The 219187-nt window shown below is 33.9% G+C and overlaps 5 protein-coding genes and 1 long non-coding RNA gene across 15 annotated transcripts; 4 read left to right on the forward strand and 2 right to left on the reverse strand.

The window, feature by feature from the left end:
* The first annotated feature begins 1897 nt into the window (after positions 1-1897).
* Positions 1898-95998, forward strand: Cngl (Cyclic nucleotide-gated ion channel-like). The gene is given in 16 exon segments (XM_076511163.1): positions 1898-2969; positions 47419-47477; positions 54931-54992; positions 55904-55992; positions 59041-59146; positions 61726-61880; positions 63782-63865; positions 64320-64416; positions 65213-65451; positions 70210-70356; positions 79313-79359; positions 80289-82330; positions 82772-82876; positions 83089-83202; positions 91737-91919; positions 92878-95998. Coding segments are annotated over 16 exon segments (5844 nt in total). The 5' UTR covers positions 1898-1923; the 3' UTR covers positions 94147-95998.
* Positions 95999-103379: 7381 nt separating this feature from the next.
* LOC143255463 (beta-1,4-glucuronyltransferase 1-like) lies at positions 103380-131653 on the forward strand. Of its 5 annotated transcripts, none has more exons than XM_076511165.1 (4): positions 103380-103915; positions 121408-121562; positions 125821-127038; positions 131058-131653. In XM_076511165.1, the coding sequence occupies exons 3-4, from the start codon at positions 125872-125874 to the stop codon at positions 131250-131252; spliced, it is 1362 nt and encodes a 453-aa protein (XP_076367280.1). In that variant the 5' UTR covers positions 103380-103915; positions 121408-121562; positions 125821-125871; the 3' UTR covers positions 131253-131653. The 5 variants fall into 5 exon arrangements, with proteins under 5 accessions (XP_076367280.1, XP_076367281.1, XP_076367279.1 ...); XM_076511164.1 differs by having other exon boundaries at positions 103381-103915; positions 121408-121513; XM_076511166.1 differs by lacking the exon at positions 121408-121562.
* Positions 131654-146201: 14548 nt separating this feature from the next.
* Arc42 (Activator-recruited cofactor subunit 42) lies at positions 146202-168136 on the reverse strand. 4 transcript variants are annotated; one of them, XM_076511170.1, is made up of 11 exons: positions 166929-168136; positions 166090-166259; positions 165462-165611; positions 163816-163927; positions 158419-158534; positions 157291-157497; positions 154802-154858; positions 153637-153717; positions 151497-151592; positions 149910-149966; positions 146202-147367 (listed from the first exon to the last, which is right to left on the reverse strand). In XM_076511170.1, exons 1-11 carry the CDS (start codon positions 166996-166998, stop codon positions 147212-147214), a joined length of 1272 nt encoding a protein of 423 aa, XP_076367285.1. In that variant the 5' UTR covers positions 166999-168136; the 3' UTR covers positions 146202-147211. The 4 variants fall into 4 exon arrangements, with proteins under 4 accessions (XP_076367285.1, XP_076367286.1, XP_076367287.1 ...); XM_076511171.1 differs by having other exon boundaries at positions 166090-166253; positions 166929-167127; XM_076511172.1 differs by lacking the exon at positions 153637-153717.
* A 1579-nt stretch (positions 168137-169715) lies between these two features.
* On the reverse strand, positions 169716-172702 carry LOC143255465 (uncharacterized). The gene is made up of 3 exons (XR_013030670.1): positions 172630-172702; positions 172285-172320; positions 169716-170126 (listed from the first exon to the last, which is right to left on the reverse strand). It is a non-coding gene; the product is annotated as an uncharacterized LOC143255465 (long non-coding RNA).
* Positions 172703-175331: 2629 nt separating this feature from the next.
* Positions 175332-200618, forward strand: Ada2a (Transcriptional adapter 2A). 3 transcript variants are annotated; one of them, XM_076511176.1, is made up of 10 exons: positions 175332-175506; positions 179053-179144; positions 179610-179707; positions 181812-181871; positions 182974-183135; positions 190457-190678; positions 193133-193293; positions 194489-194573; positions 197178-197251; positions 199946-200618. In XM_076511176.1, exons 1-10 carry the CDS (start codon positions 175474-175476, stop codon positions 200132-200134), a joined length of 1176 nt encoding a protein of 391 aa, XP_076367291.1. In that variant the 5' UTR covers positions 175332-175473; the 3' UTR covers positions 200135-200618. The 3 variants fall into 3 exon arrangements, with proteins under 3 accessions (XP_076367291.1, XP_076367289.1, XP_076367290.1); XM_076511174.1 differs by having other exon boundaries at positions 175348-175655; XM_076511175.1 differs by having other exon boundaries at positions 175348-175655; positions 190457-190594.
* An 8380-nt stretch (positions 200619-208998) lies between these two features.
* RpL23A (ribosomal protein L23A) lies at positions 208999-218097 on the forward strand. The gene is made up of 5 exons (XM_076511177.1): positions 208999-209155; positions 214987-215281; positions 216892-217068; positions 217471-217540; positions 218029-218097. The coding sequence occupies exons 1-5, from the start codon at positions 209125-209127 to the stop codon at positions 218041-218043; spliced, it is 588 nt and encodes a 195-aa protein (XP_076367292.1). The 5' UTR covers positions 208999-209124; the 3' UTR covers positions 218044-218097.
* Positions 218098-219187: the final 1090 nt, after the last annotated feature.

Below are 219187 nucleotides of genomic sequence, written 5' to 3' on the forward strand. Positions count from 1 at the left end.
AACTGTTAAAAGACAACAAAAAACTTTAAACTTGCTGTACAAAAATACTGAGAACCATAAATAAGAGCTGAGCCAACTGTTAGAAGACAACAAAAAACTTCAAAGTTGCTGTATAAAAGTATTGAGAACCATAAAGAAGAGTTGAGCCAACTGTTAAAAGACAACAAAAAACTTTAAACTTGCTGTACAAAAATACTGAGAACAATAAAGAAAAGTTGAACCAACTGTTAAAAGACAATAAGAAACTTCAAGCCTTTGATTTATTGTATTGTTTTCAAAAACACTGTTGCAGATGTTGGTTCATTGCTTAACTCTCCGAATCTTGGTTGAGATTTATTTTATCTAAAGACAAAAACACCATACATAAGACTGTCTCGGTGGCACTGCGAACTGGTATTTATTGATTTAGTTAATTTTAGTACTGTACTTCAACTCCATGTCAACTAATAACATTTACCTTCCATAACACACAGGATTATTATCTTCATCAGAGGTTATTCTTTCAAATAATCATTGATTTAGTTACAGACTTGAAGTATTTGGAATATAATAAGTCTTAATTATCGAAAAATTAATGAAGTACCTACCACTGAAAGTAAAGATTAACCGATTATTAAATTGATTGTAAGAGTCTCAAACGTCCCTTGAACGGAAAGAGATGAAAAACCAAACTTCCTAGAAACTCGAGCTTCAGCTAGAAAATGATAAAATCATCTCATTTATTTCAGAAATAAACTGCAGATTTAATATAAGATATAAGGTGAATATAGAGGCGTGGATTCATGTGTTCCACACCCATAAATGAGTTATTTGTGATTTTTTTCTTTTATCTGTATTTCACAAACAAAAGTAAAAACCCTATACACAAGTAAGTCGAATATAGGAATTTTACTTTTTTACAGCTTTTTTTACGCATAACTACACCGGACTCTTTTGCGAAAAGAACTTTTCTAATATCAAACTGATGGACTAAAAGTAAGACAGCTAGCCGACAGTGCCTACCATTAACTCTAAACCTACTCTTGTGATAGGCTAGCCTACAATGCCATTCCGTTACTATATTCTTACATTTTTATATAACTTCAATTTTTCCACGAACAAACAGTTTGATAAGCAGTTCATTGCTTTGAGACATTCATTTCATTCTATGAACATTAAATGGTTAAAAGCACAATCTCGTATTAGTTTTCAGAGGCACGTACTTAGTCAGGCTGTAGTTACGGAAGATCGTGTTGTCATGGTTGAAATCAAACTCGGACAGAAGGAAAAGTGACAAAGAGACGGGTGTGACGTTACTTTTACACTCACTAAGAGTTTGGTTGTGTTAACCCTTGGTTAAATGTCTGTTCTTGTGTACACCATCGCTCTTAGAAGACAACAGTACACGTATGTAAAAACTGGAATTTGAAGAGTGTGTTATATATATATATATGTATTCTTAGAAAGTGTCGGACACAATATGTAAACAGAATAACATAAACAGCTATACATCAACATTCCTAGAGAGTCCAGGAAACAACACGTAAATACAGCAACTATTTACTAAATAAATATGTTAACTCTATGGGTAATACAAATTTTGGCTATTCAACACTTCAGAATTTTCTTCATAAACCTTCCTATTTATTAACGTAACTAGATTTTTTCTTATGTCTTAAGCCAACTACCTCAAATTAAATTCGTTTGTAATATACAAGGTTTTTTTTTTCTTTAGGGTACAACCAATTATAAATAAAACTACTTTGATAGTTTTATCTGTTTTGTCTAATAAATTTCTGAAATTACCATTTTCGATACATCAGTACTATCTTATAAAATGTTCTTTGTTTTGTCCACTTGCAAAGCACATGAACTCAGTATTAAACATTTAATTTCCAGTCTGGAGAGGGCAAGCACCTGACATTTTCTACGCCAGTGGCCGCCATGATGGTAGACGGGAGTCCTCGCCGGGTCAGTGGTGTACAGGTTGAACCTGTATCGAAGAGTAATGAAAATATTATGGAAAGTGTAAAACCGAGTGGACCACAAGAGGGAGCTGCAGGTGAAAAAACGACAGCATCGCCTAAAGAAGGCAGTACTACTTTATCAAACAGGAACGTGACCAGTAGGTCCAGGTGGCTAAAGCTCAGAACCACTGTCCAACTGAGCGGAGCCATTACGCACATTCAAAAGAAGCCTCCGTTAAAACGAGAAGATTCGTTTTTGAAAAGATTCTCAACTCGCCAATTCCCTGATTCACTTTCTGGTGACGGCAGCGCCTCCTACAACAATGACAACCAGTACGAACGCTGGAAAGGCTTACAATGCCTGAGGGTTCTATTACACGTAATTAATCCGGATGAAAATTTGTTATTTGGTTGGCTCTGGTTGCTAACTGGTTGTGTGTTGTATAACGCGTGGACACTAATAGTGCGTCAGGCGTTTCCTGAGTTACACCAAGCGGCGGCTTCCTTTTGGTTTACGGCGGACGGGTTTTCCGATCTAGTTTACCTCATCGACATTGCAGTACAATTTCGGACAGGTTACTTGGAGCAAGGTTTAATGGTTGTGGATGCGAAAAAACTGGCATTACACTACGTACGTTCCCGTCACTTCCTCATGGACCTAGCGGCTCTCGTTCCTCTAGACCTCGTGCAGCTGCACGTGGGCACAATACCACTCTTGAGGTTCCCAAGATTCAGCAAAGTGTACAGATCTTATAGGTTCTATTATATGGTTGAGTCGAGAACTATTTACCCGAACCTATGGCGGGTAGTGAACCTGATTCACATCCTACTTCTCTTAGCGCACTGGTTTGGTTGTTTTTATTACATGTTGTCCGAGTTTGAAGGGTTTCAAGGAGAGTGGGTTTACCCTAAACCGGAAGGGGATTACGCAACTTTGACCCGTAAGTACCTGGGATCTGTCTACTGGTCAACACTTACCCTTACAACAATAGGAGACTTGGCAACACCTGCGTCAAATCTCCAGTAAGTTCGTTTCAGTTATAGTTTCGATTGAGGATGTGTTTTAATTCAGTTAACCTGAAACTCCAAATGCAATTAGTTGAAATTAAAATCTAATAACGTTATCTAAGTAGTTTAATAAAATAAACAAAAGTAGATTACTGTGAGCAAAAAATCGCACAGCTAATACTAAAAAAGAAACAAGAATTTTAATGAAATTACTCGAAGAAAATCACAAAATTTTATAAAAGTTGAAAGTACTTAAATAGATGACAGAAATATTAAACTTATCAAATAGCTTCTGTTACAAGAAAATCGCTTTAAAGTATTTTTCAGATGTTGTTTTTGTTCATATAATTTGTTCAAACTGTTTAAATTTAGATTAATTAAATGAGATACAATATAAAACAAACGTTGTAACACCAACTAATGAATAGGAAATTCTCTAAAATATTAAAAACTGAATGAAAGATGATTACTACGTTATGTGATTTGTTAATAATTATTACTTACCATATGTTCTTTTCTTAGATACGTCGCAAGCTCTTTATACGTTTTTAAAAGATATTTTATTAAAATACATTTTATAAAATAACAATTAAGGGATATTCATTTAAATTGGTTTAGGTCAATTATATATGTATTATATTGAAAAGAAGCAGCTTAAAACTAATATAATTACCTGAATCATAAACAGTTAAACTGAACGTAGTAGCTTAGACACTAGTGTTGAGTTCATTAAATAACGTTATTACAAAATAATGATAGTTTACATAAATAAGTGGTTTAATGAAAATATTTCACGTTTAAGTGTTTATTAAACAGTTTGTATGTTATTTTCTTTTAAAAACCAACACAATTCATTGTAATTAATTGACATATTATAATAACTGCGGGAACCAGTTCTTAGATAAAAAAAAATTAATGCTAATATATATATATTTTACACAAATTTGATTATGTTACACGTCTTGGAAGAGTTAGATGTTTTAGATTTATTTGTACAGAACAAATTAAGGTAATGGATTTTTGTAATGTTCAAATACAAGTAAAAATACATGTGTATTGATAACTGCTAATAAGAATACATGCATGTTAATAACCACTAATAATAATGTAGGTTTAATGATTGGTTGGTTGGTGTTTACTGGCGCAAAGCAACTGGGCTATATGCACCAAACAACCAGTAAAAAACATAAAAGTAAAATCGTTGTAAAATGTAAAAAAATAATCAAGATAAAACTAAAGAAACTTCAAAAAGCAAATGGAAACTTAAATAGAAATAAAAAGGTCAATAACCTTAAACGGTTTAATAACATTTTGTAAGATGGATAGTATCGCCATTGCAAATGACACTGTCTAGCGTCATTTGTAAACTCATAGAAGAAAACATGTCTAAAATGGTGCTGTCGCTTAGGGTCGTAACAACGGCACACCAGTAAAACGTGGGCTATTGTGATTTAAGTGTCACGCAGACCACATATTGGTGCATCATTCCCAGATAAAAGAAAACGATGAGTTAAAAGCTGTAACCAATCCGTAGTCTAACCAGGACAACTTCATATTTCCTATCCTTATGGAAATAAGTCGGCCAAAGATCAACAGAAGGTTTGATCTGGAAAAGTTTGTTATCATGTTACTCATTCTCAGTTGACTGTCACCTGGCGTAGAGCCTTCAATACAGGACCGTAGTTCAAATAAAGTGAGTCCGGCATGGTTAGGTGGTTAAAGCACTTGACTCGTAATCCGAGGGTCGTGGGTTCGAATTGTTCTCATACCAAATATGTTCACCCTTTCGGTCGTGGGGGCGTTATAAAGTCACGGTCAATCCTACTATTCTTTGGTAAAAAAGTAGCCCAACAGTTGGCGGTGGGTGGTGATGACTAGCTGCCTTCCCTCTAGCCTAACACTGCTAAATTAGGGATGGCTAGTGCAGATAACCCTCGTATACCTTTGCGCAAAATTCAAAAACAAATAAACAAACCAAATAAGATACAGGCATGGAGTTAGCTGCAGTGTCAGCGAGCTCGTTCCCACGAACATCAATGTGGCCTGGTAACCGGAAAAACTGGATAGAAATCTCCATGGATCCTGTTCTAGATCGTGTGGACAGATCTTTGTTGGCGGAGGTAGATTCCAGCGGCTGAGAGCATGAACGAATAACCGTTGTGCATCTCGGGGTCAAAGATGAAGATGAACTCGAGTATAGGCCAGAGCCAAAGAAAGTGGATCCAGGGGATACCCTGGTAGAGATTGTAGTAACAGAGAGAGAGGCGTTGACTTAACTCTATTAAACACGGAGGGCAAAATACTCTTCACAAGGTTTAAAGATGAGTGTGTCAGAGTCATGGAATAATCTATCTGCACTCCAACTGTAGTAGTGGAATGGAGTGCAGCAGCATATGTTCCAGATGAAGTGGAGAACAGTAACTTTCGAGCTTCTCGGTAGTAATATTGTTTACAGTTTTTTCGAACATTGGAACCTTTTCTTCTCCACCCACTTAGGGCAAGAACGAAAGCTATCACAGTGAAATTTCAGTTCGCACCCGAAAGTATCGTAGTCCTTGGCACCATAATGAACACACATTAAAGAACCACGACAAGACGCCTTTGAATGACCGAATCTCTCACAGTGGAGAAGATTGGGAACATATAGACGTATCTTACAATATAAATATCCTGTCTTGATAGTTGCAGGTAGACATGGCGATGTAAGTGTCAAAATAAGTACATTTGTGGACAGCATTATTCCGTCCCGACGAGTGAAGATACGGTGGACACACTAGCAAGGATCACCGACTCTGGAATGTTCGTTAGATCCATTTCAACAATAACTCCTCTTAAGGAATTCAAAGTAGCATGGGGAGTGACTTTGATGGATATATCCCCAATGGGTTTTGAATTCAGGAGGAATTTGGTATGTTGTGGTGTGTCCACCAAAATATCTTCAGAGCATAACTTCCTAATTTACTTGGGGAGGAGGGCAGTAAGACCCTCTAATCCCTTTTGAGTGAAAAAGGGAGATATTGGCCCTAAACATTTCTCAGATAATGAATGAAGGATGAGAAATCGAGGTATGGAATTGGATTGTGATGGTGACTGTACAACAGAATCATCCATGCGTGGTTGTTCACCAATTATCTTTTTTCAGTCTTATTATTATCATTTCATGGATTGGAGTATCCAAATGAAATATAATTAATTTAATTCTCACACACGTCTCAGAGGAGGTAAACTGAAAGTATAGAATCTGCTCTGAGAGCCTCCCTCATCACGTACAGGAATCCACCTCGAGCGGGGTTTATTGATGACCGTTAATAAGAATACGAGTTTTATTGGTAACTGCTAAAGAGAATACAGGCATGTTGAAGATCGCTAAGAAAACATGGTTGTAAAAGGTGAGGTAGAAAGATGTTTAGGAACATTAATAACACTATGTAACACAAATTTTGTTCCTGGACAGTATGTGTTATTTCTTAATTGCTTATGTTGTAAAAGTACAGAAAATGACCATTATTCCCTTCAAACTTTACTTTTGTGACCTGGATAATGAAATTTAGAAATTAACCTATTTTCTATGTAAAAAGGGCAAATTTGCACATTTTCATTCACATAAAGTCTGAATAAAACAACATATGAATCAAGATTTACATGTATTTATACTAAAGTTATACAAAAATGTTTCCCAATGAGTCGTTTTTCGAGATTTGCGACTGTACTGTAAATCACTTTCACGTATCGGCCCACAAATATAGTCTCCCATCATGTTTTCGTTATATACTTTCAGGTCACAAAAGCAGAGTTTGAAAAAAAAGTAGGTCGTTTCCATTTACTTAGGCATAAGTAATTGGGAAATAACACTTTCTGCCCAGGAACAAGAACAAGTAAATATGTTGTTATATAGTGTTATTGATTAAATCACCAGAAAGTTGAAGATGACATATACAATTCTATCTCTTTTATTTTTAGTAGGTCAGTCAATAGGCATGTGTGTTTAGACTGGATAGTTGATACAGTTATAAAAGAAGTCCGTAATTTTAGCTAGTCAGTCTTACTTTGTATTGGGAACAATCTAGCGAATCTGATAAAAGAAGCTTTTATTTAAAGAAATATTATATTATAACATAATTTCACCGAAGGGAAACTTGCTTTAATCTGTTTCATTACCTTTTCTAAAGGATTTTACTTGTTACCTGAAAGACTTAAATTCAAGTTGATATAACTTTCGATAAGTACTACACTAAAAATGGTTAACCAAGAAAATCTCGTCTGTAGGAGTTATAGAAAAACAAGCTGATTAAATGATTGTGTGGTTGGACGGAAGAGAGTTATTATTGATATATTTTAGACAAGTTGGACCTTTTTATTGTTATTTAGTTTAATAATATTGATAAGGACGTTCTTATTAGATTAGTTAGGTTTGCTTATGATATTAAACTTCTTGTAGAAGCATTATAGGATGGTGGATGGTAAATGGAATGGTATGAATTTAAGATATCATGTTTTCGATCATACCAACTGAACAGCGTTACTGGAAAAAAATTATTTTAATTCACTTGTGGATACGTCACTCTAGCCACAAAAAAAGCGCTCTGTTTCTAGTATTAGAACAAATAAAAGTTAAAGGTGAATATACAGATATGTCAAAAATGGTAATTGCATTTCTACAGAAATCACTTGTTAAGCCTCACGCGATCCCATGGTTTCCTTATCTAAGAAACGACTCAGAGGAAGACTGTAGTAATACTTCCTTGGGGAAAAGTTATCTCATTGGATTGGTTAAACTCTCTTGGTTTATCTGTTTTTGATAAGAGAGGGCAGAAGGTGATCTTTTAAAACTTACAAGATTATTCACGAGATCGTTCTAATAAAGGCTTTACTAACTTTACAAGATAATAGCAGGAGTGAACACTAGATTTAATACTAGTAAAGCATGCTCTAAGTTCAAGTTAAAATAGTTGATTTACTTATCAACTGGCTTGCCATCGAAAGTAGCGGAGATCGACACTTCACAAGAGTTTAAAAAATCGCTGGGCCATGCCATGGGTAATACGCCCCACAGAGCACCAACTCGTAGATGTCGCGAGTTTGAATCTTTGAAGGCAATAATAGATTGTGTTTTCTTAAAGAGAGGCGTAGAATTCATAATTCGTAAAGGGCGCCTTCAGCGATCGGCACGGTCACGGAAATCGGTGATAAACTTAAAACCAAAAGTAAGTTGAAATTCTTAAGACTTCCCCAATGGGACATAGCTAAGTCTAAACGCTTACGACGCTAAGATACTGGGTTGGATTTCCCGCGTTGGTCACAGCAAATAGCTCAATGTAGCTTTGTTTTAAACAACAACAGAAAAAAGAAGCAAATTAAAAAACGAACCTCTGTTTCTAACTCGTGGGTTGTTGGATGAAATGGTCAGTACGTGCGGATAGTCTTAGAGTAACCATATGACGTCATCCGAGTTTTTCCTTAGAAACTTTAAAGAACGAACCTCTGTTTCTAACTCGTGGGTTGTTACGAAAATTCAGACAAAGTTATACAACGGGTTATCTGCACTTGTCTTCTCCAGTTTTGAACTGATAGAGAATATGTCAAGAAACCCGTTAAAGGATTAACATAAGATAGTCCGCTTTGTTTATAAAAATGGTTAAACTGATAAAGTGATTTAATAGAAATTACCTGCTAGAATAAACTATTACTGTTTGTGATATGTATTTCTTAAATATAGTAAAAATATAATGTCTTTTACACATATAATGTTTTCGTGCAGCTTTCATTTGCTAGTTTCATAAACGACTAAAACACGGGACTCCCGTTTGTGACGTATTGCGGAGCTCTGGTAGTAAAGCATAAACCTACTCAGTATATTTTTTACAGTCTTATTATTCCAGGTTTTAATCTTCAGGTTTAAAGGCAATATGATAATAGCGTAATGATATTTTAAGATATAAAGCAAAACAAATAATATTAGCGTTTCTTTTTTGATATTTCATCTGATTTGTGAAAACTTCAAACGAAGCTTGAACATAGATTACAATAACTACTGGTGATAAACTAACAGTTAGTTATTTGCGTAGATAGAGTTTGTTAAAACCTTCAGTTGGCGTGTCTACGTGTATGTTGGCAAGTGTCCCTACTAGCTCAGCCCTCTTTGATCGAGGCATGTTGTTAAGGCTACTTGACTCCCAATCTGCACATCGCGGGATTGAAACATGTCACTGAACATATTCACCCTTTCAGTACTGGAGAACGTGATAACTCGACGGCCAATATCATAATTCTTTAGTAAACGAATAGCCCAAGGGTTGTCAATCAGTAGTGTTGACTAAAAGTTTCTTTATTTTAGTGTATCATTTCGTAAGGAAGGACTAGAACTGAGTAAGGAAGGACTAGAACTGATAGCCCTCAAGTGGCTTTGAGGAAAAAAAACACTCAGAAATTTGTTTTTTTTATTCTGCTTTCTGGAAAGTTTTAATACTTGATAAATGACAACAGTTGAGAATATTTTCTGCATATAACTATTTTTAAGGGCATGCAGCAATACCATGAGCAGAGAAGCAATTTTTAAAATAGTTGAATATTTTGAAGACATTACAATAAAACTGTTGTTGCTCTGTAGGTCCTGCTCACGGCTTAACGATACTAAATCATAGAAACTTATTTTTTTTTACAGTTTGGCACTTTAAATACATGTTGTGACAACACGATTATAAAATGTTGTTTAAAAACCATCTGTTTAACTTAAATCTGTTTGTTTATAAAACATCTGTTTAACTTTAATATGTATTTAAACCATATATTTAAGTTTAATATGTACTTAAAACACCTATTTAAGTTTAATCTGTATTTAAACATCTCTTCAACTTTAATATGTATTAAACGCTTCTGTTTAACTTTAATATGTATTAAACGCTTCTGTTTAACTTTAATCTGTATTAAACCATTTGTTTAATATGTACTTGAGACATTTGTTTAAGATCTGTATCACCATGTGAAAACTGCCCCTCCCCTTCCATTAAACTATGGCCACTAAACTGAAATATTAAGTATTAAAACCCGGTTTTCAGAGTAATAAGCTTTTCCTTTCAGCCTTGCTGCTTTATTACTGGTGGCGAAATACTTTAAATATTAGCTACAACTGTGCCGGAGGAAATAGCTTTTAAACTAGTGTTTACTTCAGTGCGATATAATGTTCGTAGAAGTATTCATTTACTTGGGCATGTCATAATAAAATAGTATTAATTTAGTAAAGTTTAAAGACACAATAGAATAGTATTAGTTTAGTAAAGTTTCAAGACACAATAGAATAGTGTTAGTTTAGTAAAGTTTCAAAACACAATAGAACAGTGTTAGTCTAGTAAAGTTTCAAGACACAATAGAATATTATTAGTTTAGTAAAGTTTCAAGATACAATAGAATAGTATTAGTTTAGTAAAGTTTTAAGACACAATAGAATAGTATGAGTTTAGTAAAGTTTCAAGACACAATAGAATAGTGTTAGTTTAGTAAAGTTTCAAGACACAATAGAATAGTGTTAGTTTAGTAGTTTTATGAGTAATTTCTTACACTGTTGTAGCTTTTCTATTTTCATATTAGCAGACACATTTGATTCAACTCTGCGCTTGATTGGAACAATTAATTTCTGTTGTTGTTTTTTTATTCCAATCGCGACGTTAGAAAAGTGCAACTTATAACTCGCGGTATCTGGGAAATTCTTTTAATTACAACACAGTAGATGATCGTCATGTTTGCTTGAATCGTCTCGAGGGTATCTCAAATTACTGGAAACCATCTTAAGAGGTTTGAGATATCAATACTAGTGTTCTCGAGTCGCCTCATCCGTCAGAAGTCCGGGCAGGACAAAGAAATGAAAAGGCTTCCTTCGTGAAATACGAATTAGCACATGGTTGCTAAGTGGCTGCTTTCGATTTACCATTTGATGAAAGATTGTTGTCAATCCGGAATTGGATGGGTTAAACTGTGTGTAAGCGTAAGAGAAAAACTTAACCATGTCTAAAGTGCACGGAGATACATGTGTACATGTCATATAAAATACACTGATCTTAATTGATATTAGATGTTTGTTTATAAATCTTCTAAATAAAGTAAATCTCAGGAATGTGAAATACAAACATATAGGTTAAAAGTTAAAGTCGTTACGATTGTTGTTTGACGTCAGAAGAGTAGCCCCTTACTTAATGGAATCTATCGATCGGTCCTAGCCACACTGAAAGCTTTAGATTTCTCTGCCTACAGTATAACGCTGTAACCATGAAACCGGCAGAAAGAATGAAAGCCCAGTTTTCAGTGGTTGCGACTTGCATAGATTTAACTAATTATTTTTGATAACCTTTTTTTGCTAAGGAACATTATGTTTGCTATTGACGTGGTAATAGGTAATGCAACCAAAACACACAAACCAAAAAAGTACGTTTCGATTCGCCAGTTTGTCGATTCTCCTTAGCAGTGTTTTCCCTATAATCACTTGATGTAAACTATTTCACTCAAAGGACATAATATGATCTAACGATTTTGTGTTAGTAATTGAAAATAGGGTTAGCTACGTGCTTGGATCGAAACTAAAAGTCAAGCTGGAAATCAATTAGGTACCCTCTGTGTTAACGGTGTTTACATCCGTAATCCCAAACTCACCAGGTTCAGCTAATTTATGGTATTTGGGTTAGTCCTAAATGCATATATTAAGCTAGCGATGCGAAATATCTCTATAATAAAATTATAGTAATATAAAATTAAACTAAAATGTAATGGCATCTGATACTTACGCGAGGCTAGTTTGTTTGTTTTTTGGAATTTCGCGCAAAGCTACACGAGAACTATCTGCGCTAGCCGTCCCTAATTTAGCAATGCAAGACTAAAGGGAAGGCAGCTGGGCATCACCACCCACCGCCAACTCTTGGGTTACTCTTTTACCAACGAATAGTAGGATTGATCGTAACATCATAACGCCCCTACGGCTGAAAGGGCGAGCATGTTTGGTGTGACGGGAATTCGAGCCTGCGACCCTCAGATTATAAGTCAAACGTCTTAACCCACCTGGCCATGCCGGGCCCACACAGGAGGCAAGTAATTCATTGGCGAAGTTGAATAGAAGTGAGAAACAGTTGTTAATATAACATTTTCTGAAATAGTCGTGCTTGCTACAATAATAATAATATTACTACTGAACCCGTGGCAGAATAGATAGCACAATTTTATCTTAGCAACTAACGCTGATTTGTGCATTTATTCTAAATTAGTGTCGATATAGCAGGTATTATCCTTAGCTTAATATAAGTATTCCCTATTCATTAGTTATGATTTAATGAAACTGTTTTATATATTAGGTGTTCTATATAGATACTTTCTAAGACAGACAAAAATGTTATACTTTTAATGAAATGTTGGATGTTGATAAACTACGATTTATCGTGTTAATAAGTGAAAACCTATCTCCTGTTAGCGGCAGCATTCAATATGTATTTTCACATAATAAACTTGGTGTATGTGAACACTGGTTTTAAACAACCGTAATCAAGTTGAGATGAATAACTCTGACAATATGTATGGACAACCCTTACATATAGCCCTGACACTATACATGGACAACACTTACATGTAGTCCTTACAGTATGTGTGATTAACACTGAAAACGTATTTATTAAAACAATTGTACGCGTTTTAGATAGCGGCAATGATGATGAAGAGACGCTGCGTGAATGTGCAAGTTTGTACATACATATATATATGTATGGTTCAGTCTGATAGATGGCGCTGTATGTGAGTGCGGGTGTGTTATATGTGATTCAATCTATCAAAATATCCAATATGATAGATTGCGTTGTTTTATATATGTGGGAGTGTGTGTGTATACAAGTGATTCATTCTGATAGATGGCGCTGTATGTAGGTGTGAGTGTGTAATGTATGATTCAGTCTATCAAAGTATCCAATCTAATAGATGGCGTTGTTTTATATATGTGTGAGTGTGTGTGTGTGCAAGTGATTCATTCTGATAGATGGAGATGTCTGTGTGTGTGTATATATATATATATATGGTTCAATCTGATAGATGGCGCTGTATATGAGTGCGGATGTGTATACACATGTATGTGATTCAGTCTGAGATGGCGCTGTATGTAGGTGTGAGTGTGTAATGTACGATTCAATCTATCAAAGTATCCAATCTAACAGATGGCGTTGTTTTATATATGTGTGAACGTGTGTGTGTACAAGTTATTCATTCTGATAGATGGAGATGTTTGTGTGTGTGTATTTATATATATGGCTCAACCTCATACGTTCTCTTCACTCTACCACATTGTACCATATGCAACACTTAACATTTTGATTATTAATATTTTATATGCAATGCTTTTCGTTTTTGAACTTGTCTTCTAAATAGTTGTTTTAAAATATCATTTCACATTTTTCTTGTGAAAATTAACACGGAATATTTAGTAATTTTCTTAAATAGTTAAAGCAGGTTTTCGTTTTACGTGATTTAATATCTGAACACGTTATGAACGTGCAACAATTTCAATACTTCACACCAGAAAACCCAACTGTAACAATTTGTAAGAAATTAAAAGCATTATCCTACAACCTCCTTAATGGTAAACCTGTTAGCTTATGGTGATAAAAACCGGGTTGTGATACCCGTGGTGGTCAGAACCCAGTTATTCCCTTGTGTAGATTTTTGCTTAAAGAACATACAAAAAGTATGCACACGTTTATTCTTTCGGGTTTCAAATCAGATTTGAATAATTAAGCTAAAATAAAACACGAGATACTGTGACATGTCACTCAGTTACTGGAGTTAATTGGGATTCGATAAATGATAGAAGTAATTTTTATGTTGTCTTTTTCTTTTCCTGTTCCTGTAAAAGTTTCTGTTTGGTTAATATTTGTAGATTCCAACCACGATGAGAGAACCATACAAAGTGTAGATCTTAACATGAGCCCCTCAATTACTACAAAGACACAACCAGATTAACCAAGTTAAAATCTTCAACTTTGTCCGGAAAAATCAAATAAACCATTCATAGGTATATATGTATATATTTAACAGTCTAATGTCTGTATATTAGCAAAAAATCATTTCTAAAATTTCATATGGGTATTAATATCCATCCGTTGGTCTTCGAATGGGCTGAACATTCAATCTAAGGAATAACTACTATAAATAAAAATGTATGTTTGGTGTGTTTAGAGGAAGTTCACGAAAGAAACAGGACTTCCTCCGTCGACTGATTGTAAAAAAATATTTGAAACATAGGAGCATGAACGGGAAAAACGCACGCATAAAGAGAAGAACGTGTTTGAGTACATATTTATTATTGTTCGGATTATGGGTATTAAAAAAGCCCTTACAGCGGTAGTGATCTTTTCTTGCGCTCACTAAGATGACAAGGAACAGTAGCATCCAATGGAAAAACATTTTCGCGGCTACTTTGCGAATCTGAGCGCTCTAATATGCTGGATGCATCAATTACATAAAAATCCAAATATTTTTGTGAAAGATGCATTGTATTCAGTTTCCTTTGCTTACAAACGCATGAAATGGTATTTCCTTTATTGAAATAACCTATGTAATTGCAAAATAGTTTGTTTTTTATTTTCGCGCAAAGCTACGCGAGGTCTATCTGCTCTAGCCGTCCTTAATTTATTAGTATAAGACTAGAGGGAAGGCAGCTAGTCATCACAACCCACCACCAACTCTTGGGCTACTCTTTTTACCAACGAAAAGTAGAATTGAACGACCCATCATAACACCCCTATGATTGAAAGGTTGAGCATGTTTGGTGTGACGGGGATTCGAACTCACGACCCTCAGGTCAAGTGCCTTAACCACCTGGTTATGTTGGGCCGAATTGCAAAAAACGGTTCTAAACGGCCCTTCATATTTCATATATACTCTGATCAAAAGGACTGGGTTGACTACACATTTTACATTTATTTTACGTTATTTTTGGAAAACTACTGTTAAACTGATATTATTGAAATATTATTCAGTGATACTGAATCTTTAGAGAAATGTTTTTGCCTCACCCTGTACATATCTTATAGTCAGGTTCCCAAAACAGTTCGAGAGCCGTATTCTATAGACCTAATTGCTTATTTAAGAAAATACGAAACGAGAGAAGATGTTATCAGTCTCAAAGTGTTCTATGGCTGCGGGCTGCCACGTCAAACAAATACTTAAACTAAAAAAAAATTTAGGGCAGTGAGCAAACCTTTTCTTTTTGTCACGATGTGAAGAAGTTCAAAGTTTCTTCGGCAAGATATGTCTAGTAGAGACGTGAGTCTTTTCAGTTTTCAGATATTCTACTGTCTTTAGTTAATGTTGAACTTCTGACGAAAAGATAAAACTTTAAATTACAGTTCTCCAAGCTAAGAAACTGCGGAACGTGACACCGCCCAATCAGTGTCTTTGTTGATTGTTTATTAACGTATTATTTCAATAAATAATTAAATAAATATGTACATAATGCACAATTCGCTTTTCAAGGAAAAATTGTATCTGAAACGTAATTCGCATGCGCGTGTTAAATTTTGGAGTTTAAAATCATGGACGATAAATAAATTTAAATATTTGTCTCATTTTCTACGAGTTTTACCATGTAGCTTTGAGATATTTCATTAGATAATTTATCGTTTTATTTTCTTTTACTGCATATTATTGGCTGTTTTATCCAACATGTTAGTATCGAATTTCAGGAGACGTCCCTGTATACATGATTCAGTACGCTATTTTGAAACAATTTTGGAATTTTACCAAGTCCTTAAAGTCCCTGTTACCACTTCCAGTCATGTTCTTTCTGATTTCTTATTAATAACATTGCAGCGTAACATTATTCTCTATTCGAAGGATTCTGTAGTAAGCCTGTCATGATCAAAGCGCACAATTTCTCTCTACAAGCTATCTATAATTAGTTTAGTGTAAACCAAACAATATCTGCACTTAATCATTTTAATGCCTTTACCAAGCGTATTTATATTGACCGTAGTTGCCATGACTTGCTTATTGGCATAATTTGATATAACGTAGTCAAATCTCTCTATATATGAATGACTTCATAGCTTTGTGCTTTATTCACAAAGCAGCAGCGTTCACTTCGTTATCAAACACGTTCATTAAATATTTTACTTTATAAATAAACTTTTCTCTGTCATAAAAACACTTGCTAGATGTTCAGTATTGATAACAATGACAATGCTACGGACTTGTAAAAGGTGTAAAATCAAACCTATAGTGACGTAAGTTACTGATAAACAGTAAATACTGAAACTATTTATAAGCACTTTGATATTGTTTGTTCGCTCATACCCTTAAAAGAGTAAATTATTATTGCTTGTCAATATCGGATGTTAACATTGAAGTCAGACATTTACTTCTTATAGTCTAAACTCTAAATAAGTTCTGAAAACTACAGCGTATCTCTTGAGCTGTGTAATTGTATTTTTTAATTAATAGTTTTCGCCGTGCCGAATTTTGATGATGTGATAAAACGGCTATCCCAAACATCTCTGGGACAAAATAACTTCCTAACTAATTTGTTTTTCAAACAACCTAAGAAGTCCATTGTGCCAATACATCCATTATCCCTCGTACACCTACTTTGTGCACCATATCTCGGGAGGCAGATATAGCTCATCAAGAAACCCTTGAAAAATTATGTAGCACTTACATGAGCTGAAAGTTATTACCAAACCGAATTTCAAACAGTCAGTGTTCTCCACTACAAAAATCGCTTGCCGACTGGCCATTGTTCACATCTCGTATACTTATATACGTTTGGATACTGTAAAGCTTACTAATACTGGACAAACCCAACGTTATATTCAAGTACGACCATGTGAACACATAGATATATCTATATAAACGGTAAGAAAGGTTACAAACACTCCAAACTTCGCTATCTATTAACACGATACAGATACATGACATCTCTCAAGAGCCAAACATGGTAGTGAACTTCTTATAAATCAGTGGTTCATAACCTTTTTCATGCCATGCTGAATATTGATGATATATAAAACATTGTGAGTGGTTCTCGTCGTGCTCAACATTTATGATATGTAAAACATTATAAATGGTTCTCGTCATGCTAAACGTTAATTATACTTAAAATTCTATGAGTAGTTCTCGTCGTGCTGAATATTGATGATATATAAAACATTATGAATGGTTCTCGTCATGCTGAAAGTTGATTAAATATAAAATGTTGTGAGCGGTTCTCATCATGCTGGACATTGACAGTATATAAAACTATGAATGGTTTTTGTCTTGCTGAATTGATGATATATAAAACATTATGAATGATTTGTGTTTTGTGATATCATTAGGTTATGAATCATTAATCTCGTGTTGAATGTTGATGACATATAAAACGTTACGAGTGTTTCTCATCATGCTGAACGTTAATGATATATAACATTTTATGAATGGTTCTCGTCATGCTAAATGTCAAATGTATGTAAAACGTTATGAGTGGTTCTCGTCATACTGAATGTTGATTAAATATGAAATGTTATGAGTGCTTCTCGTCATGCTGAATATTAATGATTTATAAAACATTGTGAGTGGTTCTCGTCATGCCGAACATTGATGATATATACAATTTTCTGAATGGTTCTCGTCATGCTAACTGTGAATTATATGTAAAATGTTATGAGTGTTTCTCGTCATGATGAACGTTGATGATATATAAAATTTTATGAATGCTTCTCCTCATGCTAAACGTTAAATATATATAAAACGTTATGAGTTGTTCTCGTCATGCTAAATATTAATTATATATAAAACGTTATGAGTGCTTCTCGTCATGTTGAATATTGATGATTTATAAAACATTGTGAGTGGTTCTCGTCATGCTCAACATTTATGATATGTAAAACATTATGAATGGTTCTCGTCATGCTAAACGTTAATTATACATAAAATCTATGAGTAGTTCTGTGTTATGCTGAATATTGATGATATATAAATGTTATGATGGTTTTTGTCATTCTAATGGTTTATTATATGTAAAATGTTATGAGCCGTTCTCGTCATGCTGAACGTTGATGATATATAAAATATTATAAACGGTTCTCGTCATTCTAACTTTAAATATATATTAAACGTTATGAATAGCTTTCTATGTGCTGAACATTGATGATATATAAATTTTATGAATAGTTCTCGTCATGCTAAATGTTAATTATATATAAAACGTTAGTAGTGGTTCTCTCATGCTGCACATTGATGATATATAAAACGCTATGAATAGTTCTTGTCATGCTGAACATTAATGATGTATAAAACGCTTAGAGTAGTTTTCATCATGTTGAATGTTGATTAAGATTAAAAATGGAGGTCTGGCAGCAGACGTAAGGTCATGAAGCAGGTTCTAGTTGTTGGAAGTTCCCACGCTACCCTAAACGAAACCTTCACTGTTTTTGTTTGGTCTAGAAACCGTAGAATATCCGATACACCCTAGAGTTCTGGTCACTTGATCCGTGTCCAGGCCAGTTTCTTTAAACACCTGTCATCGATTTGGTCGTTATGAATATGTAGTCTAGATCTCACAAATAGTTTCATAGTTGTTGATGAAATATACACTAGTAATCTTATTTTTTTCAGAAATATCCTTTTAAAATAAAACTAACATTTTATCTTTTTATTCGACTCTGTTTACCATAGTTTTCTGTTTCAGTGAGTCTTGGCTGTATGCTTATCTTGGCAGTGGTTGAGTGTAGGAACTTTCCATGTAGCTACATCATCACCAAGCTAGGAACGTAATCAGCGTCCTCCAACTAGATTCCAGTCCCTGATTACGTTCCTAGCTTGGTGATGATGTAGCTACATGGAAAGTTCCTACACTCAACCACTGCCAAGATAAGCATACAGCCAAGACTCACTGAAACAGAAAACTATGGTAAACAGAGTCGAATAAAAAGATAAAATGTTCCTGGATACAAAAATATTCGTAACAGGCAAAAAAGTCACTTTTGTTGACAGATACGAATCCACATAACTGGTTATTGTATATTGTATTAGCACACAAATCACTACTATCCATGGTATTCTTTAATGTCAACCGTCGCACAGAAGGACAGAAACGTCACTGTCATTCATACTTGCATGGGGTCGAAGTCGGTGTCGGCCACAAAGATAGAAGATTGCATGACGAGATTCGATCATTACCGATATTAAATAAATAAATTTAATTATTTAAGTAATAAGATGGTTTATTTCGAGACTTGCCACTAGAGGGACTACTAATATTCTATATAACTAGTTGGAATGCCCTCTGTTGAGTGGGTGAAATAAAACCTCTTTTTGTAACAAAGAATAGGAAATTGTGCTTTTCTTTCTTTCTTGGCATAACAAACATTAAAACTGCAATACAAATACGCAGCAATATCAATACCAAAAAGACAGACATACTGTTTCCAAAAACTCTATCAATATAAAATTGTATGGGTTTCTAGCCCCCTTCATGCTTTCCTGTATCACTGTGTCAAATTGGGTGTTGATTGATCAAGGAATGTGGAATAGACGACTGAAAGGTGTGAACAAACAGACACAAATTTAGCTTCATATATTAGATAATATTTTACCAAAAGGACTCCAACCATTTCACAAGATATCTTAAACCGAGGGGTTATTTCTTACAAATTACATTCAGTTAACTAGATTTCTTACAAATGGGATTGTTGTTTTATGACCTATCGCTAGAGGGACTACAAATAATTCCCATTAAACGTTATTTTCCTTCTTCCGAAAAATGTAAAATAAATACAGGTTATATGAATTTTAAACACCAACTTGCCCAAACTGTGGTTTTCTCTTTATCTTAACCTTAAAAGTAAATAAGGTGCTAAATGAAATATTAGCCAACAAACTGAGGATGGTTCGAAGTTTGACCGAAACAACAGAACAAAGTCCTTGCTTTAAGGATTTATAAACATCAAAGAAAAAAATAACAGCCCTAAACGCCCATCGTTTAAATATAGAGTCAAATAGCAAGCAGATCTGTACAGCAAAAGATGTACTTTAGCTTTATATACCACTTACATATGCTTATACCAGGCAACTAAAAGTAATAAATATAGTTAAATCTGGAAAACTTGAAGCTAAACTATTGTACCCATATCGTTAGCATTTCATCACATTTTAACTGAATTAACATTTATACTAGCATTTTATGTAACATTTTAGCCACGTAAACCAAAAAAACAGTAAAGCTTTAATGTTATAAAATTGTACTACATTTCAACCAACTACCAAGAAAACCGTTGCAGCTGTACTGCTAGTACCTTATGCCACATTTTAACTGGTTAAAACCATCAAACTGCAGGTCCTGTACACAAACCATCGGACCTATATACCTTTGGAATTTGATATTAGATTTTAATAATGTAAACCCAGGAAACCATCGAACATATAATGTTAAAGTTTAATATTAGATTTAATCTTGTAAACCCAGCTAATCATTGTTCTACTATGATTACATTTTAACCATTTAACACCTTGTAGCTTCTTGGATGTTAGTGTCAAGTGTATTTTAAAGTTCTAATAAAACTTATTCCACTGAGATAAAAGAAAGAAATTGAATCATACAAATATCTCCCATCATCTTCTAACGTAGATAACATTGAATAAGATATTAGTCTTTGAGTCCAACTTCGCTTGATTTAGGATCAATCGAATATAACGATAAAATAATCATTTATCTTTCACACTCAGCAGAACTACATTTGCTAGACTTAAGTTAGGCCCTGTTCGCAGTGAGAGATGAAATCTTGAACGCCTTATTATCATACGTGTTTCTACAGTGGAAACACTTTTAATGTATTTTTTCTTTAAATCAGTATTTGATCTGTGTAATACAATCACATAGCTACACAACTTTTGGTCCTTAAAAGATTCCTCAACATTCAAATCTTGATTTCATGAAGATGATTTAACGTTGTTACATCAAAACGAAATGCTGTATTCAGTATAAAGATTTTTCAGATACTCTGGTCGGTTGCACATCTTCAAAATTACTGAAAAGACTAGGTTATTCTCCCGAGAGTACTAAAAGATGGCCCCGTTGTGAACAGAAGTGGACCAAGTACTTCAGTATAGACTGAACATTTCCTCTGAGATTGTTATAAATATAAGCGGCACATCCTCCTTAAATCTTAGTCGATAACTTTTTATATTAATGTTACGTATTTAGTTGTTATTCTGCTTGTTTTTCGACAGATAGAAAACTGACGGACAAATAACTTGGATCAGATACGTAGATATATAGATAGCTATGTGAAATCTTAAAGGCAGATACACAGATATGTGAATGGAAGACCAGACAGGCAGATAGACATAAACAGAACTGAAGAAATAGAAAGAAAGTTATAGAAACAGACAGCTAGAAAGACAGATGACTCCTTTTCTCTTTCTGCCTCGTGTATTCTCCTTACTTGATAGGATATTTTATGGCAAAATCAAAGAAAGTGGAACCGTTCTTTAATAAGTGTCGGCTGATGCTGGTAGGTGTCGCTCTATCACTCATCTGTGACGGACTTGACATGGAGGTTTATTTTATCTGGCACTAGATGTGTGGTTTGTTCATCTCTATTCACGTTGAATAACTACTCAGGCCTGCATGGTACATAAATCGGATTGTCACGTAATATCAGTTGTGTAGCTCTCAAGGTTCAAACCAGAGAATATAAAAGCAGCAAAACATGTTAAATGACAACTTTCACCGAATTAACCAGATTAAACTGATAAAATCTTGTTTCTCATTAATAATTATCACCCATAAAATATTTCCACAATAATCATCCAGAAATATGTTTTTATATATAACAAAAACAAATGACCTACAAATATGTCTATTTATCAATAACTGTGACGCAAAAAGATCTGTCTATTTCGTAATAATTATGACGCAAAAAAGTTACGATTCACGGCGATATTTCTATATAAAAATGCACCCGGCTGCTCATTGAAAACTACGCGGGCTTACAATGCCGAGAAATTGGGTCTCAATACCCGTTATAAGCAGAATACAGATATCCCATTGTGTAGCTTTAGGCTTAACAAACACACATATCGAATTATATAATAATAATAATATTCAACTATGTCTATATAATAATAACAACTGTGATATACAATTACGTGTATATATAACAATAAGAACTGTGATATACAGTTATGTGTATGTATAAAACAGTATTAACTATGATACACAACCACGTGTCTATACAATAATAACTATGATGTGCAACTACGTGTCTATATTATATTATAATGGAACTCTCCCTTATGTGATAATGTAAAAACGTTTTTTAGTTACGCGATGTGCAACCCCAAGCTTTGCGAAATGTTTATTCTGTGTGCATGTAGATTTACAATAGGGGTCACAATTTCACCGTTTCGCCTCTTTTTCCTGTTACAGGAAATTTTATTTTTTTCCACTCTCAGAGTGCAGACATAATGTCATGAATAGGTCACATGAGGATCTAATGCACTGGCGTCACGGGTAATCGACTACTAACAATAATAATAATTATTATATACAACCATGTATCTACATAACAATAATAACTATGATATATAATTATGCGTTTATATAACAATAATAATTATAATATACAACCACTTGTATATATAACAATAATAATTTTGATATACAACTGTGTCTATATAACAATAACAACTATGTGTCTATATAACAGCAATAACTATATGTCTATATAACAGTAATAGGCGTGTATATATAACAGTAATAACTGTGTCTATATAGCAATAATAACGATGTGTCTATATAGCGGTAATTACTATGTGTCTATATAAAAGTAATAACTATGTGTCTATATAACAGTAGTAACTTTGTGTCTGTATAACAATAACAAGTATGTGTCTATATTACAGTAATAGGTGTATCTATATAACAGTAACAACTATGTGTCTATATAACAGTAATAACTATGTGTCTGCATACCAATAACAACTAAGTGTCTATATAACAGTAATAGGTGTGTCTATATAACAGTAACAACTATGTGTCTATATAACAGTAATAACTATGTGTCTATATAAAAGTACTAACTATGTGCCCATATAACAGTAATAACTATGTGCCCATATAACAGTAATAACTATGTGCCCATATAACAGTAATAACTATGTGCCCATATAACAGTAATAACTATGACCTACATCAAAAGTTTGTATGTATACCTTTCACTCTTCTCCATAGTAATGATTGCTTGTTTTTAAAAAACTATGATTAAAATTAAACTCCATCAGTTATATACCTATATATATCTATCTATGTGTGTGTATCAAGAAATGTTGTTTGCTGTGATGTTAAGTTTAGCAACTAAACTTTACCCCCCACGTTTGTTTGTTTTTTTCCTGTGGAAGACCACAAAGAATGTGTTTAAAACGATAAGCTGTCTACCGTGTATTTCTTTAAAATATTTTTCTTAGAGTCTTATATGAGACGTTTTTTACGCTCTTGATAATATCGTTTCTTCTTCATGGCTTCCATGCTCAGTTGAAGTAACGAGAAACAAATGACGGATCATTCACAGCGCCATCTGTTTACATACTTCCTTTTTGTTTGTTCTAATAAACATATTTCTCCTTGTAATGGTAAAATCGAAGATTTCCATCGGTTATCTTGAAAACACGCGGTTACTGATAAACAAAGCGTTGACCAAAAAACGATGAATTTTAAAATAGCATTTCCTTCGTTGCAAAGTCGTGTGTTTTATAAGAATGTTTTACCAGTCGCTGCTCTCACTTAAGTCTAAGAATTACGATACACAAAAACTATTTTTAAATGTAGTGAAATGTAACGTATTTCCAGATGCAAATCGTGTTAACAGGAAGTATAACGTAGTAATTTCCTTACAAAGTTTTATGTTCCTTGTGTTTTCATATGCATTTGTTAGTTACTTATAGTTTATTAATCAATTAACTTATAAGTCACTGTCCTGATCCAGTTAGGCACCAGAACTTCTTAAACATTGCTACCTATCTACCGACTGATTTATCTAACTGTCTATTAGTTTATCTGTCTCTTAGCATATTCCCTTACATTACACAATCAACTAGTAGAATAACATCTAACACATAACAGAGACGTGAAACGTTATCGAGAAAGATAAGTTAGACTTGAAAAGAACATTTCGCTTATGGTTAATAGGTCACTTTCATAAGGATATTAAATCTATACTAGAGTGTGTAGTGTCCTTCTTTTCACCATCTAGTGAACATTAACTTACCTCTTAGATACTAATTGATGTTTGGCGACAGATTGAATCATAGACGTTATATGGTATGTTAGCAAACGATAAAAATTACATATAAATTTTTAATCTACAAAAAATGACATGTTTATATTGATTACACAAAACTATCTACCGTAACTTGAATACGGCTTAGATCTCCATCGGAAGCATTCTGTATCTAAAACTCCTTCACTGCTGCTATTCAACTATCAGGTTTACTTTTATTATATACTCTTCAAAACAAGAAACGCAAAAGGGATATTTTTGTTATTTTAAAGAGAAATATATGTAATAACGTTACAAGCTCAGAGTATGTGATGTTACACGTGTTAAGGCACTGATTGTCAGACCAAAATGACAATAAAGGTTGTGCACTTTGAAAACGGAGGAAAATATCGAATTTTTCGCCAAAAACGCATGCGTGTCCAATAAATTTGTTCTGCAAATCTGAGATCTGCATGTTCTGCAAGTGCAACATGTGCAAAATCCCTATAAAAGTGACGGGTTCTCGGTTTCCATAGCTCAGTGTTAAGCCACCGACACGCAATACAGTTACGCCAAGACTGACTAAAGCACAACGCAACAACGCCATTGGTCGCTTGGAAGCAGGCGAATCTCAATCAGATGTTGCCAGAGCTGTGAATGTCCACCAAAGCACCATCGCAAGGCTATAGAGTCGCCACCAACAACATGGATCAACTCGTGACCGTCCACGATCTGTCAGACCTCGTGTGACCACGCCCGCACAAGATCGCAACAACCGGTTACGTCACCTTCGGGATAGGACCACCACTGCGACGTCTACTGCCTCAACCATACCAGGGCTGCGTAGGATTTCCGATCAGACCGTACGCAACCGTCGACGAGATTCTTAGGCCCCATGTGCAACCCATCATGATGAACGTCAACGACGTTTTTCAACATGACAACGCCCGTTCTCACACAGCCCAACTCACCACTGTCTTCTTGAGACACCACAACATCAACGTTCGTCCCTGGCCCTCCAAATCACCAGATTTAAACCCCATCGAACATCTTTGGGACAAGTTGGACCGACGTCTGCGACGGCGACAACCTCAGCCGCAGACTCTACCTCAGCTTGCAGCAGCTTTGCAGGCTGAGTGGACAGCCATTCCACAGGATGTGATTCGTCATCTCATCGCTTCCATGGGCAGGAAATGCCAAGCAGTTATTGATGCTCACGGGGGCATACTCATTATTGACGTTGAGTGACGTTAAACTTCAACTAGTGAGCGTGGACTTCGCCTTTGCAGACTTTGGATGTTCAGCAGTGAATGTGCAAAGTTTCACACATGTCATACAGAACTACCCGGAATAAACTTGTTAACAATTTGTCTCATATTTTGCCTTTTGCGTTTCTTTTTTTGAATAGTATATTTAAATGTTGTACTTAAAAACCTCTGTTTTCATAAGTTTACTGTTACAGTAAATATCTTTGGTTGCCTGGGTTTTATTTTAATCTCAAAGCCTCAGGCTTTGCATGTGGATTGTTCCACTATACCAGGTTTGACAATGTTCGTTCTTGCTTTGAAAACCTCAGATTTGATACGGTTTACTGTTGTTCTTCCAAATGCAAGATTCATATGTTCACTGTTGTTATTTATATCTCAACTTTGGTATTCTTTACTGTTGTTATTTATATCTCAGATTTTGTATTGTTTACTGCTATTTATGTCTCAGATTTGGTATTGTTTGCTGTTGTTAGTTATGTCTCAGATTTGGTATTGTTGGCTTTGCTATTTATATCTCTGATTTCGTATTGGCTACTGTTGTTCTTTATATCTCAGATTCGGTATGCTTACTGTTATACCATACATTTACTAGTACATATAGTATTAATACGTTGTGGTACTATTTGTATTGTAATGAAAATTTACAAGTGGTTATGCAGCTTCTTGTGGTGTGTATATTGTAATACGTGTATATATATTTATATCTAATACGTGTATTATACGGAAATTCGTAACAAATTCTGATAATTTCTATATTATAACAGAAATTAATAGATGCTTATTATTCCATATGTTAATTGGTATTTATACACTTTACAAGGTTGTTCTAGTTTCTGTATTATTCCAAATGTTAGTTAGTATTTATACAACTTACAAGGCTATTCTGGTGTCAGTATTATTCCAAATGTTAACTAGTATTTATTCAACTTACAACATTGCAATCTATCACATTATTCTACATATTAACCAGTGATTATACAACTTATAGTATTTAGTTAGCTGAAGCAATGTATACAGTACATTCTGCTGCGTACTATACATAAACTCTCGACTGTATGTGCACATTGCGATGAATGAATGTATATGGTGTTTATACTGTTGAATGATTATACACAGTATAGAGAGATTTACAAAACGTATTTCCTCAGCTTTTACACTATCTACCATTTCTCTAATCTCGCAGGAAATGGATTAAGGCAGTCTTACATTTCCGGTCAAAGTTTCTTCTAAGTACTAACCGTCCTGCATTATAAACACTCTTGTTTTTCCACTTACCTACCACTGTCCACTAGAGTGTGATCTCCTTTCCCGATCGTATTACTTCTACTGTTTGTCCATTTATTTTTATTCAGCCGTAAAGCTAAGTCAACGGTCAGAAGCTATATGATACAACAAATATTTTTCTTATGTATTCTGTTTGTTTCTCTTCACATTTTCACACCTACGTCTTGGCCCAGCATGGCCCGGTGGTTAGGAATGCTCGACTCGTAATTTGATGGTCACGAGTTCGAGTACCCGTCATATCCAACTTGCATGCCCTTTCAGGCGTTGGGGCGTTATAATGTGACGGTCAATCCCACTATTCGCCGGTAAAATAGTAGCTCAAGAGCTGGCGGTGGGAGGTGATGACTAGCTACATATCCTCTAGTCTTACAATGCTATATTAAAGACGGCCAGCGCACATAGTTCTTGTGTAGCTTTGCGCAAAATTCAAAAAACAAACATACTTACGTCTAATCTGCTATTAGTTCTAGATTTAACATTTTTATAATTGACTTTCTTTGTTATTTTTCCTATTGTTGTTGTAAAATAATTTGTAATGACCTACTTAACACTGAAATTTTTAATAAATCTGTCTTCTTTTTTTTTTGCAAAATTACGATTGTAAGTAAATAAAAAAACCGTGTTATTCGTAAGTAACAACAAGCCATGGTTTAAATTAATAACCGTGTTATTTGTAAGTAACAACAAGCCATGGTTTAAATTAATAACCGTGTTATTTGTAAGTAACAACAAGCCATAGTTTAAATTAATAACCGTGCTATTTGTAAGTAACAACAAGCCATGGTTTAAATTAATAACCGTGTTATTTGTAAGTAACAACAAGCCATGGTTTAAATTAATAACCGTGTCATTTGTAAGTAACAACAAGCCATGGTTCAAATTAATAACCGTGTTATTTGTAAGTAACAACAAGCCATGGTTTAAATTAATAACCGTGTCATTTGTAAGTAACAACAAGCCATGGTTTAAATTAATAACCGTGTCATTTGTAAGTAACAACAAGCCATGGTTCAAATTAATAACCGTATTATTTGTAAGTAACAACAAGCCATGGTTTAAATTAATCAAAGAAAAATAAAAAATAATTTGCATCCTCGAAATAACACAAGTACCACCATCGGTCACTCCCTTAAGTCACCCAAGTCTTACATCATAGTTACACCAGCAAGTAGCACAGGTCTTAACATAAAAAAGTTTTATCTCAAGTAAGACACATCTTACCATCAGTCACAATTCCAAGTAATAAAGGTCCTGTTCTACTCTTACAGTCACTCCTTCAAATAATATAAGTCCTACCATTAGTCACAATTCCAAGTAATAAAGGTCCTGTTCTACTCTTACAGTCACTCCTTCAAATAATATAAGTCCTACCATTAGTCACAATTCCAAGTAATAAAGGTCCTGTTCTACTCTTACAGTCACTCCTTCAAATAATATAGGTCTTACCATTAGTCACAATTCCAAGTAATAAAGGTCCTGTTTTACTCTTACAGTCACTCATTCACATATTATATGTCCTACCATTAATCACAATTCCAAGTAATAAAGGCCCTGTTCTACTCTTACAGTCACTCCTTCAAATAATATAAGTCCTACCATTAGTCACAATTTTAAGTAATAAAGGTCCTGTTCTACTCTTACAGTCACTCCTTCAAATAATATAAGTCCTACCATTAGTCACAATTCCAAGTAATAAAGGTCCTGTTCTACTCTTACAGTCACTCCTTCAAATAATATAGGTCCTACCATCAGTCACAATTCCAAGTAATAAAGGTCCTGTTCTACTCTTACAGTCACTCCTTCAAATAATATAAGTCCTACCATTAGTCACAATTCCAAGTAATAAAGGTCCTGTTCTACTCTTACAGTCACTCCTTCAAATAATATAGGTCCTACCATTGCAGTCACTCTTTTAAGTAACATAAATCCTATCATCTCACTCACTCCCTCAAGTATCACACGTTCTACTCTCTCAATAACACCGTCAAGTATCACACGTCATACCTTCTCAGTAACACCCTCAAGTATCACACGCCCTACATTCTCAGTTACTCCTTCAGGTATTACACGTCCTGTCCACCGCTGGGACAGCAGTAAGTCTGCGAATTTATAATGCTAAAATCAACGGTTTGATACCCCTCGGTGGACATACCAAATAGCTCGGTGTAGTTTTGCTATAAAGAAAAACATAAAACACGCGTCCTACCATCACAGTCACTCCCTCAAGTATCACATGTCCTACCATTACGTGTGATTTCCTGCCATCATTGTCACAACCTAAGTAACATAGGCCTTGCTATAATTATATATAGCACATGTAATAAGTCTAATGACACATTTTAAGAACGACACTATAACATCAGGTCTTATTAGATAAGATTACAGAAAATATGGAATGATATGGTCATACACAAAGTACGAAAACAATATTTTGAATTTATATACAAAGAAGAACGTTGGTAATTTTTTAAAGTTTCAGTTGACGAAGTGAACGGAGAGTTAATCCTATTATTTATGTTAAACCTTGGCAATAAGAAAGAAACTGTAATATTCTGTCAGAGTATTTATTTATATAATGGTATTAACGTGCACACAGCCCCCAGGTGATAGCTTGAAATAAACGTCTGACCTCAGACAAGTCAGATTTCATAAACATATATCAATTCTTTTCACAGAAAAACTGAAGTGTACGTAATTACTGGATATCCTATATGTGTGGTAAATACTTCCGGTAAGGCCTCGTTAGTGTGAATCGAACCAGAAGAAGTCAAACATTCTGAGCTTATTTCTGAACGAAACATTTTTTTGAAGGATTGGACTCCTTTCAGTAGCCACAAAACACGGGCGTCTTTCCTCTCTTTTATTGTATTTATCATTTCCGTGCTTAGACTGTGACGCCGTTAACTCCATAGTCATTCCAAGACGGATTCTTCTTCATTTATAAGAAAAAATCGATGCTAAATACTGTGAAAGCCCGGGAATAAAACAGAAAGTAATTCTTTGGGAAACAGGTTACCTAGATGAGTTTCTATTTTGTTAAGTAACTTTATAACTTCAAAATGTTGTTAACTACTGATATCATATAAACAACTAATAGTAGAAAAGTTCTGGATGTATATTATTTAGTTTAAATGATAAATCCATCTAAAAAATTCAAGGAAAATGTTTCTAGAAAATAAAAATAAAAATTTAATAATATGATGACTTCTTAAGCTATGAAGTTCGAACAATGTTTCTGAAGTACTCTCAACACAGTTAAAAACAAAGTGTAAATATTTTGTGTAAGGAAGACACTTAACGCAGTTTAAAACAGTGTAAATATTTATGTAAGAAAGAATCTAAACACAGTTAAAAACAAACTCTGAATATTTTATGTAAGGAAGACACTCAACACAGTTAAAATCAAAGTGTAAATATTTTGTGTTAGAAAGTCTTAATATTTTTTTTTAGTTATGGTTTTAGTGAACTTGTTGTTTTTTAACATGTGATGTTTGTTTATTAAGTATAATAATACATCATGGGTTATTGTGTGCTCTATACACTGCGGATATGGAAAGCCGATTTGTAGCATCAGAAGTTCGCAAACTTACTGCTTAACCACCGGAAATATAGATAACTAAGAAAGAACTGATTATTTAAACTACCTTTATGTTTATTGCTTCGTGTCTTGTAGGTGTGACACTTTTATGTTTATGGCAAGAAATCTTAGAGATGTGACACTTTTAATGTTATGACGAGGAATTTTGAAAAGGTGACACTTTTAAGGTTATGTGGCATATTGTGATAGCACAAATAAAAATATTATCTGTATTTCTTTCTTTCTATCGAGCCATCACGTATGACTCATAACTATACTTATTATTAGATACATTTATACTCACTATCAGTCATAATAAATTTATAAATATGTCTCAAAACGGCTGGTATGGGTATAAAACCTTTTATTAAAATGAAAGGGCCCGGCATGGCCAAGCGTGTTAAGGCGTGCGACTCATAATCTGAGGGTCGCGGGTTCGCATCTCGGTCGCGCCAAACATGCTCGGTCTTTCAGCCGTGGGGGCGTTATATGTGACGGTCAATCCCACTATTCGTTGATAAAAGAGTAGCCCAAGAGTTGGCGGTGGGTGGTGATGACTAGCTGCCTAAATCATTTATAAGAAAAAATCGATGCTAAATACTGTGAAAGCCGGGGAATAAAACAGAAAGTAATTCTTTGGGAAACAGGTTACCTAGATGAGTTTCTATTTTGTTAAGTAACTTTATAACTTCAAAATGTTGTTAACTACTGTAATAGTTAACTGTAAATTGCCAAAATTTCAGATGGCAAACTGGAAATTGAACTATTTAATTGTGTTTATCGCAAAGAATTTTTGATCCTTTACTTGTTATTAATCGTTGTAACAATACTGACAGAGACATCAATAAGCACAGTTTTGCTCAGTGATGTGGGGATAGGCTAAAAAAAATTATTATCTTATTCATTCTATTTCTCTATGATGCGTACAAGTAACTCCTAAAGTTGAGTCTTATTTAGCACATAATTGCCATTATTGCGTGTTTTTTAATGTCATTGAAAAGTATAACTAAGGTAGGAAACTGAGAACTGACTGAAGAATCAAAGTGTCATCTTTACTTTTTTCTTCAACGCTAACCAAAGAAATGATTGAAGTTTTTGGAAAGGCTTTAGTACTTCATAAAGGCATTTTACACACACTTGGGAAAGAACTATAGTGGTAGTGACTAGTGTGTATAGGGGATACGAGAATAAAATGACCACTGTATTCACTCTATTACTCTGTGGTGCTTACAACTAACAGCTAAAGTTAAGCTATAGCCTTATTGGAGTATCTAATTACCATTATTAATGTTTCGCAGCTTGTATAATATTAGTAATATTATTCTGTTCTTATACCACACGTAGTTTTGTGGGAAAATAGAGAAAAAAGGAAACTAATACTTATCACTGAGCGCATATTAGTTCATTATTTTATAACTAACAGTTTTATTTCTGCTCGCTAGATGACAGCACATCCTATTCTTATATAAGGACTGTTTGTGATTTTAGTTAAATATGATATCTGCTAAAGCAATGTCAATAACAATAAATAAATAAAGAAAATATAATCTAAATTAAAATTAAAGGTATCGAGGTGATTAACTATTTATGCAACTGACAGATTTCTGCACATGTTATTGATGTCTGCGTTTAAAAACACCAGTTTCTTAATTATCAAAACAATATTGTATATCGGTGTACTTTTCTTCAAATTTTCAGTGAGACCGAGCCTGGCAGCTATGTGTGTATGTGTGGTATCATATTTCATGGCTTGATATCTGTATGACATTTTCGCTCTTAAGTACATGTACGTACAGCTAGAAAGTCGGGGTGAAGTTAGAAGGCATGGATTTTGTAAATATCCCCTTAATGTCGGTCCAACACTCCAGACCACTTGTACTGTCCTGAAAAACTATTACAGTTTTACTGGTTCGCAATGTAATCCAAAATTAGAGAAACTTACAAAATTGATAAAATATTTAACTATATATATTACCATTGAATTATAAATAAAAATGCTCAAGTATCAACCTATTTCAATGAAATTGTGTCAAGAGAAAATGAGGGAAACAAGTAATAAAAATGCAAGTTTTAAGTATTATGTAGAGATGGCAAAAATACCGAACTATCAATATACAATACCATAAATAACTCACAACATAAGTAAGTAAAGAGTCAATGTTACAAGCTTATCGTTATTAGCCATTGTAAGTCTGTATAGCACTATTCGCTTTAAATGCTTTTATTCAAACTTGAATTAATGTTACTGATAGGAATTCAACGTTTTGTTGTGAATAAAAGTTATTATTGGTAACGTTTTGTGTATTCCTTGTTTCTTTATATTTTTGGGATTTCCATTTCTACACTGTACTTAATTTTTGCAATATATTTTTATCACATAATTAATAAAATATTTTTATAACATTACAAGATAGCATTCATCAATTTGTAATTTAGACAAATAGTTGGTAAATAGCATCATTATGATAAAAGCAAGGTATGGTATTTGTGATGTAATAAATTAGAACACAAGGTTAATACAAGTGGAGACATATTCAATGATGTTACCGAATAAAAAAGATTTTCATATTGCTTGGTTACTTAAGGAATCAAGGTGATGCACTGCTGTTAATGTTAAAGCTAATATACTTTTGAGGTGTAGTTATAGACATTTATTAGAAGTAAAAGAGGTAATTATTTATTTATGCAAATATGTAAGTAGGCCTCACTTGGAATATTGTGAACTGTTTTTATTTCCTTACCTTAGAAAGTACTTTCATTTACTGGAATAAGCAAGTTGACCCAGTAACTGAAGAGTTATCAGAATGGCTTACATTATCTCAACTTCTTTTCGCTTCAAAAATGGTCCACCATGGCCATGTAGGTTAGGGCGTTCGAATCGTCATCTGAGGATCGCGGGTTCGAATCCTCGTCGCACCAAACATGTTCGCCCTTTCAGCCGTGGGGGCGTTATAATTTGGCGTTGGCAAAAGAGTAGCCCAGCCCAAGAGTTGGCGGTGGGTGGTCCCTCTAGTCTTACACTGCTAAATTAGAGACGGCTAGCGCAGATAGCCCTCGTGAAGCTTTGCTCGAAATTCAAAAAACGAACTCTTCAGAAAAGAAAGGTGAGAAGTGGTATTACTGAAGTTTACAATAGTATAAAGGACATCGATAGGTTTCTGGTTTCTTTGTGCTATATTTGAAGCAGTAGGACAAGAAGCGTAACTTTAAATTGAAAAAAGGCCAGATTCTACATATTCTATTTTTAGATAGTATGATTGAACTATGGATTAAGTACTGAAGGCCAGCACTTTACAATAGATAACTTTTACAAAAATAAACGATGGTTTTATACCTAACTTTTCCTGTGCACACAGCCTTGTTTGTTCTTGGAATTTCGCGCAAAGCTACACGAGGGTTATCTGCGCTAACTGTCCCTAATTTAGCAGTATAAAATTAGAGGGAAGGCTCCTATTGCCAACTCTTGGGCTACTTTTTTACCTAGTAATAGTTGGTAAAAATGTGCTCTACACTGTGGGGCTGAGGGCGTGTACTAATGATAACGGTCAAACCTAACTATTTGTTTAGAGGAGAGTAACTTAAGAGTTGACGATTGATACTGTTGACTAGCTGGACAATCAGATCACCTTTTTATAAGCGAAAGTGGGAAGTATCTACATTTGTCCTGTATATGAAACATTGATAAGGTAAAATTTACTGTGTGTATAAGACATTGACCTGTACAGTCGTGAAACTGAATACAGAAACATGATTTGAAAACTGCTGGAAAGTTTTTAAGAATTTTACGTGAAATTTTTGTAGCTTTCAGCTTGCCAATAAAATATATAAATAAAAGTCTTGTGACTTCTTTTAATTAATTCTGTGTTGTCAAACTTATCGTAAAGCTACAAGGGGGACTGCGTAGCGTCACTACCGTATTGTCAACTTAACAGAATCTCTAGAACTTAGCCACTATATATGGTTTAAAAAACATCTTATCTGAATCACTCGAGATTATTGCATTTTTGAACGTATATTAGAAAACCCACTATAAACCCAACAAACCTGTTTTGTATGATATGTTTTCTAAGAAGTTGCTCTAACATTAAACTCATCTTCAAATGATCTGTTGAACTTTTAACACTTAGAAAAATAAAATAAAAATCACGACAATAAATAATTTAATTATTAAACTTAATCAAAACTATTTTTCACATTACTTCAGCCACTTCTAAATTATTGTCTTGTTAACCGGATTTTATGTCGTCAGTATTGGTTGAGAAACGAGATGGTTAAACTAAACTCAGACCTTTCTTGCCTATTACATATAATATTTTGTTTTGTTATTCTAATAATAAACAGGGTACCAATATTTTCAGGATTAGGTTGATTACAGCTATTGTTAATTAAATAAAATAAAACTATATCAGGGTTTCATATTTTCTTGTTTTAGCACGTAATTCCTAGCACGCCATATTACTTTGACCCATGATATTCAAGAATGTTCCACGTGTCGCCTTAGAGTGCTCTGTTCTTGTTTTCTCTGTAAGCATCTTATCAGTAGAGAAGCTTCTGATAAAGAACAATAAGTTTTATAGCATACAAAGAAAGTAAATCATTATTTATTAGAGCCAATAATTTGTTAGTATGTGTGGGTTGTGGCCTATAACTAAAAAAACCAACAAAAAACAACTCATGTATATTACAAAGTTGGTTTACTCTTTGTTTATTTGTTTGTTGTTAATCGTAAACCTACATAATGGAATGTCTGTACTGTATCCACCCGGGATATCGGAACCCGAGTTTTAGCGTTATAAGCCTTCTTACATAGCGTTATGATATTGTTACTATTTGACTGTTTTCCATGCTAACTTGGTGTCGATATCTGTGTTGTTATCTCGCCTAGTGAAGCTAAACGTACTTACATATTTGGTTTCTAAGAGTCTGTATGCACGGTGTCTCGAAATGAATATAGCAAAAAGAAAGTTGAATAACATTTGTATTATTTGGGATAACAACAAAGTTCAAAACTAAACATACTCTGAAGGTTTTAAGTTTTATTTAATTTAATTAACAATAGCTGTAATCAACCTAATCCTGAGAACATGTTCACCAATACAACTGTAGAGAAGGATGGATCAATACCACAAATACAAAGTTTGTGTCCCTCAAAATCCCTTGTTTTCTTATGACAGACTTTTGTCTTGCAAAGCCACAAAGATCCAAACGGTGAAATCGTGGGAACCTTTTACAAGTTGCCATTTTACTCGAAATAGGGCCAATTTCTAAATACCCAATAAAATATATTCATAAATAATAATAAAAATAACGTAATAATAACAATAATAATTAACTTACAAAGCTTTCAAAAATATTTTGTTTTGAGTCTTATTGTTATCTCAAATAATGAAAACGTTGTTTAACTTTATTTTTGGTATATTCATTTTGGGATAACCTATATTTGAAATTGTTTTCGCTACCTTTACATTTACAGAAAATTACGCTCTAAACTCAGCCTACTTAACCTGAAGTTTAACTTTCAACTAAGGCATAGAGATTAGAAACTTTTAAATTCTGGATTATATTAACATCAATCTGGAGTAGGCAGAACTTTCTAGTTTCACATGTATATAAAATAGCGCTTTGGAGCAAGCTGAAACTTCACGTTTGACTTGCATGTAAACCAGTGCTCTAAATCAATTGTATTAACAGCATGGTATTTCACATATTGTTAGCATAACTCAAATTCTGGTTATATATTTTTGGGGATGAACGCAATCAAATTCTTTCGAATTACTCCAGTAGCAAAGTTCTTTTGTTGTCCTGTTCGATGAAAAATATTTAATTTCTATTCATTGAATCTTTTTCAGCACATAACAAAACCAACCGTTCTTCTCTTTGGACCCCTCTCTATTTCCTATAATAATAGCTTATTACTTTTACAACATTAGCTGTGCTAGGTGGAAAGTTCATTAGACGTTACTTATTTTCTTTAACTCTGTAGCGATAACTTATCTTCCAGTTAAGACTCATGAATCTAAAACACTGTCAAGTAGAAATTTTAATTCCATGTGTCACTGGAGAGACAGATAGATTTACATGTTTAAACTCTCTGTAATATGGCACTTTCTTTATCTCATATCCACGCCAATAAGTTACTTTACCAAGACTGCTTTTTGTACCGGTTGGTTTTTTAGATGTTTTAGATTATATTAATTAAATAAAAAATACTTAGCATAGAATCAGCTCTTTATATGTTATAACATCGATGAGTAATAACACATTGAAAACAGAATCATCAACACTGAAACTATTTTAAGTACTAACAATAACAGTTGGATATCGCATGAAAAGTCATGAAGACTTTTAAATTATTCGAATTATTACAATACGTTCTCAATAACATGATATGTAACGTATGTTGGATTAATACAGTACGTTCTCAATAACATCTCATATAGCGTATGTTGGATTAAAACAGTATGTTCTCAATAACATCACATATAACGTATGTTGGATTAATACAGTACGTTATCAATAACATCTCGTATAGCGTATGTTGGATTAAAACAGTATGTTCTCAATAACATCACATATAACGTATGTTGGATTAATACAGTACGTTCTCAATAACATCACATATAACGTATGTTGGATTAATACAGTACGTTCTCAATAACATCACATATAACGTATGTTGGTTTAATACAGTACGTTCTCAATAACATCTCATATAGCGTATGTTGGATTAATACAGTACGTTCTCAATAACATCTCATATAACGTATGTTGGATTAATACAGTACGTTCTCAATAACATCTCATATAGCATATGTTGGATTAATACAGTACGTTCTCAATAACATCTCATATAGCGTATGTTGGATTAATACAGTACGTTCTCAATAACATCTCATAGAGCGTATGTTGGATTAATACAGTACGTTCTCAATAACATCTCATATAACGTATGTTGGATTAATACAGTACGTTCTCAATAACATCTCATATAACGTATATTGGATTAATACAGTACGTTCTCAATAACATCACATATAACGTATGTTGGATTAATACAGTACGTTCTCAATAACATCACATATAACGTATGTTGGATTAATACAGTACGTTCTCAATAACATCTCATATAGCGTATGTTGGATTAAAACAGTATGTTCTCAATAACATCACATGTAACGTATGTTGGATTAATACAGTACGTTCTCAATAACATCTCATATAGCGAATGTTGGATTAAAACAGTATGTTCTCAATAACATCACATATAACGTATGTCGGATTAATACAGTACGTTCTCAATAATATCACATATAACGTATGTTGGATTAATACAGTACGTTATCAATAATACCACATATAGCGAATGTTGGATTAAAACAGTATGTTCTCAATAACATCTCATATAGCGAATGTTGGATTAATACAGTACGTTCTCAATAATACCAGATATAGCATATGTTGGATTAAAACAGTATGTTCTCAATAGCATCACATATAACGTATGTTGGATTAATACAGTACGTTCTCAATAACATCTCATATAGCGTATGTTGGATTAATACAGTACGTTCTCAATAACATCACATATAACGTATGTTGGTTTAATACAGTACGTTCTCAATAACATCTCATATAGCGTATGTTGGATTAATACAGTACGTTCTCAATAACATCTCATATAACGTATGTTGGATTAATACAGTACGTTCTCAATAACATCTCATATAGCATATGTTGGATTAATACAGTACGTTCTCAATAACATCTCATATAGCGTATGTTGGATTAATACAGTACGTTCTCAATAACATCTCATATAGCGTATGTTGGATTAATACAGTACGTTCTCAATAACATCTCATATAACGTATGTTGGATTAATACAGTACGTTCTCAATAACATCTCATATAACGTATATTGGATTAATACAGTACGTTCTCAATAACATCACATATAACGTATGTTGGATTAATACAGTACGTTCTCAATAACATCACATATAACGTATGTTGGATTAATACAGTACGTTCTCAATAACATCTCATATAGCGTATGTTGGATTAAAACAGTATGTTCTCAATAACATCACATGTAACGTATGTTGGATTAATACAGTACGTTCTCAATAACATCTCATATAGCGAATGTTGGATTAAAACAGTATGTTCTCAATAACATCACATATAACGTATGTTGGATTAATACAGTACGTTCTCAATAATATCACATATAACGTATGTTGGATTAATACAGTACGTTATCAATAATACCACATATAGCGAATGTTGGATTAAAACAGTATGTTCTCAATAACATCTCATATAGCGAATGTTGGATTAATACAGTACGTTCTCAATAATACCAGATATAGCATATGTTGGATTAAAACAGTATGTTCTCAATAGCATCACATATAACGTATGTTGGATTAATACAGTACGTTCTCAATAACATCTCATATAGCGTATGTTGGATTAAAACAGTATGTTCTCAATAACATCACATATAACGTATGTTGGATTAATACAGTACGTTCTCAATAACATCACATATAACGTATGTTGGATTAATACAGTACGTTCTCAATAACATCTCATATAGCGTATGTTGGATTAAAACAGTACGTTCTCAATAACATCACATATAACGTATGTTGGATTAGTACAGTACGTTCTCAATAACATCTCATATAGCGTATGTTGGATTAATACAGTACGTTATCAATAATACCACATATAGCGAATGTTGGATTAAAACAGTATGTTCTCAATAACATCTCATATAGCGAATGTTGGATTAATACAGTACGTTCTCAATAACATCACATATAACGTATGTTGGATTAATACAGTACGTTCTCAATAACATCTCAAAAAGCGTATGTTGGATTAAAACAGTATGTTCTCAATAACATCACGTATAGCGTATGTTGGATTAATACAGTACGTTCTCAATAACATCACGTATAGCGTATGTTGGATTAATACAGTACGTTCTCAATAACATCTCATATAGCGTATGTTGGATTAATACAGTACGTTCTCAATAACATCTCATATAGCGTATGTTGGATTAATACAGTACGTTCTCAATAACATCTCATATAGCGTATGTTGGATTAATACAGTACGTTCCCAATAACATATCACGTGTAGGGTATTTTGGATCAATACAGTAAGTTATCAATAGCACATCACATGTAGTATATTTTTGGATCAGTGTAGTATTAGTATTAAATCATCAACTATAAACTGTACTTATAATATTGTATAAGTTATAACAAATAGTTTGGTAATTTTATGTTTGGGTGGACGAGATAGCAATTGATTTGGAAACATGTTTCAGTACTGAAGGAACTAACTCGTAGAGTACTGGAATTGAAAAGGCATTGTTAACGGAGCGCATGTATCTAGGAAGTTTCATACGCCATTTTGGGTTGCTGGTATAGGTCTTTATAAGGCTTAACATTTTCACCTGATAAAGGTCTATACTAATAAACATTAACATTGTCTAAATCTTCCTACACAGGTGCAGTCCCATAACAAAGCCTTTCAAGTCTCTAAATCTTCTCTGAAATACAGCACTAGATGTTATAAAAATAATAATATTAGTCAGTGGCGGAAGACGTGTTTGATCAGTCAAAACTACGTTACTGATTATGGTGATAATATCATCAGATACTGTAAGTCAAGGATCACATGGTGTTGTGTGTTATACTTGCGATATAGCAAATCATTTGGCAATAACTGGTTTAATCTTATAAAAATAATGGAATCTGTTCGTGAAATTGAAAAATTTCTGTATGGTCTTTTCCTAAGCCTCACTAACTTTATTTAATCTAAAGTAAATTATAAATATCATCCACGTTAAAATAACAGTGTAGATAATAAGCCGTTTATTCCCTTGGGACATGCTCCTGCATTTCAGTATAACCGAGATAGGTACATAAGTACTCATGAATGAAGTACGTGGAGATTCAAGAGACATCTCGAAGACCAAGAGGTTTTATTCTAATTTCAAAGCACTCTCTTACAAGAAACTACCTCGTAAGGCGTTCATACTTTTTATCAAGAACATTTCACACAGATCATTAAATCTTAATGATCGGTTCTGATACTGGATAACATATAAGAACTGAATGTTTAAAAGGAACAAACATAAAACGCTCTAATATTTCAAACTTAAAAACGCAGTTTAAAAGCTTAGTTTGTATTACCATCCATTCTTCTCGAAACTGTCACGTTTTATTTATATAGATGTGAAGTGACTGAAGTAACTCAGAATAAAAGAAAAACTAAAATGAAATACGTGATAAAACAAAATGGTGCCCACTTTCACTCACAGAAGTACGAATCATCAAAAATTACAAAGGTTTGTATAACAAGATCCTTTTCAGAAATTAACAAATAACATTAAGAAAGAATGATTTAGTGTTTTGGCAAAGTCCACCATATTAAATTTTTAAAATATTTGATTTACGAAAGGTATTAAACAATGTTTTGTGTCAGACAGTACGCTAAAACCCTCCACATAGGTATCACAAGGACACCATATTAAAGCAGTACAAAAGTCATCTGAATTTTCTTCTCTACGGGTTATCAGAAGCTAAATGTGAAGAGATACCTGAAATAGCCACTCTTTCCCTGGTTCTCCTACCGTTTTTTTAAATATCCAAAGTCAAAATCCGGTGAATAGCCGAAACCAAGATTTCTTATTTTCGTTTATCATTTCTTCAACAGGTCTAGCGACTGTCTCGTTCTAGCAGTAGCTATAATTTTATCATAATGTGGTAGAAGAAAATAGGAAACAGTCTTTGATCACTTATTTTACTATTATTCTATGAAAAATGTATAAAGCTTTAGAATAATTTAGTAACTCACGTACATCGTCCTATAAAAACTGAAAGAAACAAACATCAGGAAAAAATTATCACTAAATAAAAAGCTGTGTATAGTTGGCTACTGAACTACAAAAAATGAACCAAGTAAGATAGGAATGGAAGTAAACATATCAATTGATCTGGCTAATGATCACATGGCAGACTACGCTGTCTCGATTTTACATGGATAATAAAATTCTTACATTACTGGCTTCCTCACTGGCAAAACAAATACAACTAGAATTTCCAATCGTAAAATATTACTCTATTGTAAAATAGTAATAAAAGTAACAATGTTCTAAAGTTAACCAAAGGAAAGGTATTATGATGAAAGCTGAGATTCTATTCGAACACCAAGCTCTTGATAGACAAACTGGGGAAGCCAGTTGTGTGGGAATTGAATTCTCAATGTAAACTCGACACAACGTACTCTGCTATGTCATTAGTTGGATGAAGTAATATGTCCACATCCACCCCTATCTTTTTTTTGGTTCCTTTTATCAAATTCAGTAGCCACCCTTACATAGCTCTTATATTTAGTGATAGTGTTTTACCTGATACTTTTATACATACACATACAAGTTCAATAAAATTGTCCATATATGAATGATATCATGCAATCATCAGAGTAGTAACACTAAAAATATTGAATATATCCAATTTAATTAAACCGTCCTCATCGCTGGTACCATGCAACCATAATAACATGTATTTACACTTCATAATATCATTAATAACGTACGGCCACAATTATACTAATAATGAACATATATAAGTTGTTTAAACTTTGTTAAATAATTAGTAACGTACAGTCACAATTATGCAAATAATGAACATATGTAAGTTGTTTAAACTTTGTTATATCATTAATTACGTACGGCCACAATTATACTGATAATGAACATATATAAGTTGTTTAAACTTTGCTATATCATTAATAACGTACAGCCACAATTTTACTAATAATGAACACATATAACTTATTTAAACCTTGTGAAAAATTGATTACGTACAGCTACTATTACAGTACTGTTGAATACGTATGTTATTTAAACCTGTCAGTGTCACTGTTTACGCACAAAAATAAACCTTTCAGTTAAATTACTGATAACAAACTTGTGTGTGTTATTGTTTTTGAATTAAGCACCAAGCTACACAATGGGGTATCTGTGCTCTGCCCACCATGGATATCGAAACACGGTTTTTAGCGTTGTTAGTCTGCAGACATGCCGCTGTGCCACTGGGAGAAATTATGTGTGATCAACAATATTTCTACATCAGTTAAGTTATTAATAACAAACTTGCGTGTTATTAAGACTGTCTCTATATTAGGTCAGCTAATACTAACAAACCTATGTTTGGTTAACACCATTCTTACATCAGTTCAGTTATTAATAACAAACTTGTGTGTTATTAAGACTGTTTCTATATTAGGTCAGTTAATACTATCAAACCTATGTTTGGTTAACACCATTCTTACATCAGTTCAGTTATTAATAACAAACTTATGTATTTTAAGGCTTTCTTATATCGTATAGACCCTTTTTTACAGTAAACAAAATAGGTTAACGTGAGAAAAGGTTTATCTAATCCAAGAGGAGCAATGTTCCAATCGATTAACTAAAGATTTCCTCTCATTGTTTTTACGTTCACAATGTGGTGTAGGTTATAACCCTCATTTCACGGACACTTCAATTTTCTCTGCGGATAATGTTTTCTTCAGCGAACCATCAAAGCAATAGATTTCTGACATGTTATATGACATCGTCAAGTGCCCCAAAAAGTTGTTTTTTTTTGTACTACAAATGAAACTAACCGAGATAGACAAACACATTTCATATCTCAAATGAAATAAAAAAATAATATCTCAGTTGTGTCTAAACTGACTCCAAAATGTCTATCAATTATTTTTTTTTAAATTTTATTTCTGATTGACGAAAAGTTGGTAACACTGAAGTCCTACATTTTTTGGCCCATTTTATTTTCACTTTGCAAGTGCATGTTTAGTTCCTATATTTTCCAAGTGTGTAATTAAACGTCTAAACATTTTTTGAAACTATAAATCTGCACGTGTATACACGATTAGAAAGAAATTTTCAGGAGTTTATAGAGTTAATAATGATGTGTTTTCACTATTAGAAATCCTTAATAATGCTTATTGGAATTACAATATTCCACGTAAGAGACAGTTCAAGAAAGGAATGGTTCGGACATGATCGTAAAGTTTGAGAAGTAATATAAACCTATGAGTCATTAGTACTAATTCCTTCTACTGAAACCTTAGTGGTTGTGCATGAGACTTGTAAAAAGGATTTAACAAGTCGCTTAAGAAGGATTCAAGCTTATACTGATGGTTTAACGTATTTCACTAGAAGTGTACTCCAGGTTTTTTCTTGAACTTACTAGTATTTTCTTTATCGTCGATCGTGGTCAGTTTGACCTTAATTACTGTTGACACCACAGTTTCTATTCTAATAAGTTTCTGAGTATGATAGCTAAATCGATCTTAAACCATTCTGTTTTTGAAAAAAAAAACTTTCCACAACTTCTTGATTATTTGTGAAACGTAAGTAACAAACATAAGGGACGTAAGAAGAATGTCATCAATTACTGATATCCCAGTTAGTTTTATCATGAAAACTTCATCAATTACTGATATCTCAGTTAGTTTTATCATGAAAACTTCATCAATTACTGATATCTCAGTTAGTTTTATCATGAAAACTTCATCAATTACTGATATCTCAGTTAGTTTTATCATGAAAACTTCATCAATTACTGATATCTCAGTTAGTTTTATCATGAAAACTTCATCAATTACTGATATCCCAGTTAGTTTTTATCATGAAAACTTTCATAGATTGCAGAGAAACTTTCCTTAGTTTCAAATATTTGTTTATTATATTGTTAGTGGTATTAGTAGAGCTGACCACTATTGTAGTAGGCTTTTAACTGGAAGGTTCTCTGTATTCACCTGACAGATGAGAAATTTCTCTGTTATAACCATAGTCTTCATTTTAAAGGCGAGGGCATTCTCTGTTACAACTATACTATTGACCTTGCAGATGAGGGCATTTCTTCATTCTAATTTGTAGTGTAGTTCCAGAGTTTTTCTGCTGGTCAAAACAGAATTTCTATCCGATGTTTTCCATTTCCATGAAGAACGATATTATGTGTTGTGGGCCTTCGTCTTTGACAATTTCTTGACAATTTCGATATACCGATATACTTTCTCGAAAGACCCGTGACATAAATATTCAGTCGTAATGCTATCGTTGTGGCATTGCACCACTGAATGGTTGGAAGCTCGCCAAGATCCAAATATATAGGTACCACAAATGTCGTCTCTAGTTTCACTGTTTGTATATGGGGTGACGTACCACTGGAGTGTTTGACCAAAGTGTGATTTAACCCTCTCTACCAAATTAATATATAAATAATAAACCAACAGAGGAATAGAAAAGTAACTCCAGACTTTCCACTAAGAATTAATATGTACCAAACGTCCATACACTCTACTCTCCTTGTTATCAAAGTAAAACAAAAACAAAATACATTTGTCTTAAAAGGAAACTGAACCAATATTATGTCATTGGTTTGAAAACTACATTCTTAGCTTATCGTAGCTTTTAAAACATTTACTACCCGAAAATGAACGAAAATTACAAATCGATGTTCGTTTCACCCAATGTTTGGTTTAAAGTCTTAGCTGATATTTAATCGTTTCGAATATGTTTTATATTTTCACTTAAAAATTCAATACTTATGCTAAACGCTTGTTTTACTGTTTTAACCGGTAACAAAATGCCTAATGTTTGTTTTAACGTTTGACTGCTTATCAATCATAGAGTTTTGATAATTGAATAATACTATCAGATTCCGTTCTTAATAAACAACAAAGTGAAACCAGTACTCAACTGAAGAAGTTGTCCAATTAATACATGTTTATAACTTCCATTAGTCAACTGAAGAAGCTGTCCATTTAATACATGTTTATAACTTCCATTAGTCAACTGAAGAAGCTGTCCAATTAATACATGTTTATAACTTCCATTAGCCAACTGAAGAAGCTATCCAATTAATACATGTTTATAACTCCTATTAGCCAACTGAAGAAGCTATCCAATTAATACATGTTTATAACTTCCATTAGTCAACTGAAGAAGCTATCCAATTAATACATGTTTATAACTTCCATTAGCCAACTGAAGAAGCTGTCCAATTAATACATGTTTATAACTTCCATTAGCCAACTGAAGAAGCTATCCAATTAATACATGTTTATAACTCCTATTAGCTAACTGAAGAAGCTGTCCAATTAATACATGTTTATAACTTCTATTAGCCAACTGAAGAAGCTGTCCAATTAATACATGTTTATAACTTCCATTAGCCAACTGAAGAAGCTGTCCAATTAATACATGTTTATAACTTCCATTAGCCAACTGAAGAAGCTTTCCAATTAATACATGTTTATAACTTCCATTAGCCAACTGAAGAAGCTGTCCAATTAATACATGTTTATAACTTCCATTAGCCAACTGAAGAAGCTGTCCAATTAATACATGTTTATAACTTCCATTAGCCAACTGAAGAAGCTATCCAATTAATACATGTTTATAACTTCCATTAGCCAACTGAAGAAGCTATCCAATTAATACATGTTTATAACTTCCATTAGCCAACTGAAGAAGCTATCCAATTAATACATGTTTATAACTTCTATTAGCCAACTGAAAAAGCTGTCCAATTGATACATGTTTATTACTTCCATTAGTCAACTGAAGAAGCTGTCCAATTAATACATGTTTATTACTTCCATTAGTCAACTGAAGAAGCTGTCCAATTAATACATGTTTATAACTTCCACTTAGTTTCGTTAATTTTCAGAATAATAGTATTAACTGTCATGAAATGATACAACCCTTAAAATGTCTATAGTTTGGCCTTCACAGCAATGTCAAGTTATAGATGGGAGACCATGAAACCTAAGATTCAATTACAAAATCTTCCCAGGATATTTGATAGCTGTAAAACATTAATAGCCACCTTTTTTACAAGCCTGTAGAATGGTGTATTTCTGTCATTTTACTTCGTTTATACTACAATGATAACTTTAGATATAAATAAAACTTGTATCAACACATTACGTTTGGCGTAAATATCAATAAAAATTCATATATTTACGTTGCTTTTCTCGCTTAAGTATAAGTGAAAACGTCGACTTTCAGATACAAATATACAGCTGTAATAACGTTTTTTATTGTCAAATATCTTGATACTTCTGGAGTTTAACGTTTGGTGAAAAGTTCATCCATGGCATTATTTTAATCAATTTAATATAACCTTACTCATACGAAGATCATAAAGTTGGTAAACATCACAAAGGGACAGTATATTAATTGTACACGTACAACTATTGTTAACTGTACAAGTACAATTATTTGAACATAAAGGAAACTTTTGTGTCCTTCTTCGTTTCTTGGAGATGGTGGACCTTGTTGTCCACAGAAACTGTTTCTTTTCTTAACCTTTTATAAATAAGATTACTGTGTATGTGGAAACTTTGATCTCATAATATTATATTTTGTCTTTATGTAACTCGTTACTTAAACAAATAATCTGTATGTGTGTGTCACGATTAGTTAGTCACTATTATTCAGCGGACTGTTTGTTTATTTATAAATTGCTTTCTTCAACAAATCTTGTAATTCTGTGTTTATATCCCGCCGGTTATTTTCTTGGCTCTTCAAGCACTTCTGATGAACCATGAATTCAGTGGAACTAATGTTTTACAGCAAGTCTAATGAATCAAAGAATAGATCTACGTCATCTTCTCTTCACTGAAATTCACATTCTGAAGAGGAAAAAAAATCAGTAAATAAGTATAAAGCAAAACATATTCAAAGTACAGTGTTAAGATTGTAAACTATATATAGAGAGAACAGAGTATAGATTGTGAATACAACTAGATTGTAGGTATTTAATTGTTGGAATTATGTAAAGATATTTCCTCCCTGAAGTTATAAAGTTTGGGTAAAATGTATTTTGTCAGCAGTTAATAAACACTTGTGTAATATATCATGCTATTATAATTTCAGCATCAGATGATCATTCTAGAGCTAGCAGAACTAGATTTGAGATGTTACATTGATTGGTATTGTAATACACTTGTCTTTTCTTAATTTTCTCTATTTTCAGATACATCTTTACCATCGTAAGCTATTTGATTGGAGTTTTTATCTTTGCTACAATTGTAGGTAAGATGTTTATAATTTCCATTGAATAATTTGAGAAACTTTCATATGGTATTTAGACATAAAATATAATTCAACATTTTAGTTCCTAATTATCGTCTCTTTTAATATCTTTGAGGTAAATCAATGGAGAAAATGCACTGTTTAAAGGTCAATCAAACATCTACAATGCAATGAATGTACTTTAGGTAACCCAAATAAAATTTTTCACCTAAAACAAAATCCACTTTTTAATGTAGATATTTATAAGTTTAAATAATTATTCAGAAAAGACCAGATGTACTGAAATATTAAAAGATAAACCGATGGGAAATTCACACTTTGTATCTCAACTCAACATGTCAGATTTTACTTAATGATTATCTTAGTTGACACTTAGCAATGAAAGATCAAATATCACTATAAAAATAACAATGACAGAACAACACACTTTTCCTGTATACTGAAGTATCGACTTGACGATGTCTCGCTGTAACAAGCTGGCGTTAATGTAACACAATAGAATTTGACGTTGTCTCGCTGTGACACACTGAAGTAAATTTAAAACGTAAAACTTGTCTTGTCACGCTTCAACAGTCATTAATTAACACGTAATAACGTGACTGTTGTTACGCTTCAGCAATCATTAATGAACACGTAATAACGTGATTGTTATTACGCTTCAACAATCATTAATGAGCAAGTAATAACTTAACTGTTGTTATGCTTCAACAATCATTAATGAAACACGTAATAACTTGACTGTTGTTACGCTTCAACAATCATAAATGAACACGTAATAACGTGACTGTTATTACGCTTCAACAATCATTAATAAGCAAGTAATAACTTAACTGTTGTTATGCTTCAACAATCATTAATGAAACACGTAATAACTTGACTGTTGTTACGCTTCAACAATCATTAATAAACACGTAATAATGTGACCGTTGTTACGTTTCAACAATCATTAATTAACACGTAATAACGTGACTGTTGTTACGCTTCAACAATCATTAATGAACACGTAATAACTTGACTGTTGTTACGCTTCAACAATCATTAATGAACACGTAATAACTTGACTGTTGTTACGCTTCAACAATCATTAATGAAATACGTAATAACGTAACTGTTTTCATGCTTCAACAATCATTAATGAACATGTAATAACTTAACTGTTGTTTCGCTTCAACGAAAATTAATGAAACACGTAAGAACTAGATTGTTGTAACATTGATGTTACAATCTCAAAACTAAAGCGAGTAATATATTCCGTCAAAAACCCGTCATTACCAATATGGCCGCTATTATCAACGCCGTGTTCTAATAAATTCTACTCTTGGCAATGTGTATGACTAAAAGTAAACGACCTATAAATTTCCAAATATGGTCGAGCACAGCTATGCTCAGTGCAATGTGCGAGATAAAAAAAATCCAATGTAGGTCTTCAATGCTTAAAGGAAATAAAAGTGGTAAATGTTTTTACCAAAATTTAGAGTTTCAACCTGGCTCTAAAAATAATGAACTAGAAATTATAAAATGTAACTTGAGTACTAGTTAACGAACCAATAGTATGCGACATTACATTAATAATGAACCAAAGGCATTTATTGGCCATAACTATCTATAACTAATGCCTAATGAACCAATTACATTCGACATGATATTACCTATGTACAAATACATTTATCTACAATATGAACAGAATATTCACACAGGTCTTAAAATAAAGATCACAACAACTGTAGCTTCACTACTTGCACGTATGAGTTGGCTAACTTTTACTACTTGTATGTATGAGGCTAAAGTTCACTACTCGTGTGTATGAGTAGGCTAAGGTTTAATACTTGTGTGGATATGTAGGCACAAGTTCACTACTTATACGTATGTGTGGGCTAAAGTTCACTAGTATCTATGAGTAAGCTAAAGTTCACTAGTATCTATGAATAGGCTGAAATTCATTAGTATGTATCGGTAGGCTAGCTTTCACTACTTGTGTGGATGTGTAGGCTAAAGTTCACCACTTGTACGTACGAGTAGGCTAACAATTCTATCGTGTTTTTGTCCTCATAAAATGTAATTTGTTTTAGTAATTTCAGACAGTAATTCTACTGACTTGAAAGTTAGCTGAAGAATTTGAAAAATGCGGCCAATAATGTCTCTGATATCCCTCATTGTAAGCCTCATAATGTGAGTCCGTCACTCGCTCAATAGCAGTATACACATTAAATAGGTCAAATGGCATTACTCAATATTCCTACTGGCCTCTCTATTGTTGAAACTAATTTCAAAGAGTTTCATCATCAATTTTTACATGCCAATAGCTACAACCAACATCCGAGGTATTAAACCAACACAAACAACTTCACTTCGTACTCAACAGAACTGATATGTGTATTTTCCACTAGTGGTACAGACCATGACCACTAGAATGGATATTAAAACTTTATTTAAAATAAGACATAGAACAACGTTTCCATCTTCTTAAGACATCTGCAGGTTCTTCTTAACCTGAAAATGAGCTAAGAAGGTCGAGACGTTGTTCTATACCTTATTTTAAATAAAGAGTTAATACCAATATCATCCGTCCGGAAAATACATTTTTACCTCAAGTGGGTTTCTCGTCATCACGATAGACCATAATCACGTGCCTTATGGCTGAATAAGGCTATCCTTTAATAGCTATATTGCTATGCTGCAGGGAAGTCAGTCTAAGTACTACTTTATGCAATTGTTCTACTAAGAGCTCTTTGTATATATGTTCTTCTAAGAGGATTCTATGTTCTATCAATAGTTGTTTCTATGTGTCACACTAAGAGCTCTTTGTATAAATGTACTACAATAGTTGTTTCTATGTGTCACACTAAGAGCTCTTTGTATAAATGTACTACAATAGTTGTTTCTATGTGTCACACTAAGAGCTCTTTGTATAAATGTACTACAATAGTTGTTTCTATGTGTCACACTAAGAGCTCTTTGTATAAATGTACTACAATAGTTGTTTCTATGTGTCACACTAAGAGCTCTTTGTATAAATGTACTACAATAGTTGTTTCTATGTGTCACACTAAGAGCTCTTTGTATAAATGTACTACAATAGTTGTTTCTATGTGTCACACTAAGAGCTCTTTGTATAAATGTACTACAATAGTTGTTTGCATAAATATTTCACTAAGTGCCGTTTGTATAAATGTTATTCTAAGTTCTGTTTTATATAATTCTTCTAGTAAGAGGTGTTTGTATAAATGTTCTACTAAGACCTGTTTTTATGAGTGTTACATTAATTGCCGTTTGTATAAATGTTCTAGCAAATGGTGTTTTGTAAATTCTTCTGCTAAGAATTGTTTGTATATGCGAAAGTGAGTTACCAATATTTAGCTTTAAAATTTGTTTTATCTTACACCATTATTCAAATAACTTTATTGTGCTTTGCTAGTGGATAATTGGACAAGTTTAACAAGACAGGTTCTTCAATATTGAAAATATATTAAACATACTACAAATCAAACCATTCCAAACTGAATGTATTTAACAGGAAATAGGACTCTTAGTCATGCTTCATTGAGGAATTACTGTGCAGCAGATCGCAAATCCTAAATGGTACAAATTGACTTGCAAATTAAAGAATTGATTGAGACCAGATGTGAGGCAATTTCTTCTGTTTGTTCGTTCGGGAGCTGTAGTGTCATGAAATATTCATACGTAGTTAAGTGAGAGTGAAATAATCAAATTCTTTAATTCTCAGAGGACATAACAGTCCAAGTTTGGTTCACTGAAAGGACCAAATTAAAAGTAGTTCTTATTTCATCTGAGTTGTTTAAGTCTTTTACAAATCTAACTACACTACTGAAATAGTTTACTGGGTAAAAAAACGGGACGATTTTTCTTCTTCTAAATTTTAAACGTTACGAAACAATTAATGATAAGTTATTTTTAACATGTGTGATTGTAATGTACTTTATCTGGCGTGAATTATTTCAGTGTTAAGTATTACCTTTACAGCCCGCAAAATAATTTACACTTTTGAAAAAAAGTACCCGATACATGAGTTTCTAAGATGGTTATTGCCACGTTTCTCTTCTGTATGGAGTAGGTCACCACAGCATAATCTACATGTAGCGGTGGTTAAAACTAGAGGGCGAATAACAACACTTTGAAGTGGTTTGATGAGGTCAACTTGAAACCCAACATTCATTTCCATGGAAATTTTAGTTCACTTTAATACATTCGGATGAGTGTTATTACCCATTAAGCTGATATCATGGTGACCTTCACCAGCATATGGTATCACAAAGGATTGTACGGTATTAATTTCTTAAAAGGTAAATGTGTGAAATACTTCTATTATTCACACAATATTTTCACCATTTTTAAACGTGTAAAAAGAGGTATATCTAGTTAGATATGTTTCCAGATAAGCAGACAGATTTATAAACATAATATTGCTCGGCATTGTTGCCTCGTTGCACGTGCTCTTGTCGCCATGATAATGCATCTCAAGGCTGTGATTGTTTGTTAGTTTTCTAACTAGTTGCAGCTAATGACATCTGATTGATAAACTATTTCATGATTGCAACAAGTCATAATAGACAGATTGTCGTCATCTGCTTGTGTTGTGGATGATGGTCTGTCTTGTCCAAGTTTCTGAACAGTTTCAATTTTTTTCTAAAAACACATTGAAACAAAGGAAGCCAACTTGAAGCAACTTGTTCTGATTGGCTGAATTACAGTTCTTCCATGATATGAGATAAACATTCAAATGTATTTTCTAACTCTATCTGTGATCTATAGGGTACTTGGTGTTATTTAATGTATATGGCATACTTCAGAGTGACAGGAGACACAAAACTGCATGACATCATGATTTCAGATAACGCTAAATATCAACAGATCCTTTATTTTCATTACGGTTAACAGAGAAACATTGATTTTTTTGTCGTGTCATAACTATTAAACCATTGCAAGTTTAAATACTTTTAATATATTTCGTTAGAACAGTTATGATTTAAGTATACATAAAAAAGGAATCCACAACAAAACATTTTCGGTTTACTAATACCTTTGATACTTGTTTTTTTCAAAATTTTTACATGAACGTTTTTAAACGTTTCACTTACGACTTAATGTGAATAATGTTTAAACTTTAGTTGTTCACGTCTTTAAACGTAGATGATGTTTACACAATTTCTTTATAACTATAAACGTCATTGTTATTTATACCATATATGTATATATATAACTATAAACGTGAATTCTGTTTACAATATTTATAACAACAGTTGTCAATACTGTTTACACTATATATAACTATAAACGTGAATACTGCTTACACTATATATATTTAGATATAAACATGAATACTATTTAGACTATTTATAACTACAAACGTGAATACTGTTTACACTATGTATTGTTAACCCTATTTGTAACTACAAACGTGAACACTGTTTACACTATGTATTGTTTATCCTATTTGTAACTACAAACGTAAATACTGTTTACACTATGTATTGTTAACCCTATTTGTAACTACAAACGTGAACACTGTTTACATTATGTATTGTTAACCCTATTTGTAACTACAAACGCGAATACTGTTTACACTATGTATTGTTAACCCTATTTGTAACTACAAACGCGAATACTGTTTACACTATGTATTGTTAACCCTATTTGTAACTAGACGCGTGAATACTGTTTACACTATGTATTGTTAACCCTATTTGTAACTACAAACGTGAATACTGTTTACACTATGTATTGTTAACCCTATTTATAACTAGAAACGTGAATACTGTTTACACTATGTATTGTTAACCCTATTTGTAACTACAAACGTGAATACTGTTTACACTATGTATTGTTAACCCTATTTGTAACTAGACGCGTGAATACTGTTTACACTATGTATTGTTAACCCTATTTGTAACTACAAACGTGAATACTGTTTACACTATGTATTGTTAACCCTATTTATAACTAGAAACGTGAATACTGTTTACACAATGTATTGTTAACCCTATTTGTAACTACAAACGTGAATACTGTTTACACTATGTATTGTTAACCCTATTTGTAACTACAAACGTGAATATTGTTTACACTATGTATTGTTAACCCTATTTGTAACTACAAACGTGAACACTGTTTACATTATGTATTGTTAACCCTATTTGTAACTACAAACGTGAATACTGTTTACACTATGTATTGTTAACCCTATTTGTAACTACAAACGCGAATACTGTTTACACTATGTATTGTTAACCCTATTTGTAACTAGACGCGTGAATACTGTTTACACTATGTATTGTTAACCCTATTTGTAACTACAAACGTGAATACTGTTTACACTATGTATTGTTAACCCTATTTATAACTAGAAACGTGAATACTGTTTACACTATGTATTGTTAACCCTATTTGTAACTACAAACGTGAATACTGTTTACACTATGTATTGTTAACCCTATTTGTAACTACAAACGTGAATACTGTTTACACTATGTATTGTTAACCCTATTTATAACTAGAAACGTGAATACTGTTTACACTATGTATTGTTAACCCTATTTGTAACTACAAACGTGAATACTGTTTACACTATGTATTGTTAACCCTATTTGTAACTACAAACGTGAATATTGTTTACACTATGTATTGTTAACCCTATTTGTAACTACAAACGTGAATACTGTCTCTTCACTCTTTAGATATAAATGTATTATTTTTATTTCCGCTCTTATTACAGTATTCGTGTTATTATATCGTTCTGATTAAAACAGTCGCACATTTAAGGATAGCAAAAAATTATTCACAATCGTAAATGGTTACTGATTTCTGATTTCCTAAATATAAATTATATTTAACGTAATAAGTAATGTCTTGAGCTAACAACAGGTATAAATAAAAACTTAGGATATGAAAGGAAAAATGTGTAAAACCACATGAACACAATCTTATCAGAAGACATCAGTTGTTCATAGTACTAAACGGTTTATATTTTAATCCATTGCTTTAATTTGTTTTCAAATCTAATCGACAAGTTGTTCCTAATCAATATTGGTATATGTTATGTCAGCTGAATATCATATAATCGTACTTAAACTGTATTATGTATTACAAGCTGTTCATTGCTAACATGAATAGTATCAAACTGTAAGGAACAAACAGTCGATCAGTGGGTTGACTAGACCACTTTTAAGTTTACCTCTGATTGTATGAACGAATTTTATCAAAATGCATTGGCTAGCTTGGCTTCATAAGTTACGTGACTTGTAACAGAACCGGGAGTTGGTGTCTTGTAGAATGGTACTGAAATATGACACGTGCTTCAGTTGTCACACATTTCTCACGTTAACTGGACTCTACAATATATATACCCTTTGGATTAATTTCATGTTGTTGAGTCACTCTATACGAACATGGCACTTTTACAAAAGTGCTTAGATTTCTAGTTTCTTTCTTTCTTCAGGTCAAGTCGGCAATGTTATCACAAACAGAAACGCTAATCGATTGGAATTCGAACGACTTTTGGTAAGTGTTAAGAATTTAAACTACTAAAGAAAATAAATTACTAAAAAATAAACAATATGTCAAACGTGTTTATTCAACTTCTAAAGGTAGGCATTGTCTATTTCTCAACTGGAATATACCCAGCGGTTCTATGAATGCCTATATACCGTTGTATAAAATAATCCAACAGTTCGTTATTTTAGTACCGCTTTAAAACAATATCCAACAGTTTTATATAGATGTATTGTTACATATGAATATCCATCAGTTCTGTTGTTAACGTGCTATTATATAAGAATACCTCCCGTTCCATATTTATGTACTTTTGTGTAAGAATATCTTGTGGTTCTAGGTTTATATTTATATTTCCTATTATATGATTGTCGGATCTACGTTTTTGTGTTGTTATGTTAAATTATGTTATTACACGTTGTGGAGTCATCTCACGATATTCTATGTTTACCTACTATTGTGTTAAGTCATCTAACGATATTTTATGTTTATTGTGTTAAGTCATCTGACAATGTTTTATGTTTATTGTGTTATGCCATCTCATGATATTTTACGTTTACCCACTGTTGTGGTAATTCATCGCACGATGTTTTATGTTTATGTTTATTGTGTTAAGTCATCTCACGATATTTTATGTTTACATACTATTGTGCGAGATTATCTCACGACATTTTTCTTAAAATGTATTTTACTGGATAATCTGTAGAAAACAGCTAGGTAGATAATTAACATTGAGGTATTAGGTATTGGGCAATCTATAGTTTGAGAGACATTCCAAACTGATGACAGTGTTAAAAGGTTGTTGTTTTTATTTCAGGACAGAACCGAACTGTTGAAAGATGTTAACAGATTGTTTTTTTTTATTGAAGGACGAAACCAAACTGTTGATATGTGTTAATAGATTATTGTGGTTATTTCAGGACGGAGCTAAGCTGTACATGCGACACCACAAGGTACCCCACGGAATGCAAAGACGAGTTCAAAGATGGTATGATTATTCCTGGTCAAGGTTCGTGAGCTTTGTGATTGGAAAACATATATAGTTTATGTATCAGGTAGTAAGCTAAGTTAAACAATATTTTTCGATCAAAAGTAATTTGTATTTGAAACGATAAGTATTGAAACAAATTACAAGACCTTAGCGTCATTATGAAGAATAGTTAGATAATCAAGTTAACCAGTACATATATATATTTACATATGTGTATACCAGTCGCGATCCGCAAAACATACTCGTTAGTTTTCATGCCCTTCGCTTGAATGTTTCGTATTCTATCACTTTCATCACCGCTACTTAAGCAACTCTTTCTTGCAGGCATTATGTACTAAATCTATAAATCCTGGTCTATTTGAAAACAGACTATGCGGGTAGAAGTTAGGTAGACGTAACTTTCTTTAATGAAATTATAAGTAAAGTAATGGTGTATGAAATATAAAACAATTATGAGCGTGTGTATGACACAGTTTTACGAAATTAAATAAAGAAATTCACTAAAGCAAAGAATAAAACCATATAAAAAAACGAATAACCAAGATGTGACGGTCATCCCAATATTCGTTGGTAAATAGTAGTTTAAAAATTTGACAGTCTTGGTTACTTTGATATTTATTACTCCTTGTTCACTATACATCTAGGACAGTCTATGTTGTTTTTGTAATTATTAATCCTTGTTCACTATACATCTAGGACAGTCTATGTTGTTTTTGTAATTATTAATCCTTGTTCACTATACATCTAGGACAGTCTATGTTGTTTTTGTAATTATTAATCCTTGTTCACTATACATCTAGGACAGTCTATGTTGTTTTTGTAATTATTACTCCTTGTTCACTATACATCTAGGACAGTCTATGTTGTTTTTGTAATTATTAATCCTTGTTCACCATACATCTAGTGAAGTCTATATTACTTTGATAATTATAAATCCTTGTTCGTCATGCAGCTAGAACAGTTGTATCACATCAAAATCATGAACAGATAGCACAGATAGCTCTCGAGTAGCTTTGCGTGAAATCCAACAAACAAACAAACTTAGAAAATTAATATAAGTGCACTATTATGTTCCAGAATGAAAAACTTGGTATTCATTAAACATCAATGACAAATAAATAATAACATAAATATATGCAACTATAGTGATTCAATACAAAAGTTATAAAGGCTTAACTAAATCAGCCAGCTACTTCTTTCTAATATAATACAATATTCATTTTAAAGCAATGAAGTTAGATATTTTACTTAACAGTAATCGATTTTTGTACAATTTCCACAAGCTGATACACTAACAGTTAAAAAACAGTCCTACTAATTTAGTATTTAACGTACTTCATCGACACCACAGATTTGGGCTGCTATTTACCATCCGCTCTATACTATATTAACAGGACAAACAAACATAAACATAATTTAATATTAATACTTCAGTATAAAATTGCGCAATCTAAGTAAATTAAACCAATGCATTCTCAAAACAACTCGAAATAAATTAGAGCAATTGTAAGAAACTAGAAAGAAGACTAAATGGTCTTAAATGGAAAAAAAAAAATCATGTTGAGACTCCAGCGCCTCTCAGAATATTAATAATAATAATGACGCGTTTTGTCGTATTATTATTTACTGATATGGATAATGTCAAGTGCAGGCCATGTAACGACAAAGAAGGAGTTTATTTCTAAAATAATGTTTGCCATAGTTATGTTCATTAGAAGGCTTAACTTCACAGACAAACCTTTTAACAGAAACTCCGATACTGATGTATGCTTAACTCACAAAGAAAGTTCGGAATTTCCTTACTAATTAATTGACACCAAACGCACTAAGTTACTGAGTATCTGAATAGAGGCAATAACTCTGACTGTCTAAATTACTAATGGACACCGAACTCGATGACTAGCTGATTACTCGTAAACTGATTACCTCACCAATTCTGGTTCATTCACTATACGTATCACTTTCTACTTACTATACTGAAATTCCATAATAATATGTCTCTCTAGCAAACGAACATCTCGATGAAAATATTAAAAACGTAGCTTCCAACAATAACAAGAGAGAAATATTTCTCAGCATAACACATAAGCACAACTAGTTATGTTTTCGTGTTCTTATCTAATATTAAGTATTATTAATCAAAGAAACCCATTACAATAACTAGCTTAAAAATGTATTGCAGTCATTGTTAAACATAAACGAATTAATTTACACATAGTGATTGAATGTACACTATTATGATTGGCTAGATGAATGCGACTAATCCTTTTAAGGTCGTTGATTGGATGAATGTACACAAAACTATGGTGAAACAAACAGATACGTAGATGTGAGTGAATCAATGTCTTCTACACTACTCAAGTACTTCAAAAATTTTCTAATCCTTTCTCTAGTTGTTTAACTAGAGCAGTAACACCAGACATACTTAATCTTTTTAGGCTTGATTTATCTGAACTTTGTATTTTTGAAACACGTGAAGTACACATATAATATCAATACAAGTCCACCTCTAAACATACTCTGCAATTTTCTCTAAATCTTAAACTTTTTTTATGATGGAAGAACAATCATAACCTCTATAACAATCGTTTAGTTATGTATTCATAACACAGCTGGTATAGGTATTAAAACTTTAATTAAAATAATTAATGTTTTAATACCCATACCAGCTGTGTTCTTAATACATTTTTACTTCATGTAGCTTTCTTGTCATCATGAATCTTTTAGTTATTTCACTCAAAGTTTGGTGAGAGTAAATCGACTAAACGTAGAGTAAGATAAACATAACCTTTTTCTGGAGTTTATAGCTCTTTATTTAACATGCAAAATGTTTAGGCTACTCTAGTCAGCACTTTTAAAGTATAACTTTAACATATTTAGTTCACTTTTTTATTAGTAACGTGGCTGTTACTTTACGATGAATTTTGCTTATTGTTTGTCATTTTTACTGTTCTTCAACAGTTACATTCTATCTTGCAATTCTACATTTTAGCTTGTGGGCTGTTAATATTTAAAAAAATCTAGTTATTTATTTTTATAATTAGTGACATTTTTATGTATTTATAGAGGGCGAATGCAAGGTGGGGGAGACATCAATTCAGCACTTGGCCTCTTACCTGACAAACTCAAAACCGAACTGGCCTTACACGTTAATTTAAAAACACTCAAAAAGGTTTGTATTTAAATTTGCGACAGCTGTTGTTTCACTGCTGTTGTTGTTTTACAAACTCAAAATTATTTGCTATTTCTGTCATAAAACTAAATAGTCGTTTCCAGTATAAGTTCGTCTTAACCATTTGTTTTAGAATTCTGTTTTAAGAAGTTTCATTCCGTTATTCCATTTTAAAACTAGTTCTGCTTTTATGTATCTAAGAGTATCCCATAGAACTAAGAGTATTTTGTAAAGCCAGTCTGACATAGATCATAGAGTTAGGCAACAGACAGTTACTTGTTTGTTTTGTGAATTTCGCACAAAGCTAATCGAGGGCTATCTGTGCTAGCCGTCCCTAATTTCGGGATACGAACTCGCGACCCTCAGATTACGAGTCGCACGCCTTAACACGCTTGGCTATGCCGGGCCCCCCAACAGTTACTATTTGTATAGTTGTAAAAAATGAAACAATCAACAGATTATAGCTGGTTATATCTCACTTCCAAACTCATTCACAAAGAATCGTGACAAAAATTCTACTTCACTTTAAACTCATAATATAGGCCTGACTAAAATATAATAATTACATAAAAAGTAATAACTAAAAAAAAAGCTTAAGATGTTTATATGGAATAAGTTTTCTATTTCATTGTTATAGAGAAAATATCAGAATTCTTCATTTGGAAACACCAGATCATTACCGTGAGGTCCGCAGTTTAAAAGAATAAATGGATCCTCAAAAATCAATTACATTCTATTTTTTGATATAGTAAACTGTTAGGTGTAACTTCTTCATATGACAAATTACTGTGCACTTTTTTTTATAAATTTAAGGTATTTAAGATTTCTTCTGTATACTAAGAAGCAAATAGGGATTACAAGTAACTCAAACAGCTATTGAAGCCACCAAGAGTAACTTAGGCCTTTAAAGATTTATGTCTGCAGGAAATGGCCGAGGATGTTCTTGCTATTGAGTGGCGATTATGTGCCATGCATCTACAAGTATCTAAAGTTATTCTAATAATCTAGTAATTATAGTGTACCACACTTCTTCAATTCCCTATGTTACCTGTCTCCTAACTATCATGGTGTATTATATATTAATCTCCTTTGGAAGTTATTAATTCTTGTTCAACACACATCTAGCACAGTCTAAGTTATTTTTGTAAATATTAATACTTGTTCACCATATATATAGGACAGTGTGTGTTATTTTGGTAATTACTAATCCTTCTTAATTATACATCTTGGACACTCTAGGTTACTTTGGTATTTATTAATCCTTATTCAGTTTCCAACTAGGACAGTCTCGTTCACTATGATAATCATTAATTCGTGTTCACCATAAATTTAGGGCAGTTTAGGTTTCTTTAATTTTTATTCATACTTGTTCACCGTACATCTGTGATAGTCTAGGTTACTTTGGTAATTATTAATCTTCTACACCATATATTTAGGACAGAGTAAGTTACTTTGTTAATTATTAATCTTCTACACCATATATTTAGGACAGAGTAAGTTACTTTGTTAATTACTAATTCTTGTTCACCATACATGTAGGACAGTCTAGGTTACTTTGGTAATTATTAATTCTTTTTTACCATATATCTATGACAGGATAGGTTACTTTGATAATTTTTAATCCTTGTTCTCTTTGCATTTAGGACAGTCTAGGTTGGTATGATATTTATTAATTCTTGTTCAACATACATCTAGGACAGTCCAGTTTATTGTGTTACCCTATTAATTGTTGTTCAACATTACACTAATGACCTAGTAGTTATTGTACCATACATCTTCGACCATGTGTGCTGGGCCCAGCATGGCCAGGTGGTTAAGGCACTCGACTCGTAACTCGAGGGTCGCGGGTTCGCATCCCCGTCACAAGAAACATGCTCACCTTTTCAACCGTGTGGGCGTTATAATGTGATGGTCAATCCCACTATTCATCGGTAAATGAGTAGCCCAAAGGTTGGCGGTTGGTGGTGATGAGTAGCTACCTTCCCTCTAGTCTTACACTGCTAAATTAAGGACGGCTAACGCAGATAGCTTTCGTGTAGCTTTGCGTGAAATTCAAACCAGGAAATGTAAGTTATTATGACAACTTGGTAAAGTAAGAGGTCAGGGAACCTAAAATGAATAGTTTACAGCTAGAAGTTAATGGGACGTTACTCGTCTTATAAAATTAATGGTTTATATTTGGATCTAAAGATATAGTTACTCGTGTTATAAATTTTAGATTATTTCATGTAGTTTTGTCCATCAACACTTTACATTCATATTAATTTATCAAGCTATTTACTTTTACCTTCATTATCTTTTCAGTTTCGAAGTCTTTATGTTTTAACAGTTACGAACTGATCTATTTTGTTGTTATTAATATTTAATCGTGTTTTTGTGTGTGTTGTGAGTCTTTTTTATATTTTGATGTATATCAGTAGATGTACCATTTAGTATTTTATCTCATTGTATTTGTTATTAGGAATCAAATGTATTGCTCTACTTTCTTTGTAGATTTCCTAAAAGAAATCCACACCGTATTTTAAGGTTTCTCATTATACACAACACTCAGAATAAAGTAAGACCAACTTTTTTAACAGGTGTCAATCTTCCAAGAATGTCAGCCAGAGTTTCTACACGATCTCGTCTTGAAGATGAGAGCTTACATTTTCACCCCTGGGGATCTGATCTGCCGTAAGGGGGAAGTTGCGCGTGAGATGTTCATTATTGCCGATGGAATCTTAGAGGTTATCAGGTTCGTCGCTGTTGTAACAAAGAACCGACTACAAATGTTAATGTATACTAATTTTCATTCGTAAGCTGAATTATTTATTTCTTTTTTGTTATGTAACAAAATCTGTAGTACGTTATCAAATATACATGTAACGAACCTTGTTATAAGTAAAATCTGTAGTACGTTATCAAATATATATGTAACGAACTTTGTTATAAGTAAAATATGTAGTACGTTATCAAATATATATGTAACGAACCTTGTTATAAATGAAATCTGTAGTACGTTATCAAATATATATGTAACGAACCTTGTTATAAGTCAAATCTGTAGTACATTATCAGATATGTATGTAATTAACTCCAGCAGGTAAAAATGAAACAGTCATTCAAACATCTATAGTTACAGACAGACAAATAACATACTCAGTTCGAGTTTCAAAATAGAACTCGGTCCACACGAGTCACTTTAAAATGGGGAAGCACCGAATGCCTGGGGCTAATGCATAAAGTATACTTTTTCTCTTGTTGTTATGATGGCTGAAATATAAAAGGTAAGCCACAAAACATGACAGGTTAAACTACTAGTTGTACTAACTCGTCATATGTTGCATTGAATTAATGTAAGAATAGGACGGTTATTAATTATAATATCATGGCATCAGTAGTTTCTCGATTTAAACACTTTAAAAGGAGAGAATCAGTGTTATCCATGTTATGTAACTCTTCAAGTAGTAATGAGTCAGATTTAACTATTTCCTATAGCATTACTAAAGTGATAAATTAGTAATGGGTACGTTATATAACATTTAAATGTGAAAAGTCAGTAGTCACTACGTTCTATAACATTTAGGATGTGAAGAGTCCGTATTTACTACGTTCTATAATATTTAAAAAGTGAAACATCGGTAATCAGTAGATTCTCTAACATTTCAATAGTTAAAAGTCAGTAGTCACTAGGTTCTATAACCTTAGCAAGCAGGATCTATTAGTCTAGGTTCTATAACATTTAAAAGTGAGGAACCATTAGCCTCTAAATTGTATAACACACCGAGAAACAAGGTGTCAGAAGTTTCTAGGTTGTACAACATCAAGAGACGAGGAGTCAATATGCTCTAGGTTTTGAGCTGAAAATGGATTGTTTTTTCGACACGTAACGCTTTAATTATTCCTCTTAGTTTTGATTGACTTCTATCTAATGTTCAGATTTGAAACTAGGTTGGTTCTTTTGAAATAACTTATACATTTGCACTAATTGCATCAGTTCTCTAAAATCTTTAGTTATTAATATATACTTAAAGTGCAGTTTTTGACTAAAATGTCCTGGTGTTAAACTCCTCTTCTGTTATTTGGGTAAGATACTGACGTATAATGACAATTCCACTGGACTTAAAAAAATCGTATGTCTTTCCACACAGAATGGCGGTATCTTATAAAAATTTTAGCTCTAGTGTTGGTTTGTCACTGAAACACGTACTCATTAGTGTCTTTCAGACATTTATCTGCAACTAACAAAAGAACTTTGTCCTGTTGAAACGTCTATGAAGATCAATAGATTAACTTTTCCCATATAATATACCCCCCAAAAAACTAAGTAACACAGTGCTTATTTGTAGCCAGTTTTGTTTGTTTGAATGTTGTGTTTAACAAAATGCCTAATAATTTGACCATAATGCTGAGCTGTGCTATTAACCAATGATGTAGCTCATAAACAAACATTTCATGAGCTTGCTTTTCCTATGAGAATATCCCTAGTTCACAGTTAAGGGTTTGTTTTAAATTCGTTAATATTCATACACTTCGATGAATTGAACGCGCTTTTAGAGCGAAAAGAAACGTGATGGTTAACAGAATGATTACGAATTAACAAGATCACTTACTGAACACTGCCTAGTTTGAGAAATACACATGTTTAAATTCTAGTGAAACAGGAACGGTGTTGACAAGAATGAACGCTGGTGACTTTTTTGGAGAAATAGGAATTCTGAATCTTGATGGCTTCAACAGGTAAGTCTGTCTACTATATCAAGTTGTAATACGGAAATTACCAATATGCACGTGCATTTATGAACGCGTATTTTACAGTGTGACTTTTAACACAAATTACTCAAATAAAGGATTTGTGGTAGTTTATAATCTGTAAGATAACATTTCAGTAGTAAATAATTCTGTAAACAAATGACTTAATATTTATGTTTTTGTAGCAACATGTAACTGTATAAGCAAATGGCTCTAAAATACACACTTTTTTGTAACAGCACGTAATTCTGCGCCCACGTTACTTTTAAACTCATACTGAAATAACATGTAAACAAATTGCTTTTTAGACACGTAACGCTTGATTCTGTATACAATCAGGTAAATAAGCTTAGTATAGAATCTGAATAACATTGTAGTCATATAATGGAAGAAGTTAAGTATTAAGCTACGCCTAAATGAAACGACCCTTGTCTTTCTATAGGAGAACTGCAGATGTTCGTTCAGTGGGATATTCAGAACTTTTCAGTCTCTCAAGAGAAGACGTTTTATCAGCAATGAAGGATTATCCTGAGGCTCAGGTAAAGCACATTTAATGTTTAATAAACACCTCGAGGTATCATGAAATTGAACCCAAGACTCTTGTGTGTATTTGTGTGGGCGTATTTTAATGTTCTAATACAATTAAGACTCACTTAGAGGATTAAGTAAGCGTAATCAGCAGTGAAGAAATATTCTGAGATTTATATTTTGTTGACCAAGAATAAGTATACGAGTATAAGGCAAATATATCCTAAGTTTCGTGACTTGACCTAAAGATGAGCGTATCGAAATACATTGTTATTTGGAGTTACATTTATGTCTTTTATCTGCTCATGGGCCGCTTGTTTTGTTGTTGGGGTTTTTTAGCATCTGATTCACTTTTCATGTACTATTACTATCAAATAATGTTCGGTTTTAATATTTACTTATAAACTCAGTCCAGGAAACTCCTTATTTCTTCGCCCCTTGGAACTATTGAATTATCTTAAAGTTCAAATAAAATTATATGGCGCTGATTTGCACTGTAGCTTTACAGTAGACATATATAAAGGTGTTTCTTTATTGTTCAGGTTTTATTGACTTCTTAGAGGGAAGACGGACAATTTCCTCTAAGAATTGATGTCTCTGAATCAGCCCATCTCTAAGTCACTTCAAACAACTTGCGTTGACAACAACACAATGAAACCAACTATTGCGATTTCACTCTAAGTGTGAACATCAGTCGCTTAAACCAACCACATAATTTAATGTACATGTATATATATATATATAGTATTTTGTTTATTTGTATAACACGTTCGTACTACTCTTCCACATTATTATATTTTTCTGTAGGACATCTTACAAACAATGGGCAAAAAGCGCTTGATGGAAGCACGACGGGCAACTGCGACGGGCAAAAAGAGCGATGGCGAAGAAAGTGTTCGGAGCACTACACCACGAAGTGCTACACTCGTAGATGAAGAAAGACCTTGTTCAGCCACCAATAGCAACAAGACGGGTAGCACGTTACGTCTATTCAAACGGGATATGAAGAGCTTGAAGAAACTACTGAGAAGTAAAAGTTCACCTGGGTAAAGTAGATACAACTGTTGTTTTTATACAATATATATGTTTTAATAGAACCATAATTACAAAACATTGGATCCTGTGATGAAATCCTACCTTCCAACTATATGTTTTTGTGGTTCTAAGTGCTTTTCAAACATTGTGAAACAGCCTTAATTAAAATGTAATAGTTTGTATTAAAAAGCCCCATGTTTGAAATTATGATATGGTAAAACCTGTTTTTCCTAGGGGAACACAGCTGTGTTTAAGCTGATCGAAAATCATAAGTTCTGTTCCGGAATGTTTGACCTCTTTATAGCTACCTTTGTTTTATGGTTTCAATTGTGTTCTGCAAAATCTATGATAAATTAAATTTAGGATGTGTGATTTTTTTGTTCATGCGAACAATCACTGAAAAACCAAACTATTCTGTTAAGAACTGGGACCTTTCTCCTGTTTCATTGATACTTAATATAATAAGCTGCTCGATTAAAGTGTCTAGAAGACAAAATATACACTTTTAAAAAATAGTAAATTTCGACAAGTGATCTAAACCTCACAAAAACCATAACGCAAATACAAATACTATTAACAGAAATACAGCTAAATATGCGAAAAATACATATGGATCTGAATATGTTGTAATAATGTGAAACAATAACATCACAAAACACAGCAGATGCATCACAAAATCCATCAAGTAATGCTGTATTAAAAGATACAGCAAATAATGCTGTTTGGCAAAATCTATCAGACATTGCTGTATGACAAGAACAGTAGGTGATGTTGTATCATAAAATCAGTTAGATAACATTGTGTTACAACATGATTCATCAAATAATCTGTGTCATAAGATACATTAGATGATGCTGTACCGCATGAGAGATGATATTCTATCAAAAGATCCTTCAGACGATTTTGTATCACAAGATCCATCATACGATGTTGTATCATATGAGACAGTGGAGGATGCTATGTCATGAGACATAGAATAGTGCTTTAACGTAATATCCATCAGACTATGCTGTACCACAGAATCCGTTACATGATGGTGTATCAAATAAGACAACAGTGTATAGCAGTCGCACTGATAATCAATATTCCAAGCTGGAGTAGATAAGACTATGTTACAGGATAAGCAGGTAATGTTTTTTAACTCAATTTCTGACGCAATTTTAAGTGCATTAGTGTTTTTGGAAGTTCTAGTTAGCGTGGTGTTAATGTGGCTGGGGAAGTAAAGTTGTCAGTTAAAAGTAATACCAAAAGGTACTTCATTGTTTCTTCCACTGGGATATCTGTGTCCTTAGGGATGATAATGGTTTGTCCTCATGAATGTTTGTGTTGCTAGGTGTGCAAACATATATATGTAATTTTGGCAGGAGTGATGACCATTTCAAGTCACTATCTGGACTTGGAGTTTCTTACTTAAATGTATTTATGGCTATGTATCTCAAGCAAGATAAATATAGCTTCCATATCTGCATGTAATCTATCCCTGATAAAGAATGATGTCCCTTGAGTCTATCCTGCATTTCATCATAGTCTCAAGGTCTTGCCCTATTTTCTTCTGTATAATGTCGTTATTATAACTCACTGGAATAGCCATTGTTTAGATTCCTGTACCAGCTGTAAATGTATGGATGTTCCATGGTGGAGTATTTGTGAGATTAATCTTGCTGCACATCTCGTATTTCGTGTCACGTGCTTTGGAAACTGATCATCTCTAGAAAGCACGACCTCTCTTCCACATTTCTTTCCTCCTTTGTTTAGACTGAGTCATGTCTTATCCACATTAACTATGTAGTTTTTCCAGATGATGCTGTCGTCACTACTCCTATGTAGTTTTCTAGACGTTACCATTATTACTACTCCTATGTAGTTTTCCAGATGTTACCGTCATCAATACTCCTATGTAGTTTTCTAGACGTTACCATCGTTACTACTCCTATGTAGTTTTTCAGACATTACCGTTATTACTACTCCTATGTAGTTTTCTAGACGTTACCATCATTACTACTCCTATGTAGTTTTCCAGATGTTACCGTCATCACTACTCCTATGTAGTTTTCTAGACGTTACCATCATTACTACTTCTATGTAGTTTTCCAGATGCTACCGTCATTACTACTCTTATGTAGTTTTCCAGATGTTACCATCTTTACTACTCCAATGTAGTTTTCTAGACGTTACCATCATTACTCCTCCTATGTAGTTTTTCAGACGTTACCGTTATTACTACTCCTATGTAGTTTTCTAGACGTTACCATCATTACTACTCCTATGTAGTTTTCCAGATGTTACCGTCATCACTACTCCTATGTAGTTTTCCAGATGTTACCGTCATCACTACTCCTATGTAGTTTTCTAGACGTTACCATCATTACTACTTCTATGTAGTTTTCCAGATCCTACCGTCATTACTACTCCTATGTAGTGTTCCAGACGTTACCGTCATCACTACTTCTATGTAGTGTTCCAGACGTTACCATCAGCACTACTCCTATGTGGTTTTCTAGACTTTACCATCATCACCATTTCTATGTGGTATTCCAAACGTTGCTATCACCGCTACTCCTATAGAGTGTTACAGGCGTTATCACAATCACAACTCCCACGGAGTGTCTGTTTTGAATAAAAGTTTCTAATTATTTCTTTTATTAGTGAGATGTTTTAGCGTACGAGCACTGCCAGAAAATCTTTTATAGGTTTCTATACAAGAATGGTGTCTGGCATTAATTGTTCGATTGTTTGTTTTGGAATTTCGCACAAAGCTACTCGAAAGCTATCTGTGCTAGCCGTCCCTAATTTAGCAGTGTAAGACTAGAGGGAAGGCAACTAGTCATCACCACCCACCGCCAACTCTTGGGCTACTCTTTTACCAACGAATAGTGGGATTGACCGCACATTATAACCTTTCAGGACGAGCATGTTTGGCGCGACCGGGATGCGAACCCGCGACCCTTAACACGCTTGGCCATGCCGGGCCGTCTGGCATTAATCACCTACCGGAAGATACATATGAGTGTTAACAAGTAGGTCAGGCAGGAATCTCCAACAAGTAGTGTAATGAGTTGTGTTACCTTTCATGTGCATTCTATGTGGGTATAATTTTCAAGTTGAGATACCCAAACGATTTGTAATTTGCAATGGTTTATTGTATTGAGAACTGTCCTAATGCTTATAATAAATGTTGCTGCCTTATAGAAAGGACTCTGATGGCCATCCTAGCCAATAGTTCAGAATCTGGTATGACGTTAATGCTAGTTAGAGAGGGTTTCTCTGAACTGAAAGGGTCTTATAGAAAGGACTCTGATGGCCATCCTAGCCAGTAGTTCAGAATCTGGTATGACGTTAATGCTAGTGAGAGAGGGTTTCTCTGAACTGAAAGTTTAGTCTACTGAAAGGGTCTTATAGAAAGGACTCTGATGGCCATCCTAGCCAGTAGTTCAGAATCTGGTATGACGTTAATGCTAGTGAGAGAGGGTTTCTCTGAACTGAAAGTTTAGTCTACTGAAAGGGTCTTATAGAAAGAACTCTGATGGCCATCCTAGCCAGTAGTTCAGAATCTGGTATGACGTTAATGCTAGTGAGAGAGGGTTTCTCTGAACTGAAAGTTGAGTCTATTGAAAGAGTATTTTATCATCAGTAGTGAAAGGGTATTCTATCATCAGTAGTAAAAGGGTATTCTATCATCAGTAGTGAAAGGGTATTCTATTATCAGTAGTGAAAAGGTATTTTATCATCAGTAGTGAAAGGGTTTTCTATTATCAGTAATGAAAGGGTTTTCTATTATCAGTAATGAAAGGGTATTCTATCATCAAATTTAAACAGCTTTTTTAGGAAGTATTTTCTTGTGACTCTCCAACATTGCAGTAAGTTATCATAGTGTCAGACTGGAAGACGTTTCACATGTGCATCAGGTGTGTGTACATTGGCCACAGGGTATAGGTATACACTTTCATTATCAGGAGACTACACAGGGTATAGGTATACAATTTCATTATCAGGAGACTAATCAATGCTTCTTATTACCTGTCACGAGACATCTCCTTTTTGTGTCCTTGGCTGTCCTTTCTGCTTTATGATCTGTCAACCCACGTATTATGTCTGAAACCATCTGCTACAGCTTGTAGATCTAAGTTTTGCTAGTCGTTTATTCCGTATCCAGATATCCCTCTATATTAATTAATGATGGACTCAATGAAACTCCCGATAGTAAACGCTAGGAACGGCCTGTTGCTGAAATTATACTAACACAAAACTAATATGATGTTAACATTAGCGATAATTCTTTACTTGTAACAACAGATCAATACGACTCTGGCCCCCAGTGGCCATGCAGTAAAACTGAAGACTTCTAACACTAAAAAACGAGTTTCGATACTAGTGGTGGGCATAGTATAGATAGTCTATTGTGCTGCTTTGTGCTTAACAACAGATCAAAAACAAATCAACTCACACTAATTAAGAACTAAAGCTATAATCAGTAAATAAGGACACTGCACTAAATATATAAACAAAACACAAACTGTGATTAAGACATAATAACTTGTACGTTTCTTTACCAGTGAATTAGAAACGTTTTATTATTATTACTGTACAAACTCTCTTTAGAAACTATTTACCAGAGTTTTAGAACGGGTTATTATTACTACTTTGTAAACTACTTACTGTATGCATTTTGTAGTTTAACTTTGAGAGTACAAATGTGTTTAATAGATCAACTGAAAGGTTTTGTTGTTTTTAAAATAAATAATGTTTCTCACGTCTGTTTTATAACCTAGAGGGACATGTCAAAGTACTGATTGTCAGCTAGAGATGGCGACACTTCCAAGTGGAGGGCGATTGAGCTCCAAATCTGGTGGAGAAGGACAAAGACATTCCTGTCCTGGTCAAGAGATCAACAACAGTCCAATTCGAAAGCTGTTTAGGTAGAATACCATTGTCTTGCAATAACTTTTTATTGGATCGTTCAAATCGTTATGGATTATTTGATGAATTAGAAAAAAGAAGTTGATTCATTGTTTGATTCAATATATAAAATTTCCTAGAACTTTGTTCAGCAATGTACTGTAGACTTAGTTTTCTATTTACTGGTTTTGTATATTGTGTTAATTGCAATTAATTATAAACAATTTGTGCAAGTATGCAATTATAATTGTTTGTGATAACATTCTGGCTTTCGTTCGAATTAACTGTCAAATTCACGTGTTAGGTTATTCACTCTCATCACTATATTTACTTATTTTTTCTTAATGTTTTTTTTACACCTTTCTATAAAATAAAAGGGAACGATATAACAATTGACAAAACGCCTGATACTGAACCCAAGAAATCAATTTTTTAAACAACAAGTGTCTATTTAAATTTTAATTGCATTTTTCGTACCAGAGTATAACAAAGTCATTTCAATGATACGCAAGGCATGCCTTATTACGTATGGTTACAAACCCAGTAAATAGAGCTTAACATTTCCGAGTTAAAAATAAACTAAAGTTACAGTGTCTTTACTTGACATGTTTGTTAAAAGATAGTATTTTTACTAAATTTGTGAAACGAACGCAGTTTATTGAGGTCAATATTTTACCTACTATTTAATTAACACAAACTTTGGTTTATTTGTATACAGGGCCTGTCAAAAGAATATGGATGTTATGTTGTTGTATTTTTCTAAGTATAAATGAACAACATTATCTTTCTGTTTCTGAGTGAAAATTAAGAATTCGAATTTTAATTATATATCGTTGAACAATCGAACATTGTTCTCTTATTGTTCAGGTGTGTTTAAACAATGAATGTTCCACCACCGCTGTTCAAAGTACATCATACCGTCGAGAAATTGGTGTTAATGTTGCATTTCAAGAACATGTCATCAACGGGATTTCTAGTTTTTACTAGATGGAGCCACCTACCATACAGCAGGAGCAACATTGTTACGTGAACTATTCCCAAATAGGATAATTTCTCGTAGTGCAGGCTTCTTTTTGTAGGTTTATATATAGGAAAGGGCTTATATCAACACCTACGGGCACTATAATATTTGAAAGATAACACAAAGACAGAAACTAAATAATGAACACAAATTATACCAGCAGATATTGTCGTCGATCATTGTAGTTTAATTTGTTTATTTTGAATTTTGCGCAAAGTTACACAAGGGCTATCTGTGCTAGCAGTCCCTAATTTATCAGTGTAATCATCACCCACCGCCAACTCTTGAGTTACTCTTTTACGAACAAAAAGTGGGATTGACCGTGACATTATAACACCTCCACGACTGAAAGGGCGAGCATGTTGGTGTGACAAGAATTCGCACCTGCGACCCTCAAATAACAATCGAGTGCCTTAACCACCTGGTCATGCCAGGTCAATTGTAGTTTAAATCTCTACACTTGTTCTGGAGGACCCTGTATTTTAACTGGTTAGAATTTCCAGGTACTAATTTTTACCAACTGTTTACCACACACTTTGGTTTATTATTATAATTTAGGTACTAGAAGATAAACTCCAAAACTAAGTAAACATTTAATAATATAATTAGGGAAAAATATTTTAATTAATTAGTTAAAATACGAAAATGTGTTTAAATTATATATGTAAAAACGGCATATTGTCAGGTTCCGAAGAAGGTCGAAACGTTGTTCGCTTCTCTACGTAAAAAAATTTCTCAACCCAAACGAGCCGTTTTTCATATATATTTTTTCTACAAGTGGGTTTTCTCGACATCACTGATTGTGTTTAAATTAGTTTTCCTCTAAAAAATTTAAAAACAAGATAAATATTAATTATAAAAACAGACAATTTCATTCTGTTTATATATTTATCTTATAAATATTAATTAGAAAAATAGAAAAAAAGATTCTATGTGTTCATTATTCAATCATAACGAAACGTAAAAGAAAAAAAACCTAATATAGAATTACATTGGTCATTGCAAAATCTCGCTTGATCAAATGTTTGACTGTTTACTGATATGCTCGCCCTCTGACGGTTAGGAAATGAGTAAAGAAAAAACAAAAGTTAAATGTTAATCTTTATATTCTTACAGTGATTATTCTGTCTCTCTACGATCAATATTTCTTCCCCCCTTTTCTTCTTCCACCTCTCTCCGAGAGCGTATGATTTTTCCGAAGTCAAATGTACCTGACACCCACACCCACAGGGTTCGTTGTACAACATAGAAAATGAACGAAATTGTGGCAGTGACTGTTAAGGCTAATTGCAGTAGAATATACAGTGAGTGGTTTCCCGCTGATTTAGCGGTAAGTCTATGGATTTACAACGCTAAAATCTGGGGGTCGATTCCCCTCGGTGGGCTCAGCAGATATCTCGATGTGGCTTTGCTGTAAGAAAGCATACAGTGAGTAAACTGCGAAGAAAACATATTTAAACTGGAGGCGTAATTGTCGATTTTTTGGACCCTGTTGGAATTTTTATTGAGGCGTCATGGTTTCCTTGAATTTTTTTTTGTCGTTACTGAAGTAATTGTGTTTAAATTTAATGTTATAAACGTCGCAGTTTTGCACTCGTACATAACAACGAAATTCACTTTTGCACATTGTTCGATTAACCAAAGGGAATTTCGGTTTTCCGTGTGAGCTGGCATGCATGGATTGGTCTTTTAGTTGCATAGATTGTTTTGAACAATTAAAAATAATGTTTTTGTTTATCTGTTTTGATGTATCTGAATTATGTTATTGTTTGTTGAAAATATTTTACCTTGCAGTAGCATTGTTTGGTGATATCTTATATGATCAGTTTTTCAGTTTTGATTTAGTTATCTAGCATAATAAGTGAAGTTTTTGAGAGTTTTGTAGTCTCTTCAGTGAGAAAATGAAGAATAACTTTACTGTATAGCTTAAAAACTTGGTAGTTAGACCTAAGTACGATATTATAGTATAACATCACAGTGTAGCTTAAAAGTGGGTAGTTAAACGTGAGTTCGGTATTTCTTGGAAAGGTGAAACATTTTATACAAGTGGCTCAAAAACTAGTTCTTTGCATCAAAACACGGACTGTCAGTATCTGTTTTAATTGAGCCAGCATAAATGTCTTTTATCAGATCATCCCTTAAGCACTACCCGATTTTAGGTTCAGAAAAAGAGAGAGGATTTTTTCAATAATGTATGTTCCATTATTGTTAAATACTTCCTGCGAACGATTCACAAGCTTCTGAATGTTACTTCTACAAAATTCTTGGGGTTGGAGGAAAAGAATGTAGAGACGGTAGTTTTAACATCTTCATGTGTTCCAAGCTCTTTTCCATCATAATAGTTCTGCAAACTTTGGAATAGATGATAATCAGATGGTACAAGGTCTGGAGAACAAGGAGGATGTGGAAGTTTTTCCCAGTCTAGTTCTTCAGTCTTTGCAGATGTGATCCTTGCTACATGCGGCTGTGCATTATTCTGGTGTAACACAACACCTTTATGATTGATCAAAGCAGGCCTCTTTTCTTTCAGTGCAACATTCAAGTGCTCTAACTGTTCACAATAGAAGTCTGATGTAATCGTTACATTGAGTGGCAGCAACTCACAATGGATCACACCAACAGTATCCTACCAAATGCTTAACAAGACTTTTCTAGGGTGGAGGTCTATTTTTGGCTGTGCTTTAGCCAGTTTATCTGCACTGAACCACTGTTTGCAGCACTTAACATTTTTATAAAATATCGATTTTTCATCTCCAGTGACTAACCTGTCCAAAAAAGATGAGTTACGTTCACGAGAGTGCAGAGAAGTGCAAATGTCCACTCTTGCTCTAAGGTTGGCTTCTGTCAAATCATGTGGACCTATTTTCCAAATTATGACACCTTTCTAAGCTGTTGCAGATGACGGTGAACTGTTGAATTAAGCTTATATGCTAGTTCTTCAAATGTTACAGCACAATCTTCATCAAGGGCAGCCAGGAGTAAGTCATCATTAAACTCAACAGGACGACCTGAACGAGGCGCATCACTTAAGCTGTAGTCACCTGAGTTGAACTTCTGAAACCACCTTTGACATTTTCTTTCATTGAGAGACTCTGCACCATAAACAACTTGAATGTTTTGTGTAGTTTCTGCTGCACTATTGACTTTTTTAAACTCATAAAACATTATATGCCTGATGTGCTCCTCAGACACATCCATCTTCATAAGGGTTTATTTTATTAATGATTTGAAAAAAATGGAGTTGGGTTAGTTTCTTTTATTTATCTGAACATTTCTATATACGTCCTGCTACATATTTTAGTCATTAAAGCCTTCTATAAAGACAGAAATGATGATGCACTTTCTGTATTAAATTTTTGGACATTACTTGTGAGATGATCTGATATTTGGTTAGAATTTTAAGATACTAATTTTACAAACTTTTCAGATCGCACTTCAGTTCATTATTACAATCCATCATTTGAACCTCTTTAGAGAACTTTGATGAACCAACAAGCAAAGCTCCCGACTCTCTCCTGCCACTAGAAGTCATTAATGATTAAATAAATACGCTGAAGTTATACTTTCCAAGCAATAGGTTCAAACTGAGTGTTTAGTTCTATTATTTTGATGAACAATAAGATATATATAATGGATAATCGCGTTTATTAACATACTATGCTCTGCGATATTCCCTATATACAAATTTATTATTTCTAATCATAAGTTATCTCAAGTAATTACATTACAGGGTATTCTTCAAAATAACGGACCTTCCAACAGTTTTCCTTGAGCATTCAAATAGTGCCGTCTAGCGGATTTTATATATAATAAAAAGAAATATATAGTTAAAACCGTATAAGCGACAAAGCAGTGACGTAGCTGGGGGGGAGCAGCATCGGAGGGGTTCCAAATTGATGTTATATAATTAGGAATTATGGCTTGCATTTTGTCACGAGGGGGCGCGAAAACTGACTTTGTCCCCGGACGCTGAAAACCCTAGCTACGCCACTGTGACAAAGATATCAAAATAAAAGAATAGGCTAAATATTCACCAAGTTTCTGTTTTAAATTTTTGTTTAAAGAAGTATGGCGTTTCGAACTAGTATTCTTCGTCGGATTATACAGTTTAAAGAAAGGCGTACGTATAGAATTCAAGGAACTTACGTTATCTCTTGTGAATGTGTGTTGGACCACTAATTAGTCTCAGAATAGAACATTTTTTCAACTGTCTTGTTGATGATGATGAGATATTTAACTATAGGTGTATCCTGGTTCCGAAGCTTAATATGATTTAGATGTTCTCATGGTTGTTCACCGAGACAGCGGTCTGTTTGTCCAGTGTATAAACTGTTGCATAGTTTGCAAATTGTATAGTGCATGATACATTCAATAGTACATGTAAAGGATTGACTTATGTTGAAAGCTGTGTTCTTTCCTCGTATGTGTATAATGCTGCTTAAGTTACATAAAATGGCAAAATCTGTAAAGATGTAAAAAATGTAGGTAGATTAATAATGAAAACTTACCTTTTTTGTTTTATATTAATGTTGGTCCTTGTTGACTATGTGATTGAACTTTTCATTCTGACTTGGTCATTTTTTCACATTTAAAATGTTTAGAATCATATATTAATGGTTTTTGACTCGGCGGCAAGTATGCATCTTATACCACAAAAATCGGGTTTCGATATCAGCGGTGGACGTAGCACAAATAAACCATTCTGAAGCTTAACAATAAGCAAATCTTTTCCACCATGTTTTTTAATATTTTAAAACATGAATACTGCTACAAATATAATTTCACCCGAAAAGATATTCAACCCTCACATGCCTGAAGTAAACATCAATGCAGAAGAGCGTATTTGGTCACTTTACTTACCCCTGGACTTTTATATCATCATTAACCTAATGACTGCAGAGAGCAACTTACCGTTAAAGTTGAAAAAAAAAAACACAAAAATATTAATTTACCACCACTGTCAAACCTTTTGATCAAATTTTCGAGGAACTTCGTTTTGTGTTTGTTTATTATATTTTTGTCTCTTCGACAAGGAAGAAAAGAATAATTGTACTGTTTTTATTTCTTTAATAAAAATAAATATGAGGTTTTAATACGATTCAAGAATGTTTGCATATGTTGAGAAACATAACAATTGGGTATTTCAGGATTTGACAACTTGTGGGAATACTAAAGAGTTCAGCGTTGTAAATAGTGTCAGGGCAATAACTCCACTGTTCAGACTTAGGTAGAGTCACTTACGTTTAACTGGAGTGCTCAAATCCACTGGCCTGGTAACGAGAGTTCGATGGTAATTTACTACCGACCAATAACAAGAAAGTTAAACACCCTGCCTAATACACCTCTTTTTCAACCCATTCTCTAAGTAGATTTATTTTATAAACTCACAGCCTGCGAGTCTCGTGTTCGAATCCCCATCATCGAACATGCTAGCCCTTTCAGCCGTTGGGACATTATAATAAAATGATTAATCCCACTGTTTGTGGGTAAAAGAGTATTCCAAGAGTCTGTGTTGAGTGGCTAACTGCCTTCCCTTCAGTCTGTCACTCTCAAATTATGGACAAATATCGCAGATGGACAGTTATAGCTTTGTAAATATTTAAGAACAAACAAATGATTTTATAAACACCTTTTTCCCATTAAATAAAGAGCAGGTCGAGTTTTTTTTCTTTGCGTAGCTGTTAGCGATCCACTTAAACATAGAAATCGTCAACGTGCAACTGGTTCGAATGTCATTCACGATAATATATGCTGTGAGAATAAATTGTGTACGTCCTCTCAAAAAAAAAATTAAACGAAGGAGGATCATGTGTTTGTTTGTTTGTTTGAATTTCGCACAAAGCTACTCGAGGGCTATCTGCGCTAGCCGTCCCTAATTTAGCAATGTAAGACTAGAGAGAAAGCAACTAGTCATCACCACCCACCGCCAACTCTTGGGCTACTCTTTTACCAACGAATAGTGGGATTGACCGTAACATTATAACGCCCACCACGGGAAGGAGAATCAAGTCCAGATTTAACAATGTAAGTAAACCGTCTACTCTAGAGCTTCGAAATTAATAAGGTTTTATATTAAATCTATATTCTTTAGAATCGACTGTTTTGCACTCAATTTACAGTGTTCTCTCTTACGAGAACTGTTCACAGAAAAATCAGTTTAACTACAAAATAAGCGTGCACTAAGGTTAAGAAACCAAGTTTTAAAGAAATATTACCCGGCATGGCCAGGTGGTTAAGGCACTCTGCTCGTAATCTGAGGGTTGCGGGTTCGAATCCCCCATCACACCAAACATGGTCGCCCCTTTTTGCCATGTGGGCGTTATAATGTGACGGTCAATCCCACTATTCGTTGGTAAAAGAGTAGCCCAAGAGTTGATGGGGGGTGGTGATGACTAGCTGCCTTCCCTCTACTTCTACACTGCTATATTCTGAACGGCTAGCGCAGATAGCCCTCGAGTAGCTGTGTGCGAAATCAAAACAAACCAAACCAATCCTTGAAGAAGTGCTTCACACCTCTATAACCGTATGTAGCTTAAGTAAAGACAGTGACGTTACGTACAGACAGGCCTGCTAAAATAAAAGTTCATCAGAAATTTCAGCAGTTTTGTTTTTCGGTAAGTGTTATGTATGTCTAGTGGTGATGATAATAGTACAGGGCGGACTATTCAAGCCGACCCTGTAAAAAGTGAAAACACGTAACAAAGTATTATCAACTAGTGTTTTATGGATTTTTAAAAATAAAATAAAACACGAAAGCAGCTTCGTTTTTTTATTTAACTGAATGGAAAATGTACTTACTATAAGTGTCTTGATACTGGTGAAACAGAACAGAACACTATGAAACACATAATAAATAAGTAAGCATAGAAACCCGTAAGTACAGTTGATATCTGGAATGTCACGATATTACGTCATACAGTAATAACCTAGAGTTTACGTTTATTACTAGAATATTCGAAGATTTGTACTGTTGGTTTCGGGTTTTGTTTTGGTGAACACTCATGAAGAAGCTGTAAAGCGAAACGTTAAATGTTTAATGAAATAGAAACAACATTTTGGTTTTATAAGGTCGTTTATCTCTATACACCAATATGTACTACAGAAATTGATTATATAGTTTGTGTTTAGAGAAATTCAGAAACATTGATAAAAACTACGCATGTATATCAAATAGCGTAGACACGAATAATTGTAATAGTGTGACAACTTCAGATATCGCCTGAATTAATTTGCTGGCGTATTTTATGTGCATGTCCAACTTTCTTGGCGTATTTTCTGTCGTTAAGCTACGCAACTTAATACATTTCACGTTTTTGATCTATTAACGTTTACTCATCTAGCTATATTAGCTATAAAATTAAAGTTGAAAAGTTTGTTTTAAACTTTTAAGGAATTACATCATAATCTAAAAAACTGAACTTAAAGTCAGGTGTTAAGACGCTGTTCACATTTTCTGGTCCACTTTAACTGACAAATGATAACGTTAATAGTGACAAATTTCAAGCAGTTATTCTAACGGACTTTAAAAATAACTTTTCTACAGACAAGCTCATGGAAGTGTTTGTTTATTGATATATGTAATTACAAGCATTATATGAACCAAGAAATGGTAAACATTTTGCAAACTAACAAGAAATTTAGCTTAGGATAAAAACAAACCTCAACGAACTGTAAGGTCCTGACTGCTTCCTGGGTTTATAAATAAATATAAAACGAGACAAGCCTATGTTACGTACTATCAGTTATACGTACGTTTTGCCAATATATAAAATGATAAAATGGCACTATAAAATATTCAGCATCTGTTCTGGAAGAGAAAGTTTGGTCTAAGGTGATAGGTAATAGATGGTAATTCGAAAAGGGAGGTTTGTTTGTTTTTTATTCCTTGGTACTTCAGTGTAAAATATGTGTTAAGATTTAAAATAACTACATTCTTATACTTTTATTATATTTAGGAGGCTTCATCAGAACAGTGACGTATCGGGAAGACAACGAATAAAAGGTATGTTCTATTCTTACTGCTCAATAGAATGTTTTGATGCGTGTTAACTTTAACATCTGTACTGCCATATCACTAGATAAATAAAAATATAATTATTTTCCGTGGTATTCAAACTCATATACAAGAGTTTAGTCATTTTCTGCCTGGGCTAACGTTTAATATGGGTCCATTGTTTGTTTCTTATTGCCGAAAAATTGTGATCTTGTCTAAATTTATAGCCTCGGGTGCGTCAAATCACACTATTCGACTAAAGTAGCCCAGTAGTTGGTAGTGGGTGTGAATTACCTTCTGGTTTATCTGTTTAAAAGACCTGGAATGGCCAGGTGATTAAGGCACTCAACTCGTAATCCGAAAGTTGTGGGGTTCGAATCCCCGTCACACCAAACATGCTCGCCCTTTCAGCAGTGGGGGCGTTATAATGTAACGGTTAATCCCCACTTCGTTAATAAAAGAGTAGCCCAACAGTTGGCGGTAAGCGGTGATGACTAGCTTCCTTCCCTCTGGTTTTACACTGCTAAATTAGGGACAACTAGCGCACATAGCCCTGGTGTACCTTTGCGCGAAATTCAAAACAAAGCTAATTCTGTTCAAAATTAGAAAGCGGTTAAGTGTCTTTCGCTAAAATAAAAAATGGATACAAAGGAAAAAATGTAACTCCGCTAACACAAATAATGGTTACATATTTTAATTCTTACGTTGTTTAACAGTTATCTAAATTTAAAATGAAATAAGGTGATACGATTATTAACCTAAAAACAAAAGTTTAATTTAGCAAACTAATAAACTAATCGCTGTGTCTTTTAATGTAATCGGTAAGCATGACAAACTAGTAAACCGTATTTTAAGTACTGGAGTAAATTCAGTTTTCTATATTTTTTTGTAATTGAAACACTAAATATTCGATGAGAGTTTATATAACGTTTTGGCAGGACTTGCAAGACGAATATCTTGTGTGAAGGCGCAGATGAGTGAGGGAGCTGCAAGATCTGGGGTGAATATTAACCATAGATCCCCTCAACCAGCCCTTTCTCTCTCTACTCAAACTACAAATTATCGCCCTTAAGGGGAAGGACTTCCCCTTTTGGAACGGCTAAAACTGCTCAAAGAAAAAGAAAGATCTATGAATGATAAACTTGTGATAGGAAAAACATCTGTTCCACCTAAAATAGTAGCAGTCCCTTCAATGAAAGTAGAACCTATATCTTCAGAGCCCTGTCGCCCACTGAAAGAGAATCTTCCATTGATAGAACGCATTAAGCTGCTGAAAGAAAAAGAAAAGGCCACCAGCCAATCAGCGACCCACGACCAAAGTAGCATAGCAACAAATATGGAAATGCAACCACAAAACTCTCAGACTTCTCAGGAGAATGATTGTTCTCAGGTGATCGGTGAGGGCCTGCCTCTTTTAGAGCGTTTAAAGCTACTGCGTGAGAAAGAAAAAAAACAAGATTTCGCTCCACAAGGAAGCAACTCCATGGTTAAAATCAAATCTTTTACAAACACAGCAAAGGATTCCATAAACTTCAGGAAGAATATAGGGAATGAGCTGAATTTCCAAAGTTCTGACATTAATATAGATCAAGAAGATACATCATTATCAAATAAACCATTGAAAACCGATAAAAATGAAACAAAAGTGCAAGTTCATTCTACTACAGATTCAGTGAAACATTTCGATAGTTCCTACCCGTGCCAAAGTTTGTTTAACAAAGAATTAGATAGAAAAGATTACACAACCGACGATAAAACCTACGGAAGAAATGAGTGTACTAAAACTGCTTTTTCTACATCTACCAGCTTTCCAAAATGGAAGATAACACTACAGAAACCAGCTAAGGAAGCACTTTTACCTCAGGATACAACTTTGTCGTTGAATATGTCTAATCACCATATGGAATCTGCAGTCCGAGCTGTGGAAACTGTGAATTTTATGGTACAAAGTGACGTTAATTCCGGATACAATATATTGCCAGCAAGACTTAGAGAACCCGGTGAACTAGTGGAGCCGCAAACTTATAACGAATTCAACAACGTGCTTCCAGATGTCGTTGGTGCTTCTCGTAAAATAGCCTTTCCCGTGAGACCTGGGGAGCCTTTGTGCCTAGGAAACATGGAAGTTGTAGGTGATCGGTTAAATTGTACAACAAGATATTCTAATTATGGGGACGTTAATAGAGCTGTTTCCACCTCCATTCCCGAAGCAAACGTATCTAGCTGTCAGACAGCTACTGAAACAGAGTTAGGTGAAGTCCCAATCTTAGATACCTTACAAGTGACAGAGAAAGTCTGGTCACGGTCCACTGAACACTCCCAAGATGGAAAAGGTGATATTTTCCAGACGTTTTCTCGTTCTTTTCCACAGTCAACGTCAAGGCCAAAAACTGCTCCACTAGACCCTCCATGGAATCCAAATGGAATGGAAAAATCTAAAACATCCCTTAGCCATGTAAACCTGGAGAGCCAAAAACCCATCTTCACATTGTCAAATTTCTTTGAAGATACTTCAGTAGGTCAGCTTTCAACTAATAAACCAAGAGTTGTTTCTGAATATCGTCAGAAACATCACTCTAGGAAACCAAAAGAACTGTTGAAGTATGTTCCACTGTCACCAGAACTTCTTAGGGCTGAAACAGTCCTCGGACATGCTGCTCGACGTACGAGACTCGTCCGCATGGAGGCATTTCAGGAAGAGAGCAGTGAAGAACTGTCCAGTGAAGAACTCGCTCCAGGACCTTCTAGTCTAACTAAACGTGACGTAGGTTGTCAAACGTACGTCAACACTAAAGATGCTCAGACTGAGGTATGTATCGAAAGTGTTCTTAAACCAGCAGAAACTGTGGTTCAGCAACTACAACTAGACGATATTGCACTTGAAACGGGGTCCATTACAAACCGCTCTGCTAGATTCGAATTAGAAGACCGCCTTCAACAGCTCTTGAGTGAGGTTACAGAGTCCCTAAAATTCTATTTAGTAAGTATATAAAATATTAAATAAAAAATATAAGTGTTTCTGTGTAAACTGGAGTGCGTTTGTAATATAATAGTGACGAACACTTAACAATTTTCTGACGTTTAGCTTTTTAGTTCAAACAAAAGACTATAGAAAAAGAACAGTTGGCTTAGGAAGTTACTGAGTAAACATGAAGATATATATATATATGGTAATAACTGGCTTAGGAATCTATTGTACAGGCAAAAAGATATATAGAAACAGCTGTCTCAGGTATTTATTATTTACACATGAAAATATAAGTGATGTCTAATTTAGAGTTATTTTTTATATCAGTATATTGCAACGATGACTGTTGAAATAATGATGCTTAACAGGCTTTTAAGAATTTGTTATCATCCTGTACGCAGAGAATCAGAAATTATGTGGCTACATAATTTAAATTACTTCTTTTTACTGAAGGAACAAAACCAGCAAGTGTTTAAAACTCGTATAGAACAACTACAAGACGAGCTCCGACAACGTAATGGTTATATAGATGAACTCCACCACGCGCTAAGAACAGTGGTGAGCAAGCCTGAAATGTTTTACACTTTATGTGGCAAACATATCTAATTTGTTTTTCCTTTTAATTTCAAGTTGGTCCTTGCTTGAAACGATTATTATTGTTTGAATAACCATTGTGAATTTTTTAACATTTTTGTATAACAGAATGAAAAAAAATTCAGAAGGGAATTATATGGTGTTAAAGTTTACAAAAAAAATCTATTTTCATACAGCATTCTCCTGGGCCCTTCAGGTCAGCCATGAAGGAGAGCTGCTTGCAGGAAAAGATCGCTTATTCTGACTCAACTTTGTCAACAGAATCAGGAGATGAAGAGCTTCCCTTTATGGTTAGAAACAGTATAATTATTATGTTGAAATCATAAGCTGTTGTTACTTCTTTTTTATCAGTCTTTGGATTTCCCGACTTATAAATGTTAAAAACAATTAGTTTTGGTTAGATAATTACTATATAAGTTATTAACGAATAATAGACGTTATGCTATACGAACTTAAGAATAATGTATTTACATTCGTCATTGTCTGCTGACTCAAGCCTGTGCATGGCTCACAAATAATGGTGCAGATGGTAAAATTCAGACTTCAATGATTGTACTTGTTAAAGTCATAAAACTGAATTTTGTTCTTTGTCAAAGATGACCGAAACAAAATACACTGCTGGCCAAAATCTTAAGACCAATGAACATAAAGAAGAAATATGCATTTTGCGTTGTTAGACTCAACCACTTATTTGAGTGGAGCTTCAAAAGATGAAAATAAGAAAAAGGAAACTAAAAATAAAAAACTTTTATAGCATTTAATAGGGAAAATGTGAACATTATAAAATTAGCCTGAATACTAGCTGGTCAAAAGGTTAAGACCATACCAAAAAGAAGTCCTAAACAGGGTAGGAAATGCACAACAAGAGGCCTTAGTAGTGAATTTCACAGCCGTCATTGCAAACATTGGCTTTGTCATGGTCGATATAAGCGTTTGCAGAAGGCTGGCTGGAATGTTATTCCAAGTGGTGAAGATGGCTTCACGAAGATCATGCACTGTTTGGAATTGACGTCCATTTCTATAGACTTTCCTTGCCATCCACCCCCAAATATTTTCAATGAGGTTCAATTCGGGCGAACACGCTGGATGGTCCAAAAGAATCACGTTATTCGCCATGAAAAAGTCCTTGGTCCTTTGGGCATTGTGGATTGCAGCGTTGTCCTGCTGAAAGATCCAATCATTTCCACATAAGCAAGGGCCTTCAGTCAATAAGGATGCTCTCTCCAACATACCAATGTAGCCAGCTGCTGTTTGACACCCCTGTATACCCTGAAGCTCCATTGTTCCATGGAAGGAGAAAGCACCCCAGATCATGATGAAACCTCCTCCACTTGTCGTATAGAAAATGTGTTCGGTGGGATGTCCTTATTGTGCCAGTAACGTTGGAAGCCATCTGGACCATCCAGGTTTAATTTTTTTCTCATCAGAGAACAAACTCTTTGTCCACTTTTCTGCGTCCCATGTTTGGTGCTTCTCAGCAGAGTTTAACTGAGCTGTTTCATAGTGTGGAAGGAGGCGCGGCCTTTGAAAATGTTTACCTTTTTTAAAGCCTTTCTCTCGTAGATGCCGTCTTATTGTTCTTTAGCTGCATTCTGAGTCAGTAAGGGCCTGAATCTGGTTCGACGATCGGCTGGTGTCTTGCCAGACAACCCGTCAAATCCTCCTCCTTAACACCGGCAAAATTTTCTTGAGCCGACCACTTGAAATTCTCGTTCCGTATCCCTCAGGGTCTTTTAAGAAATTTGCATCAGCAGTTTTACTTCGCCCAATCTCACCAGCGATGGCACGTTGAGAGAGACCTTGTTTTCGCGGCTCGACAATTCTGCCACGTTCAAACTCTGTCAACTTTTTAGCCTTTGCCGTGTTTTCACCCAATTTAACACAGGAGATGTCAGTGGGATAACGCTAATGCTTGAATACAAACGACTAAATTTCGTTACGTGTTTACCGATTAACGCTTCATTTCAGCATGATCTTAAACTTTTGACCAGCTGGCATTTAGGCTAATTTCATAGTGTTCACATTTTCCCTATTAAATGCTAAAAATTAAATGCTTTATTTTTATTTTCCCTTTTCTTATTTTCATCTTTCGAAGCTCTACTTAAATAACTGGTTGAGTCTAACAACGCAAAATACTTATTTTTTCATTATGTTCATTGGCCTTAAGATTTTAGCCAGCAGTGTATATTTGTGCAAATCCAAATAAACATCAGGCAGGATGGAAAATGTTTCCAAAATTACTAATCGTACAAGTATGATTATTTAAGACATGAGAGTAGTATATAAAACTTAGGATCAGAGGATCTCGAGTATGAGACGTGAGTAGCTGCACCACCCAACCTGTACCCAAAGAATATTGGCGCCTGAGGAAATGAGAAAGATCAAAGGCTGCCACCTAGTGAAGAGTATACTTTAAGGCCAGGAGGTTACGTGACGCCATCATTTAACGTACTGACGCCAGGGGGGTGATCACTTTAAGATAACGAATAAATCCATTGAGTGAGGATAATTTCATGAAGTGCCCCTGGAGGCCGATTTTTCATAACGCGGCACCAGGGGTGGAATTCCCAGTCTGTGCTACTAATAGGTGATGATGAGATCATATACCATGTACTATCAAATGAACATGATTGCCAAGGTACATTGTGGTAAAAAATATTCTGTTTCATTAATTTAATTATTAGCATAAAATTAGTTCTACATTGTCATTATGTTCCAGTTCCTACTTTTACGGCCCGGCATATCCAGGTGGTTAAGACACTCGACTCGTGATCCGAGAAGCGCAGGTTCGAATCCCTGTTGCACCAAACATGCTCGCTTTTTATCCGTTGGGGCGTTATTATGTTACGATCAATCCCACTATTCGTTGGTAAAAGAGTAGCCCAAGAGTTGGCGATGGGTGGTGATGACTAGCTGTCTTCCCTCTTGTCTTACACTGCTAAATTAGGGACGGCTAGCATAGATAGCTCTCGTGTAGCTTTGCGCGAACTTAAAAAAACAATATCCTGCTATAACCTCACTTCATTGTCTTATTCAATAATAAATAAAGCATTTTGAATACGTTTTATGTATTACAGTTTGACTACTCTTACAGTCTTTTTCTTCATTGCATATAGGATAACTTACAATATGTATAGAAGACTGTTTCTCACACTAACAGTCAAAATCCAGATATATGTCATATTAACAACATTAAATTTAGTTTTATATTCAAATTAAAACAAACAGAATGGTTGTGTAATCAATTCGTGAATATGTATAATAACTAAGTAAGTGTTTGAACACATAAAATTAATACTTATTTTGTTAAAGTTTCACTATTTGGATATCGGACTTCAGAATTAACTCACACGATTATAGATTATTTTAATTTACAGTCAATGTAGTCCTGAAAAGGCCTGTTTTCTATGTAACTGTATATATAAAATGTTCAATCTCTAGATATGTATCCTATATATCATATTAATATCCACCAACTAAATGAACTTACAATCTGTATAGTTCTTAGAATGACTGTTTCGAGTGACTTTTTGTAAAGATTCAAACCCTGTCTATTTCCGTCTGAATCGTAACAACTAAAAGTTATACAATATACCGAAAGATATTAAATTTAGTCAGTTTTCAAAATAAATGGCATAACAGTAGATGAAATTCAAATACATATGTAGATTGTTTCAAAACAAGTTTTATACTGTAAACTGACTAAGAAATTTAGCAGCATATGATATTTTCTTCTTTGCCAAGAAAATATATCATCTGATCTGATATATCGACTTCTGTTTTGATTTACTTGTATATATATATATAACGAACTGTCTGTTAAGTACACTGATACTTTGTACAAACGTTCATTAAATGATGCTAGCTTTCATTCCCATATCACAGTGAGGACTCATAAGCATAGTTCATTTCAAGAATAGTGTAAGCAAAGAAGCCCCTGTGGCTAATTAGACTGTATGTAAAGACCTATGGGTCGATAGAGAGTCGAAAATGGCCTCTAGAATAAGGTTGGTAGATGCAGCTAAATGTGCTAGGCCTAGCAGCAAGAGTAAGTTAATATCTGTTCCTTTTCTCGAATCTTCTACGGTAGTTAAATTCATTATTTAGAAATACATTTTAATTTAATTATTTGTTTTAGGATTCTTAAAAGATATTAACTTGGGGGTTGATGACAACTTTAAAAGTTTGTCAAGGGGTCGAAAATTCAAAAAGGTTTGGGAAATGCTGTTTTACCCCAATAACTTTCTCGATAATGTCTGGTTATTAGTTATCGGTCTTTGCTTTCATCGTTCTCACCGTCATTAAAGTCAAGGTCATCAAAACTATCCAACATTACCTTTACCCACATAGACAAAGTCAAATGACTTCTCTAATTCAATAAAAGTTCTATGTAGGCCTTACAAGAATAAAGACTTGAGATAAGCTTGTTGTTTAGGTTTACATCCACTTGCCGCTGACGAAACAGACTGGCTGGACAAAATCGTGGTAAGAATTTAGGTTTTAAAAGAAATAAATAAAACGTTCTTAAACTGGGATATGATATGATATCATCCGTTGCCCCGCACGTGAAAAAAATCGTGCCAAGTTCGTGGGTTAGTAAAATTTCAAATATGGGTCATAACCATTAATCAGGCACTAAATTATCTCCCGTTCCATGTCAGTGTCATCTGATTTGACAATTTTTTTGCTTTTACGTGAAGTCAGATCTAAGTATTCATATACGCCAAAGCTAATAGGTAATATTTTTCACTCCACTGACTACAGGTCAGAATGGCGAGATCAAAATGTCAGGATTTTCGTTTGAACAGTTCTGTACACAGAATCTTTCTGTTTCTTCTTTTTATTAAACTAAACACAAGGTGCTTAGTTTGAACAGTTCTGTACACAGAATTTTTCTGTTTCTTCTTTTTATTAAACTAAACACAAGGTGCTTAGTTTGAACAGTTCTGTACACAGAATCTTTCTGTTTCTTCTTTTTATTAAACTAAACACAAGGTGCTTAGTTTGAACAGTTCTGTACACAGAATCTTTCTATTTCTTCTTTTTATTAGACTAACCACAGGTGCTTAGTTTGAACAATTCTGTTCACAGAATCTTTCTGTTTCTTCTTTTTATTAAACTAAACACAAGGTGCTTAGTTTGAACAGTTCTGTACACAGAATCTTTCTATTTCTTCTTTTTATTAGACTAAACACAAGGTGCTTAGTTTGAACAATTCTGTTCACAGAATCTTTCTGTTTCTTCTTTTATTAAACTAAACACAAGGTGCGTAGTTTGAACAGTTCTGTACACAGAATCTTTCTATTCTTTTTATTAGACTAAACACAAGGTGCTTAGTTTGAACAGTTCTGTACACAGAATCTTTCTATTTCTTCTTTTTATTAGACTAAACACAAGGTGCTTAGTTTGAACAATTCTGTTCACAGAATCTTTCTGTTTCTTCTTTTTATTAAACTAAACACAAGGTGCGTAGTTTGAACAGTTCTGTACACAGAATCTTTCTATTCTTTTTATTAGACTAAACACAAGGTGCTTAGTTTGAACAGTTCTGTACACAGAATATTTCTATTTCTTCTTTTTATTAGACTAAACGCAAGGTGCTTAGTTTGAACAGTTCTGTACACAGAATCTTTCTGTTTCTTCTTTTTATTAAACTAAACACAAGGTGCTTAGTTTGAACAGTTCTGTTCACAGAATCTTTCTGTTCTTTTTATTAGACTAAACACAATGTGCTTAGTTTGAACAGTTCTGTACACAGAATCTTTCTATTTCTTATTTTTATTAGACTAAACACAAGGTGCTTAGTTTGAACAATTCTGTTCACAAAAGCTTTCTGTTTCTTCTTTGTCTCAGATTGGAAACAAACCGCATGACATCTTCAGAAAGTTCCAAACTGAATAACTTGTTTTCCTGTAACTAAGACTCTTTGTTTCAGAAATGGGATTACCAAAGATCCTATTACCATTGACTTCAAGGATAATGAGGTGATCCGTTTTTAACTGGATAATAATGTGTAATAGATAACAGGATCAAGATAATAAGTTGCTCTTATGGTACCACATCTGGGTCAAAATAGTAAGACACTCACTTGGTGTTATATCTGCATCAGGATAGTAAATCAGTCACTTGGCGTCACATCTGGATCAGGATAGTAAGTCACTCTCATGGTGTCACATTTGAATCAAGAAATAAGGCACTCTCATGGTTTTACAGTTGGATCAAGAAAATTAGTTACCTTCATAGTGTTAGAGCTATACACTTTAAACTGTGAATCACGATGCAAGACGATATATTTCTAGGAATAATGCGTCTCTGTGAAACGTATAAATAGTGATTCGGTTTGTATATTATTCCAAATGTTTTTATGTTACATGAGATTCATTCGAGTGTAAAATCAAATTTTTTATCAGTTTTGAATGTGTGGGCTGAGTGTTTATGTCTTAACAAAAACATAATACTGACCAATTGTCTTAATGGTCTAGTCTTCTGTACTTCAAGGTGAAAGTTCTTCAGAAAAGCTGTAGAAGATTTGATATATATATATATATATATGTGTGTGTGTATTCTCTGATGCTTTGATAAAATATAAAATGGTAAGTGTTGCTATTTATTTCGCTTGTATTATATAATAGAGAAACATCTTTTTTAAGTTTTATTCATGCTTGGACTTCTTCTACAGTTAGTCATTCATTTAGAAACCATTTGACAAATCATAATATCAGTACTACTTTATTAAGTTTGAGCAAAGTGTTGATATAGAATTTAATAACTTGTGTGTAAGAGTACGCATACCAATTAAAACAGGATTATATAGATCACGATAGGCTGAACACAGTCGTTCTTCTTACTTTATATGATAATTGAATGATAAGGGCTGGCTTTAAGGTTTTGTTTTTCTTTAAATTAGTTTAGAGTGGGGAACAGCCCAGATGGACCAATAGGTCCCATATTGTCCCAGAACATCATGTTACGTTATTATTGAAACGAAGCTATATCTAGAGTCTGAATATTTTATGTTTAATATCAAAGTCCTCTATACAGATTGTAAGTTGTGGAAACAACGAGGTATGCTATCAGTTCTTAAACTATAATAAATGAAACATTAATTTTACATATAGTTCATGATAAATTTATAATGTTTATTTGACGTTTAGAAATAATGTATTGCACTTAGTTTATATAATTCAGACTCAAAACAACTACAGTCTGAATGTTTTATACGTAAATTTATATGGAAAACAGGTTGTTTCAGTACAAATAATAAAACTGCAACACGTATGTATTTACGTATTAAAATGCTTCGTTTATTATTGAATACATGAATAATAAAGTAGAAAGCTGGCCACAATGTTAATGGTGGAACTAGTATAATGCTATTAACTACGGAGGATCAACTATAGTTTCGGATTTCCTGAAACATGTTATTAATATTTTTAACCAACACCGCTTGATATTCACATAAAGAAACATTTGCTGCACACAATTGGCCACGCTGTTGATGATACTTCACATAAATATCTCGTTGCCCTTTAGTGACACATTTTGGAATTAACCAACTGTGAAATTACCCGTCTCTAATATCACATTTAGAGATATCGAACCCTAGTGGCATATTTAGAAACTATGGTGCAACCTTATCTTCCAAGCTCAAAAGATATGTTCATGGGGTGACATCCTATGACCTCTAATTCTTGTTCTCAGATGTTGGCACACTGTGGTTACAGTTTGGGCCAATTATCCATAAATGTGGTGTAACTAGGCAAATTTTGAAATTTCAATTACAAATCAATATACAGCGGTAAGTATATGGACTTACAATGCAAAAATCAGGGGTTCGATTCCCCTCGGTGACACAGCAGATGTGGCTTTGCTATACGAAAAACACACACACACTATAATTCAGCAAAACTTTCAATTCAAAGAAACTACTGTATTTTCTAAATCGGCATGTCTTATGTTCAGCACACTTGGCTCCTCATTTGTGGATCGTGGGTTCAAATCCCGCCACTGAACATGTTGGGTTTTTCAGCCATGAGTGCATTATAATGTGACGGTCAATTTTACTATTCGTTGACAAAGGGTGTCCCACGAGGTAGCAGTGATTATATTGATTAGCTTCAATCCCTGTCGTCTATCATCAAAAACAGACAACTAGCGCAGATAGTCCTCAATCAACTTTGTGTAACATTCAATACATAAGCAAAATACCAGTGTTTTTCACGATAAGATGATGAAATCTACAGTATAACAAACCCATGTAAAAACTTATTACCACCTTCCATAATAAGGTGACGAATATATTTTTAAACTGCTGTCATTGGCCAAAATAAGATGACCAATCCCAAGTATAAACTAAAAATACTTTCCAAGATGAGGCGACCGATCTCAAATATAAGCTAACAACACTCTCCCAGATGACGTGACCAATGACAAGTATTGACTAACAACACTCTCCCAGATGACGTGACCAATGACAAGTATTAACTGACAACACTCTCCCAGATGACATGACCAATCCTTGATAAGATTAGTAACAATTTTAATTTTTCTTGAACGTTTTCTATTCTGTAATGGAAGCTGATAATTTAATTCTGGTTTTATTACTCTAATTCTATTTGAAATGGAATATTCATGATTCGTTTCTTATTTAATTGTTTTTATAACTTATGAAAGTTATGGGAGACAGTAGTTATTCATACCATGAGACGTTAGAAATGTGCACTAAAAATATAATATTTGAATATGCTTGAAATAGTTCGTTTTACGTTAGAAGCCGACCTTTTTTCTCGCCTACAATTTATTAATAGTATTTCTTTTAAACAAGATGGAAAAATCATTTGAAAGCGTTCTGGAACAGCCATCGAAACATTCTGAAGACATAAATAGAGCAAAACTAAAGGATCAACGCTTCTCTTGGCCACTAGAGGGCGCAAGTGATAAGAATTCTCAAGACATGCCTCGTAGAAGTTCTTTGGACCATCACAAGAGGGAGTTTGGTGATAATAATGTTCGTTTCACTTTATATTGCTTAAGGACTAAATAAACAAATTATTTTACAATAAAAACTACTTATACGTAACAAGTTCTGTCATAAAACCTTCGAACTTAAATACAGTGACTACATCAATGTTTATACCTATTGCCACTCCAAGAAATTCAAATGAAATAGAAATAACCAAAAGTTAGCTGCTCAAATGAGCTGGAAGTAATAAAATATGGATTGTTTTCTTCTGCTGCAAACATTTGGAATGTTCATGTGGACTGGGAGTTATCAAATATTAGCTGCTTACTTCTGCTACACACTTTTAAATGTTTACATGATCAGAAAGTTGTCAAAAATATTTTTATGATTGTTAGAAGCCTCTAGAGAGATCATGTGACCTGGAAAATAAAGATTATGTAGGGCTTGGTCCAAAGTTGGGTAGATCTTGGTGTCGAGAGTATGTAGGATAGTTAAATAATTTTGTAAATAGTTTAGGTCTTGGTAATGTCATTAATGAAAATCTACTATTAGTGCCAATTTTAGATAAACTTTGTATTGTAATTATCTAAGAATAAGTTGTCTACAATTGTTACGAACTTATAATCTATTGTATCTGTTATGGTAACAAACATTAAATAGACTTTGGTGAAGTCGAAATTTCAAATAATTTGTATAATGGTAGCTATACAATTAGTCTGATGATATGCTGTAAGTTTCTTTAAGTACGTTGTGCCGTTAGTCTGATGATATGCTGTAAGTTTCTTTAAGTACGTTGTGCCGTTAAGAAAATCGAAAATTAAAATTTACAAACTATGAGACTTAAAGAAGGTATACCAAAGGTGCTTTGGTGTTTATAATGACTGTTTCTTTCAGTAAGTATATGCGAATTTTTAACTATTTACTGCCATTTAGAAATTGTAATTACTCTTGTTTATACCAGTTTCAGAAATCTACAGTTCTTTGTATTTTATAATTATTAAAGGAACAAGAACCACTCCTGAATCCAGACGAACTTTGGAAGGTGGAGTTTCCTGTTAAAAACAATGTCCATGTCCAACCGTCTTCCACCAGCACCAGACGACACAGTGTGTTGCCATGTAGTGTTAATCACCAGATGGAGTTGTATCCTGATTCTAAATATAGTGACAGTTCACACGATAGAACTCCAAATAACGATTGGGAGGTTCGAATGCTCGTAGAAGAGTTCGAGAAGAAAGTACAAGAGCAACAAAAGAGAAGACACTCTTCTGGTGAAATGTTGTCTTGGAAACGAGTTCTGGGTGCTCACTTTCACAATCACAAGCAGCCATTTTTTCATCCTGGTGGTCAAGACAGAAAGCTCAGTTTGCGAGATGATTGGCTTCATCAGTATAGCTGTTCTTCTAGAAATAAGAAGTCCTATCCTCGTGTATCCGTGTCCGATTATCTTCTGCACGATAGGCTCAACTCTGGTAGTAGAAGACTAACTTCTGCTAGCATGTACGATATTACCTCAATACCTTTACCCAAAGGAAAGTTTAGAAGCTTCGAAGTAAAGCAAGGAAGCCGTTGCTTCCAAAGACCCACGAAAACAGCATCTCACAGACGCCAGCTTTTCAGACAAAATAAACAGCACAGCATGACTGATCAGTCGTCTCCACTCCAGAACCGACGTAATCTTTCCAGATGGGTCAGCCTTGACGATTCCTCCTGCCCACAAGACTATGAAAGTACACTGGGTAGAGTGAGAAGTGAGCTTTTACCAAAGTACGTAGACACTGAAGATACACATTGGAAGTTTCAAAATAGTGACACGCGCGCGCTAATAAAATCACCTGTGTTACCTTCCGAAAGATTTCTGTCTGCTGGATTAAAGACTCGTGAGTTTACTGGTTGGCCGTCAAGTCCATGTCTTCCCACTATTACCGAAATAGATCATCAGAAGCTTGTATTATCCAAGCAGGACTCTTACGGACTTAACAGGAGCGCCAGCGAAGATTATCTGAATGAAAGTGGGGGGCGGATCGCGAAGGACTCTCAGAAGGAAATAGTTCAAAGAGAGAACCTAGAAGTGATCACAGTTAAAGACCAGGCAAACTGTCTGGGCACCGAATCCCACACTAATACAGACGTCAGTGGCCTCAAAGGCGCATGCGCAGTGACTGTAGAAAGTTATCAGGACTCGACAAGGAGCGAGTGCGAAGATTCATCGCTAGTGCCTGAAGAAGAAAGTTTCATAATTCCTATACCTGAACACCAACTTTATCCTTAACAATGGAGGGTCACTTTAATAGCTTAGTATTTCTTCTTAGCTCTTAGCTTACAGTTAATGGTAACATGAAAATAACGGGTAAATTAAGCTATAGGTGATTCAAGTCTTTTGTTATTTTGTCCACATTTTTTTTAATTAATTAAGTAGTCTAAGAGTATGAACTAAAGATTAGAATAATATAAATAATATAAATTTTAAATTTATTTTCACATAAAGATTAAGCTGTATTTACCAATTATACTCTTCCGTATATACTAAATACTTTCGTATACTTTAACTGAAACGGAAATAATTTTACTTTCTTTCATCAACAAAAATATTCAATGAAGATAAAATAGTTTAAACATCGTTATATTCTTCCGCTGACGGGTATAAAAAATAGTTTAAACATTGTTATATTCTTCCGCTGACGGGTATAAAAAATAGTTTAGACATTGTTATATTCTTCCGCTGACGGGTATAAAAAATAGTTTAAACATTGTTATATTCTTCCACTGACAGGTATAAAACTACCCTTTTTAACTGATCGATTTGTTACAGATTTGTAAGTGGTATTAAAAATAGTTTCTAATATTAAACATAATATTTTAATTCTTTAATCTACGTAAAATGTATATTTAAACATCGTGTTTGTTCATTTCTTGGTTTCAAAATTAAGATATCATAAAGTATTTGGTTTTACTTTATTAGCAACATATACTGAAAATAGTATATGGGGTTTTTAATTCACCATACAGTAATAATTTTGTTTAATGTACTGTGAATTACATACGACTCAAAACTCCAAAGAAGCTATATATATATATTTACAATTACAACAGGCCCAACTGTGTTTTTTTAGTTCGCTGACCCAAGCTATGCTGAAAAGCCCTGAACAGGCGCCAGCGGTCCACAGTCTGGGTACAGCCAATAAAGAAATGTTTTAAACCTTTACATCATATATTCTAATTCTGCCTATGGTCAGAAAGAAAAGAAATATTTAGCACTAAAAAAGGAAGACCATGAAAGACACTGCTAAATATTTATATGTTATTTATTAGTTTTAAGGAAATAATGAATATGTAATAGTAAATAACAATTATTCACAGCAACGAAAAAGGTTAAAATCAGAAATTGCAAGAGGTAAAACTGTATAATAAGCTGATATTATAAAATGAGGCTACGTATTAAAATGCCACTAAACACGTTGGAAACATTACTCCAAGGTTCAAGTTCCATAACTTAACCAGATGTGAAACTGTATAATAAGCTGACATTATAAAATGAGGCTACGTATCAAAATGCCACTAAACACGTTGGAAACATTACTCCAAGATTCAAATTTCATAACTTAACCAATATTTCTTGTGAATTTAAATAAAAACAAAACTAATGTCTTAATATTTTAAAAATGTATACGCCTGAAAGTTTCAGATTGAATAACAACGCTCTCTGGTGTGGAATTAACATATTTTTACTTTTACTTCTGTTTTATGTTATTTCAAATTTATGATAAACATGTTAACTTTCGAAGAAACTCATGTGAGGCGATGGTTAAATTAATATAGTTTTTACTATAAAAGTTCACAGCAATAATATAAACAGCGACGTTGAAACGTTCACACAGTGTATTACAGCTGCGACCGGACAATGTTGTTCATAAACGAGTTACAATGTTAAATGTAAAGCTATTCTCAATGAGTCTCGTCTTTTCAGATCACAGATCCATAGATAAAAACAATTTATTTATTCCCTATATATATTTATGCAACTTTTAAATAAACAATATGCTAACCAGTTCTTTTAGTGATCTGGTGTTGTTGTTGTTGTTTAAACATATGGTGTTTTTGTTTAATCAGTGTAAGAAACGTAAACAAACGCATAGAATATTCTTCTAAGATGAATGAAAAAGAAAAACCGAGACATGTTTACGTGTGTCAATCATTCAACACTGAAAAATATACAGAAGATAGAAACACGTTTATGAAGCATATATCCAGATCATATATCAGTAATTTAGAATCTGAAACTGAAACCGTAAAATATTTAATACATTTAAAGCTGAGGATGTGGCATAACAATACCAATGCGTAGATTAGAAAGGTGGATAGAAAAGTGGTGCAGACTGTCTTCCTATTGGTCGGTGGACGGCGGCAGGCAGTTTCGAAATCTTTATCATGAAAATACAGATTCTGATATCAGCTGATCTGTAAAACTCATTACAAAGCATGTAACTGTAGATCAAATTCTGATATCAACTAATCTGTAAAACTCATTGCAAGGCATGTAACAATAGATCAGATTCTGATATCAACAAATCTGTAGAACTTATTACAAAACTTCTAACTATAGATCAGATTCTAATATCAACTAACCTCAAGAAGTTATTACAAAGCTTCTAACTATAAATCATATTCTGATATCAACTGATCTGTAGAACTCATAACAAAGCTTCTAACTATAGATCAGATTCTGTTATGTTTAGCAGACAGAAATAAAAATCCAATATATTTGAATTTGACCAATGTTTTCTTCCTAAATAGCAACTGTAATTCATAAAGGAGATTTACAAACATTACTAACCTGTTTCTACCAAACGTCTGAACACCAGTCGTTCATCTTGTATCAAACTACACCGAATTGTTATATAAATAGAATGGCCAAAATCATTAGAAAAATAACAGTAATAATACTTTATTTTAAGACGATAAAAACGGTAAAAATGTCTACTTAATTTTAGGTAAGTTGTTTCAGATAACATTTTCAGTATTCTTTGTAATACCAAGGGACATTGTCCTTGGTTAAGCGTGAGAACTAGACTATTCTGTATATAGTTTATTTCATTTTATGAGCACTATACTATGGCGTAGTCCCAGTTAAGTACCACTTACAAAGGTCTCACTTTGCATATGTCTAGGGAAGAGAGATGACGTTCGTATATTGTGTTCATTGATTAAACCCATTTTCTATTGGTGTTTCTTAGCTACTTCTAGATATTCCATATAGGTAAAATGAATTTCGCTGCAGGCGCAGCTAATGCGTGATTTCATCATATTTCAGTGAAGTAGATAAATATAGTTGTGTTTCTTAAGGAGCCGAACGTGATTCAGGGTTTAGATTGCCAGACTGTGGAGTTCAAGTCCCGTGGTTCATATCCTTACCACTGAATAAATAAAAAACAAACAACACGCTTCCCACAATGAAACTGGGATTTCATTATTACTCGGTCAGACATTAATACCCCAAGAGTTGATGTGACTGACTGACTGATTTACTTCTAAAGTTAACATAATTAAACCAAGTAATCCTGGAGTGTCTCTGCATGAATATCCTGAAAAAACACAAGAAACAAAGAAATAATAATTTATTGTAATTCGACTCTGAAATATTCATTTTCTGTAATTTCTGAATAACGTTTACGAAAACAAAGGTAGGCCTTCTTCCTATATAGGTACTATATAGAAATATGTAGAAATACTCTATAGAAACAGCTGGTTAAACTTTTAGGTAAGACTACTTGTCCACCTTGTTTAAAAGTACAAAACCTGCGTCAACAAGGAAGAACACGCAGACACCTTGTTTTCGTTGCAGCAAAAGTGTAGTTCTAGCTAAATTTCTAAAAGTCACATGTATGTTTGTTTACAAACTCATTTTATACATGATGTGTCTGTACTTTTCTCAGTTTTCAAGAATAATTTCTACTCTGTGTGATTATTCATTTCACTTACTAAGTATTAGTTATCGTCGTAAAGAAGATTCTATTAGATTTTAGCTTGTCTATATTCACCTGATCTGTGCCTATATTATTTTCAATACTGTGTAACGAAGATACAAATTTACCATAGTTGTTCTTACTATGAAATAGAGATTACACAGAAAATATAATCTGATATTATAATACACTATAAATTATGTTTGTGTATTTTCCAGCTCACGGATATACTTTAGTATAGACAGTTACGCCCACTAACTGGAGGCTCTAGAATATCAGGTGTTAGAGTTCGTTCTTTCCTTATCTATAATCCCTTTCATTACATACTAAGTCAGACTATAAGCCAGTGATTCTCAACCTGTGTGCCGCGGTGTTTTTGAAACACTTTAAACTTTCTTGGGATTTTACAAGCAAGCCGAACACATCAGTTAATAAAAGCTTCAATAGAGACACTCTGAAACCTTCCAAAACATTCAGTGGTTTTCATTGAACTTGAGCACTGAGCAGTTCATACTTAAATTTCATTCTCGACTGCAACGGTTCAACTGTTAGTTTAATTGTGGCGCCAGAAGCACTTCATACGTCATAAATGATGCATCAAACAACCAAACTGCTTTCTGGAACACGTTCTCATTCTGCGGTAAGCTACAGCTACTACGCTGTAGGTAGGAATTTTATATCCACTGCAGAACTTCGTACTTATCGTGTATGAATTAGCTTTATCATTTATCCATGGAAAAATAGTTAAGTAAATCTAGTGCTGCAAAGGAGAATGTGTTGAATCAAAAGCAAGGAATCAAACGAAAGTACAAAAACGAATACATCAAATACAGTTTTATCGCTTTGGAATTGCAACATTCTCAATTACCATCCTGCCTACTCTGCAATGCAGCTTTATCGAACGAGGTGCTTGTTCCTGGCAAACTGAAGGGACACTTGGAAACGAAACATGCAGCTGTGAAGGATAAACCAAAACAATACTTCGAGAATCTCGCGGTTCAACAACATGAACAATCAAGGAAGCTTGTGAACTACATGAAGCTGCCCGAAAAAGGGTTGATTGCAAGTTATAACGTTCCTCAATTGTTGTCAAAATGCAAGAAAGCGCATACGGAGGCCGAATCAGTCATTGCGCCAGCATTAGAAATCATCGTTGAAACTATGCTTGGAACGGATGCCGCCAAAAAGGTTAAGCAAGCTCCACCTTCCAATGACATAATTTTGCGCAGAATTGTAGACGTGTCATCGGATTTGAAGGATCAAGTTTACGAACACTTCGAAGCGCCTGAAGATGAACTGTCTCTGCTATAGTCTCTTCAAATTAATGAATCTGCTAACGTTAGTGGAAAAGCTCAAGGTCTGGCTTTTGTTCGATTCATAAAAAATGGAAAACTCGTAAACAAATATTATTTTGCAAAGATTTAAAAAGTACAGCGAAAGGCCAAGACATTTTCGAGTTGGTGAATGAAAACATTTTGCTCTTCAAATTACATTGGAATAACTGTGTCAGCGTTTGCACCGATGGCTGTTCTTCAATGCAAGGAAAAAAGAAGGGATTCCTCACTCTGGTGCACCAATAAATTCCAAACATTAGGATTGTTCACTGCATGATTCATAGAGAGGCGCTCACCTCCACATCTTTGCCGAAAGATTTGTAGTCTGTTATGAATCAAGTTATTCAAGTAGTGAATTTCATTAAGTCTCGGCCACTTCAATCTCGACTTTTCCCATTTTCTCTGTGAGGCGATGGATTCAGACTACAAAAAGCTACTGTATCACACTGAAGTTCGATGGCTTTTAAAAGGAAAAGTGTTAAAGCGTCTTGTCCAACTAAAAACTGAAGTAATTTCTTTCTTGGAGGTTGATGAAGCAGATTTTGAATTTTTTTTCATGATGAGATCTGGTGGCTGAAGGTTTAATTTTTTTCCAACTTGTTTGACAAATTAAATTATCTGAACTTAAGTATCCAAGGACCATCTGAAAGCATTGTAACTGCAACGTCCAAACTGAACGCCTTCGATGAAAAGATGACGCTGTGGAAGAATTAGATCTCGAAAGGAGTCCTTGATTGTTTTCCTTCTGTTAACGAATGTCCGTCAAAGAAGAAAATTGGCCCTCAAATTTTGAACACATTAAGCTACAGTCCACACCAAAACATTACTTTCCGTCACTTGCTGTCGACGAATATAATTGGGTGACCTGTCCATTCGGAATCTATGAGACAACAAATTTTACAACTGAGGAGGAAGAACAGCTCATTGATTTACGAAACGACAAATTTTATCAGTCATTGTATCCCAAAAAGAGCTTGGATGAGTTTTGGATCTCCATTAAAAATTCATATCCTGCAATCAGTTCAAAAGCAGCTGAAGTTCTGCTTTCATTTGCATCTTCGTGGTTTTGCGAAATTGGATTTTCAGCATTGACTGAAATTAAAGCCAGAAAGAGAGAGAGGCTTCTTACAGTTGATGATGAAATGCGAGCTTGTTTGTCTATGTTAGAGCCTCGCTTCAATTTGATTTGCTCTCGGAAGCAGGCACAAGTGTCACATTGAAAACATGTGTAAAAATAAAAAGTTTTGATTTTTTTGCTATACCACAAAATCGTTAAAAAGCCTTAGAACGACACTCACGACCGAAGCAAGCGATATTAATGTCATCTGCACATTGACAATACTATCGCTTGCTTTGGCCGTGATTTTCGTTCTAAGGCTTTTAACGCTTGCCGTATAACGTGTACCTAAATCGTTAAGCTTTCCGGGTGTGACGCGAAAATTTTCAGATTGTTGTAGTGTGTCGCAAGTCAGAAAAGGTTGAGAACCACTGCTTTAAACAAATATCCAAATATTACAACAAATGTTTATCAAATCCACAATACAATACAATATAGTGCAAAACAAAATGACAAGTGTCCCGTGAGTATATAAAACTGATAAGAGGAGTAAAGAGAAAATTTAGTGAAAACGTTCTAGCCAGTTCTTGTGTCAAGTCCTTCTTTATTTTACGTCAACCACAGTAATCTAAAAATACTCCCCAACAAGGTAGGAAAAAAAATCACTGTTAAGGAAAGATAACTCCAATTCAAGCTTGGATTTTACTGCTTGGTTTAATGTGTTAGAATTGTTTTCATTAAAACCAAAAACTGTTAACATTTCCAAACAAAAACAACGTAACTTAAGCAGAACTTTACATTATACTTCTCGAAGATTCTTAAAAGTCTTGCAGCTTGAAAAATACAATAAATCATCTGAGTTCTATACTGAATCTCTGCTGAAAACAATAACAAATATTTGAAAAAATCTTTGATGCTCTTAAATAGAACTCGACTTTAAATATGACTGTAACCTAACACATACAAAGTCAATCCTGCACCCGACCCCACGTGTAACGAACTAAGCGTTGCTTCCCTTTGTTATTATCCTAAGAAAAACGGTCGTTTCTCTAAGTAATGAGTTACTCTTCTCTTTAACATCATATCGATAACAATCTGTTACGAACACATTCAGAGCTTTTAGTAAAACTAAGTAACTTTTCTGGGTACCAAACTAAGGTTGGTGAAAAATATAATAATTAAAAGAAAATTACACATGAAGTAAAGGAATGGTAAACACAATACGGTCCCGTAGAACAGTATTATTTTACCATTCTTCCAATTCATGGCGTGGTGTTCTCTGACATGACAAACTATTGCAAATAGGCTAGTATTACCAAGTTCTGTACGTTTAATATGCTCCTAACTTATAACTTCCCTTAGTGGTGTCTTCTTTCTCTAATATGTTGGAGTCCACATTCAACAAGGATGTTGCAAATTGTGTTTTTTTTTTTATCTTTGTTATGCCTCTAGGTGGTTTGGTGTCTATAAACAAGAGTTAGTAGCCTCTCGTCACACTCTCGCCGGGATTACTTCTCTGAATAATGTTACTTTACTGGCTTTACAATCAAATCTTGAAATAATACTGTTCATTTTACCGTAGTAATTCGCCATTAACTATTTAATTTAGTTAAATGGAAAGTAATGGTTGAAATAGTCCTGAATTACGCTTTTCCATAACTGGTATAGAATATTCATATCTGTGTAATAGGTGTGTTTAAAAATGTTCATGCAGTTTGTACATGTAGTTAACTGATTTCGTAATGACTGGATTTCTCGAGGCTATAAACTAGTGTTAACCTTTTTATTCATATAAAGACTACACAGTGCGACCTTTACTCTTACGTTTTAATCTAGCATGCATGTGCAGACTTCTTGAAGAGTAACAAACAGACGATACAAAAATCCATAAAACAAATTTGGCATGTAAAGTACTGATAAAAATAGGTAACATTTGGACCTATGAGATATCGAGCTTTCTTTGTACAAACCAGAGGTTTCGACAGTACTGCATTCAGATGTCTACCTCATCCCTGTGTTCAGATCATTTCGTCCTCTTCACCAGCCAGATAAAGTCCGATCAGTTTAGGTAACATAGCGCTATGTTTATGTTTCAGATAAAAACATTTTAAAATGCACTAAATTTAAGTTTATTTAGTTTTCTTTGTTGTTTACGTTTAACTTATCATTCATTTAACAGTCACAAACCTGGGTATTGCGTGTTTTCTGCTGGAACATTATTGACCGTGAATACCTCACAAGCAGTGAAGATGTATACATTTCTTTCCATTAAGTGACTGGTATGTGTTCTTGTGTGAATGTTCAAAACTGAGATCTCTTTCTCTATTGACACACAATTCGAAATATACCCTCCGAATAAATTTTCACTTTATACGCTATCATCGACGTAGAAAACCTCCCTTTTCAAAATCGTAATAATTTTTTTTTTTTTTTTACTAACCCAGAAGGTTTGTTTGTCTGTTTGAATTAAGCACAAAGATACACAGTGGGCTATCTGTGCTCTTCTAGCAGTGTGAGACTGCAGACATACCATTGTGCTCTTGGGGGACATCCTAGAAGGAGGACAGTGGCTCAGCAGTACTCGCCGCTTTCTCTAGTTTCTTCAACCAAACAATAATATTAATGTCGCTTTTATAATGCGTTCGGCAGCACCACATCTCGAACTTCGGACCATTCAATCACTTTTATAACGTAATATCCTGTAGTGGCACACTCAACCCAAACATAGGATTCTAATATTTGTTACATGAAAATTTATTGACCAACTGTCCAGCATTTTGAAATTTGTAGCGCACAATCACTGCTATGTCTGTCGTCTTCCAGTCTGCCTGAACAGTCACAGTAAGTGCCAAACGAAAGGACTTTAATTTCATTGCGAAACCCATTATCAGTAATTCAAGGTACATGAAAGTCGAAACACCTGCGAGTTCATTCTTTTATATGATTTCACAATAAAAGTGGCTTGAAATAAATGAATACATTTAGCTTAATTCGTTTTTATTGTTGTGTTTTCTATAATAAATAAAGATAGACAATAAACATAAGTATTTACTAAGACGTGCGGTTGGCTTTGAAATATACTGGAGTTCTACTCAAATTAGAATACAACAGTAGCCATGGTAACTGAAACGTCACGTGAGAATGAAATGCGGTATTCGCGAGCATCGCTAGGGCACGTCGTTGTCGCTTATCGATTAGCCAACGGAAAGGTATTTTATGTATACCGAATGGTAGGCAGATACAGACGTGGGCTTCAGTGAAATTATGTACTTTATATATCAAGTGTGATTGCTACATAATTATAAATCAGAAAGTTAAAATGTAACCATGCTGTGCTATTTTACTAGTATCACCTTGGACCAAACCTTTATCTAGTAATTTGTTTTGGTATTGGTGTGTTTTTTTCGTGAACTTTCTTTTAGGCTTAGTTAATAACACTTTTAAAAAAAAAACAACCAACAATTACCAACGTCGATTATTTTCGACGTCTGCATTTTGATAGAATTCTTCAGATACTTGTATAACTACAGTCAAGCATTTTGGCGTCTGTTCAAATCTGTGGCGACTTGTAACATTGATATCGTACTTACGTAACGTTAAAGCGAACAAGATGTCAGCTTTCTGATAACTGAAAAGACTTGTGACAAAACCAGATTGAGACCCGAATGAAATAACAGTATTGATACAGTAAGTATACGTTACAATATTGAAGTCTACATTTATCGAAAACAAGTATACACAACATGTTTAGTCAATGTTTTTCTACCCGATATAGTTCATAGAATCAGTACAAGTGTAATCTTTGTTAACAAAATGGTGTACAACATGTTATTACATCATTTCACCTTTAAGATTAGGTTAACGAGGGTCGTGCATGTATTTAAAGGTCGAGTTACCTACCTCGTCTTGATTTGCCACGATTAGAGATATTACTCTCGGTTCTGGATATTCGTTTCTTACAGACTTACACTTCGATTATCTGTTTTTCTTGAAAGTTAGAGGGTGTGTTATTGTTAGATTAGAAAAATCTCAACGTATTTCACTGAAATTCTGGTAGATGAATACGTTGCAGGGTCTTATGTGTGTATGAATCTTAGTTAAATCGCGAGTTCATATTTGTTTTACAATCCCACACTTTATGCTTTGTTAATATTACACGAAAGTAGTAAAAAACACAAATAAAACACAAATAGGTCATACTGAAATTTGTTTATAAAATTTTGTTTAATAAAAATATTTGGAAAAAATGTGAACTGTTTAACGTTTGAGTAAGCCTAAATTCAAGGATAAATGGGCGTATATTTCAGACGCTGTTAAGAAATTTTGTAATCGTCCGAGCGAGTGATTTTCACAGTAAACGATTGAAGGGAAATAGGTAGTGGTATTACAGTTCTGTAAAACGGTTTGCAGAAGACTGTCTTAAACGTGAGTTGGAAGATGCAGCTTAACTCTGGATACTTTCACGTGTTTTTTTTCCCCTACACGTTAGTAACAAAAAACAGTCGAAAGAGTTTTATAGTTTCTGATTTGTTTTGCTTGAGTTTGCAGAACACGTTAAAAACAATGTGGTCAGGTTAGATCTGTCAGCGAACTAGGGGCATGTCCACCGAGGGGGGGGAGAAGCAGTACGCATTGGATAATTCTACTGTGCCTTCCACCTGAGATATTAAGACAGACATTTAATATTTTTAAATTCACGCTACACTGTGACTCCAACTGGCATCTAAGTGTGCATTTTTTAGACGTTTAACGTGGGATTAATTGAAATTTGAAACCGTATCAGACGATCGTGAAACTGTGTAAAGAGAGAGCATGATGCAATTTTTTAATAATTAAAAAGGACCAACATACTCTTTTGTATTTAATAACATTTCACCCACTTTACCCAATCCTAAAAAAATAAATACTAGAAATGTCACTGCAAGGAGCCAAAGTTAAATGTTTTAAGGCTTTATGTTCATTGTATTCTTGGGGGAAACTCAGAAGCCAGAAAGCGTGTCTGCAATATATCAGTTAGTGAATCGAGTTATTTATGTTCATGTGTAATTAGTAGTCACTAATGATACATTGTTAACAACCAGAAAATTAAAAACAAAGTTGGACGCTATTCTGTTTGAAGCATTGCCTTGTAAGAATTTATATAACATCGTGAAAGTTTGACGGTTGTCCGATGTTACATGGGTAAGTAATTAAGGGTGTTCAATAAGTATGAATAGGTAGGATGCATAATGGTTAACATGTTACAGATTTTATAAAAGATTTAATTGTCTGTTTCACTCTCTACAAACAATAAAGCGTATATGTTTTTCCTGTGAATATTTCTCGAAGTAGCTCTTTAATACATTTTCAAATAGACTAAATGTTGCTGACGTACACCGTTGTAACCCACAAGTTTCTAGTTTAATCGTTTCGATTTACTTTATCCTGAACCCACTCTCCACAACAGACAGCCCCTAGACCACGACCAGCCTTGAAAACGTGATTTCTGGACCGCAGCGTCACTTTATTAAATAATTATTAGAGCACATATTATTACAGCGATTAGTTTGCATTCAGTGATTCAGTATGAAATATTCTCGCTAATGGTAAGGGTGAAGTTTCTCTCGAAGCGAAATTATCTTGGTTATTAAACAACCCTTTCACCGTACCATCACTTTCTCTGGTTATTATAATTAAATGACCATTGGTAAAAGATAATTGGAGACTAGTAATATAGTTAGTAAAACATGATGGCAGTTTAAATGTTGATTGGCTAAGCTAAGTCAATTTATGGAAAGGCTGCAGACGCGACGTATAATCTCTAGTTAAGACAACTCTAAATTCAACAGTTCAATCTACATATGATGTTTGGGGTAAAAAAAAAAAAAAAGATAAACTGTTTTAATTATTACATATAAGACCAACAGTCTATCCTGTTAGTAAGAAGTGACCTGAAAACAAACACTTGAAATTTCTTTTAGGTAGGATTAAAATACATTAATAATGAGACCCTTTAAATTCCCTTTTTATTAGCTACATGTTTGATCACCAGCAATACCAACCTCTTTATTAGCTACATGTTTGATCACCAGCAATACCAACCTCTTTATTAGCTACATGTTTGATCACCAGCAATACCAACCTCTTTATTAGCTACATGTTTGATCACCAGCAATACCAACCTCTTTATTAGCTACATGTTTGATCACCAGCAATACCAACCTTTTTATTAGCTACATGTTTGATCACCAGCAATACCAACCTCTTTATTAGCTGTATGTTTGAGCACCAGCAATACCAATCTTTTTATTAGCTGTATGTTTGATCACCAGCAATACCAACCTTTTTATTAGCTGTATGTTTGATCACCAGCAATACCAACCTTTTTATTAGCTGTATGTTTGAGCACCAGCAATACCAACCTTTTTATTCGCTGTATGTTTGAGCACCAGCAATACCAACCTTTTTATTCGCTGTATGTTTGAGCACCAGCAATACCAACCTTTTTATTCGCTGTATGTTTGAGCACCAGCAATACCAGCCTTTTTATTCGCTGTATGTTTGATCACCAACAATACCAAGCATAGGGTTCGCGAATACCCGATTCGATTTTAGTACTCACCAGGATCTCTACGAGTGTACCTGTTTCCCACTGGTACAGCGGTAAGTCTATAGATTTACAACGCTAAAATCAGGGGTTCGATTCCCCTCGGTGGGATCAGCAGAGAGCCCGGTGTAGCTTTGCTATAAGAAAACTCACGAGCGTACCCTTAAATTGATATTCCTTTTGGCAAGATTATATTAATTTAATCTATGAAACTTTAGGCATGGTTAAATACATCAACCGAAATGGTTTGATCATCTGAGTACAAAACTGTAATTAGATCTCAAATCACTCAAGAGATGATGGAACTGTGAGCTAAAAGTTTGTACTAGGAAAACTCGGAGTCATTCTGTAAGCTGCTGTGCCATGGCTGAAAATATGAGCGCTAAAAGTACATATCATGGTTATAGAAGGGTTGAGAATTACCTTTCTGTGATATAACGCGCTCCTAGGTGGCTCAGCGTCAAGCCTGGGTATTTATAACGCTATAAATCAGGTTTCGATACGCTGTATGAGCAGAACACAAACAACCCATTCTGTAGTTTTACACTTAACAACAACCTATTATTAACAAATTTTAATAGCCTCTGAAAATCAATATTCCGATAAGTTAAAATTACGAAAGAAAAGCGAAAGATAATCACTGTAATTCAGTATCGTTAAATAATATACCTTTTTATTTTGCTAGTTATTAGCGTTTGGATAAATAATGAACTGTAATATGGAATAAGAAAATCAAACATGGGTTTATAAAATTTTCATTCTCATTCATATCAAGATAATCTTCTACCTTTTAATCTAGTGAAGTAACTAATCCGTTCTATGCGTTTTTTGTTATTAATATGGAAACGTATTAAACAAAGCGCAAGACCTTTATCGTCTATTATATTTTGATTAGGAGTTAGCACTCGCAGAGCTTGGATTCCAGGGTTTACAACACGTTGCAGAAAGGAAAAAAATGTTCGAGCTTTGTGGCCGTGAGGGCGCTATTAGAGTAACAGTCAAATCCCACTGTGCGGTCAGACAAAACTTACCAAAGAATTGGCGGTGGGTATTGTGGATTGTGTCTTCCCTGTTTTCTGTCAAGTAGAACTTAGGGAAGGTTACGTACAAATAGCCTTTTGTGAGGCTTTGTACGAAAGTAACAAACAGAACTAATTTATAGTGCGGAAGTACTTAGTAGTAGGGATCCACTAGGATTCCAAAGAATTCATTCGCCATAAAAACCATCCTATCGAATTACTAAGCGAAAAACCGACCATTTCAACTCTTGGTTGTGATATATAATGCACATATATACAAATATTACACGAAAAGGGTCCCTAATATTTTCGATGTAACAATTCAAAAATTTCTAAAACAGCATATTTTACTTACGTACCTACCTGTGTCACCGGGGCTAGCACCTAGACGGCTCGAACTATCGTTACAAGATTTCTCAAGCTCAATTGCGTGGTCTATGAGTATCCACTTTTGATATTCCAATAAAAATCTTAGTAGTATAAAACATAGGTATAATATAAAATGTAAACATATCATCCATATACTTAAATATCTTTTCAACCAAATGGATGGCATCACATATCAATGTATAGACATGCAACAGTTTCTGAAGGTAAAATATATACTTTATACTTTTATAACATAAAAAGTAAACAAACAAGAGCATTAAAAATTATTAATTTTAAAATGAAATAGGGGTTTTCTTACAAAACTTACTATAAAAAAATCTACAATCACAAATTTATAGAATCTATTCTCTACTTTGGCAGGTTTAAACAGTTATCTGTGATTTCAATTCTTGTAAAGGTTATAGCTATACAGAAAGTTTATAAATGTTTTATCCACTCAATGAACATACAAGTTAATAAAATTATAATTTTAATGGAAATAAGGAATCGTTGGTTATTCGTAGAATTGATATAAAAAGTATCCAACACAAAGTAAATGAAGCAATATAAAGTAAGTTTGTTTGTAATTAAACACAAACCTACAAAATAGACTATCCGGGTATCGAAACCCGATTTGCAGCGTTATAAGTACGCAGATATGCTGCTGTGCTACTGAGAATCACACAAACAAGTAAAGTAGTACTAGTTGAATAGAGTTTTATAGATTTTCAATCCCATCATTGGTTGGCATTGTGATACGTATAGCTAAGTGAAGCAGTCATGTGTGTTGGTTTTATATAATGTTAATCATATGGTTCTACACCCTTGTGCAAATTAATTGAAATAAATTGTCATTTTACGATATTTTAAGCATGGTGGGCGGTGTAAGCTCGCTGGACCCGCTAATTTCCTTTAATAGTCATTTTTTTCACACAGACGGCGTCATTAGCTGTGTTATGCAGTACGGTCGATTTATTTTTAGGATATATGACGAAATTTTGAGGAATATCACATCATTCGAAATTGCGTTAGAAGGGCAAGGAGACCAGTCAAAAAACTTCTTACCAACTCAGTGAAGAAAAAACGGTATCAATAGGGTCCGAAATACAAGAACTGGACGCAAGAACAATGGAGGAAGGTGTTATTCAGTAACGAGACTCATTTCTTCGTACAGGGTCAAAGAAGTCTGCATGTTCGCAGATCTCCAGGTGAGAAACTTCGAGAATCTCACATCAATCAGTTCGTAGAACATCCCTTGAAGAAGATATTTTGGGGCTTTTTCAGCTACTATAGCGTCGTAGGCTTACATATCGTAGAAGGTATGATTGAGGAACACAGTACATCAAAGTTTTGCAGAGAAGAGTCGTTCCAGAATTGAAAAAGAGATTTGCAGATGGATTTGGAATTTTTCAGTTAGATTTGGCTCCGTGCCACACATCGAAACTTGTGAAGAATTTTATGACTACAACGCGAATAAAGGTGCTGGACTGGCTTGGAAACTCTCCGGACTTAAATCCCATTGAAAATCTTTAGGCGATTTGTAAAGAAAGACTTCTGGAAAAAGACTGTACTACGAAAGATAAGCTAATTGAGGCCATAATAGAGGTGTGCTACCGCGATCCAAAAATTAGTAAAGATTGCAGTCAACTCGTGGGCTCGATGCCAAAGCGGATTAATGATCTTCTGAGAAATAAAGGTGATCATATCATGTATTAATTTGTGAGTAATTTTTGGATTCTCGGAAATAAAATGCAAAAAATTGAAAAAATCGTAATTTTCCGTCTTGTTTCAATTAATTTGTACAAGGGTGTATGTAATATAATAGTTTAATTTTATAGAGCATTAACAATATAGTCCTATGCAATATAATAGCGTAATTCTGTATTGTACTAATCATATGATGCTATCTAATATAATAGTGTAATCCTGTATTGTGCTAATCACAAGTTGCTATCTAATATAATAGTGTGATTTTTATACTGCGTGTCGTATCTGTATAAGTGAAAAGTGTCGTTCATGTCTCGAGGAAAAATATGTCAATAACCAAGTTTGCTTACAAAGCGTCAAGTGCGACTCTAATAACGATCTAAGTATTCGTGTTCTGTGAAGGGTAGCGTACATGTGCACCATCTCTTGCAGGTGTAATTTTGAATCATGTTATTGCAAGTGGTACATGTTCAAACGTCAAGAGATTATGTCAAACTCGATGATGTAGCAGCTCAACATTGCTTTGCTGTGGCAGTGACAGTTGGCCCTATTCTTCATTGTTGATGACGAGAAACCCACTTGAAATAAAAATATTCAGAACGGCTGATATGGTGGGTATTATCACTTTTATTGATATGGAGAGAGCAACGTTTCGACTGTTGTTTCACACAAGAAATATAATACAGACGTAGAAAAGCAAGTTACAGATTCTACACATCGCTATTAATTATAAACCAAGATTCATTCAGTAACAATTGTTGTTAACTGTACAATTGTTAACGGTAGTACTTAATAGTAAGAATCATAATGAAACAAAATGGCGGACAAAAATCATGCCGTTTGAAATCGCCTATAAAATATCTGAATATTAACAATGTCTATTTCAAAGTCTTGTAAAATTAAAGCTTATTATACTTATAAGCCTAAATCCTTATATTCCTGTTAATGACGTGAATTGAAAGTTCAACGAATTTTCATTTAAGTAAGCGATTTTTCCAGACAAACGTACTGAAAGAAAATGACGAATCTTAGCGCTCTAATTCTTTTACAGAATTCATCCGTTTGAGGAACCAATGATTACTTTCTTACAATTACACCGAAAAGGATTCTAGTGTATTTGTGTGTGTACATATATATATAAACGGACGATGCAAATAGAAAAAACAAAACAAGTATAATAAAAATACATTTTATAAAAACATGTAAGGATTGAAACTTATGTATCATAGTTTACTTTGACAAATCACTAATTATGATAATCTGAGCTAAAGTAGGTTGTTGCTTTAGTTTTAAGGCTATCTGCACCAGGATCAATTGGAATAATATTGCAAATATCCACAAATCACGTCATATTGCGAAGCAATTTTGGAAATCTCAAGAGGCGGTTGTGGTCGGAGAGTAATTTTTATTTAGTATGTGTAAGTAGACGTGTTGCATTCATTTCACTCAAGTTTCTTGTTCTAATATAACTAATATTGAAAAGATAAATACATAAAAGTCCAGTTAAATGCAGTCTTATTAAACAATAATAATTACTTTCAGAGTATAAATTTAAATAAGATAATCTATTAATGCGAGCTATTAAGTGGACTAACACAGATTTCCTGTAAGTTCTCATAAGGTATTGTTCTTTACAGCTCCTACGGAACTCTTATTCTCAAAAACACCTTCCAGTAATGCTTACGTTATTAAAATGTTAAGACTCTTTGTAAAGTGACCGATTACTTGGAAGTTTGAAATCCAAACAAATACTTTTTATAAACATGAACTATACATGTTTATTGGTATTATAATGACCCTGTATAAGCATCTAATATTTTAATTTTACGTTGCTGTTAAGCTAAATTGTGTATGAGGAAATATTACTTCAGTAACACGATGGTATTGTTTAGTTTTGTTATTCCACTTTGAGAAGAAATTAGTAGTTTTACAAACACTGAAAGCCTTGCTGACAATGCATTCATTCGTGAAGAATAAACTGTCTTCCCCATTATTTGTCTGAAGGAACTGAGCAAAACTTGTATGATGGCAGGTGCTGCTGGTTGGTTTCCTTCCTTCTCAGTAACTCATAATTAGAGTCAAATGTTTGTGAATCCTAGGAGTCTCTCTTCTGGCTGTTTAGCCTATTTTCTTTTATATAATAGGCTGCTCTAGCTAAAGGTTTGGATTCGATATTTGCTGTTGGAGACAAGCAATAATATAATTTAGTGATAGGTTTCTGTTACTGTGTAGTTTCGTGTCTCGGAGACGCAACGTTGTCAGTCTAAAGAAAGTCTATCACACTGGGGATCTAGTAACTTTTCAGAAATGTTCCTCGGTGGACAGGGAATAGCTTTAGGTTTATAGGCTTACATTTCTAGTATTCGAGATCCGATTCTCCGCAGCAGACGCAGCAGATACCCCAATTTCTCTAAAACAAACAAAATGTTTAGAAAGTTTGACGTTTAAGGGAGTGCGTGGTACAACAAAAACTTGGGTACTTGTACAGATATTGTGTTGTTACACGGATTGTAAAAGCTCCATATATTGTAATACATGTATACATGCTGGTCACATTATTGCAGTCTGACTACATCATATTTCTTTATTAGCATAATAGGTTTCATAATGACATAACAGATGTCTCTTTATTGTTTTCAGTTAATGAACGAGATAAAATTGGGCAAACAGGTGCTTCAGTCATGTAATATTTTATTATTTAAGACTGCACGTTTCTCATTACGTGTACGTGTATTCCGTAGTAATCGACTCGAGAAAATCTTATTTTGCGTGTGTGCGTTTAGGTTTATAGCTATATTAAACATACGTAACCTCTCTGGAATTATTTATATAGTATTGTAGTAATGTTTTTTTGTAATGAAAGCTTTTAAGAGCTTAATAAAATAAATGGACTAATATGCCTACATAATTACTGCTTTCTGTATCAGTGCGTGTAGAAACATCTAGAGGAGTCGAAATACTGAAATGTTCATTTATGTTCGTCCAGATATCTGCCAGTGAAATTACCCGGTCATTTTTTTTTTACGAACTTAATGAGCTTAGAACAGTTGAAATACAACTAAATAACATGTAAAATAGTTTTTTTTTTTACTTGTCAAAGCTATTTTACAAATTAATATCGTCTATAACAGTGGTTGTAAAACTTTTCAGGTTCATGTATCACTTTTCGTTTAACTTCTTTGTTTCAAGTAATCCCCCCCAGTCCAAATTAAAAACAAGAAAATACGGAAATAACTTAGTAGAATTAGTTAATACTTTTAACTGTTCATGGGAAACACGGCGATTTTCTAGATGGAAAAAACAGTGGTGAGTCTAGGCACATGGAGAACGGGGCTAGCAGGTAAAATAAACACTAGTGAGTATGAGTAGGTGAATCATTAATGAGTCTAGGCAGGTGGTGGACGAAACTAGAAGGAGTAAAATAACCACTAGTGAGTCTAGGCAGGTGACGGACGAAACTAGAAGGAGTGAAATAACCATTAGTGAGTCTAGGTAGGTGACGGACGAAACTAGAAGGAGTGAAATAACCACTAGTGAGTCTAGGTAGGTGACAGACGAAACTAGAAGGAGTGAAATAACTAGTAAGTCTAGGTAGGTCATAAATGAGACCAGAAGGTGAAATAATCACTGATGGGTTTAAGCAGGTGGTGATCGAGGCTATAAGATACTGAAAAAAATGGTGGGTCTGGGAAGATGGAGAATGAGGCTAGAAGGTGAAGAAAACACCAGTGAGTCTAGCTCCACCTACCACAGTTTGAAAGTCACTGGATTACGTGTACTGGGTGAATATTGCGTATTAGCAAATTATCCGAAGATAAGTAAAATAACCAAGGAGACATGGACGAAATAGGGCCCTATAAAAATATTCTGTTTACTTCACAAACTGAAAGAGAAAATGGTTTCGACATTGGTTAGCACGTCCTTAGGAAATCACGGACGGATCGCAGTATTAAAACTGCAGTCGTGTTCGGCTTCAAAAAATACGATAATGTGTTTATATGTCCGTAGTTATTAACGGTCACGGACCATTTTTGACAGAACAATGAGGAATAATATTCTACACAAGTTCATCTAAAACTGATAATTTTTACCGCGTTTTAGAACAAAAATAGTGTGAGTAATCGGTTTCCATGTTAAAATATAGGGATATTTATTCGTGACTTTACTGTAACTTTGACCCTCAAAAACTGAATCACTTTGAATTTTAGTCATCTTCCAAATGTTTAGTAACTTTCGTCCAAATTAATATAGCAGTTTTCGAGAAATCTTAGTAACATACACGTACGGGTGAAAAATAACGTCCTTATACTCTCACTAACGGAGGTAATTAGGGAGGTCAAAATTTGTTAAATGCTTGACCATGTGGTGAAATATTTAGTTCAACTTTGAGATAGTTTAGCTGAGATATTACGATTTGGGATTCTTAGAAAAATATTTCAAAAGATAGTCTTAAAACCTGAAACTGAGAAGCAAATCCTTCCATTGCTTAACCTGTTGGTTAAAGTAGCTGATTTATGTAATGTTTTATGTATACGAGGTGATTTCTTCATTCAGTTTAGCGGAGTCGAGGAATTGCACAGCTTTGATCAAATTTTGTCAAACTGGAGCTAGGTTTCATGGTCTGAGGAACTTTTGGCATATAAAATTCCCATAGAAGAAAATTAATTGAAGTTGAAGTTGGATACTCACTTCAATTATAAATATTGCTCACGAATAGTAGTTTCAACGAATTATTTACTGTTTTATCGTCTTGTCCAATCAGAATCCACGTCATCATCATCCATTTACCTTTTCACAATCACCATCATCACAATTGCAGGCCTCTTACAACATCTAATTTTGTGCTGCTTCAACATTGACAGAACCTAGCACGATTAAATCTTCATATTCTGAGCCTCTGATAACTAGAAATAGCAGACAAGAATTAGGCTGCAGTGGATCCAAATAAAGATTCGAATATTCAGTTTCAGTTTGTATATGAACACAACCACTTGTCGACAGGAGCTTGATATTGTCAAAGTATTCTTTGATGACTAAATGTCTCATATCATCTAACTTTCTAAATCCTGACTATACACTTGTATATAAATTATTGCATCCAGTAGAACATTACGCTTTATGTTGGATGTACCGTTGCACAACTTCAACAAGAGATATTTTTTTATGATAAACATTGGTGGTGACGAGTCTTTATTTCTGATAAACTACGTATTGAATCACGTCCTGTCGAGTCGTAAAATTAAAACATTACGAATATTGACCTACACGGTCTTTAATGGAAATTCGTGGTCGCTAACATATTATATATTTGTTTAAAAGAGAAATAGTTACAAATTAGTAGCAGATGCTAATTTAGCATACCAACTTTTAACCGAATAAAACTTGAGGGCTATAAATGGAACATGTTTACAATATTCGCACGTTCGAATCCCCGTCACGCCAAACATATTCGCCCTTTCAACCGTGGGAGTGTCATATTGTGACGGTTAATCCCTCTATTCGTCGGTAAAAGAGTAGTCCAACAGTTGACAGTGGGTGGTGATGAGTAGCTACCTTCCCCCTAATCTTACCCTGCAAAATTAGGGACGACTAGCAGAGATAGCCCTCGTGTAGCTTTGCGCTAAATTTAAACTAAAAATCAATAAATCCAATGATTTCCAGAGGTCTGTTGTTTCGTCAAGAACGAATACAAGTTTAACAATAAACTGTACTGATTTCTTTATTTTTTTCACGTTTAACATCAGACTACTCTCGAACATTTAAATTCTCTAAAATGATACTGAAAGATACGCTAGTTCATAAACATAATCTCTTTCTTCTACACTTTGCAGGTTGTACGTACTTGGGTGTGTACCATGGTAAACAGATGACTTGAGGGTTCGTAGGACCACGTTCGTTGCCGCAAATATATAATAATTACGCTTTGCACTTTGAGGTGGTTGGTGCCTTATAAGAATAACAGTCAGATTTCACCATTCGTCAGAGCAGCTCAAGTTAATACTAGCATTAAGGCCAAGAGATAACAAGCTAAGCCTAACATGGCTACTTTACTGTTATAATACACATTCTTCTCTGGACTTCTGATATTTCTACTCTCAACTTAAACCATTTCTCAAAGGTGTGAAAGAATGATTAAGTCAGCTCTCAAATCCAGTAAGGAATATATTATGAGTATATTATATTAAATACATTAAACTTCTAACAAATTGCATTAACATGGAAAGGCAATGTTTACAAAATGTTACGCGCCAAGCCAAAACAAGGTTAATTAGTTTAACCAACAACTTATATTTCACAAACACGAGGTGTTCTCACACAATGTGTTACGACCCTATGGAGTCGTAGGAAGAAGTTGAAAACGTTTTTAAAGTCGTTTGTTGTTGTTGTTGCAAATCCTACATAGTAATATAATATACTTTTAGAAAGTGGATGTGTGTTCTTAGATGGCACTGAGCCATGTGTGTGTGTGTGTTTTTTTTTCTTATGGCAGAGTCACAACAGGCTATATGCTGTGTCCACCGAGTGGAATCGAACCCCTGATTTTAGCGTTGTAAATCCGAATACTTACCGCTGTCCCTGCAGTTGTTTCTTGCAATCAGAATACAGTCATTCGAATTATTAAACATTTGTTTTTACAAAATCTTTCCAATGTGAATTATCATCCATATTATCATCAAAATTTGGCTAATAGGCATAAAGCCGGGACTTTATATTGTCGAATTTCGACTAGTTTTACTGGCAGATTAATGTCAGTTAGAAAAACGGATGCCTGTCTTTTATGCGTGGGTGAGTATATACAGTATCGATATATCCGGAAATAAGTTTAGGTTTTTGAAATTTTTATTGTTTATACAAAAACGTATCTTAAAAACCAAATATTCGAGTCTTTGTGATTAGATAAGAATACAAATTTACATATTTTGTTGGTTTTTTTTTTGCCAGTAATATTCATTCAAGGATAATTCGCTGTCCTGGCTGTGCTACAGGGAAGACGCTTCATTTTTCACCGTATGGTTTGCTAGACAAGAAGGAAGACAGTACTTCCAACCTCAGTGTTAGCTACTCTCATCTGCTCCAATAGTGGGATTTGGGCGTCACTTTTATAATGAACCGTGGCTCCAAAGTAGGGAGGGAGATTTGATGCCTATGGAACGCAAACAACAGAGTCGCACCCTTTTCTTTTAGCATTATACAATTTTTTGTAAATGAATATAAAAATAAACTGTACGAGTAGAACTGTTATTGTACTATCGTTTGTTGTGTTTCATACTCTGATTTTTAGTTGCCTAACGAAGTAGACCATGTTTGCCTTCGTAGAAGGGAATCACAGGCTGAAAATTAAAGAATTGCTGAACTAGAGTAATTAGGATTCAAAACTCGACAGATTAAAATAACTATTAATAAAACTAGAAAATAATGTATCAGACAAGTCTTTCAACAGGTAACAATGAAATCGTAATGCAATGTTAAGTTGAAAAATAAGTTGCACGTGGCTTTGAAGGCTAGAGAACATGTTCTTGAAGCTACAAATGAGCTGAGAAGAGTAACATATAAATTATAATGTATAAATACAGTTAGTTTTAGTAAATAAAATAGAAATGTAGAACAAAAACACAGGCAACAATGTAAGAAAATGAACGTATACGTGCCTGTCTGGTCTAAAAAAACAATTTTTTTTCAGGCATTCTATTTGTAGGTACAGCCCATTGTCACGGAAGGAAATGCGTCACCTGCCAATATGTTACCACCACAACATTCTTGTCTGGCATCAATGAAGTATTTCAAATACAACAGTCATTTACTTGTATTTTAACAAGACTAATATACTGTAAAATGTAAAGATTTAAACATGCTATACGTTGATCAGACGGGTCACCGCTTAGATCATTCACATGAAAATCTCCTACATAATAAATAATGACACTACAAAACCCACAGGAAGACACTTTAATAGACCATTCAAACTGCATGCCCGACTTCCCTGTATTTGGACCTGCATTTGTTCTATACACTGTAACGCAAAGAGAACGTCTCGAAAAACGTTTGATTTTATATCAGGCACTGTTAATCCCTTTGGAATTTAACTTTATCCTTTCTATTCCACACCTTAATTATACTTCCTCACTCTGCATTTAGCATTTACAGCCTTTGAATTCAAGGTTCACACTATTTTATCTGTTCGCTTTCATCACCTTTTATATTAAGTTCACGTGTATTCCTTCGAACAACGTTACCAGATGCCACGTATAGTTCGTTTTCTTACATTGTTGCCTGTACTTTTGTTCTACATTTCTATTTTATTTACTGAGACTAACTGTATTTATACGTTGTTATTTATGTTACTTCCCTTAGCTCATTTATAGCTTCATAAACATGTTTTCGAGCCTTCAAGCCATGTGTTACTTGATCTTTGAACCTAACCCTTGTATTACAGTTTCATTGCCACTGGTAAGGTGATGAAAGACTGTTATCCGAAACGTCGTTTCCTGGTTTTATTAATAAAGTTATTTTAATTTTGTGAATTTTTCATCACTACTTGATATTTTATTTTGCATTTCGTCATTTTCTCACCTACATAGTCGATTTATTACTTAAACTGATGTACACAAGATACAACTTTTCCATTCATTATATGCTATCAAATAGTTACTAAAGTAGGATTCCATGTAACTGATTCATCAAGTGGAAAACAAAATTTTGCAATAACTATTGAAAACACGGTAATAGCTAAACGCATCGTGGATCGTATATAACAACACTTGTGGTACTGTAAAGCTATCTGTATTGGTAAAACTACGTGTCCCCTACAAAATACGTACACACGAACACAAATTTCGGTTAGAAGCTAACTAATCCACCTGTCTTGTATCCGATTGCACAATGAGAATAACAACCACTCCATACAACCAGAAAACATTAAAATTCTCGGCTCCAAAAACACAGGTTACAAACCCTATTAAAGAAAGTCTCTCCATTTTCAATAATCACTTAACACTAAAATTAATCAATTCTGGATTATCAGTATTTATTTAACACTTATTATTTTAAACCCACAGTGTTTATACTTAAATGTAAGTCTTTATCCATAATAGTTTTTCTTAGTGTCATCTGTTAAACGTGCTATGACACTTTTAATAGATATTGTTACAGGTTAAACCTGTCCTTTCTCAACTTCCGATCACACACGAAATCTCGCTCAACAACTAACATTGTTTTTGTAATTCGAATATTCTGAACTAACGTTTTAAAGGTTTTGAAAGCTGATGGTGCGATTTGAAGAAATGTCCATAATTAAATACGTTTTTGTTATTATTGTGTTTTCACTATTTATTATAAAACTTCTTTGTATTTACATATTTGCTTTATTTCCTTTGCTCGTAATGTAACTGAAGCATATGGAAACGCACAAAGTGTGGCTAGTTCCCCACTGCACCTATTATTAGCTCTCACACTACTGCTTGTCATGTACTGAAAATCGCACTTGGTACCGCATATCATTTGTTCGTCCAGACACGTTGACATTGTTATGGTGAGCCATGTTTAATCCTTTGTACTTGAATAAAGTCCCTTGAATATACAAGCTCGTATAACAGGTAGAATACGATGTATGTAATCACTGTGTGTGCAAGGTTTAGTCAATGTTTTGATCCGATTTTGGTTAAATGTGTTACAAAGGTTTTTTTTTCCACTCCCCACCCTCCAAGGACCAGTTGATTAACTTTTGGTGAATGTATATCAAAGATCAACCGTTTTCGTAATAACGGAAGTCAAAGAAGATTTTTTTTTAATGGTTAAAGTAAGGATAAGATAGAAACAGGTTCGTGGAATCTAGAACTACATTTTTCAGGGTAGGAATTGTTTGATACATATTTTAGGTTGTTTACTGCAGAACTAAATAGCATTGCAGGACGGGGTGAGCTACTTTAAGTGCGTTTCTAGTTTGTATTTGAGTTACTAGTAAAATATAATTTTTTATGCAATTGTATAGATTGGGGGATCGTTTTAGAACCTTTCTTCGAATTTGTGAGTCAGCTCTGCTCTTAATGGTGTTGGAGCGTACCGGACTGTGGATCCGAGAGCCCTGTTACCGCATAAAGAAATTACGCTTCGCACCTTGAGGCCATGGATTCGTTATAAGAGTAACATTTAAATCCAATTGCGCGCTTAGAGTAATCCAAGAAGTGGTGATGGGTGCTGTTAATTAGCTAGCTTTCTATCAGTTCAAAATTATGGATGACTAGCGCAGATAGCGCTTGTATGGCTTTGCGCGAATTATCTTTAACTACTCCTATTTCGACACAAAACAAATAACTTGTGCATGGGTTGACTCTTTGATCGGATTTCGAAACTGATGGACCTTTATTCGAATCCGTATGATGCCACAAAGTACTCGCTGAACTTGAAGTTGTGGGTATGTTGTAAGAACGAAGTTCAAGTCATTGGCATGGATGTAGGATGGCAGAAAGCTAATGGCTGTTACTTGTTAAAAGTTTAAAAGTAAGGATGGCGGCAGAGAGTGTTAGTAGCCTTGCTGTAGATACAAATATAAACTTGGCCTTCCTGTCTGAGTTTATCCAGCTGACCTGACCCTCCACTGTTCCTCTGAAGACGTTTTAATTTTGCTACCCGACCGTAATATTTCGTTTTTTACTTCAAGAGAAGATAGTAGTGAAATACTCTAATCGAATAGTGGGACTTGACCGTCACTCTTATAATGTACTCAAAGCGCATAGAACGAATTTTTGACAGGGATTATCAAATTCTCAGTCCCTCACATTAACCTCTAGGCCGCAGAGCCTTCTCCCTTAAACCGTAATATTTTAATTTGTGTGGAAAGATAATCCAATTGGGTGTCGGTATTTGAGCTTAGGAACTACACAAAATTATAAAAAAGGTTTGTATTCTACTCCTAACTTGAGTGCCCGCGGTGAAACAGGTTTTATTTTAGCAACACCTAGGTATACAAAGGACAACAAAAAATAGTGATAATTCCCATGGATACGTGACATTACATAGAAATTTAAAATTAATTTTTGGAGAGTCCTTACATAAGAACGCTGATAAACATTCCATTAACTGTCGTACTCACTGAGAGCAACTTAAAGCGTCCCCTGTGATGGGATTCTACAGTTTTACTTTTCTTTTGACGTCTGTGATTGAAATTTAAGGAATAGAGTAGTTCATATTCCACAAACAGTTTTCTTATATACAAAAGTACGGGAACTAGGAGTACACTACCATAGGTAGGTGGTTCCCATCACGTACGAGAGTTTTTTATTTTGTGTAATGGTTTTCAGTATCTTATTACAATTGTTATCCAGTTTCAGTTATTGTATTTAGAATAAATAATAATATAGGCCAGTCATTTTTGTAGGCCCGAGTTTCTGCATTATCAAAATAATAATGAAACATTTCCTTTGCAGCTTTAGGCCTGCCGTGTTTTTATTGTTCTTTAAGTGTTCGGATTTCCGGTGTGAAAGTTAACCGTTGCTTTACAGGTTCTATGTCTCGTGCTGCCCTTGGAAAAGCTACTTCCGCTAACGACCACGTCCGTCCTGATTATTATAAACACTAGTGGACACCACCGAAACAAACTCCTGCAAGGTCAGTGTTAGATTACACTTCTTCAAACTGTTGGTTTTCAAGGCAACTGGTAAGTTTTTTGGATATGAGACGAGAGACTTAACATTTATGAAATTGATTGGATTTCTGTGGTTCCAAGTTCTTAAATCATCTTTTTCGTGAAAATAACTATTGATTTCGAGATACAACTGGGAACTTGTGAAAGTAGTCAACAATAAATCCTTGTTTTCTTGTTAATGGTGCAATAGATATGTTCATCTTTATTGTAACAGCTTGTTTTAAGTCGGAAGGTTCTCTTTCACCATCGTAACCATCACTTTATGGACACGAGCGTTGTCTTGGGGTACGATTTTGAAATCTATATTGCTAGCTTAAATGCTGCGTGAATTTATTTCCAAGTTGTTTTGGGGTGTGAGTTCAGAACCTGTTACTCTGCTGTGTAAGACAGTGGTAAGTTTACGGACTTACAACGCTAAAATCCAGAATTCGATTTACCGTGGTGGACACAGCAGATAGCCAAATGTGGCTTGGCTCTTAAAAATAAACTTTTAACAGTGAACCGCGAAGGCTTCCTTCTTCGAAATGTATTATTTGGTTTTAAGTCGTTTAACAATTTAGCTATTTGTATAGCTTTCCTCGAAAATACACGTGCACCATTACATCACGACTCGCATATTCAAGTGTTGAATATAAAGTGCAGTATCTTTCTACAAAACATCTTTCATGACAGTGCGTTACAAAAACGAGTGTACCTTTACAAGTTTAAGTACAGGTAATGCACTAATTCTAAGAATGAACTTTACAATTATTTTGTGATCAGCTGTAACATAAACATGTAAGGCACCATGAAGGTATTCTCTCCAAAACTTCCGAAAGTTTACTAGTTTTAACTTGTAATTAAATACTGAAGTATGTATTAAAACTCATTGTTTGGTGAATTAACTCTTTCGCTGCAAAGTTCGATTGTAGTCGATCCTACGACTTTGTGCCTTTTGCGACTATAGTCAAATTTTTATAGTGTCGTCTTTATTCAATAGATAGCACTTTACGAGCTAATGCGAAGCTCCCGCTTAATATTCATGAGCCTTAGATGTTTACCTTGGTCTATTTACATATTTATGAACCTGATCACTTGATTAGTATTATTTCCGGGACGCAAAAAAGGGAAGAATTTTGTCAACAAAGTTTCCAAGATGGCTTTGAGCAGACATTCATTATTCACTGCAGCTCAAGTTTTGGAAATAATTCTGCAAGATTCGGACTCGGGAAGTGACTGTTTTGAGTATGAAAGCTCAGAAGAAGACTCAAAAGACGGTGGCGAAGAAAGTAGACCAAGCATACAAAGCAAATTGGAACCAACCGAAGGGAATAGACATAGACAAAACCCCCAGGGAAAATGGTTCTACTACCAGGGGAAAGTTAGCGAAATCATAGAGAAAAGCAACCGTGGTTCGAGGAAGCAGTTCAGGAATCCCATCCCATGTACAGTTCTCATCAACCAGTTCAGAACAGGATGCCCAGTGGCATTGAAAATCTCCGGAACAAATGGTGATATTTGAACAGAACTGGCTGCCCAACTATGTACGTTCCAAACAAACTGAAAATTTCATATGTTCATTTGGAGTTAAGTTATAAACATTTTATGTAATGTACTCTATTTGGTATTAACAGGCAAAAAGAATGTCGCAATCAGTATTAGTTAATAATAATAATAATTTGGCAGCGAAAGAGTTAGTAAATAATACTGACGTTTTCTATCAACGTAAAAGTTAAGTATAGAGACGTCCACAATGAATGATGAAAACTAATTACACTAATTATGATGTATGGTAAAAGCTAATCGGTGGTAGCTGTGTTTTACTGACAGAGGCACGGTTCCTGGAATAGCAAAACTAAATTAGTGGAAACATTCCTTGGTGTAGAAATTGGCGCTGTTGAAATTACTGGACGAGTTGCATGTGGCCAAACTGTTCGTACCATCCTCCATGCTCGTATCGACAGTGTTTTACGAATTATGAATCACTTTGTACAAGGCTAGGTGGGTTAAGGCGTTCGTGACTAGCTGCCTTCTCTATAGTATTACACTGCTAAATTAGGGACGGCTAGCACAGATAGCCCTCGAGTAGCTTTGTGCGAAATTCCAAAACAAACAAACAAAAGCTGCGTGAACGTAGTTTATTTCAACGTTTCCGGCGATTAATCTGATGTAACAAATATCTAATAAACACGTTCGTCTGAGTTTATTCACCTGAGTAACACTGGTGTTAATCGAAAGGACTCCTAAGCAGTGGCTTGTGGGGAGAAAAAAAAAAAAAGATATATCTAAAATACATGGTTACAGATCTCTAACTTTAGACCTGTCGTGACCAAATTAAAATGAACTTGAAGGAAAACATTTGAAACACAATAGTATTTTTATTCTAAATATTAGTTCTATCGGTTTGCGTCATTTTGCCACCTTTTGACAATGTTGAAAACTGTAAGTAAACTGAAACTTAAAATCAGTTACTTAGAGGACCTGACGTACGAAAAATTAGGAGGTGTATACATGAAGAAATCATTTTCTGTTTATTGTACTTGTTGTGTAGTTGGTTGAGGTTTTGACTGTGGTGAAAGTAGAGCTCCTGACGAAGTGAAATTCACCGCTCTTGCTCCGATACTGCCATCAGTCGTTCGTTAAGCACGTGACATGGGCGTTTACTGTTAACCTATGTATTTTAGTGGTACGAGTTAATTTTCAGTACAGAGGATATTAAATTCCAGTGTATCCGCTAGGTTTAATACCATGCTATACAGGAATTTGAGTAGCAGTACTTCATGTATTTTTCTTTTGCTCAAACTCGAAAGTGACTTGTTATTCAAAATTATAAGGTCAGTTTGTGTATAATACTTTCCATGCTTGTTATGTGTAGAAACATAGGTTTATCAGAAATGTGCTGCTTATTTCCACAAGGTGTTTAGATGTAGTTAATTTTATTCAGGTTTTTGGATTTGTTGTACTTCCTGTTTATCAGCCTGAAAAAGTGAAGCGTTGAAACCTTGCCAACTGAAACCGGTCAATATAATTATAATCCACACTTGATCAGTAGAAAGTGAAAACACTTAGCGTTGTATTTTAACTTTAAAAAAAAAGAATTGTGTACATGTTTAAGACAACAATTCAAGGTGGGCTTATGGTCAGTAGCACGCATATCTAAAGAATACTTTTTTTTTAATTTCGCGCAAAGCAACACGAAGGCTATCTGCGCAAAGAATACAAATCCTTAATTATTTGGAAATCCCCAGAAGACGCCAACTGACAAACTACAGAAATTCGTTTGTGTTTAAGCCTAGCGACAGTTTTTAGTGCACACGTGTTTGTAGTATGCTCTTACATACTTTTTACTAGAAGTTTACTTCACTTAAAAAGAAAATGTACTCTTTATTTTCTGATTAGCTTGACTTTATTGGTGTAGGGTGAGCCACAGTGTTTAACAACTGCTGTGATTACTGTAGTATTGTTACAAATGTTCCGGGAACAATTTAAACAAGATTATGAAAAGGGCTGTCGTGCCTATTGTAATATTAACACATTTTTCTGTGTTTGACTACAAGGTATGTGTCAGTATAGTTATCAATCATATTATCATAATTGTAATAGTAATTACGGACTCTGATGTTCAGAAATATGTGAGACTATAAAAACTAATTGTAGCGTGTGTTAGTAGAAACCGACTGCACATAATACATGATGTTCCATGGCCGTAATATAAACACAATATAGTTGTATCTATAATACTGTCAAAAGAGCGTTCTAAGTGGAAATTTTTTGCCTACTGTAGTGTTCTTATATATGTGTAGTTTGGCACCTTGTTTTAACCATGTCTCCTGTACTTACATATGTACAGGTTGATACTTTGTTTTAACCATGTCTCCTGTACTTACATATGTACAGTTTGATACTTTGTTTTAACCATGTCTCCTGTACTTACATATGTACAGTTTGATACTTTGTTTTAACCATGTCTCCTGTACTTACATATGTACAGTTTGATAATTTGTTTTAACCATGTCTCCTGTACTTACATATGTACAGTTTGATACTTTGTTTTAACTATGTCTACTGTATTTACAAATCTACAGTTTGATACTTTGTTTTAACCATATCTACTACACTTATATATGTACAGTGTGATACTTTGTTTTAATCATGTCTACTGTACTTACACATGTACACCGATCGTATGAATGTTTATTTTATGAACATGGGTAAAGCAACCTGTAGTTGTCAGGTTGGTTTTCTAACTTTCAGAATATTATTATATAGTTTTATTTTCTTCGTTTTCTAGAAACCTCAAGATAACTTTGTGTATGCTCCTCTAAATCCCCTGTAATTCGACATGTCAGTCTTTCCGTGTCGATCCGATTCGAAACTGTTTATCAGATTCTTTGTCGTCTTCAATGTCCTATTGGCCTTATTTAACATCCTTAGTTTTCGTATAACACCTTATAACCAGAAACCTTGTATAGTAGTTACAGGCGATGGAGAAAATTATACTGCAATAACATCCCATAGCCGTGAAGTGTCATGGGTGCGATATCCTCAACCCCAGGCCGAAAGGAAGACACGAATCTCTGGAACAGATAAGAGTCAAAATATTAAAATGACATTTGAGAACTGGACGGCGGAAGTCCATGGAGACTTTATACTTGTAAAGAACTACATTAGTGCAGTGTCCTTACCTGGGTTTAATGAAAGTGTAACTTTAACCACTCAGGGCACTTACCCGTATCTTCATCATGCCGAGGTCCTTTGTGGACGTTGGGATGGACCTTTGTCTGTTGCAGTTTATGCACCTGGTACGGATTTACCCGTCGTCCTGAAAATTATTTTCTTCCTTCAACAGTGTGGTAATTCATGCGTGTCGAGAAACGTAAGTTGGCACTTAGTTTATGACATGAAATTTGGGCCTGATGTAGAAGAATTGAAAAATCCAGAGAATATCACGGGTGTCTTTTCAATAAACTGTACAGCGGGAATGGAAGCTTTAAACTTAAGCTCCAATTTTCGTAAAGTACATAAACTACCATATCCCATAAACCTTTTAAGAAATTTAGCTCGTCTCCAAGCAAAAACCTATTATGTACTTCCTTCGGACATTGAGTTATATCCTAGCGTCAATATAGTATCTCGTTTTCTCCAACTGGTCGCGAGAGAGAAAAGTGGAGTGACGCCAGCGCCACCTGCCCCTCATGTCTACCATTTACCTATTTTTGAAGTAAAAACTAATGTCCCAGCTCCAACAACCAAAGAAGAATTGGTGTCTTTACTCAAGGAAAACAAAGCGATTTTCTTTCACAAGTGGGTATGTGATCAGTGCCAGCGTTTTCCCCGTCGTGACGAATGGGTAAAGGTGTTACCAGGTAACAATACTCTAGGAGTGTTTCAAGTCACAAAACGTAAACCACCACTTACTGCCTGGGAGCCGATCTACATAGGAACCAACAATGAACCACTGTATGATGAACGTCTAACGTGGGAAGGCAAGCGTGACAAAATGAGTCAGGTAAACTTGCGATATTCTATGGTAATCAGTTTTGTCTTTAGAATATATCTTATTTTCTTTTTTTACGTTGACTTCACCGAAAACTGGTGCAAATTCCCTAAACCTGTGTTAAAGAAATTAGTATTCTAGGTTTAAGTATTCCATCATTTTAACCTTTTCTATATACCTGTCATGGTTTACGTTAAAATCATAAGTTCAACTGAATTAGTTTCACTTAAAAACATAGCGATTTGGCTTCTGTGTTATCTGTTGAAATATTAAACACTGTATTCACCATTTCATGATGTACTAAACACACGTAAGTCCAAGAAGTCTTGATAAATCTGCAAAAGAAACCCTTTTGAAAGCATTCGGGTTATTTCTTCTTCAGGGGCAATCTGAGAAAGCCCAGTGTAATTGAACGAGTGAAATATAAAGATTTAGTTTGAGTATTAACATTTATTGGTAAGGAGAGAACAGCGTTTCGACTTTCCTAGGTCATCGGACTTTCTAAGAATTGTTTATTTCACTGTGTAGCGTTGTAAGCGTCTCATTTCCAGTGCTATGTAGCAGATGGCGATAATGTATGTGAAAAGGCGTTGGTGGTATTTTAACTTTGGAAAGGATAAAATATGTGTGTTTTTAAAAACTGTACTCAAGTGTTTAAGTAAAAAGTAAAGATAACACTGGAGAGTAACTGAGAAAGATGCGTTATATAAATCAATTTAAAAACAGGAAAAAAGAATTATTTCAAAAAATGTAAGTTAAGAACAAAGTTATTTTTCTGACAGAGATAAAACTAATGATCAGAGATCACTGATTCCTGAATCTAGATTAATTCTGAACTTTCTGTAATTTGTTTCATCTCATGCGTGCCATTTTTCCGCTGAAACGCGGAGTTCCGCGGTTTTCAAACGGCCAACGATCACCCACGAGATTCGTGTAAATTCGAGGAGAAAATATGAGCGATTTGGGGGCCGGGTAGGTGGTTTTTTAGGAGAAATCGTATTTTTTCAATGTTTATTGCAGAAAAAAAAAATCTGACCGCCATCTTGGAGGCAGTCTCGTTTCGTCTCGTTGCAGGTCTCGTGGTCTGGTATCGTGGGCATACCAGACGATAAAATATTCTCTACGCTCCAAAGAAACAACAGCGATTGAAATGTTTAAAAGGAAAGATGTTCATTTTGATCCTGTAGACAAGAGAATGTGTAAGGACATTAGATCAGCAGCTTCAAAGTATACCTCAAAGCTGAGGGATAATCAGAAGAAAAGGGCAGAAAGGCTTGAGGCCTATGGTTCTGTGAAATCTGGCCCAGTCACCTTGGCTAAAGAAAAAAGTCCAGAAAGCCGCAGAGGAACAGAGAGCTGCCCATTCAGAGGAGAAAAAAAAAGCTCGGAAGAGAGCACTGGAAACCCTTGTCTCGAAAAAGAGGAAAGTAGCCAAGATTGATTAAAGGAAATTAAGTGATTTGAAATTTGACTAATTTATGCAGCAGAGCAGAAGTTGATATCAGTGACTGAAAAACATTTTATTATTATCTGCAGCATACAGTGCCAGTGGTTTATTTTAAAGCATATCATTAATTTTATTTTGAAGCAATGTCAAAGCTTTCCTTGATTTGCTGTTTCAGTTTGTATTGTGAAAGAATGAAAAATATACTGATATTGAGGTACCAGTAATTTACTGACAAGATTGTATAGATGAACAAGTTTTACTGAAGGTAGTCATGTAGAGTAATTTTAAGTAATTTGAAATTTTAATGGAATACATGCAGCAGAGCAGTAGTTGTTGATGTCAGTGACTGTACAAAATTTAATTTCTGAGGCATATCACTGATATCAGTAGTTTAATATTGAACCATATCAGTAGTTGAATTTTTAAGCAATGTCATAGCTTTCCCTCATATGCTGTTTTAGTTTGTATTGTCAATTTGTGAAAGAATGGAAAATTCACCGACATTAAGGTACCAGTAGTATAATGACAAGATTGCACAGATGAACAATTTGAACTGTAGGTAGTCATGATTAGTCAAAAGAGTAATTTTATGTGATTTGAAAATTGTATGGAATATATGCAGCAGAGAAGTAGTTATTGGCAATGACTGTAAAACATTTAATTGGCAGCATACCAGTAGTTGATGATGATGATGTTATTGATGACAAAAAGGATAATAATGAAATGATTTGTATTTGAAATATTTACTGAGTTATTTTGGCTTTATTAACTCATATTACTAATATATTTTGATTTAGAAAAAAATTAAACTGAATAAATAGCAAATAAACAATCTTAAATTTCATTTATTTACTTTTTATTTTATTTGTTAATTTTAGATATTTTGATATATCTTCTAAAAAATGAACGCAAATTAAAGGAATAAATCAATCTGCTAAAAACTGTAAATGAAAGTTATAGTTTTTATTAGTTTGATTTAGTCTTTTAATTTCCTTTTGTTATTTTATATGATATATATTGTGTACTTTTCCAACATTGCAATGTCAAAAAACATAAAGAAATTATATCCCAGATTGCACCGAATCACACCAAATAGCATCCATTTTTTAAAAATTTCCCGGGGGGGCATGCCTCCAGACCCCTTAGTCAGGCGCGGTTGCGCCGCGCTGTGGCGCAAGGCTATACCTTTTCCTCTATTTTTCATAAATGTCATTGGCATGCCTGTCATCTGAACATAACACATTAAGGATCTAAAACTAACCATGTTATAGAGAGGGTATAAAGAAATCGAAATCGACAAACAAATTGAGAAGGCTAACAACATTTGGCGGAAAAACATCCTAAACCAGAGTAATAGTAAACTTTCGAACAGAATTCCTCTTGTTATTGCCTACCATTTTAAGCTCAGAAATTTTTCACGAATTCTGAAAAAAACATTTTCATGGAGTACAGCTTGAACAGTCTTAAACAGACATTTCTTGAAGTTCCCGTTGTTTCCGTCCGCAAAAAGCAGAACTCTAATAAAAGATAACCTCTTCACACAAAAATAAATTACAACCCACTTCAAAATGGTTGTCGTCCGTACGATAAAGCCCATTGTCAAACCTGCAAATTCGTAGAAACCACTGATTCATTTTCTGACAAGCACAATCAACGAAATTTTAAAATATCTAAAGAAATCACTTGTGAAACAAAAACCACTGTTTATCTTATACAGTGTAAAAAATGCAATTATCAATATGTAGGACATACTCAAGCAACTGTTAAGAGAACGTTTTAACAATCATAAATCTGTTAATACTGAAGATCTCCCTGTCACTCAACACTTCAACCACTTCATTAACAATGTCACTCTTACTGGCATTGAAACAGGATTCAAAACTAAAGCAGACAGAGAAATAAAATAAGCATATTGGATTGCCAAGCTAAACACTGTTCAGTCTTTCAGAATGAATCTAGATTCAGGAATCAGTGATCTCTGATCATTAGTTTCATCTCTGTCAGAAAAATAACTTTGTTCTTCACTCAGTTTTTCATGAAATAATTCTTTTTTCCTGTTTTTAAATTGATTTATGTAACACATCTTTCTCAGTTACTTTCCAGTGTTATCTTTACTTTTTACTTAAAAACCTGAGTACAGTTTTTAAAACACATATTTTATCCATTCTAAAGTTAAAATACCACCAGCACCTTTTCATATATACATTATCACCATCAGCTACATAGCACGGGAAATGAGACGCTTACAACGCTACACAGAAAAATAAACAATTCCCAGAAAGTTCGGTGACCTCTATGACGTTACTAAACTAAATCTTTATATATTACTCGTTCAATTATATTGGGCATTCCCAGATTGCCCCTGAAGAAGAAAGGTCCATCTTTCGAAAACGCTGAGGTGATAAGGGTTTCTAATTCAGTATTCACCATTTTGTAGGACTGTTTTAGTATCTATGTGAAATATATCAGACAGTACCGAATTAAAACTGTTTGTCGTTAGTAAGGAAGTTAAAGGTGTACTGTGTTAGGGCTCAAACTACTACAGAAGTGTGTTTATGTACTAATGTTTATTCTGTTTTTGTAGATGTACGAGTTATGTCTTCTCAACTACGATGTGTACATCCTTGATAACGCTTTTCTCGTGCACGCTCCTGGCATCAAGAGAATAGACAACAATGATCAAAAACGGCGTATGCCGTATATAGCACAGAATAACAGGGTTCATTCTAGGATTCTAAAATATTTAAAAACAAAATATGGTGACAGAAAGGGTTGCTAGTAATGTGTTATGTATTGAATTGACAGAAGGGGTTGCTAGTAATGTGTTATTTATTGAATTCCCTAGATGTTATGAAGGTTTACGTAATGACATTTCATCGCTGCCATGTGTGATCTAGTCAAAACAAAGTACACGTGATGTTTCGCAAAACGACAGCGCAAATGCACAGTTGTTACACCTTGTGAGATAGCACATTTATTATGTGCACTTTAACGCCAATGAGTATAATTTGTGTATGTGTGTTTTTTTCTTCTTTTCATTCGTCCTAAGAGAGTTTGGTGGTTCGTGATTGAACTAGTGATATGATTTCTACGCATGTTGTCACTTTTAACTTTCTACAAAGTTGAAGTTAGGCAGTAATGATGTAATATGTACAAATAAAATTTATATTTCAACTTTGGTATGTTTTCCGTCAGTTGAAGTAATATATTATTTTTTTCCAGTGTAAATTATGAGTATTAACAACATGCAGTGTTTTTAATTTTTAAAACAAGATGTCATAACAATGAATTGTTGAAAGTGCTACTAGTAATTACGGTACACTTGCTATAAAATGTTGTGGATAATGAAAATAAACTCGGAGTGCATATGTTACTATTAAATATTATTGGTAGCTATGCAAGTTAATCATTGGTAAGGTGATAAAACATCCTAGAGTCTCTAGACAAGTGCCAGTTTTAGTTTTTGTCAGAAACCAGTTGTTAATGCTTCTGGTATGTTAATAAACAACAGATACTACTTGCTAACACTCTTGGTATGTTAACGTGAGATGAGCATGCTCTTGAAATATCGTCTTTTTTTTAAGGCTCAGATTTCTTTTACAAATTTCCAGTAATTGCGGTTATATTACAGATATAACTGTTAACTTAGGTTAAGTTGCAAAGATAATATTTTACTCAACGATAAATCGCATTTATTTAGTGTTTGTACTACAGTTACACTATTACTTTTAAGTGTCATGCTGTGATTAAGTCTAATATCCAATTCAATGACGTCTTAAAATTAACACATTCTACCGAAGCTGATTCACTTATCTTTAATATATTCATCACATTTTAATGTTCTTTTATCTAAATTTTAAATTACTACTTGTCTGTCCAATAAAATTAGACCACAAATATATGAAAAATGTATATATACAACATTTATCGTTTAATTCAATTTTATCTTTCAAACAATTAATTATTAAGAAGTAGATTTTACTTGACAGTCTGTATTTTGCTTAAACACATTACAGATAGTTACTGCCCGTGGGGGAAGAGGTAACTGAAGAAGATGTATGTAATCAAATTCTGCAGAACTCTAAAATATATTTTAAACTTTATTTCTGTAAAAATAAATTATTTAAATTTTTTTTAGAAAATCATTTGAAATGTTGGCTACTTCCAGTTTAAGTAAAATCTAAAAGTGAAAAAATCACCCAAACAGTTTTTGTTATATTTGTGGAAAACATATTACAGTTTCCTGAAGGAAAAACATTACACACAAGGTAAAGGTAGTTTACAACCGCTATTGTGAATTTAAAGTTAGTGGCCAACAAAAACACTGAGCTCCAAATGTGTGGTGTACAGTTTGCACATCTGGTTTGACACAGTCACTGAGTAAGAAGAAAGCAGCTATGCTATTTGCAGTTCCAATGATATGTCGTGAGCCTAAAGGTCATCTAAATGACTGTTCTTTTAGCATGAATAATGATTCTGGATATTTCGACAAAACTAAGCAATACCTTCATCAGTATAGCTGGGGTTCATATGCACCCTGACAATAAGTATATTTCTTTTCATTGACCAGTTATGTTTTTGTTTATTTTTATGTAATTGTCACATTATCATTCTCTGACACAAAAATAATAAAACTTTTAATGATTTGCAGTTGAATATTTTTTGTGTATAAAAAGTTGTATGGTGTCCGTGCGGACCCAAAGTAATATACAGATTTGGTGCTCTGTGTCTTCATCAGACATTGTGTGTTATGGACTCAGAGGCTATCCATTGTGATAAACAGTGATTATGTATTTAGATCACTCCTGAAGTGAAGTAATGCGCACTATCTACTTCAGAGACGTCCCTAGTATCCCTGTGTAATGCAGAAAAGCGTCAAATTTGCCTTTGTAGATCTAGGATTGTTTGACACAAGGCAGCATGCTGGTCAAGGTGTTCCAACAACAAAAAATGATGTTATCTTTGCCCAAGAATCGCGGACAGGAAAGTCCGTCACACCAGTACAGCATGTGGAAACTGTGTTTGCGCTGATCACTCCACACCTTGTGTACGGTGTGGTGAGTGTTTGTAAAATGACTGGTAAAAGATATGAGAAACTTTATGTTCACTCAGAATAAGTTTTGATTACATGTTGTCCAAAATTTGGCATTAATTTAGCTCTGAAACAAAGTTTGATGTAGTTCTGACCCCCTTGGATCCGTTCGAACCCCAAGCACGTTTTCGTACTATTAGTTGTTTTTTGTTACATATTCGAGAAATCTGTTTCTTCATTCAAAATTTTATTAGTTTTAATTGTGAGATGTCAATTAGAGAAGTGGCCTTATATTATCGAAATATATGTCAGTGATGACAATTTTTGTCTAAATATGAGAAAATTGATACAAGTAAATTTCATATTTTACAATAATAACTCATATATTATATACTTATGGTACTCAGTGTTTTTCTAAAATTTTAAATCATAGCTTCAACATTATGATCATTAAATATATGGACCCCAGGTGTACTGAAAGGTGGGTATTTTAACGTGTACTGATGAAGGTTAAATATCCAGATATTGTATCTACAATTAAACCCAGTACTTGGTGGAATGGTCTTCCAATGCCACATCAACCAGCAAATTAGAAAACAGAAGAATTATTCTGTGCAGAAGACAATGAGTCATCTTCATCTAGTAATTCTATTCTTGACGAAACTTTGTAGAATGGACGGCGACTGCCTTTTGTGGAGACACAAGTGTAGAGGACGACGTTTCGAAAGTCTTCCGCTTTTCGTCTTGAACTTGAAAACGAAAGGCGGAAGACTTTCGAAACTTTGTCCTCTACATTTATGTCTCCACAACAAGCAGTTGTCGTCCATTCTACAAAGTTTCATTACAAATACTCTCTCTGAACAATCTCTTAAAGAATTATATTCTTGTGGCATCTCAACATAAACTACCTCATCTAATCACACTAGAAAATCAAATTGTCTGATTCGTGGCATGTCTCTACCAAACCGGAATGGAAAACTTCTTGGCTTTTGTTTACAGCCATGTAATTGATTAACTCCAAGAACAACAATTTCAGTTTACCTAATTCACGATCAGAGTCTTGCATCTCGTTACGGCATAGATGATTCCTTGTTTCTGTACAAATGTTGATTCACCAGTGGAATAATTTGGCACTGAACATCATCCTTAAGACTGAAGACATTTTTTTTTATTGACTCATCTAAAGTTAGTCTGAAAGCTGTACATTTCATTTGATAATATTAAGTCTTCGATTCCTGTTGTTCGTGCCGCGAGCATAAAAGATGTGTATCAAAGCATGTAGATTATGTATTCTTAAATACAATTTTCAATAATTAAATTAATTTATTGAAGAAAAATACGTTATTTTTACGACATATAAGAATATTTTGAATACATTTATCATAACTCAAAAACTAGAATCAGCGTCGTACTTTTACTAAGCAACAGTTTGTGTTTTTTGTAGAAGAGAAAGTCTTTTATTACCCAATGTAATATGTGGTTAACTAGGATTATGTTTTACATCTTGCACACAAGACTGAACAATGATAAACATTAGGGTATTGTAAAAGAAGGATCACGTTATATTTTTCCGTCAGGCAAGAAACGGTGCCAAAACTGCTGAAACTCTCACGTATATCACCTGTAGTAAAATTAACCCTTGAATATGTGGACATTCCAGTTCTCCAAGTTTAACACTTGACCAGTATTTCGCCGTGCTACCCACTGTTATTACTGTAAGACAACAGCTGTACGTCTGTATTCTTTCCAGCACTGTCTGGTTATACTCAAGTAGCAAAGTGTAGAAGTTGAACTGTAAGCGCTAGTTCTTATATGAATACTAGAAGCAAGTTAGCTGCTGTACATGTAAACACCTCTAGTTACTGACACTAGACATCCATTCATACAGACTTCATCTTTAACTACAGCTTATACATATTTCAACTTGCACAATTAATTTTTTAAAACCATAACTAAATAAAAGATTGAGTACACTCATAATTTTGAGCCATGACTATAAGTTACATTCAGTACATTTCACTTTCTACATATAATATCGCCTACTCATGAACAGTTTGACTCCATCTGATCAAACACACTCCTAAAGAATACGGAAGGTTGTGTACATTAGATTAAAATGATTTTCAGAGTTTCATTATGTCGGTAGAGTTCAAGTTACAATTACTGATCGTGTTATATGGGAAGATGTCGCATCTATATAATAGCTCTACAGTAAAATTTCCATTGCAAAAAAGTCTGTCCTAACGCTATTATGTCAAAAGGACATTACTCTCTCCAGATTTACCATAATCCATCCACTGTACGATGACGTTAGATTTTAAGCACCCAATTCAATATATACTTGGGTTAGATGGAAATTCATATGGACTATCCAGCGACTTGACCATTACGTTTTCGTATTGTCTAGTATGAATGTTTCATTCTCCAACTGCTTGAGATATGTTGAATAGTAGGTATGACTTGCAGTCTTATCTTGTTGAATCCATACTCTGTCTCTTTATTTTCCAGATGGAGGTCCTTCTTTATTATGTTGAGTACTGATGTCTGGTGCACGTGAGCGGCTTTTACCACTGAAATTGCTCATTACACTTTGCCAACCACAACTGGAATAGTTCTTGTTGCAAATAGCTTTCAGGACGGCTCCAGTGCCCAACAATTATCTTTATTCCTTTGTTTTCAAATGTTCATGTATAGGAAACGCATCCATATCTTGGAAATTCTAGCTCTCTCTTTGAGTTTAAGGTCGGAAATAACTGTTTCGTGCTATTTCTAAAAGTGATGAACTTTCAATAGCATCACACCACACGTAGAGTGATAAACATATGTCAAAATGTAGTTCTTATACATACAGTTTCACAGTGACTTTATTTCGGCTGTAGCTGTCACGACTTGCTGATTCACATATTCAAAAATGCTTATTTTAAGATACTCAGATATTTGTAGATTAACTACAGTAAGAGCTTTAACTATTTGATGGTGGGCATTTTACTGTTGTAATGAGTTGTTAAAACTAATGGTGGTAAGTTTATTATAGGAATTCATTATTAAAGCCAATGGTTACCAGTTTATTGTAGCGATTCATTATTAAAACTACTGATGGTCAATTTGTTGCTTAACTTGACAACTGGATATTTATTTTTGTAAAGTGCATAATTTCTCAACTGGAAATACTTATTTCGTTGAAAACTTTGAACTTGATTATTTCGTTAACGAAATCCTGGTCCTGAAGAAGTGCTCCCAATGGCACAGCAGTATGTATGTGGACTTACAATGCTAGAATTCGTGTACTTGTGGTGGGCAGAGCACAGATAGCCCAGTGTGTTTCCTTGTGCTTAATTTCAAACAAACAAATCTATTTCCTGAAGAAGTATAACCAAATATTCGAAAGCGCTGAAACTACTGCGTTTTCCGCAATTTACTTAAATCCTGGTAATGTGCTTTGTTTTTTATAAGAGCTTCCCTTTGGGAATGGGATCTGGAAGACAAATCTCCTTATTTGTATAAAGAGAACCGTGATAATGAAGTAAATTATATCAGACCTTTATCTCCAAGCATGACTGAAATTCAAAGCTAGTGCAAACATTACTTCAGTCACAAACTTTTACTCCTCAAACACCTAAATTTTCCTTTTACATTCAATGGAATTATTGATGATAACGAACGAATTAACACCTGTTTTTCTTTGTGATAACATTGCAGTATTTCTTTAAATATTCTTTAATGTATTTCAGACCATTGCCTATTATGAACTGGTAATGCATGTTTTTCTTATAGCAAAGCCACATTGGGCTATCTGCTGAGTCCACCGAGGGAAATCGAACCTCTGATTTTAGCGTTGTAAATCCATAGACTTACCGCTGACCCAGCGGGGGACACCACTTGATAAATCCTTAGCTTAAGATTTCACAGCCCTTGCAATAAACCTATATTTGATTTGTAGGGTGATTTATTTTTTTTCCTAGAAGCACAAAATAGTTTATGTATTATGGTTGTAACGTGTTTATGACCGATCTCACTACTCGGAGTTTTTTAATATCTAAAGAAAGTAAACTGTTTGCTTTACATAAAATTAATTTATTTTTTATTGATTATTTATTTATTTAAGAACGTTTATGTTTTAAAGAATGGGTAGCGGTCGTGTTGAGTTTCTGACTTCTGCACTGTCGTCATCGAACGAAACTCTTGAAAAATATCAGTCGAAAAAGTAGATTTGGCTATGAGTTGGGTTTGATTTGTTTTGAATTTCGCGCAAAGCTACTCGAGGGCTGTATGCGCTAGCCGTCCCTAATTTAGCAGTGTAAAAGTAGAGAGGTAGTCATCACCACCCACCGTCAAGTCTTGGGCTACTCTTTTACCAGAGAATAGTGGGATTGATCGTAACATTATAACGCCCCCATGGCTGAAAGGGCGAACATGTTTGGTGTGACGAAGATTCGATCCCGTGACCCTCAAATTACGAGTCGAGCGACCTAACCACCTGGCCATAACGGGCCAACTAAGTACTGAATAAATATTTGCTGTGTAGTTCTTATCAGGACTATAAGTGTAGCTACCAGTTTGGTCGCCAATTGTATTTCACCCTTTTAAGTTGCTTTTTGTCAATATACACCAACAAGTAAGACAGTGATACTCGCAATCCTACTATTCTGAACCAAACAACCTCTTTAAAATATATGGTGGAAGTTTCCTCTGTAAAACAGTGTTAACAGCTTCCATTATAGTAACGCCATGAACTTCATATCAAGTTTCTTGTTATCACTCACACGCATTCGGTACAGCCGTATCAAACATAATTGTTCATGCCAAGCTTAAGCTAATATCGCGTGACGCTAACACTTCAAAATTTGCTAAATTTCATGAAATAATAACCGTCTACCGTTTGGCGTTTTATGGCGCAATGCGACTAGGCTATATACGCCAAACATCCAGTTAAAAGTAAAGTAAGAGTATTAAAATTCTTAAAAAGGAATCAAGATAAAACAAAACAGTTTTAATTGTTGAATTAAAAACCCAAACAGCATGAAATCCAATTTTTATATTTAGTCGACAGCAGTGAGAGAGAAATTACAGTAATACTAGTCTCAAAGGACTTTCTGTAGCATAACAAATTACCATAACTCACCAGGATGACTAACAAGTAAGCACAAACATCAGCGTTAGTCACCTTAAGTTGGCCTTTTCAGTCCTGGTTTCGAGTTAGATGGCGTTAAGGCCATTTTCTAATTTCATATCGAACTTGTTGTGCTTCAAAAAGGAATCATAAAAAAGGTGTAATTTATAAATTAAAAACTTCGTGTTGAAAAGGTCAATGGTCTTTAAAAAAACCAAATGTCAACATCGCCGATGACACTGTTCAACGTTATGGAGAAACCCTGGGACAGAACATGTTTAAAATGGTGCCGTCGTTGAGAGTGGTAATGACGGCAAGAAAGTAAAATGTGGTTTATTGTGATCTGAGTGTTACACTGGTGCATCAGTTCCAGATAAAAGAAACCGATGAGTTAAAAACCTGTGACCAATGCGTAGTCTAGTTAGAACAACTTCCTCTTTCCGATTCTTATGGAAACAAGACGGCCAAAGTCCAATTGAGGGTTTTATTTGGAAAAGCTTGTTTTCACGTTGCTCACTCCAAATCGACTGCCAACTGGCACGGAGCCGAGCCTTGAATGCAGGACCATAGTCCATGTATGGAACAGGCACAGCAGTGATAGCACCAGAGTAGACAGACTTAGCTGCGTTGTCGGCGAGCTCGTTCTCGCGAATACAAACATGGCCTGGTATCCAGAAGAACTGGATATAAGTAGATGTTAAAGAAAAATGGGCCAGTCGGTTTTGAATATCAGCGAGAATAGGGTGAAAACTAACGTGAAGCGATTCCAGGGCTAACAGAGAGCTAAGTGAATCGGTATAAATAGTACAGTTTGTGTACTGCATAGCTTCTATGTGATCCAGGGCAAGAAAAATGGCGTACAATTTGGCAGTGAAAACTCAAATTGTAAACGGGATTCTGTGTGCAACAACAGAATCACGGCAAACAATGGCAGAGCACAAAGAGTCATTTGATTTTGAACCATTGGTATAAATGGGAATAGAAGGATAATTCGAAAGATGTTTGGTAAATAGAAGGTGATACTTCGAATCAGGGGTATCTGCCTTCTTCAGATGGCTCAAAGAAAGATCACATTTGGGAATAGTAATTAGCCATGGTGGGATGAACTGATCTGTGGATACTGCTATCTCATCCAAAGATAGATTCAATTCATCCAACTGCACCTGGAGACGAAGCCTAAAAGGAACAATGGCAGACCATCTATTATGAAGAAATGTGGCTCAATGAGGAAGGAAAACACAACCTGGTATGCTGTGGTAAAGATCGAAGTTTTGAAGCAAACATTAAAGAAGTTGCAAATGACAAAGGCATAGAGGGGGTTCATGAGATTCAGTGTACAAACTCTGAACTGGAGAAGTGCAGAAGGCCCCTGTGCAGAGCCGTAGCCCATGATGATGAACAGGGTCCAACATTTTCAAGGCTGAAGTTTTGGTAGAGCGATAGACCAGAGACCCATAGTCTAGTTTTGATCACATAAGGACACGATAGACTTTTTTAGCATTTAACATCGATCCGCTCCCCATGAGGCGGAAGAGAGGATACAGAAGATGTTCAGTGCCCTTGTACACTTGACATGTAGCTGCTTGATGTGTGGAATAAAGGTCAGATTATAGTCAAATATAAGCCTCAGGGACCACAGGAAGCACAGCTTCACCAATATGAAGTTCAGCATCAGGGTGAATACCTTGTTAATAGCAAAAGTACATGCAAACAGTTTTGGAGGGAAAAAGCTTGAAACCATTTGCTTTGGTCCACGTCAGTAAATGTTAGAGGGCAGTCTGTAGCTACCACTCAACATACCTTATATTTAACGACTAACACGAGATGTGGAAGTCGTCGACAGATACCGTTTGCAACAGTAGGTGTAGTTGTCCATTGATGCCATTAATCTTTATAATGAAAAGTGTGACACTCAAGACACAGCCCTGAGGGGCTCCAAGTTCCTTCGGGAAAGAATGGGAAAGTGTCGAAACAACACAGACTTGGAATCGTTAATTCATTAAAAATGTTTAATAAAAATCGGTAAATTACCTCCCAATCCATACAAGTGGAGGTCTCGCAAGATACCATACCTCCACGTTGTATCATAAGCTTTCTCAAGGTAAGAAAATACAGAAACAAGATGATATCACTTGAGAAAGGCTTCCCTGATGCCCCCATTGGCTCAGCAGTATGTTTGTGGACTTACAACGCTAAAAACCGGGTTTCGATACCCGTGGTGGGCAGAGCACAGATAGCCCATTGAGTAGCTTTATGCTTAATTCAAAACAACAACAACAGCTTCCCTGATTGATGTTTTAAGTCGAATTAGGTGGTCGATGGTGGAGCAGTCTTCGTAACCCACACTGAGTGGGTGAGAGGAGGTTGTTTGTTTCGAGGAACCAAACAAGACGAGCATTAACCATCCTCTCTAAGATCTTACAGTCAAAGCAACTGAATGGTAGTTCAAAGGAACCTTGGGATTTTTCCCAAGTTTAGGAAAAGGGAGTACAGTAGCATGGAGCCAAGCATCAGGAAAAGTATTCTCCTGCGAGCTCATATTTAAAACAACCAGAAGAATAGCAAGAGAGGCAGAAGAGAGATGGCACACCATCTTGTAATGAATATCATCAGACCCAACTGAGGTACTGCCAGACTGTTGATGAGCAAGTTCAAGTTACACCAGTGTAAGGGGTAATTATAGTTATAGATACGATCAGCCTGAAAGGAAAGAGGCGATCGTTCTTCCCGTGTTTTGATGGCAAAGAAGATGGGAGAGCAAGCAGAAGTGCTAGATGCATGAGAAAAGCTGTTGCCGAGATAACAGCAACTTCATAACCATCAGAGAACAAGACTGAGAGGAGCAGAAGGGTACTGGCCACTAGCCTTTCAAATTTTGTCCCATATGACTTTGGAACTGGTGGTAGAAATGCTAGAGGTGAGTTTAATTCAATATTCCTTCTGGCTTTGACGTCTGACCTGTCGAGCATGTGCATGGGGCTGCTGAAATGCAATACAGTTTAAAAGTGTGTGATATCTACAAAAGGTATCCCAAGCCTGTTTTTGAGCTTTTCTTGTAATGTAGCAGACAGGATTCCACCAAGGACGAAGATAATGTGGGAAACGTGTCGAGGTTTTAAGAATACACCGAGTACCTGCCTGGACAATACAGTCAGTTACTGGTGCCACACAATCATCTATTGATGTTTTACACATGATGGCAAGATGAAGTTCTGAGAGAATGGTGAAAGTAGGTCAGTCAGCCTGGTACAACTTCCATCAAGGCACGCGGGTTTGATGGCATCGATCACGGCTGATCTCTTTCAAAATGATCACTGCCCCGTGAATTACTGTTGACTCTTCAAGAAAAGTAAGTGAAAAGTGAAGGGTATCAGATAGAAAGATCCATAGCAGTAAAAGACTGACTATGTGCATGAAAACAAGTATAAGAACCAGTATTGAAGAGAGACAGATTGTGGTCCAAGAGTATATGCTTTATAGCACGACCCCAAAGGGGATTGTGTCCTTTAAAACCCCCAGTACTAAAAAGGGGGATGGTAACTGATCAATAAGGGCATCAAGGTTTGGCTGATTATAGATATCTTCAGGAGGCAGGTAGAGAGAACAAATAGTGATGGTGCGACCCAAGGAAACACGGATGGCTACAGCTTCCAAGGGTGTATCAAGTGACAAGGACAGGGTGGTCATATGCTGATCAACTAGCAATGCCACCCCACCATGCACTCGTCCATCACAACATGACATGTCGTTTCTATACAAGGAAAATTGCCAAAGGGTGACTGTATCAGCAGGTTTCAGAAATGCTTCCTGTAAGGAGTGGCACACGGAATGGTAAGAATCAATCAAATCCTTAATGTCATCTAAATTTGATCGAAAACCTTCACAGTTCACTGGATCAGTGGTCATTGTTATTTATGTGGAGGAGAATGTGGCAGGGAGATCTTCTGTTTGCGACCACGTTTTTTTCTTTATTGGACAATAAAGCAACTTGAAACAAGAACACTGTTTCATCAGATACAATGTCCACAATACCTGCTGAGAACATCCAACACTAGTACTTGGGCAAAGTGGTGTGTTAGGATTGGACCCCTCAACCACGAGGAATCTCTCCTCCTCTTCACGCTCGGCAAACACGTGGGTGGCTGTTTAGATCCCAGAGGAGATAAACTGAAAGAACAGAACATTCCCTGGGAGGTCCCCTCACTATGTACAGGAATATACCGAGGGGACCGTTTTCCAGTATGATTCTTTTGAAAACTTGAGCTGGAAACTGATAATCTAGTTTGCTTGGCTCTGCCAATACTTATACATCTCTACGTCCTTTTACCCTACAGTTTTGCTGGTCTAAATCAGCCATCTTTAATCTGATTGACGAAAACTAAAAACAGTCCATTTTTACTCTTAGGTGAAGCTGTAATAAAAATGTTAAACCAACAGCTCACTTGGCTTTTTGTGTAGGTATGAGCAAAAGTTTTTGTTAAATTTGAGCGATATTTGTTGATTAACTTTACACGTGACTTGCATATACACCACGAGACTCCTAATTGTATGTTGCATAGATCTATGAGTGTATCAAAGGTGAAAGAAAAAAATCCAAAAATTGTTTATTTGTTTTGAATTTCGCGCAAAGCTACTCGAGGGCTATCGGCGCTAGCCCTCCCTAATTTAGCAGTGTAAGACTAGAGGGAAGACAGCTAGTCATTATCGCCCACCGCCAATCCTTGGGCCATTCTTTTACCAACGAAAAGTGTGATTGGGCTGAAAGGGCGAGCATGTTTGTTGCGACGGGGATTCGAACCTGTAACCCTCAGATTACGAGTCGAACGTCTTAACCCACCTGGCCATGTCGGGCCCAAAATCCATAAAAGTTAAGTTTGTTTTTATATCAAATAGAAGTTTCTGAAGAAAAAAAAAAGGAAGAAAGTTCATCACAGTTGGATATGTTATATATCAGGTATTTATTAATGGGTTGTCTTGAAATTCGATATATGAAGTAAGAATCTAGTAGAACACATCCACACTGAAAATATGTACTCGTTTGTATTAACACAGCCTTAGATACAGAAGGTAGACAATCGCCAAACTATCTCTCCCGTTAAAACACGTAATGTGTCGTGTAGTGGGTTGTTTTTACCGCACGACACACTACCGTGTGTCTTGACAGCAGAGGAATAGTTAAAAATACTGTTTCTACTTGTATCTGTAAAACATTCTGTACTTCGTATGTGAAGTAAAGATACTTTGTAAATCTTTTAAAGTTTAAATGGAATTGTTGAATTTTTTAAAAAATATATCCTTTAGGTTTTCATTTTATCTGCATTGCATAACGAATATTGAAACAAATCTCAGACATAGCATAGCCTAGTGATTAGGACGCTCGACTCGCAACATGAGGGCCTCCGATTCGAATCCCCTTCACTGAAGTTGCTAGCTCTATCAGTCGTGAGAGCATAACAAAGTGACGGTTAATCCCACTATTCGTTGTTGTAAAAGAGTAGCCTAAGAGTTTTGGTGATGTTGACTAGTGCCCTTTCCTTTGGTCTATCACTTCTAGCGAAGATATCACTCGTGCAGCTTTACACGAAAATCAAATAAAACCAAAATATTTCACTAACTTTTAGCGTATTGTAGGAGTCTTATATTAAAAACGTATTAACTCAATAACTCAGCTTTAATTTTATTCAACTAACTACAGGATATTCCTTGTCAAACGTCCCTTGTTTTAAAATTGTTTAATTTTGTGGAACTGTACTCTGCCTTTCGGATGCTGTAATCTTCTAATTATTTCGCTTTACTACACGTGAGAAAAGCGGATATTTCTGTTCAAATTTGGCCTCAACTATCTTCCATATTACAAAAGGAAGCAATAACTTTTTTATCAGTGAAAATGATGTCAATTTTAGAGCAGTTTACTTTATTGAAAATAAAAATTAAATTCATAATTTTACAATTTGTTCTCACTAGTCATCTTGTATAAAGATTAAGTGTTCTTCAGCAATTCCACGGGTTTATGTTTACTCTATTTAGGTTACTGTAAACTACATGGAAGCTCAAAATTATGTCCTAATTGAAAAATTAACTAAGAAAATACAATCATGCAATTTTCAACATCTTGTAGCTCAACTCAAATAGCCTCCCAGTGGCACAGCGATGTCTTCGAACTTAAAACGCTAGAATCCGATTTCGATACCCGTGGTGGGCAGATAAAAGATAGCCCATTGTGTAGCTTCGTGCTCAATTACAAACGACGACTTCAACTCAAATAGTTATTAATACGTCAATAGATTTCTACCTCTGTATCATCAGTGGCTCTCAGCACGTCTAACCGATATTTGATTTCAATACACGTTAGCTGCAGCATGTAGCGATTGCGTCCATTATCCCGGGCTTTAGCTCTGTAATGTTTGCTACAGGTGTACGATACCCTTAACATATCCCCCTACGTCTTTCCCGTACTAGTGTCTGTAATTACGTTGCACCAAGGTCACTTGGCTTCAGCAAGCCAAACGATGCACTGTGGTTCTTTACTTGCACAGTTGCCATTTAGGGGGTAACGCTACTCAGTGGAGTGAGAATATGTTAAACTAACAAAAAATATTAGTTGCTACAAAATATTGAAAACTTTGTGGTTGTATTTCCTCGAATATTTAAATCTTAAAACAGGACAATCTTGTTAGGTCACAATCACGTGACCTTCCTAATCTCATTCAACAGTATTTCCAACCACTTCATTATGCTAAATGTTCTTTCCCTACAGTCCATTGTTAAGAGCACATAGCGACAATATTAAGAATATTGTAGTTCCTATTCTTCTGCATATAAATTAAAGTTCCTCCATTCATTACAACAATGGTTCAAAGGAGAAATATTTTTTTCCAAACTCGTGATTATCAGCATGAGTACTAAGAAGAAAGAAAACTTGTTACAACAGACCTTACCACTAATTACAAATAGATTATTGATTCTTTTATACATAAAACTTGTTTTTCAGTCTATAATAAACTGGGCATAGCTATGAAATACGGACGTATTAGGTTTTTTTGACAAATGGTATAACTAAAATCCCACTCTTTGTGTCGTGTATTAAACAACATGAAATTTATGTTTTAAACTCACAAGTTTTCATGTCCTTACAATAACATAGTTATTTGTATTCCCAATACTCTTAGTTCTCCCTGCTAACACACAAAGTTGAAGGTATTATTTCTAACAATATATATCTTACAATGTGTTTTGGCAGCCAGTTTCTCAGCCTTCACAAGGGCTGTTTGCAGTGTTCATGAATCAGTTGAAACGGATATGAAAGTTCTTTGTTTGTTTCATTACATAATTATAATATTAAACCAACTGTATAGCAGCCACATCTGATTTAGCTTTTGTTAATGGAAGAAATGGTGCAACCTATAAGAAACTTTCACGAATAAAATCTAGGGACATTTTTGAAGAACAAAAGTCAAAAAATTATTTTCTTATATTATTTTCTTTTTAATTTGGCATTATTTGTACTACAAAAATAGTCTATTATCATAATGGGAAATTCACATGTTCTTTCATACTGTATAAATAAATCAAAAGAAAAACTGAAGTAGTCCAAAATTATTTTATAAGAAGTTCCACCTCATTTGCACTTTTACAACTTTTTTGTAAAACATTGGATGATCCAGTGAGCACAGCAATAACAGATGATAAAAAACAACAACTATAAACTATTAACCAATACTGATTGCTAAATGTTAATAACTAGTTTTCTGTCAATTATGCCAACACTACTGCTTACAGATACAACAGATGAGAAGTGGTGACTAACATCCAAAGCTTGCAACACTTTCAAACAAACCCCGACAAACTATTTTTCTTTTCTTCAGATGTTGTTATATCTTTGATTCACAATATATAAAATGAATAATTAAGTCTATTGGTATAGTGTTTTAGTTTTTGTCCTATATATTAATATTTGATTTATTAGTCTACATGTTTATTGTACAAAAGCTCCAAAAGAACAGCAGATAATTAGGTTACTCAAGATCTAGCTGAACTTGAGTTCCAATTAGTAGAGTATTACATTAAACAAGGGTTCTGGCTTGAACATTTATAAATGTAACAGCTACAGATCCAGTTCAACATTAAACACTGGCTCCAGTTAACAGACCTACAATACCCACTGGTTTTAGTTAGTAGTTCTACCTTAAACATGATTATTAATAAATTGTTATAAACAAAGGATCTGGCTGACAGACTCCCACATTACACATGGGTTATAGTTAGCGTATCTGAACAGTTAACATTTGTTATGGTTAACAGAGGTAGTGATTCACCAATGGATAAGAATTCATGATAACAGCAGTTTAACAAAGGAACATTTTAGGGCTAGAATGCATATAAGATCATGATTTAAGCAAAAAACACTTCATAGCTTAAAAATCTACAACTTTAAAATCATATATATTTATTAACCAAATTATTTTTAAATTGGTATATCCCAAAGATGTAGCAAACATGCCAGTTTTATTACTCGTTCTCAGTATTCACCTTTCAAGCCACTGTTAATTATTTTACAGGAACATTATGGCCCATGACAATGTACTCGGCTCATCTCCTAATTCATATCATATTCCTTCAACAATGAATTGCAAATAACCAATCTTTGGATTTCACTAGTTCCCTCATAAATCTCGGTAATACGAGCATCTCTGTAATATCGTTCTGCTGGCATGTCTGACACGTATCCCATTCCTCCGAGAACCTGAACAGCCTGAAAGTAATTCAAATTTTCATTCAATACCAACTGAAGTTTTAAATGATCTTTATATAAAGGTGCTTTAACAGACACATGACTGATGTTAAAGAACAAACACTTAGTGCAAGTAGGAACAGTGTACTGTACTGTCACTAATAAAAAAGTAAAAAACTTACATTCTAACTACTTGGATTAGTTTTATAAATACCAAAAATACTGTGAATTCAAGAGAGATGGTAGGCATCAAAACACTTACCACATCACAGAATCATTTTGACTGCCACAATAAATATATTGTATTTGATTTGACTGTCACAACAAATATATTGTAATTTATTTGGATTCTGAGGTAATTTTTTACCTTTGGAGATGTTTTTTGTCCCTCCAGTTTTCACCAGTGTATCCAATTTCAACTTTATCTTTGAAATGATTCAGAACAAGCCCAGACCAAAACTCTTAAAGTGTGCATGTTATTTATATATTACTCCAATGTTCCCACATTCCTGTATTGCTAACATTACAAACTGCAGTTGTTTGTCATGAACACTTCAGGCAGTAGTATCTTTCTATAACAGCAAGAATGTCTCTATGGTTCAGCCCAAGTAGGTATCATTATTTCTTACTGTTTCTTTTCTCCTCCCCTCTTACTGAGAAGTTCATTACAGAGAAAACATCTTTCAATAAAGATGATAATTATTTCATGTGTGATAAAGAACGTGAGGGTCTGGCTATCTTAGATTTGCCCTTGAACTTAATGCAAGTGACCTAATGCCTCATTAAAATGTCATCTGTCCAACTTATACTACAAAACCAGTTATGAGACTAATTAATATTAGTATTTTACTAAAATACCAGCTTATCAACGATAATATAAAAGTTTTAATTTTCCTACCAGTCATTAGACTATTAAATACTAGAACTTATATTAACTCTCTCAGTACGGGCTTGTGATCTCTTTGTACTTGTTTAAAGTCTTTTTGGATAATAAAAGAAAACAGAATACTGGCACAATGAAATACCCAGTAGTAAAGGGAATACTGGCACAGTGGATTATCACACGAAACACGAATCTAAACACAGTACTAAAAATATTGAAGTTTATAACAATGGAAAGAGGAAAACAGGGCCACTGTGTTTGATTCAGTACATGAGCCATTAATCCTCAAAATAAAAAGATGTGAGGTTTCTATTTCATATTCTAGCTTTATCATATTGGTAATTTGAGTTCCAAAATTGTACAAAACTACAGACTTAGTATTTTCACATCACAAGTATTTAATTTTAAACAGTGCTGCATTCAACATACCATGTGACACACTAAAATCTATAGTAAGATGTGTTCTTTTAATATCTACTTTTAAATTAAGAAATTAACTCATATATACTATTGAAGTTTGAATTGTAATCTACAATTTGATTCCAAATTCATTGACATAAATTCATAAAATATTAGTTCAATGAACTTTTGAATGCAAGTCAACAAGCACGATGACATGGCCTTTGACCTGTGGTGAGATGGTTAAGCTAACTTAACAAAAAAAAACTAAGCAAGGCTTGCAATAACCTGACTAATAATATAAAGGAATAATCTCTTAACAGCTAGCAACATTAGGTAATGAAAGGATGCAAAAAATAGACATGTTCCCTTATCTCTCCAAACTTTTCTAGCTTTCTAACTCTGCAACAAGTGACATTACAAATTCATCCAAGCTGGTTATTAACTTTCTCACAGGAACAATGTTGGTACTATGAGCAAAATTAACATTTAACTGTTCAAAACATAACATTATACAATACATAACCTTGGCTTTCTATTGATTATAGGTAATATATAATTAAACACAAGAGAGAACTATTAACAAATTATGTGACAGGTGGGTGTGGCAGGTCTGATTTTCTATTGATAACTCTGTAACCAAACAAAATTGAAGACTATAAAATTATGGTCTGCCTCAGCAATGACAGTTCTATAGAGAATAATTTAAGTTTAATTTTGTGTCTTTTCAATTGGTGGTGAATAAAATGAGCAAGGTGACATTCTAAGAAAAACTTTGTCAGATATGTCACACTAAGGAAAATTCAGGATTGTTTTACTATTGGTTTATAGAACTAAGAACTTGTATACTCTTAAGATATGGATTATTAGTTGACATTTTATGCTATTCTAATTGGTGTAACATAAAATAATAAAATTTTCAATGTAAGACGCTAAAACGTTGTGTCATGCTCAGTAAAGGATACCCATGGTGATAGGGTTAAAGTGTCTTTTTGCCAATTACAATTTGAAGGTTTAATTTTTTTACCAGTCACTAAACTGATAGATACTAGTGTCTACATTAATGCACCTTGTTGCCAATGATAAACTTTTCATGTTTTTACCCTCATTAAACTGATAATTACTCACACACTAAAAGTTCATAAATTCATGGTTGTCAACATATTTCAAGTGTCTGTAAGCATTAGTTTAACCCCTAAAAGGTGGCCATCATCAATTGATGCTATTGCCTACAACATTCTCACTGTTTAAGGGTTAACATTTAAATTAAATAGAACTTGCCTGATGAGCTACAAATGTGGCGGCTTCGGAAGCAGCAAGTTTAGCCATGGCTGATTCCTAGAGCAATAGAAACAATCAGTTTCACACCAGTTTTTAATGAATATTCCAATATTTATATAACCACAATTCTTCAATGAATTGAAACACACACTCTTCAATGAACATTCCAATATTTAAGTAGCATTATTCCACACTATTCAGTAAATATTACAATATTTATGACTTCACACACACTCTTCAATGAGTATTCTAATATTTATGCAATATTACTTGAAACACTATTCAGTGAAATTTCCACTATTTATGTAACAACTTCACATGACTAGTTGGTGAGCATTCCAATATGACAGTACATAGAGATGTACTTTCAGCTTAAAATCACTTACCTAGTTCAGTTTAAAACAAATCTAAAATGTCTGCAATTTGTTTTTTTTTAATTAAAATTAATTTTTTTCTCAACTTCAAAATTTTAACTTAAATTTCTTTACAATTTCTCAAGACACTGGTTGACACCAATACCCAACATATGACTGGTCAGAAGACATTAGGTTGCTATCAATAATTATTCAATACATATGATTAAATTTAAGTTAAAAAAAAAAAGCTTTACATGTAGACATTAATATTAGTTTTGGAAAATAAAAACCAAATTTCTTTCTTAACAGTTTTCAAAAAAGGTCTAATTTTTTTATCCAATAAGATATTTTGTAATAACTTCTAACAATCTTAGTAACTTAAAGAAAAACACTTACACACACACACCTACAATTTTAATAAGGCTAAGTAACAAACATAGCTGATATAATATGAAAGTTAATGTTGTGATGAAAAACTAATGTATTATATACATCTTAAATTAATATACTAAACCACACTTCTACTCACAAATACAGACTACATCCACTCAATGTAGGTTCTCACTCTCCCAATGAATACAGACTACATCCACTCCATGTAGGTTCTCACTCTCCCAATGAATACAGACTACATCCACTCCATGTAGGTCCTCACTCTCCCAATGAATACAGACTACATCCACTCCATGTAGGTCCTCACTCTCCCAATGAATACAGACTACATCCACTCCATGTAGGTCCTCACTCTCCCAATGAATACAGACTACATCCACTCCATGTAGGTCCTCACTCTCCCAATGAATACAGACTACATCCACTCCATGTAGGTCCTCACTCTCCCAATGAATACAGACTACATCCACTCCATGTAGGTCCTCACTCTCCCGATGAATACAGACTACATCCACTCCATGTAGATTCTTACTCTCCTAATGAACACAGTTACGTCCATTCCATGTAGGTTCTCACTCTCCTAATGAACACAGTTACGTCCATTCCATGTAGGTTCTCACTCTCCTAATGAACACAGTTACAGCCACTCTATGTTGGTTCTCACTCTCCCAATGAATACAACCACAGTGTATTTTTCTTTAGTTCAGACTATTGTGATTAATATCACTAGACTACAGCCATGCTACTTTACTTCTCACTCTTTGATAAGCTTTACTTTAACCTTACATTATTTTCATTTTTGTTCGTTAGCTTTAACTGAGAAATTTTTATCCAATACCTTAGTGACTTTTTTGCCTGCATCTTTCAACATAGCTGCTCTCCAAGACAACAATCGAGCACTTTGTAGTCTGGTCTCCATATCAGCCAACTTCATCTACAGAAAACATCATAAAACACGAACAGAAGATATTTTTCTTATAAGCACAGTTTGTACATATTGTGCCATAATTTGTAAAATACAATACATTTACATTGAAAGGATACAATGTTACATCCCAATAACATTGTTAATAAATACAAATTTTCTTTCTTAATATGAATTTCCAATAAAAATTGTATGTAAAAGCTTCTGGAAATTATTGAACAAAATATTCCACAAAATACCAGTGATCTCTAACAGCCAGTCAAGAAATAAATGCTATTTCTACTAGTCACTTCTCAGAGAAGTCATTTTACTAATTCATCAAAAAAAAAAAAAGGTGAAAATTAGGCTAAAATATAGGACTATAAAGAAAACTTGTCAATTTAAGATAAACAGAACATCATACAGACATTAACAGGGTATCAATTATTATGAATTTATTTTTTTATGTCTGTGATACCTTATATGGGGCCCAACACTTATCTCTTAAAAGTCCTATTTGGATTAATCTGAGAACAATACACATCTTAAAAATAAGTGTCTTACTTGTTTTGGGTGTTTTTTTTTAATCACACAAAATTTTCTAAATGGTCTCAGAGAAAAATAGAAACATTAAATTTTTGTTACCAATCTACAAAACAAAAAAAGACATTAAAGCTTTGAATATAAAAATTAATAATAGTCCAAGACATAAAACATTTTTATTGGCTGTAGGACTATATTCCAAACAGAGGGACAAGCATTCTTAATGTTAAAACATTTTTCCATATGTCTTGATAAACAATATTTTACTATTATACAAATACTCATCTGTTCCAAAGATCAATTTAACCCTTTTCCTGCTGGTACCAATTCTAATCTTGCATTGTTAAAAATTAATAATAACAGTTATAAATGTCACCATATCTGAGACAAAAAACTTGAACCTACAACCTGAGACCTTTTAAAAATAAAATTTGAATTTTCTGATCACTTTATGATATCTAAAAGAATAAAAGTCACTACATGACATAACGTTTTCCCGTTATGAATGGCTCTTGTAACGGTGGACTCAAAAGCCATTTTTGATAAATATCCTATAGTAGGCCTAGCAACATCATGCACTAGGTCACTCTGCTGAAAGAAATTGTGCATTAAAACATTGTTTAATACATGAAAATCAAAATAAGTAGACAGTATTTAACTTTTTAGACATATAATTAATCTATTTTTTCTTTTACCAATACAATTATGTCACAGTCTCTCTACCTTTTCCTAATGGGCTTCATAGGAAGCTGGTATTCATGAATCTTTTCAAGTTTCAAAAGCAAGAGTTATAGAGAATTAAAAAATACACTGGTAACTCACAAAATGAGTGTACTACATTTCTGTGTCATACAAGGAATACAAAAGCATGAATTAACAGGTTAGTCTTGCACATCAAGACATAGTTTGTAAAATTTTGCAAGTTTCTTAATTCACATTAAAAAAAAGGAAGCCATATGTCAAATATGTCACAAGTAAAATAATAAAACTCACTTTTCTGATGACACATTTAAAATATTATTAGTTTAAAAACTAGAAGAGTTTAAAATAGCATGCAGAAAGATGAATTTTACAGTTTTTGATAACAGGCAATTTAAAAATTAACTTTTCAAAGCATTTAAGCTAAAAATAAAAAAAGACTAGTGGAAAAACTACAGATCTGTTTTGTACTTTGAAAATTTGTATCTTCACTGACAGGAAATTTAAAGATTCCCACAATCCCAATAAAAATTATAACACAGGATAAAATAGAAAACAATGGTCATAAGTTTGTGTTTTTAAGTGCAAAGCAAAAGACTGGGCTACCTCCACTGTGCCCATCACAATTATAAAACCTCGATTTTTTGAGGACAAGTCTTTAAGCTTACGGTTGAGGTTGGGGAGGGCATAAGGGTTAATAGTTTGAATTTGTTAATTCTTTTATACAAAATAAATATTAATAAAACAAACAATCAAATTAAAATCTTAAATTGCAACATTTCAGTGTTGTTATTATTACGTTCATAATTTTAAGGGAATCATCAAAACTTACCTGAATAGCCTGAAACTTCACAATTAACGACCCGAATGCCTCACGTTTAGTAGCATAATCTATGGCACATTCTAAAGCTGCCTAAGAATGGAACATTTATCTTAATTGCACTGCCAAAACCAATATAATGAGACATATTTCAGTTTTGCCAAACATAGTAGATCATCATACTAAACATTGAACTACACACAGAAAATACCTGTACTAGTATTTTTTAAATTTAAAATGTAAATTTTATTGAAAGAAGCATTATGTATAATGTATTAAATCACGTATTACCTTACAAATAGCTAGTGTGAAAAAGCACGTTCTTGTATTTCCTTTGAGAAGTTAACATAAGTAGCCTTTTTGAAAGGATGATGTGTTAACCTTCATAAGGCAAGCAACTTATTTCAGTCTTGTGGAGGGCTAATAGGTAACAGTCATTTTGGGTTCACAGGCTGTTGTTATCCTTTAAGGGATTTTGGAAATTGTATTTTGTGAAACTGTGCTCGAGTGTCATTCAATTCAGTATAACCATTTGAAAGGCTAATATTTAAAGTACATTGGCTTGTTGCTGGTATAATGTTTTTACAGAAAAGTAATTAATTCCATCAAACACCAAGTTTAAAGTTTGGAAAATATTCAGCAATTCAGTTCCTATACTAATAGTGTAATGATTTCTTGTTTCTACTGTTGCTCACCTCAATATACAATCACACATACACACACAAAAAAAAGGAGACATTTTCATGAACATTAAGTAAAAACTAGTTTTTCCTACACTTTAAACATCATCATCATCAATGAGTTGGAAACAAAGCATTCATTTAATTCATAAGGCAACACAGTTTAAAGTTGAGATCATGAAGCTGACCAATAAACTAGTAGCAAAACATAAGAAACACAACTATATCAATTGCAACATGAAGTAGTAGAAATTAATCATAACATGCACAAAGTTTTAAATATACACACAATTTTACTTGTAATCTCATTAAGGTCAGGATATGATCTATATAATTACATCCATTTAACAACCTTTTCAGTAATTTACTTTTATATATCTTAATTTTAGAATTTTTGTCTGAAAATAGGTTTTATTACCAGTTCTATATTCCAAGCCACATTTAGTTAGGTTTTATTACCAGTTCTATATTCCAAGCCACATTTAGTCCCAAATTACCTGACCAATTCCTAAGGCTTGTCCTGCAATTCCTATTCTTCCTCCATCCAAACTCATCTACATCAAAACAATAAGTTATTAACTACTCTGATCCAACATGAACAATAATTTCATTTTACAGATAATCTGACATATTATGGTCACTTGATTGTAAAATTAAGTGATTCTTACAATTCACACTACATGTTTAAATATTCATACTGAACAACTAGATGCAGAGGTCTCCCTTCTATGACGGAGTGAAATATGCACTAACGAAGGAAGACAGAATAGTAGCACAGTGAAATATCCAATAATAAAGGAAAACAGAACATTTGCACAGTGAGATACCTGATAGTAAAAGAAAACAGAATACTGACATAATAAAATACTCAGTAATAAAAGAAAACTGACTACTGGCACAGCAAAATACCCAGTAGTGTAAAGATAATACTGGTACAGTGAACTGTCACATGAACACATACACAGTACAGACAATACTTAAGTTTATAATAACATACAAACACATAAACTAAAGCTGAAATAAAATTTCAACTAATGCCATAAACAAAATTGAGAAGATAACATTCCCACATTTCATTTATGGCTTTAGAATGTAGTTTTATTAAGCTAACTTTAAAAAAAAACACTAAATTCAAAGCTTACAATAGTCTGGCTAATCATATATTGTAACAACATTAGGTGGTGAAATTAAAAGGTGGTATGTTAAAAGTATGCATGCTCCATTACTTTAATATGACAACATAAAATATATTGAAATGTTTATCCCCTTCCTTTGACTTTCAGTTACTCAGAATGATGTTAAAATGCTGTTATTCACTAAGCAATGTTAGGTACATTTCATGTTCTTCTCATAACTGTATTACTATTGAAAGACACAGACACAAAAAATAAGTATTTGAGAATGTACAAGTTAAAGTTGTCATAAAAGCTAAACTGAATGTCTAAACCTAAAATTTGATCCTGTTAATTGTTCATACCACATGAAAACAGAGACCAAAATGGAACTTTTTAACAGTAGATTGGACCGGTATCAATTCACCCAAAATTGGGCAACACTATGAAGGAATTTTGAACAGAGGTTGAATGTAGTAATAGTTGTGTACCAGAAGAAAAGGTACTAAAAGGGTATTTTATGCCAAATATAATACCATGTCGAAAATACACTTATCTTTGTAAAAGAAATTAAAATGCAGGTAATATATCAGGACATGACCTGAACTGACAGTCAACAATATTTCTTCTCACTTCTCCATGACTGACCTCATTTCAGGATACACTGCTTTTTCTCCATCTTGAATCAGACTGAATAAATTATGTATTTTCATAGATAAACAAACATACAATTCCAATCTTCTTAAAAATTGGATCACAAAAACACTGGAAGTTTTAAAATTAGAATGGTATCCCTAACAAATACATGGGCTCAGTCTATATGACCAACCATGTGAGCTCTTTGTATTCATTTAAAATCTATTAATATTGTCATTTCTAACTTTCAATATAGTGTGTATATCTACACAAGATTTTACAGTCTTTCAGTTAATATTATAAGTTTCACACACAAAAGAATTATATTTTTAGTGAAGTATTTTTAATAAAATAAAGATTTGTCCACAAATATACTGAGTATCTATTTTGAATAGTCCATGTGCAAAGCAATTTTCATGTTAAGATTAAAAATACTTTTCCTCATCTCAAAAATCTCAAATTCATTTTGTACAATCCATAAGATATTCTAAATGCATTTCAAACGTTTTTCTTCAGATGTAAAACTGTATTCTTTACCTGTTAATTTCTCTACCCAATCTCAAAATGGAATAGATTTATTCATTGAACATCATAACCATCAAAATAAAATATACATTACCACCACCTTTCTTCTTCTAAAATAACTTCAAATTGCAACATGAAAATATATTTATTTATCCTAACTAGTGTTAAGCCCATAACAGCAAACATCTATTTATAATTCAATTTCATTGATTACTGTCTTTCTGACTGCTCTTTGAACCATGTCTAACGACTTTCTGAAAGACAGGATGCAACAAATGGGTATGATAGGAAGGGTCTGATTTTTTATTTATAGCTTTGTAACCAAACAAAATTGAAGACTATATATATTATGGTTTGACTATGTGATAATGATTGTATAGTGAAAAAATTATGTTTAATATCTTACTTCAGAATTTTAAAAAACATTGCCTTGTAGAATTAGAAACTTAAAACTTGCATACTATTAAAATATGGATTATTAGCTAATATTTTATGCTATACTTTTAATATAACATAAACAAAAAGTAGATTAATAAAAGTTTGAACTTAAAACACTAAAACTATCTATTATGCAAAGCAAAGCATACCCAGTGAAAAAGGGTTAAAACATCATATCTGCATTTTACTTCACAGAACATTATCAAATAAAAAATTTGATTTTCATTCCTTGCCTTTTATCTTTAATTTGCATGCTAAAAATATTAGGGTTTTACCATAGCTATCTTAAATCCTTCTCCTGGCTCGCCAAGTATGTTTTCTTTTGGAATTCGGCAATCTTCAAAAACCAAATTTGCTGTAGAAGATCCATGAATCCCCATTTTGTCTTCCTTCTTTCCTAATGAAAGTCCTTCAGTAGGCATGGGTATAATAAAGGCACTGATTCCTTTATGTTTTTTGGACTTGTCTGTTGAGGCAAAAACCTGGATAGCCATGAATAAAGTATCTTGTTAAATCAGTCACTAGTATACACCATCTTGCTAGACACTTGTTAACAGAAAATCACCTCGACCGATAATCAGTCACTAGTATACACCATCTTGCTAGACACTTGTTAACAGAAAATCACCTCGACCGATAATCAGTCACTAGTATACACCATCCTGCTAGACACTTGTTAACAGAGAATCACCTCTACCGATAATCAGTCACTAGTATACACCATCCTGCTAGACACTTGTTAACAGAGAATCACCTCGACCAATAATTAGTCACTAGTATACACCATCCTGCTAGACACTTGTTAACAGAGGATCACCTCGATCAATAATCAGTCACTAGTATACACCATCCTGCTAGACACTTGTTAACAGAGAATCACCTTGATCAATAATCAGTCACTAGTATACACTATCATATAAGAGATTTAAGTTTTTTTTAATTTAGTTTTGAATATTAATAAAAGCTACTATGCTCTAGAACTTGTAGAATATATTTCAATCAATCCAGGTTGAAGCACACATACTTTTCTGAATGTTGAAGATGCCCAGTTATAAGTAGTATGAACTTTATCATAAAATAAGTCTGATTTTAAAAAATTAATCAGAACGACACTATAAACTATGTTCTTGCTGTAAATCTTGAAACTTTGTAATTACTAACAAGTGATTTAACAACAAGGTGAATATTTTGAAAATCCAGTTTTAACATTTTTACACAAGTCATCTAAAAACAGCCATTCAAAATAACATAAACATTTCTCAAATAATCTAAATTTCTACCAAAACACATGAAAGACTAAAATAATTTTCTAGAATAATGTGTTAGACCAATGATAGTTTAATTTTTATCCCTTCCAGTGGTATCAAACTATCATGTAAAGAGTTTAAAGACAAAGCACCCACCAAAGCTGCTTCTGCTTCATATGCATTAGTGATCCAAGCCTTTGTTCCATTTAATACCCAACAATTCCCGTCATCTTTGGCAGTAGCCGAGGCTGCACCTGCATCACTCCCATTCCCTGGAAAATTCAATCACACGTATTTATTACCAGGGGTAAACTGATCTATAGTGATATCAAACAGACAGCAAACCTATAGCTTGTTTGTCACACAAACAACTGATCTATAGTTTTCTTAGAAGTTTAAAAAATTTGAGTTCAGTTGAATCACAATTGTTTTCTAAACAATTTTTTCTTCCAATCCATTTAAATATTTTCCTAACAATAAATACTGCAACATGCTTAAGCACCTGTCTTACATAAATTTGCAGACCTGTAGAGTAGTATATGAGGTAAATAGAAGCAAAAGAATACACGTATGTTATTCAGGACCAGAGGTAAGGATATAACCAATAGAACCAGAGATAGTTAAGGGTGCTAGTAGCAATACAGTTCTTGTGGTACATGTTGTGGCTAATGATGTAAGGAAAGATGGATCTGGGTAGTGTAAAACACTGATGAGGGCATTTATGGAATGGGGTCATAACTTGATTGTGTCAGGAATATTGGCAAGTATAAATTGAGAGGAAGAAATACTAAACGGGTCACTAGTATTGAAAGCCAGGCTTAGATCAATATGTAAAGATAAGTAAATTGACTGGTTGGATTTTTGGATAATTTTAATCTTTTCTGAAATGGATGGCTTACACTTAAACTTGCAGGGCTAGCAAGTTAGCAAAGGCTGTTAACTCTGCTGTAATGACAGATTTAAACTTGGGCTAGACAGATGTAAGGGCTATGATGTTAGTAAAATACGAAATATAACTAACAGGAAAACATGAAAATATTTTAAAATATATGACTAATTATTACTGTTGTAACACTAGGAGTACCAGAAATAAAACTGATGAGTTCAAAGCAATTGTAGAAACTGAGGATTTTGATATTATAGGTAACAAGACTTGGTTGGATTTGGACACTTTTGATGAGAGAAAAGTTTTGAAATGCCAGGCTATAGATTATTTACTAGAGACAGAGTATCGAAGGGAAAAAAATAACTTTATAAGTGAAGAGTGAATCGTATCCTATTGAGTTAGAGCATACTAAAGAAAATAGCAATAAGGTCGATTCACTTTGGGTAAGTGTTAATGAACATAAAAGGAAAATTCTTATAATAGGGATTAGTTATAGACCATCAGATCAGAATGTGGAAGTTAATGAGATCAGAGTGGCACTTGAAAATATGTTATTTTGTAAGAGTTTAATTCCAGGTATACTGATTGGAGAATTTTGAGTGACAGTGAGAGGAATGGCATGATAGAACTTGTTCAGGATATTTTGAAACATAAACTGATGACAAAACCTACAAGAAAAGAAGTTTTAAGTCTAATATAAGTATCTGAAATGAATATAATAGACAGAGTGGTGGTTGGTGAGCATTTAAGCATAAGCAACCATTGCACTATTTGGTTTGGGATTTTACCACGTGTAGTGCTGAAGAAAAATAGTACCCTGATTCCAAATGTCAGGAAAGCCAATTCTGATGGAAAGTTTGTATCTTGAATAGATGTGGGAAACATTTAGAGAAATTTATGCACATACAGAACATACATATTTCTTATAGAAAGAAGGGGCAATGGAGGTGAAATAACCAGTATGGTTTAGTAAAGGTTTAAGATATCATATTAGGAACAAATGGAGTGAAATAACCAGTATGGTTTAGTAAAGATTTAAGATATCATATTAGGAACAAATGGAGGTGAAATAACCAGTATGGTAAAGTAAAGGTTTAAGATATATCAGGAACAAACATAATACATTCAAGAAATTTTAACTTACTGGAAATACGAACTTGAAGAACTATATGAAATCAAAATAGTTATTAAAAAGGAAGTTAAAAGGGCAAAAGAAATGTACATGAAAGAGGGTTGGCTGAGAGAGTTAACTCAAAAGATAAGGAATTCTTTAGGTATATGATGGGTAAGCAGAATGTTAGGATGGGGATTGGGTCTCTTACAAATGATAGTGTGGAGCTGATCTCAGAAGATTATGAGATGGTAAACTTATTATGTTCTCTCTGGGTTTTTTCAAAAGAAGATATTGGTATTATGTGTCAACCATTTAATATATGTGGAAAGTATTGATGTAAAAGATATAATTTTAAATTCTGAAACTATATGTGAAAAATTGAAAAACTTAGAAAACTGATAAATCCCTGAACCAGACACTTTTTATCCTGAAGTTTTAAAGAAAAATGATTTTATGCAAACAACTAGGTAATATTTTTATAGGTCATTGAGTAATGGAAGAATATTAAAAAACTGAAAGTTGGTTAATGTCAGTCTAATATTTAAAGAAGGTGATAAACATTGTCCACATAATTATAGGCCAGTTAGTCTTACGTCAGTAGTTAAATGTTTGGGGAGTGTGATTAAAGATACATTGTGGAGCATGGTTTCATTAAAGGAAAGTCTTGTTTAATAAATATTCCAACTTTGGAATATTTGGGTGGATTTGGCTTACCTTAACTTTCAGAAAGTGTTTAATAACATGCCTCACAAAAGACTTGTTACAGAAATGAAATCTATGGGTGTGGGGAAAATATTATTAAATTGTATAGAAAATTGGCTGGAGATTAGTAATAAGTGGAGTTAGATCTGACTGGATTACAGTTACAAGTGGTGTGTCTCAGGACTCTGTGCTGGGTCCTCTGTTGTTTGTGATTTATGTTAAAGACATTGACAATGGAATGACTAACAAAATTTTGAAGTTTACAGATGACATTAAGTTATTTGGGTTGATAACTGTATTAAAGATGATGCAAACTTACAGAAAGAATTATATCATTTGATGTATTAAGCCAATATGTGGTAGATTATGTGTAACTATCCAAAATGTAACATGATGCATATAGGTTATTACAATTTAAATGGGAAAGCATTAAATATCGTGGTTGAAGCAAAAGATATTGGTGTTGTGATAAAAAAAAATCACTTAAGTCACCCAAACAGTGAATAAAAGCTAGCAAAAGGGCTAATAGGATTTAAGTATCATCTACAGATATATTGAATGCAAAACAAGTGATATTATTGTTTCACTATATAGATCACTTGTAAGGCCTCATTTAAAGTACTGTGTACAGTTTTGGACTCCCTTCTTCTGGAAGTATATTGATTGGTTGGTTGGTTGATTTAGTCTTTTATGGCACAAAGCAGCTAGGCTCTGTGAACCAAACATCCAGTTAAAAGGTAAAATTAAAATCAATGTAGTAAAATTCAAAAAAGGAAATTAGGTTAAAACAAAACAGTTAAAAAAAACAAAACATAAATAGCATAAAACCAATGTTTATATCTAGTCTACAATGTTAAGAGAAAACAGCAGTAAGAGAAGTCGTAAAGGACTTTCTGTAGCATAATGGTAATTATCATAACCCGCCAGGAAGACTAACAGGTAAGTACGAAAACCACCGTCAGTCACCTGAAGTTAGCCGTTCCAGTCCTGGTTCTGAGTTATGTGACATAATGGCCATTTTCAAAAAGTAAAGTAATAAAAGTTTTAAAAGACGTGTAGCAAAATGTTAATGATAACTCATCCGGATGACGAACTGGTACTTTAAATGGATAGTTCAAACAGCAACATTTGTCACCTGAAGTTGGCCTTTCAAGTCATGGTTTTGAGTTATTTAATGTTACAGCCATTTTCTAATTTCAAATCGAAAAAGAGAGACTGTGATTCTTAAAAGACAATCACATTAAAAAAGGTTTAATATATAAATTAAAAACTTAAATGGCATTAAAAAGATTAATGGCCTTTAAAAAACTAAAAACTTTACCAAGGTGGACAGAATCACCATCACCAATAACAGTCTAACGTTATGGACAAACCTTGGGACAGTAAATGCTTAAAATAGTACCATCATTGAGAGCCGTAATGACGGCAAGAAAGAAAAATGTGGCTTATTGTGATCTGAGTGTTACACCTACAACACACTGGTGCATCAATTCCAGATAAAAGAAAACGATGAGTTAAAAAACTGTGACCAATGCGTAGTCTAGTTAGAACAACTTCCTCCTTCTGAACCTTACAGAAAACCAGAGGGCCAAAGTCCAATATAGGGTTATATTTGTAAAAGCTTGTTTTCGCATTGCTCACTCCAAGTCAACTGCCAGCTGGCACAGAGCCAAGCCCTGAATACAGGACCATAGTCCATGTATGGAACAGGCACAATGGTGATAGTGCTAGAGCAGATAGATTTAGCTGCAGTGTCTACGAGCTCATTCCCGTGAATATCAATATGGCCCAGTATCCAGAAAAACTGAATAGAAGTAGATGTTAAAGAGAAACGGGCCAGTCGGTTTTGAATATCGACGAGAACAGGGTGTGAACCAACATGAAGAGATTCCAGGACCAGTAGAGAACTAAGCAAGTCAGTATAAATAGTGCAGTTTGAGTACTGCTTAGCTTTTATGTGATCCAGGGCAAGAGAAATAATGTACAGTTCAGCAATGAACACAGAAGCTGTAGAGGGGATTCTGTGGGCAACCACCGAACCGCAACAAACCATAGAAGAGCCCACAGAGTCACCTGATTTTGAACCATCCGTATAAATAGAAATGGAAAGATTGTTCGAAAGATGTTAAATAAATAAAAGACGGTACTTCCAATAGGGAGTATCTGCTTTCTCAGATGACTTAAAGACCATGGTGGGATGGGCTGACCAGTGGTTACTGCAATGTTATCCAAGGACAGACCCAATTCATCCAACTGCGCCTGGATATGATGGCCAAAAGTAGCAATGGCAGATCATCTGTTTTGAAAAAGTATGGCCCACCGAGGAAGGAAAACACAACCCCAGGTGGGATGCTTTGATAAGGAACGAAGTTGCGAAGCATATAATAAAGATGGAGGTGCAAAGAAGGTTCATGAGACTGTGTGTATAAGCTCTGAACTGGGGAGGTGCGTAAAGCCCCAGTGAAGAGCTGAAATCCTTGATGATGAATGGGGTCCAGCATCTTTAAGGCCAAGGGTCTTGTAGAGCCATAGACCAGTGATCGATAGTCAAGTTTCAATTAGTTGCAGTTTGCATGCATAAACTTTAAAAAAAAAACCTAAAGCCTGAAAATTTGCTGGAATAACGAGTAAACATAAAGATGTTTAGAGAGAGTAAAGCCACAAAAGTAACATAGCATCCACAATTAGTACATTATAATTAAAGTTTAGGTTCAATGTTACAAAATATATCTACAATTACTGTTACACATTTTAACCATTACATAATGATGTATTAGAACTTTTAATGTTTCAGAAACATTTCAAAATCTACATCAATTTCAAGTTTTCTAAGATTAAAAACTAAACAGACCTGTTTCACTCAGTGCAAAACAACCAACACGTTCCCCTGTGCAAAATGGCTTAACATACTTTTCTTTCTGCTCTTTAGTTCCCCATTTGAGTAGTGGTCCAATAAACAGTGACTGTTGGAAGTAATACAATATCATTTACTGTTTCTGTACATTTAATATCCTTGTAATTTTATTTTCCTCAAGTAAAAACAGGACAAGGTAAACTGCATTATATTTCTTCTTTTCTTTACATACAAATATGGGCTAGAAACACAACATATTTTATCACAATTGGTAATACATTATACTTCGGATTAATTTTATTTCCAGGTTGCTGTGTTACTATTTCATTATCAAAATAAATAATTTATCTCAGATTCTCTCTTTCATTCTTAGTTATAAAAAGTTGTTATGATTTATCAGCTCAACTTAAAATCAAAATGAAAACTCAAATTTAAAGTTCTAACTCATGAGTTTCAAATAACTATCTTTCTTTCATACAGTTGAGAAAATTAAGAACAAAAAGACAACGACTGTAGTATCAAAACATTAGCAAAATACATGCAAAACCTTTAGTAACCTAATCAAAAAACATATCTGTATACAAACACTGCCAAGCAAATCATGAGCCTATGTTCAAGTGCTAGTACTCAGAGATTACTGCACATTAAGGATGCATTGCCCTCTATTGGTGGGAACTACAGTGCAATGATGGTTACATCTTTGAGTGGTGGAATATGTGTTTTATTTTCCATGTAGGGATGGGAGGTTTGTTCAAAACTTGTGGCACGAGCAGGATTTTACAAGGCAGTGCATATGAGGCAATAGCTCTTTGTGGTATAGACAGGTGAGTAATGCTTGCTATTCTTCAGTAAAATGAACTAGCAAAACTCAACAGTGTAACTACTAATTGCTACTGATTCTATATATGGTTACTATTACAGATTACTTGTGGTTTGAGATCTCACATATGTAAGTATGCAGTACATGCTTGAATACTGTAACTAGGATATACACGCAACACTGAAAACCAAAATAAATTACTTTATCCTACATTTGTATTTTCAAGACAGCTGGTATGGTTAACCCGAAATCTTTTGTTAACCTGAAGATGACCTAGGAAGGTCAAAATGTTGTTCTGTACTTTATTTTAATTAAAGTGCTAATACCCACATTAGCCATCTTCAGAATACATTTTTATTTCAAATAGGTTTCTCATCATCACAAATCAATCATACATTTGTTTTATGAAGAATTTATTGTGATAAGAATAAAAAAGTTGAGTAAACATAACACACATCTGGTGAAATGTGATAAGAATAAAAAAGTTGAGTAAATATAACACACATCTGGTGAAATGTGATAAGAATTAAAAAGTTGAGTAAACATAACACACATCTGGTGAAATGTGATAAGAATGAAAAAGTTGAGTAAACATAACACACATCTGGTGAAATGTGATAAGAATGAAAAAGTTGAGTAAACATAACACACATCTGGTGAAATGTGATAAGAATAAAAAAGTTGAGTAAATATAACACACATCTGGTGAAAATGTTTAAATAAGTAATGAAAGTAATAATAAAATATTAGCCAAATTTAACAAAATCAAATTATAAAGTGCACAAACATAAACAACATCTTGTCATAAACAAAATACACTCACATTATTCACACTCATAATAACTCCAGTTGATGCACAACCACGACTAATCTCCTCCATAGCTAAAACATACGCAAGGTAGTCCATCCCAGTACCACCTTCACTCTCGGGAGCCATAAGTCCCATCAAACCTAACTCTCCAAGCCTTTTGATCTAATGATAAAAACACATACAACTCACACATCATGATTTAAAGAAAAAAAATTCTATAGTACAAAGAGTAAATATTCTTAATAAATCATCACTAAACCTTTACTTACAACATTATTAACTTCATAGGCTCAAACCTGTTCAAATATTCCTGTACAATGTAACATTGCAGTAACTAGCTTACTGTTAATACATTAAGTCCAAACTTTGTTTCACTACTGCCAAGACTCAACTTTTCCTATAAATGGTGATTACAAATACAATATACTTAAGGACATCTAATAAATAATCACCCAGAAAAAAACAAAATTCTACTCATGTCAGACCAAACAGAACTAAACAGGCTACTGTTTTCAAGTCAGTTCAGGTACATAAGTGGTAAGAATAGCCCATCTTTCACAAGTCTCAGGTTGGTCTTCTTAAATTGTGTTTTAAACTACTAGCACTTCAACACATGTTAACTTCATACTGCCATACTTACCTGATCTCTTGGGTAAAAATGTGCTTTATCAATCTGACTTGCAATAGGTCTTAGTTCTTTATCAGCAAAATCTCTACATGTCTTTCTTAACATCTCATGAGTTTCGGGCAGCTCAGCCAGTACAGAAATCTTACGAACAGCTACAACATGACGATGAATGTTACCTGAAACTAATATAATTATGATTATCTGTACAAAACAAGAAATTGCTAAACAAAGTTGATTATCAAAAACAAACTGACTTCACTACAACTGGTCTTCAATACCTGACACAAATTTCCCTGATTCTGGACAGTTTCTTTTCCACAATTAACTGTCAATATATTTAATCTGTCAGTATACCTTATGACAGTTTCCCCACTATATAAATGTTGTTGATCATGTTATTTCTGGTTTCACACAGTCAAAGGTTAACAACCTATTACAGAGAGGCACCTGAATTTTGTTTTTAAAGCCATAATGTACTTACAAATAAAGCTGAATCTATTGAGCAAACTATCACACATAATGAACAAATAATTAGGATATGAAAAAAGAATATATTCAGAAATCATCATCAAAAACTTTTTAACAGAAAAGTCAAATTATCTATTATTGTATAACACTAGTTACTATAAAATATTCTTTTTTTTCTTCAGTTTGTGCACTTTTTTAATTTCCAACAGTCATTTCTTAAGTTTGTCTCCAGTATTTTCTATAACATTTATCATAACTACAGATAATGCTTGATAAATGTAACTTTACAAATTATATTGATAAGTATAACACACATAACCCATAAAAATTAAATTACACTTTTAGTTTAAAACAGAGTCAAAGATCTAATCACTCAAACCTACCCAGTTTTCTCATACAAAGGGGCCCTGCTCCCGGGAGCAATCGTCTTGTGAAGGAAAATATTGTTTCCATAACTTCTTGAGTTTTGGTGATAGTGATACACCAAGCTAACAGTCCATGAAAATAAACTTACGCTTAAAAATAATCGCAAATCCCTGCAGCCTATTTGTACAGAAGTACTGTAGTAACACTACTACTTCACTCTTTCTATAATCAAACACTTATATAATATATACATATAAACAGCTAAATTTGATTTAATTTTTATAATAGATCAGCAAGGTTTGTAGTCCCAAAAAGTAATTTCTAAGTATAAAAATAAGATAGTCTGTGCATATTAATTCATTTGCGAAAATTGCAACTCTATGTTGAGAAGAAATCTAATGAGAGACGTATTAATTTCATAGTTACTTCAGAGGCCTGTTGCAAAAGTTTTTATGAACTTCTGCTATGTAACAATTAATAAAAAATGAAAATAAAATATACAAAAATTGATATGAAAGTTGTTTTTGAATGTCAAATAACAAGAAATGTTACTGATAGGCCTCTGTAGTCTCGACATGGTCATGTGGCTATAGCCTACTAATATATACAGGGTGGCCCGTAAGTCCCTACTCATTCATATGTTATCATGTTATATTCAATTATGCATGTATTATAAATTTGTTTCTTTTTTCAGAGAAATATGGCAGGTATCAGCCCATTTACACTAAAATGTCTCACAGAACATGGCGTCGCATAATATTATGCAGCGAGAATGAGGGACAGCACACTGATACACTGGATACATAAGATATATGGATGGTCAGGGACTTACGGGCCACTCTGTATAATAAAACTGTTACTATTAAACCAATACTAAACGGAATTTTCCTCCAATAAAGTGACAATAAGTGTCACTTATCATCGTCAGAGCTCCGATTATTTAAACTTATATTTTTATTTTATAGGAGGCATAAAAATAGTTGAATCCCTATCGCTATGTTGATTCTATTTCGCAGATACCTCTTTTATAAATGCAATTTGTATCCTAGTGATATTATTATTTATGTACGACACACTTTGAATTATATAAAACATTTACTTTACGTTCTCTTCCATTTAAATGTTAAAATTACCATCGAGACTGTGTAATTTTCGTACAAACAAACGTATATTAACATTAATCCCGATTCCAGCATATGGTGCGTTTAACAATTATAACGTAACTGACGTTGTTTAAATTCTCCATACGTGTGGTAGACTCTTTGCATGCGTGACGTTTAATTTTCATTTTGGATTATAACGCAACTTCGAGATGAAGCCTTATGAACGACGTTTGGCTTAAATGTTGCTTTAAATAGGAAATAACAACTTTAACTTTGATATTACATCTTTTAATGTCTGTACATGTGACATTTATTACGATATCCTGCGAAATTTTTATAAAGTTCAAGTAAAACTCTGTATCTGTGCATCTGCTTTCCATTTCAACCAAACGCTAAGTCTGGCAACTTTAAATGAATTCGTTTGATATGTAATTTTAAATAAATTTAAATTCAACGATGACAAAAAAGACATCACGAAACATAAAACAAAAAGAAACTTAAACAAATAGAAAAAGTTATTTCAAAGCAATAAAACAAAGCATACAGCATAAAATAAAACACAACAACAAATCAATCAAATGTAAAAGGAAATTCAAAACATAAAACACAACATGAAGTGAAAAACCGAATCAAACAGGCGCAAATAGCCCTCGTATAGCTTTGCACGAAATTAAAATAAACCAAACAAACCGTAACAAACAAATGACTAAAATGGCTTCCGAAACAATGACCATGAAATTAAATATATATTTTTCAAATCGAAACCATGCTGTAAGAATTTTACCAGCACACAGATATTTTACACAACTTATTAAAATTTGAAGACAGGTTTCAAAAATCACAAAATTAATTACAAAGCTTTATTTGTACAAAAATAAAATAAAAATGTTATGTAGTTATTAAATAAAATTTATAGAGATTCCTACGATGATATAATTATTTATAAAATATAATTGTACCGTAACATCTACGTAGGTTTGATTATAGTTAAAAACAAGGCTACACAACTAGGTATCTCTATTGGTCCAATTGAGGGTATCGAAACCTGATTTTTAGTGTTATTAACCCGCAAATTTTGCTCTGCATTACTGAGGTTAGATAGAGCATGATTAAAGTTAATAATCTAATTCTGAATCGAATAAAACTATTATTGACAAAGTAAAAAAATATACGAATGTATATATTAAGTTATACTTGCTACGAAACCGTGTGTATAATTGTTAAATTATTGTTTTTAGTTTAGTCTCTGTACCTAATTAGGTCGAAACGTTGTACTATCATTTTTAGGGGAAGAACTTTTTTTTCATTTAAGTTGTTTTATATTACATCATCAGTCCAGAACAACATCCTTCTTCCCTCATTGAACACTAACTGGAATTTCCTGCTTCCTTTCAATAAATTCCTTGATGATATATAAGAGATATGCAATGTAGATAATTCTAAAATGATATATAAGAGATATGCAATGTAGATAATTCTAAAATGAAGACCGAATTTTATGTAACTGGTATCTCCAAGTGATATCCACTTATACTGATTGTCTGGTCGACTTTCAAAAGTTAGATATACTCGGGAAAAGCGTAGATCGCTACAATCTCTTTAATCAGTGGTGACGAGAAAACCCAATTGTTGAGAAAAATATATATGTAAAAAACGATTGGTTTGGGTTGAGAAATTTCGACCGAAGAAAGTTGAAACGTTGTTCGCTCCTCTACAAAAAATTTCTGAATCTAAACCAGCCGTTTTTTACATATATATTAATCTCTTTAATCTGCCTGGTATAGTTTAATATGCATATATAGAAAGCAATGTTCCATGGGTTAAAAGCCCACGTTTAGGTATCGGTGTAATAACCTACAGATGAATGCCAATATGGGTGTTTAGTTGGGAACTATCATGTTTAACATTGTCAGAGAAATCATCAAAATCATGTGTGTTATGTTTAAGTAATATCACCAGTTTCATAACCATATACAACAAATCTTCAGTTGAAATAACGTCACGACTTTGTCAACGATATAAAGCAAATCTTTAGTTGAAATAACGTCACCACATTGTTAACGATATATATCAGATAGTTCTTCACTTGAAATAACGTCACGACTTTGATAACTATAAAGAACAAAATCTTCAATTGAAATAAAGTCACGAGTTTGTTAATGATACACAACAGATAGATCTTCAGTTAAAATCACGTCACGACTTCTTTAATGATATACAACATCTTTAGTTGAAATAACGTTACGACTTTAACTACATAGAACAGATAGATCTTCAGTTCAAATAACGTCACGACTTTTTTAACGATATACAACAAATCTTTAGTTGAAATAACGTCACAACTCTGTTAATAATATACAACAAATTTTCAGTTGAAATAGCGTCAGACTTTGTTAATGATATACAACAAATAGATCTTCAGTGGAAATAACAGCATGACTTTATTAACAATATACAACGAATCTTCAGATGAAATAAATATGTAACAATTTGACTTAAAACACTGTATAACAGTTATCTACCTACAAGAATGAGGTACCAATTGAAACAACAAATAACTAACAAGCTGACTTAAAACACTAAATATAAGGTATTTACAAGAATCAGGTTCTAAATATAACACCAAAATAACTAACAAGCTCACTTAAAATACTGTATAACACTTATGTACCTACAATAATCGCGTACTAATTGTAACAATAAATAACTAACAAGTTGGCATGAAAAGTTGCATAACTTTTATCTACCTACAATAATCAGATACTAATTGTAATACCAACCAACGAACAAACTCACTTGAAACACTGGATAACAGGAATTTACTTACAACAACCAGGTTTAAATTATAATACCAAATAATTAACAACCTCACTTGAAACACTGTATAACAGTTACCGTCTTACAATAATCAGGTACTAATTGTAACAAAAAATTATTAACAAACTGGAATGAAAAGCTATATAATAGTTATCTACCTACAATAATCAGGTACTGATTATAATTCCAAATAACTAACGATCTGACATAAAACACTGGATAACAGGTATTTACTTTCAACAATTAGCTTATAATTACAACACCAAATAACTAACAAGCTGATTTAAAAGACTGCATAACAGATATTTACTGACAACAATAATGTTCTAAGTATAACATGAAATAACTAACAACCTCACCTAAAACACTGGATAACAGGTATTTACTTACAACAATCAGGTTCTAACTACAATACCAAATAACTAAAAAGCTAACTTGAAACATTGGATAACAGTTATCTACATACAATAATCAGTTGCTAATTGTAACAAAAAATAAGTAACAAGCTGATATAAAACACTGTATAACAGTTATCTATTTACAAGAATCAGATACTAATAATAGTTTCAAATAGCTTACAAGCTGTCTCAAAACACTAGATAACAGTTATCTATCTGCAATAATCAGGTACTAATTATAATTCCAAATAATTAACAAGCTGACTTACAACACTGTATAAGAGTTATCTACCTTCAATAATCAGATACTAATTCGAGTAACAAATAACTGACAACATTACTTAAAACACTGAATAACAGGTATTTACTTACAACAATAATTTAATAATTATGACACCAAATATTTATTACTGGATGTTTGGAACAGATAGCCTATCTGCTTTGTGCCATGAAAAATTAAATCAACCAACCAACCAAATATTTAAGAAGCTGACTTAGAACAGTGTTTAACAGCTAATTTAATTACATGAATCAAGTTCTAATTATAATACCAAATAACTAAGAAGCTGACTCAAAACACTAAATACTAGGTATTTACTTACAACCATCAGATTCTAATTTTAACATCAAATAACTAACAAGCTGACTTAAAACACTGAATAACAGTTATCTACCTACAATAATTAGTTACTAATTGTAATTTCATATAATTTACAACCTGACTTAAAACACTGGATAACAATTAGTTACCTACAATAATCTGTTACTAATTATAATTCCAAATAACTAAGAAGCTGACTTGAAACACTGGATAATAGCTATTCACTTCCAACATTTAGGTTCTAATTATAATACCAAATATCTAACCAAGCTGTCTCAAAACATTGGACAACATTTATCTACCTACAATAATCAGGTACTAATTAAAATACCTAATAACTAACAACCTGACTGAAAACAGTGGATAACAGTTATTTACTTACAACAATCAGGGTCTAATTACAATACCAAATAACTAACAACTTTACTTAAAACTCAGGATAACAGTTACCTACCTATAATAATGGATGGTTAGGAACTTACGGGCCACCCTGTATATATAATAGATTTTGTTATTTATCATATAATATAATAATCGCCAATAATGCAAACAATATAATAAATTAATGCTAGATACTGTGTTAAAAATTTTGAAGTTTAAAATAAATCAAACGTCAATATCTTCTGTGCACGTGTTGGATTATTCATATATGAAGACGTGAATCGTCAATAGCATATTCGTTTTAAGATCACAAAAATAGATAAGAGGTGAGAAAATAAACTACTACACAATAAGTTTTATATTATTTTTCACTTCAATCATGTCATCCAGGGATACAGCAGTAAGTCTTCGCACTTACAACGCTAAAACAAGAGATTTGATTCTCCTCAGAAGACACAGCAGAAACCTCGATGTGGCTGAGTTTTTTTGTTGTTTTTTTTTTTTTGTAACTAAACATGCGCACGCACGCACACTCTCAATCCTCATATGAAAAGGTATATTTATGTATATGCACTTCTTATTAACTTTATTAAAAATTTTAAATTATCCCTACTTGTACATTAGAAGCTGTTATCACAAAAAACGCTGCAGTATTATACATTTTAAAACTCAACATAAATATGAATTAATACAATCTTCAACAACAAATTAATAGAAGTGCCTAATGTTGTAAATCAACACACTAAAAGTTTTAACCCATGATTAGAGGATATATTTTGTTCTTTTATTTAGATTTTAGGTATAGTACTTTACGAAATACAGTGGTCGATGGTGAAACCCAATAATATTTCACAAAGATTGATCTACTGAAGAAGTTTAACTTAATTCTAGATCTACACACTAATCCAGAAATCGCAAATAAGCTCGCTAGGCGTATTTATAATTTTTAAAAAATATATACATATATTTTATTTCATAATGATTTCGTGAAATCAAAGAATGCTAAAATTGGCTAGCATACTTTTTCCATAAAACACATCAACGCACGCTAAAGATGTGGTGCGTGAATATACCATACATTTCTGCATTTTTATTTGATATGGTATTATTTGTAACTTATCATTTATTCTGTATACATGCAAGTTTTGCATAACACTTGGTGGAAAATATCGTTCATTTGATCTAGTTCTAACTTCCGCCATTGTTCTTTTGATATCGTTTGAAAATAATACCTTTTCTGCCTCTGGTGATCTTACTGTAATGCTGTAAGTTGAGAATATACGCAGTAGTGTCCCCCTATAGTAGTTCAGGTATTATCTCGAGTTACATTACAGAATTACATTATAATAAGTCGCTTGTTGAACCTCCTTATATTAAGTGGAACTATCCCACTGCTCTAAACTTAATTCAGCTCGACCTGAATACATCACACAGTGGATGAAAAAGAGAAATTTTCGATACTGTGGTCCCTTTATATCTTATTTTGGAGTCACCTCTTTCTCTTTGATGTGTGCATTGCCATTTACTCGAACTACTGTGTGTTAAGTTGTTGTTGTTTTTTTAAAAAGGCTTTTTAATGACAAAAATGGCATTTAACACAGGTAAAAGAATTTACAACCTTTGGCAACTGCTGCCCACGAATATCAAGGAGAAACTAGAGTGATATTTGTGGATGACAATTACCAACAGGAGCTATAACACTATCAATTAGAGCGACAAACACCAAATGGTAAAGTAAATAGAGCATAAGGTAGCTCTAGAATCTCTTCAAGCTGGAAAGTATACTACTAAGACAACCATAGTTCAGGAAGAAGCCTGAAGTTATCCAAAGCACACCTCACCATTTTGCTACTGTAGAGGAGGGATCTATGTCAGTGTCAGGGTTCATAAGAATTCCTGCAATACTGTGCTTATGGTTTTGAGGACCTCTGAGTCAGATAATGATTAAGAATTTATTTAAAAAAGATTCTGACCATGATTGTTGTTCCCCATAAAACAAAGCATATCAATAAAAAGTTCATCTTGAAGTTGAGGGCAGACATAAGACTGATTTTAGAATAATAAATTAAACTATGCAAGTTTTGTTTGGCCTGTGTAACATGCCAACTACTTTCGAGATGTTTATGGAACTTCTAAAGAAGCTTAATGGGGAAATGCTTGATCTATGTTGAGAATAACATGTTTTCAAGTGCAAGAAAGTAAAATTTACTAGTCATATTGGAAGTAGAGAAGGAATCTCTAAAGATCCTGCTAAAGTAACAGTGGTGTGAAATTGGCTTCAACCTGTAACTAAACAATACCATGGTTTTAGATCATATTATCAACAATTTGTGGCCAACTTCTTCTCACGAAGAATATATTATTGCTGAGATCATCTTGCCATTGTTGGTTCCCACTAAAGGGAAGACTCACTTCAAATATAGTAAGAAATGTAAGCAAATGTTCCCGTCCTTGAAAGCTGCTTTAATGGAAGCCCTAATATTGGCATATCTATTATAGAATTGCGAATTTCTGCTAGATGTCAGATTTAGTAATAGTGGAATTGGAGCAGTCTTATTACTGTTACAGAATGAAGTAGAACATGTAATCATGTATACTTACGGTAGTTGAATGCAGATACTGTACGATGAAGAAAGAAGTGCTTACATTTGTGTTCTACATAAAATAGTTTTGAATCATTTTTATGCAGAAATTTCAATGCTTTAGTAAATCATACATTAGTGAATTAAGGATAACATAACTGGCTAACAGTATCACTAGAATATGATTTCATTACAACACATAAATGCGGACAGATTGAATTACCAAATAGTCAGATGCATTTGTTGGATTTCCTAATTCTGGACATTGTATCAGAGCTAACCCAGTGCAGCTTATTACAATACAAAGATAGATAAAATATTTTACCTGATATTTCAACCAAATTGTTTATTAGCTTACATGTATGGGTCTTCAAGTTTTCATTGATAATAGGGATTTATGTGTTGTCAACTCGAAACTTAAGCTAAGAAGCTCAAATGTTAATACTTTGCCATTTTCTGTTTATTTAATTTCTTAGACAACCATGAGTCACTAGCGCTAACTAGAAATGTGTTTCTTGCATGTTTTTAGCATCGGCGTTTTTAAGAACTCAAATCAGGAAGTTTAACGGTATGGTATGTAACAACTGCTTTACAAAAACAGTTATTAACACCATGGAAAATATTTTTAAGCATTAACAATACCAAAACGTAATTACAAAGAATGTTGTAGGAAACTTCAAATGAACCCAGCATGGATGTCGTCATCAAAGAAGGTAAAATCTGTTTAATGTGTGGAATTTTTCTTACTGAACCTTACATTCACTGTACAGAATGTTTATCTGAGTGTTTCCTGTGTCTTCATTGTTTTGCCAAAGGATCAGAAATTGGGGATCACCAAAATAACCACAACTATGAAATAGTTGTAAGTAATTTTGCTAATATTAGTTAAATATAAATTTGTTTTTTATTGTTTTGTATTTTTGTGGTTATGAACTTGATACGAATGTGTGGCCTACTCAAATTCACTAATAATATAATGGGAATGGGACCTATTGGTCCATCTCGGCTGTTACATCTTCTAAACTAAACTAAACTAAAATTATTAATAAATGAATAAAATAAATAATAAAGCCATTAAGCCTACCTTATCATTTATATACTTATCAAACTTTCTCCTAAACTCACTTAAATTTTAAGCCCTGTGTGGCTAGGCAGTTAAGATTTTTGACTCACAATCTGAATGTCATGGGTTCATATCCCTGTCCCACTAAATATGCTTACTCTTTCAGCCATTTGGTGTTGTAATATGATGATTAATCCCACTATTCCTTGATAAAAGAGTAGCCCAATTGGTGGTGGGTGATGATGCCTAGCTGCCTTCCCTCTGGACTTTCACTGCTACATTAGGAATGGCAAGCATGGAAAGTCCTTGTGTAGCTTTGCACAAAATTCAAAACAAACAAACACCTAAATTTACTGTCTTTATAATATCCAAAGCAATCCATTCAAAAGGTCAACCACCTAGTTAGAAAAACAAGTCTCAGCTGAAGATGACTCATACCCTGCCAAAATTTATATTTCTGTCCCCTAATTATAATGTTGTAACTGTTAAATATAAAAAATATATGATGCATTGACACTATCAATTCTCTTTAAAATCTTAAACAGCTTAATCAGATCCTTTCTAACTCTCAAGAAAACAATTTGAGTGATCCCAACCTGTTCTTATATGTTAACCCTTCCATCTCAATCACCATTTTAGTGTCCTATTTCTGGACCTTTTCTAACAGTTATATCTTTTGTAAGTTAAGGAGCCCAAGACTGAACACAACACTGTAAATGTGCCCTAAATTATAACATCTCTTTAGGCTTATATTCAATATTTCTGTAGATACATTCTATGGTCCTATTTGTCCTACAACTAACAACAGCACACTGCTGATGGCTTAAGAGACTGATCAAGCACTACACTAAGATCCCTTTATCACATGAATGAAACTGTTAAGGTTATCTCTATCCAAATTGTACTTGTAATTGAAATTATGATAATCCATATATAATAAGCAAATTTAAGTAGTTTTATTGACTGTTCTTTCATTTGTGTCATTGATGTAAAGGTCCTAAGACTGAAACCCGAGGTACCTCACTTGTAACATTAATTAGTTTGTGCATTTGTAACAGTTTTGCTTTCTTCCATCCAGCCATGCTTCTATCCAATTTATTAACTTATCCCCCACACCTATAAAGATACTTTTCTTTTTTACAGGCCTTTTATGTGGTACCTTGTCGAATACTTTCAGAAAATCCAGATACACCAAATCCTACACCCTTACCTTCATCTACATAGTAAATCACCTTTTCAAAGCAGGTCTAAAGACTTTTAAAGCAAAAATTTCCTTTAGTGAATTCATGTTCACTATCCAATAAAATCCTAAACTTTGTAAAATGACTTTGGAAAGACTTTCCAAAACTTTTCCCACAACTGATGCAAGACTAATGGGCCTATAATTATTAGAACAAGTTTTATTACTTCACTTGAAAGAGGAGTGACATTATCTAACTTCCAGTTCTCCAGTATCTGCCCACTATTTAAGGACTAACAAAAAATAGTAAATACAATTTGTTTTAATGGTGGTGAAACATTCTCCTGAATCTGAGGAAGATTGCTTAATTCTTCATTAGTAAAAACTGAAGAAACAGCAAAATTTAATAATGTAGCCATCCCATAATGATCAGATACAAGCTTTATTTATTTTATTATTATTTATTATATTATTTTTATACAGGTATGAAGGTGTTCCTTTTAATTGGTTTATTTTAGGCTTGAGTTGTTGTATAAATAAGGCTTCTTTAATTTTGCATTTGTTTATGTTTGTTTCTTTATTTAGTATTTGGGTGTTTTCTGTGGTTATGTAGTGTTTATTTGACTTGCAGTGTTCGAAAACGTGTGAAGGTGACTTTTTATGTTCTTTGAATCTGGTTTCCATTTTTCTACAGTTGTATTATAGATAAAAGCTTTGCTTTATCATTCCTCAAGGATCCTACCCCATTGTAACATATTGTTTACTTCTAATGTTTATAAAGAAACACTTTATTTTAGTTTCTACACTTTTCAGCAAACCTTTTCTCTTGCATCCTTTTTGGTGTAATAATTTCATGTTTTATCAACCTTCTTGTTCTTCTATAATGATCTAAATCTCCTGTCATACCAGCCAGTTTAAATTTCTTAAATTTATGATACTTTAATTTTATCTCTTACAGTCTTTGTAAGCCAACCTGAGTTTTTTTACTTGTAACCACCCTTTTCTTGTTATAAGGAATATCTTTACCTTGAATCTTTGAAACTGTTCCACATCTCATCAGTATTTCCAACTGCCCAATTCACAACAAATAATTCTTGTTGAATCCCTCCAAAAACTTTTTTTTTAAATTTGTAATCAAAATATTGTTATTCATTATCTCCATATGTTTCAAAACATTTAATCCAATAGAACATTGGTTATTTGCATCTGAATGTTCTCCAGTTTCCAGCCTCTTGGTCATTTCTCTATTTAAAGTTAGTAATAAACCTAAAATAACATTATTTCTAGTAGGTTTCTTGACAAATTGGTGAAGAAAGCCATCCTGAACAGTTTCCAAACACCTTTCTCCCTCATGGTCTAACTCTGGTATTTCCCAGATCTCTGTGCTTGAAATTTAATTCACCCATAATGGCTTCATTAACAGCTGAAATATTAATCTCACTGTGAAGTTACTCACTAATTTCATCTGGTGGTTTGTAACAAATTTTCACTAAAAACCTTTTTCCTTTACACTCATTAATAGAAATGCAGATGATTTAATTTCCTTACTGTTATCTTTAATATCCTTGATTTCAACAGGATATAACTCATATTTTACATATAAAGCTGTTCCAACCCCCTTTTTAATACTCTATCCCTATTAAATAGCCTGTAACCTTGTATTTCAAAGAAACTTCTGTGATAAAAATAATCTACATTTAACTATGTTACATTTAATCCCATTACATCATCTTTCATTCCTACCAATGTTCTAAAGTCATCTATTTTATTTCTTATACCTCCTTGTACCATTAGTTAGTTAGTTATTGTTCTGGAAACTAGGAAATATTTGTTCTAAACATTTCTTTCATATTTAAGAGTTTGTAATCAGTGTTACATTTTTTAAAATTACTAACCACTATTTGGAGAAATAATGTACTTTCTACTTATGTTTGTTACATTTATGAGTTACCATTTTCCATAAATTGTTACATGACTGTATAAATAAATAAACTTTTATGTTGTATTTCTCTTCAGAGAAACAACTTTCCGCTTCTGGATAAAAACTGGACAGCTGCTGAAGAAATTAGACTTCTTGATGCTATATTAGGGTGTGGTTTAGGAAACTGGTAAGTCTAAAAATTATTTAAGACATTTTATCAATATCCAGATCTTAATTTTGCAATCTGAAACTGGTAAGACTGAGAATCTTGCACGTTTTTGAACTGGGGTTTGAAACTATGTTATCTAAATTATTATACAGTTAGTCTACTCAGTATAAAAAATAAAACTATTGTTATTATTTCTAGTAGCTGTAAATTTCTAAGCTTGTAAAACTTGTGGAAATATTAGATTACTTAGTAACAGATACATTAAGTTTGGTCATGTTTTCAAACACAAGTTTTTTTTATAGTTTCTCCTTTTAGTTTCTCATAACCATTATAGTGGATAGAGATATAACTTGGTTTTATAAGGTTTCACAACAATTAAAGTTATTTTAAATTGTTGAAAATAAATTTTTTGGAAAATGTATAAAAAGCAAATAGAACTTTTCTGTGTCAAAAAATTATATCTTGTATTCATACTTTTTACAGGACAGACGTAGCTCGTCAGGTACAGACTAAAAACAGGGATGAATGCAGGTTTCATTACTTTAACTTCTATGTGTATAATCCCAAACTCCCTTTACCAGGTGACTAAATTTATTTTGTAGTTTTTAAGTTATTATGTTAGCTATAAACAAGTTTAAAAGTCAAAGCATTTGGCTCAATTCTTTTACAACAATATGAGTTAGTTCTAGTTCAAAGCAACTTTCTAAATTTAGTACGTTAATTAAGAATATATACAGATGAAATTGTTTCTATAATGGATTTTGTCTTTTTTTTTCATAAGTTTCTAATGATTAGTACAAGGAATTTGTTAAGTTCATTGATGACATAAGATGTTATGTCTGACCGACCATAACAAAAGTACTATAATTTTACAAAGCGGCTAGTTGGACAGACACATGGAAAGTTACAAGCATTAGGTTATTCATGTGGTTTAGAACATAAATTGCACATACAAGTTAAATTGGAAGCTCTTAATTATGTGGATAAAGCATATAATTTTGAGGTTTTGGCTGATACAGTTCTTAAGTCTATAGCATAATTTTCCATTGCAAATGATAAGGTTAACTGAATCTGTATAGTGCTATTGGTTATATAGTTTGTCACTAATCAGACTTCAGTTGGAATATTTTGTATAGTTCTTGTCTTCTTACCTTAGAAATTAGAAACATTGAGTTATTGAATCATTGAGGGAAAGGCTGCTATGACAATTCAGAGGAAATAACTTGTGTTATTTTAAGATAGGTTGAAGTCTTTTTAACATGTTATCTCTTCAACAAAATAAGTTAGAGGTGAGATAACAGAAGTATTCAAAATTATAAAAGAAAAAAATAAGACTTACATTGGATGTTTTTGTATTGAATTATTAGAGAATTAAAGCAATAAATCATATATTAAAGAACTGTAAAAGGCTATTCATATCTTGGAAAGAGGCAATGCCGTTTTTCCATTAGAGTGCAAAAGAAATGGACATGTAGAGTGGTAGAGGCAATAAATTTACAGTTTATTGAAAGTTGTTATGAGAGATCAAACCATTAATTTATTGAGAAAGCTTCCATTAATAGACTTTAATTATATTAAATAGATTATTGTTTATCTTAATAAGAGTTCATAGAATCACACACAAAAGTTGCAGTTACTTTAAAAAAGAACCAAAACTCGGGCAATTTTTAATAGTAGGTTGTTCTTCAGGAGAATAAAGGGATCTTAAAGAAGCTTAAGATTTAAGATTAAGGGTGTTTGATGAGCTCAGGCCTGAATATTCAATAATTCTCTATAGACAAGTGAAAATGCAGTTTATAACAAAGGGGTGTAAATTACAGGATAATGAAATGATTCCATTGAAAAAAAGGTGTAAACCATCCTTTGCTGAGAAATGTGTTCTGATTTTAAGTTTTAAGTTGGCATTGTAGATGAAGAATAAGTGTGGGGTACAAATGCATTAAATTTGTCAGTTTTCTGGTTTAAAGAGTTAGTAGTACAAGTTCGTCATCTTAGAGATAAACCATTGTCTGTTGACATCATGGAAGATGATGCTAGAAAACAAACACAAAGGTCAGTATGGTGAATCAAAATAACTTACAGTATCTAAAAAGTCACATAGACTGGCTCAACTAATTGGGTTAATTAAAATATGTTGGTTGGTAATGTATGAAAGGTGTTGATGAGGTATTTAATAATAGATCCTCCAAAAATGGCAAGGTAAGGTGAAAGAAGTAATTTATCTTTAGTAAGCTGGTGCAATCAGTGGAATATCAAGTCTCATAAAAAGATAACACACAGGATCATATACAAAAGATATAATGAATTTTAAAATAAGGCCCAAAACTTGAGCACTTTTGAATAGTAGAATGTTATTCTAGAAGAAAGTAATGACTGGTTTTGAAATATGTAGTTGTGAACAACAGTACAAACACTGACACCTGAAGGCTTTATGAGTAATTAAAGTTATACTTGCTTTTTAGAGATTAATATTGTTAAACTGTAAGTATTATTTACATACTTAGTAATTTTAATAGCTGTCAGTAACCACATCACTTCTTTCAGTAAATAATTCTTCAGAAGTTTTTGATATGTTGAATGTAAAAATGAAGTATCCTTTCTTTGGTTGTGTATTTTCATTTATTTATGAATGTGTTTATATGAAATAAAATGTTATTAATTACTAATAATATTTGGCTGCTTCAGAAGGACAATATCCTGAAAGTAAGAGTGCAATCCATCCAACGCCTTTTCAGTACACCAAAGGTAAGCTCAGTTATGATTTTTTGTGATTGGTTAAATGGAGTATATCAAAATACAGAGGAATTATGTTTGAATCTGTTAAACTCCTGAGAGTTGTTACATCAAACCAGAATAATTCTGAAGTAATTATCTGTTTGATGTGTATTTTTGTAATAGTTTCCATCATTTGGTGGGCCCTTTTAGATTGTTTAGCAAAAATAATATAAAGTCCAGTTGTTGTAATGATAACAGAAACTGTTATTTCTCAAACTTTAAGTTGTAGAAGTTGTACATTATTTTACAGAAGTAACAATAGGCCTAATTCACAAATAAAACATTTCAACAGAGATTGCACTTACTCACTGATTGTTTGTCTTATTACACACTTATTAAAGTATTTAACTTAATCTATCATAAAAGCCTATGCTCCCATAACTATCATGTTGTTATATTTATCACACTGTGTTAAACACCCTCTATCTACCATGCAATTATCTTAATTTAAAATATCAAAAACAGTATCATAAGTGCAAGCAATTTTGAAGTTACTCAGTAATCACATAAAATAGTTCCAAGATAATTTAATGGTCAAGAGAGATATTAACATATCTGTTTATCTGTATGCTGTACAGTCACTAAAATTACTACAGTAGTTATAACATTGAATAAGGTATCAGTTTTATGACTTTTTTGAATCTGTTGCCTCACAGACTTAAATCCTTTATTAGTGGACAGGAGTAATTTTATAGTAGTGTTTCTTATTTTATTTATGTTTATGTATTTGGGTTGGGGATAATTTATTGTGGCACATGGGGATCTAAAAGAATTATGAATTGAATGGGGCTTAAGTATTTGTATTTCATTCTTCTCTAAGAGTGTATTTACCTTTGTATATCCACATTCTTGAAATTTTAAGATTTAAAGATACAAATCTTATAATTGAAAGTAAACTTGGAAGAAACTATGTTTTTGAAAGATGCTGTATCCTTTAATCAAGTGTTGGAGATTTATGACTGATGAAAGTATTCTGTAAAGTCTATTATAAGAACTTCCTACTATATTTTGTGATTGGAAAATATTACTTTTTTATCAAATCAAATTACTCCTGTCGCTGTGTGTACATTAGGTGAAGATCCACCACGCCCAGCCCTAGACTCCCAGTTGCATCGTGATATGGCAGGATATATGCCTGCTAGGGGTGATTTTCAAACAGAATATGATAATTTTGCTGAGCTAGAGCTTCGAGAATTAGAGTTTGGACGAGAATGTGAAGATGAGAGTGAAACAGGTACCTAAAGATATTTATAACATTTCTTGTACAGGGTGTTCGGAAAGTCACGATGCGCTTATATATTTATTAACAGACATGTTTCAATATAGAATACAGGAGGTAAATATGAATGACAATTGGCATCAATACAGGTCTGGATCCTTCTTATTTTGTTTCTAAACACCGCTATCAGTTGCTGGCTTGAAATAGACTGAATGAATGTTGTTATCGCTGCTTTAAAAACTGCACAGTGACTTTCCGAACACCCTGTATAAAAAACATCTAAGTTGTGTGTACAGTTTACAGTAATAATGTATATGTGTGTTTAAGAAAAACAAATTCTACTTAGTCATCTATACTTTAGTATATCATGTTGATAAATATTTCTAGTTTGGAGTGTACCCTTAAAATGATTTTATTTCAAGAAAAAGACCAGGTAAAAAAAATGACAAAAAACATTAAGTAAAAGACTTTGTTTCTTTTAACAGCAATTTACTTATGAAAAACTACCACTGGCAAATAATGTAACATTTATAACTTTTTATTTACATATGTCTACCTGGCAGTAAAGGAACTTGACAATATAACAAATTTTGGAAACTAATTAGACACATTATGTCTACAGTATTTCATATATCCATCCAAATAATGAGTCATTTACTGTAATATTTTTTATTTTATTCAAAATTTTAAGTTTCTTTATTTGTTTTCATGCATACACCTAAGATTTCTAGCTGTTTCTAACAATCAAAAATGGCTGTGTGACAACCTTTAAAGCTTTTTGTTCAGTTAGATCATAGAGTGACATTATGTGTGGTTTGACTAAACTGTGTAAAGTCGACGTACCGATCAGATGGATTGTATCCAACATTGAAATAAACAATCAGTTAGCTGTTTTTAATCAAGTTCTTACTTCTGCTCACTAATAAGTTTACTGTTAAAGACCCCTTTGTTTCATTAATTTCATCTGAATACATCATACATCATGAGTTTTGATAATAAGTTACTGAATAACATTCTGCTCAATGAAGTAATCAAATTAAGTAGTGATTTACTGTTTCTTGATAACACTAAAGTCAATGGCTCAACTAAATATTAATTTTTGAAACTACTTGAAATTATGACTACCCCTCGGTGTGAATTCCTGTACATGGTGAGGGGACCTCCCAGGGAAGGTTCTGTTCTTTCAGTTTACTTCCTCTGGGATCTAAACATTCACCCACATATTTGCCGTGTGTGATGGGCCATGAAGGGGAGATGTGGATCCTGGTGGTTGAGGGGTCCAATCCAAACACACCACTTTGGCTTGAATTCCTGAAGACGGGCAGCCTTGGGGTGGCCCCCCTTGGATCAATCTGCTGTCCACTTGGGCTAGGGTCAGCCAAATACCAGTGTTGTATGTTCTCAACAGCTGTTGTGGACATCTTAGCTGATGCTGCTGTTTGGGTATAGTGCTCACGAAATCCTGGCATTGCTGCAGTATCCGTGTTTGACATTGTAGTGCATTCCCTCATAGGTCTCGATGGTGGGTGGGGTCAGTGGACACCGAAATATTCCTTTTTTTATTATGGATCCTCCAAATAAAAACTTAAATAAAATAGTGAGAAAACAATCCATAGGTAATTGGCCACGCTTTGAAGATCCTGAGCAGCAGTCTTCAACATCTGTAGCAGCTGTTATATCTCATTTTCTTATACTACATTCTTTTTCAGACATTTGCCCTAAATATGTCTCCCTTTTTCCTTCAGAAGGGACTAGAGGGACTTGCTGACTCTCCTAAGTCATTAAAAACTTTGGTCTTGTAACATATTGGTGGAAACATCCACATCTTAACACAGTTAACTCCTCTTGCATTCAAAGGTGATTGGGGATATACCTATTGAGATTACATCTTATGCTACTTTGAATTCATCACAAGGAGTTATTGTTGAGAGGATTTGAAGAACATCACCGAATCAGAGATTCTCGCTGGTTTCTCTTCCCAAGGGGTTTCTGCAGTGAGGCATATCTCCACTTGCAAATATGGAATTACAATGCTGGCCAACGTCCTCATTCTGACATTTACATCATCACCACCACCTGCCAACATCAAGGCAGGTTATTTTAATTGCATGGTACGGCCATACATTCCAAACCCTCTCCGATGTTTCCAGTGTCAGCAGTTCGGTCACTCAAAGATGTCATGTTGTGGTTCCTTGATATGTGCTTGTGGCAATAGCAAGGACCATGATGCCTATGAGTGTGAAACAGATCCTCATTGTGTCAATTGTGATGGCTCTCACCCATCCTACTTTCGTTCTTGCCCTTGGAAGAAAAAGAGATGCAGCATTTGAAAACAATTCATGACATTACTGAACCTCCAAAGTTGCTGTTCACCACTTCATGTTGCATGTATGCTGCTGCACTCCATTCCACTATTATGCCTGCAAAAGAATTGTTCTCAAAACAAATGAAAAGTGTTTTGACCTCCATGGTTAAAAAAGTTGATGAATCAACTTTAACACCGATCTCTGTCCCTTACATACATTCCAACAAATCCCAAGATTCACTTCTTTTGGTTCTGGTTAAGGGTGTTTCCTCAGATACATCTTCTTCTCCCATCCCAAGGTGCAAATCAATCATTTGTTCACATCCTCAGTTGCTGGAATCCTTTTTCAACAGCAAAGACCTGTTCATTTGACCCAGGGAAGATCCACAGAGGTCAATAGACCTCCCTCAAATAACAACAGTAAAGAAAAAAGATGTGGTTGTAAACAGAAGGGTTCTCCACCCAATTTGCCTACATGTAAATAAAAATGACCACTTTGGTACAGTGAAACTGTCAAGGTTTACATTCTAATCTGGATGACATCAAAACACTGATTACTTCCTACCATCCTGTACATCTATCCTGATAGGAAACATTTCTGAAACCTGTTGATACAGTTACCTTTTGGCAGTGTTCTTTGTACAGAAATGACAGGCTGTGTGATGGACAAGTGCATGGAGGGGTGGCACTGTTGGTTAATCAGCAAGTGCCCACCCTGTCTTTGTAGCTCAACACACCCTTGGAGGCTGTAGCCATCCGTGTTTCCTTGGGTCATACCATCACTGTTTGTTCTCTCTACTTGTCTCCTGGAGAAACATATGATCAATCAGACCTTGATACTTTCATTGAACAGTTACTCTCTCCCTTTTTGTCCTTTGGGACTTTAATGTACATCATCCCCTCTGGGGAAGTGCTGATATTGATAGGAGGGGTTGCTCTGTAGAGCATATGCTCTCTGATCACAACTTTTCTTTTTTTCAATACTGGTTCTTCCACTTATTTTCACACACCTACTCAGTCCTTTACTGTCATTGATCTCTCAATTTGCTCCCCTTCACCATTCACCCATTTTTCATGGAGGGTTGACAGTAATTCACAAGGCAGTGATCATTTTCCTATAATTTTGAGAGAGACTGGCCGTGGTTGATGCCACCTGATTCGTGCACCCTGGTGGAAGCAGGTTCAAGCAAACTGGCCCTCTTTCACTGCTCTTGCAGATCTTCATCCTGCCATCATCTGTAAGCCATCAATAGATGACTGTGTGGCAGCAGTAACTGACTGTATTATACAAGCAGCTGCTCAATGTATTCCTAAAGCCTTGACACATTTTCCATGATATCCTCGTCCATGGTGGAATCCTGTCTCATGGCATGAAAGCTTCAAAAACAGGCCTGGGATACTTTTGTAGATATCCCACACTCACACCGCATTGCTTTCCAGCAGGCCTGTGCACATACTCAGTGGGTAAGACGTCAAAGGTAGAAGAAATCTTGGATTAAGTACACAACAAGCATATCTTCTACCACCAGTTCCAAAGTCATATGGGACAAGATTCGATAGGTCAGTGGGCAATACAATTCTCTCCCCCTCCAGATCTTGCTCTATGGCAATACATCGATTGGACCTGATGACGTACACTATGACATGCTGTGCTATCTCTCTCCTGCTTCTCTTGATATTCTTCTAATTGTTTTTAATCGGATCTGTCAGGAGAATGTTTTTCCTGATGCCTAGTGCCAGGCTATTGTCCTACCTTTCTCTAAGCCTGAGAAGGATTCCAAAATTCCTTCAGACTACTGTCCAATTGCTTTGATGAGCTGTCTCTGTGAGACTTTAGAGAGGATAGTTAATGCTCGTTTTGTTTTGTACCTTGAATCAAACAACCTTCTCTCACTCACCCAGTGTGGGTTCCACCATGGACCATCTGATTTGACTTGAAACACCAATCAGAGAAGGCTTTCTCAAACAACGTCTTGTATCAATATTCTTTGACATTGAGAAGGCTTACAATACAACATGGAGGTATGGCATTTTGCAAAACCTCTATATGTAGGGTGACATGGCCATTTGCCCATTTTTATTAATTTTTTAATGGACAGGAGATTCCAAGTTTGTGTGGGTTCGACACTTTCTCGTTCTTTTCCACAGGAACTTGGAGTTCATCAGGGCTGTGTTTTAAGTGCCACACTTTTTAGTATAAAGATTATTGCCATCACTGAACAATTCCCTCTTACCGTTGCAAATGGACTCTATGTCAACGACTTTTACATCTCATGTCAGTCGTCGAACATGAGGTGTATTAAGCAGGAGCTACAGACTGCCCTCACTGGTTACTGAACTGGAGCACAACAAACAGCTTTAACTTCTCTCTTCCTAAAACTGTTTGCATGCACTTTTGCTGCCAATTGGGTTTTCACCCTAATCCTGAACTCCGTATCGGTAAAGTTTTGCTGCCTGTGGTCCTTGAGATAAAGTTCGTGGGGCTTATATTTGACCACAAGTTGACCTTTATCCCACACATCAAGCAGCTATGGGTCAAATGTACAAGAGCACTGAACATCCTCCGTGTCCTCTCTTCCACCACTTGGGGAGCAGATCGATGTTCTATGCTAAAAATATATCATACTGTTATTCAATTGAAACTCGACTATGGATCACTACTCTATGGCTCTGCCAGGACCTCGGCCTTAAAGATGCTGGACCCCATTCATCATCAAGGATTTTGGCTCTGCACTGGGGCTTTCTGCACCTCCCCAGTTTAGAGCTTATACATAGAGTCTCATGAACCTTCTTTGCACCTCCATCGTTTGCAACTGTCTTTACTACTTGCCTTGTAACTTCATTCTTTTCCAAAGTATTCCACCTGGGGTTGTGTTTTCCTTCCTCAGTGGACCATACTTCTTCAGAGTAGATGGTCTGCAATTGCTTCTTTTGGCCTTTGTATCCAGGTGTAGTTGGATGAATAGGGTCTGTCCTTGGATAACGATACTGTGTCCATTGGTCAGCTCATCCCACCATAGCTTATTAGAATTCCCAAATGTGACCTTCCTTTAAGCCACCTGATAAAACCAGATACTCCCAATTGGAAGTACCATCTGTTATTTGCTGCAATCTTTTAAACCATCCCTTCATTCCTATTTATATAGATGGTTCAAAATCAGGTGGCTGTGTGGGCTTTGCCATGGTTTGTTGTGGTTCTATGGTTGCACACAGAATCCCTTCTACAGCTTCTGTGTTCACTGCTGAACTGTACATCATTTCTCTTGCCCTTGATCACGTAGAAGCTAAGCAGTACTCAAACTGTACTATTTATACTGACTCACTTAATTTTCTACTGTCCCTGTAATCGCTTCATCGTAGTTCATATTCTGTTCTTGCCGATATTCAAAACCGACTGGCTCTTTAACATCTACTTCTATCCAGTTTTTATGGATACCGGGCCACATTGTTATTCACGGGAACCAGCTCGCTGACACTGCAGCTAAATCTATCTGCTCTGGCCCTATAACTGCTATGTCTATTTCCTACATGGTCTATGGTCCTGTATTCAAGGCTCAGCTCCTTGCCACTTGGTAATCGACTTGGCGTGAGCAATGTGAAAACAAGCTTTTCCAAATAAAACCCTGTATTGGACTTTGGCCATCTTGCTTCCGTAAGGATCAGAAAGAGGAAGTTGTTCTAACTAGACTACGCATTGGTCACAGTTTTTTAACTCAGTTTTTCTTTTATCTGGAACTAATGCACCAGTGTGTAGTTTGTGTAACACTCAGATCACAAAAAGCCTCATTTTATTTTCTTGTTATTGTTACGATTCACAACGACAGCACCATTTTAAGCATGTTCTGTCCCAAGGTTTATCCGTAACGGTAGACAGTGTTATTGGTGATGGTGACACTGTTCTCCTTGGAAATGGTTTTTTAAAGGCCATCAATCTTTTTTATGCCATTTAAGTTTTTAATTTCTATATTAAACCTTTCTTAATGTGATTCCTTTTAAGCATCACAGTCCATCTAGTTTGATTTTAAATTAGAAAATGGTCGTAATGTCAAATAACTCGAAACCAGGACTGGAATGGCCAACTTCATGTGACTAACGCTGCTGTTTGAACTTCCCATTTGAACTACCTGTTAGTCATCCTGGTGAGTTATTATTAAAATTTTTCTACAAGTATTTTAAAACTCTTATTAATTTACTTTTTGAAAATGGTCATAATGTCACATAACTCCGAACCATGACTGGAAAGGCCAACTTTGTGTGATCGACGGTGGTTTTTGTACTTACCTGTTAGAGTTTCTGGCGAGTTATGATAATTACAGTTATATTACTGAAAGTCCTCTACAATTTGTATTACTGAAGTTTTTCTAGATGTAAACACTGGCATTATACTATTTATGTTTTAAACTTTGTTTTACCTTAATTTCCTTTTATGGATTTTACTAAATTTACTTTAATTTTAATTTTCTACTGCATGTTTAGCACAGATAGCCTAGCTGCTTTGTGGCATAAAACACCAAATCAACCAACCAACCAATCAAATTATGACCAAAGAATCTCATTTTGTATTTAATAATAAGACACATGATCAAATTGTTGGTATTGCCATTTTAGTTTTTTGGATAATGAATTCACCCAACTTTAAATTAATTAATAGTGAATTTCTTCACATGTGTTTCTAATCCCTTTATTTGTTTCTTCCTGTTTTTGCCACAGTCTGTTTTGACTCTTCCCTCTCTCCTAGTGCGAGTTGAGACTTAAGCTGACTCATTTTAATACTGCACATTCTCATAAGTTTCTAGAGATAAAATGGAACCAGCTCTATTGTATAAGTTGGAGAAGGAGCAGGAATTTTCAATTATAGTTCTTTCTATTAAAATATTATGACCTTTTGTATCAAATTCTATATTATGTAAGAAGTCACATGCCAACTTATGTGATGTTTGAAATGACTGTTTACACCTTTTATATTTATATAATATTGTTTGATATAATAGTAAATCCTTGTGAAAACTTATCACTTAATGCACTTCACAGAAATAAAACTGGCCATGGTGAACATCTATAGTTCACGTCTTAAGGAAAGGGCAAGAAGAAAGTGTATAATGCAGGAGCATGGACTCATCCATCCAAGACAAGCACTGGTAATGTGGAGGAGGTATGACAACACCCTAAGTAAGCCATTAACAGACAAGCTGTCTGTTTTTGCCCAGTTGTTAGCAGGAGATGAATTTATTTATTTTCTTGAAGGATTGCATTGTAAGTTTATATACTTGAATTTTAGCCAGGATTTGTTTTGAAATTGGCTGTGATGGTCAGTTTAGCAATTTTTATGAAATAATTTAAAAGAATATGATTTCAAATAATAATATTAAATAGTATTGGTTTATACTGTGGAAAAGTACATATCTTTTAAAAAAAATATTATCCATGATATATAAAAACTTTAGTTTAAAATTACGTGTAAGTTTTCATGTTGTTTTTAGGTCTCCTGCAAAGCAATTTGTTTATAAATTATAAAAATAATTTATCTTGCAGTTTTCACATTTTACTTGTGTAATCTCTAGAATCTCATAAATCAATATCAAAAGCTTTATAATTACTGTAAATTTTTATATTTTATTTTCCATTTTCTCTACAATCAATAATTATCTGTTACCATCAACATATGGTGCAATGAAATGTTTAAAATTATTCAAATAGAAATATATATGTACTTTTCAGCTCTTCATAGAAATCCACTAGAACAGTCTTATTTTTCTCATATGCATAATTTCATGTCATTATCTTTTCATTTATTGTTTATTTTTCATTTTTCTTTTATGCTCCCCCCAGTGGCTCAGTGGTATGTCTGTGGACTTACACGCTAAAATCCGGGTTTCGATACCCGTGGTGGGGAGAGCACAGATAGCCGATTGTGTAGATTTGTGCTTAATTCAAAAACAACAACAACATCTTTTATGCCCATAAGTTAATTGATTGCAAGGGGCTTAACTAATAAAAGTTACATCTAGTTCAATATGAAACTGTGCATCAATTTCAATTTAACTGTTGATGGAGTGTAGTGTAGACTGAGCTTTTTCTTATGACTTTATACACTTGTGTTAACTATAACTACATGTACATTGTAGATCTCAAAGCAAAGTACAGAAAGTAGGTGTGACACCCATCAAGGGTTGGAAAATACACATCTGTTTTCCAAAGAACACAACTGCAGATTTTGGAACTTGTGTCAGATAGTTCAAACACACGTATATTAGCATCTGGATACTCGTGTACATTTCCAGCTCATGTGGCTAAGAGTGAACTGCTGCTGGAGTAGAGATTTTGCAAACTGCAGTTTATGGTTTTTTAATGTTTCTTTTTAAAACAAAGTAATTAAAACATAGGTAGCATAAAAATTCAAATTGTAATGTACTGTGATATATACTGATAGTTGAGTGGTTTAATTAAACTTTGAATATAATACAATACCACACAGGCTCTATAGGGTTAAGTACAAAAATGTGTTCTGTATATTTTGAACAATCTCAAATACCTCAATCAGATCCTCTCTATCTCTTCATATTTTCAAGAGGACACAAGTCAATAGATCTTAACCTGTCCATCACCCTTGTTGTCCTTCTCTATATTCTTTCCAAAAATTTAATATCTTTACTAAGGTAAGTAGTCCAAAACTGAACACAGTGTCCTGTACAATGACACTATAACCTCTTTAGATGTGTATTCAATATTTCTGTAGATAAAACCTAAAATCCTATTTTGCCTTACCACTAGCAACAGTACATTTCTTGGGTGGCTCAAGAGACTAACCAGAATTCCAAGGTCTTTTAATTAAGGTTATTCCCATCAAAATTATAGTTATAATCCAAATTATCTCGCATGCATTAACTTGCAGTTATAAAATGGCTGTCTACCATTTATTAGCCCTACTCATCAAATAATACAAGTCATTTTGTAAAGCAACAGTAGCAATGTTTTCACAGCCAGCAACAAACAAAACTTTAACTTCATCAGCAAATTAAATAACCTATTGAACATTCCTTTATCTATGTCCTTGCTGTAATTTAAAAAGAGCAAGCATCCTATATGTTGAGACTTACAGGTCTTTAAAGAAACAAAACTACATTCAGTAAATCTTACAGCTCTATACAGATAATAACAATATACAGTTCTATATAAATAAAAGTAATGATATATTATAACAAAAATACAAGGTAAATTCTTTCAAAAATATATATAATATTTTGAATGTTATTTATTAAAATTAAGGATTTATTTTTACTGGCTATCAATAGTTCTTTTCTTATTTGGTTCTGTTTTTGATATGTTTGAATCTGTGTATATTTGTGTAATTGTGGTTAGGGATATAGCTAATGATTGGACCTTTAATTAGAATGCTTATGGCTACTTTGATACTTATCCAAACACCATCATCAAAAGACGTGAAAATAAGGGATATGGCATGTAAGACACATTTTAATTTGTACATTTTCTGATGGAGTTTGTGTTTTTTAAAAAGTGTTTTCAGGCAATATGTTAAAAATCTTGTTTATATAAAACTCTTTGTCAATATTCTTGCTCAAAGTAGAATATCTTGTTAGCCATGTTTGTAACTTCAGAAATCATTTACTTTGAGAAAGACAATTTTTTTTTTCAAGTGCACTTTTAACAATTTTGAATGTAATCGCTATAGAAATACTATGTTTGTAGGTATGTTTGATCTTCGGCAAAGAATTTCTCTTCTCAAAGAATGTAGAACTATGGGTTTAACGCGACTTTACAGCATTCCTTTATATCTCCGCCTGAAGAAAAAACAAAAAGAAAGACAACAGAGAAGGTCAGCACTAACAGAACTGTTGGGCTGTTTAAAGGTAAAACAGTTTGTCAAAAACCTGTACTTTGTTTTAGTAGAAAATTGAACTTAATTGACATTTTATGACAGTAAATAAATAAAAACTATAATTAATAGAAGGATCTCAGTATGAATTTTGTATATGTTAGTTGAGTTTGATAGAATTATGTAGTGTAAAATTATCATCTCTGATCAAAAGTGTCTACATATGAAAACAGTTGAGTTAAAATAAAGAGGTTTGCCATATAAATGTGTGGTATAAAATAAAAAGGGCAAATCCTGTAAAGATTAAATTTAAAAGTGTATACATTAATCAATGAAAACAATGGAGAATACCTGAACCTCTTTTCTTACTGCATCTGAAACAAGTTGCAATGTGAGTGTAAAAGAGGTCAAGTTTCACATTTTGTCTTTACAGTTTTTACCTTTTAATGACTGACCCCTTATTCTAACATGGTTGTTTTTTATAGATGTAAAGTGTTTTGGTATCAATGCTTTTACTTTGCTTATTATTTTAAACTTAATTAAAAACACAATTCTACTTCAAAAGGGATTTGAAACCCATCTTTCCTATGAAGCTATAAACAAAGATTCAGCATTTTTGACCACTTGTTTTAGATTTTCTATTTTCCATGTCCCTCTAGATTTTGAGTCATCAGTTTTAACTTAGTGGTTGTAGAAATTAATTAGTCATTAAAATTATCAAACAGAATAAATATATGTGCTAAAGTTGTCAAACATCATTAATATCTAAGAGTAGAGTTATGTTTTGTATAATGCTTCTGCTGTTCATCATTGTCTCAGTTAACATGTTAACGTGAATTTCATACTTGTTGAACTTGCGATTAAATCAGTGTTTTGTAACTTAAAAAGACCTGGCTCACTACAATCCTTCTGAGTACCTTAAAACGTTAGTTTTTTATCTTTATTTCAGAAAGTGTTATTTTCAAAATATATCAAGAAGAAAATCACAGTGAAAAAAATCTTAAATAGTTCTTTGGTGAAACATTTTGTACAGAACAAAAACAGTAAATTATTTATAAACCTTCCATGTTCCCCAAAGGGTCAGTAATAAGTTTACAGATTTATACTGAAATCTGGGGATTTATTTCCCTTAATAAAGAGAGCACAAGTGACCAGTTGTGTAGGTTTGTACTAAAACAACAACAAATGTTTAAATTGCTACTAAAGTAATGTTATTTTGTTATTTGTAGGATGAAGGTTTGTGTTCACAGTGGCTTCAACGACAGACTGTCTTGGAAGGATCGCGTGGTCTTTCTGATCATGTGCCTTCTGCTGGTAAGTTCATGTTAGTTCTTAGTGAAATCAGCTAATAATTTGTTAGGTATGGTATATTCATGAAACATACAAGTCACACCAGCCAGTAATGTATTAATTATAAGATGTTAAACTTTTAACGTGTTATCTACCAAATGTTACTTAATGTTCACATTCAGCTCTACAAGATATCTTACTGCCTTTATAGTTGTGTATTCTTAATATTTTGGTTTGTTTGTTACATTTGAGATTTAATGAGTATCTTCACAACTTAAATTATTCCTCTGCCTACCTGTTAACCAGCATTTTTATTTATAAAGACTGGGCACATGAACCCATCCTGTAATCATGCTCCTAATTAATGAGAACAATTTGATCAGAGAACTGTAAAGAAATTAAATGTATTTTTATGTAAGCTTAGAACTTCAAGGCAACATTCTTTGATAGAACCTCAATATAGACGGCACTAGCAAATAGTTGTTACTTTTAATTTTTTTCTCACTGATAGATTTGAAACTTCCACTTGGAACAACATTATTATTGTCTAAAGAAAGGCCCAGCATGACCAGGTGGTTAAGGCTCTCAACTTGTAAGCTGAGGGTCTCAGGTTTGAATCCTTGTCACACCAAACATGCTTGCCCTTTTAATCATGAGGGCATTATAGTGTGATGGTCAATACCACTATTCATTGGTGAAAGAATAGCCCAAGAGTTGGTGGTGAGTGGTGATGTTGAGCTACTAAATTAGGAAGTAGCACAGATAGCCCTCATGTAGCTTTGCTTTAAATTCAAACCAAATTTGTCTGGAATTAACTGTAACTATGTCATATTTACTTTTTTAATGTATTAAATATTTACACATATCCCAGTTACATGCACAATTGTGTCATTAATACTTTTTAATGCATTAAATATTTACATGGATCCTAGTTACATGTACAAATCTTTTGTGTCATGTTGTATCATCAAACATTATTTTTGATTACATGTAACTGTGTTCTGATTTTAACTGTTTCACAGAAGTAAAAAAGATGCCCAATTTATTTGAAAACTAGTGTATGTAGGTCTTGAGTGTCTAGATCAATAAAGTCCACAGTACCAACTGCTGATGGCCATCCTACAATATTTAAAAAGAATGATTTTATTATTGTAAGTTATGATTTAGTAATCAAAAGCTGCAAAACATCAAAAGCCTATCAGCCTAACACTTGTGATAATCATTGGTAAATTAAATGTAACATAGGAAAAAACTACTGTAGTTTACATGATTTCTCTTGTAACATTACCTCCTGTTAGCAACCACTTGTGCATGATATTTCTAACCATGCTGTAAAGGCTGGATTCTGTGAGACTTAGTGCTTGACTTACGTGCTAATTACCTTAACAACTAACCAAACAAGTTAGAGCCATACCCTCATTGTGTTTTTTTACCAAGTGAATTGGTTTTTATCACTAAGGTAGTAATCTTCTGTACTCAGAATCTTACAACATATAAATAACTGAAATGCATGCATCTAGAGTGTATTGATATTTAACAGTAGAAATATGTAAACGTTCCTTTTGAAATTTGTACTAGCATCTAATTTTGTGATATTACTACAATGCTAACCAGCAGTTTACTATTTATTTCTCAAATGGAGTCTCTTCAGGATTCTATTTTCTCATGACATCAGTTGACTTTAGATTAACACTTAATATATATATATTTATTAGCTAAGTTGAATAAATACATTTAAAAGAAGTTAAATAAGTAAAAAAAATCATGAGTAAGGACTGTGTTAAAAACATCACATCTCAACTTTTAATTAATTATATTATAACAATAATTTTTTGAACCAAAACACATTGAAATTGAACAAAATATGCTGCATTTTTTAAAAAAAGAGAGGCCCTAGGATTCAAGCTACAATGTGGAATTATAAAATGTATCCTTAGTTTTGGAGGTGACTGCGGAATAGGACCCACATTGCAGTGGGGATACACCATCTATCAATTTTAACCCTCAATTTGCTTGTCTCACATAAGAAATAGACACAATTAGACTAGAAATTAGGAAAGCAAAATGTGGGCGCTTAAGCCCACAATGTCCCACATATATATCACCCTTCACTGCCTAAAGACAGTTGTGAGAAGGTGACTGCTCTCCAAAGTTAAAATAAGAATAATAAAAAGATAAAAATAAGGTACTACAATTTGGGGGTAGGTAAGATAAAATTTACCTCTTGAAGTTAGCATTGCTGCCCCCAGTATGGTAGAGGCACTAATTAACATGACATTGAACCTTACCAGTATAATAAGTACACTAAGTTTACTGTGATTGTTGTGCTTCTATATGCATCTCAAGGTGTACATCCCCATAAAGTAGTGCCAAGTTCTGAAATTACCTTATTTTTAACTTAAAATAATTATTAGTAATTTTTAGTAAAATTTCTCTGATTGTTTATTTCTTTGTATTTATTATTATTTAGACATTGTGGAATGTATTTTTATATTTCATAATAATTCATAAATGATGTTTCTGTTATGATTCAAGTTGTAATTGTTAGTTGTATAAAATATTAATATTATTAATTGTTACTTAAGCACTGAATAATATATTTTGGTAATTGTGCTCCACCATTTTCAGCACGTCGTCCCTCTCAGCCCCTCTCAATTCTTGGTCTGCCAGGATGTGAAAAACTCAGTTCGAAGGAAAAAGAGGTAATTGTTTAGTCTATTCTGTGAATTCAAAGAATGCTTTATATGAGTAATGTAGTTGTTATCACAAATACAACTATTACTAATATTTCAGCATGATAGTATTTTACCCTATTCCAGGACATTTGTTCTCTTGTCATTATTAGAAGTTACATCATCATGAGGTTCAACCCTGCACTTGCTTTTTCTAAGATATTTTATAGCATTTGAATACTTTATTCTGAGAAATGGTATTGAACCAGGTAAATTAGACGTATAAAAAATGTAGAAAGGTGTCATTAAGTTTAAATAAACGTGGTGAAGCATAGGCTTTACAATCTTGTACAAGCTGCTTTTTAAGAATGACCTGAGATAAAGTTACTGACCAGCTGTGTACTTTTTTTTTTTTCCTAACCAATAAAGAGTTAGAATATTAGTGAAGATGTTTGCCTCTTGTATAAAAACTCTGGGCTTGCCAAGTCCTTAGTCGTGGATAGTCATGGAAACAAACTGTTAAAGAGTGTTAGCAATTAAAACTCTTGAATGGCTGTTGAAGCTTCAGTAAAAATCTCACCTGTTAGATTATTTATGAAACATTAAACAAAATTGAGTTTGGGTAACATAATTAGACTTCTTTGTTAACCTGAAAAATGACTTAAGGATGTTGAAATATTATTCTGTACTTTATTTTAATTAAAGTGCTAATATCCATACCCAGCAGTCTTGAGAATAGACTTGTTTACCCTTTTATCAAGCATTATGAATCTAGTAATTAGACTTGTTTACACCTGCATCAGGCATTGTGAATTTCTTGGACCTTAAAACCTAAGACAATTGCAGATTTTGCTGATAGGCATGTTTGCAAGACTAAATACAAATTGTGTTAATAATTATTGGAATCACTTTTGTAGTTTGCTAATGGATGTCATCAAAATATTAGATAGTTAAATGAATTTTCATATATCATATTATATCATGAAAAAGTACTTTTATATTTGATACTAAAACTTTCTTTTACAGTATTAAAAAGCTCAATATTTTCCTACTCATCTGGATATTGAATGTTTATATCAGATATGTCTGTTACATACAACCTAAATTTCATTATTATATACAATCATGTTTGGCTACAAATATATATCAAAAGTTATTATATTTTTACAGTTGTGTTTATCTATTAATGTATTAAAAGCTGTATTTATATTTTTATACTTGTTTTTAGCTGTTCATACAGTGCCTTGCAAAAATATTCCCTCCTGTAAAGTCTCCATATTTTGTTACAATTTGAGCTTGCAATCATAAAACATTCAAACAGGGTTTTATGCTTAGAGTCCATACAATCTATTCCAAACTGAGAAAGCTAACAAACACTGATATTATGTAAGTAAGTTAGATCTTGAAAGAAAATTAGAGTATTCTCAATTGTATAAATATTCAACCCCTTCACTTCAACAACCATGAATCAGTTCAGGTGCAAAAGATTTGTTTGAAAGGTACCAAAATTAGTGTAATTGTCTCTGCCTATATATATAATCAAATTTTTTAAATTTGAATTCAGAGTAAATACATCTGTTCAAGTCACAACTCACATACTGATACAACAAACCAATCATGAAGACTAAGGAGCTTTCCAAAAAATTCAGGGTTAAAGTGGTAGAGAAGTACAGATCAGGAGAAGGTTAGAGGAAGTTTTCAAAGTTCCTGATTATCTCTTTGAGTATGGTGATGTCCATCATGAAGAAGTGGAATGTGCTACAGGCCACCCTTCCAAAATAAGCAGCTGGGCAAACAGAAAATTGGTTAGAAATGTCACTGTGAAGCAAACAGTGACTTTGAAAGTTTTGTAAAGTTCCTTGACTAAGAAAGGAGTCTGTGTTCCAACATCAGTATATCCTAGGCCCTACACAAAGCTGGTCTGTATGGGTGAGTGACAAGAAAGAGAATCATCTTAAATCTTGTACGAAGTTTGCAACATAGGATGTAAATGATGCTGCAGACATGTGGCAGAAGGTTTGGTGACCAGACAAAATTTTTTGTCCAAATTCAAATTGTTGTGTGTGGCAGAAGCCCAGCCCAGCAAAACACCCAGTCAGCACCATCCCTGCTGTCAAGCATGGTGATAGCAGTATCATCTTACATGGATTCTCCTCATTAGCTAAAACTTAGTCGAAAATTCACATATCAGCAGAACAATGACCAAAAGCCAAACTAGAGTAGTTTCAAAAGAAGAAAACGAATGTCTTGAAGTGTTCCAATCAAATTCCTAACTTGAATCTAATAGAAAAATTATAGTGAGTATTGAAGATTGCAGTCTGCCAATGAACTTGTTAGAATTGGTACAATTTGCCATGAAGAATGGGCAAAAGTTACATCGTCTCATTGTGCAATAGTAGTAATTGCTGTCAGAGGTGTTTCCACCAAGTACTGATGTAAGAAGGGCTGCAATCAACATATTTCAATTGAAATATTTTCTTTGCAAGTTTTGCTGACATTCAACCTCTTTCACACATAACAGTGTTAAGTTTGATCATTAGAGTTTTGAATAAAAAGTTCATTAAAAGAAATTGTTTACATTATTTGTATTTCATTAAAATATTATTTTAACATTATTGGTAGGGGTGAATACTTTCAAAAGGCACTGTATATCAAACGTAAAATATATCTATTTACATTTGTTTTCAGTTGTCATTGTATCAAACTTTGAAATCGTATTTGTAGTTGTGTTCAGCTGTTCGTGTGGTACCCGAGAACTTCCTCAGTATCAAGACGACACTCATCAATGAATGTGATAAGCTTGGTGGACTTAAGTTAGCACAGGCCCGAAGTCTGATCAAAATTGACGTCAACAAAACTAGGAAAATATATGATTTTCTTCTTGAAGAAGGTTTAATAAAAAAAGATACGTGATTGATTTTATGGTAGGCAGAAAACTATTTTAATGTTTGTCATGAAAAAAACTTTTAATGTGTTGTCTTGGAAACTGCTCGTTATATGTTTGTATAAAAAGAAATTCACCTGAAAATTGGACGTATTTATAGCTTCGAATCATACACAGTTGATGAAAATGAATCAGAGGAAATGTATTCAAATTATGTTTTATAGTCATGTATAGCTTAAAATTTAAAACGTAAAGTGAGTTTTTGTAAAATCACATTAATTCTCATATAATTGTCAGTAATTCAAACACATGATGCACTTTTTGTAAAATCGTTAATAAAAACTTGTATTATTGATTACTCTACCAATTATGACATTGTCGTCCATTGTTATTTTGTAAACCTGTTTTTGATGTTACCGTTTTTTTCTCTGTGATAAAACAAGAATGTCAATAGTTGAGAACTCTCCAAATATGATACATTCTCTCCGAGTAAAATAAAGTTTTGCAGTATTTGTTACGGTTCACCTTTGTTAATTATTCTTATTATAATTAAATATTATGAGGACGCGAACTGACCATCAAAGTTGAGTAGTATTTCATTTTCTATGCTTTCTTGATAACTCAGCTGTAAGTCTATAAGTTTATAACGCAAAAATTGGGTTTTCATACCTGTGGTTGGACAGCACAGATTGCCTATTGTGTAGCTTTGTTAGGGATAATAATTTTCCACCAATCGGCGCTTTCTGAGATTTTCAGGTAGCCCATAGTATTTGTGAAGTTCACAGTAATCAAGAGAGTTTTGGGAGTGGGGTAACACTTTATCTATCAATTTGTTCGAATTACACTCAAAATTGAGTTCTCATTAACCACCTTGCCATATTTCGGTCTCGCACATTCAATAACGACGTATTTTATTAAATATATATGTGTGGTGTGTGTGTGTTTGCATAACCACTTACTTTCACAGATCACAATTTAGTTAACATTATAAACTATATTTTTGAAGTATTGTAGAGACCTTTGAATTGCAATGAACCAGAAAACTGTTGAAATATCTGAAATAATAATTAATTGTAAATATGAATAATAATGAGTAATTAGAGAAGTATGTCTAGAGAATAAAGTGACAGATATCACTTTATGTAAATACTCGGTGTCTTTACATCTATATTAGTTATCGCGCTTATTGAGTTACCTTGTGCAAGTAAATTCATCTTACGTTAACCCTAGTATAGTTAGAGACATTTGAATATTATTACATTGGCCTACAATAATTTACGAGAATGTACACATTCTAAATCGTAATAGTTTACTTGGATTGAACCTTGTATTATTTCCTCTAGATAATTTAAAGGAAACTCCAAAAGAAAATACAATGTTACAACAAAATTATTCCCGATCTCACAAAATTGGGTGTTTACGGCGTGAATTTTGGTGCGCAAAATTCAATGCAAATGAATTCAATTTAAATATTAGATGAATCTTAAAAACTATAAAAAGTTATAATACGACATGCTGATCATCGAGGGCTATAAGGTTTGATACATGATTGCTTAGTTAAAACGCTCAGGTGGTGGTAATTGGATAAAGAACTAAAAACCACTTTTGTTACTAAGTGTGAACCATAAACAGTGGAGTGAAAAATGTAAACTAAATCATTAAAAGGTTGATTTTATCAAGTAAAAACCATATGCAAGAAACTTTTGAGCTATGTTTCATTGGGTTACTTTAAACTTGGCACATGGAACTACTAAAAGCATATATAATCATCTAATGATAAATTTAGCTAATATTATGTAAAATTTAAGGCCATCGGATCTGCCAGAAGTATGAAAAAAGACAAGAACGCACGAGATTCTTATTTCTTAAATATTTATTTTCGTGATATCGTACTCCTACAAAGGAGCTCAAAATACTTAATAATTCCTCGTTTGCGTATTTGTATTCCTTTATAATAATTGACTGCGAAGTTTTCGAATCATAGTGTTTTTGATTTGCATTTCTTGAATCTTTAAAGAAGGAAAACAATAATGTGTTCTCAAGATGGCTGCTATGAGTATTAAAACTTTAATTAAGAACAACGTTTCGACCTTCTTAAGTCATCTTCAGGTAAACAAATAGAAAATTATATCAGCCGTTTTGGGAATACATTTTTACTTCAAGCGGGTTTCTTATCATCACGAAGGAAAATAATAGTGCTCCGCAGTTTGTAATAGGCTTCTGTGTTTTCTTCAGTTATCTTGACTAACAGGACTGCTCTCCAATCAGGTGCAAGTTGGAACAGTTGTTAACTTTTGCTTATTTAAAAATGTTAAATGGGCTATATTCATCTTACTTGAAAAAAGGGAAAATAAATTAGATTCGTGTAAATAGGGATCTGACGATTTTTTTGGCATAATGTCAACAAAATGTTAATCCGGTTGTGAGCACGAAAAGGTTTTTCCTCTTTAAAAATAATTATGAATATTTAAAGGGAATATTAATACTTTGTTATTTCATTTATACCTTACTATTCTATTTGAAATTATACCCCTCGGTGTGGATTCCTGTACGTGGTGAGGGGACCTCCCAGGGAAGGTTCTGTTCTATCTGGTTACCTTCTCTGGGATCTAAACATCCACCCACGTGTTTGCCGTGCGTGGCGACCCGTGAAGGGGAGGAGAAGATCCTGGTGGTTGAGGGGTCCAACCCTAACACACCACTTTGGCCTCGAATTCCTGTAGACGGGCGGCCTTTGGGTGGCCCCCCTTGGGTCAATCGGCTGGTCCACTTGGGCTAGAGTCAACCAAGTACCAGTGTTGGAAGTCCTCAACGGGTGTTGTGGACATTGTGCCTGATGCTGGTGTTTGGGTATAGTGCTCACGAAACCCTGCCGTTGCTGCATTGTCCTTGCGTGACTTTGTAGTGCGTCCCCTTGTAGGGCTCCATGGTGGGTGGGGTCAGTGGGTACCGAAATTTTTCCTTTTCCTATGGATCCTCAAAAAATTTAAATAAAATTGTAAAAAAACAGTCAATGGGTAAGCGACCACGTCTTGAATACTCAGAACAGCAATCTTCAACATCAGTAACACATGTACCTCATTTTCTTATATTACATTCTCTTTCGGAAAAACCTTTAGGGCAAATGTCCCCTTTTTTTATTCAAAAGGGACTAGAGGGACTTGCTGGCTCTCCAAAATCAGTAAAGAAACTTCGATCTGGTGACATATTAGTTGAAACATCCACATCCCAACACAGTGAACTCCTGTTGAAATCAAAGGCAATTGGGGATATACCTATTGAGGTTACACCCCATGCTGCCTTGAATTCTTCACGAGGAGTTATTGTTGAAAGGGATTTGAAGAACGTTCCCGAGTCAGAGATTCTCGCTGGTCTCTCCACTCAAGGAGTTTCTGCAGTGAGGCGCATCTCCACTCGCAAAGATGGAATTACACTGCCAACAAATACCCTCGTTTTAACATTTACTTCACCACGTGCACCTGCCACCATCAAGGCAGGTTATCTCATTGCAGGGTTCGGCCATACATACCAAACCCTCTTCGATGTTTCCAATGTCAGAGATTCGGCCACTCAAAGACATCTTGTCGTGGTTCCCTGACATGTGCTCGTTGTGGAGGCAAGGACCACGATGCCTATGACTGTGACATGAACCCACATTGCGTAAACTGCAATGGTTCTCACCCTCATACTTTCATTCTTGCCCAAAATGGTTGGAGGAAAAGAGGTGCAGCGTTTGAAAACGACACATAACATTAGTTATCCTGAGGCTCGGAAATTGCTGTCCACAACTCCATCTCGGACATATGCTGCTGCACTTCATTCCACAACTACAGTGGGAGTGCAGACAGATCTCTCTGTGCCTCCAAAGAATCGTTTTCAAAACAAATGAAAAGCCTTTTGACCTCCGTGGTTAAAAGGTTGATGAATCAACTACCACACCTATCTCTGTCCCTCCCATACCTTCCAACACACCTCAAGATCCACGTCCTTCAGTTTCAAATACAGGCATTTCTTCTGATACATCTTTTCTCCCACCACAAGAGACAACACAATTATTCGTTCGCGTCCTCAGTCACTAGATTCCCCTTCCAATAACAAAACCTGCCCACCCGACACAGAGCAGGATCCATGGAGGTTGATAGACCTCCTCCAACTAAAGACAGTAAAGAAAAAAGACGTGGTCGTAAACCGAAGGGTTCTCCAGCCACTTCACCTACCCGTTCTTAAAATGGCCACCTTGATACAATGGAACTGTCGAGGTTTACGTTCTAATCTGGATGATATCAAAACGCTGATTGCTTCCTACCATCCTGTTTGTCTTTCTTTACAAGAAACATTTCTCAAAACTGCTGATACTGTCTCCATTCGGCAGTTTTCTCTGTACAGAAATGACAGGCTGTGTGATGGTCGAGTACATGGAGGGTGGCACTGTTGGTTGATCAACACGTGCCCACCCTGTCTTTGTCACTCAACACACCCTTGGAGGCTGTAGCCATCCGTATTTCCTTGGGTCATACCATCACTGTTTGTTCTCTGTACCTGTCCCCTGGAAAGACATATGATCAATCAGATCTGGATGCTCTCGTTGAACAATTGCCATCTCCGTTTCTAATCCTAGGGGATTTTAATGGACATCATCCCCTCTGGGGAAGTGCTATTATTGATGGGAGGGGCCGATCTGTAGAGCGGATGCTCTCTGATCACAATCTTTCTCTTTTCAATACTGGTTCTTCCACTTATTTTCATGCACCTAGTCAGTCCTTTACCGCTATTGATCTCTCAGTTTGCTCCCCTTCATTATTTTCCCATTTTTCATGGAGGGTTGACAGTAATCCACTAGGCAGTGATCATTTTCCAATCCTTATAAGAGAGACTGGCCGTGGTCGATGCCACCCTACCCGCGTGCCCCGGTGGAAGCTGGATCAGGCAGACTGGTCCACTTTCACTGCTCTCGCAGAACTTGATCCTGCCATCGTAAATCAGCCATCAATAGACGACTGTGTAGCAGCGGTAACTGACTGTATTACACATGCAGCTGCTCAGTGTATTCCTAAAACCTCGACACGTTTTCCACGATATCCTCGTCCGTGGTGGAATCCTGCTTGCCACTTAGCACGGAAGGCTCAAAAGCGGGCCTGGGATGCTTTTCGTAGATATCCCACACTTCCAAACCGGGTTGCTTTCCAACGGGCCCGTGCACATGCTAGGTGGGTAAGACGTCACAACCAGAAGGAATCTTGGATTAAGTTCACAACCAGTATATCTTCTACCACCAGTTCCAAGATCATATGGGACAGGATTCGAAAGGTTAATGGACACTACAATTCTATCCCCCCTCTCGATCTTACTCTCTGATGGTCAGGAGGTGACTGATGTTCGGAACATCGCTAACACTCTAGGTGAAAGCTTTTACCGGGTATCTAGCACTTCTGCTTGTTCCTCCATCTTCCTGGCCATCAAGACTCGGGCGGAGCGATCACCTCTTTCCTTTCGAACTAACTGTTTCTTTGACTATAATCGTCCTTTTACCCTGGTGGAACTAAAAATGGCCCTTCATCGGTCTGCCAGTACGTCTGTTGGACCTGATGATATTCATTATGACATGCTGCACCATTTATCTCCTGCTTCTCTTAATGTCCTTCTGATTGTTTTCAACCGGATCTGGCAGAAGAATGTTTTTTCGTGATGCTTGGCGCCAGGCTATTATTTTACCTTTCTCTAAGCCAGGGAAAGATCCCAAGATTCCTTCAAACTACCGTCCAATTGCTTTGACGAGCTGTCTCTGTAAGACATTAGAAAGGATGGTTAATGCTCGTCTTGTTTGGTTCCTTGAATCAAACAACCTCCTCTCGCCCACCCAGTGTGGGTTCCGTCGACAGCACTCCACCACAGACCACCTAATTCGTCTTGAAACATCTATCAGAGAAGCCTTTCTCAACCGCCAACATCTTGTATCAATATTCTTTGACATAGAGAAGGCTTACGACACAACATGGAGGTATGGCGTTTTGCGAGACCTCCATACATATGGGTTACGTGGCCATCTACCCATGTTTATTAAAAAATTTTTAATGGACAGGAGATTCCAGGTTCGTGTGGGTTCGACACTTTCCCGTTCTTTTGTACAGGAACTTGGAGTCCCTCAAGGATGTGTATTGAGTGTTACACTCTTCAGTATAAAGATAAATGCCATCACTGAACAACTCCCTCTCACTGTTGCGAATGGGCTGTATGTCGATGACTTTCACATCTCATGTCAGTCGTCAAACATGAGATATATTGAGCGGCAACTACAAACCGCCCTCAATTGTGTACGGAAGTGGACTATGGCGAACGGCTTTAATTTCTCTCTCTCCAAAACTGTGTGCATGCACTTTTGCCGTCGACGGGGTATTCACCCTGATCCTGAACTTCATATCGGTGGAGTTTTGCTGCCAGTTGTCCCGGAGACCAAGTTCTTGGGGCTTATCTTTGATCGTAAACTGACCTTTATACCACACTTAAAGCAGCTTCGGGTCAAATGCACAAGAGCACTGAACATCCTCCGTGTTCTCTCTTCTACCAGTTGGGGGGGCAGATCGCTGTTCAATGTTAAAGGTATATCGTGCTCTTATTAGATCGAAACTCGATTATGGATTAATGGTCTATGGCTCTGCCAGACCCTCAGCCTTAAAGATGCTGGACCCCGTTCATCACCAAGGACTTCGACTCTGCACTGGGGCTTTCCGTACCTCTCCAGTTCAAAGTATATACATTGAATCTCATGAACCTTCTCTACACCTTCGCCGTATGCAACTATCTTTACAATATACTTCGAAACTTCATTCCTTACCAAAGCATCCCACCTGGAAATGTGTTTTCCTTCCTCGGTGGGCAGTACTTTTTTCAGAACAGACGATCTGTCATTGCTCCGTTTGGCCTTCGCATCCGGAAGCAATTGGATGAATTGGGTCTGTCCTTGGATAACATTGCATGTTCCACAGGTCGGCTTATCCCACCATGGCTTATTACAGCCCCAAATGTGACCTTTCTTTCAGTCACCTAAAAGGCAGATACTCCAGATTGGAAGTACCGTCTTTTATTCAATGAATATCTTTCAAACAATCATTCAGTTCCTATTTATACAGATGGTTCCAAATCAGGTAATTCAGTGGGCTCTGCTATGGTTTGCTATGGATCAGTAGTTGCACGCAGAATCCCCTCTGCAGCTTCTGTGTTCACTGCTGAACTGTATGCCATATCTCTTGCCCTGGATCATATTGCAGCTGAGCAGTACTCCAACTGCACTATTTATACTGATTCGCTTAGTTCTATACTTGCCTTGGAATCGCTACATGTTGGCTCACATCCTATTCTCGCTGATATTCGTAACCGACTGGCCCGTTTCTCATTAGCAGCTACTTCAATCCAGTTTTCTGGATACCAGGCCATGTTGGTATTCGCGGGAACGAGCTTGCAGACATGGCAGCTAAATATGTCTGCTTCAGCACCATCACTCCTATGCCTATTCCGTACATGGACTATGGTGTTATCTTCAAGGGTCGGCTCCGTGCCAGCTGGCAGTCCACTTGGAGTGAGCAACGTGACAACAAACGTTTTCAAATCAAACCCAAAATTGGACTTTGGCCATCTAGCTTCCGTAAAGTTCGGAAGGAGGAAGTTGTTCTCACTAGGCTACGCATTGGTCACAGTTTTTAACTCATCATTTTCTTTTATCTGGAACTGATGCACCAATGTGTAATTTGTGTAACACTCAAATCACTATCAGCCACGTTTTACTTTCTTGCCATCGTTACAATTCTCAACGACGGCAATATTTTAAACATATTTTTTCCCAGGGTCAATCTGTAACATTGGACAGAGTTATTGGTGATGGTGACTCTGTCCACCTTGATAATGTTTTTAATTTTTTAATGGCCATTAACCTTTTAATCTCATTTAAGTGTTGCATGTTTATTCATTACACCTTTTAATTGTGGTTCCTTTTTACAGTTTTAATCTCTCTCATTCAATTTGACATTGGACAATAGCCAGAACATTAAATAACTCGACACCAGGACTGGAAAGGCCAACTTCAGGTGACTAACGCTCCTGTTTGAACTATCCGTTTGAACTACTCGTTAGTCATCCTGGCGAGTTGTTATTATACTTTACTGCATATCATTTCACACTTTTACTAATTAACTTTTAGTACTGGCCATATTGACTCATAACCCGGAACCAGGACTGGAAAGACCAACTTCAGGTGACTGACGGTGGTTTTATACTTACCTGTTAGTCTTCCTGGCGGGTTACGATCATTACCATTCTGCTACAGGTAGTTCTTTACAACTTTGTTGACTGGATGTCAACATTGGTTTTTACGCCATTTTCTGTCTTAATTGCCGTTTTGCTTTTATCTTCAATTACTTCTGCAAATTTTACTCCATTTACTTGACTTTATCCTTTTACTGGACATTTGGCTACTCATTATTACGATTTTGCGGAGTGTCTTTTAAAACTTTTACTTTCTTTTACATTTTGATAATAGCTGCTATGACACATAACCCAGAACCAGGACTGGAAAGGCCAACTTCAGGTGATTGACGGTGGTTCTTGAACTTACCTGTTAATCTTCCTGGCGGGTTATGATCATTACCTTTTTGCTAGAGTAAATACCTTACAACTTCTTATACTCTACCTTTTATCTTAACATTGTAGACTAGGTGTCAACATTGGTTTTATACTTTTTTGTTTCACCTTCAGTTCCATTTATGTCTATTACTACATTTATTTATTTATTTACATTTTTACCGAATGTCTGGCGCAGATAGCCTCGCTGCTTTGTGCCATAAAACACTAAATCAATCAATCAATCAATCAATCAATTGAAATTATACATCATTTTGAAATGAAACACGGTAAAAACTGTTATTAATATAAAAATTAAAAACATTTTTAAAAAGTGTGTAAGTTTTCTTTTGAACGCAAGATGTCACATTTGTGACTTACGTAGTTCTCTTTTTGCCAGAAGTGAACCATGCCGCCGAAAGGAAAGAAGGCTGCAGCTGGTAAATTAACTTTTAAAATTCAGTTAAATGTAAAATTAAGCAATTTTCAGCTTTGTTTAAAAAACCTTTTTAGGAGTAGTTTTTAAGTATCATACATTAGTATGTTGTTTATCATTGAACTTGAATATATTTTATTTTAAACTTTGTAAGTCTTCTCGTGGCATAACAATGGCGGACAACGTGTGTGTTGATGTTAGGCCTAATCCATTTCTTAGACTAAAATTTAAGAGTTTAGGTTGAAAAGAATGAGGAGTGATATCATTAAGAATTTCAGCTGGGTAATTGAAAAGTTTGTTTTTGGAACGTGAGTGACTAAAAATAATCAAATTTGAAAGTAGGATTTGTTAAATATTCTGCAGTGAAATAGCATCGGGAAAAAAGAACTTGTGATGAAGTTTTGTGCAATTGGCTTTTAATGGTACAGACCAAGATAATATATTTAGTTTTGATTAATTTAAAAAATAACGTCACTCCTACAATTATGCATAGACCTAAAAAAAGTATAGCTTGCTGGTTCACTAGTTTTTTTGAATTACAGGAAAGTTAATTTAAGTCACTAAAACTTAAAATTAAGTAACTGCTGTTAAAATTAAAATAAATAAATGGATTATTAATATGCTGTGTTTAACCAATTTGTTTTTTAGCAACTAGCTGTTAGAATTTTAAAAATTAAGAAAACTTAAAATAGGACGAAAAAAATATTAAAATTTTTTATGAATTTTTAAATGTTTTTAGCATGGTGGATACTTTCAGCATTTATATAAAACAAGGGTTTGGTTATTTATGTTGTCAAACTTCAATGTCGTGTTTTGAAGAAAAATATCCAAAATGGATTAATGATTCCATGTATTAGTAAGTGGTCTTTAAAGTGAATATCCTGTTATAAATGTATGATTTACCCTTTTTTTTTAATATCCTGAGTCATGGTTATTTTCACAGTGAAATATTAACAACATATGTAAATTTTAATGAAAAAAGAACATGATTTTACATTAGCACATGTAACATATATTTTTATTATGATCTGAATTTTTTTAAATTACAAAGCTAGATACATGTGATGGTGAGAAACCTGCTTGAAATAAAAATGTATTCTCAAGATGGCTGGTATGAGTATTAAAACTTTAATTGAAATGAAGTAGAAAATGATGTTTTGACCTTCTTAGGTCATCTTCAGATTAACAAAAGATTTCAGGTTAACTTGAAGATGACCTAAGAAGATTGAAACATTTTTCTGTACTTTATTTTAATTAAAAGTTTTAATACCTATACAAGCCATCTTGAGAATACAAAGCTAGATATGAGTGTTGGGCATGAAAGATAAAGGTAGGATATAGTTGAAGGTTCACCATCTGTCAGATTTATTTATTTGCACAGCCCTGTATAAAAACTGAAATTAGTAATACATATAATTGCATAAACCTGCAATGCCTTGTGTAATCAACCATTATTTACCAACAGCAGTCACATGTAGCAACAACTACTCTTCATGAAGTGTAATTATGAAAATAAAGCAGATACTAGACCAATGGTCATAAGTTCAAGTGTATGAGTTTGTCAGCTAGTAGCTGTACTTCATCTTCATGCAAAAAATGTGATAAATCCTTTTTTAGTAAACTAGAACATTTGCTTTATGTTTTTTTTAAGAGCATCTCAAGTTTTGATGGGAAATTTATGACTGTAAAGGAAAATACAGCACATTATTTATGCACTAAGTGGTTATCACAACCCCATTGTTACCAGTAGTTAGGGATTAGTGGCCATGTCATCACATTTGTAGACTTGCATATAAAATATAATTTAACTACTGTTTATGAATGCATGTCAGTAAACTTGGCATCAAATTGTAGATTTTATTTCAAGTTTTAGTGTTGTGCATTATTTGGTTTCTTAATTTGAAAATATTTGTTTGTCATGCTAGTATGTCATCTTTTGAATTTGGTGGTGCTCTCAATACAATGTCTGTAGTTTCATGCAAATTATGAACTTAAATTTCCAATACTTGAAAAAGTACAGTACACAAAATAAGAACCTCCCCCAGTTTGTTTGCTGAGATACTTATCAAATTCACAGTATTGGCTTGGCCCACCACTTCGTCATTTGACAAGACTTGTTTATCTATGCCTGCTTTTTTTTGCACCAATATGTTTATAACCAGTCAAAATCTACACCACATAATTGTGTTAGTCTTTATAAGTTATTTACAAGAGAAAAGCTCTTATATTGTTGGAGTGTTTGAAGTATTATCGATCGGTGCTATTTTTTGAACAGTAATTAGATTTTTTATATACCCTGATACAGTGCAGTTAAGAAGCTTGGTAAATTGCAATATATTTTTGTTAGATCAGTATAGTCATTTATAATTTTTTGGTATTCAGCAAATGTGACTCACGAATGCAAAAGAAAACTTAAATATCACAAGTAGTGGAGATAATTATTTTCAGAATATTTATTTACTGTTCTATGTTTTGATAAACAATAATGTATTTATAAATAATTATATATATACACACACACTCACACACATCTAATAGATGTTAATCAGAATCTCACTATATCTTACAAAATATTTGGAAGTACACATTTATTGGTTATTGTGTAAGTATGGCAAAATAGGAAACTGGATATTCCTAGGCAATTTCACACCTGTATCACCACTAAATCCTGACCACTCAAGTTTATTTGATAGGATACAACTCTGTACAGAGCCATATTATAAAAGTTTTATCCCACTTTTATAAAGTATTTACAAATTCTTGTTGCAACCACTGCACTGTAGTTAGCAAATTCTAACCCCCTGTCATCCTGGAGCCTCAATTCAGATAGCTTCTATAAAATGCTTGTGCTTGCTTATTTATTTGATTGGCCAGGACTTTGTACAGTCAAACATTTTATGATACTTTTGATAATTCTTGTTGAAGCCATTATACTGTCAATATGTTGTGTTTTCAAAGTTGGGAAAGATCTGGGAATTGTACCACATAAACTTGTTTGATATTGACGGTAAGTATAAATGCCTAAATAAGAACATTGCCATTTCTTTATATTAACGTAGGTTTCAACTTAAATTGCTAACAGTAGAATAAACATAGGAAATAGGTATTAAAAGATTAGTAGTTACTCTCAGGTTTACTTTGGAACCTTGTTTATACTGAAAAGAACAGAGTAATATTTTTTTCTTTTAGTTTTATATCCATCTGCCAGCAATAAAATAACTACAGAAAATAAGTGACAAGTTTATACCTTTTATTCTGTTTTCATCTTTTTTCATTATACTTTGGTTACTTTCCAACACCTGGAGAATCAAGTATAATGTGAAGGAAAAGAAAATATAAAGCTTTACTGAAACTATTAATGTTTGATATTTAATTACGCAGTGCTTTTTTTTTTTTTTTTCTCTCATTTCTTTTCACTATTTATTATTATAAAAATAATTCAAATAATAGAAACTTGTTAGGTAAGATAATGAAAAGAAATAATTTCCTGGGGTATATGTGCCAGCAGCTTGTGCACTGAGATATTTGAAATGGTAATGTGAGCTACCGGCATGCCATGTAGTTTTTAACTTATGATATTTTGAGTCAGATGCAATTCCACAGTCAATAAAATAAAAATTAATAGATATAAATAGATCTATGATACAAAATTTAAGCTATTTTGAATAAATATTTGTGGTTTCCTGTTAGAATTTGCAGTTATTTTAGAAGATACAAGGTATTGAGATTTATTTTCTTATTTTTTATGATGATTACAAGATTGGTCAACTTGGCCAACACCACATAGAGTTAATGTTGATAAAATAAGAGATTAAATATAAAGGTCACAGTGACTAATTTACTGGCCACCACATAAAACAAAATGGTTATTCTTGCCACCTGTTCACCCTTAACTTTTAAAACATACCTTTATGGAGAAAAAGGTTATGTATAAACAAAAATATTTTTTTTAAACTATCTGTTCCAGTGTGACAAATTGACTAACATATCAACAGAACTATGTATATTAATATTTACTGTAAATCTGTGTTTTATTGTGTGCATTTCCACACAGTTGGGCAGCAAGCCTTCAGTAAACATTACAAGTATCATCTCAGAGGTAATAAATCGTATAGTGAAAACCGTTTAGGTGTTTTCCATAGTGTTAATGTAAATTCCATATGATTCATATATTTGACATTATTTTAAATGTTCTATTTTATTTAAGTTAGGCTAGGCTGAAAAGTTTTTAATTTTTATATTAGTCTCCTTTTTAGATTCGATATACAATAATTAAAATGCTTAAAGAACAAGGGTTTTAATACGTAATGTATACTATCATTCTTTTATACTTAAGTAAATATTGTAGTTCTCCTGTAAGTCTTATTGGCTCATAAATTCAGGTATGAAATAAAAGAGTTTATAGCTTTCAAATATGGATTTTAGAACAAAATGTTTCTCAGTTGTTAAAACAGTATGTCTAAAATTTATCCAGCTTTTTTAAGTGTTAAAAATAGACTAACTGCTTTAATGTTTGGAACACCAAAATATGATCACCATGCACCAAGCAATATACTGAATAATAGTTTATAGTGTGAACCCTAAACAATGGTTTGTAAGATTCACGTCAAGATGAACATTCTTTTTCTGTTGATTATAAATGCGTAAAGTTGATTAGCAAACTAGTTGGAAAGAGAGGCATGGGGATTTCTGTGGTGAATTTGATAAATTTATTTTGACTAATTGAAGGTAGGAGGTTCAGATGTTAATCTGACAAGTTCCAACTGATTAGAAACACTAATAACTCTGAAAACTGAGGTAACAATATTGTTTCTAAGTGCAAAAAACTGAAATTCTATGGCTATTTTCTAGGTTTCAAAAATAAAACTTAAACACTAACTTCTGGGCATTTTAGTAACATACAAAAATCTTGGCATGATGCAAGGTAATTTTTTTCCATTGAAAGTATGTTTAAAGAAATGTGTTAGGAGAAGGCACTCTGTAATCACCGTTATAGATTTTTTTTTCCAATGCCCAGTAATTTCCACCTTCAAAAGGTGTATTTGCATCCTTGAAATGGACCCCCCTTTTTTTTCAAAGATGTTTGAAAGTATTGTAATAGCAGAATACATCAGTATAACCAATTTTAATGCATGTTGCATAGTTGAGTACAATAAATACTCTTTTCAATTGAAATTCATGTGTAGAACAAATAAATAAGAATTATAAAACTTCAGTGGAATCTGATTGATCTTTATAGATTTTAGCTTTCAGAAAGTGCTGAAGTGATCTGAGTATGAAACGTCTTCAATGTAGTATGAACTTTGTTTTTTACCAGTCGTCATGTACTGGACTTTTTCAAACTTGCAACGCATTCAGGTGTTTGTATTATGTTTGGAAACCCTCCCTGATAAACTCCTGGTAATGGCAATGAGTACAAATATTTTTGCAATAATGCAACAAATTTATCTTAATTTTATGCTAAAAATACACTTGAATTTACTAATACTGATATGAACACACATAAACAACATGGAAATGTTAAACTGGAAACACTTTATTTATTAAAAATATGTGACATTTATTACTGAGAAGTATGTGTGTTCTAGAATTTCTTGTTTTCTGTGGTAGATAAGTTTCTCTCTTGAACTATTTAGGAAAAAATAAGTCTTTCCATTGCAAACTAAAATATTCACCTATAATCTCTAACTATTAGCATAGTGTAGTTGTTAATTCTAATGATTTCTTTGTTATTGTACTACATATTCTAATTAAATTAGGGTTTACTTAAGCATTCTAATGTAAATACAAATTATCTAAAAGCAAAAGGTGCATCAGTAATTGTGGATCTTACAGCTCCTGCAACTGCCCCAGAACCTAAAGCTGCCCCAACAAAACCTGCAAAAGATGTAGGTCCTGCAGCAAAATTACCCAAGAAAGTTGCTGATAAAACAAAGCCAAAGAAGGATGTTAAAATTAATGTAGGGAAAGCTCGTGCTAAAGCATTGGCTGCGAGAAAGAGTGTAGTGAAAGGTGCTCATGGTACAAGAAGGAAGAAGATCAGAACATCGGTACAGTTCAGGAGGCCCAAGACATTGAAGTTGCCTCGTAGGCCTAAATATCCAAGGAAGAGTGTTCCAAGGAGACCAAGGTATGGTGACAAGATCTCATATTCATATAATTAGTTATTACAGTACTGGATTCTCGTAACCGTTTTAATACAAATGGGTCTATTCCACCCAGCAAGTATTCCATAAAGTGGCTATATTCTAACTTGTTAAAATGAACATACAATTTTGCAGGTTATCAGTAAATATTACAAGGCTTTTGTTCCTAAAGTATCCATTTATTAAGTTTGAAGTAATTATTTGCTCACGCATTTTGTATTTCAGAATGTTGACTATTCAGCATGCATAGTAATATTTAAAATAATTTTATGCATAAAAAATCTACAAATTTCAGATGTGAAATCTTTATAACCTGTTATGTTAAACTTACAAACATATTTGGCTAACATTACAGAAATTACAATGATGCAGTGTACATGCATTCATGTTATTGTATCTAAGAATATAAAATTAACCTGTCTTGGCTGTGTTCTAGTGGATCAGTATTTTGTCATATACAGTCACATTTCAGTTATAATATGTTATATGTGTGTGTGTGTATTACTATTTACAGATAAGTTCTTATTTAAAAAAAAAACAGTAAATAAAGAAATATGTCAAACAGTTATTTCTACTAGTTATAAACTATTTTGTGCTCATTTGTTACTAGGCCTTATTGATTTCACTTGTAAAGAAAATAGAATCAAATTTTTTAAGGTTTTTACATGTATGTTTTGAAATAACCAAAAATCATAAATTACTATATTGATACCAGAGAATTCCACTGATTTATCAAGTTTAGTAATGAAGCTGTATTCGTAGCTAAAAAAATGAGATTATGAGCTCACCATACTGAACACTCATTATCAAGTTTGTTAGTATAGATTTCCTTTAAAGACTCATCTGTAAGCAGATTAGGGGACTTTGAAGTATAAAAATTAATTTTAAAACCTTAATACCTGAGTATTTAGTACAGTTTAATGTTAGTTGGCTGTCAAATTGGCCAACTTCCCAATCCTGGTCTTATAAACCTCAACTTCAGAAACCTATTGTGATTCTTCAACCTTTCATGCCAATATGTTGATTTAATAACAAGGTATATGGCAAGAAAATTTTTCTTGGAATAATCAACATATTTTACTTAAGCATTATTTCTAGATTAATCATCTGTGTGAAGTGTATAGAAGTAAAATTGTTATTTAGTTAGTTGGAGTTCTTGTATTCAGTTTTTTTTTCTTCTTTGTTTTAACACATTTCAATTTCTTTGTCATTTTCATCTTTCTTTTTTTGAATAATTTGAACATTTTTGCAGGACTTGCTTATAAATGCACTTAACACAGGTTTACCTGCTGTGAAACATATTTTTTTTGTGTGTATGGCACTTTTAATTTGTTGCTGGAATACCCATACATCAGAGACTATATATATTAAGAATGTAACCAAGCTTTACCAAATGTCAGCATCCTGATGTCCTCAGTGATATGAAAATCAAGCCTTAAACCATGTTATGTAAAGCTGATTGGGCTTATGATTCACAGCCCTTCATTAGTTTTGACAGTATTAAGCACTTTGTTAAATGGTTAAAAATAAATGTACATGAATCTGTTTTAAGTCAGTTTCTGTGAGATTCACCTTAAATAAATTGTTTCTCAAGGTTGGATCAGTTCTCTATCATCAAGCATCCCCTTACTACCGAGTCTGCAATGAAGAAGATTGAAGATAACAACACCTTGGTTTTTATTGTGGACCTGAAAGCCAACAAGCCACAGATCAAGACAGCTGTTAAAAAGTTGTATGATATTGATGTGGCCAAAGTGAACACCCTTATCAGGTGAGGTTTTACTTGTTGTCTCAAGCTTGCAGCTGGAATTGTTCTCTTAAATTTACACATACATGTCCCATTCTGTTATCAGTGCATTCTCTAACTAAAGCTAATTTGTTATAAGTAAGTTAAAGTGAAAAATGTGTACAAAACCAAAGCTAGTTATGGATTAGTTTTTACACATTGTTACCATTCAAGTGGCTTTTATAAACTGCTTTTAAAATGATACCCAGCAAAGTCCAAGTTATACTTGGATATTTTCTGTCATGTTAGTTTATTATACTTGTTTAGTTTAATGTAGTCTAAAACTGTAGTATTTCAGTCAACTTTCAGTCAAAGTTGTATATATATACTGTAATTTCCTGTGACATTAAAAATATATACATTTTTACTGTTTCATTTTTTTAACAGACCTGATGGTCAGAAGAAAGCTTATGTTAGACTAGCACCTGATTATGATGCCTTAGATGTTGCTAACAAGGTAAGAAAAGAATATCCAAACAAAAATGTATTAGTTATTTTGGTTCTAAAACCAGTCTGGTTAAAACAAGGTCTTTGAAATTTGTGCATGTGATATTTGTATGGCACTAATGATAAATCCATCTGCTGTAATTACTTCTATTTTTATTGTCATATAGAGCTTAAGTCAGAAACAAGATAGTTGTTTTACTCTGTTCTGTTATAGGACAACATTTCATCTTTTGTACTACAGTTTTAGGTTAAAGTTGTTGACTGTTAGTACCACCATTTTGCTGGTTAGTGTTGTTCTCTGAGTGGGTGTGTGCTTTTAGTGATCTTGTTTAATCTCTGGGGCTTGGTTGGATCAGCCCATTCAAACCAAGTATCTACAACATCTACAAGTAACATGTTAAAGTTGAGACTGTATGTGATATAGTTTAAGGGCTAATATTCTTGAAGGTTTAAGAATGAATAGAATGTGACTTAATTCCATTTCTGTTTATTTTTCAGATTGGTATCATCTAAAGAAGTGCTATGAAGTTTATATTACCAACTTGAAAATAAATAATTGTGATGATATTGGTGTTGTGTTTCTTTCTGTTTGTTCATAACAAGGTCCTTCATTTAAAAAAAGTAAAATGATTTTTAACAAAAATTAAAATGTTGTCATTGTGTGCACTTCACTTGAAAGTAAAAAATATTTTCTAGTCTAATGTTAAAGATCAGAGCAATGCCAAAGTTTGATTATTCAGATTTTGATACATACTGCTTTTGAGAGAGAAAAAAATAGGTTTACTTCAAAAGGTCTTCCAAGTTGTTGTTTTTTTGTAAATAAATGTCATAACTTTACAGAAAAATAAATGTGTTGTAAGAGGCCCAGAGAATAAGTAAAGAAACCAGTGTTATGTTTAAACACAAAGTACTGTTCAAAACAGTTGTGAAAAAGCATGTTTGCATTAACTATGATAATATAAGAAAATCACTAGGGGGGGACACAAAGACTCAGTTTTGGTGGCTAAAAGTTTAACAAATCTCATTTAAAATTTTCATTCAAGAGATGTGCAACTACAATGAGTTTCACAAATCTAACAATGCTGGCAATCATTGGTTTGGACTGAAGACAGTATAAACTGTTTAAAACGTTTTCTGTTAGTGGAATTGAGTTATGTTTTCAATTAATAGATCTGACAAAGGTTGTTTTTTTTTTTTTTAAAGAAGTTCAAAAGATAGAGGATAGAATGAGATCTTGTCTAATTTAAGATGGAACGGTTATAGAAGTTAATTTATATATCCATTTCCTGCAGTGATTTTTTTTTTTCATAAAATTGGGTGTATTGTGGGTTGTTTTTGTTACAGTGTTATTCACCAAGCTACCGACATTTGTAAACTATAAATTTTCTAGTGGTCGTAAAACTACCCACATTGTTTTATGTACAGCGTTTTTATGGGCATCATGTTTACTAGCACTGCTATGCTCAAGGTCTTCATACTATCATCAGGTGCTTTGGGAGTCTTAGACAGACAATTTATGGGCATCATTCTCTGTGCATGACGGGACAAATTGGGAAACTTTTCACGTACACAGAGTTTGTAAAAGTCTAGCAAACTGTTTTCAGAGAATTTTAGTGTCCATGTCAGCCTGCAGTTCAATGAGTTCCATTTGGCAATC

Source organism: Tachypleus tridentatus, chromosome 7 (genome assembly GCF_004210375.1).
Source record: "Tachypleus tridentatus isolate NWPU-2018 chromosome 7, ASM421037v1, whole genome shotgun sequence".
In the NCBI taxonomy this organism is placed as follows: Eukaryota; Metazoa; Arthropoda; class Merostomata; order Xiphosura; family Limulidae; genus Tachypleus; species Tachypleus tridentatus.

Excerpts from the sequence above, each read along its gene's own strand:
- RpL23A (XM_076511177.1), top strand. The coding sequence starts at position 209,125 with ATGCCGCCGAAAGGAAAGAAGGCTGCAGCTG. Across the intron at positions 209,156-214,986 it reads AGGAAAGAAGGCTGCAGCTG|CTCCTGCAACTGCCCCAGAA; the intron begins GTAAATTAACTT and ends TGGATCTTACAG. Across the intron at positions 215,282-216,891 it reads AGTGTTCCAAGGAGACCAAG|GTTGGATCAGTTCTCTATCA; the intron begins GTATGGTGACAA and ends TTGTTTCTCAAG.
- Ada2a (XM_076511174.1), top strand. The coding sequence starts at position 175,485 with ATGGATGTCGTCATCAAAGAAGGTAAAATCTGTTTAATGTGTGGAATT. Across the intron at positions 179,708-181,811 it reads TCCCAAACTCCCTTTACCAG|AAGGACAATATCCTGAAAGT; the intron begins GTGACTAAATTT and ends TGGCTGCTTCAG. Across the intron at positions 194,574-197,177 it reads TGATCATGTGCCTTCTGCTG|CACGTCGTCCCTCTCAGCCC; the intron begins GTAAGTTCATGT and ends CACCATTTTCAG.
- LOC143255463 (XM_076511165.1), top strand. The coding sequence starts at position 125,872 with ATGTCAGTCTTTCCGTGTCGATCCGATTCGAAACTGTTTATCAGATTC. Across the intron at positions 127,039-131,057 it reads AGCGTGACAAAATGAGTCAG|ATGTACGAGTTATGTCTTCT; the intron begins GTAAACTTGCGA and ends CTGTTTTTGTAG.
- Arc42 (XM_076511170.1), bottom strand. The coding sequence starts at position 166,998 with ATGGAAACAATATTTTCCTTCACAAGACGATTGCTCCCGGGAGCAGGG. Across the intron at positions 163,928-165,461 it reads TTATTATGAGTGTGAATAAT|TCACTGTTTATTGGACCACT; the intron begins GTGAGTGTATTT and ends TACTTCCAACAG. Across the intron at positions 158,535-163,815 it reads TTTTGCACTGAGTGAAACAG|GGAATGGGAGTGATGCAGGT; the intron begins GTCTGTTTAGTT and ends TGAATTTTCCAG.